We start from the raw sequence: 222,435 nt of genomic DNA, 5'->3' as shown, positions 1-222,435 counted from the left end.
ATTACACGTCCCTGCCACCTGGGCTGGAAGCCCAGTCTCCCGGCCCCTCAGTCAGGCCTTGGGTATAGCTGGAGCATTTAAGAAAAATGAAATATAGAAACTCAGTGCATGGTTTCCTGGGCCTTTTTATTGAGTATCATTTGTAAATTGTACACAATATAACCCAGGCCTAGTGGATTCCAGGACAGAAAATGCTGGGAGCTGGGATAGTCAAGTAAGCAAGAAGAAATGGTAAAGTAAGAGATGCCAAGTGGGAGAGGAAACTGTATGGATGCAGAGAGAGGATCTGGGGTAAAGAGAAAAAAGATGCGTGGTCGACTTTATGGAAACTCATTTCTTTTTAATAAGTGAGGTACATGGTAGAAGACTTTGACATGTTGATTATGGCACTGGGACAAAGGACAGTAACTCAAGAACTGATTAAAATTACAGTTATTCCTTGGTTGCCCCAAGGATGATCCTGGTACAATATGGCTATTTCCTTTTCACTGGTAACCCTTATTTACTCTTGAAAGCGTAAAAAAATCCGTTTCTTGTACATATTTGGAGTCTCACAATACCTTCACATAGTAATCTATGTGAGAATTATTTTAAACATTTTGGAGACCAAAAAGGGGAGAGAGAAAAAGAAAATTACTAATTACACTAATTGTGTTTTTCCCCCAAGAACGCCATTACCAGCGGTTAACATTAGTTCCAGGAGTCCAAATATAGTTTTCAAGATGAAAACCTTTACACTATAATCATTAGAAACCAAAAATTATAATAATTCACCAACATCCAGCATGCTCATTGAGGAAGGGTTGAAGAATGTGTGTAAATAGAGTTGCTTGATAACAGTTATAAAAATACCCCTTTACCTACCTTCACCCTCCATCCCGAATTCAAAACTAGTAAGAGTTGGGATAAAGGTATGGAAAAGAATCAGTTTTGCAGGTGTAAAGGATGGAGAAAGCAAGAAACCGCTCTCATGTTTTCATTCTGAGAAGATATCGCTAAATTCTCAACAACCCCTCAATTGGTGTTAGGGTATATGGTTAGTAGAATCAAGAAATAACCCAATCAGCTGAGATCACCATGATTCTCAGACTTGAGAAAGGATTGCCTCTCAAAAATGAAGGGCTAAGGACAGGAATAGAGTGGCATAATTCTTAATAGTTGTGTGCTGTGTGAGTTTTTTTTAAGGATGAGTCAGAAGATCTTAAAATTTGTGATGTCAAAGATTGGACACAATTTAAATATGTATTAAATGTCTATAGTAGTGTTTTTTATAACTGGTCATCTACCAGTGCACGACAAACCATTACAAATTTAGTGGCTTAGAGCATGACTCCACAAGTGTAGCTCAGAGTTGCTGCCTGGGTCTGGGATCTGAAGGCTTGTTCACTCACATGTCTGGCAGTCGATGTTGGCTGTTGACTGGGAACTCAGCTGGAACATCTGTGTGTGGCCCCTCCACGTGGCTGTTTGGCTTCCTCACAGCCTGGCAGTTATGCTCCAAAAGTGAGCATGCCAAGAGAGACAGGAGTCCCAAGAGGACAAGGCAGAAGCTACACTGATACTTTTTTCTCTCTCTCTCTCTCTTTTTAGGTTAGCCAAGTGAAGCAGTGGTAGTGGAGAAGGAACAAAGAAATCTGTAAAGTAGTTGTGATCAATTAGTTGTAAACACCACTGCACTCAGACTCAGACGAGCTTGCACTGACTTTTATGACCTAATCTTAGAGGTTGTACAGTGTCACTTCCACTGTCCTCTACTTGTTGAAGCAGCTACAAACACACCATATTTAAGTAAAGGGGACACTAATTGGGAGGAGTGTTAGGCACATTATAAGAAGAGCATGTGGAATGAGAGATAGTAGAAATATTGCAGTCATTTAAGGAAAATATAATCTCCCATAATGTTAAGATATATTTTCCTTTTGTAAAAAAAGAAAAAAAATGTACCATTTCAGGCCGGGCATGTTGGCTCACACCTGTAATCTTAGCATTTTGGGAGGCTGAGGCGAGTGGATCACCTGACGTCAGGAATTCGAGACCAGCCTGGCCAACATGGCGAAACCTCGTCTCTGCTAAAAGTACAAAAGTTAGCCGGGTGTGGTGGCAGGCGTCTATAACCCCAGCTACTCGGAAGGCTGAGGCAGGAGAATCACTTGAACCCAAGGGCAGAGGTTGCAGTGAGCCAATATTGCCATTGCACTCCAGCCGGGGCAACAGAGTGAAACTATCTCAAAAAAACAGAACAAAACAAAAACTAAAATGTACCCTTTCAAATTTTTGTCTGAAATTAAACCTGAAAAGGTCAAAAAACAGATAAATTACAGTCCATTTCAATGACTTACCATGTACAGGTATTGTCTAAGTCTATAGTAGTTCAGACTATAGTAGTTCAAAATACCTTACACAGGGCAGCTTATGAAAAACAGAAGTTTATTTCTCATAGTTCTGAAGGCTGGGAAGTCCAGGTTCAAGGTACTGGCATATTCAGTGCCTGTTGAGGGACTGCTTTTGGTTCACAAATAGTGCCTTCTATCTGTCTCCTCATGTGGCAGAAGGGTGCCTTTTTTATTAGTACCTCTATTTATTTTATTTCATTTCATTTCATTTCATTTTATAGAGACAGGGGTTTTACTATGTTGCCCAGGCTAGCCTCAAACTCCGGGCTTGATAAGTCCTCCCACCTCAGCCTCCCAAGTAGTTGGGACTACAGGCACACATTAAAACACCTGGTTCCTATTAGTGCTTCTTTTTTTTATAAAGGCACTAATCTCATCTATGGCACCAGAGCCCTCATGACCTAATTACCTCCCAAAGATCCCATCCCCTAATACCATCACATTGGTGATGAGGTTTCGATACATGAATTTGGGGGGCTAGGGACACAAACATTCAGACCATAGTAGGTGTTACATTGATATGAGCTGGTAAGTGTTAACACCTGGCAGCAATCAGCTACACAGCCATAGGTGAAGACAGGTGATTAGAATTACCGGCCAACACATTTACGTGCTAGCTAATTTTTATTCAAAACTTTCTGAAACTACAGCTAAAGCAGTTAATGGGAAATGGAGTACAGTAAAACCTAGGCAATCTTTCACTCTAGATAATGCTGTTAAAAGTAATTTTTCGGCCGGGCGCGGTGGCTCAAGCCTGTAATCCCAGCACTTTGGGAGGCCGAGACGGGTGGATCACGAGGTCAGGAGATCGAGACCATCCTGGCTAACACGGTGAAACCCCGTCTCTACTAAAAAAAATACAAAAAATTAGCCGGGCGAGATGGCGGGCGCCTGTAGTCCCAGCTACTCGGGAGGCTGAGGCAGGAGAATGGCGTAAACCGGGAGGCGGAGCTTGCAGTGAGCCGAGATCGCGCCACTGCACTCCAGCCTGGGTGACAGAGCGAGACTCCGTCTCAAAAAAAAAAAAAAAAAAAAAGTAATTTTTCCTCCCAGTCCTCTCCCGTAATGAATAGTATAAGAAGGTATCCTCCCAACCTACAGGCACCTTGTGTTTCCAAAGTTTTCGTTGTCATGATAGTTAATTATATGTGCCAACTTGACTGGGTTAAGGGATGCCCAAATAGGTAGGAAAACATCATTTCCGGGTGTATCTGTGCAGGTGTTTCTAAGATAAGATTAACATTTGAATGGGTAGACCGAGTAAAGCAGACTATGCTGCCCCATGTGGGTGGGCCTTGTCCGAATGGTTGAAGGCCAAATTAGAACAAAAAAGCTGAGTAGAGAGGATTCCCTCTGCCTGACTGCCTTCAAACTGGGACGGTGGCTGTTTCCTGCCTTTGGACTTGAACTGAAACATCAGCTCTTCCTGAGTCTTGAGCCTCCTGGCTTTTGAACTGAAACAACAGTAATGGCTGTCCTGGTTGTCAGGCCTTTCGACTTGGACTAGAACTACACCATCAGTTCTCCTGGGTCTCCAGATTGCCAACTGCAGATCTTGGGACTTGTCAGCCTCCAGCCTCCATAAGTGCATGAACCAATTTTTTGTAATAAATCTCTTTCTATATGTCTTTTTATTCTATTGGTTCTGTTTCTCTGGAGAACCCTAATGCCATAGGTAATTTAAAAAAAAAAAAAAAAAAAAAAACCTCTTTCCTTCTCTGTTTTTCTCTTATACTTTTGTGGTGCAGTGATAGGCAAAATCACATAGGTGCTAATAAGTACTTTTCCAACAAGTACTTAACCTTGTTTAGGTGATAATCACTTGTCTTACCTTTGTATTCAGAAGAATTCCCAATTCCAACTTTCTTAGATATTTATTGAAGAGCAGGAGGAGGGCTGGATGGAGGGAAGAAGAGTTGGAATAGGATTTAGGATCATTGCAAAGACAGAGGTAGTTTGGGAACGTAAAGGTTTTATGTGCCTTTCTTCTTCCTCCCCACTCTGGCTCCCCATCACACACCCTCACATGCCCCCATGTGGCCTCTTACTAAACAGGGAGAGAAGAGAAGAGCTGGAGAAAAGGAAGGATTTTGTGTTGGTAAGCCCAAGCAGCAGCATGCTGAGAAAAGAGGAGTTTTTATGGCCCTTGACTACCCACCTGGAATAAGCAGCTCTGTTTCCAAATGGCTATGTCTATGCCAATGTAAAAAGACATAGATAATGCAGATTATTGTGTAGACATTACTAATATTCAACAATATGTCATTTTGCTCTTCTTCCAGGCATACAGAAGACTATATTTCTCAGCTGCCTTTGCAGGTGGGCAGGGTCATGTGACTATTATGACTAATAAAATGTGAGCAAAAGTGACAAGTCACTTGTGGGCTAAGGCAGTGAAAAGTTGTTTGTGATTCTCAAATCTCTCTTCTGTTCTGCCATTGCAATTGTGGAAGGACCTTTATGTTGAAATGGAAGAGCCAAAAGATTGAAGTAGTCTATGTCTCAGTCACCATATGGGAGGGCAAATGCCCTGGAGAACTACCCAGACACACAAGACGTTTGTGTGAATAAGAAATAAAACTTTGTTGTATAAGCAATCATGATTTTTGGAGTTGCTTATTATCACAGCATAACCCAGCCTATCCTGGCAGACGTTGTTATGAAAATTGGGGCCTGCATATTTAAGAGAGCACAGATTGTATTTCTGGGGAATGGAAGGTTTTAAGTCAGGACTTTAAAAATTTTCTGTGTATATTAGTAGTGGCAATAAGGATATCCTATGTCCTTGTAAAATGAAAGTGGTAGCTGATAGTAGAGCCTCTGGGCATCTTTGAATTAAACTATTGGGCTTTTCATGTCAACAAAAGCCTATTGGTCTCTGATAAACTGATGTTGTAGAAACAGTATTTTGGAGAGTACTTAAGCTTGGGATAGGCAAGAACCCATTTGTCTTTTCTTGGAGACCTAGATTGTCTCTTTACACAGGTTTCTACTAACGCTCTCAAGAGAAAGAACCTAATATGGAGAGATAAGGGAGTATGAATATTGATGTCAGTTGTACCTCTTGAACATTTTGTTGTTGTTGTTGTTATTGGTTTTAATGGTTAAAATATCTTTTCTCACAATGAGGAAGAAAATAGAGAAGACAAAACAATGTAGCAGCATTGACGGTAAGAGGCCAAGGATAACCACCAGAAAGAGAAAAGAGAGAAAGAGGAAGAGAGATGGAGAGACAAGCTGATGTTGAAGTTAAACAAAATTCTGAAAGGGGCATTTTTTAAAAATGAGAGAGATGTGGGCTGAATGATAGAGAAGCCCTTTCCTGCTGAGGGGCCAGAGCTAGGGGCTCCTGGGTGTAGTGTGGGGGTTCCAGGCCCTGACATGGCCACTGGATAGAGGACAGCACCTGAAATGGGGGCAGGCGGTGGGGCTGGGACCCTGGGCCATGGGCTGCATGCTCCAGAGCCCCAGGCTGCGGCTGACATCCTTTGAGTCTGGCACCAGGACCTAGTTGAGGGTCCCCGGCAGTTCTCAGAGCTACAGAGGCAGGGGATCTTGATATCTTCGATGGGAGAACTCGTAGTCACAGGTAATCTCCTCGCTGGTGCTGATGCACTGCTTCAAGTAGATGACTATCTTCTCGAAGATAGAACCATTTAAGATGAACCATTCCAACTGTGTTCAAGTAACACTGGGCAGGTACTTGACCTCTGTAAACTCAGTTTTCTCCTCTACTAGAGATAAAGATGCCTATTTTGCAAGGCTGTTTTGAGGACAACAAAATATTGAATCAATAAAAACCTCTGACAGTGTCTGATACATTGTAGGCCATCAATAAAGGGTAACTATATAAGATCAATTCCTGTTTGTTGATGTTTAAAGAAATCAAATATCACAAAGGGGAAGTCACCATCCAAGATTTTAAAACATTCTGTCTATAGATTTAAATAAAATACAAGCTTTATATTTCAAAAATGAAAAAAAATTCACTTATTTTGCAATTAACAAAGGACAGAGTGGCTTTGGGGGAATTTTAACTTGAAGATTTAGAAGTCCAGAATTTAGCCTTTACATCATTGAGCTAAATATGTTTACTTTTTGCGGTTCTTAGTTTTGGGCATGTTAAATTACCATCCAAAGCAATTATCTGTTTAAAAGACAGTAAGACAGCCCTTCATGTATTCCAAATTATCCCAATATGTGGATTGGGAAACAGTTTTCTACTGATATGAATCTATGAATATATCTCCTAATGTAGTTTCCCAGGAAAATGGCATTAGAAGGTATATCAGCAGTTTCTAGTAGTCCTTGTACCTACAGACTTCCTATTAAATTAATCAAGAATATCTGGAAAGGGGGAAGTTGAATATTCCTTCCCTCCCTCTCCAGGAAGCCTCAATAGTCACATACACACAGACACACACACATAGTGATCATAAAGCAAACAGACGAATTTTTAATTTTATTTCATTTTATTTGAGACAGAGTCTTGCTCTGTCACTCAGGCTGGAGTGCAGTGGTGCAATCACAGCTCATTGCAGCCTTGACCTCCTGGGCTTAAGCAATCCTCCCACTTCAACCTCCCAAGTAGCTGGTACTACAGGTGCAGTCCACCATGCCTGGCTAATTTTTATATTTTTTGTAGAGACAAGTTTCTGCCATGCTGCCCAGGCTGGTCTGAAACTCCTGGGCTCAAGCAACCCACTTACCTTGGCCTCCCAGAGTGCTGGGACTATAGGTGTGAGAAACTATGCCTGGCCCAGACTAATTTTTTTGAGACAGAGTCTTGCTCTGTTGCCCAGGCTGGAGTGCAGTGGTGCAATCTCGACTCACTGCAAGTTCCACCTCCCGGGTTCACACCATTCTCCCACCTCAGCCTCCCAAGTAGCTGGGGACTACAGGCACCCGCCACCATGCCCGGTAATTTTTGTTTTTGTATTTTTAGTAGAGATGGGGTTTCACCGTGTTACCCATGATGGTCTCGATCTCCTGACCTCGTGATCTGCCCGCCTTGGCCTCCCAAAGTGCTGGGATTACAGGCATGAGCCACCATGCCCAGCTAGCCAAGGCTAATTTTTAATAGCAAATATGTCAAACGAAAATATCCATGAGTATCATCACCTTCAAAGGAGTCACCTTGGGAAGGTATTTAACTGCTGAAGATTATCATGACTTCTCAGCACCTTTTTAGGACTTCTCTTTTATAATTAATTTTGGAAGCTGACACAGTTTTTTTCTGTATCACTTATCATAATAAATATGTCCTTTATGAATAAATTGGATTTATTTTAAAGAGCCAAAAGTTATCTAAGACCAATTCTGATGAATTAAGTGATTAAGGTAGTAATATCCGTTAGTAAAAGGTGGAATATGGATATAAAATACTATGACTCATAGTCTGACTTGGAAGTAATGACACGGCTGTGGAATAAAGGTATATACTGATTCCAAAATTTAAAGGGCAAGACTCATTCGGGTACAGAAATATGTAAATGCACACAAACACCCACAAAGTAATGCAAAAGTCACTAACAATTTTTATTTCAGACTTTCTTGAGCAGCAGGAACAGTGTTGCCTCTCTGCTCCTGGCTGCCAAGTCACAGCATGCTGCAAGAACAAGTGCCTTTACCTCCCAGAAGGGGAGACAGGGGTTGGCTGGAAAAGTATTCAAAGAAGTAATGGCTGGAAACTTCCCATATTTGGCAAAAATAATAAGCCTAGAGATTCAAGAAGTTAAGCAAATTCTAAACAGAATAAGCCCAATACAATTTACAAGACATGTCATAATCAAACTTCTGAAAACTCAGACATGGAAAACTATCCTGAGGGCCGGGCACGGTGGCTCACGCCTGTAATCCCAGAACTTTGGGAGGCTGAGGCGGGTGGATCACGAGGTCAGGAGATCGAGACCCTCCTGGCTAACACGGTGAAACCCCGTCTCTACTAAAAATACAAAAAACTAGCCGGGCGAGGTGGTAGGCGCCTGTAGTCCCAGCTACTCGAGGCTGAGGCGGGAGAATGGTGTAAACCCGGGAGGCGGAGCTTGCAGTGAGCCGAGCTCGCGCCACTGCACTCCAGCCTGGGCGACACAGCGAAACTCCGTCTCAAAAAATAAATAAATAAATAAATAAATAAATAAATAAATAAATAAATGGAATTATGTAGTATGTACTCTACATCTGGCTTCCTTCACTAAGCATAATTATTTTGAGTTTGTCTATGTTGTTGCTATATCTATAATGTATTTCTTTTTATTGCTGAATAGTATTTCATTGTACTGATATACCTCAATTTGTTTATACCTCAATATGTCCATCTTGTGTTGATGGGCATTTGGTTTGTTTCCAGTTTGGGATATTACAAATTAAGGTGCTATGAATATTTACATACAAGTCATTGTATGGACATATGCTTTTGTTTCTCTTGCGTAAATGCCTGGGATGGAATTGCTGTTTCATATAACAGGTATATGCTTAAGTTTTTAACTAAAATGGATGATAGGCCGAAAGATAAAATCTAACACTATTTAGATGAAGACATAGAAGAAAACCTTTGTGGCCTTGGGATAGGTGAATATTTCTTAGATATGACTATAAGACATAATTCATATAAGAAAAATGACAAATTAAATGTTCTCTAAAGTAAGAAACATGCTCTTTGAAATACAGTTAAGAGAATGAAAAAGCAAGCCACAGACCAGATGAATATTTTTGCCTATCATATATCTGATAAAAGACATGTCCGGCCTGGTGCAGTGGCTCACACCTGTAATTCCAGCACTTTGGGAGGCCAAGGTGAGCGGATCATGAGTTCAGGAGTTCAAGACCAGCCTGGACAACATGGTGAAACCCCGTCTCTACTAAAAATACAAAAATTAGCAGGGTGTGGTGGCATGCGCCTATAATCCCAGCTACTCAGGAAGCTGAGGCAGGAGAACTGCTTGAACCCAGGAGGCAGAGGTTGCAGTGAGCGCAATCGTGCCACTGCACTCCAGCCTGGGTGACACAGCGAGATTCCATCTCAGAAAAAAAAAAAAAAAAGACATGTCCAGAATATAAAAATATTTCTCAAAAGTTAGTAAGAAAACAAAAACAAAATTTTTAAATGCACCAAAGATGTGAACAAAAACAGAAGACAGAAGATATATGACTGGGAAATAATCATGTGAAAAGATGCCCAACATCATTAATCATTAGGAAAATGCAAGTTAAGACACACTGAGAAACTACTAAGCACCAATTACTATGTTTAAGATTAAAAACAATAAAATACCAATTACTGGCAAAGAGGTGGAACAACTGATACTCCCATAAACTGGTGGGAATATAAAATGGTACAACCACTTTGGAAAACACTTTGATGATTTCTTTTCATTTTTGTTTTGAAGTTTGACTTTAAAATAATTTCCAACTTATATAAAAGTTTCAAGAGTCATTTGAAAAGCTCTCATATATCCTTCACCTAAATTCTCCAATGTTCAACATTCCATATTTGATTTAGCATCATCTCTCTTCTTTTTCCTGAATCATTTGGGAGCTAACTGCATATTTAATACATCACTGCCCCCTTAATGCTGCACTGGAAATTTCCTAAGAAGGAAGACACTATTCTACATATCAACAGTACAATAAAGTTAGAAAATCAACAGTGGTATAATACTGCTATCTAATCCACAGACTCCTTTCAAATTTTGCTGTTTGTTTTAATTATATCTTGTATAGGTCCAGCATCCAGTACAGATTCTAATTTTATACAATGGAAATATTTGAACATAGATTAGGTATTAAATGATATTAAGAAATTGTTAATTTTTTTTAAGAGAGAACGTCTTACTCTGTTGCCGAGATTGGAGCGCAGTGGTGCAGTCATAGCTCACTGCAGCCTTGGACTCCTGGGCTCAAGCCATCCTCCCACACAGCCTCCTGTGTAACTGGGACTACATGTCACCTTGTCCAGCTAATTTTTTCTTTTATTTTTTGTAGAGATGGGGCCTCACTATGTTGCCCAGGCTGGTTTCAAACTCCTGGCCTCAAGTGATCCTCCACCTTGTGCTGGGATTACAGGTGTGAGCCACTGTACCTGGCCAAATGGTTACATGTTTAGGGCATAAGGTTAGTAGTATGGTATGTTGGTTCCTTTTCTAGTTAGAGATATATACTTAGGTATTTATTTTTTAAAATTATATGATTGAGATTTAAAAAACACTCCTGAGGGATGGAGAGAAGAGATGAAATAAGATTGACAAAATATCTATAGTTGTTGAAGCCGGATGATGAGTACAGAGGAGTTTACTTCTATGTATGTTTGACATTTTCATAAATATAGGTTTAAAAAAAGTTTTTAAAAAAAGACTAATAGAGAAATGGAATAATTTTAAGGATTAGAGTGCAATGGCCATATTTGCAATTTAGAAACATTACTCTGACTGCAATAGGAAGAATAGCTTAATGTGGCACAAGAATGAAGACAGTGACTAATTAAGAGAGCTATTGAAGTAACCCAGGGAATTGGTGACAGTAGCCTGAACTAAGTTAGTGGCAATGGGTTAGAGTGTAGTGGATGGACAGAAGAAGTGGTGACTATTTGGATGTGAGTTGAGAGAAAGGGAATTCAGAATCCCACTCAGTTGGCTGGTGCCATTTGCCTAGTCAGAGATCACTGGAGAAGGAACGGGTCTCCAGCAGAGGCAAGATGATGATTTAAATTGGCCTTGGGTCAAGGTAGTGCAGTTATCTGGCCAGAACTGAGTGGACAAATGGCAGCAAGGTATTTAAACAATCATTATTTAGTGAACAGTGGAGGAGTAAGCAAGGTAGACAGAAGAAACGTGTCACTTAAACCTAACTTGGGTTAGTACAATAGGATTATTCTAAATGGACATGCAGCATTAGTAAGTTACTGAAGATGAAATGCAATAACAATGTCTGGGTAGACAGGTTATTTTATAAACTTGAAAAACGACGACTTGAGGCAGGATATAACACAAAGACTCCCTAAATTCACATTGAGGGAACTGGGAAGGGAACATAATTCTCTTCATGGGAAGGTAGCTCACAAAGATGCCCGAGTGGAAAGATAGTTTTCAGTTAAATTTTCAAGGTGGTACTTGAAAATTCCCCAAAGCTGTGGAATGTAGGGACACAGAACATACGTGGGAGTGTTGAATCTGTGCTTAAGAGAGTAAGTTTGGGGGTACTAAAGTGGAGGAAGGAGAGTGGGGGGGCGGTCACAATTTTTACTCCCAGTAGTCCTGTTCTGAGGAGGTTCAAGTTGAAACTAGAAGTGACTTCAGAACTCATCGACGCCTGCCCTTTAAGAGTTTCCTGGCCAGGCGCAGTGGCTTATGCCCGTAATCCCAGCACTTTGGGAGGCCAAGGAGAGCGGATCACAAGGTCAGGAGATCGAGAACATCTTGGCCAACATGGTGAAATACTGTCTCTACGAAAAATACAAAAATTAGCCGGGCGTGGTGGTGCGCGCCTGTAGTCTCAGCTACTCTGGAGGCTGAGGCGGGAGAATCGCTTGAACCCGGGAGGCGGAGGCTGCAGTGAGCAGAGATCGCACCACTGCACTCCCGCCTGGGGAACAAGAGCCGAAACTCCGCCAAAAAAAAATGCCAGGGTGCGCCGGGCGCGGTGGCTCAAGCCTGTAATCCCAGCACTTTGGGAGGCCGAGATGGGCGGATCACGAGGTCAGGAGATCGAGACCATCCTGGCTAACACGGTGAAACCCCATCTCTACTAAAAATACAAAAAAACGAGCCGGGCGAGGTGGCGGGCGCCTGTAGTCCCAGCTACTCAGGAGGCTGAGGCAGGAGAATGGCGTAAACCCGGGAGGCGGAGCTTGCAGTGAGCTGAGATCTGGCCACTGCACTCCAGTCCGGGCGACAGAGCGAGACTCCGCCTCAAAAAAAAAAAAAAAAAAAAAAAAAAAATGCCAGGGTGGAGAAGTTCCAGCAAGCACTTCTGTTAAAGATACTTGTTTCGTGAAAACTATACAATGTGGCGTTTTCATTCCTATCTGTGTGATTCATTTCTTACTTTCGTGGAGTTCCTCTGCTCCCCTTCCCTCAGCAGGATGTGGGCAAAGCTGTCCTGCGGCCCTCTTCCTTCGCCTGGGCCTCTGGAGCCTCCAGAGCTGGCTCCCGACGCGCAGCTCCGCCCACGGCCCGTCCCCCTAGCCTGGCCCCGCCCGGCGGCGTCGAGCCCCGCCCACGAGTCCTTCTCCCGCGCGGAGTCTCGCCCACAGCCAGAGCCCGGCGCGGAACCCCGCCCACGAGCCCGTTTCCAGCGCGGAGCCCCGCCCACAGTCTGTCCCCAGCGCGGAGCCCCGCCCCGCAGGCTGCCGGGGGCCCACCGCCGCCCCGGCAAGGCCGCCCCGCCTTGGGCGCAGCGCTGCCATGGCTGGGGGCCGTGGGGCCCCCGGGCGCGGCCGGGACGAGCCTCCGGAGAGCTACCCGCAACGACAGGACCACGAACTACAGGCCCTGGAGGCCATCTATGGCGCGGACTTCCAAGACCTGCGGCCGGACGCTTGCGGACCGGTAGGAACGTGGCTTGTCAGGCCCGGGCTGGTGTGCCCTGGCCTCCCCCGGCCCTGGGCCAAAGCCCAGACACTTCCAGATAGGGCCGCCGCTTTAAGATCGTGCAGTCTTTCATCCCTCAGGTTCCACCCATGCTCACTTTTAGTTCTTGCACCTGCAGCTGGTCTCCAGAATCCCACCTAGGCCGAATTCTTCCACAGCCCTTTCCCCATGATTTCCCCAGAGGAATTCCCCGTGATTCCTCTCTCTTACCTGGCACTGCTTCTTATTCCTGCCTACATTCCGTAATGTATCTGCCTCCTTCCAACCTTGTCCTTTTTCCCCCCGAAAGCCATCGCGGATGATACAACAGCACATTCATACGCACCCGTTGCTACTTTGTTCTGAGAACGCTTTTTGGGCGCTCGCACAGGCCTTAACGTCCTCAATCAGAATTCTCGTTTCATCCATGCATTCAAATCTGCACGCCGCATAATTCCCGCTGTACTCCCCAGGTATCCTCACTGTGTTTTCCGATACGGGGGAACTTTGCATACGTCTGCACCTTCCTCTAAGACATTTAGCTCAGAATATAGCACACATTCATCTTAGCTGTAGTGGAGAGAGGTATCTAGACCGAGTCTAGAGCAGGAGTGTCCAATCTTTTGGCTTCCCCGGGCCACAAAAAATACACTAACACTAACGATAGCTGATCATCTAAAAAAAAAAAATCGCAAAAAAACCCTCAATGTTTTAAGAAAGTTGACGAATGTGTGTTGGGCCACATTCAACGCCATACAGGGCTGCATGCGGCCCATGGGCCTCGGGTTGAACCAGCTTGCTTTAGACTTTTTAAAATGGCATTTTGTTTAAAATATTATTTTGCCTTTTTGTCTGGAAATTAAGGCACATTATAAATTATTTATACTGACAGTTTTTTCCCCATCCTTGAAGAGTTGATCTACCAAACTGTTTCTGAATGTTATCATATTATCATTTAAAACATACTTCTAACTTCATCTGCTTTTTTTTTTTTTTTTTTTTTGAGACAGGGTCTTGCTCTGTCACCGAGGCGAGAGTGCAGGAGCATGATCATGGCTCACTGCAGCCTATTCTCAAGCAGTCCTTCTGCCTCAGCCTCTCAAGTAGCTGGGACTACAGGCACATGCCACTACACCTGGTTAATTTTTTAAATTTTTTATAGAGACAGAGTCTTGCTCTGTTGCCAGGGCTGGTATCAAGTTCCTGAGCTCATGCAGTCCTCTCACCTTGGCCTCTGAAAGTGCTGGGATTACAGGCGTGAGCCACCGTGCCTGGCCTCTTCATGTGCTTTTAACTCTGGCATTTCACATCTGCTTTATCTACACATCCAGGATTTCCTCAAGAAATACCATCTGCTGGAGCTATCAGGGCAAAATATTCTCCCTCAAACTCAGGGTTCTTCTTCCTTCGTGAAATTTGTTTTAGGTGTTAGGAATACAGCTATGGGCAAAACAGACAAAAATCCTTGCCTTCAGGGAGCTTACTTTTCTAATGCTTAATACAAAGTTACTTGTAACCCGAAATAGTAAAAGTATAAATATTCCCCTTGACATGACAGAGAAGTTGGTGACTGGGCAACTTCGATGTTCCCAAACATTGAGAATCAGGAAGTAGGCCCAACAGGCAGCCAAAATAGGTGTCTCGAAGTGTACACCAGACTCAACACAAAGTCCCTAAGGCTTCGTTCTGAACCAGTTTGTTTACTTTATACAAGCTTAGTTGTCTGCTCCTAGGGCTGCAGAAAAATGGAAGAAAAAAAGCAACTTCTTTTAGGTCGGGATATTGGTAACCCCAAGAATTTATAGCTGGTGGCTTTCATAACAAGATGGAAGACTAGGCAAACCAAAGCAAAAACTATAGAAGGCAGGCAGAAGAATTTAAATAGCTGTCTGTGGCCTGTTGTACACAGGGCAAATGGCCTCAACACATTCATAGGCCCGGCAGGCAAGTAATTGATGGTCTCAAGGATGAATCAGAGTTTAGTCATTCAACAGCACTTATTATCACCTGCTATTTGCCAGGGAAAAGTGATGCAGGTCTGAAATCCTTTATCCACAACTCTTTATTGAGAGGTAGTTTCTCTCTGTCACCCAGGCTGGAGTGCAGTGGTGCAATCTTAGCTCATTGCAACCTCCACCTCCCAGGTTCAAGCGATTCTTGTGCCTCAGCCTCCTGAGCAGCTGGGATTACAGGTGTCTGCCTCCACACGTGAGTAATTTTTGTATTTTTAGTAGAGACGGAGTTTCATTATGTTGGCCAGGCTGGTCTCGAACTCCTGACCTCAAGTGATCCTCCCGCCTCGCCTCCCAAAATGCTGGGATTACAGGTGTAAGCCACCATGCCCAGCCTTTTATCCAAAACTTGATGGGTTTCAGAACTCAGAAGTGCTTCTTTTCACGTTTATGTGTGCACATTACACACGTTACCTAATACCTTCCTCAGTGTCTGGGGCAGCATCGAAAATCAAACACAATGAAACACAGAAATACTCAAATTTCACACTGAACAGATAAACACTATTACTAACCTCATGTTAGTCCAGGCTAAATTTACTGCCAATAAATTCAGGTTAGATATTTTTTCCAACTTCTTTTAGTGGGGATGTGTTGTCATATAAATTTCAGTTTAGTAGCGTATGTATATCATTTATAAATAACATTTTGAGGTGCATGCTAAAAACTTTTGCGTTTGTAAAAAGTTTGGATACTGCCAGTTTAAAGTATCTAGAATTTATAGATAGTTACAAATTGCTAACTTATTTTGGCTAGCTTTCCACAACAGCAAAACGTCTGCTCATTTGTAATTGGATAGCTTTTGGAAACATCCCTCCAAAAGCTTGCTTCAATCCCTGGATCCGCCAGTAGTGTATGGTGGTGTTTGTTTTCCTTTATCTTCAACGATACTATATGTGTTAGACTTTTTCATCTTTGCCATTTAAAGGAAACATATCTCATTTTCATTTTTATTTATTTATAAATTATCTAGAACACCTTTGTTTACAAACCGTTGATTTTTCTTTTCCTGTGAACTGCTCATGCTCTTTGGTCTACTTTTCCACCCTGTGGTCCATTTTCTTGTTTATTTGTAAGAGCTAAATATCTTAAGAAAATTAGCATTTTGGGTCATATAACGCATATATTTTCTCCTAATCATATGCATTTGTTTACATAATTTATGTGATTTTTAAAATGTGAATAGAGTCAAAGTGACCTATTTTTTTGTGTTATGGTCCCTGTGGGGTTTTTCTTTCCCCACTCTGCTCCAATGTTACTAAAAACCAAATTCTTCAAAGTTTACTTTTAACTTGTTCATGACTTCATTTTTAAATTTTCATCAAATAAAGATATAAGTAGTTTTTTTTTTTAAGTTCTTCGTTCCATCGAAGTAGGGGCCTAGGCCACCTCCCCGTGTGCATCCCTCCTCCTCCAGCTAGGCAGCTAGACAAATATAGGCAATTGAATTTGTCACTGTCTTCCACTCATTTGAAATGCCATTCCTACAAGCCCAGTGCCTGGTAAAACAAACAAAAAACTTTCAAAAATTGTTATTGAATGAAATAATTCTCAAATGTATTTTGAGTCTCTTTTTTTCCTTGTCTGGAATGCTTGGTCTCTGGCTTGTCTTAGCTTCAGTGCTACATCCTGCTACATCCTCAGATAGTTCTTCTTTGATAACCACATTTAATTACATACCCTCACACCCCAAGTCATTCGCTAAGGAGAGCACCATGTCATGTCTTCAATAGCACTCTCTAAACTTGCACTTAACATGTTTATGATGTTTGTTTTCCCCTATCAGACTGAAGTTCCTTGAGAGCAGGAACCATATCCGTGTTCTCACCTCTGTGGACTAAGCACAGTGCCTGACACAGAGTCAGTGCTTAACAAATGTGGGTGATGGATGTGTGATGGGTGAATGAGTGGATGAAAGGCCTGTGGACCAAAGAGTGCTTAACCCTCCTGGGACCACATTTGCAGAATTATGCTTTATGGAAGGACCCACACATTTATCAAGGATTATTATAAAGCCGTATAAGAAGTGATCTTACAAATTTTGTACACATAGTAGAAGAGAACAGTGTTTATTATATGGTACTCCTTGTAAGGTTCATGTTAATAAATTTCTGTTAGCATTAGTGTTGTTAAGTACTTTGCTTCCCTGAAATAATTTTTAGGTTCTCTCTTTTCTGATGATACCACGTTTCTCTTTTTGCCCTGCCTGCCAGGACATTCGGAGAAAAAAATCAAGGCTCAATCCCAGCAACTTAGGATGGTATAATAAAAGAGTGGCTTATGGGAGGAGACAGGGTTTGGAGTCAAGGCTGGGTTTGAATCCCAGCTCTGTCCCTGTGTATCTGTGGGCAAGAATGTAAAACTCCCTGAACCTGAGCTTCTGTATCCGTAAAATGGAGATGGCAACTGCCTTGCAAAGTTGGTGAGGTGCCTGGGCCATGGGAGTGTTCAGCCATTATTTTTTCTCTCAAGACTCCTCTTTTTCATTATATACATAGAATATGAACTACTTCAAATGCACTTTGGAAAAAGGGTATATAACTTGAAGAACAAGGGTATTTGGTGATTTGATGAAAAGCAGTTGAATGAAAACATGCAGTTCTGTCCTTGTCAAGAGTTTTCATTTGTTAATATCTCAGTATTCAGATCTCAATCAAATCTCCCCTGCTCACAGAGTCCTTCCCTAACCCCCCTGTCTAGATATCTTCTCCTTGCCCACCACTATGTCCCTCTACTCTGCTTTGTTTTCTTTACAGCACTCATCACTATTTGAAATCACTTGTCTTCTAGTTTGTATCAGCTGGTTGGGACTGTGTCTGTCTCAATTTACCTCTGCACTCCCAGCCTCCCAGAGAGCACCCAGACATAATAACTCAGTAACATCTGAATGAATGGAAGCTGAGTGGAACATTTTGGTTCGTTCCTTCGATGACTTAAAAACGGAAAATGCATTTTCTCTGGCTCAGGTTTTGTTTTTAAATCATGCTTTTGGAAAGTATGCCAGATAATCTATGTAAAATATAATTGCAAATATTTTTAAAGTAGAACTTTTGATCTAAAATGATCATTATCTTAATCATTAATGATTGGCTCTACAGCTATGAAAAAAAGTTTTTGTTTTTCCTCTTTTAGGTCAAAGAGCCCCCTGAAATCAATTTAGTTTTGTACCCCCAAGGCCTAACTGGTGAAGAAGTATATGTAAAAGTGGATTTGAGGGTTAAATGCCCACCTACCTATCCAGATGTGTGAGTACATTTATAAATAACTTTGACATGGTTTCAGTTTTCTGTTTTGACAGCATAGAAACAGATTGAAATTAGTAATATTTTCTCCTTCCTGCTCCCATTCCACATAAAATTTCATTTCCTATATTTCAACAAAACTACATCAGCAATAGATGTTTTCATGAAACCTGTCTCATTTTAAGCCTGTTTATAGCTATAGAATTGTCACTGTAGATACTAATATTTGCCCAGTGACTATTTTGCTTTATCTGATGTGTTAACTTTTGTTTATTTATTTCTTCATAAGTTAGGAAGAGGAAAAATTTGGAAGGAAACGATAGAGGCATGGTGACTATTGAAAGCACTTACATAGTTAAAGAGTATGGTTGGTATTAGAAACTCAGCAAGTCTGTGCCTGAGATGACCTTTTGCTGCCTAGAGTGAGGGAGAGTATTTGGAGCTGTCCTGCCTCTCAGTGGGGCACTGCTGGCAAGTGTCCATCGTGCAGGGCTGTGCCGTGCACTGCAGGACGCTTAGCACCCCTGGCCCCAAACTACCAATGCCACAGGTGTCCTCCAGACATTGAAACAACCAAATAGCCTACATATTTCCAAATTCCCCCTAAAGGCGATGTCACCTCTGGTTGAGAACTTTTGGTTAGAGATGGGATTTCACTGTGTTTGCCAGGATGGTCTTGATCTCCTGCCCTCATGATCCACCTGCCTCGGCCTCCCAAAGTGCTGGGATTACAGGCGTGAGCCACTGCCCCCAGCCAGCCATCAGCCCTTAAGTATGTATATTTGGTGTAATCTTTCCCCATACATCCCACATGCAAAGGCAGGTTGGCCTGGATGGCGTTAAGTAGTTTGAATTTACTGGATGGGGAACCAGTGAAGGTTTCTGAGAAGGAAAGGGACAAATAAAAGGAAACTCTGTTTTACATAGTGCGTGGTAAATTTATGGAATTTATTATCCTAAGAAGTGATAGGGAGGATATGAAAAGACAGATAGGTCAAAATTGAGCTCCTTGAAGTCAGTAACCGTTCTTAGCCCCCAAAACTACTGAGAGTATTATAGTGGGTATACTATACATACTATAAAAATATTAATGAAGCATTAATGAAAAAAGATAATTAAAAATTTATGAAGGAAATTAAGACAGTGCCTCTCTAGTTTTTTTTTTTTTCCTGACACCAAATACATTATGCCTTTTCTGGTACCATGTGGGTGTCCAATAGTTCACTTCAATTCTGACACTATCTGTAGTTAGCATAGACCCCACAGATTAAGGACTCAGTTCCACAAGATTGCCTCCATTTCTGATGCTAGTTGCAAGTCCCAATACTTCTGACCATTTATAGCCAGTATTTATAAATGGCTGTAAATTTGGGGGTTTCCACTGCCCCCTCCTAAGTTGCGATAATTGCTAGAATGCGTCACAGAACTCAGTTTCTGTGAGTTACGTTTACCAGTTTGTCGTAAAGGGTACGGCTGCGGAATAGCCACATGGAAGAATTATGAAGGGTAAGGTGTGTGGGAAGAGGCACAGAGCTTCCATACCCTCTCCAGGCATGGCACCCTCCCAGCACCTCCCTGTGTTCTTCAACCAAGAATCTCCCTGAACCTTGTCATTTAGGGGTTTTTATGGAGGTTTCATTATATAGAGATGATTGATTAATTAAATCTTTGGCCACTGGTGATTGAACTTGATCTTCAGCCCTCTACTCCTCCCCAAAGATCTGGGATGGGATTGAAATTTCTCACCCTGTAATCAAGGCTTAGTTTTTCTGGTGACCAGTCCTAATCCTGAAGCTATCCAGGTACTGACCAGAGTTACCGCATGAGCACTAACTCCAGTATGGTTGGAAGGGATTTGTTATGAAAAACATAAGATGCTCCTCTCACCCCTGTTGCTCAGGAAATTCCAAGGATAATAGGATCTCTGTGCCAGGAACAGGGATCAAAGACCAAATACATAATTTTTTATTATACCATAGCCTCAAGAATTCGAAGTGTTTATTCTTGAAAAATCAAAATAAAGAAAAAGTTATACGTGCTATAATGTTACACATATATAAGTGCTAAAATATTAATTATAGCATTATTTGTGAAAGTAAAGCAATTGGAAGCAGTCTAAATGTCAAACAGTAGAGCAAGGTTTCTTCACCTTGGCAATACTGACATGTAGGCAGTTGTTGTGGGGGCCGTCCTGGGCTTTGTGGGATATTTAGTAGCATCCCTGACCTCTGTCTGCTAGATGTTGGGAGTACGTTTCTCCTCAGGTTGTGACAACCAAAAAAAGTCTCTAGATGTTGACAGATATCCCCTGGGGCCAAAATCACCCCTGGTTAAGAATCATGGCACTAGATAACTATTCAGGTAAATCTTAATGTGTCCACTTGATAAAAATGTTATGGGATGATTGTTTTTAACATTGAAATGCTGATAAAAAGTTAAAAAGCAAACATTATAATATCAGCTACATAAACTATGAATTATATTGCAAGGAAATAAAGAGAACATTAGAATTTTCTTTGAAGTTTAATTAGCATCATTGATGAATTTTTCACCATTGTGTTAACATTGCTATATAATGATAACTTACTTTTTAAATTATGACAAAAAGCTTAATTTGGGGTAATATTCTTTTCCTTTTGAATATGATTCAGGAAAACATTGCTTTTCTGCAGAATAGTCCTTGATACCACTGTGAAAGGAGCTCTCGGGTTAGATTCTGGAATTCTGGAAATTTCAGCCCCATCCCATACCTTTGGGGAGGAATTCTGGAAATTCTAAATTCTGCAAATTTCAGCCCCATCCCAGTTCTTTGGGAAGGGAGGAATCTAATCCCGGATTCCATACATAGACTGAGGACTGTATGGTTGGTTTTTCTATTCTTTCCCTCATATAAACTACTTTCTGTCAGGTTTCTATCTATAGAAGTAGATAATGATCATAGCACCCTGTCATACTGAAGCATTGAGAGAACGCATAGATAAGTGCATACTCAAGACTTCACGGGGTGAAATGCCATGAATTACTCAAAAATGCTTGGTAAAAAGTGATGAGTCATCATCTCTTCAGTTAAAATTAAATTACTCCTGTTTAATCTCAGAGAGTTGTTATTGGATATTTATTGGTTGGGAATGAAATGAAATCCGAGGGCTGGTTGTGTAATTTCCTTGAGTTGAAAATGTTGACTTAGATGAGCTCTAGGCAGAGTTGCAGAGAGTGTGCATGAGTAGATGTATTTATACACAGGAAGTGAGCATTTCCGCCTTGTTTCGATCAGAATGAGTGATTGGGATGCAGCATTGTGTTGTGGGAATACTAGAGGGATCACCAGGGCTCCGTCTTACCTGGTTATTCTTGTTCTGCTTAACGCTAGAGCACACCTGAGTGCAGAGCACTTGGCCTTGCCAGTGAGCTGTCAGAGCTAGGTTAATTCACATCAGCTACAAGCTAGGGTAGAGAATTACCATACAGAGGAGCACATGGTTAAGTTACTAGGCTAGAGTCAGCCACAGAACTGGAATGATTTTGTTTGTTTGTTTGTTTTTTAAGCGAAGAACTCAGAGTTAGGGATCCAGGGCAAATCATAGGAAATAAATAGTAATTGATGTTGGGAAATTTTAATCGGATTGTAAAGCTGAAATTAGATACAGGGGTCAAGTAAGTCTGACAGCTCAGACAGAAGGCTTTGGCCAGCCCATTTCTTCCCTGTAGGATGCAGGTGACTCCACTGTGTCAACTGGAGTTACAGGGATATGTTGAAGTTTTGAGATTAAGGACCTCAGGCCCAGAGTGCTTTCAGTTTAGCAAATATTGATGCAAACAGGCTATACTTTCTGGAGTAACTCCTTTTTTTTTTTTTTTTTTTTTTGCCTTTTCCAGAGTTCCTGAAATAGAGTTAAAAAATGCCAAAGGTCTATCAAATGAAAGTGTTAATTTGTTAAAATCTCGCCTAGAAGAACTGGCCAAGAAACACTGTGGGGAGGTAAGATTTGTTAAACTGGAATTAAAAGAAGACAGTAAACTTCCCCATTGCACCTCAGATCCAATTTTGAGTAGCATGTTTTGTGTTTTATTGATTCTACAAAACGGAACATTGTGATTTTTATTTATTTAATAGGATTAATGAAATGTGTAGTCTATAGATGGTACTATTGATGCTGAAGAATGTTTCTGAAAACATTCAGAAACATGGACCCCATCCCATGTCAGGGATGGTGGCTCACACTTGTAATTCCAGTGCTTTGGAAGGCTGAAGTGGGAGGATCACTTGAGCCCAGAAGTTTGAGGCCAACCTGAGCAAAATGACGAGCACTTGTCTCTAAAAAATTTACTGAGTGTGGTGGTGTATGCTGATAGTGCAAGCTACTCAGGAGGCTGAGGTGGGAGAATTGCATGAGCCCAGGCGTTTGAGGTTACAGTGAGCTATGATCACACCCCTTCACTCCAGCCTGGGCCATAGAGCAAGATCCCTGTCTCTTAAAGATAAAAAAAATAATTTTTCTGAAAACAGTTGATGTGAACCCAGCCATACTTTTTGTACACTTTGGATCTGGCATCATGACTTGATCTTGACTTGAACCTTTTTGTTGGAAAAATGTGGCAGACAAGCAATTTCTGACTGCCTCTCCCCTTTGTATATCAGAGGAATTTGTTGTTTTCTTTCTCAATAATTAGCGACACACTCTACTCTTTCAATGTCTGTCATATACCTGAGCATTTACACTGAGTTCAGTACTCATTCTTTTTTAATCTTCTGAACATTAGTATCTACATATGAGTTCTCTCTTGGGTGGCACAACTCTCTCTGGAAGGCAAGACTAAGTGTCTTCTGGAGGCAGAGTATGTCTGTGCTTTCCTTAGGCCAGACCAGTTCCCTCGAAGTATAACACTTGTTTGCCTCACTTTTGTGTAAAATCACTCAGTGTTTTTACCTGGTAGCTCATGCTTAACGATCTCTTTATGTGAAAGCTGAGAAGAGGTGTCCTTGGCTTCCATGTCTGTTTCAGACTTTTATTAGAGATAACCAAAGGTAACATTCACCTCACAGAAAGTAACTGCAAAGATTTTTACTTGCTTTTCATAACACAATGAGTCATAGTACAATCCGCGGACTGCCTTTCAGCTGTAAAAATAGTGTCCATTGAAGTTGCTGCTTCCAAGAACTTCAGTGATTGATGAGATATAGAAAGTGAGTGTAGAACAGCCTGGATAAAAAACTAGGCCTTGGGAATGATTCCAAAGTTCTTTCTAGTATACGGGACTCCAGTGTCTAACTGAAAAATAATATGAGGTTATATGGAAAATTCAACTACAGAGAAACTTCTGGTTTCCTGGATTTTTTATTTGTGTTTAATTTTTTTTTTTTTTTTGAGAGACAAAGTCTCACCATCTTGCCCAGGCTGGTCCCAAACTCCTGGCTCAAGCAATCCTCCTACCTCGGCCTCCCAAAGTGCTAGGATTACAGGCCCAAGCCACCACACCCAGCCTGATTTAAATTTTTATTTTGAGATAATTACATATTTATATATACCTCTTACCCAGTTTGCCCCAACAGTAACAGTGTGCTGCACTGTAGTACAATGTCATAACCAGGATATTGACATTAATACAATCAAGATACAGAATATTGTTCTCACCACAAGGATCTCTCATGTTGCCCTTCTGCAGCCACCCCCTAAACTCTACCCTCTCCACATCTGCGTTGCTCCTTGGGTCCTAGGGCCCTAACCAGTTTTCCTTCTACTGTTTACCTTTCAGGGTCACCTTACCCTTGTTTTATTTGTAAAGTCCGGGTTTTTTAGTTGTATTTGGTAGAAGGAATAGGAAAAAGTAGGTATACTCCATCTTCCCAGAAGTGGAAGTCCTGATTTGTGATTTTTAATATTTACTATGTTCCCAGTAACTAGTAAGAGTCCCATGCCTTTCCTGTCTGTTCCACTACAGCTGCCTTTTGTGAAGGGAACATGTCCTGATTATTAAAAGAGGCAGAAACTGTTAAAGATGTAGTAGTTTTGTACACCGATGTTTATAGCAGCATTATTCACAAGAACGAAAAGGTGGAAACAACCTGGGTCCATTGACAGGGGAATGGATAAACAAAATGTGGTATGTACATATCAGGGAATATTATTCAACCTTAATAAGGAAGGAGGTTCTGACACATGCTATGAAATGAATGAACCTTGAGGACATTATGTTAAGTGAAAGAAGCTGGTAACAAAAAGGCAAGTACTATATGCTTCCACTTACAGGAGGTACCTTGAGTAGTTGAGTTCACAGAGGCAGAAAGTAGAACAGTGGTTGCTAGGAGCTATGGGGAGGAGAGAATGGAAAGTTATTTAATGAGTACAGTTTGAGAAGAAGAAAAAGTTCTGGAAATGGATGATGGAGATGGTTGTACAACAATGTGAATGTACTTAATGCTACTGAACATATATTTAATGGTTAAAATAGTAAATATACTGTGTACATTTTGCCACAATTTAAAAAACACAGGCGTACCTCTAATTGTGCTTTACTTTATTACATTTCACAGATTATTGTGTTTTTTACAAATGGAAGATCTGTGGCAACCCTGCATTGAGCAAGTCTATCAGTGTCATTTTTCCAAACAAATGTGCTCACTTCATGTCTCGGTGTCACATTTTGGTAGTTTTCACAATGTTTCAACTTTTTCATTATTATTATATTTGTTTTGATGATCTATTATCCATGACCTCTGATGTTACTATTGTAATTGTTTTGGGGCACCATAGACACTGCCCATGTAGACAGCAAAGTTATTTGATCAATGTTGTGTGTGTTCTAACTACTGACCAGCCATTCCCCTCTCTCCCTCCCTCTCTTCTTGAGCCTCCCTATTCCCTGAGACACAGAAATATTGATATTAGCCCAATTAATAACCATATAATAGCCTTAAATGTTCAAATAAAAGGAAGAGTTGCATGTCTATCTTTAAATCAAAAGCTAGAAATGATGAGGTTTAGTGAGGAATGCTGTTGAAAACCAAGATAGGCCAAAAGGCCTCTTACACTAAACAGTTAGCCAAGTTGTGAATGCAAAGGAAAAGTTCTTGAAGGAGAAAAAATTGCTACTCAAGTGAACACATGAATGATAAGAAAGCAAAACAGCCTTATTGCTAATATGGAGAAAGTTTTAGTGGCCTGGAAAGAAGATCAAATTAGCCGCCACATTCCCTTATGCCAACACATAATCCGGATCAAGGCCCTAACTGTCTTCAATTCTGTGAATGCTGAGAAGAGATGAGGGAGCTGCAGAAGAAAAGTTAAAAGGTAGCAGAGCTTGGTTCCTGAGGTTTAAGGAAAGAAGCCATCTTCATAACATAAAAGTGCAAGGTGAAGCAGCATGTGGTCATGAAGAAGCTTCAGCAAGTTATCCAGAAGATCCAAGATAATTGATAAAGTTAGCTACAGATTTTCAGTGTAGATGAAACAGTCTTATATTGGAAGAAGATGCCATCTGGGATTTTCACAGCTAGAGAGAAGTCAATGTGTGGCTCCAAAGCCTTATTAAAGGACAGACTGACTTTCTTGTTAGGAGCTAATACAGCTGCTGACTTTTCAAAAGTTGAGGCCAGTGCTCACTTACCATTCCCAAAGTTCTAGGACCCTTAAGAATTTTGCTACATCTCCTTTGTCTGTGCTCTATAAATGGAAAGGCAAAGCCTGTATGATGGCACATCTGTTAAAGCAGGGTTTACTGAGTATTTTAAGACCATTGTTGAGACCTACTGCTCATTGACAGTGCACCTAGTCACCCAAGAACTCTGATGGAGATGTACAAGGAGATTATTGTTGTTTTCATGCCTGCTAACACAACATCCATTCTGCAGCCTGTGGATGAAGGAGTCATTTTGACTTTCAAGTGTTATTATTTAAGAAATACATTTTACAGGCCGGGCGTGGTGGCTAAAGCCTGTAATCCCAGCACTTTGGGAGGCCGAGATGGGCGGATCACGAGGTCAGGAGATCGAGACCATCCTGGCTAACACGGTGAAACCCGGTCTCTACTAAAAAAATACAAAAAACTAGCCGGGCGAAGTGGCGGGCGCCTGTAGTCCCAGCTACTCGGGAGGCTGAGGCAGGAGAACGGCGTAAACCCGGGAGGCGGAGCTTGCAGTGAGCTGAGATCCGGCCACTGCACTCCAGCCTGGGCGACAGAGCGAGACTCTGTCTCAAAAAAAAAAAAAAAAAAGAAATACATTTTACAAACTTATAGCTGCCATAGATAGTGATTCCTTTGATCTGATGTATCTTAGCAAAGTAAATGGAAAAGCTTCTGGAGAGGATTCACCATTCCAGGTGCCATTAAATACATGATTTATGGAAAGGGGTCAAAATATCAACATGAACAGGAGTTTGGAATATGATTCTGACCCTCATGGATGACTTTGAGGGGTTCAGTACTTCACTGGAAGAAGTAACTGTAGAAGTGGTGGAAATATCAAGAGGACTATTACTAGAATTAGAAGTGGAGCCTGAAGATGTGACTGATTTGTTGCAACCTCATGATAAAACTTTAACAGATGATTAGTTGCCTCTTATAGATGAGCAGAGAAAGTGGTTTCTTGAGCGGTTCCTGAAGATGCTGTGAACATTGTTGAAATGACAATCGAGCATTTAGAATATTTCATAAACTTAGTTTTGAAGCAGCAGCAAGGTTGGGGAGGATTGACCCCAGCTTTGAAAGAAGTTCAACTGTGACTCAAAGGCTGTCAAACAGCATTGAATGCTACAGAGAAATCTTCCATGAAAGGAAGAGTCAATCGATGCAGCAATCTTCATTGTTGTCTTCTTTTAAGAAATTGCCCCAACCACCCCAGCCTTCACCAGCCACCACCCTGATCAGTCAGCAGCCGTCGTCAAGACAAAACACTCCGTCTGCAAAAAGATTATAACGTCCTGAAGGTTCAGATGATCATTTGTATTTCTTAGCAATAAAGTATTTTAAAATTGAGGTATATACATTGATTTCTACAGACATAATGCTATTTCACACTTAATAGACTACCATATAGTGTAAACATAACTTTTTTTTTTTTTTTGAGACGGAGTCTCGCTCTGTCGTCCAGGCTGGAGTGCAGTGACTGGATCTCAGCTCACTGCAAACTCCGCCTCCTGGGTTTACGGCATTCTGCTGCCTCAGCCTCCTGAGTAGCAGGGACTGCAGGCGCCCGCCACCTTGCCTGGCTAGTGCAAGTAGAGACTTTTTTTAGTAGAGACGGGTTTCACCATGTTAGCCAGGATGGTCTCGATCTCCTGACCTTGTGATCCGCCCATCTCGTCCTCCCAAAGTGCTGGGATTACAGGCTTGAGCCACCGCGACCGGCAGCATAACTTTTATATGCACTGGGAAACCAAAAAATTTGTGTGACTTGCTTTATTGTGACATTTGCTTTATTGAAGTGGTCTGAGACTGAACCTGCAATGTCTCCGAGGGCCGCCTGTGCTAGCGTTCATCTGAGTCATCGTCATATAATGAGATTTGAATGGACATTAAACATGGGAAGGCACCACGCAAATCACTCTTCTTGTTTATCTAAAATTCATTTCCATTAAGTCTGAAGTACTGGAAAGTCTAAAATAGACAATGCTAAAGAAATTTTTTTTTATTTTCAAGTAAAATAGAGGATAATTAGGTACTAAAGCATGGCATAGGGATTCATTGCGGTATGACATTCACTGAAACTTGCCTTTTAAAAGTAGGAGTCATTTAATTATTTGAATGGAAGTAAGTACTCAAAAACAGCTTGTTCTTAAGCACTTCCAATTGCTTATAATTTTTAATCTATATACAGCTCTTTGTCCTGTACAAGTAAACTTAAGTATACTCTATTTTTTCAAATTTTTAAAGCCAAGTTTATTTTTTTATTAATTTATTCAACAAATATTTATTGTTTGTGTACCATGTGTCAAGTGCTATTCCAGCACTGGGAAAACCACAGTGAGCAAACCGCCGTGGGCGGCAGTGGGAAGGGAACAGGCAGAAGGCAGTCCAATAACTGCACAGCCAACCAGGCAGTCATAAGTGCCATGAAGAAAATCAGGGTGAGGGGTCTAGAGAGTGTGACAGTGGAGTGGCTGTTCTTTACAAGGTGTTCAGGAGAGGCCTTCAAGACTGAAGCAGAGGTCTGAAGGAGGCCAGTGAGCCCTGTAGCACCAGGCAAGTAGGAGGCAAGAGCCAGTTTGGAAAGCAGTTCTTTTCATCCAGTCTTAGAAGGTTTATCAGATCGATTTGTACAAAAAACTCTAGTAAAGTAAATAGAACAGCAAAAGAAAAACCCTCCACAGCTTGGCTTCTGCCTCCTTTTTGGTTTAGAAGTGGTTTCTCTTTGACATGATAGAAATTGCCTACTTTCCCCAGCTTTCCTTAGAAGAGCTTTTCTTAGAATAACCTGCCTCTTAGACTGTAGACTCGTGTTTCTGACTCTAAAGTGAAATATATCCAGCAAATGCCACAGCTTCTGGTGTAAGAAAAAATGCATTAACATCACCCAACAAGAGCTGTGCTTTCTTTGTATTTGCTCCCCAAGAGAAAGGCAGGATACCAAATGAACTAACTTTATATTTTTGTGTACAATGACTTCTATTATTATTTACCACCCTGTTAAGTCCCTTTAGAAATGGTTTCAAGCATATAATGAAAATAAGAATTTTTAAATTGCTTCATTGTAACTGAGAAAAGAAATATCAATGTTATGTTCCTCATCTGCAGAAGGATTGGCACTCTTTACCTCTTTGGGGTTGGGTAATCACTCAGGAAGGGTCTCAGAAACCTTTGTTCCATTGATTTATCAACCCAAGTATGACTTGCGTCTCCTGGGGGTGAGGGAAAGGGGCTTCTTATGTTCACATAAAGAATGTGTGAAAGGGAGACCATTTTCTTCCTCATTCTAGATGTGAATGCTTCTGTAAGTGGAAATAAAGTACTTTCTAAGTATTTATCAGCCTCTTATATAAAATGCTTTATAAGTATTTATCAGCTTCTTATTGAAACATTACTAACAAGGAGATAATGAGGCCTTTAAGTATTTGCCTCTGTACTCCCAACAGAATATTTTCAGTATGTTGCATAGACAAAGCTCTGATGTTAGCAATGAGTATTCTCTGCCCAACTCTCATTATGTAGACAGGTTTTCTAGTTGGGAAGACAGCGTTTACTTTCATGCAGTCTTAAATGTTTTATCAGATTTATTTCTAAAGAAAACTATTTTATTGGATTTATTATAGAGAAAATGCCAATAAGTTGAATAGGTCTACAAAAGAAAAGTGAAGCTTTTTATTTACCTAAGTAATGATCTGTCTTGATAATAACACAATGCAATGGGCCCTTTAAAAGCTTTTTCCTGCTGTGATTGTCTCATGTACCAAATTCAGAATATGTCATATCGAAATGAATAATGGCCTTCTAAATGGGCCTCTGACTGCCGATTTGCTTTCCTGTTCTGTTGCCTCTCCTGTTTGGGCCTTCCCATTATTTGATCATTTGTGGTTGATTTTTACGCGTTTAGGTGATGATCTTTGAACTGGCTTACCACGTGCAGTCATTTCTCAGTGAGCATAACAAGCCCCCTCCCAAGTCTTTTCACGAAGAAATGCTGGAAAGGCGGGCTCAGGAGGAGCAGCAGAGGCTGTTGGAGGCCAAACGGAAAGAAGAGCAGGAGGTGAGATGCCCTTGTCCATGTCTGTGTGCATGGCCAGCCTGGAGGATTGCAAACTACTGTAGGTTTCATCTGTCTCTGCCTACAAACTTATCTTTAAGTTTGGCCCAACCTTTGATTCAAGAAAGGTAGATACATGTGAGAGTATGAAAAACTGAGCCAGGCACGGTGGCTCACATCTGTAATCCCAGCACTTTGAGAGGCCAAGGCGGGCGGATCACGAGGTCAGGAGATCGAGACCATCTTGGCTAACACGGTGAAACCCTGTCTCTACTAAAAATACAAAAAAGATTAGCCAGGCGTGGTGACGGGTGCCTGTAGTCCCAGCTACTTGGGAGGCTGAGGCAGGAGAATGGTGTGAACCTGGGAGGTGGAGCTTGCAGTGAGCCAAGATCACGCCACTGAACTCCAGCCTGGGCCACAGAGCGAGACTCCATCGCAAAAAAAAAAAAAAATACGAGTGATTCCCTCCTGACACTTATCAATACTGCCCCTTAGAGCCCTCAGTCCAGGTCTTAAAGAAATAAAAGAGAAGAGAAAAGAAGCTGTTTAACCAGACCACCTGTAGTCTTTTGGAGCTTGTGAGGGTGTACAGGAATTCACTGTGTTTTAGAGGCTATGTTCTTCTTCCCTGTGCGAGACAAGTATCTCATGCCCAAATGAGTAGCAAAAGCCAGATAATAAATTTTTTATTCAAACATTTAGATATATGTATTTTCTTTGATTTAAAGGATTTTAAAAATAAGATAGTTTACATCCTTATGCAAACAGATTAAAGAAAAAATACAAATGGTTACCATTTGTATTTAAATCAAAGATAATATATACATCTAAATGGTTACCATTTGTATTTTATAAACTCCTGTTTATATCCTATGCTGACAGTCTAAAGCTTTGTTTAAATACAGGTTTGTTTAAATACAAATAGTTACCATTTGTATTTAAATCAAAGATAATATATACATCAAATGGTTACCATTGGTATTTTTCTTTAATTTGTTTGCATAAGGATATAAACTCCTGTCTTATTTTTAAAATCTTTTAAATCAAAGATAATATATGCATCTAAATTTCCTTTTTGATTTTAATTTATTTTTCTAAATGTTTACATTTTTATTTGTTTTTTCTATTTAGCACTTTAATCAACTTATCTAGAGCTTATTTTGATTCAGGTTATAAAAAAAAGCCTAAGTATATTTTTCTTAGGCATTTTCCTAACACATTTATTAAGTAATAATTCTTTAAGTGATTCATAATACTTCCTTTATATGTTTAAAAATAGTTTAATATATTTTAATATTAATAGCAAACTTCTAATAACTGCACAGAAGACACATAACATTAAAAACATGTACTTTCATGTAGGACAACTCAGTTAGAAAAGTATAGTAAGACCAGTTGTGGTGTCTCACGCCTGTAATCCCAGGACTTTGGGAGGCTGAGGCAGGCGGATCACTTGAGGCCAGGAGTTCGAGACCAGCGTGGCCAACGTGGCAAAACCCTATCTCTACTAAAAATAAAAAAATTAGCCGGGCGTGGTGGCTCACACCTGTAATCGCAGCTACTCAGGAGGCTGGGGCATGAGAATTGCTTGAACCCGGGAGGCGGAGGTTGCAGTGAGCCAAGATCATTCCATTGCACTCCAGCCTGGGCAACAGCTAGACTCTGTCTTCAAAAAAAAAAAAAGAAAGGAAAACATAGTGAATAGGTGTAATCTACTGTGTGATAAGAATGCTACAAACCGTTTAGTTGCCATCAATAAAAAATGTACTTGTTTTGATCCTTCTGTAGTTGATAAGCTTGATGATTGGGTGTTCACACACATGTGAGATATGCCACCCCGAACCTTGTCAGGACATCAGCACATTACCTATCTGACATGAAAGCAAAAGAAAGAAAGAAAAGAATTTACTTGTTTTTAAAAAAATCCAAATACTAGCGTTATCCAGAAATATGTAACAGGTTTATCTATAATTATTATAAAGTTGCACCCCCGAAACTTGTTCACTGAAACATTTTGATTTGCATTAATGCTTTACATCCTCCCATTTATATTAAAAATTCACACATGAATGAAAATAGAAAAACGGCCAATACGTGATTTCTGTCCCCTCTTTTTCCACTCACAACCATATATGTAGGTACCTTTTGAACCCATGGGAAAAAAAATATGTAACAACATTAGAACTATCAGGAATAATAAGATAATTTTTTTTTTTTTTTTTTGAGAATGAAATTTCCCATCATAGTGGATTCTTTTTTTTTTGAGACAGACTTTCACTCTTGTAGTCCCAGGCTGGAGTGCAGTGGTGTGACCTCAGCTCACTGCAACCTCCACCTCCTGGGTTCCATTGATTCTCCTGTCTCAACCTCCCAAGTAACTGGGATTACAGGCTTGAGCCACCATGCCCGATCCATTTTGGATTCTTAACCTCGCTCTCCACATGTGTGTCATGCTAGCTGGATATCTTTCAGCACAATTGCTACATGTTTGGCATGGATAGATAGCACACAGATTGGTGTTTTCAAAAAGGCCAACCAGATAGGCCTCACTTGCCTCCTGCAAAGCACCAATAGCTGCACTCGAAGCACAGATCTGTTTTAAAATCCTGAGCAATTTCTCTCACCAGATGCTGGAAGGGGAGTTTGTGAATCATTTCGGTGGACTTGTGGTAACGTCTAATTTCGCGGAATGCCACAGTACCAGGCCTGAAACGATAGGTTTCTTCACTCCTCCAGTAGAAGAGGCAGTCTTGCAAGCGGCTTTTTGTAGCCAGAGGCTTCAACCCGAGAGGCAGAGGTTACCATGAGCCAGGTGCTCTACCACCTGTGGATTTGTGAGCCGCCTCCTTTGTATTATACAAGCCATAGTATAGAGACCTCCTTGCTTACCCACTTCTCCTTCTGCTGGAGCTATAGCTGGTGCAGCGGCAGCTGCAAACACAATTCTCCAGTGCATCTGAACTGCTTGCCTATACTAGGTTCTGTTTGTCAATCATCTGTTCAACTCATCTGTTTTTTCTTGAATCTCCACCACACTCTTTGAATTATTATATCTTTATAATGTTTTAATATCTGACAAGTCAAGCCTACCCCTCCCCATCCCTTCGTCTTCCATTGTTTTTGTTTCTCAACCATTCTCACCCATTTATTCTTACAGAAGATCTACAGAATTGCTTTCCCAGAGTCAAAACAAAACAAACCTCCTGGGATTTCTATTGAGTTTTTTAAAACTTACATATTTATTTAGGAAGAATTGGTATCTTCACAGTATTTAGACTTCCCATCCAGGATTGTTTCTTTTTCCAACCAGTACTATTTGTTTTTGTTTTCTGTTTTTTGGATTTTTTTTTTTCAGACAGTGTCTTGCTCTGTCGCCCAGGCTGAAGTGCAGTGGCACGATCTTGGCTCACTGCAGCTCAAGGGATCCTCCCGCCTAAGCCGCCTGCGTAGCTGGGACTGCAGGTGTACTCCACCGCACCTACCTAATTTTAAAATTTTTTTGTAGAGACAAGATCTCCCTATGTTGCCAGGCTGGTCTTGAACTCCTGGTCTCAACCAATCCTCCGGCCTCGATCTCTCAAAGTGTTAGGATTACAGGCATGGGCCACCGTGCCCAGCACCATTTGTATATCTATTTTTATCTTTTGGTGAGGCGTTCTAATTTTCTAGATATTACTGTTTCTTAAAGTTACTTTTAGCAGTTTTGTTCTTAGGTTCTTATGCCTCTCTTTTCATTTTGTTTCTGCTTCATTTTGTTTATCCTGTGCTTACATTAGCAGTGTCTTTTTTAGGTGCCATTGATTTTGTTACTTATTTTCTATTTAAGTGTGTAGTCTAGTTATTGTTGGGAGTTTGTAGTTTTTTTTTTTTATTATTTTTATTTTATTTTATTTTTATTTCTTGAGACAGAGTCTTGCTTTGTTGCCCAGACTGGAGTGCAGTGGTATGATACTGGCTCACTACAACCTCCACCTCTCAGGTTCAAGTGATTCTCCTGCGTTAGCCTCCCGAGTAGCTGGGATTATAGGCACCCACCACCATGCCTGGCTAATTTTTGTACTTTTAGTAGAGATGGGGTTTTGCTATGTTGGCCAGGCTGGTCTCAAACTCCTGATCTTGTGATCCATCCACCTTGGCCTCCCAAAGTGATGGGATTACAGGTGTGAGCCACCGCGCCCTGCTGGGAGTTTGTAGTTTTTATTATTGTCCTTGTTGTTAGGAAGGCTAATTTTTATTAGAAGATAGTGATTATTTAGCTAACAATTTTGTTTTGACATACTGCTTATAGCTACCTATAAGTTTGAGGTATGTTTTTACATGTTGTATTATTGCTATTATGGTTTTTGGTGAATCTCTTAATAGTTTTGATATTTATAATCTGGAATTTTAGAGGAATAATACAAAATAGAGATCAAAACACCACTTTTAACATTGAGAAAGCTGATTGGAAAATGCAGGTGATTAAAGAATGGCAGGTAGGTGTGGTACTTGGGCCATGGCCACCCCAGGTCCAGGCATTGAGGCTTGCTCAGCCCACCTTCACCAAGCTGACCGGGATCCCCATGGCAGAGAGCAGGTACAAGTGCTTGTTCTCTGCAGATAGACAGATATCAAACAGGAGGGGCTAAGACAAATGTGAAAAGAAGTGAGAAGCCAACAGTGTTGCTGTAGTGGAAGTCTCCTGCACATGGAAACATGAAGAATGGGGAGTAAATGCCCCTCCCCACACATTCTCAAACCTGTTTAAATGGGAATGCCTATTGCGTAAGAACTCTGATAAAACTGATAGAACTGCAGTTTGCACTAAGATGCTGTATTTTCAGATCTCTTAGGAAAAGAGGGTTTGAATTATTGAAAGTTAAAAGATTTTTCTGTCATTCCATAATTTATATGTTGTATAGGTTTCAGAGATTGCCTTTTGATGATGGTTTGATTTATTTCAGCAACGTGAAATCCTACATGAGATTCAGAGAAGGAAAGAAGAGATAAAAGAAGAGAAAAAAAGGAAAGAAATGGCTAAGCAGGTACCCTATCAACTCCATCATAATAAAATAATTTACATTTTGCAAAACAAAGTGTTTTTATTTCCAGTGATGACATCTGTGTTACTATCAGTAATACAAAATAAAATGAAGCACTAAAAATAAATAAATATTCACTGTGTATTTCAGACTCCCCAAATAGGTGGCAAAATTTAGAGTTTTATGTTGTCGGTAGATGATTTAGACTTACATAATTACTATAATTTATCAAATGAGGGAGGGAAAGAGATTGCGGCTTTAATAATTAACTTGGACTAAAATTGTTTCTTTTTGAGACAGAGTCTCGTTCTGTTACCCAGGCTGGAGTGCAATGGCATGATCTCAGCTCACTGTAACCTCCACCTCCCAGGTTCAAGCAATTCTTGTGCCTCAGCCTTCCAAGTATTTGGGGTTATAGGCGTGTACCACTTCGCCTGGCAAATTTTTGTATTTTTTAGCAGAGATGGGGTTTCGTCATGTTGCCCAGGCTGGCCCTTAACTCCTGGCCTCAAGTGATCCACCCACCACCACGGCCTCCCAAAGTGTTGGGATTACAGGTGTGAGCCACCGCACCCGATCAAGAATTCTTAATACCTGGAAAATAAAATGATTTGTTGATACTGAAGAGGGCATAGAAACCATATGGAGCTGCCTGAAATTTCATTCAGTGATGAAAAAGTTATTCAACAGAGCAGATTTAAAAGACAGTGGTGAAACAGGATAGAGTACTTTTTTCTTTATTTTTCCTGAGGTCTAGCTCAAGCAAAAAACCAGTCAGACATGTTTGGAGAAATTCAGATAAAATTTTACTCATTCTCTTTTACATAATTATAGCATTAAACTTAAGGGACACGATGTGGTAGCAGGAAGAGGCACTGAAGCACAAGCAAGCTTCTCCTGGTTTAAAGCTTCAGCTTTTCTACTGCCTCGTTCTGTGACCTTGGCAAGGTGACATTCTCTGTGACTCACTTTACTTGTCCCTTAAAATGGGACTGATAATGCCTTTCTTTCTGTCTTGTATAATTACTTCCACAGACAAGTGTCCTGCCCTGTGTGAAACTAAACCTGCGTAGAAACGTAAGAGGAGATCCCCGTTTCCAGCAGTGCTCCTGTCTTATGCTGGACCTGCCTTCCTGTCAGCCACTCTCTACCCCTCTCTTTGATTCCCCTTCTTCTGTTCATCTCCTGTTACTCTTCTTCCTAACTTCTTACACTGTTGCAAGATTCTAAGTATTTTCATTTATAACATTTACATTTTCTTGAAACCATAACCTGGACTTCAGTTTTTGAGCCAGTACATTTTTAGGCATTAACGTTTTTTTAATTTTATTTTTTAATGACAAATCATAGTTGTATATATTCATGGGGTATATAGTGACGTTTTGATACGTATAATGTATAGTGATCAGATCAGGGTAATTAACACATCCATCATTGCAAACATGTATCATTTCTTTGTGTTGGAAACATTCAATGTCCTCCTTCTAGCTATTTTAAACTATGAAAAGTTGAGTTCACTTTTATTTCACTTGTGAACATTCAGCTTAAAATTTGCATTCTATACTGAATTAATAATTATGTACCATGATTGTCTTCCATTTATGACTTTACATCTAAAGTAGGTTTTACTTTTCTTGTTCTAGGAACGTTTGGAAATTGCTAGTTTGTCAAACCAAGATCATACCTCTAAGAAGGACCCAGGAGGACCCAGAACGGCTGCCATTCTACATGGAGGCTCTCCTGACTTTGTAGGAAATGGTAAACATCGGGCAAATTCCTCAGGAAGGTCTAGGTAAGTCCCTGGGATTTCTGATCTGGGAGAATGAAAGATGTAGAAGGATTTCACTGCATTAAAGATGTAGTGAAATTTGATGGAAATTTAAGGCAATAGTCTTAATAACTTTTTTTAAACCTTATATATCTTAATATATTAGCAATATATTGAGTATACTTTTAGCAATATGAAACAAAATTGCATTTAACACTTTCCAAGTATCTATCATGAATCTAGTTTTGTTGCTCATTCCCTTTTTATTTTTGAGACGGTGTCTCGCTCTGTCACCCAGGCTGGAGTGCAATGGCATGGTCTCAGCTCACTGCAACCTCTGCCTTCTGGGTTCAAGCGATTCTCCTGCCTCCCTCCCAGGTAGCTGGGACTACAGACATATGCCACCACACCCGGCTAATTTTTGTATTTTTAGTAGAGTCAGGGTTTCACTATGTTGGCCAGGCTGGTCTTGAACTCCTGACCTCGTGATCCACCTGCCTCGGCCTCCCAAAGTGCTGGGATTACAGGCATGAGCCACCGCACCCAGCCTCATTCCCCTTTATAACAGCCTATAACCATCACAAACTTGCCTTAGTACGATTTGATTTAACATTTAATAACTTAAATTCAGTAAGTGATTTTAAACATTTTCTTCCATTTGAATCATCATCATCCAGTGTTTCAGTCTACAACGCATTAGGTCCCACTACAGATGTAAGGAGTGCCTGAAAATGAGCACAGGTGGGACATCTGTTATGTGAGAGCAGGAACCCCAGTTGGCTACCAGGGGTCCCCTCCCTAGTACTGAGGTGGGCTCCTGGGCTGTTCCCTGTCACCACTGGTCACTTAAAAGATACTACTTGTTCTATATCTTTTTCACTGAAGAATTGTGACTTTGCTCTCTATTTGCTGTGGCCCCTGTAGACCAGAAAGGAATTTTAGTGCAGAAACCATTTATGAGTGGGGTGAGTTACTAAACAGTGTGGGGACTTCAGCCTTCATTGTATGTTTAAATTATCTCTTGTGAGACTCTGAGCAGAACTTAAAATCATCACTTTGCTTCTATGAAAAGAAACATTTTAGTCACCAAACAAGATTTATATAAACTTCTGTACAGTTTGTTTATTAGAAGGAACCATTTTAGTTCTTTCCCTAATTATCTACTATTAAAAAGACAGTTCAGAAATCATTTTGACACTAATGTTTACCTACTATTAGGGTTAACTAAAGTTTTTAAAAATACTGTTTCTGGTAACCATTCCTTTTTAAGATTATAACTCCTTCCCAATTTAAATTATTTTTGAATCTGGGCATCCAATAAGCAACAGAGTTTGAGGTTGTCAGAGAATTTCACTAGGAAATATCTAACAAATGTTTATTGTATTAGAACCCTTGAATTAAATCAATGATATAAATAAGTCTTTTCAGATACATGGAAAACGATTGTTTTAAGTTTAAACATTTCTATTTTTGTGGCTAACTATAAATGGTGAATCCAAGGTTAGGCTTGTTTTTGAGATCAAAGATAGCTTGCTGGGCATGGTGGCTCATGTGTGTGATCCCAGCACTTTGGGAGGCCAGGGCTGGAGGATCACTTGAGCCCAGGAGTTCAAGACCAGCCTGGGCAACAAAGCTTCTTCCCATCTCAGAGCCTCTGCTGACCCCTCTGCCTGGGCTACTCTCCCTCTGGCATTTTGCTTGGTGAGCTCCTTCTCATTCAGTTCTCTCTCAAATGCGACCTTCTCAGGGATGCCTTCCTGAGCACCCCCTACCCTATTTCCCTGCTTTGTCCCTTGCTCTCCAATTCTCTGTTTTATTTTTTACGTAACACTTAGCACTTGCTGAAATTGTTGTTCACTTGTTTGTTTTGGAATGTGAGGTCTGTGAGTGCAAAGCCCTTGTCTGTGTTTTCCTCAAAGCCTGAAACACTGCCTGGAAGACAGGTGGTAGATGCCTGGTAAACATCTGATGCAGGGAGGGAGTAAGGGAGGGAAGACGACACAGGGAAAGTGGGACACTGTGTTTCTGGTGTTTGTAGAGTCTGCAGCCTCTTTAACCAGGGCAATTTTGCTTCTCTTGATCTGTGGGGTATGTGAAAAACCAGTGAGGTTTTATTTAACAAAAGATTTTCACTGGCTGGGCGCGGTGGCTCAAGCCTGTAATCCCAGCACTTTGGGAGGCCGAGATGGGTGGATCACAAGGTCAGGAGATCGAGACCATCCTGGCTAATAACGGTGAAACCCCGTCTCTACTAAGAATACAAAAAAGGCCGGCGCGGTGGCTCAAGCCTGTAATCCAGCACTTTGGGAGGCCGAGATGGGTGGATCACAAGGTCAGGAGATCGAGACCATCCTGGCTAACACGGTGAAACCCCGTCTCTACTAAAAAAACACAAAAACTAGCCGGGCGAGGTGGCGGGCGCCTGTAGTCCCAGCTACTCAGGAGGCTGAGGCGGAGAATGGCGTAAACCCGGAGGCGGAGCTTGCAGTGAGCTGAGATCCGGCCACCGCACTCCAGCCTGGGCGACAGAGCCAGACTCCGTCTCAAAAAAAAAAAAAAAAAAAAGAATACAAAAAAAAACTAGCCAGGCGACGAGGCGGGCACCTGTAGTCCCAGCTACTTGGGAGGCAGAGGCAGGAGAATGGCGTAAACCTGGGAGGCGGAGCTTGCAGTGAGCTGAGATCCGGCCACCGCACTCCAGCCTGGGCGACAGAGCCAGACTCCGTCTCAAAAAAAAAAAAAAAAAAAAGATTTTCACTGCTGAAAAGAAGAGAAGAGAGAAAAGAAAACCACTCACTATTCTAATGGAAAGAACATAAAGGCCTGATACTCAAAGGCTTCTTCACTGATGAGTCTTTGCCTTTGTTGAAGAACTTTATTTTCTATCCTTCAAGCCTTCTTTTCCCACCTTGAAGGATTCACTTTTTCCAATATTAAGGTAAAAATCAAAAAACATAAAATTAGCCATTTCAACGTGTACAGTTCAGTGTGAGGCTATATTTGTGAAGTGTAAACATAGTCCCCCTAACCCCCTGCCTTGCTTCCAGGATGTTGCTCCTGATAAGTGGGCAATTTGAATTTTGTAGAAGAAGCAAAACTAAAAACAAAAAAACCTCTATAAAATAGCTCATGGTAGAAAATTACCTTCACATATTCAGACTTGCCGTCTTTGCCGATTACTGTAGTGTAGCCCAGAATCTAGAATATATCACCTATTTATATCCACCATCAACAGGATTAGGTTATCTAGTTTGTTTTCCCTATTCTAAAGCCAGGTGTGGTAACTGCTGGCTCCTCATCCTTACAGAGAAGAGATCATTAAGGGTATAAGACATGGGATTGTCTCCGCTCTCCGCAAAAAAACTGGGGAACCATCGAAGTATAAAGATGTAGGGGAGAGGGGATCCTCGATATGTCTCTCCAGACATGGTCCTCTGTTGTTCAGTTTCTCTGGTTGGTTCCATGGAGGCATAGACTGGTTTACTTCAAATTAAACAATACCAGGAATTCTTACTAACGTTGTCTCTACAAAGTGGCTCTGAGTTTCAAATTAAGGGACCTAGAGCTAGCATTTTCTGTGGCATCTTGGTGAGTTAGGCAGGAAGGTGAGACTATCCCTGCCCCTGTGTCTCAGATGAGATCCTTTCTCCATCCTGCCCCTTCATCTACACATTGATCGTATTGGTAGAGCAATCTTTTGGATGGTAGCCCAATTCTCAAGTCCCCACTTGAAAAATTGCCATCTCTCTTCTTGCCACTTGGTTTTTTTTTAAAAAAAAAAAAAAAGATTACCCTTTTTTCTTTTTTCGGGTATCAAGTTCCTAGCTGTCTAATTTCGTCATCTAAAATTGTATTATGTTTAATTCTCTGTTCTTTTTAAAGACCTAGATTAATACTATTTGGTAATTTTATTTGAAACACCCTTCATCCATATAGGTTGGGAACTGCCACAGTTACTTGGCAAAACTGATAACCTGGGTGATATTTCTAATATTGTAGTAATATTGCAAACCTCATGAACATCCATAGTCTGGAATAGATCGTTAATGATGAGACCAGAGTCATAACTTCTGAACACCATTTGTTTGCATCAGAATGGCTGTTTCTGCTGGAGTACAGAAGCTGTTTTACTTATGAATGGATTCAAATTCAAAAGGTTGTTCCAAACCCAGTTCTTGATGAGTCCCAAGTAGACAGTATAAGCATCCAATATATATGAATCTTTTTGGCGAAAACAATAGACATTGATGACATTGCATTTGTCTCTTTATTCCTTCTTTTCAAACTCTGTGATTTAGCTTTTTATCCTTCAGAATTGTTTCTGGTACAACCTGTGCCATGCAGCATGTACCACATTTGTCCTTTTCTTACTTTCACTTTTAAGATTATGTCTACTTTTCCTTCAATACTAATTATTCCTTAATCTTACAGCCGTCAACACTCATTGTGTTTGTGCTTATGCGTCATAATAGGGTGATTCACATTCTAAAACACCTTAAAACCAAGCATTTACACATTGTAAACTAAAGAACAGAAAGATGGCCTAGACTAAAATGACCATTAGCACCATCTGCTGAGGAGGCCAGAGCTGATGCAGAGATGCTTCTGCATAGTTTATGTTACTAAGTATGGCATGTAATTTTGAACCTTTCCTTTTATCCTTTCCTTCATAAAAATCTCAGTGTGTTCCTAGTTGCACATGTAACTTTAGAAGTAGAAATTTGAACAGAACTACAACGTATTTGTTATTTTCTGATGTTTAGAATATGTAGACATGGGTCAGGCACAGTGGCTCACACCTGTAATCGCAGCACTTTGGGAGGCTGAGGTAGGCAGATCACGAGGTCAGGAGATTGAGACCATCCTGGCTAACACGGTGAAACCCTGTCTCTAGTAAAAATACAAAAAAATTAGCCGGGCGTGGTGGCAGGCGCCTATAGTCCCAGCTACTCAGGAGGCTGAGGCAGAAGAATGGCGTGAACCCAGGAGGTAGAGCTTGCAGTGAGCCAAGATCACACCACTGCACTCCAGCCTGGGTGACAGAGTAAGACTCCATCTCAAAAAAAAAAAAAAAGAATATGTGGACATATGTGTGGTGTAAGATATCTGTATCATAATACATAATCTTGTCACCAGTGTGGGAGGGTTTTAAGGAAAGAGAGGATGTGTCGGATTGGAAGCAGAAAGACCAGATAATAACAGAGTATTGCATGTGTCCAGGAGAAAGTTGGAGATGAAAAAAATAGGGCAGGGGAAACAGAGAGGAGAGGGTTGTACTTGAAGACCAATTAGATGCAGATCTAGGAGCCCAAGGAGACTTACAGGTGACCTGTGAGACAGAATGGATGACTATGCCTCTAACCAAAATTAGAGAGCCAAGGGAAAAAGTCAGGTTTAGAGCGAGTGGAGGGAGATGGCAGTTTTACTGACATTGCAATAGTGTGAAGGGTAAATAGTGCAGAAGTGGAAACAGCAAGTGCAGGAGTGTGACTATGAGGGGTGACGGGGTGGGTGGTGCAGGGTTGAGGGAGGGGAATGTGTGGATCAGAAAGATTTATAGGCTGGGGGGAGGGAGCCCAGAGAGAGGGGCTGATTGAACATACAGGAGAAAGGGACTAACTAATAGACTAAGATTCCAGAGGAGACCTCTGTAGGGGATGGGACTGAGGAGAGGAGTAGCCATCCTTCCTCAAAGTCACCCACAAAGAATGAATAGTGCCAATGCCAAGTAACTTTATAGGTGGAACAATAGAAATTGTGGACTGTATTCCTCATTGCATCATGTAATCAGTGAAAGTAAAAGTCAAAATCATGCTGAGAATGAGAGGGTGATCTCTCTAAAGATCTGTCCATGCACTTCATCAAAGTGTTTCTGATAAGTGTTCAATCCTGACCATCGAGAGGTCTCTCCCGTACCTCTTCCCTGCACCCTCTCCCCCAATTTATTGTTTTTGCATTATGATCTAGTTTCTTAGCTATTGCTCCCCACCAGAAAAAAAGTATAAAAAAAGAAAGAGAGGAGAAGTTGGGTTTTAAGTGTTTTGGAGAAGTCATGGTGGGGAATGATGGGAATATCTACCAAAGACAAGCAAGAGACGGAATGTGCGCTCAATGTCTGGAGGCCCGGTTGGAAACCAGGAATTTGTGGCAGCTCCAACCCCCTCTGTTTTGCAGCTTTCTCCAGATGTGCATGTGCATGGGAATGAAGCAATGTGGGATACATGTGGAATTGATCTAAATCACTGCTGACCAGTAGAACTTTTTCTGATAATGGAAATGATCTGTATCTGTGCTGTCCAATATAGTAGCCACTAGCCATGTATGGCTATTGAGTACTTAAATGTGGCTACTGCACTTGAACTGAATTTTCAGTTTTATTTTAGTAGCCACAGCGTCCGGCAGCACAGACCTGGAGTTAAGGGTTTGTGGTTTTCATGTGGAGAAGAAGACAATGGGAAGTGGGGAAACGAATGGCTTTCCCATTAGCACCTCCCACTCAATTCCCAGTAGAAACAGATGTTAGATTGTGGGTGGGCTAATAAACAGTAACAAACAGGAGAAAACGGAGGGACATTCTTGCCTATGTTAATCTATAACATTCCTATGTTAATCTTAAAGAAAAAAATGATTGTTCAAACGTATTGTTCAAATTTGTTTTTAAGGCGAGAACGACAGTATTCTGTATGTAATAGTGAAGATTCTCCTGGCTCTTGTGAAGTTCTGTATTTCAATATGGGGAGTCCTGATCAGCTCATGGTACACAAAGGGAAATGTATTGGTAAGTAAACTAACAAAATCTATTTATATTATTGTAATGGCAAAAGTTAATCACGAAGGAATGGGATAGATTAGACACTGTGGCATTCAGACCAGTGCAGTCCAAGGAAGACCATCAAGCTGGTAGTCATTCTGGCTCCCATCCTTAATGACTGGAATGAGAAGTCACTCAGGTTTCCCCTCATGTCAGATGGAAATAAAAACCTGTGTTTTTGGCTGGGTGCAGTGGCTCACGCCTATAATGCCAATACTTTGAGGGCCTGAGGTAGGAGGATTGCTTGAGCCCAGGAGTTCAAAGCTGCAGTGAGCCGTGATCAAGCCACTGCACTCCAGTGTGAGTGACAGAATGAGACCCTGTCTCAATAAAATAAAATAAAATTTAAAAACCCGTGCTCTTGGAAATATTATTAACGTAAAGATAATTTTAAATCGGTCATTATAATTATCAAAGCTTATTGAAACAAAAACATAATTAAAATGTTAGTAAGAATTTTGCATCATATACGTCTAATGCTGATAAAATATGTATAATGAAATGCATTCTAATGCCTATTACCTTTTTTGTTGTTGAGACAGAGTCTTGCTCCATCACCTAGGCTGGAGTGGTACAGTGGCACAATCATACCTCACTGTAACCTCAAACTCCTAGGCTCACTCAATACTCCTGCCTCAGCCTCCTTAGTAGCTAGGACTACAGTAACACCTGTGGTCTTTATTGACCAGATCTCATTTTCTTAAGTGGATATCCATCCATTTGGCTGTTTCCTGCTTGGCATGTTATACCTGACCAGGAAGACTACCGTATTTTCTATATGCCTTATTTAGAAGTTTTGTCTACTCATGGCTATTTGGAATGAAGCTGGTTCAGCAAATCAGAATTTGAATTGCTCACACTAAAGTCAAGTTTTTGATATCTCTTCCTTTGCCCTAAATGTACGTCATCTTTAGCTAGCCTTACAGATAAAACCAGTAATTGGTATAGAAATCATAGTGAATTTGTCAGTTAACTTTAATTTTCAATCCCGTGAATATTTTTGCCAGAGGTAACAGGTAGCCAAATTATGTGAATTGAGTTTCTTTTGGCATCTTTTCCCCTTCCTCTTTAAGGAGATACAAATAAGCAAAAGAGTTGCCAGGGAGGAGGCAGCAGGTGGAGGGAGAAGAAACCAAACTTCTCAATAATCTATGAGCTGGATACTTAACCTTGGCAGACAAACAGCAGCCTGGATAGTAGAGGATCCTGCACATACACAGAGCGGCTGTATTTAGACAAAGGAATCGTTGGGCGGGTTCGAGACATTGGCAGTGGTGGTTGGCTTTGGACCTGAGACTGTCCTTTACTCAGACATTTCAGATTCACGAAGTGACAACATAGAACTTACTACTTCCAATAACCTGGGGAAATCAAGAAGGCAAATTAATTCAATTCTTCTTACCTTAACTTGGTCTCTTATTCTCACTGGTACTCATTAGACAGATTCACCACAGTTAATACCCTTATTAGGAGGCACATTTTCAGTTGGAGAATTTTTAATAAAATCACCAAGTAAATTATTTATTTTGTTTTCTCACAGTGGGTCTGATTTTTTAAAATATGCCCTAACTGTCTATGAAATGTTTTCATAAAAGATTACTAATTTTTTATTTTCGATGAAGTATTTTTATAAAAAACAATATTTGTTTTTCATTTTAAAGTTGTCAGAACTAGAGAGAAGAGAGCACTTACTTATAGATATGGCTACAGCACTATAGAGACTGTCTGCATAAACGATCATTGTGGGCATATCATAGAGTTTGAGTTAGAGTTCTTTTGATAATGTATTTTCCCTTATCCTCATCACAGTGTATTCTTTTGTCCCTTTAATAATCCCCCTCATGAAAAACTGACAAGAAGAGGCTGGCAATACTAAAATTATAATTTTTTAAACCCCAGCAACTATGAAATGCCTGCCTTGTCCCAATTAGGGAAGCAAATATTGCAAAACACTGTACTGCATAACATGCAAATTTAATTAGGCTTTATGTAAATAACTTCATACTCCATCCCATAAACATTTCATGCCATGTGTTTCTGGTTGACTGCTTAGATCCCACATTTCTTAGGTTGCTTCCTTTGGTGGACAAATTTTTAAACAGCAGGATTTTTCCCCTTAGGCAAAGACTGTCAGGAGTTATTTATGACTAACATAATAGGTCATTTTAATTAAAATCTCCAAATTATCAGCATTCCTGTGAAATAAAAACTGCTTCTCAGGTAAAAAGTCACAGTGAGCTAGTTCAGCCATATTTCTCCAAAGTATTTTTGCTGAGACATCTTTATCATATATACACAGGTTACTTCACTTTCGATTATTCAAATAGAAAAGATAATTATCAATGTCTCTTTAAACATTTGTTTTCATTATGAAGATAGTATAGCATCATGGAAAACTACTACTTATATAAGAGAAAAAGGCAGAATACTATGTATCAGGGGTTATCAGCTGGGGACAGTTTTATAGCCTGGGGGACATTTGGTGATGTCTACACACGTTTTTGATGGCTAACATTGGGGCCGGGGTGCTATTGGCATCTAGTGGGTAGATACCAGGATTGCTGCTAAAATCCTACAGTGTACAAAAAGCTGGCTGCAACAAAGATTACCTGGTCCAAAATGTCATAGTGTCAAGATGCTATATATATGCTATGATATGGTAAATTATGGGGTAAAGGAGAATAGAGGGAACTAAAAGAAAAATAAAACGGTGATTTTTTTTCTCCTTTTCTAATTTTTTAGGATTTTCTATTTTTTTTTAATGAAAATAGAGATTTTTATAAGAAAATTTTTGGTGTTACAGAATTTAGCTCTCCCTGTGTGAGAACCATATGACTATCACTAAATAAATGTGTCTCATTTTCTAGCTTCAAATCTAAACTGACATCTCTTGTTCTTTCCTTCCAAAGCATTGACCAATTTGTATTTACTGAGCATATTCAAACAAATTTTGCATTTAGAAAGTCATAGATGTATTCAGATTTTCTTTTCTTTTTTTTTTTTTTTTTGTTTTTGAGATGGAGTCTCGCTCTGTCGCCCAGGCTGGAGTACAGTGGCCGGATCTCAGCTCACTGCAAGCTCTGCCTCCTGGGTTTACGCCATTCTCCTGCCTCAGCCTCCTGAGTAGCTGGGACTACAGGCGCCCGCCACCTCGCCCGGCTAGTTTTTTGTATTTTTTAGTAGAGACGGGGTTTCACCATGTTAGCCAGGATGATCTCAATCTCCTGACCTCATGATCCGCCCGTCTCGGCCTCCCAAAGTGCTGGGATTACAGGCTTGCGCCACCGTGCCCGGCCCAGATTTTCAAATTACTGTTTTACTGTGCACACTAATCTACATTGATCTTGATGGCTGGTTCTCTATTTTCATATTCTTTCTGTCATTTTAGTTGGTATTTAGCTGTATGAAGGTACACCAGTAGACAGTCAGCAAAGGTAAACTCGTTACGAAAATAACATTGTGCATAATGGCTAGTAGTATAAAACACTGGTCTCTTTTGTTTTTGAGACGGAGTCTTGCTCTTGTTACCCAGGCTGGAATGCAGTGGTGCAATCTAGGCTCACTGCAACCTCCACCTCCCAGGTTCAAGTGATTCTACTGCTTCAGCCTCCCAAGTAGCTGAGACTCCAGGTGCCTGCCACCAAACCTGGCTAACTTTTTTGTATTTTTAGTAGCGATGGGGTTTCACCATGTTGTCCAGGCTGGTCTCGAACACCTGACCTCAGGTGATCCATCTGCCTCAGCCTTCCAAAATGCTGGGATTACAGGTGTGAGCCACTGCGCCTGGCCAAACATTGGTTCTTTATTTGTCTGATACTAAGATCTCATTGTTGATTCTTGCCCCTTATAAAAAATTATTTTAGGACTCAGGGTATATCGCTAAATATCAAAAATTGTTTACAAAAGAACATTATTACATAAAGTCATATTTTCCATAGTTAGCACATGGTATCCATTGTTGAACTAAAGAATGTGTATTACCCCCTCCCTTCTTTCCCCCCACAGAAAACGTATCAGTGGGATTTAATTATACTTTCTGTTTAATGTGCAGGCAGTGATGAACAACTTGGGAAATTAGTCTACAATGCTTTGGAAACAGCCACTGGCGGCTTTGTCTTGTTGTATGAGTGGGTCCTTCAGTGGCAGAAAAAAATGGGTCCATTCCTTACCAGTCAAGAAAAAGAGAAGATTGATAAGTGCAAAAAGCAGGTAAGCATTCAAGGTGGCTGAATGAGCAAAAGGCCTATTCTCAGGCTTTAGGAGATGACAGAATAAAATAGCCCTGCGTTTGATTGTCCTGCAAAGATGATCCAGAGCAGTATGAGAACTGTTTGACTAGAGAACACCGTGAAGGACCAGTACCTCTTTGCCCCTTGCTTCTGGTTTCAGAACTTTCACAACATGGTCAAAGCACTTCTAGCTGCCTTCTTAACCTCCTTTCTCAGCCCTTACTATGGCATTAACAGTCATCTTTCCAACTGGGACTAAATACTACTTAAAAATTGGGTTTTTTGCAATTCTTCTTTTCCCTACTCTTGAAATACTGCTTCAGGGCTGGGTGTGGTGACTCATACCTGTAATCCCAGCACTTTGGGAGGCCAAGGTAGCGGACTACTTGAGCCCAGGAGTTTGAGACCAGCCTGGGCAACATGGTGAAACCCTGTCTCTACAAAAAATTTAAAAATTAGTGGGCATGGTGGCACATACTTGTGGTCCCAGCTACTTGGGAGGCTAAGGTGGGATAATTGCTTGAGCCCAGGAGGTTGATGCTACAGTGAGCTATGTTCATGCTACTGCACCGCAACCTGGGTGACAGAGCAAGACCCTGTCTCCAAAAAGAAAAAAGAAAGAAAAATACTGCTTCAAAACTGAATTTTGAGGGACTGGAGGATTTTTCAGTTAATTTATAAATTATGATTTGTAACCAAGCATAAGGAGAACATTCACTATTGCATATTGTAGTGTTACATAATAACAAGGTTTACAAAAATCGTAGATAAAGCATGGTGTTCAGAAATGTGTGTGTATTTAAGTATAGAAAGAAAACTGAAAGTAAATGTGCCAAAATCTTGAGTTATCTTTGGGTGGTGACCAGATAGATAACATGTGGGTATTTTCTATCAAACTAATTTTTTAAATGTTGACTGTGATCTTTATTAAATCAGAAAAGGTTATTTTTTTTTTTCTATCTTCAACCTTAACTCCTCTTTGCCATGTGAGGTTCTGAGGATTAGGATGTGGACATCTTTGAGGAGCCATTATTCTGCTGCTCAAATCGTGTACTATATTTTTGAAAACCCAAACACAAAGCTAATCAGAAAAGGTTATTTTTAAATTAAAGTTTGTTTTTTTCTGGTGGCCATACCTCAAAAGAATTTTATTTTAAAAACTGTTCACTAGTTTTGTAGTATATGCATAGTAGGTTTTGAGATTAGAGAAGTTGAGAATTAACTAAATTTTTTCCATCTTTATGAACTATTAGGTTGACTATATGGTTTGGGGAGGATTCAGTTCAGGGCATATTTGTTGTCTTCTCATTTGAAAGTATATTTTCTATCAAATACTTCACTTTTGTTTGGGGGTTTTTTGTTGTTGTTGTTGTTGTTGTTGTTTTTGCCTCCCTTGTGTGATCAAATACTTCACTTTTGAAATGAAACCCAAGTTAATGTTGATTTGCCCAATATTATTCTTTTTTTTTTTTTTTTTTAACTTATCAGATTCAAGGAACAGAAACAGAATTCAACTCACTGGTGAAATTGAGCCATCCAAATGTAGTACGCTACCTTGCAATGAATCTCAAAGAGCAAGACGACTCCATCATGGTGGACATTTTAGTGGAGCACATTAGTGGGGTCTCTCTTGCTGCACACCTGAGCCACGCAGGCCCCATCCCTGTGCATCAGCTTCGCAGGTACACAGCGCAGCTCCTGTCAGGCCTTGATTATCTGCACAGCAATTCTGTGGTGCATAAGGTCCTGAGTGCATCTAATGTCTTGGTGGATGCAGAAGGCACCGTCAAGATTACGGACTATAGCATTTCTAAGCGCCTCGCAGACATTTGCAAGGAGGATGTGTTTGAGCAAACCCGAGTTCGTTTTAGTGACAGTGCTTGCCTTATAAAACGGGGAAGAAAGGAGATGTTTGGTGTCTTGGCCTCCTGCTGCTGTCCCTCAGCCAAGGACAGGAATGTGGAGAGTACCCTGTGACCATCCCTAGTGACTTACCAGCTGACTTTCAAGATTTTCTAAAGAAGTGAGTATCACTGAGATTCTGTCTAATAGCACTTTACTCCTATACTTTTGATTGTGCTGGAGTGTGCCAGACATCTAAGTGATGTGGAAGCTGAAAAGTGAGGAACAGGACTTCATTCTTTGCTCTCCCAGTCCTGTCCTAGTCTTATATGTTCCGTTTTCTCACGTAGGTTTGTGATTCTCTTAACTACCACATTCTCTGAAATTCACTTGGAATTCACACTTGATTTTCAAACTCCTTTTTGGGGACTGCTGGTATACTCTTGGAAGTCAATAGAGATTGTTATGGTGAGAAATGCCCTAGGTATTCCAAATACTGACCTTTGCTCTGGTTCCTAAAGGGTCAAAGACGAGGCTTCTTACTTCATTAATAGCTTTGGGAGTGAGATTCTGCCCCTTGTGCTTCTTAACCATTCTTCATTGGCTGTCTCATTCATCTAAGTTGTAGAATGCAAATAAATTACTTACTCTAGCCAGATAATTTTCAATACCTGTAAATCACAGGTGCATGTTTAATTACAAAGCCAAGTTTTATCCTGTTTGGGAGAACCCTTCCTGAGATGTTTCCTCAGGCCTAACATGTTTGTCCAGGTCCTTCACTTAAGTGTTTTCTAATTTAGTGCTGCCTCTGTTTTCAGTCCAAGCCACAGCCAAGTTCTCTCAGTTTCTGTTAATTGGGAGGTAAGATCCCTTCAGTCTGGATTTTTCCAGATGCTCCTCTTGTCCAGCTGTCCTGCAGGAGTTGACCTGGGCTGGTTTCTTCCGTTTCTGATGCTCTTTGTTTTTTACTTTCTTTTTCCCAATCATTTGCTTTTATTCACTTCTTCCATTTGCAACATTTATTTTACCCTTCACATTTCTTTCCTATTCCATCTATCCCAGTAGCCAGTTGGCCTGGATTACACTGTTATGCCCTGTCACTGATGATCTTACCATTATAGATGTGAAAGTAGCTGCATTTGTGTTTGAATGAGATTGTTTTTGTGTAAAGTGAATATGAGAGATATATATATATATACACACATACACAGTTGTGAAAAGGGACCAACTTTGATTCTTTGTGTTGGTTTTGCTCCTTAAAGTATATGAAAATATTAAGATTTCTAAAGAAATCTTTTATGGTATCTTTTTAATGCAATGGGACTTTAAAAATATTTATTTAAATGCACCCTAACAATGAGGTTGGCTAAAATGACAAATATGATGATAGAATCACAGATGGAAAGTTTCATTTCCATCTTCAAAATGTCACCTTTAGTGTTCTGCCTTCTTCGTTGATGAAGAGTAATTTAGTCAAGGTTAGCAATAGCGTTATGTGTTGTTATAAACAGCACTGGGAGGTTTAAGTAGAAGTAACTTTCCTTTCCTGTTTAGTAGCAAAATGAATGGGCTCAGTAGCTAAAACTTTCCTAGTTCTCTTCTTAAATAGCTCTACGCTCTGTCAGTTTCAAACTTAAGATCACACAATTTCTTATTCTTTTTTTTTTTTGAGATGGAGTCTCGCTGTGTCACCCAGGCTAGAGTGCAGTGGTGCAATCTTAGCTCACTGCAAGCTCCGCCTCCCAGGTTCAGGCCATTCTCCTGTCTCAGCCTTCCAAGTAGCTGGGACTACAGGCGCCCACCACCACACCTGGCTATTTTTTTGTATTTTTAGTAGAGACAGGGTTTCACCGTGTTAGCCAGGATGGTCTCCATCTCCTGACCTCATGATCCACCCACCTCGGCCTTGCAAAGTGCTGGGATTACAGGCGTGAGCCACAGCTCATGGCCTTCTTATTCTTTTAACAAGAATTTTCTTTAGAATATTTTGTATACTCCTCTCCCTGGAGTGATTTGATAGACTGTGCTTGGTTAAGGAGCTGCCAAGAACTGTTTTAGGAACTTTGCTGTCCAGCCCTGGTTAACAAAAGAAAAACACCATTCATAAAGAATGAAAACAGCAACCTTCCATTTGTAGTTATATTTTTACATATTGTTGAACACCCTTTGGAGAAAGATTTTGTTTCAAATCAGCCTCTGTGTTGGGTAAGACTCTGGAGTCAAAACATCTGGGTTCAGGTCCCACCTCTATGCCCTACTGGCTGAGTGACTTAACCCCCTGCCCTGCGTTTCCTCCTCTGTGAAACTGGGATAATAGCACAGCCTACCTCATGAGGTGGTTGTGAGGATTAAATTAGTTAACACCCATAAAGTTTCTGGCACTTGGCCCAGACTGAGTCAGTGCTGGTTTTCATCACCATCCTCAGTAGTGAGAACTATGAAGAAATGTGGATGCTGCCAGGCATTTTACCCCTTTTTGTTCAAAGCTGAACCTTTTCTATATACGGCTACCCTGTTGCCAAAATTATTGGTTCAGAGAAGTTCATTTTTACAGTGAGATCTTGGTGGCTATAAATCTCTTAAAAATACTGTGCATTCTAGGTAGGCTTTAACATTTTTCTGATCCAGATTTTCTTTCAAGTTAATAGCATTTATGTCACAGTTGAGTTACAGTTGATAATGCACTTCAGAAACCCAACAGGGCATATATAGGGATGCTTATTGAAGCATTTTGTGAAAATGGGAAAACTTGGAAATAATCTCAACAGTAGGAGAATGTGTAAATAAATTCTGGTAGGTCCATGCCTATACAGAAGTTTAAAAAAAATCTTTAAGTACTGGCTTAGAAAGAACTCCAAGACACATGGTGGAATGAAAAAAGCAAGTTGAAGAATAATACATACAAGATGATATTGCTTTAAAAAAATCAAAAAACAATACTATTTTGTTTGGATCATTGTATGTTTATGTGTATAAATGCATAGAAAAATCTCTACAATGATACACACTAAATGGAAGAAAGAATTGGAAGGGGAGGCTGATCAAAGGCTTTATCATTATCAGTAATGCTTTAATATTTGCAAGGAGAAGGTATTTATGTTTGAATGATATAATTAAAAATTAATTTTAAATTTAAAGGAAATACAGTATCATATACAAATGGTTTTATTAGACTTTTTTGCCTGTTCAAGCTATGAAATTAGGAGTACCTTGCTTTTTACTGCTGCAACATAAAAAAAAGTTACCATTTATGATAGTTGCTGTCACCACTTTATATGTATAGATTTTTAAGTCCAGAACTCACAATGACAGTTGATTCTTTTAAGTATATTGTTTATAATTATAGGTCAAGTGCTACCAAGTCAAGTACTACTTGTGCCGTTGTAATGAAAGTAGCCTGGCATGGTGGTTCATACCTGTAATCCCAGCATTGCAGGAGGCCTAGGTGAGAGGATCTCTGGAGCCCAAGAGTTCAAGACCTGCCTGGGCAACATAGTAAGACCTCATCTCTACTAAAAATAAAAAAAAAATTTTAAGTATTCCAGCACAGCTGGGCGCGATACCTCACACCTGTAATTCCAGCATTTTGGGAGGCTGAGGCAGGCAGATCACTTGAGGTCAGGAGTTCAAGACCACCCTGGCCTGTAACATGGCAAAATCCCATATCTACTAAAAATATAAAAATTAGCCAGGCATGGTGGCACTCACCTGTAGTCCCAGCTACTTGAGAGGCTGAGGCAGGAGAATCGCTTGAACCCGGGACGTGGAGGTTGCAGGTTGCAGTGAGCCAAGGTAGTGCCACTGCACTCCAGCCTGGGCAACACAGCAAGACTCCATCTCAAAAAAAAAAAAAAATAGATAAAATGAAAGCAAATAAAGCATTCCAGCATGGTGGTACATGTCTGCTACTCAGGAGGCTGAGGCAAGAGGATCCTTTGAGCATGGGAGTTTGAGGCTTCCATGAGTGATGATCACAACACTGCTCTCCAGCCTGGGTGACAGAGCAAAACCTTATCTCAAAAAAAAAAAAAAAATTTAAAAAAAAGTCCAGCTTAAATCAGTTAGAATTTAACTACTTAGACTTTAACTTAGACTTTAGCTTGCATTGAAATCATTTGGAGTTCTTGTTAAAGCACAGATCACTGTCCAAACCCCCAGAGATGCTGATTTACTAGGTCAGGGGTGCAGTAGAATTTGTATTTCTAACATTTTTTAGGGGATACTGATGCTACTGGCCAGGGACCCCCACTTTCAGAAGCCCTGGGTTAAAGGTATGGCTTGTTTTTCTTCGTTAAAAAAACAAAACAAGAATTGTCTATTATACCATTAAACAGTAAGTTAATGGGTTCAAGGAATGAAGATTAAAAGAAAGTATATGAGGCCGGGCATGGTGGCTCACACCTATAATCCCAGCATTTTGGGGGGCCGAGGCAGGCAGACTGCTTGAGCTCAGGAGTTGGAGACCAGCCTGGGTCAGCGTAGGGAAACCCCCTCTCTACAAAAAATATAAAAATTAGCCAGGCCTGGTGGTGCCTGCCTGTAGTCCCAGCTACTGAGATGGGAGGATTGCTTGAGCCCGGGAGGCAGAAGTTGGAGTGAGCTGAGATCACACCACTGTACTGCAGCCTGGGCGATACAGCAAGTCCCTGTTTCAAGAAAAAAAAAAAAAAAAAAAAGGCCGGGCGAGGTGGCTCAAGCCTGTAATTCCAGCACTTTGGGAGGCCGAGACGGGTGGATCACGAGGTCAGGAGATCGAGACCATCCTGGCTAACACAGTGAAACCCCGTCTCTACTAAAAAATACAAAAAACTAGCCGGGCGACGTGGCGGGCGCCTGTAGTCCTAGCTACTCCGGAGGCTGAGGCAGGAGAATGGCGTGAACCTGGGAGGCGGAGCTTGCGGTGAGCTGAGATCCGGCCACTGCACTCCAGCCTGGGTGATAGCAAGACTCCGTCTCAAAAAAAAAAAAACATAAACCAATTTTTTAAAAAAGTATGTAATAGAATATGGGACTTTAAAAAAGCCTTCCCTAAATGTTTCCAACTTACTTCATCCTGTAATGAGCAGGCTTAATCTAAAGCTCGTCATACTGAGCCACTCTCCTGCACCAACTCTCTGATTTGCTTTGTCTTTAGAAGGCTTTATTTATAACCAGTTCCCGAAAGGCTTAGTTTGGCATGACAAGGCATTAAACTGTTAATCGAGGTGAAAATTGATAGCCTACTTGCACTACCTTAGACTTTTAAAACATTGTTCCATGAGGCTAAGTCTTCTGCATCTACAGACGCCTTTTTTTGATTCGCCTCTTGTACCTAGCCTGTTTCATAACATGTAAATCCTTCAGGAATGTTTATTTAAATTCACCTGTGAGAGTGTATTCTGGTCTATGAGTAACATGAATTATCTAATGTGTATCTTTAAAAAAAAAAAACCCATAGTTAATACCTTGGATTAACTAGTTTAGCACTGATTGTATGTGATGCTGAGATTCTTCCTTCCCTCTCATCGAGATGTGTGTGCTTGGATGACAAGGAAAGATGGAGTCCCCAGCAGTTGTTGAAACACAGCTTTATAAATCCTCAGCCAAAAATGCCTCTAGTGGAACAAAGTCCTGAAGGTGAGTCTATTACCATTCTTTATTTGATATCCTGTTTGACATTAAATTATTTTAAAAGTGTACATAAACCTAAAACTGGAAGGGGCTGCATGTATTATTTTATGTCTTTTATTCTGAACTACACATAAATCCATTAGTTTGATGTGTGCCATGTGCATGGAACTGTTTTACCACCCTGATTTTTCTAGTCTCTACTGATGGACTGTCCATTGCTATAGTCTCTTGTAGTGTTTAGTCACCCGTAGTGCCATGTAACTAGATTTTTCCTGCTGCACCTGAGATTAAGGAACCTCAGTAGAGACTGGGATGTATCATGAGACCTGGGTTTGGGTTCTAACTCTATAGTTAAGTCACTTACTCTGTATAATTTCCCACCTATAAACTTGGGCTAATTATATATTTCTGCCTACTTTAAGGAGGACAAGGTGAGGAAAAGTTTTAAAAGGTGACTCAGGTTAAGATAATTTTTCAAACTACTGGTTGGGGCTCTTTTTCCAGGGCTTCCATCATTGTTGGCTGTGTAGCTCTTCCTAAATTTCCAGTGCCTCATGTGTCTCTTACTCTCTGTTTTATCTCAGATTCTGGAGGACAAGATTATGTTGAGACTGTTATTCCTAGCAACCAGCTACCCAGTGCTGCCTTCTTTAGTGAGACACAGAGACAGTTTTCCCGATACTTCATTGAGTTTGAAGAATTACAGCTTCTTGGTAAAGGAGCTTTCGGAGCTGTCATCAAGGTGTGGTACAGAGTCATCCCCCCCACCCCCTTCTCGGTTCCATTTCCACAAAGACTCATGAACTTGACTTCTATTTTGGGAGTGGGGAGGGAAGTGAATATGGATGTTCGATACTATGCTCATCCTCACCTTCCTGGAGTTAAAGGTTTTATTTAAGTTACGCTGGACACAGTTGAGAATATCCCACTCTTTCCTTGCTTCATGTGGAGCATTAACATGAAACACACATGATTATAACAGCACTTCAAGTGGAATCAAGACCTCCACAGAAGGAACATTTTTGTGTGCTTTGGTTCAGAAAGAAAATTGTTCTTTTTTTCTCCTGTTTGCTGTTAGAGTTGCTGTAGATCAAAAGGTTCTAAGGTTAAAAGAGAGATGGACTTCAAACTGGGAGATGGCCCCAGCAGGTCTCGGTGGCTTTTATTTTCCAGCTATTATTGGGACAGGAAAATAGTGATGTATTATTAAGGTGCACTGGTGTTAGGTCTTCCTTTCTTCATTCCAGTCTATTTGGTTGACTTTTATTATTATCTGCCCCTTGTAGAAAGAGGTTTCAGCTGTTTTTATATAATTGAAGTATTTCTTTGTAAATTAGGAGACCCAGATTATTATATTAAGTCCATATACAGTATATGTCATCTTTCACATATGAGGGTAACCCACCATCAACGGAGTATCTTTTCTGTTTAGGATTCTAACAGTATCATTAGGAAGCATTACTGTTTCTGTAGAAAAACTTTTACACTGAAAAAGGAATTAAATTGGTTTTCCTATGGTAAAAGAAAGACAAGCAAGACAGATGTCCTGATCAGAAAGATTATAATTATGTCTAAGAGGAGGGGATGATTGAAGCATATACTGTTTCTTTAACACAATATCATTTTGATCTAATCCTTTAACTTCATGGTATTTTAGATTCTTGAACTTAGAACAGTAACAAATTTCATCTCCTTACAAGTACTTAATAATGATAGATAAGCTCATATAACAAAAACATCTGAGTAACCTAAGCCCCCACCGTTTCCAGTAGTTTCTCCCTATGAGAATCCGCAGCCCTTACCTCCCATCTCTGTGCTTCTGGGTGAGAGTAGGGCAGTCTGCCCAGCGATCTGGCATTCATTAGCAGTTGGACCCATTACTGTTTCTGCACCTTTTCACTTCAGTAAATGAATTCCTGGGGGTTTCCAGTATAGCAAGCTTTACCCCCAACCCAATTCGTATGTGATGTGTACTGAGACAGGAGATTGAAAGACAATGCCAAGGTCCCCACCTCCCGCCCTACACTGTCCTCTTCCCTGTTAATGTGGCAGTAAAAGAACACAGGGCTATCATTTTTTGGAGCACCTGCCATATTTCAGATTTTGTGCCCTGTGGTTTACAAACCCTGTCTTTAAATCTCAGGACATTCTTACCAGATAGGTATGATCCTCATTCTCTAGATGAGGGAACTGAAGCTCAGAGAAAGTTATGTCCTTTGCCTGAGATGACACACCTCTACTAAGAGATAAAACCAGCTTTCAGACCCACCTCTGTTGTACTACAAAGTGTGTGTTCTTGTCACTGTTTCCATACAAAAAAGGATAATCTGAAACTCAATTTTGTAGTACTCCCTCCTTATTCCCAGGACTTCACTTAGACTTTCATTAGTTTAATTGAAACTTGTTAGCCAAACAAGAGAATGATATTCTGTTTTGTGTTTTGTAATGAACTAATTTCTCCTGCCACCCATGGCCACATGGCATTTGCTTTTCTAGAGTGTATCATCACCTCAGTTGACCTGCATGGATGGGACTACAATGTTCCAGTGAATAAGACTCTATAATAAAGTTGCTTCAGTCACCTCATTTACATAGTGAAACTGCCTGGCATGAGGATACCTCTATGTAGGATGGGGGGACTTGCCTTTGCAACGTTTTCTTGCTTTTTTATTATTTTACTGTGTTGTTGATTATATTGTACTGGTTTCAGTATGCATCATCTTAACTATAGAACAAAATCAGTGGACAGTGATTGTGTTCATAGCAATTGCTGTTATTACTAAGCTAAGCACCTTTCTCTATAAGGCCTTGATACAGGTGCTTTACAGTCACCATTTGGGGTAGTGGAAATGGTATAAATGCCATTTTAAAGATAAGAAAATAGAGTATCAAGGAAATTAAGTCATTTTCCCAAGTTCACACGGCTTTAAAAATCAAGGAATTAACCTTTGTGTTCAGGTCTGTTAATATTTTTGGAGTTTCATTTGTTTTTAGTGACTTTAAGTGTAAAAAAAATCAGAGAGAAACTAAAATCATCTGAAACCTTACACTGACTTTAGAAAATAATTTTTATCTTAAAATCAAGACAAATTTAGATAGCAGATACACTGGAAAAGCAGGGAAGTAACTGTCAGTAAAAGTAATTATTAAAATGGAGAGTATGTTTTCCCCAGGGTCTCCCAGCAAGCTAAATACATCTAGAGTTGAGTGGGCTGTTTTCTGAATTTTGTAGCAGTCAAAGCTTTCTTCAGTTTAAGAATTTCAGGCGTGTGGTTCTTGACTGTAGCTGTAGGACTCATTTAGAACTTCACGCTTTCCTTGGGAGGGGATGAGGTGACGCGGTGCAAATGCCAGTTTGTGCAAGGCGCCGAGCGGCTGACCTTCCCCCGGCTGACCGCAGGTGCAGAACAAGTTGGACGGCTGCTGCTACGCGGTGAAGCGCATCCCCATCAACCCGGCCAGCCGGCAATTCCGCAGGATCAAGGGCGAGGTGACACTGCTGTCACGGCTGCACCATGAGAATATTGTGCGCTACTACAACGCCTGGATCGAGCGGCACGAGCGGCCGGCGGGACCGGGGACGCCGCCCCCGGACTCCGGGCCTCTAGCCAAGGATGAGCGAGCTGCGCGCGGGCAACTGGCGAGCGACACGGACGGCCCGGACAGCGTGGAGGCCGCCGCGCCGCCACCCATCCTCAGCAGCTCGGTGGAGTGGAGTACTTCGGGCGAGCGCTCGGCCAGTGCCCGCTTCCCCACCACCGGCCCGGGCTCCAGCGACGACGAGGACGACGACGAGGACGAGCACGGTGGCGTCTTCTCCCAGTCCTTCCTGTAAGCGCACGGGTGGACCAGCTGCCTCTGACGCGCCTCCTACTTTCCTTTCTTTATTTTTTCTTTCCTTTTTCCTTTCATTTTTCTTCCTTCTTCTTTCCTTCTTTTTTTTCTTTCCTTTTTTGAGATAGGGCCTTGCTCTGTCACCTAAGCTGGAGGTCAGTGGCGTGTCCATGTCCTTAGCTCATTGCAACCTCCGCCTCCCGGGCCAGCAAATGCCCCCCAACATTAATCCCCACCAAGTCCAAGCCAAGGAAAAGGAGATTCATTTAGAAATCCAGACGTGTTGACCATGTTTAAAAAAAAAAAATTAAACCCACTTTTAGAGAGTCATCAAATGCAATCTAAAGCAGCGGTCCCGAACCTGTTTAGGCACCAGGGACTGGTTTCATAGAAGACAGTTTTTCCACAGACAGGTGTTAGGGGAATAGTTTCGGAATGAAACTGTTCCACCTTACATCATCAGGCATTAGATTCTCATAATGCCTGATGAAAAAGTGCACAACCCGGATCCCTCGTGTGCACAGTTCACAATAGGGTTTGCGCTCCTGTGAGACTCGAATGCCGGTGCTGATCTGACAGGAGGTGGAGCTTAGGCCTTAATTCAGTTCGCTCACCTCCTGCTTTGTGACCCTGACAGGCCGTGGACCTGTACCTGTCCATGGCCTGGGGGTTTCCTAATCTAAAGGATTTTTTTCCCGCTATTTTCAAAAGATCTCCAAAATCCCAGCCCTGGAAAAAGGAAAATCCAATACCTCATCTTATACATTTAATAGAATTTCTCATAGGACATTCCTTTGGATAAGGGCTTGCAGCCCTGTGAAACATTTAAGAACTAATTTGGAGTCTTGATACAGTGCCAACTGCAGCCCCCAAAAAAGTACCAAACCAATAATTATAATCCTAAAGTTTATGCTTTTCAGAATCCACCCTGGGTGTTTACTTTCATGATTTTGTTTTATTTTATCCAGGTGGATACAGTTTGTGATTACTCTTAGCTATTAAATTTTTTCAGGAAACTTAATCTGGCTCATTTTTATTAAATCAAGAGTTCTGTGTTTTGCATAATAGTACAAATGAGCACAGTGTAGAGTACACATTGATGCCTTGTGGGCTCACGGTGTGATGTCTGTAGCCTCTTGTGCTTTCTAGTATTTAAAAGTGTCCATGTTTATCATTATAATAGCGATTTCTGTTCCTTTTGTATATCTCTGTTTCTCTTTTTCAGGCCTGCTTCAGATTCTGAAAGTGATATTATCTTTGACAATGAAGATGAGAACAGTAAAAGTCAGAATCAGGTATATATATGAATAGAAATTATACCATTTTATTCATTATATAATTGATGTCTGATGTCATAAACCTTAGGTAAATTATAAAGCTTTAATCTGATGTTCAAATACAGAAACCATCCATTTTGCAATATGATTATTCATTTAAAATATATTCTACCTGTGCTTATTTATAGACTTTTATTTATCCACACAGCAAAACATACCTCCTTTTAGAAGAGAGAATAATGTTATTGTCAATAATAATAGTAATAATTAATAATAATAATTTATTAATAAAATAAATAATAAAACTTCAACCTTTTAGAAGTTCTTCAACCTTTTAGAAGTTGAGACACTGCATTTTTGTATGTGATGAAAACAGTTTTCTAAGGGTTTTGGAAACTTTCTATGGTTGGGGATGAGAACTGAATGCAAATTGATGAACTAAACAGCCTCATCATGGAGTTAACTTTGGTCTGTCCCACATCAATTAATCCTGATTCCTTATTTTCATAGACCATCTCTGGAACAGTGATTTCACACTGTGTATCATGATCCTATAATGCAGGGGTGTCCAAGCTTTTGTCTTCCCTGGGCTACATTGGTAAAAGAAGAATTGTCTTGGGCCACACATAAAATGCACTAATACTAATGATAGCTGATGAGCTAAACAAACAAGCAAAAAATCACAAAAATATCTCATAATTTTTTTTTGAGATTGTGCCGTGTTTTTTTATTGTGTTTTCAATGGAGAAATACATCATCTGTTTACAAAATAGCTCTTGAAAAATACAAAGAGTACAGATACTGTAAAACAAAGCAAACTCCAGTCATGAGACCCTACATACATCATGCGAAAGCAACAGTCTGATCTCCAGGTTATAAAAACTATAATTTAAAAAGTCACTACACAGAAAAGGTCCAAGTTTCCAGCTTGGCAAAACTTGGGTGCAGTTACATGAAATGTTTAATAGACTGGTTTGTTTTCCCCAATGTGTAAACAAAATGACAAGACTAAAGCTGTGCCTGGTAATTTCAATCTAACTCTGAAGCTACACAAAACACACAGACACCTTGTACACTTCACCTGTTAGTATGACCATCTTTTTTCTTAGGTGCTGGGAGGAAGGGCAAGGTGACTATGTAAAGCAAAGATGTGGGAAGTAGAAATATTGTTTACTAGACATTGTAAAGTCGTGGTGAAAAGAAAACTTCGATTAATGCATAGCCTAAGGGGGAAAAGACTGCACTCCAACTACAGAAAATTAATTTAGAAGGATAGGGGAAGAGATTAAGTAGTTACAGTTTAACATGAAAAATGCACATGTGATAGAATGGAGCACAATGGAGGATTCATAAAGCATGCTCATCAGAAAAATCTGTTAAGTTTACTTTGTCCAGATTAAGAAAGAGTAAGTTTATCAACATCTGGCATCCCTCATACTTTGTAAAGATTGATCTTCTGCTGCTTAATTATAAGAAATTATTTTATTCAAAGAAAAGAACTCTTAATCTTTTGATAAAACAAAATAAAGAAGGAGTAGAGAGTTGACTAGATGTCAAGTGCTTGCTAGAAATGATTTTTAAAATGCTTCTACATGTAAAATGTACTGACAAATTTTGGTAAACCATTTAAAAATAAGAATTAGTTTTAAAATCTTGGAGAAAATGCCTTTTTGCCCACATTTAAAACTGAAAATCAATTTTACTGTAGATAGGAGTTCTGTGGAGTGTACAAAATTCCTCTTAGAGATCAAATGGCCATCACAGATAGATATCAAGTTTCACAGGCACTACTTTTAGTCACCCTCAAGTTTCAGCCATGGGACCACAATTTAGTGTTCTGTGCCATGGGGTCACAGGGTCATTGGTTTCACATCATGGCTTAAGAAAATACTGGCATTTTGTTTCTTACGAAGTAAGTCCTACCTTGTACATACAAGCAAAAAGAAAAAGGAAGAAAAGAGGGGAGGGGAAGGTGCAAGAAGCTTTTTTGTTTGTTTGTTTTGAAGACAACAGATTGAAGGCAAAACAATACAGAGCTTTCATAAGCTCAAAGAAAAATATTTGTTGGCTGATCGCTGATTTGTATGCGCTATAAAACAATTCCATAAATAAAACCAATATATCATTTCTTAATCATGACCCCATCAAAACCAAGTTGTTTCCTAACTATTCTTTCAATGCCAAATGTACCCTAGAGTTGACATTTCATTTTTAAGGGTTACAGCTACCTCACAGGAACTGAACTACATGTACTCTTACTCTTTCTGTGAAGTATAACAGTATACCACTGCACAATGGTATCCAATTTGAAGACTAATGGTAAACAAAATTCTTCAGGAAAAACTGAAAATCCATCAAGCTGAAAATCTAAAATTAGTTCTACTTTCTAATAAAAAATACATGAAAGTTCATCATCAGAATAAGTAATTCGTATGCCAGTTTGTGTTGCAAATTTCCCAAACAATGCATCAAACATAAACCCAATCCAGATGTCAATTATGAATACAAATATAGCTTGAGGTTGTTTTTTCTAAAGGCGGTAATTTTTGAGATAGTTAATGCAACTGTTGTTAACACAATAATAATAGTACTCCTGGCTTCACATACTAACCTGGACTTCCGATCAAGTGCTGATTAGCCCAGTAAGGGAGGTCACCAGAAACTACCAGGGTTGTCAGTTGTGGCTGTGGGGAATTATTCTACTACTGGGGACTGAACACAACAACTTTATTACTATTACTAGTTTAAAAGGCAGGGTCTCCATCTATCTCCCAGGCTGGAGTGCAGTGGTGCAGTCCTAGCTCACTGCAGCCTAGAACTCCTGGGCTCAAATGACCCTCCTGCCTCAGCCTCCCAAAGTGCTACCACTGCAGGTGTGAGCCACCATGCCCAGCCTGCAATGACTTTATTACCAGGAATAAAAATATAATTACCAACAGTTATAAGGGTTCATTCATAGTAGATAAAGAAAATTTTAAGTGTACACTCTTAGATAAGCAGTTCAATTGATTTGAAGGAGATCTGAGTGTTAAGCCAGTGTGTTTTTTTATAAGTACTTTCCTTGTCAAACCACTAATAATAAAAATTTGTTAGTTATAAATTTAACCAGGAATAATAGCATAAATAAACTACATTGGCTGCGGTGGCTCACAACTGTAATCCCAGCATTTTGGGAGGCCAAGGCACTTGGATCACCTGAGGTCAGGAGTTTGAGACCAGCCTGTCCAACATGGTGAAACCCTGTCTCTACTAAAAATACAAAAATTAGCCAGGCATGATGGCAGGCGACTGTAATCCCAGCTACTCAGGAGGCTGAGGCAGGAGAATTGCTTGAACCCAGCAGGCAGAGGTTACGGTGAGCCCAGATCACGTCATTGTACTCCAGCCTGGGTGACGAGCAAAACGCTGTCTGAAAAAAAAAAGTCTGAACTACTGCTAAAGCCAAGTTAATGTTTGGTTTTAGCATTTACCATGCACATAATTATTACAGGGGCACCAAATCCTGGTTTTGCTCAGTTAAGGGCAGCATCCATGGGCATCCTAATTTGATGGGTAGAAGTCTCCAAGAGATTAACAGTGTAATACAGGTAATCCCCAGCATCCATAAATGATTCAGGAGTAGAATCTGATTGTTACCAGAGTGGAACTTTTTTTTTTTTCTTGGATAAAGGAAAAAGTTCGAAAAAATTCTTCCTCAGAAAAAAATTATAAATCAGAAATGGTCAAATACTAACTAATGCTTTTTCTGTACTTGGGGTTATAAGTATTCAAATACATCTATTGGGGAAAAAAGACTTTTTTTAAGAAAGGTATCATGTATGAGAAAGAAAATTAGCTGTTGGGGACAGAGTAATGGTATGGGAAGTGTTCCAGAGGGTCGTTCACTGCAAGCGGCAGCTGAAGGCATGTTCTTCAAGCAGGTACCTCTGAGGACAGTGTGCCCTTTGACAGTGTGGTCACTTTTAAATTGTTTTAACTAAAGGTGGATTTCTAGACTTCTGTTTCTGAAATAAGCCTACCACCAAAAAGTACGGAATTCCAGTAAAACTGAACCCTTCAAATATTAGCTTGTATGCATTCTGACCTTCTTAGCCATAGATGGATATCAGTGGTAAGAAAGAATTGACTTGACAAGGAGTCTTTCTGCAGATTGCACATCTTTAATGTCTGCCTATTATCTGTTTACCCCATCATTGTTCTGCATAACAACAGACCTGTAAACCACACGGAGGATTCTGGAAATAGCAAACTTGCAATGATGCTGTGAGCTTTTTTTTCCTTTTTTCTTTTTCTTTTGTTTTTTTTTTTTTTTTTAATTATACTTAAGTTCTGGGATACATGTGCAGAACATGCAGGTTTGTTACATAGGTATACATGTGCCCTGGTGGTTTGCTGCACCCATTAACTTGTCATCTACATTAGGTATTTCTCCTAATGCTATCCCTCCCCCAGCCCCCACCCCACAACAGGCCCCAGTGTGTGATTTTCCCCTCCCTGTACCCATATGTTCTCATTGTTCAGCTCCCACTTATGAGTGAGAACATGCGGTGTTTGGTTTTCTGTTCCTGTGTTAGTGAGAATGATGGTTTCCACCTTCATCCATGTACCTGCAAAGGACATGAACTCATTCTCTTTTTGTGGCTGCATAGTGTTCCATGGTGTATATGTGCCACATTTTCTTTATCCAGTCTATCATTGATGGGCATTTGGGTTGATTCCAAGTCTTCGCTATTGTGAATAGTGCCACAATAAACATACGTGTGCATGTGTCTTTATAGTAGAATGATTTATAATCCTTTGGGTATATACCCAGTAATGGGATTGCTGGTTCAAGTGATATTTCTAGTTCTAGATCCTTGAGGAATCGCCACACTGTCTTCCACAATGGTTGAACTAATTTACATTCCCACCACTAGTGTAAAGGCATTCCTGTTTCTCCACATCCTCTCCAGCAACTGTTGTTTCCTGACTTTTTAATGATCACCATTCTAACTGGAGTGAGATGGTATCTCATTGTGGTTTTGATTTGCATTTCTCTAATGACCAGTGATGATGAGCTTTTTTCCATATGTTTCTTAGCCACATAAAAATGTCTTCTTTTGAAAAGTGTCTGTTCATATGCTTTGCCCACTTTTTGATGGGGTTATTTTTTCTTGTAAATTTGTTTAGGTTCCTTGTAGATTCTGGATATTAGCTTTTTTTTTTTTTGAGACGGAGTTTTGCTGTGGTTGCCCAGGGTGGAGCGCAATGGCACGATCTCGGCTCACCACAACCTCCGCCTCCTGGGTTCAAGCGATTCTCCTGCCTCAGCCTCCCAAGTAGCTGGGATTACAGACATGTGCCACCACGCCCAGCTAATTTTGTATTTTTGTTAGAGACAGGGTTTCTCCATGTTGGTCAGGCTGGTCTCATACGCCCGACCTCAGGTGATCCGCATGCCTCGGCCTTCCAAAGTGCTGGAATTACAGGCATGAGCCACCGTGCCTGGCCTGGATATTAGCCCTTTGGCAGATGGATAGATTGCAAAAATTTTATCCTATTCTGTAGGTTGCCTGTTCACGCTAATGATAGTTTCTTTTGCTGTGCAGAAGATCTTTAGTTTAATTAAATCCCATTTGTCAATTTGGCTTTTGTTGCCATTGCTTTTGGTGTTTTAGTCATGAAGTCTTTGCCCATGCCTGTGTCCTGAATGGTATTGCCTAGGTTTTCCTCTAGGGTTTTAGGTCTTACATTTAAGTCTTTAATCCATCTTGAGTTAAGTTTTGTATAAGGTGTAAGGAAGGGATCCAGTTTCAGCTTTCTGCATATGGCTGGCCAGTTTTCCCAGCACCATTTATTAAATAGGGCATCCTTTCCCCATTGCTTGCTTTTGTCAGGTTTGTCAAAGATCAGATGGTTGTAGATGTGTGGTGTTATTTCTGAGGCCTCTGTTCTGTTCCATTGGTCTATATATCTGTTTTGGTATCAGTACCAAGCTGTTTTGGTTACTGTAGCCTTGTAGTATAGTTTGAAGTCAGGTAGCGTGATGCCTCCAGCTTTATTCTTTTTGCTTAGGATTGTCTTGGCTATCTGGACTCTTTTTTGGTTCCATATGAAATTTAAAGTAGCTTTTTCTAATTCTGTGAAGAAAGTCAATGGTGGTTTGATGGGAGTAGCATTGAATCTGTAAATTACTTGGGGTCATATGGCCATTTTCACGATATTGATTCTTCCTATCCATGAGCATGGAATGTTTTTCCATTTGTTTGTGTCCTCTCTTATTTCCTTGAGCAGTGGTTTGTAGTTCTTGAAGAGGTCCTTCACATCCCTTGTAAGTTGTATTCCTAGGTGTTTTGTTCTCTTCATAGCAATTGTGAATGGGAGTTCACTCATGATTTGGCTCTCTGTTTGTCTGTTCTTGGTGTATAGGAATGCTTGTGATTTTGCACATTGATTTTGTATCCTGAGACTTTGCTGAAGTTGCTTATCAGGTTAAGGAGATTTTGGGCTGAGACGATAGGGTTTTCTAAATATACAATTAAGTCATCTGCAAACAGAGATAATTTCACTTCCTCTTTTCCTAATTGGATGCCCTTTATTTCTTTCTCTTGCCTGATTGCCCTGGCCAGAACTTCCAACACTATGTTCAATAGGAGTTGGGAGAGAGTGCATCCCTGTCTTGTGCCAATTTTCAAAGGGAGTGCTTCCAACTTTTGCCCATTTGGTATGATACTGGCTGTGGGTTTGTCATAAATGGCTCCTATTATTTTGAGATACGTTCCATCAATACCTAGTTTATTGAGTGTTTTTAGCATGAAAGGGTGTTGAATTTTATCGAAGGCCTTTTCTGCATCTATTGAGATAATCATGTGGTTTTTGTCTTTGGTTCTGTTTATATGCTGGATTACATTTATTGATTTGCTTATGTTGAACCAGCCTTGCATCCCGGGGATGAAGCCAACTTGATCATAGTGGATAAGCTTTTTGATGTGCTGCTTGATTCGGTTTGCCAGTATTTTATTGAGGATTTTTGCATCGATGTTCATCAGGGATATTGGCCTACAATTTTCTTTTGTTGTTGTGTCTCTGACAGGTTTTGATATTCGGACGATACTGGCCTCATAAAAAGAGTTAGGGAGGATTCCCTCTTTTTCTATTGCTTGGAATAGTTTTGGAAGGAATGGTACCGGCTTCTCTAATTACCATCAGAGAATACTATAAACACCTCTACACAAATAAACTAGAAAATCTAGAAGAAATGTATAAATTCCTGGATACGTATACCCTCCCAAGACTAAACCAGGAAGAAGTTGAATCCCTGAATAGGCCAATAACAGGTTCTGAAATTGAGGCAGTAATTAATAGCCTCCCAACCCAAAACAGACCAGGATTCACAGCCAAATGCTTTGAGCTTCTAAGGACAGTGGTTATGTTCTGCTTACTGACTTCTCCTTAAGGCAACAGGGTAGCCCTGTGTTGGGGGTGGGCACAAATACTTGATGATGATGATGATGATTGTGCTTAATTTTGGCTTCCATTTTGAGTTATTGTGTGTTTCCTTTTGGGTTAGGATGAAGACTGCAGTGAAAAGAATGGCTGCCATGAAAGTGAGCCATCAGTGACGACCGAGGCTGTGCACTACCTCTACATCCAGGTGAGGTCGTGGTGTGTAGTTAGGTGATACAGCACCACCCAGTAGTGGCTGATGGGCCTGTTTCAGGGTATTGGAACAAGATAATGGGCAGAGGAGGGCTTACTGCCACTACCAAAGATTAATTGGCCGAGAGGATTACCATATGGAAGCCCTTTTCCCCAGCCTGGAATTCTTGGTTTCCTACAGCTTATCAGGAGGTGCCATAGGGTGGCTCTCGGCTCAGGCTGTGTAAGTTCACATCCTGGATCCACCTGTTAGGACTGCGTGAACTTGGGCAAGGTTCTTCAGCATCTTGTGCCTCAGTTTCCCCATCTATAAATTACATAATAGTAACTCTTATACACTAATAAAGAATAAATAACATGTGAAGTACTTAGAACCATATCTGAGTTCCATAAATGCTAGACTGCATGAGCACAGAAACTCCACTTTGCCTAACTAACTGAATCTGGACAAGTAAGATGTGATGCACACATGCCTGTACATGCAAAAGTAACACCAATGTGACTTTAGGCAAAGTGGCTTGTCCTGGAACCTCTGGAGACCAACGCACAGGCAAGCCAGTTCCAATGGGGCATGGCTAAGAAGCCTGGGCTTTGACCTGCCTACCTGCCAGAGGAGCAGTATCCTAAACAAGGATGGGCTCTGCTAGTAGAGGAGTGGCCATAAAACAAAGAAGTCTTTCCTCTGCCCCAAGCGAACAAGACTGTGGGTCACTGTTAGTATTTCAGTCATAACTGCCAGCAGGCAGATCTTTAAATGTGAGATACAGAACTGTGCGGAAAAAGGAACCCTCAGACAAGTTACAGCATTTCGAATGAGATGAGTTAGGTATTTGCTTTCCTGGAGTTGGAGCTGGTTTTAGGTATTCCATAACATAAATATCTTAGAGGTACCACTTACACAGATAATAAAGCATTGGTCCCCCAAACTGCTATTTATCCTCTATTATATTCCATTACCTTCTACACAATTAGAGTGAAATAGAAGCACACGAAGGAGTTGCATCCGACATGCATCAGGATCACGGTGTGGGCATCAGAGGAGGCCTTGTGAGGCCCGGAGAGTGAGCCAGAGTTTACTGACAGTTATTCCGAAGATGATAGAACAAAAGCTAATCTCCCTCTTTTTAAAAACAATAAAACCTTTCTTCATGAGAAATCTCAACTCTGGCACTAGTTGAAGCATATAGGCTAGTTTCATAAATCAGATGGTACATGTCGATTGAAGATTTAAGTCATGTTGCACTGTTTTCTGATATATGAATACACTCAAGAAGGGGTGAGACAGAGCCCCTGTCTCTCTGTTCCAAGAAGACTTGAATGTTTTAATATTTACAATATTTTGCTCTGAACTGGAAGGTCATTTGTCTTTAATGTAAGAAAAGCTAATGACATCATTAGATTAACTCTCCTTGTAAATTTGGGTTTGGAAGCTATCTTGTAAAATTTTGCTACATTCTCAGTTTTTTTATATTAATTGTGATAAATATTTTAAACAAGTCATATTTTTAAATAAGCAATAATATAAAAAATTAAAAATGATTATGTTGGAGTGCTAAGATTATGCATATTTACCCCCAAGGTATTTTTTTAATACTGTTGGTTTCTTTTTCAGTGTAAAAAACCAAGTCTTTCCCATAACTGTTTAAAACCCATGGTACGGGTTTTAAAATGGAGGATTATGTAAATTGAAGTTATACTCCTTAGCTTAAACCTGTTGTGTAATCAAATTCTCCTGATTTGTCCTTGTCTGTACATAGATGGAGTACTGTGAGAAGAGCACTTTACGAGACACCATTGACCAGGGACTGTATCAAGATACCGTCAGACTCTGGAGACTTTTTCGAGAGATTCTGGATGGATTAGCTTATATCCATGAGAAAGTAAACTTTACAACATTTCATATCTGAAGACTTCTGTTTACAAAAATTTATGCATAAAAGTATCAAATGTAAGACTGGAGAAAAACTGAAATAGAGGGAAAGCTAATAGAACAAAGTGTCAAAGACAACAAAATATTACAAAATATCAGAGTATAACATTAAAAAATGTTAAGAAAACTTTAAAGGTTAGGACAGGGATCAGCAAACTGTGGCCCACAAGCCAAATGTAACCCACTGCCTCTTCTTGTATGGCCTGTGAGCTAATAATGGCTCCTACATTTTTAAATGGTTGTAAAAAATTAAAAGGATATTTCATGACACATAAAAATTACATGAAATTCAAATTCCAATGCTCCCAAGGTTATTGGAACATAGCTATGCTCATTTGTTTACATATTGCCTATGGTGGGTTTTTTTCCATAACAGCAGATTTGAGTAGTTGCAACAGGGACTGTAAAGCCTAAAGTATTTACTCTCTGGCCCTTTACAGAAAAAATTTGTTAATCTCTGGGAGAGGAGAAAATATTTGAACATGTGGGGAATGTGAGGATTATTCCTTGAGTGCTTTAGAATTAGGGCCAGGTGTGGTGGCTCACACCTGTAATCCCAGCACTTTGGGAGGTCGAGGTGGGTGGATCACTTGAGGTCAGGAATTCAAGACCAGACTGGTCAACATGGTGAAACCCCATCTCTACTAAAATTACAAAAATTAGCTGAGTGTGGTGGTGCACACTTGTAATCCCAGCTGCTTGGGAGGCTGAGGCAGGAGAATCATTTGAACCTGGGAGGTGGAGGGTGCAGTGAGCTGAGATTGTGCCACTGCGCTCCAGCCTGGGTGGCAGTAAGACTTCATCTCAAAAAAGAGAAGAAAAGAATTAAGCAAGGATGTGATTCATATTTGCCAAGTTATTTGATTCTAACAGAATTAGTGCCACCCTTGATAGGAACACGAAGAAACCAGAAAGTCATCTAGCAAGAAGAGAAATGAGACTTTCTGAGTAAAGTAGCTTGTCGCATGTCTAAAATGTCATTTTAAAGCTAGAAATTGCCATAATAATGTAAATGCTATTGGGCCTAGCTTCAGGATGAAACACTGCTTACATTTTAAAAATGGGATTGTCTAATGCATTAACCAATATAAATTCATTATTTTTTTCCTTTGCCTCAAATTTCTTTAACCTTAAAATGTTTATACTGTACCGTATTTATACTGAGAAGCAAGGGCTGTAATTTACACATGTGTAGTTTATAAATGATTTGGTAGAAGCAGAATTTGCAAGGTTAGAAATGAAAATGAGTTCTGATGAGGGCCATTTAAGCTGTATTACTGTGATTTTATCCTGGGATGCTAGAACAGCGCCCCCTGTGCTTGCTTCCACTCCATCCAGTTTGCTCAGTATTGGCTAACCATTTGCTGGCATCTAACACTGTGCCATACCTAGAAATACAGGGAGGCACAAGTGTGTGTCCCATGCTTGCGAGGGACTTCTTGCTTCTAGAGGGAGCCAGAATTTACCTTCATGTAATGGTAAAAGAGATCGTTATTTTCTATATTATAATGCATGAAACAATACACATTAGGAGCCATTAGGAAAATGAGAAATGAGGAAACAAGTAATTATTACTTATGTAAACAAGTAATTATTGCACACCTACTGTGTGTGCTGGGGATGCCAAGTTGGTACAGTGCAAATGCATGGAAAAAAGCAAGAGTATCCTATGAAGGGGAGATGATACAAAGAAAGGAATAGAAGAAGGAATAAAAATGGTGTGTCTCTGTGACCAGAGCAGAGGTTTTGTGACGTAGCAGGGGTAAAGGTAACTTGGTGAACCCAGTGGAAGGGGCCTTAGATGCCACAGGGAGCTATTTAGAATTCACCTGGTCGGGATACCACCAGGTAGAACTAGGAGATGGTAAAGAGGTCATAGGACAGTCAGGAGACATTGCAGAGGCCAGACAGCCTGGACCAGGGCGGTCTGTGGGAGAACACCTCGTACGATTTTCATCACTAGGTTGGCCTTTTAAATTAGGAAGTAGGTATAACTTTACGCGTGGGAAACCATTGTTTACTTCTTCACTGTCTTTCAACAGGGAATGATTCACCGGGATTTGAAGCCTGTCAACATTTTTTTGGATTCTGATGACCATGTGAAAATAGGTGATTTTGGTTTGGCGACAGACCATCTAGCCTTTTCTGTAAGTATTTTAAAATTTAGACTGTACCTAAAAACAGACTCAGATGCCTTGATAATCCTGAAAGTGTTAGCAGATAGAATAGTGCATTCACAGAACTATGCTGTCTAATCCTCAGGAGATTACACAAACCTGAAGGGGCATGCTGCAAATGATCTTGTAGGCTTTGAAATTGTGAGTATATTTTTTTGAGTGTATTCCCCTTGAGGGACACAAAATTATTGGCTTGGGAACAATACTGTGGTCAAAGGCATACAGTACTTTATGAAATCATTTGATATTTTGGTCTACCATACCTGGCCCTGGACTAGATGCTTTATACCTTAGAGGCTTTTGTTGGTTTGGGGAAATGAGGCTCAAAAACATAAAACACCAGGAGAGCATACGGTTGTGAGGATCAAGAAAGGCTGGATAACGACAGTAGCATTTCAGGTGTCCTTAAATGGTGGGTGGGAGTCCAAAAGGTGGAGGTTGAGGGCAGGGCCTAGTGACACCAGGATGGGGATTCCAGAAAGAAAGCACAGCCTGAGCAGAGGCCCCAGGGTAAACAGACTTGGCTGTTGGAAGACTAGCATACTGTCTGACTGGCCAAAACTGTGAGCTGCAGGGGAGAGTGAGAGGATGCAGGGCAGTTGAGGAGTCATTGGAAGGTTGGGCAGTCTTGTAGGTGGTAGGCCATGCCGGGGGAAGAATTTTACTTCACATTATAAACCCAACTTATTAGGCACCAAGATCTGTAGGAAATGCAGTTAATTCCAAGGGTGATCAGGAAAGGAAAGTAGGATTTGAGTTAATGGTCAGAACAACCATTGGGGCCGAGTTAGAAGGTGAGACTAGGAATAGAAAGGGAGGAGAGGGAAGGCGGACAGTAAGGACACGGTCCCGATCATGCTCCCCATGGAGCATATGGGAGAGTGCTGAGACCAAGGACGGGCCAGATGGTGGGAATCTTGATCCCCAAACTAAAGAATTTAACTTGATGTCTGGAAGGCTGTAGCATAGTGAGATAGGTAAGAGCTCAGGCTCTGGAGTCTCACCGACCTGGAATAGAATCCTATCTCTGCCACTGCTTTGTAGCATGATCTTGGACAACTAATTAACTTCTCAATACCTCATCTGTAAAGTGTGCCTAATACTAGTGCCTAGCTCAAAAAGTTATCAGCAAGATAAATAAGAATGCAGGTAAAGCACCTAGAACAGTGCCCAGCACTAAGAATGTTGAAGCTGGTGTTACTGATGGTGATGGCTTATAATGGGAAGCGCCTATTACAAATGCAGACATAACAATAGTGACTTAGGGTATTGACAACACTGTGGCATATAGTGGAGCGAGGTGAGGCTACCTGGGAGATGTTAGCCATGAGCAAGGGTGGAACACATTTGCTGAGCAGCCTCTAGGAAAGAAGAGTAAAAATTGATGCAGAGAAAGTAACAGCAGTGAGGAAATTGAAAGATGAACTTGTTGTTTTTAATACATTCTTACTCTTCTTAGAAAATAGATTCTGTTTTTGGCATTTGCAACATGAAAATAAATTGGTTTCTCTAAGTGTTTGCATATTTCTGTCCTAAAGAAAGAGTTGTATAGTGATTGCCCCCCCCGCTTGATTTCATTGGGTTTTCTGAGAGCCTTGCATTAGTGGGTTGAGTAAACTAGAAAAAAATTAAAACTCAAAGCATTATTATATTATTTTGATTTTCATGTAATATTTCCTCAGTCTTCATTTAGAAACGGACAAGCCATTCTCATGGAATAATATCATGTTTTGATTGGATATTTGGCTTACTTATGTTTTTAGGCTGACAGCAAACAAGACGATCAGACAGGAGACTTGATTAAGTCAGACCCTTCAGGTAAACCCAGAAGACTGTATATTTCATCCATGTGTTAAAGACCCCAGAATTTCTTTTTTTTTTTTTTTTGAGACGGAGTCTCACTCTGTCGCTGGGGCTGGAGTGCAGTGGCCGGTTCTCAGCTCACTGCAAGCTCCGCCTCCCGGAAAGACCCCAGAATTTCTTAACCTGAAACCGGCTTTTTACTTGTAAAGGTTTTATTGTACAGCAGATTTTAATTGTTCCTTAAGTTAACAAAATTATGGAAATGCTTTATTTTTTTTCCTTTTCAATTTATTAATTGTTCTTTGAACTTTAAGAAATTAGAGCTTCAGTGAGTAGAATAATTGGCTCCCAGGCGTAGACAGTTTTATTTTGTCCAACGTCCGCTGGTAATGTGAGGTTACCTCATAACCTAGTCCATCTGCAGTCTTCTTGCCTGGCACTGTCCCTCCTCTGCAATAGCAAAGACATCCTCGTGTAGAACAGAGTGTGTGGCCATATGTGACTTATGGTTATTCATTTGGTCCAATGCATGTTGCTGCTTCCTGTGAGTGGCGTAGACAGTTAACAGATCATGCCTCACTTTTAAGAAGCCTTTTTGTTTGTTTGTTTTAGTTTGTGTCATCTGTAAGTCCTATTATTGGGAAGTTTTCCCTCTGTTTTCCTCCACACAGGCCACTTAACTGGGATGGTTGGCACTGCTCTCTATGTAAGCCCAGAGGTCCAAGGAAGCACCAAATCTGCATACAACCAGGTAAGGGGTTTTGTGGGGAAAAGGAACCTGAAAATTAAGGAAATAGGACATCTAGATCATGGCATTTGGGGTTTAGTCCCAGCTAAAATAGTCAGGACATCCACTTGTTCACACTCTAGGAAGGACTCATGGTCCCAAGAATAGTGGCTGAAACTGGCACTACTGCTGCCGGGAGCTTACAGTCCATCCATCCATCCATCCTTCCACTCACCATCCATCCATCCATCCACCCATCCATCTACCCGTCCGTCCGTCCGTCCATCCATCCATCATCCATCCATCCATCCATCTACTCACCATCCATCCACCCATCCATCCACCCATCCATCTACCCATCCATCCATCCATCCATCCATCCATCCATCCATCTACTCACCATCCATCCATCCATCCATCCATCCATCCATCTACTCACCATCCATCCATCCATCCATCCACCCATCCATCTACCCGTCCGTCCCATCCATCCATCCATGCACCCATCCATCTACCCGTCCGTCCATCCATCCATCTACTCACCATCCATCCATCCATCCATCCACCCATCCATCTACCCGTCCGTCCATCCATCCATCCATCCATCCATCCATCCATCCAAAGAATGTGAGAACTAACCCCTATCTTGGGCAAGGTGCCAGGAACAGATGTGGCTCCAGCCCTCAGGGAGCTTGTCCACTGGTGGATGAAGCAGACAGCAAATAAGTAAAAAATGAAAGATATAATCACAAATTGTGGTGAGGGCTAGGAAGAAAAGAAATGGAGCTGAGTGACAAAGAGAACAGATTGACCAAAGAAGATCTCTTGAGAGGATGGCATTTAGGATAAAGGATGAGAAAGGACAAGCCACACAGAGTTGGGGGCTGACACATGCCAGGGAGATGGTGAGAAGCAGAGGAAAGTGCACACATAAAGAGGAAGCCCTGGGTGAGAGAGAGCTTCATACATTTAAGACAGTCAAAAGGAAGGCTAGTGTGGCCACAGTGTGGCAAGCAACAGGGGAGAGAGGCATGAAGTGAAGCTGGAAAAGAAGGCAGGGAAAGATCACACAGGGCCAGGTTGGCCTGGATAAGGAGTGTGCATTTAATTTGAAGTACACAGGGAGCCACTGAAGAATCTTGAGCAAGAGAGTTCACTCTGGCTGCTGCGAGGAGGCTCTGCAGGAGGTCCAGGGAGGGCGGTTGGCAGCTGGAACTGGACTCCTAGCAGTAGAAATGGAGAGAAGTGTGCTGATTTAGGAAGGGAATTGAGAGATTTCCCCAATGGAGTGGATGTTGGGTGAGAACGAGGAAGGGAAAAAGTCCAGGGCTGAGGTTTCTTCCTGGAGCACCTGGGTGAAGAGTAGTTGACTGAAGTGAAGAAACCTAGGGAAAGACATAAGGGGAAGGAAGAGAAGATGACAGAAAAATTCGGTTTGAGGCATGTTAGTTTGAAATATCTGATGAGAAATCCAATTAGAGATGTTGAGTAGACTGTTAGAGACCCAACACTTGAGTTCAGAGGAATGGTGAGAATCAGAAGTATAAATTTGAAATCAGCACACAGATAGGATTTAAAGCTATGAGACTGGATGAGATCACTTAGGGCAAGAGTGTAAAGCTAAACTTTTTTTTTTTTTTTTTGAGGCGGTGTCTCGCTCTGTCGCCCGGACTGGAGTGCAGTGGCCGGATCTCAGCTCACTGCAAGCTCCGCCTCCCGGGTTCACGCCATTCTCCTGCCTCAGCCTCCCGAGCAGCTGGGACTACAGGCGCCCGCCACCTCGCCCAGCTAGTTTTTTGTATTTTTAGTAGAGACGGGGTTTCACCGTGTTAGCCAGGATGGTCTCGATCTCCTGACCTCGTGATCCGCCCGTCTCGGCCTCCCAAAGTGCTGGGATTACAGGCTTGAGCCACCGCGCCCGGCAAAGCTAAACTTTAAAAACACTTTAGGTGCCAGCCATGGTGGTTCATGCCTATAATCCCAGGACTTTGGGAGGCTAAGGCGGGAAGATTGCCTGAGCTCAGGAGTTCAAAACCAGCCTGGGTAATATAGCGAGACTTCATCTCTACTGAATATCAAAAAAATTAGCCTGGCCTGGTGGCACACGTCTGTAGTCCCAGCTCCTCAGGAGGCTGAGGTGGGAGGACTGCTTGAGGCCAGGAGATTGAGGCTGCAGTGAGCTATGATCATGCCAGTGCACTCCAGCCTGGGCAGTGGAGCAAGACCTTTTCTGAATCAATTATATATGTATAAAAGAAAATACATTATTAAAGCAATTTGCATCAAAGCAACTGCTCAGGCTTGCAATGGAGATTCAAGCCTGGGTTTTGGTTCTGACAGGGAGCATTGGACAACAACATAAAGTTGGAATAGACCTCTAAGTACCTGGTGAGGGTGAGGGTTAGAGTATCGGGAGATGGGTTGCACACACTGTGAGTGTGGGCAGACACCTTTAGTCTTTTTCTTCTTTTTTTTTTTTTTTTTTTTTTTGAGATGGAGTCTCGCTCTTTTCACCCAGGCTGAAGTACAATGGTAGAATATCAGCTCACTGCAAACTCTCCACCTCCCAGGTTCAAGCGATTCTCCTGCTTCAGCCTCCTGAGTAGCTGGGATTACAGACGCCCGTCACCACACCTGGCTAATTTTTGTATGTTTAGTAGAGAGGGGGTTTCGCCATGTTGGCCAGGCTGGTCTCGAACTCCTGACCTCAGGTGATCCACCTGCCTCGGCCTCCCAAAGTCCTGGGATTACAGGCATGAGCCACTGCACCTGGCCATATATACATATTTTTTTAAAAACCGAAGCGGGTGCTTCTTAGACATGAGTAGTAAATATCCCTGAGTGGTGGGATCATGAGATGGCTGTTTTATTCTTGGTGCTTTTGTTCTATGCTTTCTGTAGCCAACACGTATAGGAAATGCCACAGTGAATGTTTTTAAGACATCAGAGGTCAAGAGTATTTCTTGAAAATGGCTTCCATTGTCCTGAAAGCGGCTCTGCACCTCTGTGCCCTTGACCGTGCCATGCTTGGCTTCCTCAGACACACTCCCTTCCCAATGCCATCTTCTCCTTCATGGCACGCTACTTAGATTTTCTCTGCGCTGACTTGTCTTTTTGCTTCTTTTTTCTTTTTGTTATAGATACTTTGTTTGTTTTTGTCAATTATTTAATAGTTATCTTGATTATTTATATCCTTCTAATTTTTTGACTTTACTGTTTTTTTCTCTAGCTTTTTGTTATATTTTTACTTATTTGTTATTTTTTTCCTAGCTTATGGAGGTATGATTGACAAAACTTGTCTATATTTGGGGTGTACCATGTGACGTTTTGATGTATGTATACATTGTGAAATGATTACCACAATGAAGCTGACTAACATTCCCATCACCTCACCTGGTTTCCATTTTTTATGTGTGGTAAGAACACTTGAGAGCTACTTGCTTACCAAACCTCAAGAATACAATGCATTATTATTCATTATAGTCACCATGCTGTGCTTTAGATCTCCAGAATGTATTCATTTTATAACTGAAAATGTGTGCCCTTTGACCAGCATCTCCCCTTGACCCCTAGTCCCCAGCCCCTGGTAGCCACCACTGTGTTCTCTATTACTGTGGGTTTGACTTTTATTTAGATTCCACATACCAGTGAGATCATACAGTATTTGCCTTTCTGTGTCTAGCTTATGTCACCTAATATAATGTCCTCCAGGTTCATCCATGTTGTCACAAATGGCAAGATTCTCTTCTTTTTGAAGGCCATATGACATTATAGTCAGGAACTGGCCTTTTCTATCAGCTGCGGATTTGGGTCTGTGTTTCACTTTTAAGATGATTAGCCAAGAGGCGAAACAAAGCAAATTTTTTTCTTTCTTTCTTTCTTTTTTTTTTTTTTTTTTTTGAGACAGAGTCTCACTCTGTCACCCAGGCTGGAGTGCAGTAGCGCGATCTCGGCTCACTGCTAGCTCTGCCTCCCGGGTTCATGCCATTCTCCTGCCTCGGCCTCTCAAGTAGCTGAGACTACAGGCGCCCGCCACCACACCTGGCTAATTTTTTGTATTTTTTAGTAGAGACTGGATTTCACCGTGTTAGTCAGGATGGTCTCAATCTCGTGATCTCATGACCCACCCACCTCAACCTCCTGAAGTGCTGCGATTACAGGCGTGAGCCACCACACCTGGCCTAAAACAAAGCAGATTCTTATGATCAATCTCAGTTGTCCTTGCTCTTCAGCCATTATTTCCAGTTTTCAATCAGTGGTTTTCTATTGTCTGTGGCTACAACCAAACCAATTACCATTAATTTTCTAGGAAGGCCAGGCGTGGTGGCTCATGCCTGTAATCCCAGCACTTTAGGAGGCCAACGTGGGTGAATCACTTGAGTCCAGGAGTTGGAGACCAGCCTGGGCAACAGTCTCTACAAAAAATATACACAAAAAAATTAGCTGGGCATGGTGGTGCACACCTGTAGTCCCAGCTACTTGGGAGGCTGAGGTGGAAGGATTGCTTGAGCCCAGGAGGCAGAGGTTGCAGTAAGCCAAGTTTGCACCACTGCACTTCAGCGTGGGTGACAGAGTGAGACCCTGCCTCAAAAAAGAAAAAAAAATTCTATGAAAATGTTTAAAGACATCATGCCAAATATTTTGTCATCATCTAAATACAAAACATATCATTTAGCCTTTATAACCATAATTTTTGAGAACAAATCTTCACATTTTTCCAGTGTGACCTGTTTTGTACTCATACAAACTTTATTTCAGCTAACAATGCTTATCCTATAATTCCCTGGTAAATTACGCTTTCATATCAAGGCTCTCTAAATGCAATTATTTTTCCGTCTCAGAAAGTGGATCTCTTCAGCCTGGGAATTATCTTCTTTGAGATGTCCTATCACCCCATGGTCACGGCTTCGGAAAGGATCTTCGTTCTCAACCAACTCAGAGATGTATGTATCAGGTGTCTCAGTACCTATATTTTCAGTAACCCGAATCTTAGCACAGAGATCAGAATTCAAAGCAGGATATTTTTCTGGTATTTATAATATAGAAAAGGCTGTCCTACTGTAATTTTAATCACTCATGTATTCAGATATGCGAGACTAAGCGGTTTTCCCATTTTTAGTGAAACGTTTTTCTGAGCAAAGGAAGTCACCTCAGTTAAGTTCTTGAAATAGCAGTTTTGGGAGCCAAATATCATCAGCATATAGGAGGGATCTTTCTGGTCTCTCTACTACGTTTCTACAGCGAGATTAGTGGAACCCCACCTCCGATGATGAAAAACTTGCCCCAGTTTTGTTTGTTTTTGGAAATCTTACCTGGAGAAATTGCTAGGTTATAGTTGCTTTTTAAAAAATTATTCTGAGATTTACTCTTGATTTTAAAACAAAGGAAGAAGCCACAAAATTGGATTTGATATTAATATGGTTATAACAAGGGAGTAGATTGTAAGAATAATGGGTATTAAGTTCTAGAAGTGAAAGATGCCTGTTGAGTGGACCAGGTGTAGTAATGTCTAAAGAAAACTACCGAGACCAGAAGTTAAAATGAGTCTGAAAAAAATATCTGCCCCTTGAAATGTTTTTCCCAGTGAAATTTCCATTTGTATTCTTGGGATTAATCCTTGCCTCTTTTACTGCCTGAGCTAAAAAAGGACCCACGTTACACGTGTGAGATCAGAGGTGCCCATGAACAAAAACGCATTAAGATGAAAGTGAGGAATGAGGTTTGGGTGAAGGTAATTTAAATTCACATGTTTATGAGCAAGACTTCTGGAGAGCCGCCTTCTTTCTTACTGAGCAGAGTGAAGCAGGAATATCTATTAAGTTAATTCATAAACACGGTAACTAGAATGCAGTAAGAATACTCCTGTATTCCACTGAAAGAATACTTCTCTGGATAGTTTTGAAAACAATTAAATTATTTTACTGTCAGTACAACATGGACAGCTGTGCTCGTAAAGTATAGGACTAAGTGAAGTGATTACTATTGCCTTGCCTTGATTGGAATACTCTTAGATGATTGTGTCCTTAATGAAGTGCCTTTCTTTAGTCTAAAATTCATGTTTATTTACCAGAAAGGTGAGAACTTTTGGGGAAGTAGAGATTTTTTTTCTCTTACTCTATCTGTGTTGGTAGATGGGTGTTTTTTTGTTTGTTTGTTTGTTTGCCTTTTTTTATCTACATGTTTAATAAAACTACTTTGTTGTTCTCCGAAGCCATTAGATTTTTACTTTGTACTCAGATGTGCTTTCTGCCCCTTGAAATTTTTTTCTCAATGAAATCTCCATTTATGATTTTAGGGTTAGTCCTTGCCTCTGTTATTGCCTGAACTAAAAGGGACCAGTGTTATAGTATGTGAGGTCAAAGGTGCGAACAGCATTAGGACAAAAGTGAAGAGTGAGGTTTGGGTGAGGATGTCATTTGCGTAAAGTTTATATTAAAATAATATATATGTAATTGGAAGAATAAGCGTCAGGTTTCAAGAAGGTATCACCTATCTTTCCTTGCTAGCAAATTTTTATTTCTGTATTTGATTTTCTTACTTATGGTGAATAAATGCTTTCACTGTGGCAGTCTGCCAAAACCTTGCTGATTTGAATATATTTTTTTAGCCCACTTCGCCTAAGTTTCCAGAAGACTTTGATGATGGAGAGCATGCAAAGCAGGTAATTTTCTGATGCATCAATTACAATGTCTTCCGTCTTGCATTTTAATTATTATTTTTCTTCTTTTTCAATTAGTAATCTTCTGCCACTCATTCTCTTGTGTCCTGGGAACAACGTGGGGAAAAAATAGCAAAAGATGAAGCACTTAAAATGTTATTAGACTTGATCTACACCATAAAAATGCCAAGGGCTGGCACAAAATGAACAAACTACAGGGTTCTTTGTGCAATTCATTGTGCTTTTGAAGTGCTGTTTGGACCCTTGGCTTAGCTGTTGAGAAAAAAAAAAAAGAATTCTTTTACAGCTTATTGTTTTTGATAAAGCTTGGGGCTTTAAGAAAAAAATGTAATTTAAAACTGTAATTTTGTTCTGTTTTGTAGTTGCAGTAGCTCAGATTATAGGGCAAGGGCTGCATTTGCTAGACAGTCTTTTGTTACAGTATTTTAAAGCAAAATAATTTCTCCTATATACCATAAATATCTGAGTGTATGTGTGTGTGACTCATGACATAGGCTAATACTGGCATCCGGCAAATATTAAAAAAAAAACTATTTTAGTGAATTTGTGTATTGGGCTTCTGGTACACCTTTCTTCTGAATGCCAGTTGTTTGTCTTGGTACAGTGGTTAATACTCTTGTCATACGGAAGTTTATTTCTTAAATTGACTTACTGACAGTTATAATCAAGGCAAATCCCTATTTAAATCATTAATGTTGAGTACAGAAGCATAGATAGAATATTGTATTAATCTGGTGCTTCTTGCTTGCTGGTTATATATCTGAATGGTCAAACCACTTTTCTAGACTTTAATTTCCCCCACCTATAAAATAAAAAGATGAAATACTCCTTATTTGTATTAGCACTAACTCTGTGTCATTTGGTAATGTTTAACATGACGGTTATTTATGGCTGTAGGGACCCATTCTGCCTCATCTGTTTAGTTGGTGAAGGCCATTAGAAATACATTGAGTCATGTTTCTGCTTCTTTTGGTAGCTATTATTGTTTCAGGGTGTCATAAGTAAATGTTCATTTCATAGCCTTTTCTTATAACAAGGTCAGTCTTACTTAGTCTTTCCCCTTGTTGACAGCTATAATGGCCCAATAACTATACAAACCATTTTTCACCATGAGGACTGCACTTCTACCATCAGATATATACTCCTACCATTGAGCATTTGAGTCTGGGCTGTACAAATTGGCACCAAAACAAAAACAACAAAACCACAACCACCTCCCATGTCATAGTTATTGCTTTTTAGCTGAAAGGAGCAAACGTAGAAGATGCTTATAGAATGAGCATAACATAACTTTTTGCCATGCACATTTACCAGTACAGCAGGGTCTGTTATGCTCAGTAGGGTATTCTTGTTTTTGTCAGTTTAATATACCTTTCATAAAAGTTGTATCATGTCATTTTCTTTCTATATAATACTCCTATATCCCATACAAAGTAATTGCCTGTGTTTTTATTTTACCCTACGACTGGAAGGAGAGTGGGGAGGGGGGACATATTTTAAAGATTTATAATTAGAAAATGCTTAATAAAAGTCCATCTAATAATTGAGGTTTTCTTATCTCAAATATTTCTCTAACTCCTTATAAATCTTTATTATAAACAAGAGGATTAAGCATCATTAAGGAACCTCTCAAAGGTTTAGATTGCCTTCATATGGTTTACTGCTTTAATGAGGTGGCTGTGGAGATATAACAAATGAGTAACATAAATCAAGAGAATTCAAGGGAATGGTATCGATATGAATAACATAAATGGAGAAGAAACCATTAAAACAAGATGTTTTACATTGCTTTTAGGATTCCAGCAGCTATTATGCATTACAATTTCTACCAAAATTAGGCATGTGAAGCTATTTATTTTATCTTTTTACATCTTTTTATATGATATTTTGTGTGTTTATAAGGCCTAATTTCTGCTTCTATGTAGTTGTCAAGTTGATTTTTTTTTGCTTGTGACAATAAAGTATAAAAAGAAGGGGCCTCCTTTTAAGAAATGTTCATACTACATTGTTGCACAACTTTGTCATCATAATAAAGCAGAAAAAATAATGACCTATTCGGAAATTTCAGAATGCCAGTTAAGTGCAATAATAAAGAATAGTGGCACCTTTTCTTTGACCTGAACTGACTACTGACTTGTCCAGAGCATAGCTGAGCATTATCCATTGCGTCCCATCAGCAGTGTGCCTGGGTTTTATTGTAGAAGTCCGTCATCTCCTGGCTGTTAAACCACGATCCAGCAAAACGGCCTACAGCCACAGAACTGCTCAAGAGTGAGCTGCTGCCCCCGCCCCAGATGGAGGAGTCAGAGCTGCATGAAGTGCTGCACCACACACTGACCAACGTGGATGGGAAGGCCTACCGCACCATGATGGCTCAGATCTTCTCCCAACGCATCTCCCCTGCCATCGATTACACCTATGACAGCGACATACTGAAGGTGGGCTTAAACCACGCTGCACAAAGGGAGCTTCACCTGGTCCACAAAAGGATCAAGCCAGTTTCTCACAGATTCTTTTAATGCCTCCAACATAAGTTCTTATGTGAGGTATTGGAAGCCCCTAAAAGTACATGCAAAATGTGCGTATATGCATTCAGAGAAGAGGATCCATACTTTCAATCACCTACTTGAAGGAGTCCTTGATCTTTCCTCCTCCCTACCCACCCAAGAGATTAAGAAGTAGTGCATACAAAAATTAGCCAGGAGTGGTGGCATGCACCTGTAATCCCAGCTACTCGGGAGACTGAGGCAGGAGAATCGCTTGAACCCAGGAGGCAGGGAGGTTGCAGTGAGCCAAGATCGCGCCACTACACTCCAGCCTGGGAGACAGAGCAAGACCCCGTCACACACACAAAAAAAAGACAAAGAAAAAGAAACAGTGCATTTAGAGACTGATACCTAGCCAAAATGCCCAGAGCCAAAAGCATCAACCAGCTCATATCTAGATGAAGTAGAAAGTAGTTCCCGGCCGGGCGCGGTGGCTCAAGCCTGTAATCCCAGCACTTTGGGAGGCGGAGACGGGCGGATCACGAGGTCAGGAGATCGAGACCATCCTGGCTAACACGGTGAAACCCCGTCTCTACTAAAAATACAAAAACTAGGTGGGTGAGGTGGCGGGCGCCTGTAGTCCCAGCTACTAGGGAGGCTGAGGCAGGAGAATGGCGTAAACCCAGGAGGCGGAGCTTGCAGTGAGCTGAGATCCGGCCACTGCACTGCAGCCCGGGCGACAGAGCGAGACTCCGCCTCAAAAAAAAAAAAAAGAAAAAAGAAAGTAGTTCCCAGTGCTGGTTGCACATCTACTTCATCTCAGAAACTCTCTGACAAGGCAGATGCCCAAGTCCCATAGCCCATCTAGTGGCTCAGAATCTCCAGGTGTGAGGCATTTCAGAATCTCGTTAAAAGCTTCTAAGCAGTTTCTGAAGTGTAGCTAGGTTGCCAGTTTGGGGAGACATTTAATTTCTTTTAAAAAGAAAAAAAATCTGAAGCATATTAGTGAAATGTTAAAATTTGATAAAGTTGGATGAGTAGCTAACGGGTGTTTGTTATATTCTCTATATGTTTCTGTATGCTTAAAATATGATATAATTTTAAAAGATAGAGTAGTGGAGGAAGTCATAGTAAAATTTATGGAAGATCAGTATAGATTTTAGAGACCAAACACAGTTTTTACTGGCTGGCAATATTATTATAGAAAGATATTTGCGGGATTATAGGTGACTTTTTTATAGATGTCTTTTTGCTTATCTGTTGTTTCTAAATTTTCTATAGTGAAATGGTACCACTTTTATAATATAAAAGCAAATGAAAAAGCTATTGGCAAAATATGTAAATGCCATGTAGCTTTCAACAGGCCTGCCATGAATCACCTTGGTATGTAGGAGGGGCCTGATGCTGTCAAGTGGTCGTGCCACAGTATTCCTGAGAGTCAGGGAGAATGTGTTTATTTGATTAGCTCTCTCTGAAAGGCAGTATCAATGTAGCCAAGAATTTGGACTTTGAACCCAGGCAACCTTCCCATTGCTTGAAAGGTTAGCTCGTGGCCATGAAAGGTATGTGTCCTCTTCCCTGATGTGTTCAAAGAGGAAGGGACTTGTCGAGACTTCCTTTTTGAACCTGGAAATAAGCGATGTAGTGCCTACTGCAAGCCACAGGTTAATATCTTAAAGAATCCATTTGATAAGCCTTCAATGATGATGTTTTAATCGGTCCTGTTTTAGGGCAACTTCTCAATCCATACAGCCAAGATGCAGCAGCATGTGTGTGAAACCATCATCCGCATCTTTAAAAGACATGGTATGTATGCCCTTTTAAAAAATGATATTTCTTCTCATAAGACTTTTTTCCTCATTAGAAAGTGCTGTTAGTGTTTGGGCATACCATATTTTACTTTCAAATTCGGTTATAAATAATTAACATCATATGGAATTTAAGCTTATTTTTGAAACTGATTTGAATGCTACAGCCTTGCTGTTAATACTAAAATGCGATTGGTTTGTGGAGTCAGAAATATGACCAAACTGTCAAGCTTAACTCTAGGTGAGCTCTCTATTAATAAATTTAGAGAACTAAAGAAAAACTGATGGCCGGGCGCGGTGGCTCAAGCCTGTAATCCCAGCACTTTGGGAGGCCGAGACGGACGCATCATGAGGTCAGGAGATCGAGACCATCCTGGTCTACACGGTGAAACCCCGTCTCTACTAAAAAATACAAAAAACTAGCTGGGCGAGGTGGTGGGCACCTGTAGTCCCAGCTACTAGGGAGGCTGAGGCAGGAGAATGGTGTAAACCCGGGAGGCGGAGCTTGCAGTGAGCTGAGATCCGGCCACTGCACTCCAGCCTGGGTGACAGAGCGAGACTCCGTCTCAAAAAAAAAAAAAGAAAAACTGATATGATTTCAATGGTCCCAGTAGCAATTACTTAACTGTCAGGTTTGTGTTAATTTTAGGCTACCTCCTAAGAAGAATGTGAACTTGATGATGAGCTATTTTTTCTCATTTGGTGTAGGAGCTGTTCAGTTGTGTACCCCACTGCTGCTTCCCCGAAACAGACAAATATATGAGCACAACGAAGCTGCCCTATTTATGGACCACAGCGGGATGCTGGTGATGCTTCCTTTTGACCTGCGGGTGAGGCTGGGAACACACTGCTGACAATCAGGATGCCGTATCTAGTCACAGGGATGGCATCTCTGTTAAAGGATTTTTTCCCTAGGCTTATATTATAAATATCACCTTTAGGAAATGTATTCTTGAGGAAGTTGTCAGATTGAGAGCATTATTGGAGTGGAGGAAATGTTTGGTCCTAAATGCCCCCACCTTCCTAATAGCACAGGTGTTTATGACTCTAGGAACTGGAGGAACCCTGCATTGCAGGTGCCACATGTGTACCTCAGTGTTGAGTGACCACAGCAGGTTAACCCCACCCACTCAGACAAATACATGTAGTTTGTTTTTTTAAACCTCCTGGCTAGATCTTCAGTAAACATCCTAACATGTTAATGCCTAGAACAGTTAAATTATTCTAACAGCAAGTGTCTCTCCTAATTGGGTATGCTGAGTTTTGCCTGTCCTGCTTTCTTCTGACCCCCAGGGATCCCGCCAACAGCAGCAGTCTTACTAGTCTTTCACTCACACAGTGTTGGCTGCTAACAAGCTGTCTGTGGTGCTGTATGATAGAGCAAGGAAAACATGAAATGCGTGTGACAGACAAGGGCTTAATACCTCTCATGTGCAGAAAGCACTGACAAGGGGAGACATGAGCAAAGGATATAACCAGGCAGCTCTCAGAAGAGAAAATGTGCATGGCTGATAAACTTCTGAAAAGTTGTTCCACCTCACCAATAATAAAGAAGTGCAACGCTATCTCAACTTCACCCATCAGACAGGAAACATTTTTAAATTAATGTTATCCAGAGATGACAGGGGTGTAGGAAAATAGGTACTTCCATATGTTGCTGATGGGAATGTGGACTGCTAAACCTTTAGAAATGTAATCTAAAAGTTTATAATAAAACTTGTAAAATGTTGATGCACATTCTGTATCCTTAGAACCAGCAATCCCACTTTGAGCAATTTATTCAAAGAAAGAAAAACACATTAGTGTATGAATGTTAAAAGGATGTTAATTGCCGTATTATTGAGGTAGCCAAAAACTGTCTGCCTGTTTATCTATAGGAAAATGGTTGAATAATTTGTCAACAATATTATGGAATATTAAGGAGCTATTGAAAAGAACATTGAACTAGGCACAGTGGCTCATGCCTATAATTCCAGAACTTTAGGAGGCCTAGGTAGGAGGAGTGCTTGAGCGCAGTAGTTCAAGACCAGCCTGGGTAACATAGGAAGACCCCATCTTTACAAAAAATTTAAAAATTAGCCCAGTGTCATGGCTCGTGCCTGTGGTTTCAGCTGCTTGGGAGGTTAAGGTGGGAGGATTGCTTGAGCCCAGGAGGTCAAGGCTGCAGTGAGCCATGATTGTGCCACTGCACTCCAGCCTGAGAAACAAGGCAAGACTCTGTCTCAAAAAGAAAATTTAAAACAAATTTTTTGTAGAAATGGGCTGTCACTATGTTGCCCAGGGTGGTCTCAAACTCCTGGACTCAAGCAGATCCTTCCGCCTCAGCCTCCCAAAATCCTGGAATTACAGGCATGAGCCCCCATGCCCAGCCAATCTATATTTTTATATATGTATAAGATGAAAATACAGTCAGCCCTTCATACATATCTTTGGATTCCACATCCACATATCCAGCCAACTGTGGATGGAAAATATTCAGAAAAAAAAAAAAAAAAATTCCAACAAGCAAAACTTGAATTTACCATGTGGTAAACACTGCATTGAATCCACACAGAAGAAGGGATGTATAGGCATAGTAGTAGATATTATAAATAATCTAAAGATGATTTAAAGTATACAGGAGGATGTGCATAGGCTGTAGGCAAATGCTATGTCATTTTATATCAGGAACTTAACCATCCACTGATTTTGGTATCCTTGGGGAAGTCCTGGAACCAATTTCTGAGGGACAGATATACATATTTAGATATATCCGTATTTATACTTGATTTGTAGGAATGTACATGGCATATTGTTAGCTTTTTTTAAAAAGTAAATTTCAAGAGAACTCTATTATCCCATTTTTATTATAGAGAAAGAAAAGTTTAAAAAAAAAAAACTGTGTGTGTACAGGTGGCTGAGGCTGGAGGTTCACTTGAACCCAGGAGATGGAGATTGCAGTGAGCTGAGATTGCACCACTGCACTCCAGCCTGGACGACAGAGCAAGACCCTGTCTGAAAAACAACAACAAAATACAAAATAAAAAACTGTGTATATAAGGTATACTGTGTGTGTTTGCATACACTTGATGTATGTGTAGATACACACATCTGGCTCTCTACATCCTTGGGTGGGTTCTGCGTCCATGGATCCAACCGAGGATGGAAGATACTCAGAAAAAAAAAAAATTCACAAAGTTCCAAAAAGCAGAACTTGAACTTGTCACATTCACATGTGTGAATGACCATGCAAATCAGGTTGTTTGTGTCACCAAAGAGTAAAGTGTCAAAGAATACACTCATTTCGACCGTATTTTTTGGAGGGGGAGTGGAATCTTTTTTTTAAATCTGTGTCATATGGCTTATTGTGAAACAGGTTTTGTGTTTATAATCTAAGAAGAAATTCCTTCCACATTCCTTGCTTCTGTTTTTCTTCTATAGTGAGTAAAGTGACGTGGGATTATTCTGAGGTAGAGGTAAATAAACAGCAAATCAGATCAGACATTTGCGCTTTGTTAAAAAAAAAAAGAATAGAAGTGCAAATACTTATATAGCTATACTTAAAGCCAGCTTCTTATTCTCTAAATATTAGGAGACTATAGTGCAGATTTTTAAATAGCAGCTCCCATTCTATAAGCTGATATTCAAATGCAAAACATTAAAAAGTGAACGTATGTTGATAATTTGGCCCATCAGTATTAATGATACTATGTTGGATCTCTTGGCAATCTGACAATGGTTTTACTAGTTGTGGTTACTATTTGAAGGCGGTTGTTAAGAATTTATTCTAAGAGATTGATAGGAAAATCAGGAAATTCACCGTAAGAGAGAATACTTCCATTTTGACTGCATTACTATAAAAGTGACATTTTCTTAAAATTCATAAATAAATAACTTGCACTAATTTTAACTGGACATAATAAAAACTCCACAGAGAACATTTAACTAAAAGTGAACTTTTTAAAAAAAAACCTAAGAAATGCCACAGTGAATAAGGTTCATGGCGTATCTAGCAGTAGAATCCATCACTGACCGAAACACTGAAGAACATTTCAGGGAGTGTGAGTGGTGAGCAGTGCATAACTTAGTGAATATACTAAAAGCCACTCAAGCACCTACTTTCAAAGGGGTGAACTTTATGGGACAGGAATTCTGTTTCAGTAAAGCCATTATTAACAAAAGGAGTGTGGTAGCTGGCACATTTTGACATTGACCTTTAATATTTTGTTTATTTTTCAGATCCCTTTTGCAAGATATGTGGCAAGAAATAATATATTGAATTTAAAACGGTAAGAAACAATAGCGGATTCCATTTGGTAGACATAGGAAAATGGTTGAATAATTTGTCAACCAAGAAAGAATATTTTATTTCCTGTGATCCTTACACAGTGAAGAATTCTGGGTTCAGAATATTGAGCTTAGAATACGATCCAGAAGCCCAGCCACAGTACCCCTTCCTGTAAGGTAACTAAGACTATTAGAAGGAATGTAGCAGGTAGGTACCGTCATGTTCCCACAGTCTATTCTGTACCTTCTAAATGTCCCCAAGCAACATAGCTAATTATTTCCACAAACAGTTGCTTGATAAAAACATCTGGCTGTTCATGATCACAGATGGCCCCTTTTAAAACTTCATTGGTGGGACAAGTGGCCAATGGTCTCTATGTGAAAACTGCCTACACAGGTAACCGAACAAAAGCTGCTTGTAGAGAAGTGGAGTAAACCCAGCAGGAACGCTGAGCACTGAGGACCTCCAGGCACTTAGCCCTGAAAAAAAGGCTTTCTGTACATTCAAATATCACAGCGGTCCAACAGTGAGATCTTCATAATTTGGAGCAGTATTGTTGTCAATGAGGCACCCTACTTTAAAGCTCCTTTCTTCAACTGAAAACAAAGCTCTTTACATGTTTTTATTCTAGCTACAAGTGAACGATTAATAATCAGTCCTATGGTGTTGGTATCCCTGTGTAGAAAGCAATCAGTAAGGTAAAATTTTTTGGTGTAATTTCATCTCTGTTTCAGACATTTAAAAAACCTTAAGCCCCATAGCTTAATAGTGGCAAAACTGGGAATTGGAACCTAGATCACAAGGCAAGGGTGTTCCAGGGCAAATCTGTCTTTCAGTCCTCTTCATCATACCACTGATTAATTTTTTTTCATATTTGTTTCTTATATCTTGTTCAGCAATTTCTCCTACATATTTCTTTCTAGTAAGCAATGACCTTAGAAATTTGGATTTCTCTCTCCAGATACTGCATAGAACGTGTGTTCAGGCCGCGCAAGTTAGATCGATTTCATCCCAAAGAACTTCTGGAGTGTGCATTTGATATTGTCACTTCTACCACCAACAGCTTTCTGCCCACTGCTGAAATTATCTACACTATCTATGAAATCATCCAAGAGTTTCCAGCACTTCAGGTTCCTTTCCATATTTTAACATTCCAAGATTCCCCACTATCGTTCTTCACCAAGTATGGTGAGGAAAACCACAGCTACAGACCTGCTTCTCAGTCTGTCCTGGAGATGAATCACATGTTTACTAAAGTAACTGAGAAGAGCTTGATGGTGTGGCTTTTGAGTTTCATCTCAGGCTCTTACCTTCACAGGAACTGGTTTTGTTTTGGGGGATGGGTGTTCTCTACCCATTTTTCCAAAATGCAGGTTATCAGACTAAGATTCCTAAGATGCTCTTAGCCTGTTCATACCCTGTTTGGAACCCTCAGTGGCTCCATCCTATACCCAATCTCTTCACTCCCCAACTTCCCTTTTCACCAAGTCTGCATGCTGCCTACCCGGTGGGGCCTGCTGCCAGCCCTACTCAGGCTTCCCTCCCCACCCCACACACACACCCTGTCATTCCTGCCACCGTCAGTCAAATGTTCCCTTGTCTAGAAAGTCTTTGCCCAGCCATGGTTTGGGCTCTTTCTCCCCAGGAAGCCTGACTGCACCCTCATTGATTAGTTGGACACCTTTTCTTCTCAACTCTCACAGGTCTTGATCTGAGACACCCATGTACTACCTGGAGTTATGTTCATTGTTTTCTCCAAGCAGAGCAGGTGTTTTTAGGGCAGAGCCTATGAGTCCTCTTTGCCATATACCCCATTGCAGCCAGCTACGCACATGGCTCACCACTTGGTAAATACTCATTAATCAATTTGCGTGGACAAAAGTTAATGATAACTATTCCACCAGCCTGTGCTTATGAGTCAATTACTATTGGATCAGATCCTTCTGTCTTTGAAATCAACTATCTCGGGCTTTTTAACATAGTTGAAGACCAGAGTTGTTTTTGTTTTGTTTTGTTTTGTTTTTGAGACAGTGCCTCCCAGGATGGTGTGCAGTGACATCATCACAGCTCACTGCAGCCCCTACCTTCCAGGCACAAGCAGTCCTCCTGCCTTGCCGGTTGAATAGCTGGATCTACAGGCATGTGCCACTGACCCCAGCTAATTTTTTTTTTTTTTTTTTTTTGTAGAGATGGAGTTTCTCTATGTTCCCCAGGCTGGTCTTGAACTCTTGAGCCCAAGGGATCCTCCAACCTTGGTCTCCCAAAATGCTTGGATTACACAGGCATGAGCCACCACCCCAGCCAGTCTGAGTATTTTGGATGTATATAATATGGTATTAACTTAGAGTATACTTTGACTATAACAGTGCAAAAAGGATGTATGTAAAAAAATAAACTAGGGCCGGGCGCAGTGGCTCACGCCTGTAATCCCAGCACTTTGGGAGGCCGAGGCGGGCAGATCATGAGGTCAGGAGATCGAGACCATCCTGACTAACATGGTGAAACCCCATCTCAACTAAAAATACCAAAAATTAGCCAGGCCTGGTGGCGGGCGCCTGTAGTCCCAGCTACTTGGGAGGCTGAGGCAGGAGAATGGTGTGAACCCAGGAGGCAGAGCTTGCAGTGAGCCAAGATCTCACCACTGCACTCCAGCCTGGGCAGCAGAGCGAGACTCCATTTCAAAAAAATAAATAAATAAACTAGGAAGCCATATGCTAAATTCAATCCTTCCATTGTATTAGGATGACAAATTGGTGGTAAGTTTTCAGATTTGGTCATGTACCAATAGTTGCTTTTATAATGAAAATAGTAATTTTTCTCCATATCGCAGGAAAGAAATTACAGTATTTATTTGAACCATACCATGTTATTGAAAGCAATACTCCTACACTGTGGGATCCCAGAAGACAAACTCAGTCAAGTCTACATTATTCTGTATGATGCTGTGGTAAGCATTTAATTCCTTATGATGTTGAAAGAGAATACCTTGATGTTGAGAGATAATGACAATAGTTCCTGATGATTTTCTTACCGATGCAGCCGTGAAACTGAATTGGGAGTCTTATCTCCTTCCCTCATTGCTCTAAAGTGAAAGAACCAATTGGCTTTAATTGTATCAATAGTTAACAAGTATTGGCTGAGCTTTTCTTCCATCCTCAGCCCTGTGCTACTAATAACCGCTGGAATGTTTTTCAAAAGGCTAACTTCTGATTTTAAAAGATCAAATTATTTAATTTGTGAGATAGTAAAGTTCTTCACTAACCTACTTATTAAGGCAAGAAATCACTGAGTAATTGGTCCTGATACTTGCCAATAATAATTTCGAAGATAGTTAACTTTGACTGAGCCCCACTCTGTGAGCTAGGCATGGTTCTGAGTTCCTCTGATGGATGCACTCGCTTCACTCTCACACTAGTGCTGCTATTACCTTTCCTTTACTGCGACCAAGAAGAGTGACTGTTCGTGTTGAGATAAACAGTGTGCCTTGCTCTTGATTCTTCCAGTCTTCCTGTGCTTATCAGTAAAGTCATGTGTAGATTTGCATTGATTGAATTAGGGGAGAATGGCTTCGACCTCTGGTGGGGCCTCATCTACCACCTCCTCCCTGTGGGACTGAGGCTATGGGACCTCCAGTTACTCTTCCCTAATTTAGTCACGTCATAGTATTCATTACTTTATAGTATATGTGCAGGTACAGAGCTTGGAGGGGGATGCATTGAAAAAATGAATTAGTGTTATATTACGATGCTAGGATGGAAGTGAATGCTTATGTTTTCTAATATCTTTTCATGTTAAGTTTTGTTTTCATATTGAATAAGAGGCATCCAGGAGATGTAAGAACTAACAGTGCCAGAAAGTCTATGGTTAAAACAGAGTAGTGGAAGTCCTTACATAATGGCTTATTGTTTTTATACACCAAAAAGATTAACTAGCTTTTCTTTCATCTGGCAGGTACATATCAATGGCCCAGACTTTACTGCTTGTTTCTTAGTGGTTCTTTACTCCCCCTAAAGCTCTGCTGCTATTTGTCAGTGACAGATACAATATGATGTCAGTCGGACACTGGCAGAAACCCCAGGGATTGTGCGAGGGGCTTCAGCTCTTACTGATTCATGTCCCACGGCTATGGCACATCTGCCAGCATGGGATGAAATGCCCAGAGCCTGGCCTTTGTTAGGGGAGCCCAGAGCAAAATGACTCCCTCCCTGCCCAAACAAATGCCCTCATTAAGCCTGTCCAGATCTGGGTCACCTCACCATTCAGCAAGTACAACTTTCTCCTTTTAGTTCTTTTATGTCAGGGTTTTTCAGATTTTACAATAAGTTAATTATGGTTTCATGTGAATTGGGGGAAAAACGTTTTCTAATCACAGAATTAAATCTATTCTGTACCATTAGGAGCAGTTTGTTCAAAATGAAGGCTATAATTCTCAGAATTAGCCTGGAAATTGTGTCTTGTTCAGGGCCACATTTGGCGACTCTCATTGGTACCTTTTTCTTCCACATTAGACAGAGAAGCTGACGAGGAGAGAAGTGGAAGCTAAATTTTGTAATCTGTCTTTGTCTTCTAATAGTGTAAGTACCTTCTAATGGTATTATTACAGCTTTCTCTGTAATTTTGTGATACCAGAAAATGTCACCAAATTCTCGTTGCAGTAGGGTAGCAGCGCTTCCTACTGCCTTGCAGATGCAATCTTTCCCTTGAGTGTTAGGTACCATGGCAACCTCTGGGATTAGGAGAAGGGAGAAACTAATGCTGTGATCAAAGAGGGTCTCTCCATGCTTCTTCTTGATATGCTGTAATCATCCTGCTCTTTCTTGATCAGCAGATACTTTTCTTTGACACCCCTTATAAAGCTGTGCCTGGTAGAGCCTCCTGCTGAACAGACCTAATACCAGTTGTCCTCTTTTGAATTAGATTATACGGGACTAGAAGGAGGCACAGAATTCTGCAAATTCATCTAGGGAGCTACCCTTCCCCTACCTCCATGTCTTCTAACTCCTCAGAGTTGAAATAAAGCTCTTGCTTTTCTGGTACGTCTCTTAATCTTAAAATCTTACATTTGATCCTATCATCAATAAGGGAGATCTTATGGAGTAAACAGTTTGGTCATATTCTCTCCATGGGCATCAGATTGATCCAGATCTTTGGTACAGTAACCCACACTTAATTGAGTAGCTGAACAACAGAAGACAACAGCGATTTTGTACATTTTCCTGAATATTTAAATAAGAAAAGTTTTTTTTAATTTCCCAGAACCCTTCTAGCTTCTTGTCTGACACTCAATTGTATGATCTTGTGTTGATCAGCAAAATTCACATATGGGATAGATTAAAATATGATTGTACACAGGGCAGACAGAGTCGCTCAATCTTTCGGACACCTACAGTGTGACAGGCACAGTGGCAGGGATATAAAGAGGAGTCCATAGACTGCATTCAGCTTCTTAGTTCATATTGGCCTTTAAAAAGCCACAAGGAGATATGCGCAGCACGTGTGTGCCCTCAACTCTGTAAAACAACTTTCAAAGGGCACACGGAAACCACAGTTCAAAGAAATCACCCCTTTGCAGGTAGGGAAGCTAAACCAGATGCATAGCACTAGGAGTTCTGAAAATTGAGCCAGGTAATTTCTTAAATATTTAATATTGGGGGAGATAGTAATGATATGCAAAGTAACCCAACAGCTAAATATCCAAATATGAAGAACAGTGTACAGTATTTACATATAATCTGAACATGTACACAGCACATACCTATGTGCAGAAATAGTCCCATGTGCAAATAGCACAGAGAATCTGTACAAGACTACTCAGTTCAATGATTCTGTACCCAAAGTTTCCAACCCGAAAGGTTAATTGAACTAAAGTCACATTTCAGAATGTCTTTTTTTTTTTTTTTTTTAAGAAAGTCTTATAAATATACATTTGGACGTAATAACCACATTGGTTGTTCACATGTCAACTTTTCTTTCTGTTAAATCTCTAACCACTGGTTATTTGATGATGCTAAGCATTAATTAGACATGTGTTTGATTCATTTAAAAACAGAAAAATAATGTCTAATAAAGGCATTTGGTACTTTGATTATTTTGAAATGTAATGTAAAGGTATTAGGAAGGGGAGTAGAAATATTGCCAAAGAATTTCACATCTGACCCAGTCCTCTTATTTCACAAATGAGACACCTGAGGCCCAAAGAGATGTTGTGATTTGTCCTGAGTCACATGGAGCTAGTTGATGATAGGGTGAGGACCAAAATCTGGAGACACTGACTCCAGTGTTTCTGGTAGTTTATTATTGGGGTAATTTAATGTTCAAATTTATAGAGAAGAAATCATTTTTATTTTCTTAAAAAATATTTTAAATACATGATTTTAAATTTAATTTAATTTTTTTTTTTTTGAGATAGGGTCTTGCACTGTCACGCAGGCTAAATTACAGTGGCACAATCATAGTTCACTGTAACCTCAAGCTCTTGGGCTCAAGAGATCTTTCTGCCTTAGCCTCCCAGTTAATTTTTTTTTTCTTTTTTATAGAGGGATTGCAGGCGTGAGCCATTGCACCCAGCCAAAATTTTTATCTTTAATATAGTAAGCAGATTTGTATTAGTCTGTTCTCACACTGCTAATAAAGATATATCTGAGAGTGGGTAATTTATAAAGGGAAGAGGTTTGATGGACTCCCAGTTCCACATGGCTGGGGAGACCTCACAATCATGGTGGAAGGCAAGGAGGAACAAGTCATGTCTTATATGAATAGCAGAAGGCAAAGAGAGAGAACTTGTGCAGGGGAATTCCTCTTTATAAAACCATCAGATCTCATGAGACTTATTCACTATCACAAGACCAGCATGGGAAAGACCCACCCCCATGATTCAATTACCTCCCACTGGGTCCCTGCCATGACACAAGGGAATTGTGGGAGCTACAATTCAAGATGAAATTTGGGTGGGGACGTAGCCAAACCATATCATTCTGCCCATGGCCCCTCCCAAATTTCATGTCCTCACATTTCAAAACCAATCATGCCTTCCTGACAGTCCCCAAAAGTCTTAACTCATTTCAGCATTAACTCAGAAGTCCACAGTCCAAAGTCTTATCTGAGACAAGGCAAGTACCTTCCGCCTATGAGCCTGTAAACTCAAAAACAAGTTAGTTACTTCCTGAATACAATGAGGGTACAGGCATTGGATAAATACACCCATTCCAAATGGGAAAAATTGGCCAAAACAAGGGGACTAAAGGCCCCACGCAAGTCCAGAATCCAGTGGGATAGTCAAATCTTAGAGCTCCAAAATGGTCTCCTTTGACCCCATGTGTCACATCCAGGTGACGCTGATGCCAGGGGTAGGCTCCCATGGCTTTGGGCAGCTCCCCCTCTGTGGCTTTGCAGGGTACAACCTCCCTCCTGGATGCTTTCATGGGCTGGCATTTAGTAGGGACTCTGTATGGGGGCTGCAAACCCACATTTCCCTTCTGCACTGCCCTAGTAGAGGTTCTCCATATGGGCCCCACCCCTGCAGCAAACTTCTGCCTGGGCATCCAAGCGTTTCCATACATCCTCTGAAATCTGGGTGGAGGTTCCAAACCTCAATTCTTGTTTTCTGTGCACCTGCAGGCTCAACACCACATGGAAGCTGCCAAGGCTTGGGGCTTGCACCCTCTGAAGCACCAGTCTGAGCTGTACCTTGGCCCCTTTTAGCCATGGGTGGAGCAGCTTAGATACAGGGCACCAAGTCCCTAAGCTACAGAGAGCAGGGGGCCCTGGGCCCAGCCCATGAAACCATTTTTTCCTCCTAGGCCTCCAGGCCTGTGATGGGAGGGCCTGCCATGAAGACCTCTGACATGCCCTGGAGACATTTTCCCCATTGTTTTGGTAATTAACATTTGGCTCCTTGTTACTTATGCAAATTTGTGCAGCTGGCTTAAATTTCTCCTCAGAAAATGGGGTTTTCTTTTCTATCTCATTGTCAGGCTGCAAATTTTTTGAACTTATATGGTCTGTTTTCCTTTTAAAATCGAATGCTCTTAACACCACCCAAGTCACTTCTTGATGCTTTGTTGCTTAGAAATTTCTTCTGCCAGATACCCAAAATCATCTCCCTCAAGTTTAAAGTTCCACAAATCTCTAGAGCAGGGGCAAAATGCTGCCAGTCTCTTTGCTAAAACATAGCAAGAATCACCTTTACTTCAGTTCCCAACAAGTTCCTCATCTCCATCTGAGACCACCTCAGCCTGGATTTCATTGACCATATCATTATCAGCATTTTGGTCAAAGTCATTCAACAAATCTCTAGGAAGTTCCAAACTTTCCCACATTTTCCTGTCTTCTTCTGAGCCCTCCAAACTGTTCCAACCTCTGCCTGTTAACCAGTTCTAAAGTCACTTCCATATTTTTGGGTATCTTTACAGCAGTGCCTGACTCTACCAGTACCAACTTACTGTATTAGTCTGCTCTTGTGCTGCTAATAAAGACATACATGAGACTGGGTAATTTATAAAGGAAAGAGGTTTAATGGACTCACAGTTCCATGTGGCTTAGGAGGGCTCACAATCATGGTGGAAAGCAAGGAGGAACAAGTCATGTCTTACATGGTTGGCAGCAGGCAAAGAGAGAGAACTTGTGCAGGGAAATTCCTCTTTATAAAGCCATCAGATCTTGTGAGACTTATTCACTATCATGGGAGGAACCCACCCACATGATTCAATTACCTCCCACTGGATCTCTCCCATGACACATGGGAATTGTGGGAGCTACAATCAAGATGAGATTTGAGTAGGGACACAGCAAAACCATATCAAGATTATAGGAGGCTTTAACATTTTTTGGATTTTCAAAAAATTTAAGTGATTTATGATTAAGATTAAGCTATGTCAAGCTGATTCTTCATTCAGCCCTTAGTTTTCATGTGCCAATTTATGGATGAACTAGGTTCTACTTGCCTACAGTCTTAAAATGGCTATAATTTTGTTTCTTAATAATTTCTACTTTAGCTGCTGTGAGTTCTTTCTGGCTTCATGACTATGGTTGTTTCCTGTTACTCCTGCTGAGTACCAGGGACTGTGAGATCAATCATCTCTAGCCACTGCCCTCTTCTTGAGTAGTCAATGAGTACAGCTGGTGAGAGCCAGGATCTGGCATCCAAGTGGGAGGAGAAGGAAGGGAGGATCAGGAAGTTGCCCACAGGAGAAGACATCTCAAGGTTGCAAGTAGGAAGGATTCAAGCCAAGGAAGGGAATTTCTAGCTAATTCTGAATTAAAACAAGTCAGACTCTGCCTTCTTGTCCACCCATGTGTATGCCTGCAGTAACAGGAATTCATGAGAATGAGAAAGGTAAAGAGGAAAAATACTGGCCTGAAAATAGATAATGGAAGCTCTGCTAGTGCCAGGGTCTACTTTGCTGAGTCAGCATTAAGTGTGAGTAAATGTATCTGAATAAAAGTGAACCATGAGTTATGTGTCTAAAGCATTCCCGCAAGGTGCTTTCGAGTTGTTGGAAAAGGATAACCCTTAGTCAGGATTGTAGCAAAGGCTAAAATAATCTTTGACCACAAAGATAATCGTATGGTCCCATGTGCTCCCGCTCCTGCGGGTGCACACAATCGGTGCAAAGGGAGTCTTCCCCTGCCATGGATGGGCAGCTAACTGTGCCCCTTTGCTTTCCAGCTGTGTCGACTCTACAAGTTTATTGAACAGAAGGGAGATTTGCAAGATCTAATGCCAACAATCAATTCATTAATAAAACAGAAAACAGGTATTGCGCAGTTGGTGAAGTATGGCTTAAAAGACCTAGAGGAGGTTGTTGGACTGTTGAAGAAACTCGGCATCAAGTTACAGGTTTGGCAACGGTTTGATACTGGCAGTACAAATGTGTAGCATTACTAATAGCACAGGGAGGAAATGTATTTCATTTCACTAATGCTAGTTAGTGTTTTATTTTTCCAGAAAAACTGCTTTCTGTGTTTTGGAGCATTTGATATTTAGTAATCATTTTGGCTTAAATCAGGATTTCTTTGCAAGTGCCACTGTTCCTATCATGAAGCAGTTCTTACTGCGTTAGCCTCAGAGAGGTGGTTATTCTTAAAGAGAAGAGAATTTATTTTACATGTCAGGCTATTGTTAAACAGACTTTGTGCTAGATCTTACTAAATATTTTGTTTATGCTAAATAGATTGTTCTGATGCTATTGATGGGAAACACCGTTTTCAGCATTATATTCCACATTCTAACTTTCAAACCCTTGACACATTTGTATGGTGTCTCTCTTTATAGGTCTTGATTAATTTGGGCTTGGTTTACAAGGTGCAGCAGCACAATGGAATCATCTTCCAGTTTGTGGCATTCATCAAACGAAGGCAAAGGGCTGTACCTGAAATCCTCGCAGCTGGAGGCAGATATGACCTGCTGGTGAGGACTTGCCCTTTATTTATTTGTTCTGACTTCATTTTATTTCTTCTCAACTTGTTATTTTGAAATTTTCAAACTAACACCAAAAATTTTATTATCATTAGATACTTCTATTAATATATCTTTCATCTAGGAATAGAAATATAATGTGAACCACATTTGTAGTTGTTTAAACTTAAAAAAAATTATATTATTTTGCAGGACAGTTGCAAAGATAGTGTAGAGAGGTCTCATGTACCATTTACTCTGTGTTTGTATATATATTTTTTTATTTTTACTTATTTATTTATTTATTTATTTTTGGAGACAGGGTCTTGCTCTGTCACCCTGGCTGGAGCGCAGTGGCATAATCTTGGCTCACTGCAGCCTCAACCTCCCTGGGCTCAAACGATTCTCTCACCTTAGCCTCCCAAGTAGCTGAGACTACAGGCATGCACCACCACACCCAGCTAATTTTTTGTATTTTCAGTAGAGACAGGGTTTTGTCGTGTTGCCCAGGCTGGTCTCAAACTCCTGAGCTCAAGCAATCCACCCGCCTAAGCCTCTCAGAGTGCTGGGATTACAGGCATGAGCCACCGCACTACCCCTTGCATAGGCATAGTAAAATATCAAAACCAGAAAACTGACATTTGTACAATGTATGTGCATCATTCTTTTCCATTTTATCATGTGTACATTCCCATAACAACCACCATAATCAAGGTACAGAACTATTCCATCACCACAAAGATTTATGGGTATCAACATCTTATCAGTTGAAATGAAATGTAGAAACTTTACCTCCCTGTATGTCTCTTTACCTCATGCCCCATTTATAATATAACTGTCTTAAATATTTCTTCTAATACATTGAGATTCACATCAAACAGTGTTAAATTTTTTACTTTACTATTAAATATAATTAGAAAACTCAAGGGGAGAAGAAAGTCTATTGTATTTACCCCAAATTTCTGGTTTGTGATGAGAAATTTGCTGTTATTTGAATTACTTTTCCCCTATAGGAAAGGTATTTCTGACTTGATGCTTTAAAGATTCTTTTCTTTGTCTTTAGTTTCAAGTTAAATTATGATGTGTCTGGGCATGAGTTTCTTTGGATTTATCCTGTCAAGGGTTTGCTTAGCTTCTTAAATCTATAGGTGTATGTCTTTTGTGAATTTGGGGGATTTCTTCAGGTGTTATTTCTTTGAATTTTTTTTTCAGTCTCACCGTCTTTTTTCTCTCCTTCTATGACCCCAGTGACATGAATGTCCTTGAGGTTATGGAACGTTTTTGTCCAGGCTGATCTCACACTCCTGGCTGCAAGCAATCCTCCGGCCTTGGCCTTTCAAAGCACTGGGATTATGGGTGTGAGCCACCACACCTGACCTGTAATTTTAAATTATTTAGTAACATTAAGTAAAAGAGACAAGTGGTACCAATTTTGTAATATATTTTATTTAACCTAGTATATCCAAAATATTATTTCAACATGTACTCAAACTTCTAAAAATTATTAACAAGGATTTTACATTTTTTTCAAAGTCTTTGCAGCCAGTATGTATTTTACATGTACAGCATGTGTCAATTTGGATTAGCCGTATTTCAAATGCTCCGTGGTCACTTGTGACTAGTGGCTGCCATATTGAACAGTTCAGAGTTAGATGTAACATTTGTTAATATTTTTCTAAATTTGCATGTGTGCTTGCTTCTCTCTTTTACTATACACACACATTTCTTTTTGTTGAACTCTTTGATGATGAGCTGCTGACAGAGCGCTCACTCTTTAATCATTGTTTTCCCCGTAATCACATTTTCTTTGCTATTTCATAACTGTAACTGTTTATGTCTCTCCACAGATTCCCCAGTTTAGAGGGCCACAAGCTCTGGGGCCAGTTCCCACTGCCATTGGGGTCAGCATAGCTATAGACAAGATATCTGCTGCTGTCCTCAACATGGAGGAACCTGTAAGTCTGGCTTGGCTTCCCAGCATACTTCGAGGTGTCTTTCATTTCTAAAAGTATGATTTGGCTTTTGCAGTCATTTACATGGGGCTTCAGATGTGAAAGCTATAGACCCAGGGTTTTGAAACTTATCTTTAATATGGTAGACAAGCCTAAGACTTGATGTCAATCTTTGCATTTCAGTCCTTATCATCTGTTCTCTAGCTGGGTGACCTTAGAGCAGGGGTCCCCAACCCCCGGGCGGCAGACCAGTACCCATCTGGGTTAGGAACCTGTTAGGAACTGGGCTGCACAGCAGGAGGTGAACAGTGGGCTAGTAAACATTATCACCTGAGCTCCACCTCCTGTCAGATCAGTGGTGGCATTAGATTCTATAGGAGCATGAACCTTGTTGTGAACTGTGCACGCAAGGGATCTAGACTGCACACTCCTTATGATAATCTAACTAATGCCTGATGATCCTAGGTGGAATAGTTTCATTCCAAAAGCATCTCCTTCCCACCCCCGCACCATCCATGGAAAAATTTTCTTCCATGAAACCAGTCCCTGGTGCCAAAAAGGTTGAAGACTTCTGCCTTAGACATTAATTCATCCTTCCTTAGCCTCACTTTCCTTATCTGTAATGTACCATATAAATGTGAGATATTATAGTTATTAACAGGCTCTTACCAAAATTTCTTATTCAGGCCAGGCATGGTGGCTCACGCCTATAATCCCAGCACTTTGGAAGGGCGAGGCAGGCAGATCGCTTGAGCCCAGGAGTTCAAGACTAGCCTGGGCAACATAGCGAAACCCCATCTCTACCAAAAAATACAAAAATTAGCCAGATGTGGTTAATTAGCTATGCACCTGCAGTTCCAGCTACTCAGGAGGCTGAGATGGGACAATCGCTTGAACCCAGGACGGGGAGGCTGTAGTGAGCTGAAATCATGCCACTTGCACTCCAGCTTTGGCAACAGAGCCAGACCCTGTCAAAAAAAAAAAAAAATCCTGCTGTGGTCTGCAAAGCTAGAAATAGCTGTTTTTCCCCCTTATATTTCAGGCAAGATTAGTTTTCCCAGAGAAAAATAGTATTTTCCTAAATGGCTCAGGATAGTTGAAATAGTTTCTGTCTTGAAAGACTAATGTAACTTTTTTTTGTTACTATGGCTGAACATGGTGGCTCATGCCTGTAATCCCAGTTGTATGCCAATAAGGCCAAGGCAGGTGGATCACTTGAGGCCAGAAGTTTGAGACCAGCCTGGCCAACAAGGCGGAACATCATCCCTACTAAAAACATAAAAAAAAAAAAAAAATTTTAGCCAGGCATGGTGGTGCACGTCTGTCATCCCAGCCACTCTGGAGGCTGAGGCAGGAGACTTGCTTAAACCCAGGAGGCAGAGGTTACAGTGAGCTGAGATCGTGCCACTGTATACCAGCCTGGGCGACAGAGCGAGACTCTGTCTCAGAAAAAAAAAGAAAAAGTTTTTGACTGTGTCTTTTTTTTTTTTTTTAACAATGTTGTTTTGAAGCCAGGCCTTCGGCACACTGCGTTTCTATACGGGATTTCAGGAATGCCCATCTTCCCAAGAATGCTGGCTCCTCTCCTGATGCTGGTTTCACTTCCATGCCTGCAGTCTTGCTCCTCTAACTGTAACCGTTGTTTCTGATCCAGGTTACAATAAGCTCTTGTGACCTCCTGGTTGTAAGTGTTGGCCAGATGTCTATGTCCAGGGCCATCAACCTAACCCAGAAGCTCTGGACAGCAGGCATCACAGCAGAAATCATGTACGACTGGTCACAGGTAATGGGACAAAAGGCACCTGTGAGTGAAGTGCAAATAGCTATGGCTCTCATGGCAGATATCCTCTGCACCTTTAGACTGTCAGACTCTGTTTATCTCTGTAATTCGAGTTGCCTCCTGTGTTAGTTTCTGATTGCTGCAGTAACCAATTACCACAAACTTACTGGCTTAAACACATATTTATTATCTTACATTTCTGGAAGTCAGAAATCCAAAAGCACTTTCACTGAGTTAAATTCAACAGGGCTGGCTCCTCTGGAAGCTCTAGGGGAGAATCTGTGTCCTTGCCTTTTCCAGCTCCTGGAGGCCTCCTGCATTCCTTGGCTCATGGCTTCTTCCTCCATCATCACACTCAACAATGAAGCGCCTCCTTCCTCGCTGACCTGTGCTTCTGTTCTTACTGTCCAGCTCTCTCATACGTGCACCCTGTGATTACACTGGGCCCACCCAGATAATCCTGGTTGATCACTAACAGGTTCTAGGAATGAGGATATGGACACCTTTGCAGGGCTGTACACCAGCCTACCACACTTGCAAAGGCACTCGGTGCTTAGTGTGTTTTGGGCTCTGTATCCTGAGACCTCCCACAGCATGCAGGCCTGACACTTGCCATGGGTGTGGAGGTGTGGAAAGTGGCACCCAGGACACATACCTGCCCTTTGGAATGGGGGGTGTAAGGAGATCATAGAAGGGGTACACTCCCAGGAGATCACCCAGGTTGTACCCACATTCGCCACACTGAAGGTGCCCCAGAGCATGGCGATGACCAGGGACACAGACCCACTACCCTCCCACCTGCTCTGTTTACATCACCTGCTGGGAGGCTTCTGAAGCTGCTGCTGTTTACTTGCTTGTGTGTGTGTGTGGTGTGTGTGTGTGTGTGTTGTATCAAAATTCATATCAGAAGTGTACTGAGCAACAGTTTTTTTTTTTTTTTTTTATGAGACAGGAGTCTCACTCTGTCACCCAGGCTGGAGTGCAGTGGCCGGATCTCAGCTCACTGCGAGCACCGCCTCCCAGGTTTACGCCATTCTCCTGCCTCAGCCTCCCGAGTAGCTGGGACTATAGGCGCCCGCCACCTCGCCTGGCCAATTTTTTGTATTTTTGGTAGAGACGGGGTTTCACCGTGTTAGCCAGGATGGTCTCGATTCCTGACCTCGAGATCCACCCTTCTTGGCCTCCCAAAGTGTTGGGATTACAGGCTTGAGCCACTGCGCCCGGCTTTGAGCAACAGTTTTTAATCATTTGACAGAACAGTGTCCTCTTCTACTTGTTCACTTGTTTCATGAATCATTAGAGAAGTGTTCTATCCTGCAGTAAAATCCAAGCCTAGTGGTCAGTGACCTCAGTCCTATACAGTGGCATCCCGCAGGCTTCTCTGCCCTGTCCTGGTTTGTTTCATCAATTCTGCTTTTCACCTTCCCTTATTTCCTTTGTTTTTTTCATTTTCCTCAGAGGCTTTTTCGGTGTGTGTGTGTCTCTGTGTGTGTGTGTGTGTGTTGTGTTGTGTTGTATAATTTGGGGCATCTTTTATTAAGTCTTGAAGCTTTTGCAAACCTCTTACTATTGATTGATTATTCATGGCCCCTTAGAACAATCATGAAGGTAAGGAAGGCAAGAGAGACCTTGTTCCTCCCTTGAATTGTGTATGCTTCTTCCTTAATATTTATATCCCCCTGAAGTTAGCACATTTAGTAATTCACATTGAGAATATAATTGGAAACAGTATTTTCATTCTCCTTAATTACTTAAAGGTGTTCCAGGTGCTCTGTGTTTATTTTCTACACTATGTTTGTTTGTTTCAGTCCCAAGAGGAATTACAAGAGTACTGCAGACATCATGAAATCACCTATGTGGCCCTTGTCTCGGATAAAGAAGGAAGCCATGTCAAGGTAAAGACGCCAGAGATTTTTTTTTTTTTTAATACTTTAAGTTCTAGGGTACATGTGCACAACGTGCAGGTTTGTTTTGTATGTATACATGTGCCATGTTGGTGTGCTGTACCCATTAACTCGTCGTTTGCGTTAGGTATATCTCCTAATGCTATCCCTCCCCACTACCCCCACCCCACAATAGACCCTGGTATGTGATGTTCCCCTTCCTGTGTCCAAGTGATCTTGTTGTTCAGTTCCCACCTATGAGTGAGAACATGTAGTGTTTGGTTTTCTGTCCTTGTGTTAGTTTGCTGAGAATGATGGTTTCCAGCTTCATCCATGTCCCTGCAAAGGACATGAACTCATCCTTTTTTATGGCTGCATAGTATTCCATGGTGTATATGTGCCACATTTTCTTAATCCAATCTGTCACTGATGGACATTTGGGTTGATTCCAAGTCGTTGCTATTGTGAATAGTGCCACAATAAATATACATGTGCATGTGTCTTTATAGCAGCATGATTTATAATCCTTTGGGTATATACCCAGTAATGGGATGGCTGGGTCAAATGGTATTTCTAGTTCTAGATCCTTGAGGAATCGCCACACTGTCTTCCACAATGGTTGAACTAGTTTATAGTCCCACCAACAGTGTAAAAGCATTCCTATTTCTCCACATCCTCTCCAGCACCTGTTGTTTCCTGACTTTTGAATGATTGCCATTCTAACTGGTGTGAGATGGTATCTCGTAGTTTTGATTTGCATTTCTCTGATGGCGAGTGATGATGAGCATTTTTTCATGTGTGATCCCTTCCTTGCTCCTTATACAAAAATTAATTCAAGATGGATTAGAGACTTAAATGTTAGACCTAAAACCATAAAAACCCTAGAAGAAAACCTAGGCAATTCCATTCACGACATAGCCATGGGCAAGGACTTCATGTCTAAACCACCAAAAGCAATGGCAACAAAAGCCAGAACTGACAAATGGAGTCTAATTAAACTAAAGAGCTTCTGCACAGCAAAAGAAACTACCATCAGAGTGAACAGGCAACCTACAGAATGGGAGAAAATTTTTGCAATCTACTCATCTAACAAAGGGCTAATATCCAGAACCTACAAAGAACTCAAACAAATTTAAAAGAAAAAAAAACCCCATCAAAAAGTGGGCAAAGGATATGAACAGACACTTCTCAAAAGAAGACATTTATGCAGCCAACAAACACCAGAGATTTTTTACAATTCAATAGTCAGGTGTTACCTGTGGAGCACCTGCCTTCACACTGAGGCCCTGGGCCGTGTAGGTGGCTGGAAATCCATTCCCTCTGCTCTCCCTTTCCGTTGTTGGGTTTCTTACTGAAGAAAATGTGTATAAAATAAGAAAGAGAGTCCACCTTCATTAAAGCTTTGAAAAGCAAAACAAACAAAAAAACTGACAGTGGTTTTTTCCTACTTTTCTTCTCTTGTTCTCTTTTTCCATCTAAGAAAATAAGAATAAGTAAAGTTGATATCTGCTAATAGGCATATCCTCTCACTGCTTTGTAACCAGTTTTACTTTTCTGTGCTCAACTAAAAGTGTTCATAAATATACCACCTCTTAACCTTTATTTCTAATTATTTTTAAAGGGAGAAAAAACTTTCTTAAAAATATTTTTCTCTTCTAATGTTTTTGTTTGGTTTTGTTATCAGGGTAATGTTGGCCTGATAAAATGGGATGGAGAGTGTTCTCTCCTCTTCTGTTTTCTGTAAGATATTGTATACAATTGATATTAGAAGTCCGACCTCAAATATTTCTACATAGAGAGCTATTCTGGTCACCTCTTTCTTCTAGAGGCAGCTTTGGTAGTTTATATCTTTCCCAGAACTTTTCCATTTCATCTGAGTTTTCAAATATTTCCCTGTTCTTGTTTCACTGTCTCTAGGATCTGCAGTGTTGCTCTCTCCTTCAGACCTAATATGGGTAATTTGTGTCTTCCCTCTTTTTTGTCTAATCAGCCTGGCTAGAGATTGATTGATCAATTTTGTCTTTCCAAGAACCAGCTTTTGGTGTCATTGGTTTTTCTCAGTTTTTATTTGCTCGTGTGTTTTCTCTTTTATTCATCTCCACTCTTACCCATTACTGTTTTCTTCCTTTTGCTCATTTTGGATTTAGTTTATTCATTTTTTAGTTTTTTCAGGTAGAACTTTAGAGGAGGAATTGACAGACTACAACTTGGACCAAATTCAGCCTGTAGCCTACTTTTACATGTCTGTGAACTCGAAGTTTTTACATTCTTTGTTAAAAAGCAACAACAAACAAAGGAGAGTGTGTGACTCAAACTATGTATGGCCCACAAAGCTTAAAATATTTCCTATCTGGTCCTTTACAGAAAAAAATTAAAAGCTTTGTTATTATACATATTTAGGATTTTATATCTTCTTGATGAATTATCTTCATCATTATAAAATATTCCTTATCCCTACTAATATTTCTTGTTCTGAAATCTTTTGATTAGTGTTTATATCACTACCTTTCTCCATCCTTTTATTTTTAACCTGCCTTTTTTTTAAAGAGATGGGGTCTCATCTTGTTGCCCAGGCTGGCCTTGAACTCCTGGGTTCAAGTGATCTTCTCACCTCAGCCTCCAGCTGGGATACAGGTGTGTGCCACTGCACCTGGCTAACTTAGCTATCTTTATATTTAAAGTGAGTTTCTTATACACAGTCACTAGGTTGACTTTTCTTCTTTTCTTTTTTTTTTTTTTTTTTTTTTTTGAGACGGAGTCTCGCTGTGTTGCCCAGGCTGGAGTGCAGTGGCACAATCTCGGCTCACTGCAACCTCCACCTCCTGGGTTCAAGCGATTCTCCTACCTCAGCCTCCTGAGTAGCGGGGTATATAGGCACACACCACCACACCCGCCTAATTTTTGTATTTTTAGTAGAAACAGTGTTTCACCATGTTGGTCAAGCTGGTCTCAAACTCCTGACCTCATGATCCACCCACCTCGGCCTCCCAAAGTGTTGGGATTACAGGCGTGAGCCACCGTGCCCAGCCTCCTCTTTTTTTTGTTTTTTGGTTTTTTTGTTTTTTTGTTTTTTTTAACTCAGAATCCTGGCTCTTTTTTTTTTTCTTTTTTTTTCACTGCAACCTGTCTCCCAGGACCAAGTGATCCTCCCACCTCAGCCTCCTGAGTAGCTGGGACTACAGGCACACGCCACCATGACTAGCTAATTTTTGTATTTTTAGTAGAGACGAGGTCTTCCCATGTTGCCTAGGCTGGTCTTGAATTCCTGGCCTCAAGTGACCCGCCCACCTTGGCCTCCCAAAGTGCTGGGATTACAGGTGTGAGCCACTGCGCCCAGCCAGTAGCAACATTTTCATATTTCAAAGGCAAGACATCACTTCATTTATCCATTCAGCCAACACATTTTAAGCATTCACAATGTAGAAGGGATTGCACTTGGGGCCATTGAAGATATAGAAACATTTAAGCCATAGCTCCTGCTGTCAAGGATTCTGTAATCTGGTAAGGAACATGAGACATCTGTGCATGATTATGAGCTCAAAAATACTAAATGCCATGAGAGTCCTACAGATAAATTTCTCCGAAGGTCCCTCAGGCTAGGAGACTACATAAGAGGAAGCAGTGAAGTCTGTAGGAGGGTGCTGGGATTTATCCTTCCCACAAGAATTCATAGGATATGGATAGGTCCCGGAAGGGCCTTTTAAGAAGAGGGAACTGCAAAGGTGATGGCAGTTCTTTCAGTAGTTGTCCCAAAGATAGAGGCAGGCCGGCAGAGAACCATTCTGGTGCAACCCTGAATAGTCTATTTTTGGTGAGACAGATGGATCCGAAGCAGAAAATGGTTATAGCTACATCATGGAGAGCCCAAATACCAACCAAAAAATCTGGTTTTTTATATTTAGCAGTTATTGGGGAGGCCCCAAATGTTTTGAACAAGAGACATCCAAGCTGTGTTTGAGAAAAATTAATCTGCAGGGATGCGTAGCATGGAATAGAGTGAGGGAGAGACTGAAGACAGTGGAAGGAGTATAAAGAATATCAAACTAGCCTAGGCCAAGGTTGGATGCTGGCCAGGGGAGTGAAGATGAAGGGATAGATGCATAAAAGTGGGATGACAGGACTTGGGTTTAGAAAGGAGAGGGAGGAGTGGTAGATAAAGCTGAGATCTGAGAAACCTTGGTGGCTAACCAGATTTAAAGGGGAAGATATTAATGAAATGAGAGCCCATTCATCTTGGCCTTAAGGAAAAAAAAATTCTATCACCTATGATAAACTAGTCCAGACCAGGGTTTCTCAGCAGCAGCACTGTTCACATTTTGGGCCAAATAATTCTCTGTTTTAGGGGGCTGTCCTGTGCGTTAGCAGCATCCCTTACCGCTGCCCACTACATGCCAGTTGCACTGTCCAAAAATGTCACCAGACATTGCTAAATGTCCCCTGGGGAGCAAAATTGACCCTGGTTAAGAACCACTGACCCAAACTGTTGATTTAGTAGTCTTACTGTGGTGCTCTGAGCTACTCCTCTGGGTTCAGAAACCTCCAAATGATAGATCTGTTTCATTCTTTTTAAGGTTAAGTCTTTCGAGAAGGAAAGGCAGACAGAGAAGCGTGTGCTGGAGACTGAACTTGTGGACTATGTACTGCAGAAACTGAGGACTAAAGTCAGTGATGAAAGGAATGGCAGGTAACTTAGGAAACAAAAGCTGAGAAAACTGACTTCAATTACCTATATGGAAACTACATAAATTTATTTTAAAAGTCAATTTGAGCCAGGTGCTGTGGCTCCTATCTGTAATCCAAGCACTTTGGGAGGCCAAGTTTGGGGAATCACTTGAGGCCAGGAATGCAAGACCAGCCTGAGCAACATACCAAGACCCCGTTTCTAAAAAAAAATTATTTTTTGCTTAGCTGGGCGTGGTGGTGCATGCCTGTAGTCCCAGCTACTCAGGAGATAGGTGGGAGGATTGCTGGAGCCCAGGAGGTCAAGGCTGCAGTGAGCCATGTTCATACCACTGCACTCCAGCCTGGGTGACAGAGAAAGACCCTGTCTCAAAAAAACAAAAAGAAAGAAATCAATTTGATCCTTTTGAGAAACAAAGATAGGTCAGGATTACTTTTAATGAACCATTCTGTTGTTTCTTAATAACTCAATAGCAGTTTAATTGTATGACCATCTTATTGTATGATAAGACTAATCATAGCTTACATTCAACATTTGTTCTTCATAACATTTCCAAGAATATCATTTTGAAAAGCCTCAGGAGCCAAAATCTATCTGTCATTATCTTATTCAGTCTGCTAATCAGTGAATTTCAGTAATATTTTGTCCATGTACTTTGAAAGGTGTAATGTTCTGGGAAAAGATCTCACTTCCTCATGATGGGAGTATCAACCATCTGGGTAGGAATTTGGCAAAGTAAATTAAAAGCCTTAAAACTAAACATTTTTTTAAAATCGACCCAGCAATTCCACTTTCAGGAATTTATAGTAAAAATTATTTTAAAGATGTCTATCAAGGCTCATTTATAACAGCAGTTCTCCAACTTTTTGGTCTTAGAACCCCTTTACACCCTTAAAAATTATTTGAGGATCCCAAAGAACTTTTGTTTATGTGAGTTATATCTATAAATATTAAAACATAAACATTTAAAAACTATTTATTCATTTAAAAATAACAACCCCATTACATGCTAACCTATTTCTATTGAAAAACAACTGTGTTTTCCAAAACAAAATTAATTTAGTAAGGAAAATGGCATTGTTTAAAATATTTGCAAATCTTTTTAGTGCACTGTTTTACATTTTTGTAATCTATTTTAACGCTTTAGTAGAAAAAACGATTCTCATATCTCTTTATGTATTCAATCTGTTGTGATACCACAAATCATATAGTGTCTGGAAAACTCCATTGCACGTTTGTGAGAGGATGAGAGTGAAAAGGCAATTAATATTTTAGGATTATTATGAAAACAGTTTTGACCTTGCAAGACCCCTTGAAAGGATATGAGGGACCTTCAAGAGTCTCTAGACCACACTTGGAGAACATAATTTCAAAATATCCATTGGTAGAAGATTGTTTGAATTATGATAATTTGGTGAAATATTGTGCAGTCTTTATGATGATTCTACCAAAGCTGAGTTCATTGACATGGAAGGATGTCCACAAATAGGATGTATAATATAATGCCATTTTGTTTTAAACAAAATATACAACCTGTACATAAAAAAAAGTCTAGAAGAATGTACCAAATTTTTAACTGCAGTTTTGGTTAGTGGGGTTACAAGGGATCTGAAATTACTTTGTTAAGCTTTTCTATATTTTGCAACTCTTTTTTTTCTTTTTTCTTTTTTTTTTTTTTTTTTGAGACAGAGTCTCACTCTTGCCCAGGCTGAAGTGCAGTGGTGTGAACATGACTCACTATAGCCTCAACCTCCCAGGCTCAGGTGTTCCTCCCTTCTTGGCCTCCTGAGTAGCTGGGCCCATAGTCGTGTGCCACCTTGCCCAGCTAATTTTTTTAAATTATTTGTAGAGACAGGATCTCCCTATGTCGCCCAGGCTGATCTCCAATTCCTGGGCTCAAGCAATTCTCCCACCTCAAGCAATTCTTGTATATATGCTCATTATCAGAAAATACAACACTGTAATTTTTTTGGCTTATATCAGCGATTCTCAACCAACAATGATTTTGCTTCCCAGGGGACATCTGGCAATATATGGAGACATTTTTAGTTGTCATAACTGGGGAGTTCTACTGGTGTCTAGGAAAGGCCAGGGATACTGTGAAAACATCCTAAAGGATACAGGACTAATACCCCCCAACAAAGAATTTTCTGGCCTAAAATTTCAGTAGTACCAAGATTAAGAAATCCTGGCTTATAGAAAACAAACCTTGCTCTGTTCTTCTCATGCCCCCACCCCTTCTTATTTGCACCTAGCCTTAATAAATTCACCATTAGGTGTTTCTGAGGGAACATAATGTTCTTGAAATCACCAGTATTGGAATTATAGATCTAAATCAAAGACAGAGGTTTAGAAGACAAACCAAGAAATAGGCAAGTAGTGAGTATGGGGGAACATTACCAGGACATTTAAAAGGCTACATGGGATTTAGTTTTAGCAGGGAAAGGTTCAGAGTTTTTCCTCCACGCAAATGATTATTTCCCTGCTTTCCCAAGATAGAGTGCTGTTGTCTCTCTCAAAGGCTATAAATTAATTCACAGCATTTGAAAGAACATCCATTCACAGCTTTTTAAAGAATATCCTTATTTGCCAAATGTTCTCCTGTGGGTGGTTGCCAAGGCTGCTGCCATAATGAAGGTGGAGCTGCTGTTGCTCGTGTTTCCTTGTATTATGAGGGGAGCGGAAAGAACACCCATTATATTTCATTGAAATCAGCTTCTTGTGTGGATCCAGGATTTCAAGCCCAGCTGAATAAATCAGAATGTTTTCTTTAGGCATTTGTTAACTTAAAAAGACATCCTTTATAATTTTTTACTTGCTCTTGACCAAAGCATAACTAAATGCAAATTTTTTGTTTTTGTGTTTCCACCCACTAATAACCAAGAAGATGATGTTTTTATATTTAATGGAAAAGTGACTCATTATACATGTAGTTCACTGTAAGTTATGTGTTGCTTGTGTCTTATTGACTGTTCTTTGTTTTTGTTTGCTTGTTTTTAGAGAAGCTTCCGATAATCTTGCTGTGCAAAATCTGAAGGGGTCATTTTCTAATGCTTCAGGTATAATTACTAATTATAATCTGAACATAATGATGCTAATATGTTTGCTCTAAGCACTTATTACTGTGGCTGCTTGTGACATTGGAAATCTATTTTTAAAATAACATATACACAATAAATTGTACCACGTGGGATTCATCCCTATGCTTTGAAATCCACATCCTAGAAAATGATAGAACAACTGGGATTTAGCCGACTCTTCTACTCTTATTTTTACAAGTGATTTAATCTTCCTTCTACTCAATTTATTGTACAAGTGAAATGTAGATAATTTTCCTGGAGATTTTCCTCATACAGAGGATTGAAGGAAGTATTTTGAAATCCCTTGAAGAAAGACACTAGACACCTTTTGTTTTCATGAAAGCCAAGAGGGCACAGTGGTGAGAGTTATGCCTTTACTTCCATCACCTCTTCGCAACCTTACTGAAAAAGAAGGGTTCCAGTTAAGGCCATGAGAAGACATATTTGGCTTTTAACAGAATTGAGTCTTTCCCATTCATTTCTGTTAGCACGAACTTTGTGTTGCCATCAGATTGTTAATTCTTGGAGGAATTTAAAGAAGTATTAGGGTTTGGCGATATTCAGCTTGATTGTCTTAGGCCCCTGAGGTTTTGATGACTCATGTTGCCGCCCTGCCCCTTCCACCACCCCTCAATCCCTGCCTGAGGAGAGATGCATCAAAACTGCTGGGTGTTGGGGTTCTGGGCTCCTCACCTATCTGGTGCAGATGGTTGCAGGGATAGAAAACACAGCCCAGCCATGATCTAGCCCTTAGAATCACGACAGGATGTCTACTAATAAACTCTGCCATCTCTCTGTAGTATGTTGTAGAAAATGGGACCAGATAAGGCCGTAAATTCTGAAACTCTCTGTCTCAGGTTTGTTTGAAATCCATGGAGCAACAGTGGTTCCCATTGTGAGTGTGCTAGCCCCAGAGAAGCTGTCAGCCAGCACTAGGAGGCGATATGAAACTCAGGTACACTGGGTCAGGGTGTCTTCGGCTTTCTAATATGAGTTACGTAAGAGAAAAACAATAACAACAGGAAAGGAAAATAAGAAACATGGAATTTCTTGGAAATCTTTTTAACAAAAAAAAAAAATTTTCTTCCAACTTCCCTAACTGGGTGGCTTCTGAAAGCATTATCAATACAAAGCATCTCTCTGGCTCCAGAATTCCCATCTGTCCTCCAGAGAGGGGCCATTGTGCCCTGTGGGCACCTTGAAGCAGCTGTTGTCAGAGTTATTTCAGCTAAATGAAAACTATCTAATCTGGCTCTAAAGGTAATTGAGGTTTGTTTGTGCTCTAAAAAGCAAAGTAGAAGAGGCCGATGACAAGACTTAAGGCAGGTTTCTCATTCCATACATGGTTTCGGCATTTGCTATATGCCTAATGGTGTGCTAAGAGCTATGTAAAATGTAGAAGACATTAACATGGCCCCAGTCCTCAAAAGAGTTTATAACTTAGAAGCATATGCATTATGTAGAGAATAATAAAAGAAAATAAACATAGGCCACATGCGGTGGCTTATGCCTGTAATCCCAGCACTTTGGGAGGCTGAGGAGGGCGGATCACTTGAGGTCAGGAGTTCGAGACCAGCCTGGCCAACATGGTGAAACCCTCTCTACTAAAAATACAAAACTTAGCCGAGCGTGGTGGCAAACGCCTGTAATCCCAGCCACTCAGGAGGCTGAGGCAGGAGAATTGCTTGAACTGGGGAAGCAGACATCACAGTGAGCCGAGATCACGCCACTACACTCCAGCCTGGGCAACAGAGCTAGGCTTTGTCTCAAACTAAAATAAAATAACTATAGTAGAACACTGAGTTAAATTTATAGAATAAGAATGTTAGAGTATGCTGTGGACATATGCGAAAGAGTGAGTGTTAAAAGAGCGCAGTCAATTTTAGAAATGTAATCAGACTGAAATACAAAGATCAGGTACTTTATTTTTGTAAGCTCTTCTAGCTGTTTCTCAGGATTTGGGTGGAAACCGATTTTTCCCATCTTCCTACTGCCTTCATCACCTACCAAGTTTCAGTTCTCATGCCATGTCCTCGTTGCTGCCACTTCTCCCTTTTTCCCAGTTTAGCTTCATACTATCATCTCTCTGTGTGCACTGTTTCACCGCACTGAGCCTTTACAAGGCATGATTTCAAAATTATGAAGAGATAATTGACAAGGATTATTAAACAAATGGTCAAGATAAGTTATAAAAACCTCATTTCCTCTGAGATCATATTGCCGGACACCCCTTTCTGAATGGATTAAGAGCAAATCTTTTCTTTTTTTGAGACAGTCTCACTCTATCACTCAGGCCGGAGTGCAGTAGCGCAGTATCAGCTCACCACAACCTTTGCCTCCCATGTTCAAGTGATTCTCCTGCCTCAGCCTCCTGAGTAGCTAGTATATTATAAGCGCCCGCCACCATGCCCAGCTAATTTTTGTATTTTCAGTAGAGACAGGGTTTCGCCAAGTTGGCCAGGCTGGTCTCTTAACTCCTGACCGCAGGTGATCCCCCAGCCTTGGCCTCCCAAAGTGCTGGGATTACTGGCATTAGCCACCACACCCAGCCAAGGGCAAACCTTTAGACACCATTTGGAATCGTTTCTAGGCTTTGGTGTGTTACCCTGATTGTGTCCTGGGATAGGAAATAAGATGGCAAGAAAGATGGCTTGGTTTAACATGTTCTGAATTTCATTTTCTTATTATTAGGTACAAACTCGACTTCAGACCTCCCTTGCCAACTTACATCAGAAAAGCAGTGAAATTGAAATTCTGGCTGTAAGTGGCTTTCTTTCATATTTTGAAGGTGGCTTCTGTCCATACTGTCAAAGTAGTTGCCTCAGGGTTCACAGCTTTTTTGCTCAGTGTCAGCAGAATTTGGATGCAGGCCTTATTGTCACTGATGTGAACTACACGCAATTTAAAACTATTAAGAACTAGGGGGAGAATTTAAGGTTTTTTGTTTCTCCTCTTTGTTCCTCTGAAAGATAGAGGGAGGAAAATGAAAACAAAAATCATTTTCCTACATATTTCAGGCCTTTGCCTTACTAAGCTTACACTGAATACATGTAGCAGTGTCAAACCTTTTGGATGTGGTATAGAAGGAAAGGGAATACAGTTGCCACTGCTTATTAATTCTCCAGTGCTAAGATCTTATCACTGCACAGTTCATTAAGCCCTTTTATAGCACAATAGCATCTCAGACTCTGCAAACCCTATTCATACTGCTGCATCCCACGTGACACTGTGGTCACAAAGCAGTATTGTGCTGCTGAGAGTTCCCTGAGAGATGATGTGTATTTCTGTGTGTTCACAGGTGGATCTACCCAAAGAAACAATATTACAGTTTTTATCATTAGAGGTAAGCAATATGAACTCTTCTGCACTGCGGCCTTTAAGATCCCAAATCTTTGCTGTTAGTTTGCCAAAAGAATACTGAAGATGGCATTCATTCGTGATAGTATTTTTCTGGCAGTCCCAGGAATTTAGTAACATTTTTTCCTTTTATGTGACACATATGTTCCTAAATGCTATGTTGATGAACTTACACTTTTCTAGTGACTTTTTAATTTTTCAGAGATACTTATTTTATTAAACAACAACAAAAAAAAACCACATACTGCTTTTACTACGTGTCAGGGTCTGGCAGGCCTTGTTGTAAGCATTTTACAAGAAGTAACTCATTTAATCATAACCACCCCTAAATGTAGATACTGTTATTATCCCCACTTTGAGTATGGAAGTAGAGAACTTAAATATGTTACCCACGGTCACCCAGTTAGTAAGTAGTAGAACCAGGATTGGAACCTAAGCACACTAGCAGAATCTGTGTTCTTAACCACCATACTATATACTATCTCTCAAACAAACCTCCATTCCAGCTAGGGAAGCTCATTTGCAGATGAGTACTATACAAAAAAAAATCCTTTTGTAAAACTTAATTAGGTCCTTTATAAATATATATATATATATATATATATATATATATATATATATTACAGGTACATCCCTTTATCTTCAAATAGCCTAAATAAGAACTTTAAAAATTTGAGGCCGGGCACGGTGGCTCAAGCCTGTAATCCCAGCACTTTGGGAGGCCGAGACGGGCGGATCACGAGATCAGGAGATCGAGACCATCCTGGCTAACACGGTGAAACTCCGTCTCTGCTAAAAATACAAAAAACTAGCCGGGCGAGGTGTCGGGCGCCTGTAGTCCCAGCTACTCCGGAGGCTGAGGCAGGAGAATGGTGTAAACCCGGGAGGCGGAGCTTGCAGTGAGCTGAGATTCGGCCACTGCACTCCAGCCTGGGAGACAGAGCCAGACTCCGTCTCAAAAAAAAAAAAAGAACTTTAAAAATTTGAATAGTTATCTTTGCTATTAAGAACACTTAACTATAGTCATAGCTATAGGTGACTTTTGCAACATGTCATATCAAAGAATACTTTTTTGTCTATCCAGAGTGTTTAGTCACAGATTAAACTACATTAATAGTGAACTTGGCCCTAGAACTAATATTTTATATTTCATTTGTTGTCCTTACAAATAAGCATATGCCACTATACTGGCAGTGTACTGATTTTATGATCCAGTCAAATGGATGTACTTCAGAGCTGCTATCACCATTGTACAAAAAGTAAATGGAGGCCAGGTGCAGTGGCTCAGGCCTATAATCCCAGCACTTTGGGAGGCCGAGGTGGGTGGATCACCCGAGGTCTGGAGTTCGAGACCAGCCTGGTCAACATGGTGAAACCCCGGCTCTACTAAAAATACAAAAAATTAGCTGGGCGTAATGGCACGCGCCTGTAATCCCAGCTACTTGGGAGGCTGAGGCAGGAGAATCACTTGAACCCAGGAGGCAGAGGTTGTGATGAGCCGAGATCACGCCACTGCACTCCAGCCTGGGCAACAAGACCGAAACTCCATCTCAAAAAAAAAAAAAAAAAGTAAGCGGTAGGCAGAAATAACTGGTCTACAGTCACATCAGCACACTAGGGCTGCAGCATTGTTAATCAGGCCCTAATTAGGGAGTCTTGTTTTAAGAAAACTTGGTGCTTCAAAGGAATCCCAGCAGTCTCCTAACCGGTTCTGCTCTCTCCCTATTACTGATTCCCCCGGTATAAAGAGGGGAATGACACTGGAATTTCATTAGTGACCCAGAAAAAGCCAGCTAGTAAACCCTAGTGCCCTGCTGTTAAGTCTTATCTATTTTTTTCCTAGTGGGATGCTGACGAACAGGCATTTAACACAACTGTGAAGCAGCTGCTGTCACGCCTGCCAAAGCAAAGATACCTCAAATTAGTCTGTGATGAAATTTATAACATCAAAGTAGAAAAAAAGTAAGTTATCACTTGGATGGGCATAGCAGGTTTCACATGGTTACAATTCAGGGAGGGGTTTCAGAGTGACATGATTTCATTGTCTTGCTGAGGTTTGGCGCCTGGTAAGCTGTTGTTAGAACTGCAGCTGACAGCCACTAAATCTTGCTTGGACTGTGAATCACAGTCATGATCTCGTCAATAACAAAACACAGGGGTCCTAGGATTAGCTGTCCCAATTACAGTTTTGTTCACCCAGGTAATTCAGTTTCTAAGAAGTATGTTTAAATGAAAGAAAATAACCATGACTACTTTGCTGTTATGTCCTTATGTCAAAATACCAATCAATCATTCACGTTATGACACACTTAAAAGGCAACAAGGAAGCCTATGAGGTGAATGGTTATCTCCTTATTAGGACCTTATACTACAGACCCCCATCAGTCACACCTTGTATAAAACCTATATAATTTTTTAGTGTTTTTTCTTAAATAAAGCTCCTACAGGTTGTTATAAAAATTTATTAGCTCTGTTCTTCACTCATTAAACTGAGTCTGTCCTTATAACCTTTTCCTTTCTTTTACAGGGTGTCTGTGCTATTTCTGTATAGCTATAGAGATGACTACTACAGAATCTTATTTTAACCCTAAAGAACTGTCATTAACCTCAAACAGAGGCTTATACTGGAATAATGGAATGTTGTACATTCATCATAATTCAAAACTAAATTCTAAGAGGCTGGGTGCAGTGGCTCACACCTGTAATCCCAGCACTTTGGGAAGCCAAGGCAGGAAGACTGCTTGAAACCAGGAGTTTGAGACCAGCCTGAGCAACAAAGCAAGACCCCATCTCTACAAAAACTAAAAAAATTAGTTGGGCATGGTGGCACATGCCTGTAGTCCCAGCTACTCCAGAGGCTGAGATGGATCACCTGAGCCTTAGGAGGTTGAGGCTGCAGTGAGCTGTGATTACGCCACTGCACTCCAGCCTGGGACAACAGAGCAAGACCCTGTCTTTAAAAAAAAAAAAAAATTTCTAAGAAGCTGTCCTACAAAGTTGAGCTTTGTTAGTTTTTCATGTGTAATATATTATAAATTTATCTTTTGGGATATAATAAATGCTTTCATATACCTGCTGCTTTTTAATTGTAAATCTATTAACACTAAAGGTTTTAGGGAGCTAGAACATAAGATATAGCCTTTTCTTCCCTTGGCTGTAATGACTAAGCACATGGAAATATCCAAACTAAAGGGCATAAAGAAACCAAAAATCATTATTACTTTGGAACCTTTATTCTTGATGACTTTGTCATATGTTTATCCTAAGGTGGTTAAACAAACTCTCATTTGACTATGAGAACTCATTGGAACTTGAGGAACCATGATGATAAAATTATACAGCCAGGTAGGAAGCAGCTCATGAGATAACATGACTTTTTATAAAACTGTCAGGTTTCAATTCTAATAACCTAGAAGATATTATAGAGCTAAAGCCTATTCATTAATCACATCATTCTAGAATTAGCAGTTACTGCCAGAACTGTTAAAATGGGATGGGAAAAGAATAAATAAAGAGACAGTGCTGATAAACAGACATGTTTAATGATAGCTTGCTCTTCACAGAGATGTCTACAGAGACTTTTAATCTATAATCCAGGAGAATATAACCATGCAACACAGACCAATTAGCCAAATGCAAAATAAACTAGATTCTTACAACTACCCTATAAACACTGCAACTGTTCTTTCCAAAAGGACCCTAATCTTATGTGAAAACACCTACTGTGGGGGAACCAGAAACCTAGCTATGTGGCCAAAAGGAAAAAATAGCAATTCAGTGGTTAATTGGTGAAAGCAGGAAATTTGTGCCCTTTACTGTGCTGCTGTTGTTGCTGTTGCTGCTGGTGTTGCTGGTGTTGCTGGTGTTGCTGGTGTTGCTGCTGCGGCAGGTGCTGCTGCTGCTGCTGCTGCCGCTGCTGCTGCCGCTGCTGCTGCTTTGGTCTTCTTAGTTTTGTTCTTTTTGTCTCTCTTCTTCAGCCCATCCATGTTAGCTCTCAGTAGGTTTGAATAAGCCTGAAAGATACAACAGAGCATACCTGAGTGGGAAGATGTGCAAATTGGCAGAACAGCAGCCCTATTTGCATAATGGATTTAGGGCAGCCAAAAATCAGGAAGCCTACGTGATAAAGAATATAGCACCACTGGACACTTGTACTGGAAAATGGTATAAGCATAAAACTCTCTTTCACATTATAACAGCTTCTGCAACACCCACAGACAGATGCACACATTTTTTACGTTTTTTTCAAGGGAAAACTGCAGGCAACTTCTTGTTCAACTACTCTATAGGTAGCATATATCTACAGCTTAAGACAAAATCTAACTAAAAAAAACTAGAAAGGAAGAGCGTATTAGCGTTGAAATTCACACGCTGGTGGCTTTTACTTGAAAAATACCAGTAAAACTTATCTCCAGAGAGCAGTGAACCCAAGTATCAATCATACCCAGTGTTCACTATCATGTTGACTCTTGCCCTGAGAAGGAAGACATAAGGAACACCCAAAACTCACCATCTGAAACTTATTCACTTCCTTGGAGCTCACCTGAAAAAGAAGGAAAAAAGAGGTCACACCTATTATCCATATAAGCATCCTCTTCTCCACCCCAGACAGTATCTCAAAAGCCTCTGGAAGACAACATCCTTATGTTTAAAATACTTCTTCCAACTTCAGGGGTTCGTAATACATGAATGGTTACTTTTCTACTCTACTTTCCTCTGCCTAGAGAACAAGAAAAGGAGCGCTACATCTTTTTCCACATGAGAATTGCACCAAGAGGTGAAAGGCAGTAGGCTCCTTTAAAAAAAAGGCTTTGTTTCTCACCTCTTGAAATCTCTTAGAAAGGCGGCACTGAGTGTTCTCCCTGGGTTCTGAGAAAAGTCAGAGGACTTCTCAGTATTAATTTTTTATACATTAATATAAGATATATTTAAACTACTCCCTCCCCATCTTATTTTTAAACCTGCCTTCCATTAATTCAAGCATATTGAAGCACAATGCAAGCTACCACAAAATAAATTCTACCTCTGAAGAAGATTCCTTAGATTTTCATTATTTCATGATATCTAACTTTATTTGTAAAAACCACATAAGCTTATTTTACTGTAAAAGTCCTCTCAAGATAACTTGTCACGGGAGACTTATCAACTAAGTATAGTCTACATTTTCATGCAGTCAGTATCCTACACTAATGTGATCAGAGAGTAAGTCTGGTTCTGCCACAGCAGAATAAAGTAGTATTCACTCAACTCAAGAAGTCTCTTCCTTTGCATTATTCAACCTCCACTGAAAGGAAAGACTAGGGCTCTTGACTAAAATGCATATTCTCTCAAGTGTGAAACCTAACATTTAGCTGCACATTCGCCATGTGAACCACAAAGAAAAGAAAACAATAGCATCACTTGGTACCAAGAAACTGCTTACTGAAGGCCCAGCACAGTAAGGGGCTAAGGAATCAAATATTTATGCCAACGGCTCCTTACAGTACTACGAATGAGGACGAATATGCTACTTTCATTCATTTCCGCAAAAATTTTAGCAGAACTAACGCCTGTCTGACCTCTACCTTCTTCATTTTATTCTTGAGTTTCCTACTACTGAAGTATAGGAAGGTCCTAGTCTCAAAAACAGCCACACAGGGCAAAAGGGAAAAATAAATAAAAGCCTGGTTCAGAAACGCCAGAAAACCCCATCCTCTCTTCAGTTCGAGTCTCTACATTTCAAAAGATAGCCTTAGGAATTCAGCTCACCACAGTGCTGATCTTCTTTTTCCCATCGGTAGCTCTTAACAGACACTTGTTGTCTGCGGGCTCAAAGCCCTCCACAGTACCTTTCTTTGGAATGGGTTTGGTTCGGCCGTCATCTGAAGGAAAAATGCATCCTGGTGAACACGGCCGCATACGTGGCTGAGCGGCAGACAAACAGTTAAAACAGAGGAGGGGGTAAGTGATGACCTAATCCAGCCCCGCTGCTCTAGTTCTCTTAAACACCTCATCTGCTATCACCGTCTGGCGAAACCCTGGAGAAACTATTATTTCCACGACGGAAACACGTAATATCGAAGCACGTTAAATCCCACTCAAAGTGGCGGCGTTTGGGATCCCTGACAAAGAGCCCTGGGCTGCTTGGGGCCCATTGTTACCAGAAGCAACCTAGGCGGCTCAGTGCTCCGGGACTGCGCCAGCTACAATCCCCATGATTTTCCAGGCCCGAAGCCCCGAATGTGCCCAGTACAGAGTGACGGAAGGTAGAGGAAGCGGCGGTCCGCGGCAGACAGACTCCGGTGGCTCCCAGACACCGGGCACCCGGGGAGCATCGCCCGGCTCCCCTCCCGCTGCTTACACTTCTTCAAGGTGATATAGACGCTGCCCGACGTCCGGCACTTCTGGAAAAGTCTGGTCAGCTCCGTCAGGAACTGGAAAACAACAGGCCCGGCCCCGTTAGCCGGCCCCAAATCCTCGCCCCGCCGCGTCAAGGCCCTGGTCCTCCCGCAGAAGGAGGCAGAGGTCTCGATCAAAGCCTGAACCGCCCCCGTCTGTCTGCCGGCCAAGCCTAGCCATACCTGCTCGCTCTCCAACAACACCATCGCGGCGACGCTGGCTCGACTCCCTCCGCTTAAGCCCCTAGCAGTGAGAGCCGGAAGCTCGGCCTAGGCTGGGCGGGACTTCCGCTACTACGCTTCCATTGTCTTCCACCAATCTCTTCTCTTCCACCAATCCCGGCCTGCGCCCTCCCCCCGCCCCGCCCGCCTTGCGCCGGCGCCCTGGGACGTCCGGGGGCCAGTGACCTGGCGGCGTTGGGGCTGCACTGGGCCGTTACTTGAGAGAGATCGTCTCACCCCAGCCAGAGTGAGGGAGTGAGAGCAAAAGAAAGTTTTGATAGCAGCGTATAGTTTATGTTCAGCTGTATGCTGGGCAGGTTACCTAACAATTCAGTGACTCAGTTTCCTTATCCATAAAGTGAGGGTAATGATAGTATCTACTTCGCAGTGTGGTCGTGAGGCGTAAATGAAACTCAGATTAAATACGTAGAACAGTGCCTGGCACATGCAGGGTGTTCCGTAGGTATCAGCTATTTTTCTTTTAATTATTGTCATCATTATAAGTTCCTGTAGATCCTTTAAATTCTCCCTAAACGCTGACCTGCAGCTCCAGCCAGAGGGGCTGGGCCGGGAGCAGTGGCTCACGCCTGTAATCCCAGCACTTTGGGAGGCCGAGGCGTGTGGATCACGAGGTCAGGATATTGAGACCATCCTGGCTAACACGGTGAAACCCCGTCTCTACTAAAAATACAAAAGAGCCGGGCGTGGTGGCGGGCGCCTATAATCCCAGCTACTCCAGAGGCTGAATGGTGTGAACCCGGGAGGCGGAGCTTGGAGTCAGCCGAGATCGCGCGGCTGCACTCCAGCCTGGGCAACAGAGCGAGACTCCGTCTCAAAAAAAAAAAAAAAAAAGAGGGGCTGGAGCCCAGTCTTCAGTTCTACCTCTGATTAGTCAGGAGAACTGGGTTGTAAGCCCTCTCTGCCAGTAGCCAACTTGAACCCTGGGCCCTCTATAAAGTCAAGCATTCCACCACACAAGAGGTTTTCGCTGAGTGCCTCTCAGTCTGTGTCAGGCACTGTTGTAGAGGTTGGGGATGCGGCAGGATAAGACAAGCTAAGTTCCTGGTTTCCTGGAACTTGGGTTAAAAGGGGCAGGGAGGAAATAAACAATGAAGCAAACAAGTAGTACAGCTTCAGATAATGAGCTCTGTGAAGACAGCTAAGCAGGGCTGTATAGTGAGAGTGGGAAAGCGACTGCTTTGGGCTGGGGTCAGGGGAGTTCTCGTCGAAGAGGAGAACTTTGAATTGAAAGCTGAAAGGACCAGCCATCCAAAGATCTAGGGACACAGTGTTTCAGACACAGAGAATGGCTAGAGCAAAACCCCCAAAGGGGAACAAGTTGCCCTGTGTCTAAGACTGGCAGGTGCAGGTGGGGGTGAGGAGGGCTTGTGGAGCAAGGAGTGAAGGAGTATGGAGAGGTAGCTGGGAACCAGATTATGTAGGGCCTGTGACCATGGTAAATTTGGATTTTGTTCTAGATACAAAGAGAAGACTCTTGTTAAGGAAGTTTTCAACACAACACTGAAAATCGGATTTACCATTTTTTAAAGATGCCCCTGTCTGGGTTGTGAAGACACTGTAGAGAGACAAGGCAGGAAATGGGGAGCCCAGTTAGGAGAGTCACAAACTTAATGACTTAAATATGTTCACTCTCGGATTTCACATTTTCTTCCAAATGGCCAGCGCCCTTTGCCCACTTCTTGCCCTAGGCTGATGACCTTGTATAGCCAACCTGTATTGGCTTTTGGTTCTCCAGCATTTGAACCTGTTTGCAATCCCCTGTTGTGTGGGTTTTGGTGAGAGGCGATAAATAAATAATTAAATAAAAGGGTCAGAGGTCACTCACCTGCCCTCAGCACCAGGGCTCAAGCATGTGACCTACCGTGGGTCAGGCTGGTGCTCTCAACCAGGACTTCAGCTTCTGAGCTAGTAATGCCAAGGCCCGGGGCTCTTGCATGGGTGTCCAGCCATTTGAATGTGAGGACTTTTTGGCTCATCTGTATTGGCAGGTATCACCAAAATTATGCATGGCCCCTTTTTTAAACATTTTTTTATCTCATAGCTATCATTTGTGTTAGCGTATTTTACATATGGCCCAGGACAATTCTTCTTTCAATGTGGCCCAGGGAAGCCAAATGGTTGGACACGCATGCTAGAGGTTATTCATACGGCGCCATCACAGAGTGGTCTTGTGTTGGTGGCCCTACAGGAGGGGTTTTCACCAGACTGTTCTAATCTTTGCTAGTCCTGAGGTGTACGAAGATGACCCCCCAATTTTTAATTATAGCTTTTACCTCTGTATTGAGCTCCAAACTTGCATATTCAGCTGTCCACTTGGTAGTTCCACTTGGATGTATAACGAGCATCTCGGATACTACATGACCAAATCAAAACTTTTTACTTCCCACGTCTTTTCTATTTATTAAATGGCACCACCATCTGCCTAGTTACTCAAATAAAAACACCCATGAATCATCCCAGATTCCTTTTTCTTTTTGAGGCAGGGTCTCACTCTGTCACCCAGGCTAGAGGGCAGTGGTACAATTTCGGCTTACTGCAGTCTCCACCTCTCAGGCTCAAGCTATCCTCCAGCCTCAGCCTCCTAAGTAGTTGGGACTACAGACATGAGCCACTGCCCCCAGCTGTTCTTTTTCTTTTTAATTTTCACATCTACACCTGCATGAGTCCTGTTGGCTATCTTCAAAGTTTAATGTGATTGCAATCACACTAGCCTCTGGACTTTTGCAAAAATCTCGGTGGCCGGCTGGATGATCCCCCAGAGATGTCTATGTCCTAGTACATGGAATGTGTGCATAGCACTGGAGCCAGTACAATTCAACTACTGACAGAATATTCTTTGGGCTTTGTTTTTCTGCGGGAAATGACCAAGAGCACCTATTCAGAAGTCAAAGTGATCGGGGTTCAGATCCTACCTCTGCTACTTACTAATTATGTGGCCTCAGGCATCCTCTCAAGGCCTAAGTCTTTTCACTAGCAAAATAACAATAATAATGCTTACTTCATTGATGTTATGAAGATTTTATAAAATACTATATGTAAGACCTTTAGGCTTGCTCGAATATGGTAAATATAGATGTTTAAATTAATTTTAAAGTTTTAATTCCTCAGTCACCCTAGCCACATTTCAGGGATTCAGCAGCAACATGTGGCTTGGATAGTGCAGATGTAGAGCATTTCCCTCATCACTAATTCTATTGAACAGCGCTATCATTGATAACATTGGGCCTAGCACATAGTAAATGCCCAATAAACAGTACAGTATCAAATAGTGTTATTATTTACAGGCCACACACTTTCCATCATTTCAACATCATCATCCTGATTTCTGCCATTATCTTAATACCACTTATACTGTTAGTTAATATTTTTCTTTAAATTGACTCATTTTATACTTGTGTATTTAATATCATGATCATAAGTGGAAAACCAGTATCATTTGCCACAAATAAAAGGGATCATAAAAGGAAGTATGATGAAGTAAAATAATGTTGCTAAATTTAAATTTTTGAGATTAAAAGAATTAAAACAATGAGTAAAAGCAATGATAAAGTTCATTGATTTATAAGACTGTATCTGAAAATAAATTTCTCAGTGAGAAAAATGGTGTTGTATGTGATCAATCAGGAATAAAGGTAGCTCAGGATACAATGAAATTGAGAGTTTATGTCAATATAACATGGTTAAATTTTAATGTTTTCCAGCACCTCAAATCCTAACTTGCAATTATGTGTGATTAGGGTAACATATCATTAATCAAATTGTAATCTAAGTGCATCATAGAGGTTAATGGCTTTTGGCCTTGGAGCAGAGCAGTGTGTATGTGAGGCATAGAGCTGGGTCACTGTCTCTGAGTCATGCAGGCCACACACCTTCCTGCTCCCTCTCCCTCAGTTTTTCCTCTTCCTTTCACAGTTCTAGGAGAACCATGACATGAAAATGGTTCCCAAATCCCTTCCCATATCATGGGGGCTTCATCAAAGGCCCAGGCAGCACCAAGAGCAAAATGAAGGCCCTGGGCACAAAGCACTGTACCAGCTTTGGCCACTTCTCCATGGGCGAGGATACTACAGGAAGATGGGCGCTGAAAAACACCTCCTGCTCCTCAGGGCCGAGCCCAGCGAAGGGACCTGAGTAAGTATGCTTGTTTGTACAGCCTGAGACTGTCTCTCCCAAAATGCAGGGGTAATGTGTTTTTTCCTCAGACAGAGCACACTTTAATGTATTAGGTTTTCATTAGCGTTGGTTTTGAATTAGGGTCAGGAATTCAGTTAGGGTTTGAATTAGGGTCAAGGATCTTGTTCAGGTTAAGGTTGATTACTTTACAGCTGCAGTTACTCTAATGCAATTGCACTTTGCAGTGCTTGGAAAGTATAATGGTTAAAAACACAGTCGCTAGTTCCTGGATGGGGTTCCTAGCTGGGGTGGTCAAGGCTGCAATAAGCCATGATTGTGCCACTGCACTCCAGCCAGGGAAACAGCGAGATGCTGTCTCAAAAAAACTTTTATTGTATTTAACCTATTAATAAGGAAACGAGATGTATGTTACAATCCATTCAAAGGAGAATCCAGAAAGCATCAGGAATTCTGGAATGAGTTTGTTAAGCAAAATTGGATTTTGGAATTTCAGGAATTCTGGAATGAATTTGTTAAGCAAAATTGGATTTTGGAATTTCAGGAATTCTGGAATGAATTTGTTAAGCAAAATTGGATTTTGGAATTTCAGGAATTCTGGAATGAATTTGTTAAGCAAAATTGGATTTTGGAATTTCAGGACTTCTGGAATGAATTTGTTAAGCAAAATTGGATTTTGGAATTTCAGGAATTCTGGAATGAATTTGTTAAGCAAAATTGGATTTTGGAATTTCAGGAATTCTGGAATGAGTTTGTTAAGCAAAATTGGATTTTGGAATTTCAGGAATTCTGGAATGAGTTTGTTAAGCAAAATTGGATTTTGGAATTTCAGGAATTCTGGAATGAATTTGTTAAGCAAAATTGGATTTTGGAATTTCAGGAATTCTGGAATGAATTTGTTGCTTAACAAATTGGAGGGACCCAGGGTTGTCCCTTCACTGAACAGAAGCATTTGTATGTCCATAGACAAAAATCCTCTGCATTGCCATTGAGTCTCTACAACCTACAGAGTTGTAAAATAGTGCGAAGGAAATGAAAGGCTAGAAATCAGCTAATCCAGAAGGCTGTGTTCTAAACAGTGTATAATTTTTCATTGGAAACATCCACTATTTTTTGTTTCGTTTTGTTTTTTGTTATTGTTGTTTTAGAGTTTATCTTTTTCTTTAATGTATTTGTTTCCAGTAATCTTTATCCCAAAATTGCTTAAGTCTCTCTGTGCCTCAGTGTCCTCATCTGTAAAATGGGGAAGTCATAAAAGTGTCTACCTCACGTCAAAGGGAGGAGTAAATGAGCTAAGGTATGCATTTTTACACCGCAGTCCCTTGGATGGGAGTGGGCTGTTCCCATGTCCTCCTTGTTGAGGTGGATTCACTCTATAGCAGATTGCAACAAGACACTGTGCACCTTACGGAGGACTGGCCTCTGAGCTAGTTTAACTTTTCAGTTTCAGTCTGAGGGGAGCTACACCTTGGGCTCTGAGCTGCCTCACCGTAGCTCCAGCGTGCTGATTCAAGGGTCAGTTCTGGATGAAGGAAGGAGGGTGTCATCTAAACACATCGAGGAATGGGACTGGGCAGGTCTGGCTTCGGGATGACAAGTTTTAGAACCTAAGGCTGGGAGACCTCCTACGCCAGCTGGAGGTGGTTAGCTCTGGTGGAGCCATCCTAGAGAAGGCCAGAGGGGTGGCCAGAGGGAGATGAGAGTGTGTCCTGGAAGCCTGGATGCCCAGAGAGAGTAACCACCCTGAAGCCACGTCGACTCACTCCCTGGACTGAATCCACTCCAACACTGGCAGTTACCAATTCCTTTATTCTTTTCTGCAGTTGGTCAACAAGTGTTCATTGTATCTGCTCAGCTAACTCAGGGCCCCAGGAACTCTCTCCATCCCCACCCCAGGATGAAGTCCTGGATTGAAATCGCAAGCCCCAGTGCCCTAGAGAGAGAGCACAGGTGTCCTGGACTGTGAGTCAGACGCCCCAGGCTCACCCTGCTCCCCCACTTGCTGTGAGGCCTTGCACGAGGCACTTACCTGTGCCTTATCCTCCACAGGGAACCTGCCTCAGAGGGTTGTTGTCGGCTTTCAAGGACATAATCCAAGTAAAGGGCTCATAGTAAACACCCAGTTGATGTATTTTTTAAAGTTTTTTCACTGTTATGTTCAGGACTCAGGCTAGATTGGTAATGTCACTTCTACTTCCAAAATTCTGAGAACTGCTGCTTTTCTCCCCCAGCCCCTTCTGGGGGCCCTAGGGAAGTTTCCAGAGCCCACAAGTGTCAGTGATTAGCACTGGCCTTCCCCTCGCTCACAGCAAGGAAGTAGGCAACGCCACCACGCCCTCCCTCCAGGCGCCATCGCAGAGGTGAGGAGTGGCCTCGACCTGCCTGCGGCTCGCCTCAGGCCAGCAGGGGACGCCCTGACCTCACCAGACAAGCGTAGCCCTGGGCGCAGCCTCAGATGCTCCCGGATCTTGCCCTATCCTTTACCTTAGATCAACCCTAAGAATATCCAAGATTGTGGTCGTTATTTTTCAAAATTACTTCTGTGGAGACTAGAACTTTCCGTGTTACAGAAAGATTATCATTCATCCATTCACTGAACAAGGCTAAACAAGCAGTGGTAGACACTGTTCTAGATGCAAGAAGCTGACTGAATTCTCCGCTAGAAAAGAGACTTTTTTTTTCTCATACAATAGCTTGCTTTATTTCTCGAGAAGTGACTAAGTGCCAGGTTCATTTCTAGGTGCTTACATATATCCTCTTTTGAGCCCCCAACAGTCCTGTGAGGTGAGCACTGTTTTACGCTGACGAGCCAGCCACCTCTGTGCAGAGAAGAACTTGCAGATGAGTGTAGCCTGCGGGCAGCTCAGGAGTGCTGAGCTTTCAGCTGTCTCTCAGCTGTCCAAAGAGGTGACAAGAAGGGAGGGAAGGCAGAAAGAGGCCAGCTCTAGGCACAGTGGAACAAAATGGGATTCTCTCTCCACTCCTCATCTTTCCCTCCCTCTGGGTGTGGGTTCCTATCCCAAGCCCCTGTCCCCCTCTCACTCCCATGCAGAATCCTGTCTCCTTCGTTCTGTCTTTGGATTCAAGACCTAACTTGGCATTTCTTGGCTGTATCTCTGAAGGAAAGTCATCTCAATCTCTGTGAGCCTCCATTTCCTCAGTTGTAAAATGGGAATATCTTCCTCACACTGCTGTGGTGAGTTCAGTGTGACAGTATGAATATAAATACCTTATAAGTGAGAAAGCATGGCAGAAAAGCTAGGCTTCATTGTTCTTTTCCTCTCCTTCTCAAGCAGTACCCTGAGTAGAAATATTCAGTCCTGCAAAACACCCTCCCATCCCTCCACACCAAAATCCCAGGCTCCCACTAAGCTCAGCTAGCTGTGTGGAGGCAACCCGTCTGGTAGCTAAATCACATGAACATGTTCAGGACAAATGGTTAGTATGTCACATGCCCTCCATTTGTGGAGGAAACTTAGGTGATGGTAAACAAAGGACAGACTCTAATGGTGGGATTTCTGGTATAGGGGCTTTGGGGAGATACAAAGGAATTGCCAGTACCCTCTAGGCTACACCCCATGGGCAACCCCTGGCCCCACATGCCTGGAAGGCCATCCTGGTACAGAATCAGGTGGTGGCACTGAAGAAACATGCGTGAACTTTAACAGGTTCTTCTCATCTGGGATTTCCTTCCTTGCTGAACCTCAAGAAGCGGGCCAGCATACCCCATATTGTACGAGGGGAAACTGAGACCACGAAAGGCAAGCATAGTTATTGCTCAAGCATTCGCAGCCAGGCTGGAAGTCTGGGGCGTGAACACCTATTCCTGCCTTCCTCCTCCCCACACTTTCATGGGTTTAGTGGGTGGGAGGGGCTCCCTTATTCATGATGGTTAGGGATCCCAAATTTAAAGTTTCCTGTCTGAAAGTTAAGGACAGGAAATTATATAGCCAGAGTTCTGCACAAATTACCCAACAGGTGTCTCAGCTCCCCAGAGCAACAGATGGTGTTCCTCTCTTGGCCTCTGTGTCATGATTCATCCTTGATTGTTTGGGGAAGCCCACTCCACCTCTGTGACAGACCCACAGATGCAGATTTACACAGGGACTCCTAGACAGACACAATGAACAAACTCCCGCATGATCAGAGCCAAGTCCCGGTAATAACATCAATGAATCATCGACTTCAGTGAGTCACAGTATGGAGCTGGGAGAGGCCTCCAAGACCTTTTTAGTCCAACCCTTTACCTTCTCGCTATTCACAAGTGAATAGAAACTGAGTGAGGTCCGAAGAGGGAAAGTGACTGGCCCAAGATCACAAAGCTTGGTAATGCCAAAGGCGAGCCTGGAAGCCCTGGGCCCTGAGCCCCAGGCCCGTGCCCTTTCTACACACCCCTCTGCCTGCCACCACCTGGCTGGCACAGAGAGCAGGAGGGAGGGCATAGGCCCCTCATGACTTAGCCAAGGGCAGCTCAGTGTCTCGGTGCAGGTGGACTCCGTGTGTCAGCTTCAGCCGTCCCTTGGGAAGGGAAGGGCCTGGGGCCGTCCTCACACCCCAGGCGCCAGGCCGCGGAGCTATAGGAGGCAGCTTCCTGCTTGGCCCTTATCCAAGGCCGTTTCACAATGGGGGGAAGAGCGCTGAGCTGAGAGTCCCGGGTTGCTGCTCACTCCACCCCCACTCCAGCCCCTTTCAGACCCCCCAGGGAGAAGGAGCCAGGCCCCGCCTGAGGCTTGGGGCGAAGAGAGCCGCAAGAATGGAGACAGGCTGAACAGCCCCTATTGGGAGTGTTTTATGAGCCGTGTCCCTGGAGCTGGACTAGGGCACCACCTTGCATGTTACCAGCCCTCTCCCCCTTCCCTTGCCATCCACCTGCAAGCATTCAAGCTGGGGAAGTCCCTTCTAGGACAGGAGTGGTAGCTTCCAGTCAGCCCCATAGCACTCTCATGATTAGTCAGCGGGGAACCTGGAGGCAAGGAGGCCCACAAGCTGGGAGACAGGCAAGGCCTGGGTCACTTCCTGCAGTGAGGCAATGTGACTACCCGGCAGAGGAGCCCAAATTTCTCCTCCCAACATGCTACAGGGTCTGGGGTGAACTGTGGCTCAGCTGACTGAAATTCAGGCAGGAACCAAGACAGAGACACTGAGACGGGATATTCAGCCAGGATGTCTTATGCCCTTACTACTTAGGGTGGGCTTTTGAGCTCAGCTCTGTAAGGGATCTTGTTTGAAGTAGGAGGCAGTGGTTAAGGACCCAAATCATCCTGTCTTCAAGTCTTGAAGAGGAGAAAAAGCAAACCTAGGTGCAATGTCAAACCACAAGGCAAGGCAGTGTGAAGTGAGGGCCCGCACTTTCATGCTGGACAGTCCAGTACGGCCAATGGAGCGGGGGTGGGGAGGGAGTCACTGCGGACAAAGCTTCGGGGAAGAGATGGAACCGAGAATGGTGGGGAGAACTTGACTTTGCAGATGGGATGGGAAAGATCTTTCAGACAGGGAAAGGAAGACAAGGCAGAAATGAACCCGCATATGTGAGGACAGGACCCTGTTTGCACCGGGGGTGGTCAGCCACAAGGCTGGAATTGTGCCTGGCCACAGGGCACTTCCTCACTCAGAGCTCTTGCTACTTGAACACAGCCTTCCTTGGTATCCGTGGGAAGTTGCTGGCCTACTGAGGCAGGATACCACACAGAGAACTAGGCAAGGGTGTGGAGGTGTCAGGGAGCTCAGCCCCTTGGTGGAGGAGCCCTCTGACAACAGGAAGCAGCTGCAACAGGCTCCAGGGCTGTGCTGGTATCTGCAACTCTCCCCCTACCCTGGCTGCACCCTGCAGAACAAACTGTTCTTCAAGAAGCTCTGGGGACAGAGGGCCCACACCTGCTCTCAGGTCGGGGTGGATAAACCCCCATCAGCCAGGCTGGGAGCCCAGCAAAGACATCACACAGCTCAGCAGCCCTCCTTACCCCCGGCCCCCTGCCTCCTCCTACCCCAGACCAGGTTGCAGTTGACTATGGCAATACAACACAAAACAAGAGCTTTATATTGTTATTATTATTGTTATTATTTTATAGAGATTGGGTCTCACCATGTTGCCCAGGCTGGTCTCAAACTCCTGGCCTCAAGTGACCCTCCCGTCTCAGCCTCCCAAAGTGCTGAGATTACAGACATGAGCCACGTTACCCAGCCAAGAGCTTTGGAGAGGGAAATGAGAACCGAATCTTCGTAAATCCCTCATCCTAGAACTTCCAACAATGTCTCCAAAAATAGTACCTAAACTCCAGGCCTCAAACCCTAAATTGAGTGGGGATGTGAAGTGGTTATGGCTTTTCAGAAACAGCACTGGAGTGGCAGCTGAAGCACTGAGTTCTAATCTGAATTCTGCCACTCATTGGCATGGGACCTTGGACAAGTAACTTTTCGCTGGACTTGAGTTTCTTCCTCTGTAACTTGGGGAGTCGGGATTGAGCTGTAAAGTCCCTTCCAGTTTTAAATGTGAGACTCCGATGCTCTCAGGTAACTTTGGGATTGCCGTAGTGACTGTTTGGGGGCCAGTATAGCTGGGAGAGAAATTAGGATGAGAATCCAATTGAGGGCAAGATAAAATGGAATTGTATGCTATTCAGAACTTGAAATAGGGTGGGATTTTGTTCCCCCCAGATCCTCACCGTAAAGAGATCTGGGAGAAAATTTGGGAGATTTGGACTGAGAATGTCTTAAGAAGAGGAAGTGTTATAGAAGAAGGTCCCCAACACTTGGTGGGGAAGAGCAAGAATTCTTCCAGATTGCTTGACGAGCAGAACTTGGGGGAGTGGGGCACAGTAATACCAGGAGAGACACATCCCATCCTCCCAACCCTCCCCACTTAAGCTGCTCCTTACAATTCCTATAACTGGGGACCAGGCCTTTCATTCCAGTCACAGCTAAAACTTCACATGGCCATTTAAATTTCCATGAGGGTAAAAAATGGCTAATATTCTCTCCTTCTAAGATCCAGCATATGCTGAGAGAGACCTTCAGAGGAGGTGGGAGCTGGAAGAAGGAGTGAAGGCGGAGGCCCAAAGATCACACGGGAGCCATGCTTTTTCTGAAGCCAGATCCAGGCTTAGCAGCTCAGAGCAGTTGCCCATGGGCAGTGATGTGGAGGAAGGCCCTGGGCTTCCTAAGTGCCTCTAGGTCACTCTGTGAAACCTCTCACATTGGCCTCCCTGGGAGGAGGAGCCCAGTGTAGCCCCCACCTGTCTACTGCCGACTCATCTTCCAGGGTGTTGAGGGGACGGGTAACATGGCTCTCTGCCCCCACCAATTACCCACATGGCTTGGGTCAACTAGACTCTGTCAGAGCTGTTTAAGGAACCACAAACCTCGGCTTTTGGAGGCAGCTCCAGGAAAAGGTGGAGTGTGTGAGGTGGAAGGTGGGTGAGAAAGTGTGTAAGAGGGAATGCACTATTCTCTACTGGCCCTTTGCCAAACAACAAACGGAGAGAGGAGTAACAAGGCCAGACTACGGCCATGTTCAGTGATTTTCAACTGCAGCCCAAAATGAGGCAGATACAGGCTAGGCATGGTCTGTGTGTGTGTGTGTGTGTGTGGTGTGGGTAGGGTGTGTGTGAGGGGGTTGTGAGGGTGTGTGTGAGGGGGTTGTGAGGGTGTGTGTGTGGTATGTGGGGTTGTGGTGTGTGTGTGAGTGTGTGGTGTGCGAGGGTGTGTGGTGTGCAGGGGCGGTGGTGTGTGTGTGTGTGGCATGTGGAGGGGTGGTGTGTTTGTGGTGTGGGGGGTTGTGATGTGTGCGTCTGTGTGCGGTTGTGTGTGGTGTGTGAGGGGGTGTGGTGTGAGTGTGAAGAGTGTGTAGTGTGTGGGGGTTGGTGTGTGTGGTGTGTATGCGTGTGGGGGGGTGTGGTATGTGAGGGGTGTAGTATGTGCGGGGGCGGTGGTGTGTGTGTGGTGTGGGGGGTGATTGTGTGTGGTGTGGGGGGCTGTGGTGTGTGCATCTGTGTGTGTGGTGTGTGGGGTGTTTGATATGTGTGAGAGGAGTGTGTAGTGTGGGGGGTGGTGTGGGTGTGTGTGTGGGGTGTGGGGGGTGATGTGTGTGTGGTGTGGGGGGCTGTGGTGTGTGTGTGTGTGTGGTGTGTATGCGTGTGGGGGGGTGTGGTGTATGGGGGTGCGGTGTGTGGGGTTGTGTGTGGTGCAGTGTGTGTGTGGTGTGGGGGGGTGTGGTGTGTGTGTGGTGTGTGGTGTGTGTAAGGGGTTGTGGTGTGTGTGTGGTGTCGGGGGGTGTGGTGCGAGTGTGGTGTGTGGTGTGTGTAAGGGGTTGTGGTGTATGTGTGGTGTGTGGTGTGTGTGTGGGGTTGTGTGTGTGTGGTGTGGGGGGGTGTGGTGCGTGTGTGGTGTGTGGTGTGTGTGGGGTTGTGTGTGTGTGGTATGGGGGAGTGTGGTGTATGGGGGTGCGGTGTGTGGGGTTGTGTGTGGTGCGGTGTGTGTGTGGTGTGTGGATGTGTGTGGGGGTGGGGGTGATGTGTATGTGTGTGTGTGTGTGGTGTGGGGGAATGTGTGGTGTGTGGGGAGGGTGGGGATGTGTGTGTGGAGTGTGGGGGTGTGTGGTGTGTGTGTGGAGTGTGGTGTGTGTGTAGGGGGCGGGTGTTGGCCTGGGTGAGCACTGCCAATCCCAGTAGAGAAGATGCCAAAATTTTGTATTTACTGTCAGGGCCAATGATGCTGGAAACTGCAGAGCCAGCACCCCCAAAACCGGGCCCATCCCAAGACACGGCTTCTCACAGCCAGCAGGAGAGGGAGGGAGGACGAGAGGCCTGAGGCGGAGGCTTCTTCTGGAGGAGTGCCGGCCAGGCCAGCAGCCTCCCTCACTTCAATGCAGCCTTCCCCTTCTAGCCAGCGATGAGCATTTAGTGAGCAACTCCTTTGTCCGCACAAGCCTTCCCCAGGCCTTCCCCAGGTCTCTCTTCAAAAGCAGATGCTACCTGGTGGGAGGTGGGAGTTATACATTCAAGAAAGGGCTACAGGACGGCATCACTAGTACCACGCTGTGAAGGAGGTGGACTTTGAAGGGAAGAAAGAATTTAGAAAAACAGACTAGTGGACTAGTTAATGCGGGGAGCAGAGAGACATTTCAGGCAGGAGAAGGAGAGTGATGTGGGTTTGAGGGAAGAGAGGCCTCTTTGGTTGTACGTTCTAACAACTATTCCTTGACACCAGCGGGGCCTCCTGCAGTTGGATTCAGTGTCATTTCTGACACTAACTACCTGCATTGTGACACAGGTATTAGGTCTTCATTCCTGACATACAACTCCTAAAACCCTTGGAATCTCCCAAGTGCTAAGTGTCCTTTTGCACACTAAGCCCCTAGGTGGCTTCAGGATGGGAGCTGGCCCCAGAAAGACCAAGACAAGGTTAGAGGATTGGGACTTTCGGCCCCACCCTTCAGCCTCCAGGGAGGGAAAAGGGGCTGAAGTTTAAGTTGATCACCAGTGGCCAATGGTTTAGTCAATCAGGCTTATGTAATGAAGCGTCCATAAAAACCCAAAAGGGCAAGGTTCAGAGGATTTCTTGATAGCCGAACACGTGGGGATTCCTGGAGGCTGGAGCACCCACAGAGGTTAAAGAAGCTCCACCCCTCCTCCATCGCTCACCCTATGCATCTTTTCATGTATATCTTGTGGGATATCCTTATAATAAGCTAACACATGTAAGTAAGTTGTCCCTGAGTTCTGTGAGCTGCTTTAGTGAACCCCAATTAGCTGGTCAGACAGAGCAGTGGAGAAACAACCCAGGGCTTGCACTTGGCCTCAGAAGTGAGGAGAGGGGACTGAGTTCTCAACCTGTGTGATCTGATACTGTCGGCAGGTAGAGTCAGAATCGAACTGGAGGACGCCCCACTGGTGTCTGCTGCAGAAATGACAGCTTGCTTGGTGGGTGGGGGAGACCCCTGCCCCCATATCTGGTGTCAGGAACGTGTTGAGAGAGTATAGAAGGAAAAACCGAGTTTGGTTTTTTTACAGTGTCGGACTCCACAAGTTAAATGTCGAAGTCCCCGTGACTACCCTTACTTCGAACTCAGGCGCACGCAGGGTCCACAGGCTAGTGGCACTTCTGTCTGACTTGACTACGAATTTGAGTCCTCACCACCCAAACTTAGGGTTCAGTAGTTGGCTACAATGGCTTACAGAACTCACCGAGCATGCTATACTTACAATTAGTTTTATTATCATATAGACTCAGAACAGCCAAAGGGAAGAGCTATGTAGGGCAAGGTGTTCGCGGGGGGGCGGGGGTGTGTCTGCAGGCCTCCCACACCCTCTCCTCGTGGAATGTGGCATGTCCCCCTCCCAGCACATTGGTGTGTTCACCAGCCGGGAAGCTCCTCTCGGTTTCAGTGTGGAGCTTTTATATGGGGCTTTACTCCATAGGCACCTGCATTGATGAAATCATTAACCACATGAGGAACTCAATCTCTAGTCCCTCCTTCTCGCCCCAGAGGTTGGCGGTGCGGTGGGGATGGGAGGAGGGACAAAATGTCCACACTCTGATCACATGCTTGGTCTTTCTGTCATGGCCAGTCTCCCTTAACATTAAGAACCCACCTTGAGTTGCCTTCTTATCGTAACCTCAGGTATGATGAAAATGCTCATTACAAATGACAAAAGGCATTCCTGTCACTCAGGAGATCCCAAAGGCTTTTAAACCTCTGTGCCAGGAAAGGGGGACAAAGACTGAATGGGCTTTTAAAAAAGTCACACCAGAGATTGTAATGGACAGTTCCTAGGGAAAGGAAGTGGGAGCTGAGGATGGAAAGGCGAGGTGGGGCAGATGTAGAAGGTCAGAGGTTGATGGGTACGGGGAGGAGAAATCACCCCTCCCTCCCGAGGAAGTGCAGGCAGAGGAGAAGCAGTAGATACTACTCCCTCACTTGAGTGTCTTGGCAGACTCTTTCACTCTTCCAGTAAGTTTAATTTTCCCCCAGGTAGTTCGTCCAGGAGGAGGCATCCTTCAGTCTCGGCTTTGGCACCAAGGTCCCCACAACTCAGGGCCAGGTTCCCTCGTGCAGCCTCCTGACGTTCCCCACGGTTCAAATACCACCTCCTTCTAGAAGGCTTCCCTGTTACCCATGTGGGAAATGACCCTGTCCTGAATTCTGAAAGCCCTTTGAAATAGTCCCCTACTGCCTCACGGGGACATCAAGACAACTTACTGTGGCTCATTCCCGTCTCCCCAGTTTGATCCTGAGCACTTTGCCTTACCCCTTTCTGCTCCGTTCCAAACAGTCAGCACTATGTGCTTCATAGAACATTTGTGAGCTCTGCAGACATTCTCCATCATCATCGGCTCCTCCCCTGCCCCTGATGAACTTACTGCCTTCCCTGGCAGAGCCTTGCCTCTGAATAGCATGTGGACGTCTGCCCTGCCAGCCTGTGAGCTCTTCCAGGGAAAGAATGTGTGTCTACCTTCCAACCCTGACAAGCAGTTGGTGCCCATGTGTGCAGAGTGAACTCAGTCACTTTCTCCTAGACAGCGTTACCTTTCTCACATTTAGGGAAAATCAAGAGGAAGGGAATGAGTTACTTATTCTCATGGAAGAATGGGAAGAGTGAGAAGAAAGTTAGGGGTTGAAGCAGGATTCACACAAGGGCAATTCTGGCCTCTTCCCACAGGGCCCGGGGCCCCCGGGTCTCTTGCCAGGACACTGTTCTCGGTGGGTGCTCCACCAGGAGGCAGGTAACTGGCGAGATGAGAGGTCAGACCAACCTGGACCTGTGACAGGCGGGCACATGGGCAGCATGAGCATCCCGCTAGCCTTTGGGGACAGCCTGGCAGAAAAGAGTCATTCTGGGAACCTGCAAAGCCTTTCCCCTTGAATGGCTTCCAGCCCCTTTGACAACCCCAGAGCAGGGTCCCAGCCTCGGTGAGCTCGGGTTTACCCACTCACACTCAAGGCTACCACCCAGAGACCCAGGCTGAGGGGGAAGGAACCGCCTGCTCAGCCCCTGCTGAGGCCAGCCCGGTGCTCCTCTTGGCAGCACTCTGTGCATCCTCAGTGGGCAGACCCCCGGTGGGGTGAGTGGCACAGCCCAAGAATGAAGCTCCCTTCTGCCTCCCCTGGGCAGGTCCTATGACTTGGAGGAAATGTCTCCAGAGAGTGGCCACTAGACATGAAGTAGGACACGGTGCCCGGGGTTTCTCAGTGGCCTCTGAAGCCACCCAGAGTCAGTGAGAGTATCTTGGTCTCTCTGTGGGCTTCGGGGCCTCTGAGGCAGGGGTTTGTCTCTGGGATCCCTGGATCACAAGCTCCGGTGATTCTTCCACGGCCAGCTTCCCACCCCACACCCTTGCGGGGCATGCTACGCCACATCCTGGGGGAGCCACCATTTGGGAGTGGATGGGATGGAAAAGGCCTGCTCCCAAGAAACAGTTAATCCTCTCCCCTTCCCCCAGGCCCCTTGCACCTGCAGGCTGCGGTGTGTGGTTTCCCACAGCTGCAGCTGGCTCTGCAGAGCCCCTCCCTTTGAGGGAACCTGAGAGGCTCAGGGCCTGAGGCGCCCGCAGGGACTTCTCGCCCTCCGTCCAGCTGCTGGGGATGGCATGGGAGGGCCTGGCTGCCCTCTGACCTGGACATACCACAAGAGTGCTCTGGTTGAGTGACCCATCTGTGATTCCTGGCTTGCAAACCGAAGGCAGAGATTCCAGTTTGGGAGGTCAGAGAGGTTTCTGAGAAGGGAAATCAGTCATGAGGCCCCTCAGCCCTGGGCTTGCTCCGGCTCTGCTGCCTTCTGGAAGAAGCTGACTGGCCTGGGTGTGGGCTGGGCATTCCCCTGGGGTAAGATGCAGTGCTCCAGAAAGAGAGGGTGAGTGGAGGGTAAGAGGTGAGTGGGAAGGACCAGGAGGAACAGGAGGAAGTGAAGTGTGGCCGGACCAGGCCTCCACTGGTCAAGACAGCCTTGAAGCCGTGGTGCTAGCACTCTGGCAGGCTCAGCCCTCTGGCTATCCCAGAAGACGGCAGGTTGCCACAGAGCCTGGGCAAATACCCAGCTGCCCTCTAAGCCAGGTGTTCCAGGGACACCTCTGAATACTGCTTATGCTGAGACAATGAGACAGAAAGTGCCAGGAGCTTCCTGGCTGGGACACATCTTCAGGAGCATTAGCCTGGAGCAGAGGCTGACCCCATCCTAACAGCCGGCCCACGTCCCCAGCCCCGGGCTGCCGGGCAAGTGCTCACGTCCCCCGGGGACAGGTGGATGGCACACAGGGTCATGGTGAAGGGCTGCTCACTGGGTCCAGAGCCAGGACCTGGGAAGAGGGAGGGAGATGCAGGAATCTGACAGGCGTGAGCCTCACGGGGCCCAGGGCTCTGGCTTCTCTCAGATCCAGCTCCAGGCAATGCTTCAGTTCAGCACTCTCCCTGTGGAGCCCGTGGCCTTGGGCTCGGGGCTTTGGTGGCCTCGGGCTCAGGGCTTTGGTGGCCTCCTGTCTGCAGAAAAGCCCCACTCCCCACTCAGAGACAACTCCTCACCCCAGAGCAGGAAGAGAGAGGACGATTGAGCAAAGGAGGCCTGAGGGGAAACAGAGACACCCATCTACAGGAGCCCCTGAGTCAGGTGTGGGAGGAGGGAGAGGCAGGGCCCAGCAGAAGCCACCATTTGCACCACACTCCTTTACCTCAGGTGGAGACCAGCTGCAGGGTGGCAGCCAGGGCTTGGAGGAGGTGAGGGAGCGTGCCAGCGTGGCACCCAGCAGCCTTCATTCTTGGCTCCCACACAGCTTGATGCCCCTTTCAGGGTATAACTGATGCCAACCACCCAGGGCCGTGGCCAGGAGTCCACTGTGTACTCAGACCGTGCTTGGCCCATTTGCAGCAGTGCCACAGGGCCATGGGCACAGAGCTCTGGCTGGGAGTCACTGCCAATTCACAGTTTGCCCTCAGGTGTGTGGAGGCAAAGGCCTATGAAAGACGAGCTTGGCGCTTCTGGGGAGAGGGCACGAGGCAGGTGATCTGCCCACAGTGGCTTATTTGTGTCTTCATCACTGTGATGATGCTATGTTTGGCATTTCCTCATTATTGTTATCCAGACCCCATGTATCAAGAAGAGTACAGGAAATCTGCTGTTGGGACAGTGGCAGCACTATGTGGGGTGCTACCTTCTGATCTGGGACTTAAACAGCATTGCTATGTTCCTCCTTGCTCCAAGTCATCCATTTTGACAATTTTGTATCAGCGTGGACCCTTCACCGAGACTGAAATAACTCTGTTATTGAGTTAGGCATCTTTCTATGAATGCATTTCTTTAGTATTTCATTCCAGACATTTAGTGAGTGCCTGCTGTGTGTCATCCATTGTGACAGTGTTGGGAACACGGTGATGAATAAAACAAGGCCCCTGTCCTGGGTGAGCCGAGAGGCCACACCGCACCTGTCAGCTGACATCTTAGGGAGGACACCATCTACATCCAACCCCGACTGCTGAACACTTTCAGTTTCTTGGAAGAAAGATTTTAAAATCTTCAGAAAATGAGAACTCCTCCAAATAAGATTTTCATTTGTTTCATATATTTTAAAATTTTACATTTTAATGTGTAACAGTCATATGGTTCAAATACAAAAATGACATCAATGACTCAGTGAGACGTTTTCCTCCTAATTTTTCCCTAACAGTTCCCAATTTCTGATATAAAAAATGTTATGTCCTTGCGGGATTTACTTATGTAAATACATGTTCTTAGTTTTCCTCTTCATTATTCCAAAGGTTGTTTACTGCAAACATGGTTTTTCTTGCTCATACATCCTGGGGATTGTCCCATATCCACACAGAGAAGGTTCCCCATTTTTTCTTACAGCCGCAAAGTGTTCCTTGTTCTAAACCAGTCTTCTATTGATAGTACTGGGTGGCTGGTCCTCAATCTTTTGCTCTCAGACTGTGCCATGTATGTCCTTTCAGACGTAGGCAGGTACATCTGTAGGATGTGTTCAAGGGTTTGTAATTGAGAGATTGCAAATTGTCCTCCATAGAGGTTGCACTGCTTTCATCCCCACCAGCAACGTATGAAAAGGCTTGTTTCCTGTTTTCCCTAACAGGCTGCTATTTATTTATGTATTTATTTATTTATTAGAGCCAAGGTCTCACTCTGTCACCCACGCTGGAGTGCAATGGCGTGATCATAGCTTACTGCAGCCTCAAACTCCTGGGCTCAAGCAATCCTCCTGCCTCAGCCTCCTGATTAGCTGAGACTACAGATACATGCTACCACACCCCATGCTACCACACCCTACTAATTTTTCACTTTTTGTAAAGACGGTGTCTCGCTATGTTGCACCGGAGTAGGGGGTCTCTAACTCCTGGCCTCAAGCAATCCTCCCGCCTCCACCTCCCAAAGTATTGGGATAAGCTAATATTTTTAAAGAGAAAGGAGGGAGGCAATATGAGGCCTCTAAAGAAGAAAGGTAGGAAGAAGGTGAAGCCCAGACGGAAGCCTGGAGCACACAGAGCTGCAGCCACTGCCTGCAGCTTTGCTTATGAGGCTGCACAGATGGCTGGGGACTGAGTGCTTTTGGGCCATGATGTTTTATTTGTATTTGAGCAGTAAGCCTTACAGCTGATAAATGGGTTTTTTCTCCTGGGGGAGCATGGGATTCTAGGAAGACAGTCTATGAGGAGAGCCTGAGGGAAGAGAGTGTAGTTGGTACCTGGGGGTGCGAGACTGTGTCTTGGTCCCTACAGGCTGCCGTAGCAGAATACCATACACTGTGTAGCTTAGAAACAACAGAAATTTATTTCTCACTGTTCTGGAGGGTGGGAAGTCCAAGATTGAGGTGCCATCAGATTCGGTGTCTGGTGAGAGCCTGTTTCCTGGCTCATAGACCACACCTCTCACTGTCCTTACCTGGTAGAAGGGTGTCACTGGGGACTGAGTGTCTTCATTTTTATCAGTGCTTCTTTTGTAAGGGCACTAATGCCCTTGTGCGGGCCCCACCCCCATGACCTAAGCACCTCCCAAATAGCATCACCTCAGGGGTGAAGATTTCAACATGTGAACTGTGGGGGGCAGAAGCATTCAGAACATAGGTGGCGTATAAAAGTGCAGACCACAATGTCCAGCAAATACATACACATTTCCAGTAGTCAGGGGAAGAGACACAGGGAGAGGTGGAGGAGGGTGGAGAAGAGGAAAGTCTTCTCTGAGGAGGTAACGTTTGGGCAGAATCCAATTCATAGATCTGGGAAGAAAAGTTCCAGCAAAGGGACAAGCAAGGCTCAAGGTCCTGAGAGGGGCCTGCTCAAGACAGTGAGTGACATTGGAGGAATTGGGACAGGGACAGCAAAGCTGGGAGCCCGGGGGGTGCTGGACCGTGGAGAGCCTGGAAGGGAGGGAGTTTGAGATTTATCTTAAGAATAATGAGAAAAAGAAACTGGTCAGAAAAACCACATATTGCATTTTTCCGTTTCTACAAAATATCCAAAATAAACAAACCCAGAGAGACGGAAAGCAGATTCTTGGTTGGCTGGGGCTGGGGAGATTGGGAGGAAATGGGGAGTGACTAATAATGGGTGCTGGGTTTCTTTTGAAGGATGATTAAAATATTCTAAAATTGATTGTGGTGATGCTTGCACAACCCTGCAAATAGACTAAAAAAAAAAAAAAACCATTGAATTGTATGCTTTCAGTGGGTGAATTATATGATATGGGAATTACATCTCAATAAAGCTGCTTTATTTATTGATTATTTATGTTGAGACAGGATCTTGCTCTGTCACCTAGGCTGGAGTGCAGTGACATGACACAGTCACAGCTCACTGCAGCCTTGACCTCCCAGGCTCAAGTGATCCTCCTACCTCAACCTCCTAAGTAACTGGAACTATAGGTGCAAGCACCACCGTACCCAGCTAATTTTTAAGGTTTTTCTGTTTTTTTGTTTGTTTGTAGAGGCAGGGGTCTCGCTATGTTGCCCAGGCTAGCCTCAAACTCCTAGGCTTGAGTGATCCTCCTGCCTTGGCCTCTCAAAGTGCTAGGAATATAGGCATGAGCCACTATGCTCAGCTTTGTTACTTTTTAAAAAAGGATTTAAAAAAATAAAAATATAAAAAGGATAATAGGAAGCTGTTAGAGGGTGATTTAATCAGCATTAACATCCTCACTCAGGCTGTTGTGGGAGAACAAACTGTAGGGAGGGGAGAGTGGGGGCAGAAGACGATCGGGAAGCTAGTGCAGTGGACCAGGCAAGGAGCAATAGTGACTTGGCCTGGGTCAGTTGCTTTGCAATGAGGATTAATGAGAAGGCCAGAATGGGGTATTTTCTGAAGCTAGAGTTTGATAATTAATTGGATGTGAGAGGTGGGAGAGAGAGATGAATCCTGGCCATTTAACTATAGTAAAAAGACTGGAGGAATAGTTGGACAATGGGAGGGACGGGGCATACGAGCTGTTTTGGACATGACAGGCTTCCGAGGTGCCCGCTAGGCAGAGGGGATGTCAGGGCAGGGTCACCATCATGTAGATGGTCACTGCCGAGAGCCAGACACTCCTCCAAACACATACATTAAATCATTTCGTCTTCTCAGTAACCGCTGAGGCGAGAGCTGTAGCTATTCCTGCCCATACGGGGCGAATCCTATGTGCCACTTCAAATGCCCGCAGCCTCACTTCTTGTTCCAGCCATTGCCCCAGTGACCAGTTTTGCACAGGTCTTGACCAGTGCCGTGTAAATGTGGCCTGACAGGGCCTTTCCACATGCCTCTCGCCTGACATCATGATGGGGGGATACCCATGGAACCTGCTTGGCATTGACACATATGCCGGCCAGAAGTGAAGGGGAGCTAACATTCCATGGAATGACTCGAGAGGAGCCAATGGACAACTGTGCTCCTTCTTCCAGTGGGTTCTGAAGTACATTTCACAAAGCTTCACTGAAAGACTGACTGGTGTTCACTTAGAGAGATGTTAACACACTCCCACATTGACTCCCCGCTTTCTCTGTTTCTTTCCTCCTCCGCCTCACCCCTGCTCCCCGGGATCATGTTCCCAAATAAACTACTCATGCTTGAGCCTTTGTCTCAGGCCCCATGTAAGACCCGATCCTACGTGAAGAATTTAACAGCAACAACATGACACCGGGGCAGAGCAGGGGTTCACACCCCAGCAAGCTTCTCTACTCGCTTCTATGTTGCCTCTCAAAGATCCCAACCTCTAGAGGACATTTAAAGGCACAGGCCTAGATGGAATCTAACCATCTAACCGGCAGAGACTGTAAACAAGAAAAAAGTCCCCACACCACGCTCACATTTAGAGATCAAGAAGAGGTGCCAGCGAAGGAGCCAGAGAAAGAGCTGCCGTCGGGGTAGGAGGAAGCCAGACCAGTGTGGAGTCCTGGACTCCAAGAAAAGATAGCGTTGCAAGGAGGAGCGAGTGCCCTACTGTGCAAACACTGCTGAGAAATTGAGGAGGTGAGACTAGGAGACAGACCTTTTGGATGCGCCAGTAGGAGGTCACTGGTGACTTGGACGAGGACAGTTTCAATGGAGTGACAGAAACAAAAGATTGGCTGGTGCAGGCTAAGAGGGAATGGAGGTGAGGATTCGGAGAGGTAGCCAGCAGGGACAACCAGTTCAAGGAGGAGTGCGTAAAAGGGAGGAGGAAGTGGAGCAGAAGCTGAAGAGGGTTTAGGGTCAAGGAAGAGTTTGTTTTGAAAATGAGAGCGATCATAGTGCGTTTATGTGCTGAAGGGAATGGTCTGGTAGAGAGAAGGAGCTCGATAGTGCAGGAGGGAGAAAGATGATTTCAGGCAAAGTCTTGAGTAAGTGAAGGGATGTGGTGCACAAAATGAAGGGATTGGCCAGGGATGCAAGAGGAGGCCATCCCTCCATCCATCTGTCCATCTATCCATCCATCCGTCTGTCCGTCCATCCATCTGTCCGTCCGTCTGTCCACTCATCCACCCATCCATCCATCCATCCATCCATCTGTCCGTCCATCCATCCATCTATCCACTCATCCATCCATCCACCCACCCATCCATCCACCTATCCATCCATCTATCCATGCATGCATCCATTGTGAGAAAGAAAGGCACCAGCGGGTGCAGATGCAGGCACCTTGGGAGATCTGACGGTGAGAGGCAGGTACATTCCAGCTGATGGCATTTAGTTTCTCAGCAAAATAAGAAGCAAGATCTTTAACAGCGAGAAACTAAGGGAAGGTGTTGAGGGTTGGAGAAGATGTGAAACACTCATCTGGAGAGTGGCGCAGTGAATTTAGTAGAGAAATATAGTAGGATGGCTGGGCAAGCTGAGTGCTCACTGGAAGTTTGTGGTCAGAAGCGTCCAGTGCGGCTGCTCAGGATGACTGTGAGTTTCTTCAGCAATGCTCGGCTACTCAGTGCAGGTGCGGGGTGTTGGGTTTAAGCAGGGTGGAGGCTGTGTCAGGAGATTCCAATTGAAGGCAAAGGAGCAAGAGAGGAGGGGGCTTCCGCAAATGGGTGATTCTTGTCAGGACCTACAGAGTCGAGCTGGAGAAAGGGGTTGAAGGCAGTGAAAGAGGACAAGTTCAAAGGCGGAGAGGTCCCACAGGGGACACATCATCGAATGGAGGTAACAGAGTAGATGAGCTGAGAGCCCAGGGAGGATGGTCAGGGAGCAGGGGGTTCAGAAGTGCTGAGGCAAAACCCTGGCCATGGGAGTGGAAGGCAGAGGCAGCAGAACGAGAGGTGGAGAGTGAGGAGGCCAAAGACCAAGAGTGGGAGGTGCTGGGTGGATATCTACATGGACGGTCTTCCTGTCCACCATCCCTTAAACAGCTCCCCCATCCTGCCACTACCCCTTCATCTGCCTTTTCCTTTCATGGCCCCTCTGCCTAACATTATTTTACATGGGACTGGTTCATTGGTTAATTATCCTTGCTGCCATCAGAATGTAAGCATCTGAGGGCAGGGACATTTTCTCTCTGGTCTACACTTATAAACTCTATTCTAAGAACAGTACCTGGCACATATTACGTGCTCAGAAACATGTGCTGGACCAAATAATGAATGTTAAGGTCTGGGAAAAGCATGGAGGAGTGGTGGTAGAGAGGAAGACCATGGACCAGGTATAAAATCTGTGAATGAGCAGGAGTGGCCTAGAGTATGGTAAATACTAGAAGGGATGGTGGCTGGTCTGGTCTGATGGCATTGCTGCAAAGGAGATGCAGACTTAGGGTGATGGGGAAGGGGGAGAAACCTACAGGTGGCCATGAAAGCAAGGAGGACAACTCGCCGCCTCCAGGCATACTGGTGTGAGGGATGTGGAAGAAGAAAAAAGGTCTAAGACAGGAGGTGGCTGCAAGGAAGCTGTGTCTGGGGGTCAGGCAGGTTTCCAGTAGAAGAGGACGGTGAAAGGAATGTTCAAAGGGAAAGTCAAGTATATGGGGAGATTGTGCTGATGACAAACCATAAGTTCCCAAGAGCAGAGTGAAAGAATCTGGGGGATTGGGTCAAATCAGGGGAACAGAGCTATATGGGGGTAAAAGTCTTGGGGATGAAGGATGACCAAGAGTGTCAGGCTTCTGGAGGTGTCTAGGGACACAAGGCCACAGGGCATGATGGGCTCTCCTGAAGGTCTCTCTCGGGCAGGTGGGTAACCCTGCTCATGCCGGCTCCTCCTCCAGCCAGGGCCCAGGGACCATGGACCACAGTGAGGCAGTGATGTTGGTGTTGGAGGGGCCTTGCCAGACACTGAGAGTTCGGGGTGGGAGGAGAGGGCAGCTTTGGGTACTGGAAGGAAAGTCGAGCAGGCACTCCAGAGACTAGATTGTCATCCCAATCTTTCCTACAAACCATGATGTAACATTGGGCAAAATGAGCATGATTTTCCTTTTCTACAAAATGGAGAGGAGAGGAGGTCTCTTTTAGCTCTGCAAATCCGAGCCTCTGTCTCCTCCTTTCCTTGGCTTCTTCTAGCTCCTGTGTCCTCAGCCCTCCCAACTTGTAGCTAAGCCCTGGCTTTGTATTAACCACCCTCCTTCTGTCAGCATCGCTGAGAGGCATAGCCAAGGCCTGCCCTCTTCCTCCTCAATGGCTCCAAAATGCTCTTTGCACTATCCCATGCCACTCTGATCCTAAGCAGCCAAGTGGGCAGGCTGACACTCCTTTGGGCATGGAAGTGAACATCAGCCATGAGTAGGGAGAGGAAACTGCCCACAGAGAGGGCAGACTCCATCAGGGGCAAGTGACAAAGCCACAGACTGACATGAAGAGGCTTCCCAGGCCCTCTGGAAGGGAGCGAAGCCAGCAGCCTGGCTCCTGGGATGGGCTGCCCACTATTCAGCAGCTCCATAGGCCTGGAAGTGAGCCCAGGGAGCCAGCCAGAAGGAGGCTGTGGCCAGAGGCTTGATTTGCAGCCCAGGACTAGGACGCAGGGAGCCGGGTTCTCATCCAGGCTTCACCCACAGCAAATGTGTGACTCTCCCTGGCCCTCTGGGCAGGGATTATAATAACTACCTTGCTTACCCCAGTTGCTGGAGGCCAATATTCACTGAGCATTCATCATGAGTCAGGCATTCAGTAATCCTCACAATGGCCCTCGAAATTAACCTTTACTATTTTCACCCTTTAGGGAGGAAGTGACACATAGAACATCTAAGTAACTTGCCTAACACTCCATAGCTTTTAAGTGGCAGGGCCAGGATCTTAGCCCTAAATCATACATTAGAAATGTATTATCATTGAGGTCCCTCAGCAATCTTGTGATGCAGGTATTAGCATCCATTTTACAAACACGGCAATGGCTCAGAAGTCTTCAGTTATTTGCCCAGGGTCACTTGGCTGACTGTAGCAGAATCAGGATTTGAACCCAGGCCTGACTTCAAAGCCAGTCCTCTTCTCACTGGGTTGCACCCCCAGCATCAGCACAGGGACAGTTCCTCAGGCTGACTGCCCAAGGCCCCATCTGTGAAAACAGGATAGGAAACGGCAGCCTAACTCTAGGCAGGGCCCAGGCTCAGCGAGGGGGTCTACAGGGCTGAAGAGGCAGCTGGCCCGAGATCCACAGGAAGCATTTTGTTGACACATCTTCATCACTCTGGAATTCAAGGAACAACGTTTACCCCTTCTGAAACTCACCCAGAGGAAGTGGATTTTCTGACGCATATGAAGAGTGAGAACTGTCTACATTTAAGTCTTCTTTGAGAACAATACCAGCTGAGCGGCTATTTACATTCCGGCTTCTTTTGAGACTCTCTGAAGTTGATTAAGTCATTGTCAGCTGGTAAGAGTTGGTCTCACTACTTCTCATGTTGGATCATTGAGGCAAGAATCCTTCAAAGAATCCTTTTTGGGTATCTTTTAGTGAGGAAAAAAGTGGGGACAAAGATATGTAAAGCACTACTTGCCAGAAGTCGTGGGGTGGGAAGGGGAAGTGTTCGGAGTTCTAGAGCCTTTCTTCACCTGGGGGATGTGCACTGATGATGTGTGTACTTGGCTGTGAAGGCCCAAATTTAGGACAGGGAATTAGAACCACCCACACTGAAAGCCTAAGGGCCTGTTTCATCTTGCAGCCTCACCAAACTCCCACCAATAACACAAATACTGTAGTACAAATACTATGCTCAGTAAATGTCAATCTGCCTCATAAACGGTTCAGGGAAGGCTTTGAGGAGGAAAAAGGTGGAATTTCACCCGGGCCTTGAAGGGAATTTGGGAGGCACAGAGATGGGAAAAGGAACAAGACTGGGAGAACAGCATGAGCAGGGCACGTGGTGCACTGTGGGAGTGTGTCGTGGGAGATGAGATCAGACAACTCCAGAGTCTGGAGTCCTTTACTCCAGGGACCTGATGACCACGTGGTGATCTGCGTCTCCTGTTCTCTACACCTTGACTTCTCTTAGGCCCAGAACCATATCCTGCTCCACAAGCTTCGTCCTTGGCAAGGAGTTGCACCTGCCCAGAGAGAAAACCTTTTGAAATTGGCACAAAGGCACTGGAGAGACTGGCAAGGCCCTCCACTTAACGATCTGGCTCATAATCTGCACACTGACCATGCTAAGAGCTGTCTGCAGTGATGGAAAGCTTCTCTAGCTGTGCTGTCCTCTATAGTGGCACTAGCTGCCTGTGGCTTCTGAGCACTTCAACTGTGGCTGCAGAGATTATGTTAAATTGTATTTAATCATAATTAATTTAATTTTAAACAACCACATGGGGCTAGTGGTTTCTGTACTAGGCAGGGCAGGTGCACATTTCCTACCTGGCCACGGACAGTAAGCTCCATAAGAGGCTGATTGTGCCTGGTTTGCTTATACGCTTATCCTCAGCACCTGCACCAGTCTAGAATATGACTGGCACTCTATTAATTAAAAGTTCCCAGGTAAATGAATTAGTGGATTCTCTGTTTCCTCCTCTATGCCACAATCTCCTTAAGGGCAGAGACGGTGTCTTCAAAAAAAAAAAAAAAAACATTCTGGACAAAAACACATAAGATCTACCACCTTCACCACTGTTAAGAGTCCAGGTCAGTAGTATTAACTACACTCACATTGTGATACAACAAAAGATTGTGTCTTTGTACATTCTTAGGCCCCAGCACAGTGTCTGGCACATAATCTTAGTAAACACTGGCAGATCACAGGCTTTTGCCAAGGCCAGAACAGAGGTCAGTGACATCCATTACCGCCCTTTCACACATCCACTGGGGCTTTAAAAAAGACCTTGAATGAAAGCTCTTGAGTCTACAGAAATGGGCTACAAAGAAGGTTTACAAGATAATCTATTAAGAGTAGGGAATACAGGCTGGGCATGGTGGCTCACACTCATAATCCCAGCACTTTGGGAGGCTGAGGTGCGTGGATCACTTGAGATCAGGAGTTCGAGACCAGACTGGCCAATATAGTGAAACCCTGTCTCTACCAAAAAGTATTCAGGCATGGTGGTGCATGCCTGTAATCCCAGCTACTTGGGAGACTGAGGCATGAGCATCGCTTGAACCCGGGAGTCAGAGGTTGCAGTGAGCCGAGATGGCGCCACTGCACCCAGCCTGGGCGTCAGAGCAAGACTTCGTCTCAAAAAAAGAAAAAAGAAAAAAAAATCTAAAGTAAATCTCAGAACACATGACATATGGATTGACAGTCACACATAAATATGATTGATGAGGACACAAATATTTGGAGGTGCTGCCTGTCCATCTGTTGCTGATTATGTGGAGGTCACTTGTCTAGAACCCTGAGATAGACTGATGTCTCTAACTCTGCCGAACAGGGTCTCTCCCAGCCTCCAGTCACTTTCTTCCTTCAGTTCAGGGAACCCTCAATACCCAGTAAGCATGAAGAAGTTGCAGGTCTGAGCTTGAGGAGGCCTGGACTAAAGGGAGGTTAGCACTGCCAGGGCATTCTGAAGACTGTGAAGAACTGAAATATTGGTCACAGGCATCTATGTATTTGAATCATATCCATTTTTTAGCTCGCTCCTAGCACAGGAGTCAAAATTTCTGTTCTGGCCCCAGATACATTTCCAGTCTGTCACTCATAAAATTGTGACATACCACCGGGGGTGCCCAAAGGGGTTTGTGAATCAAGATAGTTTGGGGAGAATCCATTTTCCGATCCTCAGTTTTCCTATGCTCTTTTTCCTAAAAGCAATCTTCCTAAAAAGGCATCTAAGACAAGGCATCCCCTTTCCCATTTGCTGGGGAAGACAGACTTACAAGAGAAAGCTGCCCCTCTTACCCATGTGACCCCCCACTCTGGGGCACTGCCCTAGGGGTAGAAATCTCCAAGTCATCAAACAAAGTGACTCCTGGGGGTCAAGTGACAGAGGAGCAAAGTCTTTCTGCAAGTCAAGTGGTTTCCAGCTCTGCTTTCAGCAGAATTGAAAGAGGCACTAATCAAATTGTCAGCGGATCATAAAAAACATTTTGATAATAATGTTATTAGGCATATAACTTGGAAGAAGTTCAAAGAATTGAATGACATTCTCATAACAAACTCATTGGCTTCCATTTATTTATTTATGTGGATGGTGTTTCTCAATGTTTAAACCTACAAAAAACTAAACATGGGAATAAAATTCATGTTGAACCTTGTGTGAGTCTAGCAATAAGTCACCCACATATACATACACTAATTGGGAAGGAAACCTGTCCCAACCCCCAGCCATTTTATTAAGAGATGCATTTCCAGCTGGGCGTGGTGGCACACGCCTATAATCCCAGCTACTAGGGAGGCTGAGGCAGGAGAATCACTTGAACCTGGGAGGCGGAGGTTGCGGAGAGCCGAGATGGTGTATTGCACTCCAGCCTGGGCAACAACTCCATCTCAAAAAAAAAAAAAAGAGATGCATTTCCAATAAAAATTTACCTTTTATGTTTAATAGTTGTTTATCAAATTTCATAATTATTTACATTGCTCTGATCAATTAAGTATAAACTATTCTAACACTAAAATCATAAAAAAATTAACGCTCAGCTTTGGGAACAGAGGAATTTTTTTTTTTTTTTGAAAAGGCGTCTCGCTCTGTCACCCAGGCTGGAGTGCAGTGGCGCAATTTCGGCTCACTGCAATCTCTGCCTCCTGGGTTCAAGCGTTTCTCCTGCCTCAGCTTCCTGAGTAGCTGGGACTACAGGCATGTACCACTACGCCTAGCTAATTTTTGAATTTTTAGTGGAGACCGGGTTTCACCATGTTGGCCAGGATGGTCTTGATCTCTTGACCCTGTGATCTGCCCACCTCGGCCTCCCAAAGTGCTGGGATTACAGGCGTGAGCCACCATGCCTAGCCAATAAAAGATTTTCAAGCATAAAAAATAAATACAGGCTGGGTGCTGTGGCTCACACCTGTAATCTCAACACTTCAGGAAGCTGAGGTGGGTGGATCATTTGAGCCTAGGAATTGGAGACCAGACCAGCCTGGGCAATATGGTGAAACTGTGTCTCTACAAAAAATACAAAAATTAGCCGAGCATAGTGGTACAGGCCTATAGTTCCAGTGACTCAGAAGGCCGAGATGGGGGAATCACCTGAGCCCAGGAGGTCGAGGCTGCAGTGAATCAGGGTGACACCACTGCACTCCAGCATGAGCGACACAGCAAAACCCTGTCAAAAAAAAAAAACAAAAAAACAAAAAACCTTGCATTAGCATAAAATCTGTAACAGGAGTAGAATGGAAATACAAGTTCTTGGAGAGAACAGAATAATGTAAACTTCTAAGCTGTATAATTAGAATTTGTTCTCCTATTTTTTTAAATGGATAATGTTGGACACAGAATTGCTCTGGCATTCAGATTCCACTGGACATTTAAAAGAAAGATACAATTTTTGTTTGAAAATGTCAATATTCATTTTTCTTTGAATTTTCTTGACTATAAAATATAATAAAGGCATATAGAAAGTGAAAAAATATTCATAAAGTGCTTAAAAGGATATCCTTTGGAACTATATAAATTTGTGATGGAAAATTTCAAATGCCAACTTACATACAAGAGGGTAGGTCATGTAAAAATTATTTAAGGGCTTTGAAGGCAGCTGTCTGGGGAGTTAAGGTCTTGTTTCTCCTGTGCCCTCTCTCACCCCTAAGGTACCGGGTGGGCCTCTGGAGGTGCATCTGCCTATACAGGGAATCTTTGATGTAGCAAAACACACACACACACACACAACACACAAAAAACCCTCACAGCGTGCCCTGCCCTTGGGCTCTGGAAACCACCATCCTGCCTGCCCCACTCCTGCTCTCAGCCCCCTTCTCAGGCCTAAGCCTCCCCAGCCCTCCCCACCCCACACTCCACTGCCCCAGCAGTCCACCCCGCTGTCACCTCCCAGCCCTGGCCCAGCCAGCCCTGGAGTAAATAAACCACTGGGCAGAGACCCAGACAATGGGCCTTGGCAAGGAGTTAATGGGCTGGGCCTCTTGCGTTAGCCGAGTGTGACCGGAGCTGGCAGGGGGCCTGGCCTGGCGCCAGCATCGATTACGACCAGACGGAGCCAGGGCAGACTTGGCACGAACGGGCCCCACAGCTGGCAGATTCAGTCACCCTGGCCACAAGGGCACGAGGCCTGCCCTGGGCGCCGGCTGCCACCGCGGCTGCGCTCCCTGCCACCACCTTTGCTGCCAGTGTGGCAGGGCCGCTTGTCAGGCACTCAGCCCCCGGGCCCTGACTTTTGGTCCTCCCCAGGGGACTGTCCCTGGTCAGGCCTCTTCCTGTCCCAGGCTGCCTCTGAGTCTGCTCTGTGGCCCAACAGACTGGGTGCGGAGCAGGGGTGGGGTAGTGGGGAGGCAGAGGGTTGGGCTGGGGGATGCATCTGTGACCGCTGGCCCCTCCAGGACAGAGGGAGGCTACTGGGTCGGCTGGTGCTGGTCAGCAGGAAGAACAGGTGAAGCAAGCCTCATTTCTGGTGTCCACATGGAGGACAGGGCCTTTCTTTCCCTGTTCCTCAGAAACCTTCGTGGGCCTGGGCTCTGCTCCGGCTCAGCAGCTCCACCCTGCAGGCGGGTTGGCAGGGTGGCAGGGGCCACCTGAGGGCTGGCTGCGTCCCTGCTGAGAAGCTGTTCCAGTCAGGTTTTGCAAGCGGGGCTTGCCTGGGGGAAAGGACATTTCTTGCTTTGTGGGTTCACTGCTCCTCCCAGGCTCTCTGGGTCCCTGTCCCCTGGGCAATGGGCTGTGGCATAACGTCCTCAGGGCAGGCAACGGCTCCATTTGGAGCTGAGGAGCTCCACGGACCTGCAGTCTTGCTGAGCAAAGGTTTCTTTGGCTTGACTGCTGGGAGACAGATCATTCCACTGGGCAGAGTCTCCAAATTTTAGGGGATGGTCAGCATCTCTCTGCCCTGAGAGGTCCAGAAAACACCACAGAGGAGAGAAAACACCAGGCCATATACCCAGAGTGACAGCCCCTGCTCTCTGAGGTCACAGGTGCAGAGCAGGGGAGGTCAGGCCCTGAGGGCTGTGGCTGCTGGAGCCAGCTCCACCAGGCCTGATAATCCCTGCAGATGAAGCCGGCGCCCGTCCCAGCAGGCAGTGGTGATCCCCTCCCCACCCCGCTTCCCCGGGCAGGAAGCTGACACAAGGGTGAGGAGGCACTGGAAACGCGGGAGAGCAGAGGAGCGGCAGCTGGGGCTCTCCCCTTGGCACTAGCTTCTGTGCCTGCCCTCAGTTTCCCTTGTCCCCTCCGGAAGCTCTCGGATCTTTACTTTTTTGTGAGCTCTGTTCTCAGAGAAAGTTCTAATACGTGTATAATACCAACTGACTGATAGTGGGGTGGGGTGGGGCTTGGGGCGCCGGGTAAATGTGTGGTTCACCAAAGGACACCAACCCAACAACCCTGCGGAGTTGTGGTCTCCAAACTGAAAGAGGACACAGTGTCAGGTGACAAACACAACTGGCCTGGAGCCAGGCATGGTGGCTCACTCCTGTAATCCCAACATCTTGGGAGGCCGAGGCTGGAGGATCACTCGAGCCCCGGAGTTCAAGACCAGCCTGGACAATATAAGGAGACCCCGTATTTACAAGAATTTCAAAAATTAGCTGGGCTAATGGCAGTGCACGCCTGTAGACCAAGCTACTCGAGAGGCTGAGGTGGGATGGTCGCTTGAGTCTGGGAGGTAGAGGTTGCAATGAGCCGCGATTGAGCTGCTGCACTCCAGCCTGGGCAACAGAGCAAGACCCTGTCTCAAAAATTAAAACAATTAAAATTAAAAACTGGCCTAGACTAGGGATGTGAAATGTCCAGACATTTTGAACAGATAAGAGGGATGGTGGGAGGGATGAATTTTTCAAAAAGAAATATTGACATTTGGTGGCGAAATATAAATACATACAAATCTTTTCCTCTACAATACTTACTTTTTTATTGTCCTTGAAGGACCTACAAAAATCACTTAGGTCGTTGAGGCACATAAAATGTGCTATGCATAACTTGGCTCATAAAATTGTCACCTTTGTTATATGGTTCCAGAGATGTGAGTGTCTGTTTAAAAGTTAGAAACATGCTGTTAATGGAGACTCTTTATTCTTCCCCAGTATTTTTTAAAACCCAAAGACCCCTCAAGGAGTCTGATTTTTGTCTGTTTGTTTTGTTTCCCCTGGCCTTCATCTGGACTCATCCTTCTGGTGGCCTTTTATGAAGTAGGCTGGAGACCCTTCATACTGGATAACCTCACACCTTGACCTGGGTAGTCAGCAGCACAGGGCCCAGTGCTTAGAAGGGCCTTGCATTTGGTTTAAAACTCTGTTGCCACCATAAATATATAGATGTCTTTTTTGAGACAGGGTCTTGCTCTATCACCCAGGCTGGAGTGCTGTGGCATGTTCTTGGCTCACTGCAGCCTCCACTTTCTGGGTTCAGGCTATCCTCCCACCTCAGCCTCCCTAGTAGCTGGAACTCACAGGCATGCACTACCACGCCCACTAATTTTTCATTTATTTTATTAATTTTTTTGAGACAGGGTCTTGCTCTGTCACCCAGGCTGGAGTGCAGTGGTACAATCTTGGCTCACTGCAACCTCTGCTTCCTGGGATCAAGCGATCCTCCCACCTCGGCCTCCTGAGTTGCTGGGACTACAGGCATGTGCTACTGTGCCTGACCTAATTTTTTATTTTTTGTAAAGACAGGCTCTCATTATGTTGCCCAGGCTGGTCTTTAACTCCTGGGCTCAAGTGCTCCTCCTACCTCGGCCTCCCAAAAAGCTGGGATTACAGGCACATGCCACCACACCCAGCAAATGCTTCATCAGTTTTTAACAAGGGGCCCGTATTTTCACTTTGCACTGAGCCCCACAGGATAAGTAGCTAGGTCTGGTCATACCCCTGTCTGAAGCCAGCGCTGACCATCCCCAGCCCTCGGAGCTATCCCCAGACCTCACCAGTGTCATCTCTCCAATAGGAGGAGGCCTTTGCCCTTGCGTAACTCCTGCTTGCTCTTGTCAGGAGTGCCCGCCTGCGTGCCTCGCTTCGAGCCTCCCTTGTCCCTGGCCAGCTCAACAGCATCTCCTTACATTCCCATTCGGCCCTGGGGACCACTGGGAACACAACAAAACACAGCCTGTTCCCGTGTGGCTGTCGGTCGGTCGGGCGTCGAGGCCTGCTCCTCACTCCAGCTGGTGTACCCCTCCAGGACCCATACCTCGCGCAGAGCGGGAAGCCTTCAAAGAGGCCGCGCCTTCCTGGCTGCTCCCTTCGCATCCTGATCCAGGCCAATGATGTTTTTGCAATTTTCCTGTCAGCTTGGTGGGAAAAGTTCAAAGAGAATCTGTCTTCCTTTCTGGCTTCCTTTCCAGACGGCACAGCTTTCTCTCAGCTGCTCCCCTGCCCCACCGCTCTCGAGGAAATCGGTCTCTTTCCTCTCCCCCTCACCCAAAAGGTCCATTCCTGAGCGTTATCCTGAAATCAAGCCGTGGCGGGGCGGTGGGGGATCTGAGGCAGAAGGTAGGTCAGAAGTCGGCCAACCACCTGGCTTGGGGCCTCCCTGCCAGTGCCACCTGTGGAGGCCGACTGTTCGGAGGATCCGGGAGGGGGACAGGGAAAAAGAGTGCTCCCGGGGTTGGAAGAGCCTTAGCACCTCTCATCAGGGCTCCCACAGTACCCCATCTGAAAGAAGGTGATGGACTGTTCATATCCTGTTTCTCCTGGAAACACTTCCTAGTGGCCAGGGACGCACGGGAATGTGTTCCCTCTGTGGCCTTTCTGTTGAAGAAGCGTAGCTGTCAGTGCTATTCCTGGGAAAAGCCTGGCATCCCAGGGATCTCGGAAGGGGCATCAGAGTGCAGAATGTATGACAGTCACTCCCAGCCAATACCATCACTCTTCGAAATCAGGAGTTTCCAGTTCTCCCAAGGCGTCAACTGTACCCTGAAACCCTAGTGAAGGGCTCGGGGAGTGCTCATGCCCCATTATCATCACTTCTCCGTCCGCTCCTCCATCCCTCTTTCCTCCTCTATTACAAGGGATCCACAGGATTTGAGAGTAGAGGAGGCTTGCCTGCTGCCTCCACCCACTGGAGGAGAGCCTGCCAGGCCCAGAGACAAGCCCAAGGCTCCACGCCTTCCTGTTTTCTTTGCAGCAACGGGGTCTCATTATGTTGCCTAGGCTGGTCTCAAGTTCCTAGATTCAAGCCATCCTCCCACCTTGGCCTCTCAGTGTCTTGGGATTAGAGGTGTGAGCCACCGCGCCTGGTCCTGGGCCTTCCCTTTCGAGATCAGCACTGAAGGCAGCCAGAAACCAACCATGCACCACCCCAGACCTGAGAAACAAGTCTAAATAGGTAGGACCGTAAGCAAACCAGAAGCTCAGGTGAACAGTGGGCCCAGAGCCAACAGGAACTCACTCGCAAACTCCAAATCCCAAAAGAGTAGAGGGGCTGGTTTCCAGAAAGGCCACAAAGTACACCTTGTGGAGAAGACTCCAGCGGCTCTGGAGAAAGGGGGAAGCAACGTGGGGCAGCAGAAGGGCAGAGGACAATGAGTCAGCAAAAATGACTTCCTACCTCCCAAAGGGGAGGGGGTGAGGACGGGAACTCCCAGTAAGAAAGACTGGCAAGATGTTGGGTAAAAGCTGAAGGGAAAAGAGGTACATGGGGCACGAAAATAACACCAATGGAATGAAAATGGTTCCCCTGGAGTCTAGTGATAAGAGAAGGAGGGATTGAGTGAGTTGGGGGATCTTAGTCATCTCGGCCAATCGCGTGGCACAGCAGCACTGGGACTTTCTTGGCAGAATGAATACACAGGGGCTTAGAGACATGCTGCGACTGAGGGGAGTGCCAAGTGAGAAATGGAAAAGACCAGGAGAGTGGTGAACGGCCTCACGCTCACTTGACTTCACTCATGCAGATGGGCTGCAGGAGCAAGATGGAAGTCCTGACTGACGATCCACACTCTGGGTCTTCAGGGAAGTGTCAGCTTCAGAGCTGTGGTCAGTGCGTGGAGCCAGCTACCTGTTGGGAAAGAAAAACTTAAGGTAGCTCCTTACCTCTCACATGCCAGTTAGGCTAAATAATTACTATTTTTGAAAGGAAGCAATTTAAAAAGAAAAAAAAAAAAAACAAGAAGAATGTATAGGTAAAGACTTGAAAATATATATATATATATATATAGTCGAGACAGGGTCTTGCTGTGCTGCCCAGGCCAGAGTGCAGTGGCTATTCACAGGCACGATCATGGTGCACTATAGCCTTGAACTCCTGGGCTCAGGTGATCCTCCTGACTATGCCTCTCAAGTAGCTGGGACCACAAGTGTATTCCTCTGCACCCAGCCTTCTTGAACATTTTTATATGAAAAGTTATACAAGCATAAAAGTAACAGAAGTCACGAAGGAAAGGCTTGATTGATTTGGCTGCATTGAAAAGTATTTGTGACTCAAATAAGTGAAATTGTAAGACAAATAGCAGTTTATAAAGAATTCTCATAGACAACAAAATACTAACTCCAAAAGTTAAAAATAGCCAAATACTAAGGAAGGGACAACTCACAGAAGAAACAATGACAATTAAGTATTTAAATATTTCTTACTAATTCAGAAAATAAGAAAGTGAAAGTTAAACAATGAAATGTCTCATTTTGGGTGGATAGTGTAGCTCATGGCTGTAATCCCAGCGACTGGGGAGGCAGAGATGGGAGGACTGCTTGAGCCCAGGAGTTCTAGACCAGCTTGGGCAACATAGGGAGACCCCGTCTCTACAAAACAAAAAATAAAAAATTAGCGCCGGGCGCAGTGGCTCATGCCTGTAATCCCAGCACTTTGGGAGGCCGAGGTGGGCGGATCATGAGGTCAGGAGATAGAGACCATCCTGGCCAACACACGGTGAAAGCTCGTCTCTACTAAAAATACCAAAAAAAAAAAAAATTAGCCAGACATAGTGGCGGGCACCTGTAGTCCCAGCAACTGTTCTAGGGAGGCTGAGGCAGGAGAATGGCGTGAACCCGGGAGGTGGAGCTTGCAGTGAGCCGAGATCGCGCCACTGCCCTCCAGCCTGGGCGACAGAGCAAGACTCCATCTCAAAAAAAGAAAAAAAAAAAATTAACGAGCATGCTGGTACACGCCTGTAGTCCCAGATACTTGGCGGTGGGTGGGGGGAAGGAGGGGCTTTTGAGCCCAGGTGCTCAGGAGGTCAAGGCTGCAGTGAGCCATGATCGTGCCACTATGCTCCAGCCTGGGCAACAGAGTGCTATCTTGTGTCAAAAAAAAAAGAAAAAAGAGGGAGGGAAGGAGGGAGGGAGGAAGGAAGGAAGGAGGAAGGAAGGAAGGAAGGAAAAAAGGGAGGGAGGGAGGGGAAAGGAGGAAAATGAAAGTCCCTTTTCACTCATAAAATTAGCAAAATAAAAATGTTTCAGGCTGGCCATGTTGGCTCACGGCTATATTCCCAGCACTAGATGGAAACATGGTGATTTAGTATCCAGGTTCTGTTTAGCTGAACAAGCTAGACCTCGTCCGCTGAGGAGGGAAGACAGCTTGAACCCAAGACGTCGAGGCTGCAGTGAGCTATGCTTGCGCCATTGCAGCCTGGGCAACACAGTGAGACCTGTCTCAAAAAAAAAAAAAAAAAGTTTCAAATGATAATACAGTTGACCCTTGGACAAGGGTTTGAACTGTATGAGTCCACTTACGTGCATGTTTTTTGTTTTGTTTGTTTGTTTGTTTTTTGAGACAGGGTCTCATTCTGTCACCCAGAGTGGAGGTCAGTGGCATGATCATGGCTCACTGCAGCCTCAACCTCCTTGGGCTCAGGTGATTTTCCCACCTCCACCTCCCGAGTAGATGGGACTACAGGTATGTGCCACCATGCCCAGCTAATTTATATATAGTTTTTGTAGACACAAGGTTTCACCATGTTGCCTAGGCTATTCTCAAACTCCTGGGCTCAAGCAATCCTCCTGTCTTGGCCTCCCAAAGTGCTGGGATTAATCAGTCATGGTGCTCAGTCCAGCTTTTTTTCAATAAAGGTTACACCAGGTATGCCTGCCTCTCCTGCCTCCCCTGCCTCCCCTGCCTCCCCTTCTACCTCCTTCATCTCTTCTACCTCTGCCATTCCTAAGACAGCAAGACCTACCCCTCCTCTTCCTCCTCCTCCTCAGCCTATTCAATGTGAAGATGGTGAGAATGAAGATTTTGATGACGATCCACTTCCACATAACGAATAGTAAATATATGTTTTCTTCCTTATGATTTTCTTAGTAACATCTTCTTTTCTCTAGTTATTGTAAGAACACAGAATATAATACATATAACACACAGAATATGTGTTAATTGACTGTTATCAGTAAGGCTTTTGTCAACAGTAAGCTATTAGTAGTTAAGTTTTGGAGGAGTCAAAAGTTTTATACGTGAATTTTCAACTACTGGGGGTGGGGGTAGTCAGTGCCCCTAACCCCAACATTGTTCAAGGGTCGACTGTGCTGTATTCAATTTTGGTCACCTTGTGTTAGGTAGGACTCTCATATACGGTAAACAAAAGTATAAAATGATGCAAACTTTCTGGAAGACAATTTAGGGACAGGTATCAAAAGCTTTTGAGAAATTCATACCCTCTGTATCCAGAGATGGTTAGCAGTCTACTGATCATGCTTCCTTCCATAGTGTACAGGTGATGCAGGGAAGTGGCTGCCCAGACAGGGACTATATTCCCCAGTCCTCCCTGCGGGAGGTGTGGCACCATGCGATCAGCCCTTGCTAAGGAAAAATGAATGGAGGCGGTGTGTGCCGCTTCCAAGCTGACATGGTGAAGATGTGCCTCCTCCACCCTTTCTTTCTCTGTGTATAGTGGCTTTTGAAGGTACATGCTGAAGACAGTAGAGTGACAAGCTAGATGGAACCTGGATCCTAAATCACCACATTGAAGGCCACCCACCAAATACTCAACATTGAACAGCTCTGTGAGTGAGAAATAAACTTTTATTGTGTGAAGTCTTTGAGATTTGGGGCCTTATCTATTATAAGCAATTCGTGTTGCTTACTATGACCCAGAAATTACACTTCTAGGAATGTTTCCTAAAGAAATAATCAGAGAGGCAAAGACTGATAGAATCTAAGAACAATGGACAAAACCCGAAACAGCTATAATGACAGTGAATGCTGCAAAGGGCTCTGAAACATGGGAATGGCCGGGCGCGGTGGCTCAAGCCTGTAATCCCAGCACTTTGGGAGGCCGAGACGGGCGGATCACAAGGTCAGGAGATCGAGATCATCCTGGCTAACATGGTGAAACCCCGTCTCTACTAAAAATACAAAAAAAAAAAAAACTAGCCGGGCGAGGTGGCGGGCGCCTGTAGTCCCAGCTACTCGGGAGGCTGAGGCAGGAAAATGGCGTAAACCCGGGAGGCGGAGCTTGCAGTGAGCTGAGATCTGGCCACTGCACTCCAGTCCGGGCGACAGAGCGAGACTCCGCCTCAAAAAAAAAAAAAAAAAAAAAAAAAAGAAACATGGGAATGGAAAGTGAAGAGCAGAGGACAGAAAATAAATCACACAGTTGCTCAGTAGTACAAATACAGTATTTGTGATGGGAATTAAGAAGAACAACAGTTGAGAAGAAAATGAAAAACTGATCAGCAAGCCTAGTGTTTAATAAGTGTATGCACTGACCCATTTGCACAAACATTTTGGAATAGATTGGTGAATGGATCCTGGCATGGAAATATTTTGTTAACTGTGATCAGAGGGTTATCAGCTCTTTTTCTCTAAGAAATTCTTTGACATATGATTAAATTGTCAAGGTCTCTTCTTTTTTTTTTTTTTTTTTTTTTTTTTTTTGAGACGGAGTCTTACTCTGTCACCCAGGCTGGAGTGCAGTGGTGCGATCTTGGCTCACAACAAGCTCCATCTCCCAGGTTCATGCCATTCTCCTGCCTCAGCCTCCCAAGTAGCTGGGACTACAGGCACCCGCCACCTCGCCCGGCTAATTTTTTTGTATGTTTAATAGAGACGGGGTTTCACCGTGTTAGCCAGGATGGTCTCGATCTCCAGACCTCATGATCTGCCCGCCTCGGCCTCCCAAAGTGCTGGGATTACAGGCGTGAGCCACCGCGCCCGGCTGGTTGCCAAGGTCTCTTCTACCTTTTATATGTAGATTTTTCCAGTCCAAGTCCCCTAACATTACTGTTTTCATAACATTGAAGGCTTTTCTTCTCCTCTTCATAGCTGATCCTTCTCACCATTCTTCCTGGCCTCAGGCAGTGATGGTAATATGGGTAAGGTAAGTGCTGCTACCAGAAACTATGTTACAAATGTATTCTGGGCTGGGCATGGTGACTCACACCTGTAATTCCAGCACTTTGGGAGGCCGGGGTGGGCAGATCACTTGAGATTAGGAGTTCGAGACCAGCATGGCCAACATGGTGAAACCCCATATCTTCTAAAAATACAGAAATTAGCTGGCCATGATAGCAAACACCTGTAATCCCAGCTACTTGGGAGGCTGAGGCAGGAGAATCAATTGAACCCAGGAGGCAGAAGTTGCAGTGAGCCAAGAATATGCCACTGTACTCTAGCCTGGGTGACAGAGCAAGACCTCATCTCAAAAAAATATACATATGTGTGTATGTGTGTGTGTGTGTGTGTGTGTGTGTATAATTGAATATGTTTATACTTTCAAATTACTTTCACATATATTGCCACTATTTTGGATAATTATAATTCCTGTGTCAAATAGCATCTTTCAGACTGATGAGTCATAGTATATACCAGAGTTGATTGTCAAGGTTTTATCTTTCAGTTTTTGAAATAGTTAATATGGACACAAAATATAAAGAGAAAAAAAATTGTTCCTCTTTGACTACTATATTAGTCAGGATAGGCTAGAGTATGCTGCAGTAATAAAGCAACCCCCATATTTCAGTGGACACAAAAAAAGGTTGATTTCTCTCTATGCTGCATGTTCATTCCAGGTGGGCCAGGGACATGGCTCCATATAGTCACTTAGGGACACAGGGTGGAAAAGGCGATTTCATTTTGTAGTTGTGCTATTGGAACAAGCGGCCTCTTCAGTCACTGGAACACGGAAAGACGAAAGTAAAGAAGGGCATGTGGGCATTTTCTGTCTTAGCCCAGAGGTGATTTGCATCATTTCTGCTTATATTTCATTGCCTGGAATTTGTCAAATGACTCACCTAATATACAGGACTAAATACCATGTTTAGCAAGCACCACTGTCTCTAGTTACTTTTCTCATTCTGTCTACCATTTCTTTTCTGGGGCTGACTGTTTTTCTACTTATCTTTGCATATATATGACAATCTAACTTTCTGAAATTGTGCTAGATACAGGACATCAAATATGTGTGGTTGTTTCCTCCTTCCATGCCCAGTAGACATTGCTCTTTGATCATGGTACTCTTTTGGGCTAAGCCTGGATGTAGCATCAGAAACCTTCCCAATACAGCCGGCTGCTAGTTTCTCATTATCGCTAGAGATGAAACTTATTTGTCATCCCCTGCCTAAGGAATTCCACTAGCCCCGAGGACATGGAACTGACTTGCTTGGTTCTAATCTACACTACTCCATTACTTTCTTCAGGGATGGACATGAAACTAGCAGGCACCTGACCAATTCTGTTATCTGTACTGTTCACAAACACCTAATCTCGGGACTCCAGAGTTACCATCATTTTGGGGCTCTGGTATTTTCCCTTCCACTCTCTACCACTTTGATCAGGGTAAGAACAATCAAAGGAAACTTGACTTCCTTTACAGCTAACATGGGCTACTACCCATAAACTGGGAGAGAAAAAAAAAGAAGAAGAAAAGAAAAAGGAAACTTTAGGTAAAAACAAAAACACAAGTCTTCCCCAAGCAGAACTTTGAAACGGATTGGGCCAGCCCTCCTCTCCAGAAGCCTCCATAGTTTCACAGGTCATTCCCAAATCCAGGAAAGGGAATAATTCTTTCCTATCCACAGTGACATGGAACAAAGAAAATAGCCCTTGTAAAAATAAAATCAAAAAAAAAAAACTTAAAAAAGAAAATGTCACTTTCCTTAAGGGTTAAACAAAGCAGGCTCTCAGGAAAATCTAGAATGTTCTTCCCCTCAGCCATGAAAACTGCTCACCATTTTCTGTTTCTTGCAAGCTTTATCCCGAGCCCCGGGGGTCTCTGGTAAGAGATACTTTAGAAAATAGAGAAGTTGGGGCAAGCTGCTGGCTTCCTTGTGTTTTTTTCCTCTCAGGCATTTCCCAAAACTTCTTAAAGTCCTCGCGTTATACAAAGTGAAGATTTGTTCTCTCTACACCAGTAGTTGAGAAGTCTCTCCCGACAAAAGTTTTCACTACTGTTGCTGTTTGGAATTGGCTCAGCAGACGTAAACAGGGTCATCTGGGGCCAAAGAGGGTGGGTGTTTAGTTTTAAAGCTCCGGGGTTAAGAGTGAAAGCATGTGACTCCAGCCCGGCCAGAAACAGAGGAGCCTTTGTGTGCAGTGAGTGAGCCAGAGGCAGTCCCGAGGCTAAACACAGGGGGAGCGGGAAGGAGAACGCTGACACAGGTTCCGAGGGGCCGACAGGATGCCACTGCAGGGAGATTAACTCTTTGTTCCACAAGGGGAGCTTCTGTTCATGGCTCACAGTAGAGCAGAATACTTTTAAAAATAAAACAGCGAGCTTGCGAAGGGACACACATATTTCTGTAGCCAGAGTTGAGACGAGAGGCAGACCGAAGCAACTGGAAGCAACAGCAATGTCCCAGCAGGAGTTTTTGGTCAATTAGCCTGGGTACTTCCTTGGGGTCCTCCCATCTAAACACTGCAGGCTATTCCCGTGATCGTGCTCCCCTCACACACACCCCTTCTCCTCCTGGATGGCTACGACGAACCGCAGGAGACAGCAGGGCAGCCTGGACCACACCTCCCCTGGTTCCGCTTCCTCAGGAGCGGGGAGGCTGGTGGTTGGCAGGACCCTGCCACAGGGAAGCTGCCAGGCTGCTGATTCAGCCCACCCTGGCTGCACCCTCAGGCACCAGAGCCCACTGGTGTCATCCTTTACCCATGGACATTTGGTGAGCGTGGGCTCTGCTGGCACTGAGCAAGGAGGTGGCTCTCAGCCTGGCTCACCAGCCTACACTGCTCAGAGCCCACCTGCCCCAATGCCAGTGTGCCCTTCCCCCAACTCCACTTCCACCCAGAAATTGCTGCATTGAACTACTGAAGTGAGCAAGTCAAATTTCCTGAAAGTCTGCAGAATGTGACTTTCAGACTTTGGCAGGAGGAGGAAAGGAAACAAGGTTCATTTTGCCCTCGCCCCGTGGGACTGCTCAGGAGTTCAGAAGCGAGGGCGGCAGTGAGTGGCAAGCCTTGCTGAACATCACACCACGAGCACTCACCCTTCCTCCAACTAGTATTCTTCACTCTTTGCTTACATGAAGATTGCTGAGCTCCTTGCAAGTGTCAGGTTCTTTGCTGGATAGCGGGGCTATGTTGGTAAATGAGACAGATGAGTGCCTGCCCACCAGGGGCCTTTGGTCCATCCAGACATGTAGAAAAGCCACTCCCACAATAATGTCCATTGGTGGTCAAGAAAATGGTGACAGTTGTACTGAGTCAATGGTGACTGTCTGTGGTAACAAGTAAAAGGGAAATTTGCTGGTCCTTAATGGTATGAAATCCAGTCTTACAGGTGTATTTCGGTTTCCCCGGTCTGTGAAATGTCATCAGTTCTTCTCTACATGTCACAGAGGAGTCATGGAAATGATGGGTCTAGAATGGCCGTAAACTGCAGAATATTGAGGCAGTACCAAGCCCTGGTGCTCGGGCAAGAGGCTCACGACTCCAGCCTTTGATCTACCAGACTCGGGGGCTGATGAATTTATTCCGTGGTTGCTTTTTAGAATAGTAGCCAGCCCGCTCAAGTGTGTGTGTGTGTTTGCACCTATGAAATTGGCACTCAAGGGCTCAGTACCTATGAAATTGGGCTCAAGGGCACTGGGCAAAAGTAATGGTGTGTTAGAAATGAGGTTGCCACCAGGCACCAAACCCTCTCCACTTCAAAGACAGAATCATGGGGCAAAACCCTGGGCTCACTCAGGTGCAAAACAAGCAGCTTTTATCAGGGTTGCCCAGAACTCCCAGGCCTTTGCCCCTGTCCGCTACTGGGTCTTCCACAGCCCCCAGCCATGCTTTCCTACCCCTCCAACGGCTGACCACTCCCCACCAGCTCATGTTGCATGAATCTCTGAAGCCCCTTCCTGAGCTCATGGAAAAGCACCCCAGGTTCATTGCCCATCTTCCAGCTGGATAAGATCGAAGGCTACAAATACTCTCTCTGGGCTGAAGTTGTGACCTCCAAAAGCCTCAGTCTCTGAATGTGCTGACAGGAAGTGTACATCTCCAAAATCAAGAATGCAGTACGATAAACACACGTGCCTCCAGAGATTGCACCATCCTCCGTCACCGTGTACACAGGGTGAAATGTACAGGTGACAGCAGTAACTGCCTGGAGCATGAGGAAAGTCAGGAGCACAATGAAGAAAAAGCTTGCTTTGGTTTCTAAGTTTTTGCAGTACTTGTTCTTTTGCTTTTTACTTTACAAAGAAAACCATAATCCTTAAGCCTGGGATTAAGGTTCAGACTCAATAATTTTCTTGAAATCTTATGCAAAAATTCTTGAGTCTGAGCATGTCACATGCCTTTTCCCTAGGAGAGGATTCCTATCTTAATTCAGCAGAATCTCAAAAGAGTTCAAGATCTCACACACACACACACAAAAATTAAAAAGCCAAAAACCTGCTGAGGCCGGGGGCCCACCACTCATGCCTCTAATCCCAGCATTTTGGGAGGCCAAGGCGGGTGGATCACTTGAGTCCAGGAGTTCGAGACCAGTCTGGCCAACATGGCAAAACCCCATCTCTACCAAAAATACAAAAAATTAGCCGGGAGTGGTGGTGGGCGCCTGTAGTCCCAGCTACTCGGGGGGCTGAGGCAGGAGAATTGCTTGAACCCAGGAGGCGGAGGCTGCAGTGAGCCAGGATCGTGCCACTGCACTCTAGCCTGGGCAACAGAGCGAGACTCCATCTCAGAAAAAAAAAAAAAAAAAAAACCTGCTGAATAAAATGCTGGGGCAGGTCACAGAGATGCAGTCTGGTCCTGCCCCGTTGGACAGATAAGGACCCCAAGAACCAGTGAGGCGAAGTCACATCCTTGCCCAAAGTCATTCAGTCAGCTAACGATACAGTCAGCCAGAAAACCCAGTCTCCTTAATCCCCACCGGGTGTCTTATCCACTTTCCACACCACCTGGATCTCTTGTAGGGCACAATTTTGAGGGTGGGGACCATGTAGCTTATTTCTTTCCAATCTTTGCATTGGGCTTAGGGTAGCGCCTTGCTCCTGGCGAGGGGCTGTCAGTGCCAGTGACTCACTCAGTGTACCTCATCTTCTCAGGAGCAGGGTTGGCGCTCAAATGAGCATTCGAATGTTGGCGACAGATCCCCCCGCAGAGTAGCATGGAGCCAGGGGACATGTGAATGGTAGCAAAAGCAGTGGCCAGACAGGACATCACTAATATCACTTACTTTCACCCTCCCTTTAGGACAATTCCGATTCCAACTCCACACTGAGCCCTCCCCGTTAAGGAGGCAGGAGCTCTCCTAGGAAGCAGGGCATTAAGGGCAGCGTGGTTGGGTTTAGGGGTCTAAAGGAGTCTCATTGTACACAGGGACTAGTTCCAAGACCTCCTTTAAAGCCAAATCACATAAAGTGAAAATTTCCCTTGAAAATCCTTTAAAATGCCTATCAAGTACAACCAGCAGACATGATCCCTCCACAGGACATCCCAGCCAGTCAGCTCTGCCTTCAGGCTGGAAGAGAGTCCTGTTACCCCAGCTGAGCAGCAGAGGAAAACATGGGTGGCATTTAGGGCTGTGCTGGGCCAGAGAAACTTATCTTCAGTGTGGTGAGATGCTGCCGTGAGATATGAGATAAGGCCAGGGAAGGGCGGCCGCACGTGCTCCCGTTTCACACTCCCTCCAGGCCCTGCAACCGTGCCCTGCTGCTGCACCGTATCACCACACATCAGCATATCACTGTACACGTCCCTCCCGCTCTCCCCACCTCTCAGCTGAGCTCCTGCAGTTGACTTCATGAAAATTAAATGGGTGCTTCAGGAATCTCCACCTTAATACCAGCACCTCATCACGCAACCACCTTGGGCTGCCACTCCCAAATTTCTGGCCCACAGAAACTGTGAGATAATAAATTTTTGTTTGGTTTTTGTGGGTTTTTTTTGAGATGGAGTCTCGCACTGTTGCCCAGGCTGGAGTGCAATGGCATGATCTCGGCTCACTACAACCTCCACCTCCCGAGTTCAAGCGATTCTCCTGCCTCAGCCTCCCAAGTAGCTGGGATTACAGGTGCCAGGTACCATGGCCAGCTAATTTTTTGTATTTTCAGTAGAGATGGGGTTTCACTATGTTGGCCAGGCTGACCTCGAACTCCTGACCTCGTGAGCCACCTGCCTCAACCTCCCAAAGTGCTGGGATTACAGGCGTGAGCCACTGCGCCCGGCCATGTTTGTTGTTTTAAACTGCTAAATGTAGGGGTAATTTGTTTTGCAGAATACAAGTACAGAATACTAATGCAAAGGAGATATCTGGAGAGGCAGGCTAAGGAATGATCCAGCAGGACAAGTTTTCCAGTGGGCGTGATGAGATTGAGTCTGCCATTTAGGAAGTTTCCCTGGCAGCACAGAAGACCACGCTGTGGAAGGCGCAAGGCTGATGAGAGAACAGTTAAGATGCTCCACAGCTATTCAGGCAAAAGGACTTACATTAAGACAGTGCAGCAGGGACAGAAGGAAGACAGGCTGCAAGAGACATTTCCAAGTAAGAATGGCCAGAGCTTATTGACTAAGTGCCCACAAATAATAACATCATTAATATTAATAGCTAACATGAATTGAAAACTTACTATGTACCAAGCACTCTTCTAAACACCTTACACATATGTGCACATTTAATTCTCACAATAACCTATGGGTAGGTACTACTATCTCATTTTATAGATGAGGAAACTGAGGCACAGAAAGATTATGTGGCCTCCCAATGCCACATAACTGATGAGCAGCACAGTCTGGGTTCACACTTGGGCAGCTGTGCCTTTAATGTCTCTGTTCTTCCTCTGGAGGGATCAGAGGGAGAAAGGAGGGAACAAGGGGAACAAAGGTGAGCTCTGGGATTTCTAGCCTGGGCAACCCAGTGCAGCATCGAGGTAGGCCTCAATGACACGAAAGACATCACTATCACCAGTCACCTACTAATCCTCCGTGAACCTCATAGGAACTGCTTAATGGACTCAACTACAACCCAGCAAGTGAAATGTAGAATAACATCCGGACATGGCATCAGGCCCCACTTACACCACGCTCCAGTAAAAATAAACCTCCCCGTCCAAATACAGAGTGGTGGGAAGTGTCATACTTTACAGAAGAAGAGGCAGTTATTTGGCATTAAAAATAGATACGTCTTGGCTTACTTGAAGATCTGGGCATGAGCAGTGCAATTCCCAAATGGAAACAGATGGACGGGGTGAGCCCCCCCTCAAGACTGACTCAGCTATTTAAAGAATCCAAATAGAAAGTTATATCCCCTTTCTGGGCCTCAGTTTACTCACCCATAAGACAGAGGGGTTGGACAAAAGATCCAATGTCACACCAAGCTCCAGCCCTCTGAGGGTCGGAACTGGAGGCCAAGGCTAGATCTGCGAGCTGACAACCTCCTAAATCAAGGAGAGCCCAACCGATGCAGGGCGGGTTGGCTCCTCAGTTCACAACTTACTGCTGATAGGATCAGGAGTAGTTTTTTCCAAGGATTTTCAGAACTCTGTCAAGAGTTTTTAAATCACCGCTTTGAATCAGACACATTGTTAATCCACAAAGAAATGCAAGCCAGGAAGTCCCCCTGCGACTAGCTTGCCTCCTGAGGGGTTACCCTGAGAGAACGGAGGGGTGAGGGAGTGTGTGCGGGAGGGGCTGCCGCGGTCCTTCCATCACTGAGTCCCAGCGGCAGGCAGGCCCTTTTGACACATTCCCTTTAATCGGGCAAGGCAGGCACAGTTATATTTCACACGTGTGAGAACTGGAGGCTCAGAGAGGTGACATAACTTGCCCAAGATCATTCAGCTGGAGGAGGAGGGAACTGGGTCCAAAGCCTGCCTCTGTCCCCCTCATAGGGCCGCTGCTGTGCTGCCTACTGTGTGGTCGGAATCACTCTTCTCAACTCCAGGAGGGCAAGGGAAGTCATGACGAAAGCTGAGCGCCTCCGGGTCACTCAGGCTGGCAGCTGAGAAAGCTAGAAGCCTTTAATTTCCTAACTGATCTTCTTGCATTTTTATACCTTGAAAAATAAAAGACCAGATTTGCTTTAAATGATTTTATTAAAAATTGTACCAATTGATGGGGGAAGATATACACACATACACACATATGCATGTGAAGAACATAAACACATAAAGCCAAAGGCTCTGTACAGTTTTTTTAAAAATGTGGCCCCTTTCTTCTTCCTCTCTCCCAGAGGCAGAGTGCCCAGACCCCAGGGCAGCTACCCTGGGGATGAACAAAATGCTACATTCTCACTGGGTCTCCCCCTGCCAGCCCCCGTGGATCCAGGGATAGGGTAGAAGGCTAGCAATGCTCCCAGAGCGGGGAGGGGCACTGGCCACGTGCACAGAGAGAGGCAGTGCAGGCCTGGGAGCCAGCACAGGGCTCTGAGCACCTTCAGCTGGGAGGTTGGCTGGGCAGCTATGAGCTCAGCTTTCTCCGTTATTCCCTCAAGACTCAGAGTCCCCACCTGCCCTCAGGCTGCCTAAGGGTGACAGGGGAGCCCCTTCCTGCTAGGGTGTCTGGCCAGGATGGCCTGCTTCCAAGAGTCCTCACCTTCACACAGAGAGCCGTCTCCAGGCCAGGCCAGCGCTGACTTGCAGAAGGCCTGTAGAGCCATGGTGACCAAAATCTTCCTGCTTCTTCCACTTCCCTTCTCCCTACCCCACCTCCCCATCAAGTCCCTCAAAAAGAAGTACTCACTGGGGTAGCGTGCTCCTTGCTGTCCAGGACAGTCACAGTGGCTCCACAGCACTCTTCCTGGGAGGCCCTGGCAGAACTGTCCCGAACAACCCTCAGGCAGGAGCCACCTGCAGATGGGGCTGGGCTGCCGGGGCAGAGACAGGTCAGCTGGGCCCCTGGGGCCCTTGAAACAAGCCTGCCACATAGCTTTGAACACAGACCTACTCCCCTGGGGGCTGAGGGAGGTCACTGGGAGGTGATCTTTTTCCACCTCGGACTGAGCAAGAGGAGGCTGCCAGGGAGCAGCGCCCCAGTGGCCCAGACTTTGAAACAGGCCAGGATGAGTCCAGGCTGAGTCCTCCACCCTCACTGCAGGAGTCCCACATCTGGCCTGGGGAGTTCCCTCACCAGATCTGTCGACCAACTTCTAGAAACCCCTGCTTTGGGGCTGTGAATTAGTAGGACTGTTTTGACCCTGAATATCAGGCTTCCCTTCCTCCCAGGCATTTCTTCCACCAGGAGGGAGCTTTCCAGGCCTTCTCCCAACCCCCACCCTCAGCAAGCCACAAAGCCTCCACCGTCTTCAGCTGGTTACAGGTCAGGATCCAGGTCAGACTCTCCCTCCCTCTAAATCTGATTCTCCACCCCTCGCTAGAGACAGCCAGGCTCCTGGGGGTGAAGGATGGAGTCTGAGGGGGTGGAGGTGGGGGGAGGGGCAGGTCTCCTGAGGCTAGACTTGAGGAATGTTTAGGCCAACTCAACAGGCAGAGGAGGAAGGGGCCAGTCTAGATCACTAAGCCAATTAAAAACAACCAGCCAGAAAGAACGTTTCTCCTTCCTGACAGCTACTCTGCCAGCTACCTCCTGGGTTTTTTTTTTTTTTTTGGTGGGGAAGAAGGGAGAGGGAAAAGTGGGGGTGTAAATTTTGCCCTGGCTCACTTACGACAGTTCCTGGCTTTGCATAATATGGAGACAGTGCAGTCAGACCACCTTCCACCTGCCCCAGGCTTGATGTTGAGGTGGGTTTGTCAAAGTCTGGGCTCAGTTCTCAGGCCACGGGGCACCCAGCCTGGGCCCAGCAAGGTCTCTGAAGCTGATGGCCTTGCCTTAGCACCAAGATCTAAATCATTTTCTCTCTCACTGAGCTCAGGTGGAGAGTCTGCCAAGAGGGGTGAACAGTGGCTGCTGTAAATAACCCCGGTTTTTTGGTGTGTGCCACTGAAACATACGGCAGCAGCCTGCCTGTCACCACCTTGATTCAGACAGGGGAGAACAACCTATGTCCCATACACATCATAAAATGGTATGGAGACCCACAGGGAAGGCTGAATTTCACAATGGTCAGTGCGTCCCCGAGCCAGTCCTCACGCTGGTCCCCGGCTCCTTCTCTGCATAGCAGGAACCCGTCTTCTTAGCAGACAAATCATGGTACACACCCTGAGAATAGAATTCTGACCAAGAAGAGGTAATATCTCCAGAATATCTGACAAAACAAAGGCTTACACGCACAGTTTGAGGCCCTTCTCCTCCAGGGTGCTGTGAGCCCATACGGCACCTTTGTGCAAATTAGGAAAGGCACCCCTTCTTCTTGGGAGAAGTAGCCCCACACCAGGGCACACAGCTTAGTGAGCAGAACACAAGCTGAATTCCAGCCTCCATTAGCTCTCTCTGCAGGTGCCCTTGTGCAGTGAACAACCTGCACAACTGTACATCCAGAAGATCAATGTCTCCTTCAATAGTACTGAAGACCTCCTCTCTTCAGAACTGGAAGAGCTTGGGCTTGTTCAGATTTGAGAGTCTACTCTGGACTCTTCCTATTTCCTTGGGTAGCCCTGAGGTCTTCTTTGTCCACGGAAGCCGTCTTTTCTTTGGGCCTTACTTCACCATTAGCACCAATGTTGTCTTTTCTCACATACGCAAAAGTTATAATTTAGTTTCCAGCGTCTGGTTAACAGATTCCCTGCGCCTGCTATTGGAGCTGCCACACTGGCTGCTTTAGATCCTCTCCATAAGTGCCGCAGCAGGGAGAGAAGGGAAGACATGCAGAGGCAGCTGTGATCCTGCTGCTTCCAGAGCAGGCCCTTCCGGCCTAGCTGGAAGCTGGAGGAAGACAGGAAGTGTGTACCCAGCTTTGACGGTTCCCCATTCTAATCATTATCTGTGACTCTAAAAGTCACTTCTCAGCTGGCAAAGCCACTGTCCTGGCTTCTTCCGTATCCCACTAGGTGTGAAAAATGATTGGGGATGAGGGAGAAGAGGTATGTTGTTTCCAAGGAAACCAAAGGGTCTGGGGTCCTCTAGGGCTGATCCTTACGGTGGAGCGGCCACCACATTTTCCAGCCCCACTGCAAAGCTGCCCCTGATGTCCCTCGGTGCTGATGCTGGGGGTGGAATGCGGTCTGTCGGTGGGTTCTTTTGAAGGAAGAGCCGACAAAGGCACAGGCTGCCAGCAGCAGCACGCTGACCGACTATTCAGCTCATCCGTGGCTGACACCCAGCTGGTCCCAGGTCGCCAGTGGTGGCAGTGGCTCTGTACCTCAGGACCAATCCTGGGGCCTCCAAGGGGGACCAAGTCAGTTTTGAGGCCTAGTCAGAAGTCTGGTTCATTTTGCGACATGTTTGAGGGGTCCTTAGAGAAACCCAACCCTCCCTGAGGTCTGACAGGAGCTGGCCAGGAATCCTTGAGCCCTTGGAGCAGGTACTGGCTGGGGCAAGGGAGAACCCAGACAGATGTGGAGCTGGCCAGCCAGCCTAGTGAAGCCGCTGTCCTCAAGTGGAAAGCCCCTGGCCCAGGCCCTGCTGGGTTAAAGCAATGTGCCCGTCAGGATCATGGTCCCCATCCACAGTGAAGGCTCACAAGTTTGGTGGAGCTGGGATTCGAATCCACTCGATTTCTTAACTGAGTTCCTCTGGAAAAACCACAGTCCACTTCGCAGAGAACATCACTAACGGATCATCTTCGACAACCGGTAGATTCCTCAGTCGAAGAATCTACTTGTCAGAGGCCTTGGGAATTCTCACCATCACAGACACATCAGCCTCCCCTTCAACAGTGTTTGACAATGGCCCCCATTCCAGGTCAAGGGCCTGACAGAGAAAGAAGGTCCCACTTGAGTATGTTGTATGTACACACAGGGAGAAATGTAAAAAAATTAAAACGCAAAATAACAACAAAAAAACAACTTCACAAGACACAGTGTCAGTCCTGCCCGATGTCCTTCCTGACGGTGTTCCTGGTGCCCCATGTGAAGAGGGCAGCCCAGCCTCACCTAGGGCCCGCCCCGTTCCTATTCTCTTCTCCATTCAAAGCAAGGTTGTGCAGGAAGAGGAGGATCTGCCACCACACGCGATTTCGGTTCTGCTGGTGCTGAAGGGAGAAAAAAAAAGGCCAACATAACTCCCAAACACAACGTTAGACGACTCCCTCTCATTTCCAATAAAAGTTCAGATCTCCAAGTCTCACGGCTGGCACTTTAATCCTATCAGTAGAGCTCACAGCAGGGAGGGGGGGAGGCGAAAGAGACACTGCCATGTGGAGGAGATAGTAGAGTTCTCCAAAAACAATTGCAGTTTTAACATTAAAAAGAAAAGACAGGCTCTATATGCACTATGCACAAGAGGATTAAGCTTTTTCCCCTGCTTGCAGGATTTTCCAGAGTTAGCCGAGTGCTGCTTTTAATCAAATTGGCTCCCGAGCCCCTCAAACCTCAGCTGCACGAACAACAAACTGGCTTCAGAAAGAGAAGAAGTGCCCCCCTCTCTCCCCCGACTCCAAAGTAACATAGAGAACAAGGGGGAAGAGGGGGCCTCCATCTGCAAGTGATTTGACACTGTGAAGGTCAAAGGGTTAATCTTCAATTTAAACCACACTGCTGAGGCAGCAAAAATCTGATTTCATCCAGTGCAAACACGCACACACACAAACTCTCTCACTCACACACACACACACACACACACACACACACACACACACTCTTGTGCGCCCGCCCGCTCTCCCTCTCCAGCATCTCCACTCGGTGCTGCCCTTTTTATAGATGCTCTTGACAGTAAGCCATAAATAATCCCTCTTGGAGCGCTCTCCTACTGACTGGAGCCAATTAAACGTTAAGCAAGAACATACTTGAAAACAAAACAAAAACAAAGAATATATACTATGCTCTGGAGGTTATCCCAGGTCCTACTGGCAGGCTGGGAAGCTAGGGGCAAAGTTCAGGGGTCAGTGGCTCAGCAGACTGGGGCTGGTGCCCTGCCCACGCAGGTACCATTTCCCAGGGGAGGCCCGGGCGGGGTGGCGGCGGGGGCGGGAGGAGAAACTAAGGGGTGCTGGAAGAGGCGGTCTTTGTTCTCTCTTTGTCTGCCAGGGCAGGAGGACTGGGCGGGGGCCTCTCCACAGGGCTCTCAGTGGACAGGGGAATAAAAACCTAGTGTGCAGAAAGGAGCCAGCACGGGCTGGACTTGGATTACTTCAGTGGCCCCGTCAACAAGCAAGTTTACATGAGGTGTCCGGGGGAGCTGGAGCCCTCTCTTAAACTGTCTTCAACCACAGCACCAGCCCCCACCAGGCAACTACTCCGGTCAGATGGGTAGAGGAGAGAAGAAGCCAGTGGCACAGCTGGAAAGGGGACCCAGGTTGCCTGGACTCCCAGAGCTTCCGGGTTCCGTCCAGCCCCGGCCTCCCTGACCTTTCCCAGGGCCACCATGCAGGTTGCCGGCTTCCCCTTCATGCTGCCCTAGGCCACAAAAAGAGAGGCATCCAGGCAGCTGGCCTCAGGCCTGACAACCCAGGTGAACACAGAATGCCCCCGTCCATGGCAACAGCATTCCTCCTTCCCCCGTGGAAGAGCCTGGAAAACAAGCCAGCAAACTGGAGGCACAGCTCCTGCTTGGAGGGGAAGGGAAATCGGGCGTGCCACAGAAGAGGCCTGGCAGACAGCGGGTGGGGAGATGGATGGCTTCCTCGTGTTTTGTAAACAAAGATGAGTAAAAAGAGGAAACACACCCGGCTTAACAAAATCTGGTTAGAGTAAAACAGCGTGAAAATGGACTCAGCTGCAAACCCGAGGCCTCGGGCCTGCAGCAGCTGGGCCAAAGACCCCCTCTCCTCCCCGCCCCAGCTGCTGTCCGAGACAGGTGCAGAGGTCATGTGGCCGAACAAGAGGCGAATCCAGGGGCAGACTCATCCCTGGAGAGGCCAGTCTGCTGGAATTCCAGAGCTCCTCAGGTGCTTGTCTGAGAAGACTGGTGGCAAGAACAATCATCACCATAATAGTAACGTGGGGTAGGGCGGCAGCGGGGGGTGGGGAGGAGCCAGGCTCTGTTCTGTGTGTTCTGCATCCTTGCTTCTCAAAGGGTGGTGCATGGACTAGCAGCCTCGGCATCATCAGAGAGCTGCCTGGAAACGCAGACCCCGCATCAGAAGATTCCCCAGGTGATTTTGAGGCACATTATCATGCCCACTACTTAGCTACCACACAGGTAGTTTAAGTGGCAGGGACTGGACTGAACCTAGACCATCTGGCCCTAGAGCGATGTCCCTTCCCGTTATCACTGTGCTCAGAGTGCCACTACCTTTCTTTATACAAAGCAGACCCTCTAGCCTCCCCTTCACTAAATCATCTCCAAACAGCTCAATGGCCAAGGAAAGCAGGTGAGAATTCTATGATTTGGGGTTGGGGCGATTCCCATCTCTGTATGTTTCAGTTTCTCCCAAATTCCACTAATGGAGGCCATCTACTGCCTGGGCAACTTGAGATCTCTGAAGATGAGGCATAGACTCCATCATCTAGGAGTGTTGGGAGACTGAGAAGCAGCTGTGGGCCACAGAGTGCTTTCAGACAGGAAGACTGAGGTCCCGCAGGGGACCCAGGCAGGCCTAGGCACAGGAAGCAGGGTACATGGGCCGGCCCTTGGGAAGGATCTAGTTTCCATGCCTCTGTGTGTGACAGTCCTTAGGGCTCATGAATTGGCAAGGAAGGCTCTATGGTGTATGGATCCCCAGGGACCAAGAATCAGAGGACCTGGCTTTACGGGTGGATCTCCCATCAACCTGCTCATGAGTTCCCTCTTGGCTTATAAGGAAAATGCAGGTATTGTACTAGATCAACGGTTTATAAACCCAACTGTGTCACTAAGCCAGCTGAGGTGCTGTTGTAAGTACAGAGTCTCCAGGCCTCTCCCAGACCCACCGGGTCAGAATTTCATGGAAGGGTCCCAGGAATCTGTGTATTGAACAAGCTCCCTGGGTGACATTTTAGAGATCAGAAATCATTTATTGTATATTTTAATCATACAAGCAATACATGCTAACTGTAGAAATATTGGAAAATACAAAACATTACAGAGGAGGAAATAAAGTCACTCATGATCCAACAGCCTAGAAGAAAACACTTCACATGTTGGTGTTCTGTCCAGTGCCTTTCGATCTCTTCCCACCAAAGTAATGTCTTATCCATTGGCCAAGCCAAAGGTCAATCCTGCCCAGGTGGTTCTGTGGCAGCCAGGCCGCAGCCTTTTGGAAACCACAGAGGTGCTCTCCAACCCTAAGGAGTTTGTCATCCACAACTACCTTCAGGATTATAACTCAGAGCTCCAACAACTGAATTCTGTCAGCCGGGTGTAGGGCCTGGGAACCACCCATGGGCCCAGGAGCCATCTCTTGACTACAAGCAGATACTACACAGGCTCCCTTTGGCCTTCTCCTGCCTCAGGGCAGCCTTCACAAGACCCTTTTCCATGAGGAAACCAAGAGAATCAAAGAATGCCCTGATTACAAAATACAACAATAAATAAAATCTTGCCTAAAAGTTTAACAAAAGGGCCTGACTAGAAAGGAAAGAAAAAGGGCTTGAAGGAAGGCCAGCGGGAGAAACGGTGAGGAGGAAGGAAGTCGGCCTTCACCGAACAGGACGAAGAACACAAAGACACCAAAACACTAGAGAAGGTGGGTCCTTCCACAAGAGGGTATGGAGGAGAAGGGGACAAGGAAGGAGAACCAGGAATGAGTGCACTTGGCCTCTGCCCCTCAGGCACCTGGCACAGCACCCGGTGCACAATCTGAGATCAACAAGGGCAGACCTGCAGAACCAGGCCTGTTCTCCTAGACTCAGCTAGGGCACCCCTCACAGAATGGGGGCTCCCGGAATACACAGTCGGGGTGACCGAAGGGTGGGGGCTGGGATACAGGGGAGCAGAAGCTCACCCTAGAGCCCTCAGACTCACATGGTTTAGAAGCCAGGGCCAAGGCATGGAGGGAACGAACAGAGGTCAACGCCCCCAAGGCAGGCGTCCTAACGTGGTAGATCACAGTGTTGTCTTCAGTGAAGAGAGCGCAACCAGGCGTCAGAGCCCCGTGTGCCTTCTTTGGCCCAGTCTCATTTTCTTCCCATGGTCAGGGGATGAAGGCAGTCAGCTGACAAATGTTTCAATTCCTACTGTGTGCAACACCCTATGCCTGAATGCACAGTTGCTCATCCTGTATAATGGGGAACATGGAAGGCATACAGTAGGCACTCAACAAGGGCACGCTGGACCGACTACAGAGGAGTCAGCCCTGAAAGATAACCCACTTGTCTGAGGCCAGGAACAACTGATGTCTGGCCAGGTCTAAAGATGTACTTTACGTGATAGTATCAGCCTCTCACCTGGGGAGAGGCCCAACTAGTAAAAGGCCTCCTTTTTTTTTTTCCCTCTAAAGAGCTGGCTGTGGTGTCTGACAAGGTTGGACTACATAAATCAAACTCTGTTTCATCCCACACAGCCTCTGCCCTAAGCACAAAGCATGTTCCCTACGCTCCCTGGATAAGAATCTCCCTCTGCCTCTCCCCCTTTCAGATCCAATGCACGCCCTCTGGGGGCTTTGTGTGTCACCAGTGTTCCAGATGCTCCAGCTAGAGCTAATTCACCCCAAAGTATCAGAGGAAGAAGCCAAGCCAAGCCGTGTGCAGCTCTAAAAGAACCTAACTCACAAAATGCAAATTTACCAAACAGAGAGCAACTTATAATATCTGAGATATAGAACAGAGCACTTTCCTTTCTTCTCATGTGATCCTCACAATAGGAAGAGCAGGCATTATCAACCCATTCTAGAGTGACGGAAACAATGGCTCAGAAAAGTCACCCCAAGTTAGTTGGGAGGGGTGTTATCTGAGGCTCTGACTTCTGACTCCAAAGCTGTGTTCCTTCACTAAAATTTTGCAGTGTGTTTATTCACATTATGAAAATAGTATTACCTTTTCAAAGCTAAACCACCACTGATCTGCTCCCCTAGTATATTTAAAGACATTGTTTCCAGATCATTAACTATTTAGTAAGGATGCTGTGGACCAGAAAAAAATAAACCTTTCAGAGGCAGAGCTAACTGAAGATCAAACAGAAATAAAGCTAACACTGGTCTGAAATTATAACTTCAGACCATGATCTGAAAGCACACTCAATCTCTTCAAAATGCAGAATTGTCTACACTCTAGGGGAAGGTACACAGTCTACGATGTGAAGTTTTCCTCCCTCTTCCCTTTTCCCTGTCATTCTCTAAACCTACTCAGGCCAGGGCTGAAGGAAAGATCCTTGCAGTTGAGAACAGGAACATTGAGATAAGAGAGACTTTTGGAAAATTGCACTTGAAAGAAGCTAGGAAGATGTTTTCTGTTGAAATCAGCACATTTTAATCAAGCACCCAACTGAGCCACCAAGCACCTAATTGAGCTACCAAGCACCTAACTGAGCTACCAAGTACCCAGCTGAGCTACCAAGCACCCAACTGAGCTACCAAGCACGTAACTGAGCTACCAAGCACCCAACTGAGCTACCAAGCACCCAGCTGAGCTACAAAGCACCCAACTGAGCTACCAAGCACCCAGCTGAGCTACCAAGCACCTAACTGAGCCACCAAGCACCTAACTGAGCTACCAAGCACCAACTGAGCTACCAAGCACCCAACTGAGTTACCAAGCACCCAACTGAGCTACCAAGCACCTAACTGAGCTACCAAGCACCCAACTGAGCTAAGAGTTATGTGGATACAAAGATGACTAAAATATAAACTTGGTTCTCAATTGTTTTACAATATAATGGGGAGAAGGGCAAGAACACAGAGCTAAGTATCACATGAGGCAGAGCGGGTCGAGGCAGCAAATGCGTGCTCCCTTGTACCGTTGTTTTCTGGAATGTGATTGCTGGGTAGCAGGTATAGGGCGGTTGGACCATGGTTCCACCATCCATCAAATCTGTGTGGCGCCTAGCTCAGCAAACTATAGTGTGACTTAAGCATGTTACCTCACTTCTCTGAGCCTCAGTTTCCTATAACACAGGGACAATGGCATCTAAAAGTACAAGGTTGCTGTGGTGATGACATGAGAAAAATATACATAAAGCACTGGGCCTGGGGGCAGCAATGAGCAGGCTCCTTCTTCCCTGGGGAACACAAGGAAAACCTAGGACCCACTGGCTTTGCAGAGCACTTCTCTCAACATGCTGTGCAACAGGGCCTGCCTGGGGAGCACCGTCATCCCGGCGGACTCATGAAGCCCCTCGGAGATCCCTGACTTCTGCTTTGAGACTGGCCACCGCAGCCACAGGCCATGGGGCTCAGGATTCTAGGCTGCCAGGCTAAGCCAAGGATTCTGAAACCCCGAGGGCAACCCTTGGGACCAGTGGGCCCACTGCCTCAGACTGCTTCTGACCCAGAGGCCCGAGGAACAAGCAATGTGGCAAAATGGAAAAGGAGAAAAAGGCTCCTTGCCAAGAACTTCCTCAGCCCAGCCAGTAGTGTTAACAGGACGGTGAAGCCACCATGGCCGCGCCCATAGATTCTCTAAGGACAAGAGCAGTCTGAAGCCAGCCAGTTCTCAGTGGAAGATGGCAAGGCTTCCTCTAACACAACTGGAAGACACTGGCTCCAGCCACTGGGGGTTGAGGGGTACGGGTGGGGGACAGAGCTGTGCTGTACCATCCATGTCCCCAGACCCTTGTTTTGCACCTCCACAGCCTGGAGAGAGGAACTACCGAGACCCTTAGTTTCCCTCAAGCTGAGAACAGCTCCATCAAACTACTGGGCAACTTCTGCAGAGCTCAGGAGGGCATGACGGTGTGTGCCCTGGTTAAAGAAGGGAGAGGGAGGGGGTTGGGGGGACAAGCCTGTTGTGTTTATTATGCTATAGGCAAAATAACCCCAGGTTCTGACTCTCAGCCTGGGGTCTTTTCAGCTGACTGTTCATGTCCCGTCCAGGACCAGGTCAAGGCAAACCAGGCAAGGAGGAAGGTTGGAACCGTCTCCTTCACACACGGATTAATTGTGCTCTGGTCATGGAACATGACCTCTTGGCTGCCAGATACGGATCAAACGGCAGACCAGACATTGTTCTTTAACCTTCTTTCTTTGTGTCTCCCTTAGTCCCCTCCTCCCATCACCCACTTTCCAAAAAAAAAAAAAAGCCAATTTCCATCCCATGGCCTGCCTTGGTGGGGAGGGATGAACTCTCCGGAACTACGAGGCCCTTCTCCTGGAAGAGAGAGCAGTCAGGTGCAGAGTGTGTGGGGAACTCAGCCTCTAGTCTGCCACGCTGATGACTCAGAAGCTAAATATAGCAAGCGATATAAACAGAGCCAGCCACAGAGCAAACACAGGGCCCCCAGCCCTGGCGCTGGCTCTCACGCACTCTGGCTCTCCACAGGCCCTCCCCCAGCCTCATTCTTCCCCTGGCACTGTCCTAGGTGGGCCTCCCACTCCTGGGACAGAGGCTGGCTTCCTAGGGACCCTTCTAACTCTATAGCAAACCTCTGGGGCCCCTGCCCGGGGCTGTCCCATCTAGACCCTGAGCAGCCTAGTTAGCCAGCTTGAGTTCCAGAAAACCACTCACTAATAGCGAGAGAATCCCAGTGTCAGGAAGCAGTCAGGGGCTCCCTGAACAAAGGATCCAGTCTGCTAGGCAGAGAAGCTGCTAGTTAATAAACCATGCAAACACCAACTTGGGTACAACTTCCAAAAGAGCTCTCCAAATTACAAAGTCAGGTACAAACAAAATCCTAAAGTCATCTTTTAACATATTTCTAAAAGTACTCAACTGTCCCTGACTTAACAGTTACTTGTATCACAACTCCTAAAGGCCTTTCACATCAACTCTGCAAGGTAAGTGTTAGAAACTAAGGCTTGGAGAGATTAAATGATTTGCCCACGGACACACAACTTATAAGTGGCAGAGCTGGGATTTGAACACAGATCTGCCTACAAATCTAGGATCATTTCTGTGATATTACAGCTAAAGATGGTTTCAACCGAGTGGCTGAAAGTTTTCTCAGATTTCATTTGCCAAAAAATCTAATTACTATTCAGGGAATTTCCAAACCCGGCTTTTCTGAATGGAGCCACTCCTGATCCAAGTGAAAAAGTCATTTCCAACATGAAGAATCCAACCCTCCTGTAGCTTTACTCACTCGACTGTCTACAGTAACTACTGTTTTTGAGGATTCTTGGCTTCTTAACATTACCCAGAAATACCCCCACAAATATCATGATGCGCCACTGCGATAGAAGAGACTCTCCCAAGGGGAGGGGATACCACTTCCTGCCCCTCCTTAGGCTCATGCTGAAGGAGGCCCTGGCACAAGGACAGGACAGCTGGGGTTCAGACCTTCTGACCAGGGCAGCCCAGGGGCTCAGGGAGGAAGAACATCTGTACCACACTCTTTCGCGCAGAAGCTGGACACAGAAGCAACACAGCACCACCCTCAAGATAAGCCATTATCAGCAGACCATCGGGGGCCCTTGCCACAGTTTGTCAGCTCACAGAGGAGCAAACAGGGGAACCTTCACTCCTGCCCCGGCCGAAGGAAGGTGGGATGTGCAATGAGGTTCAGAAAGGCTTTTACCTCCACTCACTCTGCCTCCAACTCTCTTGCTGCTTTGGAGACACAAAGAGCTGAGGCGGAGCACCCTGCTGACTCTGATCTTCCGCCTCCAGTTTTTTGCCTGTGGATCTGGAAGAGCCACCCAGAACTGATAACTTGGGTAACCAGGCTAGTCTTCCACCTAGCAAGGCTCTCGGGAAATGTGCTGAAAGCGCAGATGGCTCACGTAAAATGACACCGAGGGAAACTTGGAACCTGTTGCATCTGGAGCCAGGTTGATACACTCAATTGGCCATAATTCCATTTTATAGCATCATCACGTCCCCTCCCTCTGCTCCATCCTCCAAGGGAGAAGATCATTCTGATGCAAAAAAAATAAATAACTCAGGTCTATAACCAGGGACAAAAAGGGGGAGTTCACACTCTCCACAGAACTATGGACCAGTGGCCACTGTCTGGCCCCAGGACACTATCCCAGATGTAGGGGAAAGGTGGTGGTCAGGCCTCCTCAAGCCCCATCCGCCTATTGGGTTGCCTCTCTTGGCTCTCTCAATCCAGCCCGTAATGATGGGGAACGACTGTCATTCCCTGAAGAGAAATGGATAAGGCCGACGTCCACAAATGATCAGTCTGGACACTAATTCCTCTGGACCAGGCAGGTGGAGGGAAGTTCAGGGGAAGCAGCTCTACTCAGGGAGTCCCCTGCCAGGTGGAGTGGGAAATGAATTGTGAACCAACAAGAACAAACATGAGGGGTGATCAGGATCACCAACACAAAGAAGGAAACAGGCATTAAAGAACATCTACTAGGTGTCCCAAACTCTCATAGGTATTTTCTCACTTAATTATCACAGTAAAATTCTGTGGTATTAGCACTAATTCATAGAAGAGGAAATAGGTTCAGTGAAGTCAAGTGACTTCCCGAAAACTAGTAGGTGGCAAAGCTGGTATTCAAACCTGGACTTTCTGACTCTGAACCCAAAGCCTAGAAACTAAATCCTCAACAACCTCCTTCCCACTGCCTCAGTTTCTCTGCCTGCAAAAATGAGAGAATAGGGAAAGAAGATAAAGGATAAGAATGGAGGAGTGACAACAATACTTTCTAGATATGAAATCTTAGACTGTAGTTTATATAAGAATCAAGTTTAGAAAATGACTCACTTCTTAAAACCAGCCACTGAAACATTCCAGGAGTACCAGTGTCCCACCTGTCTGAAGCCCCCTCACCCAGCCCTAGCCCTTCCTGCAGGATGACCTGGTGAAGGTCTATAAGCAGGGTCAGTGGGGAGGAGGGGGTTAAACGCAAGAAGACTCTGGGGAGAATTGCTCAAGGAGAAGACAAAAAGCCTTGCTCTTTGTACTGGAAAATTTGGGAAAATCAGCTCTTTGAGCTAGAAAGGGCTCACTGGCCAGCCTCCTACCCTTGCAATGAATTGTAGTTTTACTCAAGTAAGTAAAGAAGTAGGTAGCAAGTAAGAAGTAAGTAAGATGAAGAAGTAGGTAGCTGGCAAGAAGGGTAGGGGTATAAGTAAGTAAGTAAGAAGAGTAGGTAAGTAAGTAAGAAGAAAAAGTAAGAAGAAGTAGGTAGCTGGCAGGAGGGTAGGGGTATAGAAGTAAGAAGTAAGTAGTAAGTAAGTAAGAAGAAGTAGGTAGCTAGCAGGAGAGTAGGGCTATAGGGAACTTGGGAGCCAGTGTGGAGGAAGAAGAAGTAGGTAGCTGGCAGGAGGGTAGGGGTATAGGGAACTTGGGAGCCAGTGTGGAGTGAAGTGTGAGGCAGAGGAGACTCTCATGAAGCTCTCCTCCAGTTCTCCTTCTCCCTAGCTTGGATGGCTCTGGCTAAAAGCACAGCACCTAGTCTAAAACTAACCTGTGCCCTCAAAGAGGCAGCTCTGAACTGGGAGAAGTGATGCCGACCAGCAAAAAGCAGGGCAAGGCTGGGCCCAGTGGCTCATGCCTGTAGTCCCAGCACTTCGAGAGGCCGAGACAGGTGGATCATCTGAGGTCAGGAGTTCTAGACCAGCCTGGCTGACATGGCAAAATCCCATCTTCACTAAAAGTACAAAAATTAGCTGTGTGTGGTGGTGGGCGCCTATCATCCCAGCTACTCGGGAGGCTGAGGCAGGAGAATCGCTTGAACCAGGGTGGCGGAGGTTGCAGTGAGCCGAGATCGTGCCACTTTACTCCAGCCTGGGCGAAAGAGCCAAATTCTGCCTCAAAAAAAAAAAAAAAAAAAAAAGCAGGGCCAGACCTTGGGAGAAGGGCCTCCTCCTCCTGTTCAGGACCAAGTTAGGAGGGTCCCCAGGACTGTATCCTAGTCCTGTGCCAGGGAGGGCTCTCAGCCTGTTCCCAAGCCTACAGAGGCTCACCAGTGGATGGAGGAATATTCTGGGAAATAACTGGTGAGAGAGATCAGATTATTGCAAATGAAGCCAGCTGCTCCACGGAGCCCTCTAGACGAGTCTAGGAGAGACACAGCCACTGTGTCCTCCCATCCTCTCCAGTACCAGAACTGGAAGCTGTGAGCTGGGCTCAGCCATAGGCCTGTACAACCACGGTGGAGTGAATGGGCAGGAAGGAGGCCAAGAAACTGAAAACAAGAATCAGAGTGAGTCCACACATGGACTGAAGGAGAAACTCTAAGCCAAGTTTCCACCAAATAATCAAAGGAGAGAGTAAGAACTGGAGCGTAAGTCTATTATCTAAGCATAGGGCCACCCTCCCGTCCTGATAACTAAGGGACCGGGAGGACTTACCAGGCCCAGGCCGAGCCCCAGACTGTCCTCAGAACTCCTTGGCAGAGGGCACTAACCATACCTAACCTGCAATGGCCTGTTCTTAGGAAACCCAAGGTCAATTCCTCTTCCCCTGGCACTGGCAATGGTTTGATACTTAAGTCAACCTACTATTACCAATAGCTCTCCTCCAGCCACCTGCAGCTACCCATCTCACCTCAGAGTCTGCCCAGTCATGGTCAAACTATGTATTCCCTTGATTTCCTGACAGTCAGACACACACACACACATACAGAGCCAGCTAGGCTGGGGACACAGTCCCAGAAGTACAGAATGTGTTCGCTTCCAGGTGGCATGCCTGTGCTTCAGCTGTGGCTGTACCAGCACGGATGAAGCCGCAGGCTCCTCTCCCAGCCTTGGCAGCCATCCAGAAAGCCAGCCTGAAGAGGAAGGGTTAAGTGCCTGGGGGCCCAGCCCAGACAGCGGCTGCTGGAGCAGGGAGGGCAGCCTCCAGTCCATGGCACAGAGGGCTCCTCCAGCACGAGCCTGCCAGCCGCCGCCTTTGTTGATGGACTCTGCCACATGCTCGGCTGACACGCGATGCTCCGCCCTGGCGGGGCTGGTGCCAGGCTGCCGGCTGAGCGCCCGGCTGGCCGCCGGTCTGGGGAGCCTCTCCGAGGTACACTCTCTGGAGTCCCAGACCCTGGTTCCCAGACAGAGACAGTGAGGAGCGGCCTCCCCAGCTGGAAAGTGTCAGGTTTCAACCGGTTCCACCACTTTCCCCCACTCAGGCCCCATCCCTTGGCCTGGTTACCCGTTTCCCACTGTACCTTAGCCAGGCACCCCCCAACTGCCCAGTTTCACTGCAGCACCCTGAAAATCTTCCTGTTAGGTCTGTGAGGGGCAACCCCCGCGCCACAGCCAAAAGAAGAGATAGGCTGTCAAGCAGGGCTGCAGAAAGCCATCCTATTCCCAGGGAGGGACTGTAGCCTCTCCCCAGAGGGCTCTTATGGAACATGAGTTGAGAGTGGGCAGTTAACCAATGTGGAGCTCAGAGATGAGGGCAAGATGCTCATCCAGTTGGGCCCGTCCTGCCCATGGGAACCGCAGTAACCAAAACTCTGGGACCCTATCTTTGAAGTCTGGCAGAGACAGAGTTGCTGACAAGAGGAGACAGGCAGGCCCTGGCCCCCAAGCCCCAGCAGACTCAACCCTCCTCCCCTAAAACCCCCGTGCCTACTTGCTGCACATGAAGCCGGTGGAACTGGTCTGCAATGCACTGAAGCTTTCGGGCAATCTGTACCTCTGCTCGATGCTGCCACTGCCCTTCGGGGGGCTGCTCCCCGATGGGCAAGACTGCCGGGAAACTGGCAGGGAGAGGAAGCCGGTAGCCAGCATTGCCTGCAAAGACAGAGGACCCACATCTCAGCATTCTCCACAACTGCTCTGGCCTCCCCACGCCTGCCTGACCTGGCCAAGACCGGAGGCTGAGGGTAAATCCTCATATGAGAAAGGATAGGAACTGGCCTGCCTCTATCAGGGCACTCTGCCAGGCTTGGACAGCCTGCTGCCCAAGTGCACAGAAGTTGCGGAACAGAAGTGGGAACAGAGAGAATGGCCCCAGCCTTCCCTTCGCTTCTCCATTCACCGACAGTGCCATGACAAAGGGCAGGTGGTAATGAGTGCAGGCGAACGTGACCCCTTCCGTCCTTATTTATCAAGCCACCCTTAACTACAGTTGGTTATTCACGTAGTAGCAGGTTGAAGCTCTTCTCTGGAAAAGCACTGGAGGTAGCTCTCCAGTTTCTGGGTTGGGGCAGAGAAAGAAAAAGTCAAAAAGTGTCTTCACTTTTTTAGTGAAGTAGAGAAAGGCTAGTCTCCCGAAGCTCCTGGGCAGCGGCACAAACACGAGGGAGGGAAAACTCCTGAGACGCACAGAGCTGCCAAGTTCCTCTCTGGAGACAGCCCCAGGCAAGACCTCTAGACCAGCGCTCCACACTCACCGAGTGCACGCGTTAGAGCCACCGCTAGAGGCGCCAGTCCGCCGGCCTCCCCGCTCCTTTCCCTCTTCCCTGCCTGCCCGCCTCATCCAACTTCTCAGACTCCCGCCAGAAATGCTTTGCCAGAACTGCCCTAAGGGGCAGTTCCCTCTGGGAGTGACTGCAGTGTCTCCTCAATCTGCTCGTCAGACACAGTAAGCCAGCCTCCTAGCCTTTACCCTCCCTCCATAAGCTGCAGTGCTAATAGAAGAAAACAGACCGTCTAACCTGCCCTTTTGCCAGAGGAGGGCATATTTCTCACAAAACAAACTATTTATAAGCCCATAAGTGAAGGGGTCTTGTCTTAGCCTTGGAAGCATCCCCTCTGCTGGCATTGGGCCCAGGCAGGCCCACCCTCTTTCTCCAGTTTCCCTTTCACGCACGGAAAGTCCCAAGTGACAACTGGGGGCCACCTTCTGCCTTTGGGAACCCTCCCTCCCAGAACCGGCTGGGTTTTTCCCCTTCACTGTCAACAGCCAGTCACAGATCCCCCAGCCTTCTCCAGCGCAAGAGGAGCCACTTTATAGTAGGCAAGTCACTGCTAGGACACTAAAGGCCAGGCCACTCAAGGGGCACAGGAAGTAAAAGGAGATACCATGGACACAAGGAGCCCTCCAGGAGGGGACAATTTGCCCTCTGGGGGGCCTGAGGCACAGGTGAGGAGCAGTAACAAGCCGAGAGGCAGCAGGTGGAAGTCAAGGAATCAACAGCGCCTCCGATCACTTTGGGGAAGGAAACGGCAAAGGGCAGGTGTGGGGAGGGAAAGCCCCTCTTTTCCCCCAGTGTCTGTGGGAGGAGTCTTGAGGCTGACAGCACTCACCATAAAACAGTCGCTGGGGTTCCTCAGTTACCCCACAAGGCAGCATAACACCTTGGCTGGGGGAGGCTGGGCCGAGGGTCTGGGTAGCCTTGTCTTCCTGGCTGGTGGGTCGAAGGCCAGGGCCACAGCAGTGGGTGAGAGGGAAGAGCTGAAGTCGGCTGAGGGGGCAGTCAAGTAGGCTCTGGGCAAACAGATCGGCAGAGAGCGAGCTCCCAGGTTGGGCCCCCGGCTCCCCGTCCTCCGGCTGGAATACATCATCCTCCAGCTCCTCCACACACCGAGATGGCTCCATCTCTCCTGTGAGGGAGCAACGCAGGCATGTGGGCTGCTGCCCCACCAGCGCCACACCTGGAGCGACTCCCCTTCCCTTCTTTCTTCCATGCTCCCCCTTCTTATTTGAGGTGGCCGGGCCACATACTGATGACATACAATCCTGGTAATAAAGCACTGCCAAGGGTGACACTCACTCCCAAAGTGTGGGCCGCCTACATGTTCAGGGGCTCTCCACACCTCTTCCCTGGGCCCGCCTGGAACCACCCTTTTTCCCGATCATGTTTTCTGACCTAGGCTGGGCACAAAGTTTGACTCTGAGGGTTGTGAGCAATAGCAAGAGTAGAATCAGCAGCTATATGCAGGCAGGGTACCTGGGAAAATATAAAGAAGACTAGCCTCTGTTAAGTTGCTGTCAAGGGTGCTGTGACGGGCTATACATATAGTGCTTACCACACACACACACACACACACACACACCACACACACACAGAATCATTGTCCCAAGGAAACTCTTATCTCAGTCTGAGCTGAGCTCCAGGCTCAGCAGAAAAAACAAAAGCCAGCAATCCCAGGGCAGCCAGGTTCCCTCCAAACCTCTAAGCCCCGCCCTGCTGCCCATCTACTCTAATCTCCACCCCTTGCTTGCACAACACAACAAACAGGCTCTGCAGTGTGGTAAGAGTGTGTCCTGGGAAAGGGGATAAAGACCCAAGCTAGTCATTGCAGCTGCCATCTCAGCTCTCTTTGAGCAGAGGTGAGCTGTCTGCCCACCAAAGATTGGCCCGGAGAGGAGGTTCAGCCTCTCCCGACTAAGTCTCCTCACTAGTCTCCACAATTTCAAATCCTTGTTTCCACAGCCTCCCGCTCCTGCCAGCTCTGAACCTGAGACTGGTACAGCTGGTCTTACAGAAGGAAGTGAAATTCACCCCTCTCCCTATGACCTCACTCACTGCCTATACTACTGAGGTTATTGATATGAGTTTCTTGGTGATAAAGAAGTTCCTCTTGCTCCACCTGATGGCTCTTGGAAGTCTGAGCTTGGAGCTACTCAGCATCTTAAGCTTCCAACCCAGCTCCCTTCACATGCCAGGAACCCCTTAGGGCCTCTGCAGCAGCAGCCAGAAGCAGCCACCACCTGAACAGCTAGGGATAAAGCGATGAATTTCATTCTTGTCAGACTCAGTTGGAGATTCCTGGGGGTTCTGTCCCCCAGTCTCTTGCCATTGAAGAATATGCCAAATGGTCTATGGATTGGGGAAGTAGCTAAAATAATCTCAGTTCAATTGAGAATCCTGCCTTTGCCAAACGCAAGCTCTCTGTGAGGTGCTTGCTTGGGCCCTCCCTTCGTCCCATCCCATCCCTGTCCCTGAGCTGTCTATGGTCCTGTCTCTGCCCTCTTCCCTAGAGAGTGAAGAGATGCCTGCTAGGATGGCAAGCAGCCACGTGGTGTTCTTTGGACAGTTTCCCGTGTGTGTGTGTGTGTGTGTGTGTGTGTGTATGGGGAGGGGGGTAGGAGGTGCACTCCAGCTTATTAACAACAGGAAACAAAATTTCCTGATGAAAGGACCAAGTACTGTCCTGCCAGTCACCTGGCAGGGGCTCCCCTCCAGCTCTGCAGCCTCCTCTTCTCAGGCTGGCAATCCTGACCTAAGAAGGGGCCCTCAAAGCCAATCACAAGCAGGGGTCATTGTCTTGGTTTTTCCTTTGAAGCCTATCACCTTCCCCTCCCCCTCCCAGCAAAGCCCCAAAGTTCAACCCTTGCCTGGACTGGACAGTGGGGGAGGTGCAGCCAGAAGGTGTGGCTCTGCAAGTCCCGGGGACCCCTCTCAGGCTCCACAAACTGGAGGTGGCTTGCTTGTAGGTGGGCGCCTCTGGAAGGGTGCTGAGCAAGGTCAAGGGTAAACTAAGAGAGGGTGAAGAAACCGTTTCCTCCCTTTTCTCCTGAGCTTAACAGGTGATGTCCAGAGTGGCGGGAGGAGGGTACTAACTGAGAACAGGGCCAGGGAATGCTTTATTCCTAGCAAAGGAACTCAAGCCCCGCTGCAGCCATCCCAGCCCCTAAGGGCTGGAAGAGGGATGCTGAACTTAGACTCCTCCTCTTAGGAGAAGGCAATAGCCAGACACCCAGAGCCTCAACAGTGACTAGGAACACACACACACACACACACCACACACACACACACACACACACACACACACCCAGACCTGGGTGACTCCAGGAGAGAGTCTCAGCCTCTGAGTCGTGATGCCAGGGCTCCGCGCCAGGGTCCAGCGTGACGAGCACTCGGGGGCTTGACGCCCAGACTCGATTGGGAAGGAGGGAAAAAGCCCAGCTGTTAAGGAGAGAAGCCTTCAGACTCCGCAGGGAGGCGGGATGCCCCACAATTCCTGTTCTACCCCAAAGTCAGACCTAGAGGCTGGGCCGTTCTCGGGCGCCCAGGTCTGCTCAGTAGTGCACCCCAGGTTCCCCTGCCTACCTGGACCCAACTCCTTCGAGTCCCAAATGCTACCCCCAAGTTCCCTCTTGGAGCAGCGCACCCAGCTGTGGGTTCTGCACGCCGTTCTCTCACCCCAGGGCCCCAGTTCTTCATGGTCACCCTAGACGCCCGCAGCCCAAACCCTTCCCGGGCCCCCATGCGCAGCGCGACTCTGCTCCCCACTTCCTCAGGGAGCTGCGATCCAACTCCGCCCGGATCCCGGCCGCCACCCGGGCGCTCACCGGGCTGCGGCAGGAGGTGGGAGGCGCAGGCAGGGGCGGCGGCGACAGCTGGCGCGGGCCGGGGCAGGAGGAGGCCACTCCGCACGGTGCGGTATTGTTTCCAAAATACGCCCGCTCGGGGCATCCCGCAAACAGCTGATGAGGCCCCGCCCCCCTGCGCGTCACGCCGAGGACTGGCCAATGGCGAGTGAAGCGCCAAGTCCCGGGCTGGGCAGCTGCCAGGGACGGTCACGAATGTACGAACCTTCCCTTGGAAACATTGCAAGGGACCGAGCAAAATTCCGACCGTCGCCAGAAGCGCAGTTGGAGCGCCGTCGCCAGCGCGGATTCTGTCCCTAATACAGGCTCTGGAAGCGCCAGAGAGTCCCTGAATCCTCTATTAGGTGTCGGAGAGGGGGCGCCAAAGTAACTTTTGTCTTCTTTTTCACGGGAATGGGCAGAATAATTGCTGCGCGTCCAGAAAGGGAGGGGGGAAGGAGGCGGGGAGTTTTTTGATGAGGCTGATGCGTCCAGTGGGTGCAGGGTGCAGGGTGCGGGTCCCTATGGGATCCCAGCCTCAGGGGAAAGCTCCCTCCCGCCTGCCGAGCAGGTCAGAAGAAAACTGCAGCCCCAAAGCTGAAGGTGTGTTTGAAACAAACACATCCAGAGGAACCCTTAGGTCCTCTTCTTGACTGGGCGTGGTGAGCACTGGCAAAATAAGGACCTGGTTGAGAAGAGGAGCGCTCAAGAAGGCAGGGACTGCTTGAGCGGTTGACACATATCTCGCATATGGCAGTATTTACAGATTGAGCAGCATGTCCTGCAGACCGCGCAAGGGAATCTGTGGGCTACTTCACAGACATTTACCGAGCACCTACTCTGTGCCAGATACTGGGCTGAGTGCCAGAAACCTGGCGTCTGCCCTCAAGGAGCTTACAGTCTACTAGGAGAGGTAGCCCTGAAAATAGTGAAAAGTCATAGGAATTGTATCCTTTCCAAGGATAATGACTATTGAGGAATGCAGAAAAATTCAGAATACAAAGGCTGGAGAAGGCCTCAGGGAGACAGCTTTTAAATTGAATGGGAAATATTTTTCAGTAAGGAAAACCAGATGCACGTGGCTCACGCCTGTAGTCCCAACTGGGAGGCCGAGGCAAGGCGGGTGGTTCGCTTGAACTCAGCAGTTGGAGACCAGCCTGGCCAACACGGTGAAACCCTGTCTCTACTAAAAATACAAAACTCAGCCAGGCATGGTGGCGCATGCCTGTAATCCCAGCTATTTGGGAGGCTGAGGCAGGAGAATTGCTTGAACCCAGGAGGCGAAGGATGCCGTGGGCCGAGATAGGGCCACCGCACTCCAGCCTGGGCGACAATGAGACTCCATCTCAAAAAAAAAAAAGAATAGCCCAGGCCTAAGGGTAGAAGACTGAAGTGCAGAGTTGGAGAGCTTGCCTGTGCAGGGAGCAGAGGGAGGCTTGGTGACTGGATCATTGGGTGCACACTGAGATTTAGGAACAGTGGGCATGGGCAGGTAGATTCAGGTCAGATTACAGAGGTGTCCCTGGAATGCCAGACTGAAGAATCTGTATTTTATAAAGGAGAGGCAGCAAAGATTTTATTGGAGATAAGCGACTTGACCAAGCCTGAGTTTTAGGAAAGATAAAATGAGTCCAGTAAAGCAGTGAGAGGGAGCCACTCCTGCAACAATCCTGACCCACCAGGGGCGGTAGGGCTCATCTGTGCTCTGACCACTGAGCTGCTCTCTGAGTTGTAAACTCAGATTTAAGGTCAGTGGAGCTGGGACCTTCAGCCCAATAGAGCCTGAAGTCTCGTTGTACCTTTTCCCCGTCCATTTCCTTTGCCTCACAAGGCACATGAAAGAGAATGAACCAGCCATATTGAGGGCTGTGGTTGCTAGAATAGAAAAATACTGTCCCCAAAGGACAGAGAAGAGGGAAAAGGGAAAGAGTGGGGAGTCAGGGTTGGCCAGTAGCACAGTCCCCCAGAAATTGATAGATGTCCGGCAAGAGGCACTAAGCCAAAAGGAGGTATATTATTTTACCCAGAGGCTTGGCCAAAAGTGCATGTCTGAGCTGGTCAGAGTGACCTTACCCTCCTGCTACAGGTAGGGAGATGCGGAAACCAAACTCAGCCTCTGTGAAAGGTACTGGGAGCCCTCTGTGGTTTCCAATGCACCGACTTCCTTCCACTCCTTCCTTCCATCCTTCTCTTCTAATTTGCTTTCCTATCAGGCCAGTGTCTCAGGCTGGCCACTGGTGCCCCTGAGCATTCCTTAGGTTCAAGAGTGGAACTAAAGGACACAGCAGCTCTGAATCTGCCCTCTGGGATAGCACAGGCCCTGAGGGCTGGGGCCATCGTAGCTCTCCTGACCCACCTGAGATGCTAAAGCTCTGTCTGCTTCATCACAGCCCTGCATGGTAAAATTGGGTCCACAAGGCAAAGAAGCTGAGAGAATGGGTTATTTTTGTTTGTTTTGAGACAGGGTCTTGCTCCGTTTCCCAGGCTGCAGTGTGGTGGTGCAATCACAGCTTATTGCAGCCTCAATCTCCCAGGCTCAAGTGATCCTCCCACACTCAAGTGATCCTCCCACCTCAGCCTCCCAAGTAGCTGGGACTGCAGGTGTGTACCACCACAGCCAGCAAGTTTTTAAAATTTTTATTTTTGTAGAGACAGGGTCTCACTATGTTGCCCTGGCTGGTCTTGAACTCCTGGCCTCCAGCACTCCTCCCACCTCGGCCTCCTAAAGTGCTGTGATTATAGGCATGAGCTACCGCACCCAGCCAAGAATGGGATATTGACATGGGATCTATGTACTCACCAGGCTCATCAGGGTCCTGAGCTTTAGGGTTTATGAGCCCCTGAAACTGGTTAAAGTGTGTTTGTGGGTACACACAAACATTTTTGTGAGTGGGGTGGATCCATAGCTTGTAACACTTTCATAAAGTGGTCTCTGACCCTATAAAGGTTTCAGAAAATCGTCATTGTGACAGAATGGGACTGAGGAACAGAAAGGGGTATCTCAGTGGGTCAGGCAGTTTGCAAGATATGGGGAGGGTCACATCACCAGTGATATTTATTTTAAGACCTCTCTCCCAGGTCTTCACAGCCTGCTCCCTCAGGCTGGTTCTGAAAGACACCTGTGGCTTTGCCTCCTGCGCTCTCAGTCTGTAAGGTCAAGCAGCAAGGGGCCCAGCCTTCTGAGCTAGAGGGACCAGAGAAGGACTGTCAGGGATAAAAGGGTCAGGGAGGTCAGGAGCCTCACCCCCACCTCTCATCACTGTCAAAGCAGACTCCTCCCTCTATGCCCTTTTCCCCCTTTTAGCACAGCATGGACTCAGCAGTATCAGGACCTGCTGCGCTGCAGATCTGGGCTCTGAGCCCCCTGACCAATAGCAACGCCCTGGGAACAGATGAACCCTGAGCTTTTGACTGGGCTGGGAGCAAATACACAGTGCAGTCACAGCAACCTCTGTTTTGGAGAATTTCCTTTCTCTCATTCTCTTCTCGTCCCTTGCCTCAATTTGTTTTCTCCTCTGCTAACTGATGCTGGCTCTGGAAGAAGGGTCCCCAGAGAAAGGCATCAGCATGGAGGCTGATAGGGAGGAGGGCCCTCCCTGATAATCTTGGAGGAATACAAAGAGTTAAGGGGAGGCTGCTCTCAACCAGAAAGAAAACCCAGCTCCTGTAGAAGGCGGGCAGGAGCCCTCTCCATTGTCTCACCTGGCTATAGGATTTCTCTCTGAGACAAGAAATGGCTCTAAAACTCCAGTAACTGGATCACTGGAGAGGGCGGTTTTTAAAAAACCAGCTGACAGCTGAATAATAGGAATTACCAGGCAGGCTGCCCTGGGGTTACTGAGGTTTGTAACTCAACCCCCAGGGAGGGGTTAGATTGGAAACTGATTTATGGGTAAGGTTGGGGTCTTGCTGGGGGAGCACATGGTGCCTGACCCCCTTAACTACTTCCAGAAGAGCTCATATATGTAAGAAAGACCAGGGATCTGCAAGACGTGGGTGTCCTTCCCTTGCTGGACTCACCCTATCAAAGGGAATTTATCTCTGTTATCCATCTGTTTGCAAAGGATAGTTCCTCTCTTCTGAGTTGCAGAGTGTGTGTGTGTGCGCCAGAACAGACAGACTGGCTTCTACTAACTGGGCAAGTTAAGAAATTATTTGATTGCCTAGTCAATGAGCTCACTGCTTGCCAATCACTGATTCAGAGGGATTCAAATAGAAAGAGCAGGTACTCTGCTAAAGAGAAGGCATCTGGGAATTCAGAGACTGGGATGTAAAGGGAAATCCTGAAACTAAGGACTAAAGCTGGCATGCTACAGTCTGGGAAAACTGGGAAGATAAGATGTGAAGTCCAAGATCCCATGATGTATGGCAACAGCATACGCTCAGTTTCATTTGGGAGGACTACTCGGTAAATATTTGTTGAATGAGTAAATGAACGGACATTCCCACGTTTAAGAAGTACAAGTAGTTCTGTATTAGGAAGTGGGAAGAAAGCTACAGAGGGGCATTCCTGATAAATGTCCTCTCAACATTGGGTTTGCCATTTGGGATGCCTGGTCTTATCTTAGTTTCTTTTTTTTCTTCTAAAAAAATCATTTAATAAATAGAGATGGGGGTCCCCCTAAGTTGCCCAGGCTAATTTCAAACTCCTGATCTCAAGCGATCCTCCCACCTCAGCCTCCTGAGTAGCTGCGATTACAGGTGCAAGCCACTGCACCCTGCTTATCTGACTGAATTTCTTCTCACCAGCGAGACAATCCTCCTAGAAGACAAGGGTGATGCCATCTACTCCTTGATACCCTCCGAGCGCTCTGCTCTAGGCTTGGCACATGAGTCACCCACTAAGTCTTTGGAGACAAATTTATGGAAATACTGTGAGCCAGGCCATCAGGGCAGTATCCTCAGCTCCCCTCTCCTCAACCCACTGTGCAGCCCATGGAAAAGAAGTTGGCTTTGTCCTGCCAAGGAATGAAGAAATCCAACAGAAATACATTTTCTTTCACTCTACTTCTCCCAGGACGGCAGCCTTTTTCCTGGTCAAATGTACATCACCACAACAGTACACACTTCTTTTCAGGACTGGCAGGGAAATCTCAGAAATTTCTAGCTGAAGCCAGATTTATTGCTATCAAGGAAACCTGCCACCCGGAAGAGCTGAGGACCAGTCCCTTCCTGGCTTCAAGTGTACCAGGTTTTGAACTTGGTGTTCAAGATGATCTGGGCTGAGAAGTGAGTTAGATCAGCTGTTTTTCAGCCAACTCCGTAGTCCCCAGTGTGCTGGAGGGGAACAGGGTCTCTCTCTGGAAGGGGCTTCATGAGAGAGGGGTTCAATCACTCAGGTGTGAGTTTATCAGACATTTACTGAACACTCGCCATATGTTAGGCTTCATGCCAGCGGCTGGAGGTACAGACACAGTCCCTCCGGGGATCATTGAACATATCAGAACCCTTTTTTCTCAAACGTGAACTTTCATATACACACCTATACACACGCTCAAAGAGACACTGAGGATAGGAGGAGGGTATGGCAGGGAGAGCTGAAACTAAACAAGCTAAGGAAAAACAGCCTTCTCCCAAATGGTCTTGCCTTTCCTCACACAGAAGCATCTGGAAGTGTCTGAAGCCCCACCTCCCCGCTCTGAAAGCCCACCTGTCATCAGGTGGAGTCGAAAGAGCTCTGGACTAGTGTGGCCAGGCGCAGTAGCTCATGCCTATTTATCCCAGCACTTTGGGACGCCAAGCTGGGAAGATTATCTGATGCCAGGAGGATCACTTAGGACCAGCCTGGGCAACATAGTGAGACCCTTTCTCTACAAAACATTTAAAAATTAGCTGGACATGGTGGTGCCCGCCTATGGTCCTAGCTACTCGGGAGACTGAGACAGGAGAATCACTTGAGCCTAGGAGTTGGGGGATACGATTGCACCACTGCACTCCAGGATGGGTGACAGAGTGAGACCCGATCTCTTTAAAAACAAAAACAAACAAACAAACAAAAAAACCAGAAAGAAAGAAAGAGCTCTAGGCTAGATGTCAGGAGATCTGGATTCAGCTCCCAGCTCTGCTACCACAGGCGATCTTTTCCAACATGCATTTGTGTGCCCTTATGCTGAGGTGGCATAACTCGGGTAAATAGTCTGGCTCAGCAGGGGTTAGAGTTTGGGGCTGACACTCATCTCTTATGGCAATCCTGCCCAGGCCCCTGGGCTGTGATGAAAACAACTCCCACCTGTTGAGCATTTACTATGTGCCAGACATGTTGTGTCAAACGGTGTCTCATTCAGGCTTTAACAACCTCAAGATAGAGCTATTACCATCAGCCACGTCTTACACTTGAGAAAACTAAGGTTACTTCTCCAAGTATGGGCCCACAGCAACAGAAGCACGGTCTGAAGCCACCCCAGCATGAAAGCCAGCGCTCACACCCCCTACCTCTACTGCCTTTAGGCACACTCAGTCCCTCCGCACAGACAGGATTCACTCGCCTTCCCCCTTCAATAACACACTGTCCCCGTCTGCCCCCTGAACAGGAAGGCCAAGCCTGAGGGAGCCTAGCAAGGTACATTCCAGCTCTCTCAGTTGCAAACACTCCCACCACCACCACCACCTGCGGCAGAAGCTATTGCATCACCCTCAGGAAGCGGTCCAGCGGCCCAACATCAGCTCTAAGGCACATTTTCAGTTCCTGCTTCTATCCTTGACTACATTCAACAGGCTGCCCTGTCTTCCAGCCCCTGCCCTGGCCCTGTAGTTTTAGGCTAAGGTGATGACTGGGCATGGGACTACAGTCTGCTACTTAGATGAGATTTGTGCAGGTCCATTTTCTGCTCACTGCCAGGTGGGTGACAGGGGTCTGGCTAAAGGGGGCTTCTCAGCGAAGGACCATTAAGAGATCCTGTGGGCTCAGAGGAAGGTCCTGTCGGTAGCAGGAGACAAGGAGGGAAGGGAGTCCCAGGCAGGTACCATAACCTTATCTCTACCTTTCAAGGACGTGGGCCAGCAAGAAGAAGGCCCTCAAGAGCCTGCCAACACAGCCAGGATGTCTCTGATGTGGAGTCTTAGCCCATCAGACTGGCAGACACACTACACTGGGCTTTCTTTCCTCCCTCTATTGTTATTATTTTTTTCTTGAAACAGGGTCTCACTTTGTTACCCAGGCTGGAGTGCAGTGGTGGGATCTTGGCTCACTGCAACCTCGACCGCCTGGATTCAAGTGATCCTCCCGCCTCAGCCTCCCCAGTAGCTGGGATCACAGGTGTGAGCGACCACGCCCGGCTAATTTTTTGCATTTTTAGTAGAGATGGAGTTTCACCATAGTACCCAGGCTGGTCTCGAACTCCTGACCTCAGGTGATCCGCCCCTTCTGCCTCCCAAATTTCTGGGATTACAGGCATGAGCCACCACGCCTGGCCACTTTCCTCCCTCTATTGCTATGGAATCTTCTGGAACTGAGGAGAGATCCTTGTCCCTGTAGTTTCTCTTCTGCCTGTCCTGGATGTTCTTTCCCTCTCTGCCAACATCTGTCTCCCTCTTCCCCACGTAGCACTCTTTCTTTATCTCTTCATCTCTCTTCCTACCCTGGTTTATTCCTGCATACACCACCTCTCTCTGGCCTCACCCTGGGTCACAGCAACAGCAGTCAGCCTTTTATGGGCTTGTAAAATACTCGACATTTTAGTGGAAGTCATCTTGTGTGGAGAGGCTGCTTCTTTTAATGTTATCATCCCCATTTGAAAATGGTTCACTTGAGTCTGAGTGACATTTTAAATGCCTCTACAGGTGGGGTTATCCCTGTCTCTTCACACAGAGATCTACCCTAAGCCAGAGACCAATATGAGTTTCTCCCAGCTCTCAGATTGCTCTTCAAATGCTGAATCTGACTGACTCTTTGGTAGGGGGTTAAGGCACCTGGATCAGTGATTTGAATAAATATCAAGTTGTTCTTTTAGGACCAGCCCAGCCTTAAATTACCAACACTGGTTTACTCTGTTTAAAGAAATGTCAGACTGCAGTGTGAACCTGAATAATGATAGGACTATTTCAGAATCACTCCAAAGGTTATCCGGTCACAAAGTTGTACTAGATGTAATACACCCTAAACAAACAAACGGGGAACCCAAGGACTCTGAATGTAAAATATACAAAAGTGACCCCTGTACAAGCTTGTGGCATAGATTCTTATTGACCTGAGGGAGAAAATACTTCTCCAGTTTATATCACCACGAAGACAAGATCATAGACTATGACCTTTGCTATGGTTTGGAGAAGTTCTCAGAGGTGAGGAGAAAGGAATCTTGATGTTGCTTTGGGTATGGAACGTAGTTCCTCAGCAAAGCGTTTTTGGAGTTTACTAGTTTCCTTGTCTGCAGGAAGTTTTTGCTTAAATATTTATTGCTCAAATATTCTCTGTCGGTAGAGAGCTTCTGTATTCCATTTCTTTGGTACTTACAATAAGGTTTCTGTCATTTTCTTTGAAATGCGATTTTTAAAAAATAACTTAGTCTTTTATTTTGGGGACCTTGTTTCATTTGATCACATTTTCCCCTTGGCAATGGGGTCCCTTCCTCTTTCTACATATTCCCTACAGGTTGAACTGAAATAATTATTACTTCCTCTCTGAAAAAAACTATTTCCTTTACATTAAGTATTTATAGGGTACATACTATGTGCTATTCTCATCAAACCACATTAGGAATTTTAGGAAGGCCATGAGGTATAAGACACATCTCCTGCCTGCCTTCCCACTGGCCTGCCCCACCCCTCCTCCACTTTCATCATGCCCAGGGGTCACTGAAGGAGCCAAAATTCCTTGGGGATTTAATTGGATGGCCACAGATAACACAGTGAAATAATACTATGACCACAGTGAGATAACACTGTGACTCAGTTAAGAAGCCAGTGTTGGCCAGGCTCAGTGGCTCATGCCTGTAATCCCAGCACTTTGGGAGGCCAAGGCAGGCAGATCACTTGAGGTCAGGAGTTTGAGACCAGCCTGGTCAACAAGGTGAAACCCTGTCCCTACTGAAAATACAAAAATTAGCTGGGCATGGTGGTGCGCGCCTGTAATCCCAGCTACTCGGGAGACTGAGGCAGGAGAATCGCTAGAACCTGGGAGGCGGAGGTTGCAGTGAGTCGAGATCACGCCACTGCACTCCAGCCTGGGCGACAGAAGGAGGCTCTGTCTCAAAGAGAGAGAGAAAAAAGAAGCCAGTGTAACAGGGTAAGAACAAGGCTTTGGAGTCAGACAAATGGGGTTTCAAACCTCAGCCTTGGCACCTGCTGGTGATTTGGGAGTAGTAAATTAACCTCTCTGAACTTAGTTACATCACTTGTCAGATGGAGATAATTATAACATCCTCATGTGGTTGTTAGGGAGTAGAAATTCTAATAAACTACACAAAACACCTATTAGAGTGCTTTGTATAGAATAGATACTCAACAAATGGTAGGTACTACGATGTGTTCAGCACTGTGTGACAACTGTGAGATAGAGAAAGAGTTCAGCCAAGCGTGGAGTGGTGTTCCTATAGTCCATGCTACTCTGGAGGCTAAGACGGGAGGATCACCTGAGCCCAGGAGGTCGAGGCTGCAGTGAGTCAAGATTTTGCCACTGTACTCCAGACTGGGTATCAGAGCAAGACCCTTCTCAAACTAAAATAAAATAAAATATAAAGTTGGAAGAAAAATGAAAAAAACGTTGGCTCTGTTTATAGAAGCTGTTCTAGTTGAGAAATCAAACCTAGCACATAAAAAATAACTGTAGCATGTTAAAAATAGCATATAAGGCTGGGCATGGTGGCTCACGCCTGTAATCCCAGCACTTTGGGAGGCCGAGGCAGGCAGATCACAAGGTCAGGGGTTCAAGACCAGTCTGGTCAATATGGTGAAACCCTGTCTCTACTAAAAATACAAAACTTAGACGGGCGTGGTGGCAGGCACCTGTAGTCCCAGCTACTCAGGAGGCTGAGGCAGGAGAATCGCTTGAACCCGGGAGGAGGAGGTTGCAGTGAGCCGGGATCATGCCACTGTACTCTAGCCTGGGCAACAGAGCGAGAATCTGTCTCAAAAAAAAAGAAAGGCATATAAATTACCTCAAAAATCATATTCCAGTCAGCCCTCTGTATCCATAGGCTCTGCATCTGTGGATTCAACCAACCTCAGTTCAAAAATATTCAGGAACAAAACAATTGCATCTATACTGAACATGAATAAACTTTTTTTCTTGTCATTATTTTCTAAACAATCCAATATAACAACTATTTACATAGCATTTACATTGTATTAGGTATTATAAGTAATGTAGAGAAGACTTGAAGTATATGGGAGGATGTGCATAAGTTAAATGCAAATATTACCTCATTTTATATAAGGGACTTGAACACCTGTGGCTATTGGTATCCATAGGAGGCCCTAGAACCAATTCTACACTGATATTGAGAGATGACTATAATAGAATATAATGACTATAGAAATAAAATGAGACTATGCATGTGAAATGCTTGACACCAAAGTGCTTTACATATAGTAAATACTCAATAAACGGTAGTACAGTAGTTATTGTTATTAACAATAACATTCTAGATTCTTTCTAGAATGGTAGTTTTCAAAGTGTGATCCCTGGTTCAGCAGCGTCAGCATCCCCTGGAACTTGTTAGAAATGCATGTAATTGATCTCCCTCCCAGACCTACTGACTCAGAAACTCTGAGAGTGGGACCTAAAAATCTGTGTTTTTTTCTATCTGTCTATCTATCTATCTATCTATCTATCTATCTAGAGACAAAGTCTTGCTATGTTGCCCAGGCTGCAGTGCAGTGGTACCATCACAGCTCACTGCAGCCTCTACCTCTTGGGCTCAAATGATCCTTCTGTCTCAGCCTCTCTAGTAACTGGGACCACAGGTGCACACCGCCACACCCAGCTAATTTTTAACTTTTGTTTAGAGACAGGGTCTCGCCATGTTGCTCAGGCTCGTCTCAAACTCCTGGCCTCAAGGGTTCCTACTGCCTTGGCCTCCCAGAGTGCTGGGATTACAAGCATGAGCCAGCATGCCCAGCTCAATCTGTGTTTTAATAAGCTCTCTGGGTGATTCAGAGATAATAGTTCTCCATATTGACTGCACATTAGAATTACTGGGGAGTTTCTTTAAATCCTGATGCTGGCTGGGCACGGTGGCTCATGCCTGTAATCCTAGCACTTTGGAAGGCCGATGTGGGCAGATCACTTGAGGCCAGCAGTTCGAGACCAGCCTGGCCAACATGGTGAAACCCCATCTCTATTGAAAATACAAAAATTAGCCAGGTGTAATGGTGCACACCTGTAATCCCAGTTACTAGAGAAGCTGGGGCACAAGAATCACTTGAACCCAGGAGGTGATGGTTGCAGTGAGCCTAAATCACACCACTGCACTACAGCCTGGGCAATAGAGCAAGACTCTGTCTCAGAGATATAGACCAATGGAACAGAAGAGAGCCCTCAGAAATAACACCACACATCTACAGCCATCTGATCTTTGACAAACCTGACAAAAACAAGAAATGGGGAAAGGATTCCCTATTTAATAAATGGTGCTGGGAAAACTGGCTAGGCGTAAGTAGAAAGCTGAAACTGGATCCTTTCCTTACTCCTTATACAAAAATTAATTCAAGATGGATTAGAGACTTAAATGTTAGACCTAAAACCATAAAAACCCAGAAGAAAACCTAGGAAATACCATTCAGGACATAGGCATGGGCAAGGACTTCATGTCTAAAACACCAAAAGCAACGGCAACAAAAGCCAAAATTGACAAATGGGATCTAATTAAACTAAAGAGCTTCTGCACAGCAAAAGAAACTACCATCAGAATGAACAGGCAACGTACAGAATGGGAGAAAATTTTTGCAATCTACTCATCTGACAAAGGGCTAATATCCAGAACCTACAAAGAACTCAAATTTACAAGAAAAAAACAAACACGGTGAAACCCCGTCTCTACTAAAAATACAAAAAACTAGCCAGGCGAGGTGGCGGGCGCCTGTAGTCCCAGCTACTCGGGAGGCTGAGGCAGGAGAATGGTGTAAACCCGGGAGGCGGAGCTTGCAGTGAGCTGAGATCCGGCCACTGCACTCCAGCCTGGGCAACAGAGCGAGACTCCGTCTTAACAAAAAAAAAAAAAAAAAAAAAAACCATCAAAAAGTGGGCAAAGGATATGAACAGACACTTCTCAAAAGAACACATTCATACAGCCAAAAGACGCATGAAAAAATGTTCATCATCACTCGCCATCAGAGAAATGCAGATCAAAACCACAGTGAGATACCATCTCATGCCAGTTACAATGGCAATCATTAAAAAATCAGGAAACAACAGGTGCTGGAGAGGATGTGGAAAAATAGCAACACTTTTACACTGTTGGTGGTACTGTAAACTAGTTCAACCATTGTGGAAAACAGTGTGGCGATTCCTCAAGGATCTAGAATTACAAATACCATTTGACCCAGCCATCCCATTACTGGGTATATACCCAAAGGATTACAAATCATGTTGCTACAAAGACACGTGCACACGTATGTTTATTGCAGCACTATTCACAATAGCAAAGACTTGGGATCAACCCAAATGTCCATCAATGACAGACTGGATTAAGAAAATGTGGCACATATACACCATGGAATACTATGCAGTCATAAAAAAGGATGAGTTCGTGTCCTTTGTAGGGCCATGGATGCAGCTGGAAACCATCATTCTCAGCAAACTGTTCCAAGAACAGAAAACCAAACACCACATGTTCTCACTCATAGGTGGGAATTGAACAATGAGATCACTTGGACACAGGACGGGGATTATCACACATTGGGGCCTATTGTGGGGAGAGGGTAGGGGAGAGGGATAGCATTAGGTGATATACCTAATGTAAATGACCAGTTAATGGGTGCAGCACACCAACATGGCACATGTATACATATGTAACAAACCTGCACGTTGTGCACATGTATCCTAGAACTTAAAGTATAATAATAATAATAATAATAAATAATAATAATTTTTAAAAACCCTAATGGCCATGCTTCACCTAGACCAATCAGGATTTCTAGGGGTGAGATCCAGGCATCAGGATTTGTTAAAGCGTCCCCATGTTATTCAAATGTACATCTGGGATTTGGGAATATATCTGTACATAGAGCTTTGAGTTTACAAGAAGAGAAGACTATTCAATCTTTCCAATGAGTAAGTTTTCTAATGTAAATTATGGAAAGGACCCTAAAATACCCTTTTCCATCATTTCACCCCTCCTCCCAAATCTGCCTGTAAAAAAGACCCAGGAAGAAGACAGAGCCCCTTCGGTAACCTGACGTTGAGCAGAGGATCATGGAACAACTAATCCTGCTTCCTCCCTTTAGAAGAACTGCCGTCCTAGGGAAAAGACATGGAGAGCTTGAGCCCGATACTAATTTTTAATCATTCCGTGCTATAAATTCCCTCTGGAGGACAAACAGGCATCTGCCTTGACGTTAAGAGGCTCTTGTGTCACCCAAATCCTTTATTATTCATGGAACAATGAAGATCCTTTATCAGTCCCAACCATGCACCCCAAGAGCCTGATCCAGTTGTCCCTAGATGCAGCCTGAGTACCTGGCCACACCTGCCCAAACTGGCTGATCTTTGGTGTCTCCAAAGTCCAGGATGATATTTCAGAAAGAGAACTTGGTGTGAAGTTTAGCAGAAGATGGAGTGAAATGGAAGGCAGGATAACCTAGACCTCATGTGCCATCCTGTGTAAGTGATTGTACAAGATGAGGTGTCTGGAAACAGTGGGTTTTCACCCCAGCCATGCCTGCGATTAGAGGGAATAGCCACTGATCCCTCAGTTGTGCTTGCTGGGAAAGTTCCTTTGCTACAGGCTGTTTTAGGAAAGTAGCTAGGAGTGAAAGAAAGGTGAGATTTGGAATCCTCAGGCAGATAGAAATCCTACTGTGTGTACCTTATAAGTTACTTAAACTTAAAAGTCCCAATTTGTTCATCTATTTATAAAAATTGGGGCTTTAACGAGATGACAAATGTATGAGTCCTAAGCATAGTGCCAACTACACAGAGGCTTAGGAAATGTTAGTTTCCCTTCCCTTTCCCAGAAAAGGGAAGGAGTGGCAGGAGTGTGATCAGTCAGCTGCCTGAACCTCCTCTCTGACCCCCCGGAACCTCTAGTGAACCTGCCACTCAGTGTCACTGTCTTTCGGAGCTATTGCTAGTTAAAAACAGGATAAGATTTACATGTTAAATACTTCTCTGATACGTCCCCCACCAGGGCTGCAGCAAATTTGTGGTTGAATCCACTTTTAGTTACCACCTACTTTTCCAGTGCATAACTTAGAAACTCAAGTAGCAGAAAATAAAGCTTATTTTAATTCTAAAATTATTATTGTAAAAATGAATATGGCAATCCTGTGACCTCTGTTCCTTCACAGGAAAGACAGCGTCTCACGGGCTGGACCCATTCCTCTGAAGGCTCGGGGCTTTCTTCTAGGCTTCCTTTGTGGGTTTGGGTTCACATTTCTCCATCCCCTCACAGGATCTATGGCTGAATTTCTAAAGAAGAAGGGGAAGTAGAAGGAAAATGGGCTGTTGTCCTTACAAAGGAAAGGGTCCCGTCTTTTCAATGACCCAGGCCCTCTGGAAAGCCCAAAGAGACCCCACATTCCCAGCCTGGGAATCTGAATAAAAATAATCTAAGGCCTCTTGGAATAGCCACATATGTTGTGCTTATTTTCATACATTTAGAAGCAAACATAAACAATGAATTAATTCTGGCACCCACTAGTGACTGCGATCAACCCCAGTGTTACAAGCTGTAACGGTGGGAAGCAGATGGCAGGAACGTAGCACAGGGCAGGGCAGAGCCCCAGGACAGGACGGTAGCTGCAGACCACAGGGCAGGGCAGGGCAGGGCCCCAGGACAGGTCAGTACTGCAGACCACAGGGTAGGGCAGGGCAGGGCCCCAGGACAGGTCAGTACTGCAGACCACAGGGTAGGGCAGAGCAGGGCCCCAGGACAGGTCAGTACTGCAGACCACAGGGTAGGGCAGGGCAGGCCCCAGTACAGGTCAGCACTGCAGACCACAGGGTAGGGCAGGGCAGGGCCCCAGGACAGGACAGTAGCTGCAGCCCAGATGCAGTTACTGTTCTGGGACCTTCCTGAAGTAAGGGGCAGAGGCCCAGTGCCTCAGAGACCTAATGCCTCTGAACTCTCGCCCCTCTCAACTCCCGCTCCTTCCTCCCTCATATCCAGGGGACGCCATGGCTCATTGACTCCCTGCCTGAGCGCCAGAGGATCTTCAGAGAGCTGCCCAGCCTAGGAATAAGAGGCTGGACACATACATCTTCGGTAATACCCCTCCTTCCCCACCACACACACACCAAGAGAATCCCCACAGCAGTGGGGCAGACATGCAGGAGATGCCAACAGCATGGAGCCTTGTAAGGAAATCTCCAAGAGGACAGGAAGAGGGACAGATCTGGGAGTCTGGGGAAACTTGGCCCTGATTCATTACACCTGCCTTTAAAGTGCACCATCAAAGTTGCGTGCTGTTTTCTTCCCATGTCTGCAGAGCCCTTTGTTCTCTGGCCATTGCTGACCAGCCTGGCTCCCAGTCAAAGCCAGACAGATTGTTCTAAAGTGTGGATTTCCACTGGCTGTCTGCATCTAATGAGCTGTTGCTCAGAACTCTGCCTCAGAACCCAGGCAATGTCTGGAAGAAGTGGGAGGGGACAGTAGGTGTGGCAGGATCCACAGCTGGGCCTGAGCTTTGCCGGGCAAGCGGGGAGTCTGGGCTGCCCTATACTCTGGCCCCAGATTCCACTCTCAAGGACCAATTTAGCCTTTGAGTCACCTAGTCTCCCTAGGGCAGAGCCCAACTGTGGGCAAGGTCTCTGGATCCTGCATGATCCTCAGGCCAGAGACGCCACTTGGCATTGCTCACCTTCTCTCTTCGCAGGACTGTCCACTGGAATGGCTTGAGATGGAGCCCCAAACCCCTGGGCTCCCACAGCCTGTGCTGGGTCCTGTAGATCTCACAACCGGAATCCTTTCTTTGGAGTATCCAGAAGGCCTTCTTAAGATGTGGCTGTAGGCTGGAAATTGTGGAACATGCCTATAATCCTAGCACTTTGATCCTAGCAAATGGTCCTAGGCTGAGGCAGGAGGATCATTTGAGCCCAGGAGTTTGAGACCAACCTGGACAACACAGTGAGACCCCGTCTCTATCAAAAAAGGTTAAAAAAAAAAAAAAAAGAAAAAAAGAAACTGTTGCTAGAAAACCGCTTTGGAGAAAGAGGCTGTGACCTCCCCTAGGAGAAGCTCCGGCTTCTCTGGTGTAACGTGTCGCAGCAAGGATTTTTTTCCTGTGACCAAAGACATGGACCAAAACCTGCCCCTGTTACTTCCCTCCGTGTCCCTCTCTCATGGGAGGGGCGTCACACAGTACATGTTTGGTGGCCATCATGGGACAAACTGCAGTGTATCTCATCAGTGATTAAGTAAAATCATTCATGGGGCATGCACAGGGGAAAGGCCACGTGAGGACACGGTGAGAAGGTGGCCGTCCGCAAGCCACGGAGCGAGGCCTCAGGAGAAACCAAACCAGCTGACCCCCTGACCTTGTTCCAGCCTCCAGAACTGGGAGAAAATTAATTTCTATTGTTTAATCCACCTAGTCTGTGGTATTGCGTAATGGCAGCCCTAGCAAACTAATAACACCTTTGTTTTGTGGATGATAGTAATAGAATGTAATTCTTGGATTTGTTGTGAGGTTTGAATGGGATGACCTATGTAGGAATATAATGCAGTTCCTGGCACAGAGTAAACACTCAGTGGAAGTTAGCTATTACAATGTAAAACCAGACTAATGGGATTTATCATATCCATTCACTTTCACATGCAAGAAAAACATTCATGAAGAAGCCTAGCTGAGTTCTCTTCCCTGAACTACAGACTCATACATACAAATTTACTCAACATCTCTGCTTGGAAGAATAAAGAGCACTTCCCACAAACCTACTTGCTATGGTTTGAATGTTTGCTCCAAAGCTCATGAAATTCAATTGCCATTGTAACAGTCTTACCTTTAAGAGGTGATTAGGCCATGGGGGTTCCAACCTCATGGGTAGAGTTGATGCCATTATAAAGGGCAAGTTGGACCCACTCTTGTTTTCTCTTGCCCCTCCGCCTTCCTCCATAAAATGATGCAGCAAGAAGGCTCTTGCCAAGTGCCAGTGTCTTGATCTTACATTTCCCAGCCTCCAGAACTGTCAGAAAGTTAACTTTTGTTCTTCATCAATGACCCAGTCTGTGGTATTTTATTATAGCAGCACAACTGGACTAAGATATTGATTGTCCTCAATCTTTCCAACTCAGTAGAAAACTCCATCCTTCTGCTTGTTCAGACCACAACTTTAGAGTCATCCTCTTCTTTCCCTATACTTCACATATCACCTGTCAACAAACCCTGCTGTCTCTGCCTTCAGAATATACTCAGACTCATCACTCCACCATGGCCACACCAATCTAAGCTACCACCATCCCTTCCCTGGATTGTTGAAATAACTGATCCCCCTATTGCTTCCCTTGCCTCTTACAGACTATTTTCATCCCAGCAGCCATGGTGATCCTGTTAAAACCCATACAAGACCCTGTCATTCTTCTGCTCAAAAGCCATCATTTCCCATCTCACACAAAGTAAAAGCCGATCTTTCCAGTGGCCTGTGAGATTGAGCATGAACTGACTCCTGGTTACCTCTCCAACTTCATCTCTTCTTCCTGTTTTCACTCATTCTGCTCCAGACACATTGACCTCCTTCCTGCTCCTCTAACATCTGGGAGAGCTCTGCTTCTGGTTAGGATGTAGAAACATATGAAGAGCCTTTGCTACAATACTATCAACAAGAAAAACCCAGACAAAAATAAAAATTGTACTTTTCTACTGAGCAGTGCATGCATGGCCTTGATGAGTTGAATTCCAGGAAGAAACAAGCCCTTTATAGATGAGCAGAAGGTCAGCACAGCTTCCATACCTGAGTATGTGCCTAGTCTGGCTACAGGTGAATGGAGAAATGTGCCATAGGCAGGGGCTTTGTAAGGATGAGAAGAAATCAGCTGAACCACGGTATGGGCTGGCAAGAGAGATGACAGCCTGGAAGAGGCCCAATATAAAAGCAGGTCATTTGGGCCGATAATTCTCTCTTCTCCACCCACCCCCATTCCTGAACTTTGCCACAAAAGTGGCACTGGAGAAGGGGCTGGAAAGCAGAGAGTAGATTCTGGGACCCTGCTGAAGTCGAATTCAAAGTCAAATCAAAATGATCTGAATCTGTACACCACCCCCACCCAGCTCAATTACTGACAACTTGAAAAGGAGGCAGAAGCTTGGGATTGGGCTACTTAGAAGTGAACACAATCTGATTAAAGCTGCAATCCAGCCTTAACTCAATTCCACTGTCCGAGGAGTCCCAATGATCAGCTTCAACCTAACCACTAGACAGGGGAAAGGAATTGCAATTTCTGGGAAGTAAACAAAAAAATATATTTTCGTTTCTACTGTTCTTTTATACAAAATTTTTGGAATACAGTTTTGAGAAGCAGGAGATTAAAGAAAAAGAAACATATGATCCATAATCAAGAGAAAATAGAGAAGCAGATCGACACATGATCCAGTTATTGGAGTTAGCAGACAAAAGCTTTTTTTTTTTTTTTTTTTTTTTTTTGAGGCGGAGTCTCGCTCTGTCGCCCGGACTGGAGTGCAGTGGCCAGATCTCAGCTCACTGCAAGCTCCGCCTCCCAGGTTTACGCCATTCTTCCGAGTAGCTGGGACTACAGGCGCCTGCCACCTCGCCCGGCTAGTTTTTGTATTTTTAGTAGAGACGGGGTTTCACCGTGTTAGCCAGGATGGTCTCCATCTCCTGACCTCGTGATCCGCCCGTCTCGGCCTCCCAAAGTGCTGGGATTACAGGCTTGAGCCACCGTGCCCGGCCGACAAAAAGCTTTAAAACGATTAATATAAACATGTTACAGTTCACAGGAAAACATACCTGTGATGGTTGAAGAGAGGGTTATTTTAGTAAAGAAATGTAAACTCTGAAAAAGAACCAAATGGAAATTCTAGAACTAAATATATATATATATATATATATATTAAAAATTCATTGGACTAGCTTAATAGCAAATTGGACACCACAGAAAAAGGATCAATGAACTTTAAGACAAGCCAATCAAAAGTATACAAACTGATACAAAGAGAGACAAAAAATTAATGACCAGAGTACAGAGACCTGTGGGATAACAGCAGGTGTGCTAAGATTTGTGTAATTGTAGTCTCAGAAAGAGAACAAATAAGCACCTATTGTTTTTCTACAGGAAGAAATAATAGCAAAAAAATTAAAATGCAACGAAAAGGATCAACCTATAGATTTAAACTAAGTTTTTTTTTTTGAGATGGAGTCTCACTCTGTCGGCCAGGCTGGAGTGCAGTGGCACAATCTCAGTTCACTACAACCTCCGCCTCCCGTGTTCTAGCGATTCTCCTGTCTCAGCCTCCCAAGTAGCTGGGACTACTGGTGTGCGCCACCATGTCCAGCTAATTTTTGCATCTCTTGTAGAGACAGGGTTTCACCATGTTGGCAAGGCTGGTCTCGAACTCCTGACCTCAAGTGATCTGCCCACCTTGGCCTCCCAAAGTGCTGGGGTTACAAGTGTGAGCCACTGCACCTGGCCGACCTACAGATTTTAAAAGGTCATCAAACCCCAAGTAGGGTAAATACAAAGAAAAACACATCTAGACACATCATAGTCAGGTTGTTGAACCAAAGATAAAATGAAAATCTTGAAAGCAGCCAGAGAAAAAAGGAACATTACAATGATAAAAATGGTGCCTAACTTCTCTTTAAAAACAATGCAAACCGGAAGACAATACAATGACATATATGAAAAGAAAACCCAGAAAACACAGAATTCTCTGTCCAAGAAAAATAGCTTTCACAAATGAAACAGAAATTAATATATTTTAAGATAAACAACAGCTAAGGGAAATAATTTTCAACAGACATGTACTTCAAGAAATACTAAAAAAGCTGGGTGCAACTGTAGTCCCAGCTACTGGGAAGGCTGTGGCAGGAGGATCACTTGAGCCCAGAAGTTCAATATCAACTTGGGCAACATAGGGAGACTCCATCACAACAAACAAGCAAGCAAAACATAAATAAAATAAAATAAAATAAAATAAAGGAAGAAAAGAAAGAAATACTAAAGGGAGTTCTTCAGGCTAATGAGAAATGATAGCATGATAGCGGTTGGAAGCTTAGATCTACCAGAAGGAATGAAGAGCATGCAAATGGTAAGTATGTGGGTAAATATAAAAGACTCTTTTAATTTATTTTGAATGACAATTGGCTTTTAAAAACACAAATAATAACGATATATTATGGGACTTATTACATGTATAGAAGTAGAATAGATAATAGTAATAGTCAAAAGATGGAAGGGGCAAATAGAAGTAAAATGTAAGTTTCTTAAATTATTTGTGAAGTGGTATAATGTAGATCCAAAATAAACTGTAACAAGTTAAAGATGCATACTATAATCCCTAGAGAAATTACTAAAAATAAAACAAAGAGGTGTAGCTAAAAAGCTAATAGAGGCTGCATGTGGTGGCTTACACTTGTAATCCCAGCACTTCGGGAGGCTGAGATGGGAGGGCTGCTTGAGGCCAGGAGTTCCAGACCAGCCTGGATAACACAGCAAGACCCAGTCTACAAAAAATAAAAAATAAACTAGTCAGGCATGGTGGTACATTCCTGTAGTCCCAGCTACTTGGGAGGCTGAGGCAGGAGGATTGCTTGAGCCTAGGAGGTTGAGGCTGCCATGACCCATGATTGCACTACTGTACTCCAGCCTGGGTAAGAGATCAAGACCCTGTCTCTCTCTCTCTCTTTCTCTCTCTCTCTCTCTCTCTCTCTCACACACACACACACACACACACACACACACACACAAAACCAATAGACGCAACAAAATTGGATATTGAAAAATAATTGATACAGCTGAGCATAGAGGCTCACGCCTATAATCCCAACACTTTGGGAGACCAAGGTAGGAGGATCACTTGAGCTCAGGAGTTCAAGACCAGCCTGGGTGACATAGTGAGACCCTGTCTCTACATAAAATAAAAAATAAATTAGCTGGGTGTGGTGGCATGTGCCTGTAGCCCCAGCTACTTAGGAGGCCAAGACAGGAGGATCTCTTGATCCCAGGAAGTTGAGGCTGCAGTGAGCCGTGAGTGCACCACTGCACTCCAACCTGGGCAACAGAGCAAGGCTCTGTCTCAAAAAAGAAAACAGTGCATTGCCACTGACCATCTGCATTGCCTTTAACCATACCCACTTCCCTGGCTCAGCCAAACCTTGAAGAGCGCTATGCTGAGGGCCTAGTACAGTGCTGCTCAAACCCTAATAAATTGCCTGGAGATCTTGTTACAATGCAAACTACATTTTGATTATCAAGCCTATTTGACTATCAAGGTAGGGGATTCAGAGATGACCAAGACAAGGTCCCTTTCTTCATTTTGCTTAAAATCCATACAAAACTGTATAGGGGAGAAGGTGAGCAGTGCCCAAAGGCTGATGGAAAGACAGCAGAGGAAGAATTTCACTGGTTTCAATTAAAAAGTGCACGATTTTGGTAGACACTTGACAGAGTTAATGAGTAAGGCCACTTGGTAAGAGAGACAGTTGGGCTACACCAAAAGTCAGAGGAGTGCAGATGAAGCCAGTGTCCGTGCAACCCCGAAGAATATGCTACTGGGATCCTTACTTTTCTTCTCTTTATTCTGATGGAAATTGCTGAAGGGGAAGAGACATGGCCCAGTCTTGGCATGGGCAACATGGGTGTTTTACTGTAGGCAAAGAAGGCCCAGGATTGGCTGTGGGGCACCTCGGAAAAATAGGCCCTGAGGACCGGTTCAGGTGTGGACTCTTCCTACAAAGGGCAATGCAAGCAGAGAGGGCCAAGCAGCAAGCAAGAGTGTGGGGAAAAGAAAGAGAGATCAGAATGTTACTGTGTCTAAAGAAAGAGAGATCAGAATGTTACTGTGTCTATATAGAAAGAAGTAGACATAAGAGACTCCATTTTGTTCATCTTGCGAGTCAATCATGCTCGACTGCAGTGTTTCCGTCTCTGTGGGTTCATTGTAGAACTTCAAATGTCTAGTGGGTATCCAAACAGGAAGCTGGTTTTCTCCTGGTGAAACACAAGCAAAATCTCTTCCCCAGGCTATCACCTTCCCTATTTCCCACGTCTTATTTTTGTTGTTTTTCCACCAAATCAGTTTTCCTTCATGTGGGCTGTTCTTTTTACCAGGAAGATATTGTTCTGCAGAAGTAGTAGTCTGATTTCTATAAACGTTTAAAAATTTGAAGTATAGAGTGCTAGATTAAGTTGCATCTGAGGAGTGGTACACTCCTTACTGTCTCCCCCTTCTTTTTGTTTAACTGAGTTTTGAGTGTTCTATTAGTTCTTTCAACTACTGTTACTATGTCTACTTCTTTCTACATAGACACAGTAACAGTCTGATCTCTCTTTCTTTTCCCCACACAAGAGCATGACTCATTATGAGTTGTCTTGAATTATGGTCCTTTCTAAGTAGAGGGCTCTGCCTGCTGCTTTTGAATCAGGTCTGCTTTGATGGTTACAGATTTTGGTACAATCTTAAATCTAACACCCTCCCTGATTTAGGGCTAAGTCAGGTCCCTCACTCAGTGTCTGCGCAGAGCAGTATATTCATCAGGGTTCTTTTAGAGGGATAGGACTAGTAAGGAGAGAGATATATATGTGTGTGTTATATATGTATACACATATAGAGAGAGAAGGGAGTTTATTAAGTATTAACTTCCATAATCACAAGGTCCCACAATAAGCTGTCTACAAGCTGAGGAGCAAGGAGAGCCAGTTCGAGTCCCAAAACTGAAGAACTTGGAGTCTGATGTTCGAGGGCCGGAAGCACCCAGCACGGGCAAAAGATGCAGGCTGGGAGGCTGGGCCCATCTCGCTGCTTCACTTTTTTCTGCCTGCTTTATATTTGCCAGCAGCTGATTAGATGGTACCCACCCGATTAAGGGTGGGTCTGCCTTCCCCAGCCCACTGACTCAAATGTTAATCTCCTTTGGCAATACCGTACCCTCACAGACACATCCAGGATCAATATTGCATCCTTCAATCCAACCAAGTTGACACTCAGTGTTAACCATCATGGGCCAGATCAGAGAATCATGGGATTTTAGAGCTTGTAGGCCCTTATTGTGGCCCAACACCTTCTCTTTATGGTAAGGAAACACCCCAAACTCAAACTCTGGCATCGTGCTCCCCTTACTCTGGAGCTTAGACCCCTAGTGAAGACTGCTCCCCAGTCCCTGTAGAAACCCACCTCTAAGCCCTCAGCAAGGCAGCAGGGATAAAGAGAAAGGGGGTACAGCTTCTGCCTGGGGTGGAGGGTCAGGGGTGAGGAAGGCTGGCTGCTCAGCTTTCAGGCCATTCTCAGAGGCCAGTAGGCAGGGCTGTGTGCCTAGAGATCCAGTCCCCAAGGAGCAGAACCAGAAGGAAGGCCGGGGCACTTGGCTGCTGAGAATGGTAGAAATTAACCTGGAGTGTGACCTTACCCCTAGAGTGATAGAAGGCCAGCAAGAGTGGAGTCCAATGGACATCACCTCCAAAACTTAGAAAGGCCATGTGTCCAGATTTCCTCAGGACAGACCCATTATATAAAATATAACTTTTATGTGAGCATAACTCTTAGAGGTTCCCCCTTTCACTACCCAAACTATTCTGTTTTAGACAGTATTTCTATGGTCACCCCAGTGTGACTCCAAAATTTTAACCACCAAGGCTAAGAGGTGGGGTTGCTGAGCCCTGTCCTGGCCCTGTGGGGCCTTCCTCCTTTGCTGCTCTTCTGCTCTGAATCATTCTAGATACACCTCCAGGATCAAGTACAAGTAGGAATAGGATTCCTGTAGGGAGATCACTCTTCTCAGAAGCCCTAGAAGCTCAGCCTGGCCTCAGGGCAGCTCCAGAAGGGTAGAGAAGGGGCCTGGAGGCACTCTGGGGCTGACTCAACATCTGAGATGGCTCAAGATACTCCCTGACTGCACCCAGGCTCCAGCCAGGCCTGTTCTAAAGCTGACTCAAAGCCCCTTGCTGGGAAGAAGCAGGGCTTGGGACAGGGCACATACTTCCAGGATATTTGCACCATGAAGTTACACTTTCCTCTCATGGGATGGGGCTGAGGAGACAGCAAGGCCTGTATAGTGCTGAATCTGAACCCAGGAAGGCCAGGACACTACCCCAAGGCAAAGCAAATTAACTAATTATAATTAAAACTACAATAACATTGTTCATTGACTACTTATATTGTTGCATGCTGCCTTTCTTTACCTGCGGGCTAGCTCTAGCATAATTCAGCAACAGGTATCTGAGGAGGTTATATCCCAGGGAATTACATACCAGACTTGCCTTCCCATGGGATCTCAATCTGGGTCTTTGCCTCTTGCCATGGTTTGAATGTCTGCTCCAAAACTCATGTTGAGATTTAATTGCCCTTGTGAGGGTGTTAAAATGTAGGACCTTTAAGAGGTGATTAGATCATGAAGGCTTTGGTCTCATTAATAGATTAATACCTTCAGAAGTGGGTTAGTCATCATGAGAGGGGTTTCCTGATGAAAGGATAAGTTCGGCCCCATCTCCTCTGTCTCATGTGCTCATTTCCACCTTCTACCATGGGATGATACAGCATGAAAGACCTAACCAGATGCCAGCACTATGCTTCTGGACTTCCTAGTCTCTAGAACCATACCCAGTTTGTGGTATTCTGTTATGGTAGCAGCAAACAGACAAACACACCTCTAAATGAGCCACATTTTCCTCCTTTCATGTAGGCTAATTGGGGTCTCAACTTCCCTGTCTCTCTTCATCATCACACACTGCTCTCCAAGGTGGGAGGCTAACTTTATTCCACACCTGAAATGTTCCTATGCTGCAAGTTTCCAGAGGGTCCCTAGGCCTCAGGGAGGGTTCTTACTGCAGCAGGTGTGACAATGCCCAAGTCAAGATAGTGGGTGAGGACTGGGGCTGGTGCCTCTGCTTAGCTGAAGAGTCCTCCACTTAGCTTTTGGCTGGTCGTGGCAGATAATTGAGAAGAAGGTCAAATTGCAACTGGCAGTTGAGCACCCTTGAGAATTGCACTCCTAAGGACTTTGCAGAACAGAGTCACAATGCCAGGCAAGGCCTGCCTACCTGCAGACATTCATTTAAGATAGAGTTGGCCTTTGTTTTATTGAAACCATGGTTATTTTATCTGTCTACCACAGCCAAACCTAATCCTAACTGATATCAGTATGTTAAGATTTACTGTTTATACTCCAATTATTTCCAAAAATAATCAGACAATTTATAGTAAATGAAAAAGATACGATAGAATCATTCAAACAAGCATAAATGAATAAGAGGCACATAATAAAAATGGGGTGACAGTTATTCCAGAAAATGTGAATTAGGGGTCATTATTATAACTGTGTGCAATATTTCACATCTCACTTCCTAGCAGTGAAGTGAAATAAGGAACACCTTACATATTTCTTATTATCCGTGTGGGTGGTGAAGGAACAAGATTCTAGTTCTGGGGCCAGCACTGGTATCTTACAAAGCAAATCCATTGTTATCAATAGCATCACCCCACAGCAAGGATGTGAGTTAGAAACCTGCACTGGATGGCATGCTGTCTGTTCTCCACTGGCCCCACCTGACCACTCTCCACTCTTCTCTCAACAGTGTCCTGGAAACACTGTGCCCATCATTTCTTTTCCCCTCTGACTTCTAGTTGGTTTGGTCAATGGGGGGCCCTGGCAGGACATCAGAAGGCAGGAGGGGAGACTGGTCCTTAATGCTCCTGTGGTGCCATGCTCGCCAGTGGCTGCACACCCGACACAGCTTTTTTCAGGCTCTCCCATTGCTGTAGTCTCCCAATGGGCTCCAGGAGCAACTCTTAACTCTCTCCCCATCAGAACTAGGGGTAGCAGCTTCCCCTTGTTGCCACTTTCTAAGTTCTTCAATACCCATGTTTGTTCCCTTTAATCCCATCCCTTCCATAGTAAATTATCCCTTCATTTATTTCACGGATAGTGAGTCATTGGTTTCCTGCTAGGACCCTGAAGATACAGAAGGTGTCTCCATTAGAAATGAATCTGGCTTCCATAACAGCAAGCCTTACAAACAGTGGCTTAAGCAAATAGGTATTTTTATCCACAATATGAGAAGTCTAGGAGTGGCAGTTCCAGGATGGTGCAAAAGCTCCATGATGCTGTCATGAAGCCAGGCTCTCCCTTTCCACTCTCCTTTCCTTAACCTGTTGGCATCTGTCTTTCTGCCTTCATCTCATGGTCACAAGATGCTGCCCAGCTCTAGACATTCTACCTATCTCCAAAACAGGAAGAAGGGCAAAAGGGCCATGCCAACCATGTCTCTCCTGCACCAGTCTTCTCCAGACTTCCATTTGGGTCATGGCTGGATCACAGGGCTACTCCTAGATGTAAGGGAGGCCGAGAAATCCGGGAACAGATTTGTCATGACTGAGTTGGGCAAATCATGACTCATTACTTGGGGTACTCAAGGCACAATGCCATCCCAATCAATCACCCTGTTAACAAAGGAGAGCAGGGAGAATTGGTTTTGGGCAGGCCATGAATACTAACAGTTGCAGTGAAGCTTCCTAAGGCTGGGGAGGCAGCCTGTGTACAATGTGACAGTGAACAGAAACTGAGACAAGCTGGTGGAGAGCAGTGTCTGTATCCAGAGATAGGTTTTAGGGATATACTGTCCCTGAAACTACCTCATGCGCAGTTCCCCACTTCAGTGAGAATTATCAAGACCACATGGTGTAGAGACAAACCCTAGACACAGTCAGAAGACTCCTCTGCAAATCTTCCACAGCCGCCTCAGCATTTCTCTCTCCCTCCTCCATGTGCCCCGGCTTCATATGATACTCCTGCTAAATCTCTGACCCCACTGTATTGCAATTATCTTTCCACACAAGGCTGTCCTCACCCACTAGACCGGGGACTACTTGGGGACAGAAATTCTGTCTTGTTTGTATTTGTGATCCCTTGCCCAGTTAGTGCCTGACATAAAATAACAATAACAGATGCTCAATAAGGGCAAGGGGCGGTGGCTTATGCCTGTAATCCCAGCACTTTGGGAGGCTGATGCAGGAGAATTGCTTGAGGCCAGGCAGTCAAGGCCACCCTGTGCAACATAGCAGGACCCTGTCTCTACAGAAAAAAAAAGCCTGGCGTGGTAGTGTGCATCTGTGGTCCTAGCTACTTGGGACGCTGAGGTAAAAGGATCACCTGAGTTTGGGAGGTAGAGGTTGCAGTGAGCCATGATCATACCACTGTACTCCAGTCTGGGCAACAGAGCAAGACCCTGTCTCCAACAACACAAAACAAAAACAAAAAGTCCCACAAATGCTCAATAAGGATTTGTTGACTGAGCAACTGATTGACTAAATAAAGGAATGGGAGTTGGGTTGTGCTGCCTATCCTAATACGCTGGGTGACCTCAGGCAATAACTTTTCTGAACCTGGGTACTTCATCTGTCAATTGGGAGAGGTGCACTAGAACATCTCCAAGACCCCTTCTCACTCTGACATTTGGTGATTTTTAACTCCCATAGAACCATAGAACTCCCACCTCTGGAGTTATTTATTTGGTTTGAGGTGTTAGCTATCCAGATATTCTCTGTTAAAATGTACATACACCATATGAGGAAGTTATCCAAATAAGAATTCCATCAGCATCACTGTGGAAAAATCTCTGGCGTTATGATTAGCAGGTCTTAGAGTGAAGTGTCTTGAGGGAGTGAAGCGCAGAGAGATTAGCTTTGATGTGGACAGGAAAGTCTGAAGTGAGATATACTGTCCAGTCACTTTGGGACTCGTTGAGATTCTGCAAGAGAAGACAGGGAGCTTGGGCAACTGGAATTTAGGTGACATAAGGACAGTGGGGAGTTATGGGGGCACAGAAAGGTGCCAAAGAAAGTGCCATTCGTTTGTTCATGCCTGTCTAGCAGAATAGCTGAACATGAACGAGCCAGGCTGTGTGTTGCAGAGGGGCATTGGGACAGGGATGGAGCAAAAAATGATGCTTTGATCCAATCAGGGTGGCCAGAGGACCTGATGGGAGACTCCTCTGGGCAGGTTGTCAGGGTGTGGTCTGCAGCCATCTGTCTTCCCCTGTGATACCCCACGGGACAGACCTTTCCCTGCATGGCTGAAACAGAATGAAAGAAGGAAGAGCCTGTCACTTTTTCATTCAGCCTGTACCTTCATTCAGCCTGCACCACGGCATGCACAGGGAGAAAGTCACACACAAAGCGAGTGGCATTCTTCCCAAGGTGCGTACTTTTGCCTTTTTGCATAACCGGTAATGTGCTCTCCCCCTCATAGATATTTTTGCCATGAATAGAATGGTATTAATTTGTTATTAGTCATCTTCATGAGTAATTTACTTTTTTTAAAACCTCAGGTACATTGGATTAACCATAGTCTTTGGTCTATAATACTCTCTTTTTACTGATCCAGGCCTGGCCCATCTTTGTGCTACCACCCAGGGCTAGAACTAAAACATGAAGCAGACCTACATGTACCTATGCGCTCCTCATCCGTTCTATCCCTCTGTCTGTTGTCCTGCTATCCCACATAGATTATTATTATTTTATTTATTCATTTATTTTGAGACAGGGCCTTACTCTGTCGCCCAGGCTGGAGTGCAGTGGCGTGATCTCAGCTCACTGCAGCCTGGACCTCCCAGGTTCCAGGGGTCCTCCCACCTCAGTCTCTTGAGCAGCTGGAAGTACAGGTACACGCCATCATCTCCAGTTATTTTTTTAGTTTTTGTAGAGATGGGGTTTCGCCATATTGCCTAGGCTGGTCTTGAACTCCTGGGCTCAAGCAATCCACCTGCCTCAACTTCCCAAAGTGCTAGTATAAGCCAACGCACCCAGCCTAGATTTTTTTTTTTTTTTTTTTTTGAGCCAGAATCTTGCTCTGTTGCCCAGGTAGGAGTGCACAGGCCTGATTTCGGCACACTGCAACCTCTGTTGCAACCTCCTCCTCCTGGCTGGGTTCAAGTGATTCTCATGCCTCAGCCTCCCAAGTAACTGGGACATAGGCGCATGCCATCATGCCCAGCTAATTGTAGTCGTTGTGTGTTTCTTTGTTTTTTTTTTTTTTCTTTTAGAAGGAGTTTTGCCCTTATTGCCCAGGCTGTAGTGCAATGGCGTGATCTGGGTTCACTGCAACCTCCATCTCCCGGATTCAAGTGATTCTCCTGACTCTGCCTTC

The 222,435-nt window shown here is 44.5% G+C and overlaps 3 protein-coding genes, 1 long non-coding RNA gene and 1 other non-coding gene across 10 annotated transcripts; 3 read left to right on the top strand and 2 right to left on the bottom strand.

Annotated features, from left to right (window-relative positions):
- Positions 1–12,679: 12,679 nt before the first annotated feature.
- EIF2AK4 (eukaryotic translation initiation factor 2 alpha kinase 4) lies at positions 12,680–119,999 on the top strand. Its single transcript, XM_033190602.1, is given in 40 exon segments — positions 12,680–12,937; positions 18,103–18,215; positions 22,089–22,191; positions 29,740–29,892; positions 34,836–34,916; positions 36,557–36,705; positions 43,344–43,459; positions 47,544–47,701; positions 49,210–49,597; positions 49,600–49,744; positions 55,073–55,179; positions 55,758–55,915; positions 58,574–59,004; positions 60,233–60,302; positions 67,834–67,917; positions 69,680–69,802; positions 71,895–71,999; positions 73,793–73,847; positions 74,504–74,583; positions 79,401–79,502; positions 81,167–81,220; positions 83,440–83,676; positions 85,455–85,530; positions 86,241–86,362; positions 89,751–89,800; positions 90,761–90,929; positions 92,630–92,746; positions 94,308–94,373; positions 99,467–99,637; positions 100,073–100,207; positions 102,043–102,150; positions 103,802–103,930; positions 105,736–105,822; positions 110,382–110,494; positions 113,492–113,550; positions 114,429–114,526; positions 116,263–116,331; positions 116,870–116,914; positions 118,772–118,890; positions 119,456–119,999. Coding segments are annotated over 40 exon segments (4,947 nt in total). The 5' UTR covers positions 12,680–12,793; the 3' UTR covers positions 119,514–119,999.
- On the top strand, positions 31,669–31,769 carry LOC117071933. The gene has a single exon (XR_004432654.1). It is a non-coding gene; the product is annotated as a small nucleolar RNA U13 (small nucleolar RNA).
- Positions 120,000–120,448: 449 nt separating the features above from the next.
- On the bottom strand, positions 120,449–123,647 carry SRP14 (signal recognition particle 14). Its single transcript, XM_033190608.1, has 5 exons — positions 123,489–123,647; positions 123,269–123,341; positions 122,677–122,789; positions 121,439–121,471; positions 120,449–120,941 (listed from the first exon to the last, which is right to left on the bottom strand). Exons 1-5 carry the CDS (start codon positions 123,510–123,512, stop codon positions 120,741–120,743), a joined length of 444 nt encoding a protein of 147 aa, XP_033046499.1. The 5' UTR covers positions 123,513–123,647; the 3' UTR covers positions 120,449–120,740.
- Positions 123,648–123,691: 44 nt separating this feature from the next.
- On the top strand, positions 123,692–162,581 carry LOC117070882. 3 transcript variants are annotated; one of them, XR_004432080.1, is made up of 4 exons: positions 123,692–123,986; positions 127,461–127,679; positions 129,911–130,039; positions 130,732–130,848. It is a non-coding gene; the product is annotated as an uncharacterized LOC117070882 (long non-coding RNA). The 3 variants fall into 3 exon arrangements; XR_004432082.1 differs by lacking the exons at positions 129,911–130,039; positions 130,732–130,848 and adding an exon at positions 162,379–162,581; XR_004432081.1 differs by lacking the exons at positions 129,911–130,039; positions 130,732–130,848 and adding an exon at positions 129,503–129,751.
- Positions 162,582–171,942: 9,361 nt separating this feature from the next.
- Positions 171,943–193,271, bottom strand: BMF (Bcl2 modifying factor). Of its 4 annotated transcripts, none has more exons than XM_033190604.1 (7): positions 193,011–193,165; positions 192,497–192,624; positions 190,508–190,662; positions 190,019–190,315; positions 188,400–188,560; positions 175,856–175,953; positions 171,943–175,673 (listed from the first exon to the last, which is right to left on the bottom strand). In XM_033190604.1, exons 4-7 carry the CDS (start codon positions 190,308–190,310, stop codon positions 175,610–175,612), a joined length of 615 nt encoding a protein of 204 aa, XP_033046495.1. In that variant the 5' UTR covers positions 190,311–190,315; positions 190,508–190,662; positions 192,497–192,624; positions 193,011–193,165; the 3' UTR covers positions 171,943–175,609. The 4 variants fall into 4 exon arrangements, with proteins under 4 accessions (XP_033046495.1, XP_033046496.1, XP_033046494.1 ...); XM_033190605.1 differs by having other exon boundaries at positions 190,508–190,586; XM_033190603.1 differs by lacking the exon at positions 190,508–190,662 and having other exon boundaries at positions 193,011–193,271.
- Between the last annotated feature and the right edge of the window lie 29,164 nt (positions 193,272–222,435).

The sequence above is a fragment of the Trachypithecus francoisi genome, unplaced genomic scaffold, assembly GCF_009764315.1.
Source record: "Trachypithecus francoisi isolate TF-2019V2 unplaced genomic scaffold, Tfra_2.0 Lachesis_group3, whole genome shotgun sequence".
NCBI classification, from domain to species: domain Eukaryota; kingdom Metazoa; phylum Chordata; class Mammalia; order Primates; family Cercopithecidae; genus Trachypithecus; species Trachypithecus francoisi.
This window is presented reverse-complemented; position numbering and strand designations above follow the sequence as displayed.

Bases quoted from the DNA above. Each gene is read 5' to 3' on its own strand.
- SRP14 (XM_033190608.1), bottom strand. From the start codon at position 123,512: ATGGTGTTGTTGGAGAGCGAGCAG. The intron at 123,342-123,488 runs GTATGGCTAGGC...GTTGTTTTCCAG, and splicing joins TGTTGTTGGAGAGCGAGCAG to TTCCTGACGGAGCTGACCAG. The intron at 122,790-123,268 runs GTAAGCAGCGGG...TTTTTCCTTCAG, and splicing joins CTATATCACCTTGAAGAAGT to ATGACGGCCGAACCAAACCC.
- BMF (XM_033190603.1), bottom strand. From the start codon at position 190,310: ATGGAGCCATCTCGGTGTGTGGAGGAGCTGGAGGATGATGTATTCCAG. The intron at 188,561-190,018 runs GTGAGTGCTGTC...CTGTCTTTGCAG, and splicing joins ACCCCAGCGACTGTTTTATG to GCAATGCTGGCTACCGGCTT. The intron at 175,674-175,855 runs GTGAGGCTGGGC...TTTCTCTGTCAG, and splicing joins AGGAACGGGGCGGGCCCTAG to GCCCTTGACCTGGAATGGGG.